At 31.2% G+C, this 243,793-nt stretch overlaps 30 protein-coding genes, 3 long non-coding RNA genes and 1 pseudogene across 61 annotated transcripts; 16 read left to right on the top strand and 18 right to left on the bottom strand.

The window, feature by feature from the left end:
• Positions 1–5,854: 5,854 nt before the first annotated feature.
• On the top strand, positions 5,855–11,333 carry LOC127248221 (ankyrin repeat protein SKIP35-like). 8 transcript variants are annotated; one of them, XM_051270446.1, is made up of 6 exons: positions 5,858–6,000; positions 6,119–6,188; positions 6,359–7,449; positions 8,645–9,080; positions 9,887–10,698; positions 10,784–11,196. In XM_051270446.1, the coding sequence occupies exons 3-5, from the start codon at positions 6,749–6,751 to the stop codon at positions 10,691–10,693; spliced, it is 1,944 nt and encodes a 647-aa protein (XP_051126403.1). In that variant the 5' UTR covers positions 5,858–6,000; positions 6,119–6,188; positions 6,359–6,748; the 3' UTR covers positions 10,694–10,698; positions 10,784–11,196. The 8 variants fall into 8 exon arrangements, with proteins under 8 accessions (XP_051126399.1, XP_051126403.1, XP_051126401.1 ...); XM_051270444.1 differs by having other exon boundaries at positions 6,302–7,449; XM_051270447.1 differs by lacking the exon at positions 5,858–6,000 and having other exon boundaries at positions 6,028–6,188; positions 6,302–6,511; positions 6,628–7,449.
• Positions 11,334–11,656: 323 nt separating this feature from the next.
• On the bottom strand, positions 11,657–13,485 carry LOC127248222 (protein AUXIN-REGULATED GENE INVOLVED IN ORGAN SIZE-like). Its single transcript, XM_051270450.1, has 2 exons — positions 13,087–13,485; positions 11,657–12,386 (listed from the first exon to the last, which is right to left on the bottom strand). The coding sequence occupies exon 2, from the start codon at positions 12,231–12,233 to the stop codon at positions 11,835–11,837; it is 399 nt and encodes a 132-aa protein (XP_051126407.1). The 5' UTR covers positions 12,234–12,386; positions 13,087–13,485; the 3' UTR covers positions 11,657–11,834.
• Positions 13,486–19,145: 5,660 nt separating this feature from the next.
• LOC127248311 (inactive glucose-1-phosphate adenylyltransferase small subunit 2, chloroplastic-like) lies at positions 19,146–21,576 on the bottom strand. 3 transcript variants are annotated; one of them, XM_051270588.1, is made up of 9 exons: positions 21,271–21,576; positions 20,885–21,178; positions 20,497–20,805; positions 20,297–20,400; positions 20,016–20,127; positions 19,835–19,936; positions 19,623–19,739; positions 19,465–19,538; positions 19,252–19,338 (listed from the first exon to the last, which is right to left on the bottom strand). In XM_051270588.1, the coding sequence occupies exons 1-8, from the start codon at positions 21,430–21,432 to the stop codon at positions 19,494–19,496; spliced, it is 1,245 nt and encodes a 414-aa protein (XP_051126545.1). In that variant the 5' UTR covers positions 21,433–21,576; the 3' UTR covers positions 19,252–19,338; positions 19,465–19,493. The 3 variants fall into 3 exon arrangements, with proteins under 3 accessions (XP_051126543.1, XP_051126544.1, XP_051126545.1); XM_051270586.1 differs by lacking the exon at positions 19,465–19,538 and having other exon boundaries at positions 19,146–19,338; XM_051270587.1 differs by lacking the exon at positions 19,465–19,538 and having other exon boundaries at positions 19,146–19,338; positions 20,885–21,168.
• Positions 21,577–22,892: 1,316 nt separating this feature from the next.
• LOC127248194 (6,7-dimethyl-8-ribityllumazine synthase, chloroplastic) lies at positions 22,893–26,216 on the bottom strand. Its single transcript, XM_051270403.1, has 8 exons — positions 25,949–26,216; positions 25,721–25,824; positions 24,935–25,030; positions 24,679–24,774; positions 24,320–24,398; positions 24,144–24,190; positions 23,730–23,789; positions 22,893–23,225 (listed from the first exon to the last, which is right to left on the bottom strand). The coding sequence occupies exons 1-8, from the start codon at positions 26,121–26,123 to the stop codon at positions 23,184–23,186; spliced, it is 699 nt and encodes a 232-aa protein (XP_051126360.1). The 5' UTR covers positions 26,124–26,216; the 3' UTR covers positions 22,893–23,183.
• Positions 26,217–28,119: 1,903 nt separating this feature from the next.
• Positions 28,120–34,448, top strand: LOC127248361 (chaperone protein dnaJ 10-like). The gene is made up of 11 exons (XM_051270657.1): positions 28,120–28,249; positions 28,371–28,507; positions 29,557–29,616; positions 30,244–30,326; positions 30,409–30,568; positions 30,808–30,937; positions 31,946–32,104; positions 32,764–32,942; positions 33,036–33,116; positions 33,221–33,379; positions 34,019–34,448. The coding sequence occupies exons 2-11, from the start codon at positions 28,421–28,423 to the stop codon at positions 34,109–34,111; spliced, it is 1,191 nt and encodes a 396-aa protein (XP_051126614.1). The 5' UTR covers positions 28,120–28,249; positions 28,371–28,420; the 3' UTR covers positions 34,112–34,448.
• A 309-nt stretch (positions 34,449–34,757) lies between these two features.
• LOC127248363 (AP-1 complex subunit sigma-2) lies at positions 34,758–38,297 on the bottom strand. The gene is made up of 7 exons (XM_051270663.1): positions 38,149–38,297; positions 37,461–37,547; positions 37,250–37,341; positions 37,015–37,123; positions 36,888–36,923; positions 35,160–35,246; positions 34,758–35,069 (listed from the first exon to the last, which is right to left on the bottom strand). The coding sequence occupies exons 1-7, from the start codon at positions 38,149–38,151 to the stop codon at positions 34,998–35,000; spliced, it is 486 nt and encodes a 161-aa protein (XP_051126620.1). The 5' UTR covers positions 38,152–38,297; the 3' UTR covers positions 34,758–34,997.
• A 628-nt stretch (positions 38,298–38,925) lies between these two features.
• On the top strand, positions 38,926–43,889 carry LOC127248362 (geranylgeranyl transferase type-2 subunit beta 1). Of its 5 annotated transcripts, XM_051270659.1 has the most exons (12): positions 38,926–39,074; positions 40,522–40,582; positions 40,789–40,846; positions 40,906–40,960; positions 41,378–41,528; positions 41,737–41,853; positions 42,127–42,193; positions 42,293–42,441; positions 43,052–43,185; positions 43,266–43,364; positions 43,461–43,536; positions 43,621–43,889. In XM_051270659.1, exons 2-12 carry the CDS (start codon positions 40,579–40,581, stop codon positions 43,713–43,715), a joined length of 1,005 nt encoding a protein of 334 aa, XP_051126616.1. In that variant the 5' UTR covers positions 38,926–39,074; positions 40,522–40,578; the 3' UTR covers positions 43,716–43,889. The 5 variants fall into 5 exon arrangements, with proteins under 5 accessions (XP_051126616.1, XP_051126618.1, XP_051126619.1 ...); XM_051270661.1 differs by lacking the exon at positions 40,789–40,846; XM_051270662.1 differs by lacking the exons at positions 38,926–39,074; positions 40,789–40,846 and adding an exon at positions 39,756–39,823.
• A 1,607-nt stretch (positions 43,890–45,496) lies between these two features.
• On the bottom strand, positions 45,497–46,087 carry LOC127248248 (uncharacterized). Its single transcript, XM_051270506.1, has one exon. It carries the CDS (start codon positions 46,085–46,087, stop codon positions 45,497–45,499), a length of 591 nt encoding a protein of 196 aa, XP_051126463.1.
• A 6,810-nt stretch (positions 46,088–52,897) lies between these two features.
• Positions 52,898–54,151, bottom strand: LOC127248273 (uncharacterized). Of its 2 annotated transcripts, none has more exons than XM_051270547.1 (3): positions 53,856–54,151; positions 53,482–53,664; positions 52,898–53,391 (listed from the first exon to the last, which is right to left on the bottom strand). In XM_051270547.1, exons 1-3 carry the CDS (start codon positions 54,050–54,052, stop codon positions 53,319–53,321), a joined length of 453 nt encoding a protein of 150 aa, XP_051126504.1. In that variant the 5' UTR covers positions 54,053–54,151; the 3' UTR covers positions 52,898–53,318. The 2 variants fall into 2 exon arrangements, with proteins under 2 accessions (XP_051126504.1, XP_051126503.1); XM_051270546.1 differs by having other exon boundaries at positions 52,898–53,389; positions 53,490–53,664; positions 53,856–54,145.
• On the top strand, positions 52,992–62,043 carry LOC127248271 (guanosine nucleotide diphosphate dissociation inhibitor 2-like). Of its 2 annotated transcripts, XM_051270542.1 has the most exons (15): positions 52,992–53,145; positions 56,103–56,159; positions 56,431–56,540; positions 57,635–57,697; positions 57,821–57,904; positions 57,995–58,102; positions 58,198–58,370; positions 58,829–58,940; positions 59,473–59,553; positions 59,713–59,775; positions 60,497–60,598; positions 60,758–60,882; positions 61,219–61,429; positions 61,507–61,581; positions 61,715–62,043. In XM_051270542.1, exons 3-15 carry the CDS (start codon positions 56,454–56,456, stop codon positions 61,763–61,765), a joined length of 1,335 nt encoding a protein of 444 aa, XP_051126499.1. In that variant the 5' UTR covers positions 52,992–53,145; positions 56,103–56,159; positions 56,431–56,453; the 3' UTR covers positions 61,766–62,043. The 2 variants fall into 2 exon arrangements, with proteins under 2 accessions (XP_051126499.1, XP_051126500.1); XM_051270543.1 differs by lacking the exon at positions 56,103–56,159.
• Positions 62,044–62,861: 818 nt separating this feature from the next.
• On the top strand, positions 62,862–66,785 carry LOC127248272 (methionine aminopeptidase 2B-like). Of its 2 annotated transcripts, none has more exons than XM_051270544.1 (12): positions 62,862–63,028; positions 63,210–63,353; positions 63,613–63,649; positions 63,729–63,836; positions 64,142–64,241; positions 64,342–64,487; positions 64,600–64,691; positions 64,814–64,908; positions 65,025–65,121; positions 65,447–65,590; positions 65,671–65,888; positions 66,517–66,785. In XM_051270544.1, exons 2-12 carry the CDS (start codon positions 63,221–63,223, stop codon positions 66,625–66,627), a joined length of 1,281 nt encoding a protein of 426 aa, XP_051126501.1. In that variant the 5' UTR covers positions 62,862–63,028; positions 63,210–63,220; the 3' UTR covers positions 66,628–66,785. The 2 variants fall into 2 exon arrangements, with proteins under 2 accessions (XP_051126501.1, XP_051126502.1); XM_051270545.1 differs by having other exon boundaries at positions 62,862–63,040.
• Positions 66,786–71,585: 4,800 nt separating this feature from the next.
• On the top strand, positions 71,586–75,684 carry LOC127248270 (UDP-rhamnose/UDP-galactose transporter 2-like). The gene is made up of 5 exons (XM_051270541.1): positions 71,586–72,127; positions 73,228–73,412; positions 74,112–74,312; positions 74,410–74,571; positions 75,089–75,684. The coding sequence occupies exons 1-5, from the start codon at positions 71,998–72,000 to the stop codon at positions 75,455–75,457; spliced, it is 1,047 nt and encodes a 348-aa protein (XP_051126498.1). The 5' UTR covers positions 71,586–71,997; the 3' UTR covers positions 75,458–75,684.
• A 362-nt stretch (positions 75,685–76,046) lies between these two features.
• On the bottom strand, positions 76,047–83,479 carry LOC127248269 (pentatricopeptide repeat-containing protein At1g76280). Of its 2 annotated transcripts, XM_051270539.1 has the most exons (16): positions 83,331–83,479; positions 83,148–83,226; positions 82,805–82,859; positions 82,432–82,631; positions 82,173–82,280; positions 80,873–81,055; positions 79,996–80,505; positions 79,698–79,793; positions 79,432–79,605; positions 78,384–78,611; positions 78,157–78,288; positions 77,884–78,072; positions 77,322–77,441; positions 76,798–77,226; positions 76,370–76,466; positions 76,047–76,287 (listed from the first exon to the last, which is right to left on the bottom strand). In XM_051270539.1, exons 1-14 carry the CDS (start codon positions 83,336–83,338, stop codon positions 76,828–76,830), a joined length of 2,481 nt encoding a protein of 826 aa, XP_051126496.1. In that variant the 5' UTR covers positions 83,339–83,479; the 3' UTR covers positions 76,047–76,287; positions 76,370–76,466; positions 76,798–76,827. The 2 variants fall into 2 exon arrangements, with proteins under 2 accessions (XP_051126496.1, XP_051126497.1); XM_051270540.1 differs by lacking the exon at positions 83,331–83,479 and having other exon boundaries at positions 82,432–82,663; positions 83,148–83,228.
• Positions 83,480–96,282: 12,803 nt separating this feature from the next.
• LOC127248275 (fatty acyl-CoA reductase 2, chloroplastic-like) lies at positions 96,283–110,148 on the top strand. Of its 3 annotated transcripts, XM_051270549.1 has the most exons (9): positions 96,284–96,682; positions 96,760–96,860; positions 96,948–97,147; positions 97,236–97,336; positions 97,460–97,661; positions 97,786–97,947; positions 98,034–98,115; positions 98,220–98,566; positions 98,668–98,979. In XM_051270549.1, the coding sequence occupies exons 1-9, from the start codon at positions 96,355–96,357 to the stop codon at positions 98,837–98,839; spliced, it is 1,695 nt and encodes a 564-aa protein (XP_051126506.1). In that variant the 5' UTR covers positions 96,284–96,354; the 3' UTR covers positions 98,840–98,979. The 3 variants fall into 3 exon arrangements, with proteins under 3 accessions (XP_051126508.1, XP_051126506.1, XP_051126507.1); XM_051270551.1 differs by lacking the exons at positions 96,760–96,860; positions 96,948–97,147; positions 97,236–97,336; ... (3 more) ...; positions 98,220–98,566; positions 98,668–98,979 and adding exons at positions 107,928–108,028; positions 108,121–108,421; positions 108,545–108,746; ... (2 more) ...; positions 109,338–109,684; positions 109,776–110,148 and having other exon boundaries at positions 96,283–96,682; XM_051270550.1 differs by lacking the exons at positions 96,284–96,682; positions 96,760–96,860; positions 96,948–97,147; ... (4 more) ...; positions 98,220–98,566; positions 98,668–98,979 and adding exons at positions 107,426–107,850; positions 107,928–108,028; positions 108,121–108,421; ... (3 more) ...; positions 109,338–109,684; positions 109,776–110,148.
• On the top strand, positions 101,650–102,788 carry LOC127248277 (uncharacterized). The gene is made up of 3 exons (XR_007838051.1): positions 101,650–101,786; positions 101,904–102,030; positions 102,429–102,788. It is a non-coding gene; the product is annotated as an uncharacterized LOC127248277 (long non-coding RNA).
• A 1,892-nt stretch (positions 110,149–112,040) lies between the features above and the next one.
• Positions 112,041–116,390, top strand: LOC127248276 (fatty acyl-CoA reductase 2, chloroplastic-like). Its single transcript, XM_051270552.1, has 9 exons — positions 112,041–112,427; positions 113,121–113,221; positions 113,331–113,530; positions 114,337–114,437; positions 114,561–114,762; positions 115,127–115,288; positions 115,384–115,465; positions 115,585–115,931; positions 116,026–116,390. Exons 1-9 carry the CDS (start codon positions 112,100–112,102, stop codon positions 116,189–116,191), a joined length of 1,689 nt encoding a protein of 562 aa, XP_051126509.1. The 5' UTR covers positions 112,041–112,099; the 3' UTR covers positions 116,192–116,390.
• Positions 116,391–127,738: 11,348 nt separating this feature from the next.
• Positions 127,739–131,975, top strand: LOC127248340 (fatty acyl-CoA reductase 2, chloroplastic-like). Its single transcript, XM_051270626.1, has 9 exons — positions 127,739–128,087; positions 128,694–128,794; positions 128,902–129,101; positions 129,215–129,315; positions 129,396–129,600; positions 130,233–130,394; positions 130,493–130,574; positions 130,953–131,341; positions 131,660–131,975. Exons 1-9 carry the CDS (start codon positions 127,772–127,774, stop codon positions 131,823–131,825), a joined length of 1,722 nt encoding a protein of 573 aa, XP_051126583.1. The 5' UTR covers positions 127,739–127,771; the 3' UTR covers positions 131,826–131,975.
• A 1,733-nt stretch (positions 131,976–133,708) lies between these two features.
• LOC127248307 (uncharacterized) lies at positions 133,709–135,504 on the bottom strand. Of its 2 annotated transcripts, none has more exons than XM_051270582.1 (2): positions 134,974–135,504; positions 133,709–134,086 (listed from the first exon to the last, which is right to left on the bottom strand). In XM_051270582.1, exons 1-2 carry the CDS (start codon positions 135,278–135,280, stop codon positions 134,073–134,075), a joined length of 321 nt encoding a protein of 106 aa, XP_051126539.1. In that variant the 5' UTR covers positions 135,281–135,504; the 3' UTR covers positions 133,709–134,072. The 2 variants fall into 2 exon arrangements, with proteins under 2 accessions (XP_051126539.1, XP_051126540.1); XM_051270583.1 differs by having other exon boundaries at positions 133,709–134,083.
• Positions 135,505–139,115: 3,611 nt separating this feature from the next.
• Positions 139,116–141,028, bottom strand: LOC127248291 (uncharacterized). 2 transcript variants are annotated; one of them, XR_007838055.1, is made up of 4 exons: positions 140,822–141,028; positions 140,108–140,160; positions 139,897–139,980; positions 139,116–139,819 (listed from the first exon to the last, which is right to left on the bottom strand). It is a non-coding gene; the product is annotated as an uncharacterized LOC127248291 (long non-coding RNA). The 2 variants fall into 2 exon arrangements; XR_007838054.1 differs by having other exon boundaries at positions 139,116–139,980.
• A 221-nt stretch (positions 141,029–141,249) lies between these two features.
• On the bottom strand, positions 141,250–143,826 carry LOC127248247 (acetolactate synthase 3, chloroplastic-like; annotated as a pseudogene).
• Positions 143,827–144,609: 783 nt separating this feature from the next.
• LOC127248296 (acetolactate synthase 2, chloroplastic-like) lies at positions 144,610–146,758 on the bottom strand. The gene is made up of 2 exons (XM_051270572.1): positions 145,359–146,758; positions 144,610–145,187 (listed from the first exon to the last, which is right to left on the bottom strand). Exons 1-2 carry the CDS (start codon positions 146,733–146,735, stop codon positions 144,627–144,629), a joined length of 1,938 nt encoding a protein of 645 aa, XP_051126529.1. The 5' UTR covers positions 146,736–146,758; the 3' UTR covers positions 144,610–144,626.
• Positions 146,759–148,249: 1,491 nt separating this feature from the next.
• LOC127248359 (aldehyde dehydrogenase family 2 member C4-like) lies at positions 148,250–154,881 on the bottom strand. Its single transcript, XM_051270655.1, has 9 exons — positions 154,691–154,881; positions 153,131–153,273; positions 150,164–150,547; positions 149,883–149,972; positions 149,617–149,790; positions 149,337–149,474; positions 149,103–149,240; positions 148,932–148,993; positions 148,250–148,635 (listed from the first exon to the last, which is right to left on the bottom strand). The coding sequence occupies exons 1-9, from the start codon at positions 154,806–154,808 to the stop codon at positions 148,362–148,364; spliced, it is 1,521 nt and encodes a 506-aa protein (XP_051126612.1). The 5' UTR covers positions 154,809–154,881; the 3' UTR covers positions 148,250–148,361.
• A 9,749-nt stretch (positions 154,882–164,630) lies between these two features.
• LOC127248265 (type I inositol polyphosphate 5-phosphatase 12-like) lies at positions 164,631–170,825 on the top strand. 2 transcript variants are annotated; one of them, XM_051270531.1, is made up of 12 exons: positions 164,631–165,391; positions 166,590–166,938; positions 167,261–167,513; positions 167,617–168,439; positions 168,576–168,700; positions 168,791–168,875; positions 168,954–169,119; positions 169,211–169,251; positions 169,355–169,622; positions 169,694–169,817; positions 169,889–170,249; positions 170,324–170,825. In XM_051270531.1, exons 1-12 carry the CDS (start codon positions 164,888–164,890, stop codon positions 170,654–170,656), a joined length of 3,432 nt encoding a protein of 1,143 aa, XP_051126488.1. In that variant the 5' UTR covers positions 164,631–164,887; the 3' UTR covers positions 170,657–170,825. The 2 variants fall into 2 exon arrangements, with proteins under 2 accessions (XP_051126488.1, XP_051126489.1); XM_051270532.1 differs by having other exon boundaries at positions 168,954–169,138; positions 169,234–169,622.
• A 133-nt stretch (positions 170,826–170,958) lies between these two features.
• Positions 170,959–173,865, bottom strand: LOC127248267 (ankyrin repeat-containing protein At5g02620-like). Its single transcript, XM_051270533.1, has 3 exons — positions 172,989–173,865; positions 172,110–172,519; positions 170,959–172,018 (listed from the first exon to the last, which is right to left on the bottom strand). Exons 1-3 carry the CDS (start codon positions 173,434–173,436, stop codon positions 171,161–171,163), a joined length of 1,716 nt encoding a protein of 571 aa, XP_051126490.1. The 5' UTR covers positions 173,437–173,865; the 3' UTR covers positions 170,959–171,160.
• Positions 173,866–177,400: 3,535 nt separating this feature from the next.
• Positions 177,401–181,187, top strand: LOC127248263 (2-alkenal reductase (NADP(+)-dependent)-like). The gene is made up of 5 exons (XM_051270529.1): positions 177,401–177,706; positions 179,018–179,198; positions 179,753–179,919; positions 180,452–180,534; positions 180,683–181,187. Exons 1-5 carry the CDS (start codon positions 177,464–177,466, stop codon positions 181,059–181,061), a joined length of 1,053 nt encoding a protein of 350 aa, XP_051126486.1. The 5' UTR covers positions 177,401–177,463; the 3' UTR covers positions 181,062–181,187.
• A 2,066-nt stretch (positions 181,188–183,253) lies between these two features.
• On the top strand, positions 183,254–186,205 carry LOC127248264 (NADP-dependent alkenal double bond reductase P2-like). The gene is made up of 5 exons (XM_051270530.1): positions 183,254–183,478; positions 184,223–184,400; positions 184,822–184,988; positions 185,181–185,263; positions 185,827–186,205. The coding sequence occupies exons 1-5, from the start codon at positions 183,254–183,256 to the stop codon at positions 186,203–186,205; spliced, it is 1,032 nt and encodes a 343-aa protein (XP_051126487.1).
• Positions 186,206–187,044: 839 nt separating this feature from the next.
• Positions 187,045–193,631, top strand: LOC127248261 (uncharacterized). Of its 2 annotated transcripts, none has more exons than XM_051270526.1 (15): positions 187,045–187,272; positions 188,290–188,895; positions 188,979–189,291; positions 189,485–189,631; positions 189,708–189,796; positions 189,886–189,978; positions 190,219–190,345; positions 191,017–191,081; positions 191,182–191,356; positions 191,460–191,654; positions 191,756–191,803; positions 192,481–192,627; positions 192,816–192,898; positions 193,174–193,289; positions 193,371–193,631. In XM_051270526.1, exons 2-15 carry the CDS (start codon positions 188,300–188,302, stop codon positions 193,439–193,441), a joined length of 2,265 nt encoding a protein of 754 aa, XP_051126483.1. In that variant the 5' UTR covers positions 187,045–187,272; positions 188,290–188,299; the 3' UTR covers positions 193,442–193,631. The 2 variants fall into 2 exon arrangements, with proteins under 2 accessions (XP_051126483.1, XP_051126484.1); XM_051270527.1 differs by having other exon boundaries at positions 188,285–188,895.
• Positions 193,632–193,803: 172 nt separating this feature from the next.
• Positions 193,804–195,536, bottom strand: LOC127248262 (UDP glycosyltransferase 9-like). Its single transcript, XM_051270528.1, has 2 exons — positions 194,817–195,536; positions 193,804–194,718 (listed from the first exon to the last, which is right to left on the bottom strand). Exons 1-2 carry the CDS (start codon positions 195,504–195,506, stop codon positions 193,993–193,995), a joined length of 1,416 nt encoding a protein of 471 aa, XP_051126485.1. The 5' UTR covers positions 195,507–195,536; the 3' UTR covers positions 193,804–193,992.
• A 2,609-nt stretch (positions 195,537–198,145) lies between these two features.
• On the bottom strand, positions 198,146–203,584 carry LOC127248210 (ion channel CASTOR-like). Of its 2 annotated transcripts, none has more exons than XM_051270425.1 (12): positions 203,003–203,584; positions 202,834–202,905; positions 202,109–202,726; positions 201,809–201,991; positions 201,476–201,535; positions 201,192–201,395; positions 200,863–201,111; positions 199,650–199,901; positions 199,227–199,421; positions 199,062–199,154; positions 198,720–198,986; positions 198,146–198,582 (listed from the first exon to the last, which is right to left on the bottom strand). In XM_051270425.1, the coding sequence occupies exons 1-12, from the start codon at positions 203,582–203,584 to the stop codon at positions 198,364–198,366; spliced, it is 2,994 nt and encodes a 997-aa protein (XP_051126382.1). In that variant the 3' UTR covers positions 198,146–198,363. The 2 variants fall into 2 exon arrangements, with proteins under 2 accessions (XP_051126382.1, XP_051126383.1); XM_051270426.1 differs by having other exon boundaries at positions 199,650–199,748.
• An 86-nt stretch (positions 203,585–203,670) lies between these two features.
• On the top strand, positions 203,671–204,253 carry LOC127248214 (uncharacterized). The gene is made up of 2 exons (XR_007838049.1): positions 203,671–203,798; positions 203,900–204,253. It is a non-coding gene; the product is annotated as an uncharacterized LOC127248214 (long non-coding RNA).
• A 147-nt stretch (positions 204,254–204,400) lies between these two features.
• On the bottom strand, positions 204,401–208,983 carry LOC127248212 (probable sugar phosphate/phosphate translocator At3g17430). Of its 4 annotated transcripts, none has more exons than XM_051270428.1 (10): positions 208,698–208,983; positions 208,247–208,476; positions 207,675–207,782; positions 206,715–206,746; positions 206,583–206,633; positions 205,999–206,060; positions 205,626–205,887; positions 205,035–205,300; positions 204,861–204,937; positions 204,401–204,722 (listed from the first exon to the last, which is right to left on the bottom strand). In XM_051270428.1, exons 2-10 carry the CDS (start codon positions 208,328–208,330, stop codon positions 204,585–204,587), a joined length of 1,080 nt encoding a protein of 359 aa, XP_051126385.1. In that variant the 5' UTR covers positions 208,331–208,476; positions 208,698–208,983; the 3' UTR covers positions 204,401–204,584. The 4 variants fall into 4 exon arrangements, with proteins under 4 accessions (XP_051126385.1, XP_051126384.1, XP_051126386.1 ...); XM_051270427.1 differs by having other exon boundaries at positions 208,743–208,983; XM_051270429.1 differs by having other exon boundaries at positions 208,247–208,377; positions 208,743–208,983.
• Positions 208,984–209,262: 279 nt separating this feature from the next.
• LOC127248213 (uncharacterized) lies at positions 209,263–210,423 on the top strand. Of its 2 annotated transcripts, none has more exons than XM_051270432.1 (2): positions 209,263–209,340; positions 209,960–210,423. In XM_051270432.1, the coding sequence occupies exon 2, from the start codon at positions 209,999–210,001 to the stop codon at positions 210,176–210,178; it is 180 nt and encodes a 59-aa protein (XP_051126389.1). In that variant the 5' UTR covers positions 209,263–209,340; positions 209,960–209,998; the 3' UTR covers positions 210,179–210,423. The 2 variants fall into 2 exon arrangements, with proteins under 2 accessions (XP_051126389.1, XP_051126390.1); XM_051270433.1 differs by having other exon boundaries at positions 209,285–209,340; positions 209,985–210,423.
• A 1,173-nt stretch (positions 210,424–211,596) lies between these two features.
• Positions 211,597–214,812, bottom strand: LOC127248293 (stearoyl-[acyl-carrier-protein] 9-desaturase, chloroplastic-like). The gene is made up of 3 exons (XM_051270570.1): positions 214,528–214,812; positions 212,940–213,444; positions 211,597–212,486 (listed from the first exon to the last, which is right to left on the bottom strand). Exons 1-3 carry the CDS (start codon positions 214,650–214,652, stop codon positions 211,926–211,928), a joined length of 1,191 nt encoding a protein of 396 aa, XP_051126527.1. The 5' UTR covers positions 214,653–214,812; the 3' UTR covers positions 211,597–211,925.
• Positions 214,813–218,386: 3,574 nt separating this feature from the next.
• Positions 218,387–222,261, bottom strand: LOC127248215 (uncharacterized). Its single transcript, XM_051270434.1, has 6 exons — positions 222,167–222,261; positions 221,123–221,507; positions 220,202–220,512; positions 220,059–220,115; positions 219,134–219,561; positions 218,387–219,069 (listed from the first exon to the last, which is right to left on the bottom strand). Exons 2-6 carry the CDS (start codon positions 221,380–221,382, stop codon positions 218,812–218,814), a joined length of 1,314 nt encoding a protein of 437 aa, XP_051126391.1. The 5' UTR covers positions 221,383–221,507; positions 222,167–222,261; the 3' UTR covers positions 218,387–218,811.
• Between the last annotated feature and the right edge of the window lie 21,532 nt (positions 222,262–243,793).

Below are 243,793 nucleotides of genomic sequence, written 5' to 3'. Positions count from 1 at the left end.
ATTTATAAAATTTGATATTTTCAATCATAAATTTTAAATTTACTTAAAATAAAATATATAAATTAATAATTAAAATAAAATTATATTTAAATTTTATATAAATAATTATTTTTATTTTATTATTTAATTTATTATTATTATTATTATTATTATTATTATTATTATTATTATTAGTAGATAGTAAAACTGCTGCTGTTGTTTTTTTAGGAAACACCCTCTCTGGTGCTTTTCAAAAATTTTTTGGAGTCTAAAAGTTACTTCGACTTTTGAGGAGAATCCAATACAAATATGAATAAATATTTTTTTAAAAAAATAAAAGTCAAAAGCACTTTACAGAAGCCAATCCAAACTGGGTCAAGTATTTTGAAAGTATTGTGTATTTATTTTACTATTATAAAAAAATGATAATTTTGAGTGAGATAAATAAAAATAGTATTTTAAATTGGAATGATAAAAATAGTAATTATAATTATTGTTATTATTATTATTATTAGAATCATATAATTATATCTTGATCTTATTTAAAAGCATATATAGTAATAATGTATTTAGAGGGTATTTGACAAACAACTTTTTTTCAAAAGTTTTTAGCTTATTAAAGAGTTTTTAGCTATTTGACCAGTAAATCAGTTAATTTTGGCGTGCGTTTGGCAATTAGCTAATAAATTTTAGTTATTAGCTGATTCAATTAGCTAGTTTGACTAGCTGATTCAATTAGCGGTTTGTATTAAAGTATACGGTAAAATAACTGTTTGACATTAGTTGTTTATACATAAAATGATTATTAAGGACATTGATAAGTTATTTTTAAAAATATTTAATTTTGTTCATTTTGGTTTGAAATTTATGAGAATTTTTTATATTAATTATTGAAAATTATAAAAATATTTATTTTTATTTTTATTATTTAAATTTAAGAAAATTATTTTTACCAAAAAATAATAATTTTTTTTTTAAATTATGTAAAATATAAAATAATAAATATTTCGTATATATATTTTTATTATGTTAATTATTGTTTTAATATATATATATAAATAAATTAATATCATTTGTTTTTTATTTAGTTTAGTTTTAAAAATTTATATATTTTACAAATAAAATAATTTATATGTAATAATTAATAATAGTAATTATTTTAAATTTATAAAAATAAAAATATAATTTAATAAATTAAATATATTAAAATAATTAATAAATAATGCTATAAAAATATATTTATATGTATAAAATAAATAATTAAGTTTTAAGGGTAAATAAAGAATAATCAAAATTAAAATGAAAAATCTCTTTCAAAACGCTGGGTAAACGAGCTTTTAAGAAATAGCTTTTTGGGTCCAAAAAAACTCTTTCAAAAAGCTAATTTATCAAACATCTAAATTAGTATTTTGACTGGTCAAACAGCTAAAAGCTCTTCAAAACGCTGTTTTCCAAACACCTTTTTGGTGTTTGGTAAATTTGGGTCCAAAAAGCTAATTTTGAAAAATGTGATATGGCAACGCTTCAGATTAGCTTTTCACTTTAATTTTTCTTTTTCCTTATTTGACCTTATAATTAATTAATTCTTTCACATATATCATATATTTTTTTATTACACTATTTATTAATTATTTAAATATTTTTTTTCTGATAACTTATAAATTCATATTTATAAATTTAAAATAATTATTTTTTTATATATCAATTATTTTATTTATAATTTTTATTTTTATTTTTTAAAATAAAGATAATATAAAAATATTAATATTATTGAATTAATTATATAGCATTTTTTATCACATAATATTTTTATTAAAAATGAATATATTTATTTAAAATTATAAATTTAATGTAAATATATATTAATTAAAAATTAATCTAATAAAAATACATATGTTAATAATTTTTGCTCTTTTATATTTTTACTATTTCTAATGAAAAAAAAATCAATAAACTTGTATTAATTTCCTTACAAAATATTTTTAAAATGATAAAAATAAATATCTTACTAATTTTTTTCTAATTTTTAAAATTAATAATAAAATTATAAACTCAACTAAATATTTTGAAAATAAAATATAAAATGTCCTTAATTGTCATTATACGTATAAACAAGTAATATTAAACCGCTATTTTACCAAACACTTTAATACAAACAGTAATCGAATTAGCTAACGACTATCACTATCTGCTAATTATCAAACACACCCTTAATAATGAAATATATAATAAGGCAGGTACCTATGAATAGCATTGATATGAGATATTAATATATTATAAATTTAAAATTGTAGGACATGTTTATTTATATATCATTATGTAGTATTATTCTATTTATTTATCAACTTATTCATGGTTACATAGGTGTTAAAACTTAGGATTTATATTGTACATTGTGCATTAATACTTAAAAGAAAAAAAAAAAAAAAAAACTTCCCTCGTCGTTACAACTCAAAATACCATATTTATTATTTTTTCTTATTCAAAATTATTAATTTTTTATTTTAGTAAAATTAATCATACACTAATATCAAAATACTTTAAATTTTTATTTAAACTATAAATATACAATTATTTTATACATAAAATAAAATAACGACATTGTAAAAAACACTTACAAAAATTAAATTAATTGTATCATATAGAATACCATGTTGTTTGTTCATCACATGCATTTATTATTGTAACAAATAATACATAATGTATAAAATATTACTCCCTTCGTCATATATATGTATATTCATTTATTTTTTAAACGGAGTTTTAGGAATATTAATATTATATTAAGATGTGGTATGAATAAAGTAGTAAAAATTAAAATAATTTTATTAGTATTGTGCGATATTAAAATAATGACATATGTGTAATATATTGTAAGTTGAAAGGGTATTTTTAATGTTAAATAAAAAGTACAATTACTAAAAAAATAAATAAATACTTTTTATGGGACAAACCAAAATAAAAAAAAAAATAGATAAATTGTTAAGGTACGAACAGAGGTAATGTAAATTTATATCTTATGCGTTATATGACATATATTAGTGTGTTGTACGGTGGTGATTATAGCTGTTTAGAAGTGTTATGGTAATTTATGGCTTACATTAAATAAAATACTATAACATAGTAATTATATCAAATCTTTTGTAGTAAAAATGAACATATTTATATTGAATTTTATGATATTAATATTTTTATATTGAATTATTGATTTTTTTTATGAATGTATAAAATGTAGTATATTAATGTATAAATATATATATATTATATTATATCATATAATATGTTATTCGTTTCACATAATTTGTCCATATTTTTTGTTTTCATCTGTCATATATAATTTGTATTTTTTTAAATATGATTATACACTTTAATTATATTTTAAATTTTATAATTTTTAAATTTTAATCAAATTATTAAGTTATCTTAATTTATAATTATATTTATTATATAATAATTATTTTTACTAATATATTTTTTAATTATTTATTAATTATATTTTACCTAAATTATCGTATCTCCATAAATTGACCGACCAAAATTACATGGGACGAATAATAGGATTTACAGGGGTCATTGAAATTAAAAACAATAAGTAAACAAACCCAAAACCCCTTTTTTTTTTTAAACATGCACTTTAATTTACAATAAAATTCATTTTCTTACATATAGGTATTTAATTATATCTTTTAATATTATACTTTTTCAGTCTGATTCTAAGAATTTAATTTATTTTTAAATATTAATTATTATATCAAAATATAGTACAAATTAAAAAGAAATTGTAAAAATATTTTTATTAGTGTTTTATAATACTAATAAAAGGATATTTGTATAATTTTTTTAAAAAAATATAAAAATATTTTAATTGCAAGTAAAATGACGTAAAATATAAATAAAATCCTTAGAATTTGACGGAGAGAATACTTATTAATTTATAGATATGCTCCAACTATAAATATTCAATTTATACAAAAAATAAAAATAAAATTCACTTTTACTTCGTTAATTTGTTGTATATTTAAAAAAATATTTTAATTTTTTTAAATCACAATCAATTAATTAATATAATAGTATTACATTTGTCTTAAAAGAATAGACTTATTAACCTTGGTTACATGGTTTAAAAAAATATTGATATTATATCAATAAAGTAGTTAGATTAAAATATAGATAAAAGTTTTTTTTTTTTTTTTTTTTTATTGGTGTGTTTATTTTGTGCTATTGTTGATTATAAATTTTTTTCACCCTAATAAAAAGTTATGTAGAGAATTATAAAAATAATGAATGTGTATAGTGTATTAATTTTTGGGAAAATAGGTACCAAAAAAATTAATAAAAAGACAAAGTCTTTGTCTACGTGAGTATGTTTTCGTTGAATGAAAAAATAACGACATTTGTATAATAATAATAATAATAATAATAATAATAATAATAATAATAATGACAATTTTATGATGACAATTTTGGTACAAACAAAAATGATACAATCATTAAATGGGAACGAATGAAGTACTATATTAATAAAAAGACAAAGTCTTTGTCTACGTGAGTATGTTTTCGTTGAATGAAAAAATAACGACATTTGTATAATAATAATAATGACAATTTTATGATGACAATTTTGGTACAAACAATAAAATTTTGGGTACAAACAAAAATGATACAATCATTAAATGAGAACGAATGAAGTACTATATTATTAAAATTGATGTTCAACTTAAACTAAAGTTTGTTTGGTTATAAATTGAAATTGATTGGAAATGAAGTGTTATTCTAAATTTTTGTTTAAATAATACCCCCTCTGCTCTATATCTATATATCCATATTTTTTTCACTGAAATTTTAGAAATATTAGTACTATATTAGGATAAAGTAGAAATAAAGGTAAAAAAAATAGATTAACCATATTAGTAGTGTATGATATAAAGATAAAGACATTTGTGTAATATATTTTAAATTGAAAGAGTATTTGTAATGTTAGGTAGATGTACAATTAGTAAAGAAGGAAATGAATACTTTGTTATAGGACGGACCAAAATGAAAAAATGGATAGATTGTTAAGGGACGGAGGAGTATTGATTTTAAAATTTTTAAAATTTAAAAAATATCATAATACTCTATCCGTCCGGTAAGAATGATATCATTTTATAATTTTGTTCGTCCCAAAATAAATGTATCATTTCTTAATTAAGTAATTATAATACCTATCTAACATAATAAATACTTTTACAATTTTCAATATATTACATAAATGTCTTTACTTTTATATTGTACCGTACTAATAGAGATATTTTTATCATTTTTATTACAAATCAATATAATATTAATATTAAAAAATTTACTTGTAAAAAATAAATAAAGCTCTTGTTTCGAAATGGAGAGGTAGTAGGATATATTCCACTGTCCCATTTTAATGAACATATTTTTCAGTTTTTTCTATTTTATACACTTTAAAATTTTGAGTAAAATTTATTAAATATTTTTTAAATAAATATAAATTAATTTAATTAACTACGTAGTCTAATACATCTTATAAGATTCATTCAAAATTATTTATTTTATTTTTTAAAAAAATAAATATTTTTATATATATTTAAAATTCTAAATTTTTTTATAAAATAAATTTACGTTAATTATAAATAAATAAATAAATATATTCTCTTTTTTGCTATATTCATACTATAAATATAAAATTTATCACTAACGAAAAATGTGAATTATTTCCTGAGAGAGGAGTAATTGATAAACGACGAAGAATTTAATAATTTATTTTTATTTTAATATATTATAAAAACAATAAAAAAAATGAATTCATCCTTTATATATTACTATAAATAATATGATGATGAAAAGTGTCATACATAAAAATAGGAAAAATATTTGAAGAAAATAAGAAAATAGAAGAGAATAGAATAGAATAGAAAGAAAGAGAGGGAGAGGAGAGGACCATTGACAGGGGGGGTGGGGTGCAACTACCACCATGGCTTCCTTCTCCATCTCTCTCCACTCATAATTATTTAGGTACCCTCTCCCTTCTCTCTCTCTCTCTATATTTATTATATCTATATATCATATCTCTCTGTGCGTCTGCGGGTTTGAGTATATGTATTTTTTTTTTTTTTTGGTTGTTCCATAGCAGAAAAGTTCAGGAATTTTGTGAGATTATAAACTTCTGTGCCTTCTCAACTTGTTCCATTTCGTTGTGTTGGGTAATTCCTTTTCTTTCTTGGTTTTTGGATTATTATCGTTGGTTTTAAAAATCTTTGTGGTTGTGTTTTTAATTGTTTTGTTAATCGTTTTGGTCGATTTTTGGTGTGTGAAGGTGATGTTGCTTTTGGATTGTTGCTGATGGGTGTGAAATTTGGTCGGTTAATTTTAGGGATTTTGTTGGCGAATTGGATTCCGCGAAATTGGGCAAAGGGTTTTGTGTGCTTCGGAAACACGGCGGAGGATTTGGTTCGGTGAAATACTGCTGCGGCGGAATCTGACGGATTTCTTCTTCCATTCAATGAATCACGGCTGTGCAAATTAGGTCGGTTTTTAGATTGTTGTGAATCGATTGGAAATCTGAATTGCTGTAGTTGTGGGGAGCTTGTACGGACAAAGAATTTTGGATTGTTCTTATATACATATATTTTGTATTTCTAGTGGCGAAATTCTTCAGGTCTGTGGTTTTCTATCAAAAATGGATGCAGATTGGGAGTTTTGAGTTATTTGGTGAGAGATTCTGTTAGCATCTTTGGTTGTTTTTAGGTATATTGGAATTGAGATGGAGATGGAAGAAGTTAATGAATTGGGGATGGAAGGTGGGGGTGGGAGTGAATTAGGAAGCCGAGGATCCGGTATCGGGGATCGGGTCAATGCCGATGAGCTGCGGTGTTCTGATGTCGAGATGACGGACACGGAAGCGGCTGAGATGGGAGTATCTAGAGTGAACAATAGTGAGCAGAAAGTTGGGACTGAGATTGCACTTTTTAGCTCGGAGAAGGACGATGGAGGGAGCCATGGGAATGTGGTTTTCTCGAGAGAATCTCCACTTTTAGGGAAGGAAGATCTGAGCATAAGTGGTTGTAGCTGTGGTGCGGAGAAGCTCAAGGCTAGATTGGCTGCTTCGAACTCAGAAACCGGAAAAAATGGGAGGAAGTTGAGTCGGCAGGAGAGGATTGAGTTAGGTCGTTCGTTTCAGGGTGCTGTGAGTTCGCACGATTGGGAGCTTGCCGAGAGTTTGATCTTGTTGGCTGATCCTCAGACTTTGAATGATGCGCTGTGCATCTCGTTGGATTCGATTTGGTTCTTGAGGACGCAACAAGAATTATATGGGATTACTGGATTGATCAAGAAGATTGTATCGAATGGGGCGTATGACTTCACTCGCGCCGCGCTCAGGACGTCATTTCTTGCGTCGTGTGTTTCAGCTTGTCAGAGTCGGACAATGAGCCTTGCTGACACAGTTAATGTAATGGCACAAAGGTACAAAACTTGTTGTTCCACACATAATCAGATTCATTCAATATGCAGTATTAACTTGTTTAGTTTCATATGGTTCTTTTCTCTAAGTGTCGACTGTCGAGTCCATCTGTGTTTAATTTTCTGAAAACCTAGGGAAAAATGTTTTAAATTAAGGCCGTCTTTAAAACTGGAATAATGAAAAATTGACATGAAGTTCATTAATGACTTAGCTTTACGTTTTGTCGTTGAGATGACGGTGAGAAAATCACCAACTGTTCAACTATTTTCTAATTAATGCTGTTTCTATTCACTATATAAATGTGTCTTTGTTGGTTGCAGCCGGTAAAGAAACTAAGGTTGAAAATAGAAATCAGTGTAGAGTAGGAGCACGTGTCATTGCTTCTGAAGTGATGACGTTCCTGTGTTTAAGCTAGATTGTGGTTAGCCAAGTCCTTGTCGATCAAGTGGTGAGGAATCCCGGCTATGATCCCGGATGGATGCGCTTGTGTGTGCGAAGTAAAAAAAAAACAAAAAACCTAGATATTGGTTACAGTTTACCCTACCTAGAGATCAGCTTATGTACAGTCAATGTAAACCATGAAGCAAGACGTAGCATGCTAATGGTGTATTAAATCTTGATCATATACATCATTGGGATCTGAAATTTAACTTGAACGAAAATTCTCTTGTGGTTTGTGCTGTTCGGTGATCTCTCTCTCTCTCTCTGAAGAAGCTTTACCTTGTTAAGTTGAAATTGATCGTAGTTTTCCTATTATGCTATTAGAGGTATCTCGGTTATCCAAGTCCAATGTTCTCTAACTTAACTCACTATTTAGAGCAGCTGCGGACAGATGGCATTCGGAGCAAAATAATATCTTTGGTAATTAATAAGGTCATTAAATCTCAGATAGTACCCAATTCACCCTATTGACTTTTTATTACTCTTGATTATATGCAACAAGGAAAAATTAAGACGCATTCTTATCTCTTCTTTAGAATACTTGCATTGTTTTGCATCATTCTGTGTTTGCAAGGATCTTCAATGTAATTTTTTATGATTAATAGAGTTTCGGGCAGCTCAAAGGCAAAGAGACAATATAATAAGAATATAAGATTTGGGTTTTTCGCAAAGCTTGTTGCACATCCTTAATTCATTTTGGTACTATTTGTTACACTTTTAGCCCGCGCACCTAGGAATGTCATGCTTGCATCCTAGCAGGTTGCACGAGAGGCTACAGGAATGCAATGGAGATGAAGTCTTGAAGGCAGAGGCTGGCGCAAAGGTTCAGAAATTTACCGATTGGGCTCTCAAATGTATAAGTTTTCATTCTCGAAGCCATGGGAATAAGGACAGAGTGGGTCACAATTCTCCTGTCGAGATCCAACTGCAGCTATCTGCTTTCAAGACCTTTCTAGATCTTGCGGGCAATCATCTGACAGGGAAAGACTTTACCGAAGCATTTGATGCTGCTTGCTTTCCGCTCACGCTTTTCTCTAGTTCATTTGATCCTAGTTGGGCGTCAGGCATATCAGCCACTGGAATCCAAGGATTGCTGGGCATTCTGGTTGAGGGAGGTGCAGATAATATCAATCAATGTTTTCTAGAGGCGTCACGGTTTGGGAGTACAGAACTAGTTCGCATCTTGTTGCAGGTAATTCCAGTGTTGTGTGGCTAAATAAACATTGTGCCTCATCGAGACACAATTCTATGCGTGTTCATCGAATGCTTTCCACTAGATTGTGCTTTTGAGCCTCGTTTTCTTTTTCCAGCTTGTTTTAGCTAGACGAACTTTGTTTCCACTCTAATTCCTTATTTTCTAACTTCGTAAGCTTTAGACGCTTTGCATCTCCAAACTACTTTTGCCAACCAATTATTTCCTAATCATTGAATGTGGCAATAGGCCAATAGCGTTCCTTACATAAGATGTTTATACGATTTTGGACGTGGCTTTTTTAAACTACATATTTAGCATAGAATATAATTGCAATTTTCTTGACCTCTTACATGTTCTTAGGCTTTCAAAAGGCTGCACTCACAGATAGTGTAGAAAAGAAAAAGTGCTTCACTGTCGGGACATTTTAAACTATACTAACTCTGCATCATTTGTGGTATTTCATAGTATCTTCGCGAGATGGCCGAAGTGAGCAATCGGTGATGTTGGTTTTAGTCGATTTATAACCATTTAAATACTAAAGATAAGCTGATAGATTTTCGGTGATTGAGTTCAGCATGTTATGTAGTCAATGAGGATTAGGTTTAGAAAGTAGAAACATGTAACTGTTTAGCAGCTCTTGGCTGCGTCGTCACTCCCCGCAATGTCAGTTCATTTAAATTACTCATACAAAAAATTTGACAATTCCATATGCTCGGTGTCTGAGTACACGTATTATTCCCTTAAAGATGTTTATACTACATACTTTAACAATAAAAACGTCTTATTGTTTTATGCTGCCTTAGATTGCTCAAAGGAACAGCTTGGACGTGGACGTCGACTTGGCCTTAGGCTTTGCTGCGCATTATGGTAAAATCGGCACAATGCAATGTCTAGTGGACGAGGGTAATGCCGTGGCTTTCTTGGGACCCCTAATGAGAGCCGCCGAGCGAGGTTGCTTGCCAGTCGTACAGTGGTTTGTCCAAAGGGGATGCCGAGATATGGAACTGTGTCTTGCCCTTACAGCCGCCACGTCGAGCAGTCAAGTAGAAGTCGCAGCGTATCTCCTCCCCCGCGTTCCCCAACACGTTCTTGCCGCCCTCAGCATCGAAATTCTGAAGGCTGCTGGCGAGCGAAGCGGAGGATCCCTTGACGGCGTAGCCTTCCTCCTCCGTTCCGACTTTCTAGGGGACCCTACGGCAACTTATTCCGTCGCTGACAGCATTGCCAGATCCGATGACGACACAGTCGCTCCCGAACTCCGGGCTTTTCTTCAAGAGCATTGGTCCGAGGCAGCGTTCATGGACGGGCTGACCCAAGGGGCGACGCATTTTTCGAACCTGGTGCAGATTTTGAAATGGGGGAGCTCCCCGATTTGCTTAAGGGATCTCCCGGCCCCCCTTAGGGTCGCCGTCGCCTATCTGCCACTGTACAGAGAGTGCGTCAAGGCCGGGGGGTGCTTGCTTTCGCAACGGCATCGAGGGCAGCTCGTCGATGCTGTGAAACGGCTCGGAGGAGGAATTCTGACAGGGCCGGATCGGAAGGATGACCTGCTCGCTGTTTTGGAACACCATCTTCCGTCGTTTCTTCGTCACGCTGCAGCTGCGGTTTAGTGAAGGTAGAAACTCTTATGGTTATGATATTTACATCTTTCTATTCTTGTCGTTTCGCTCTTGTGTTGTGCTAAAATGACGGAATTTTAGATCTTGCCGAGTTAGCTCTTGCCGTCTGCTGATTATTACCGAAGAAGGAAGCTGGCTGTGTACTTGGAAACCATATATGTCGTATCTATGAAAAGACCGTATCGAAATGATTGACGATTGCAGTCGAACAGGGAACTTTGCCCGAACCTGTATGAGCTGTTTTCGAATGTTAATGAGGCTGTAAGGTTGAGAAATGTCGCCGTGGTTTGTTGGTTTTGAATTGAAACCGGAGTGGAAATGGATCTCCATCCTAACCTCCGCTGGCGTCGATTCAATGCTTCTCTTAGATGAAAAATGATTCTTCTTTGCGATGGAAGATTATATTCTCTAAACTTTCGTTGTTTAATTGTGCGCTTACTCGAGCATGTGTACCAATACGTAACACACATGATTCGCTTAGTGTAATTTTTTTTGTTGGCGAAATTGGTAGGTTATTACGTTCGATCGGAAACTTAGCTGATGAGCACTCGAAGAGTAGCATCTGCTATTACGTTCGATCAGAAATTTAGCTGATGAGCACTTGAAGAGTAGCGTTTGCTATTACGTTCAATCGGAAATTTAGCTGATGAGCACTCGAAGAGTAGCGTCTACGGGCTTAGCTATTACGTTTGATCGGAAATTTAGCTGATGAGCACTCGAATAGTAGCGTCTACGAGCTCGGGTATTACGTTCGATCGAAAATTTATCCAATGAGCACTCGAAACCAACGTTATAAAGAAATAGAACATATGCAAGCGAGCAAAAATTCTGATATGAAATAGATGAATCATGCTACATTTTCAATTTCGACGAGCGCGACTCCTATCCATAACCGGAAAATGCTAGAGCACCGGCAATGTAGACCGGTTGCATGTAATCGATTTGATCCTCGAATTCGATTATATCTAAAACTAGTATTGTATTTCACTTATAATCGCTTTAAACGCGTAGAATCAGTATCGTTAGAACGACAATAAGTGAGATACAAGACTATTTTCAAACATATCTTTTTAAAGAATCGAAACAATAAGAGATGTCACTTACAGCGCCAAAATTGCACACCGTTACCCGTTTAGGCGTACGCGTAGGTGGCCTTACGGGAGTCGGAGGGCATGAAAGCCAAGAACATGAGGAGCGCCAAGATAAAAATCGGGAGGAGCAGCAGCAACGACGGCGGAGGAGGGAGCGGCGGGAGAATCAACGGTAATATAAGCAACGACGCCGTGAGGCAAACGAGCAGGCAGAGCGATTCCACCGGAAAGTACCGGAATATCGCTCTCCCTCTCGGTTTGCATAATTCAAGTTTCTTCGATTCTATGAACTGCGCAATGCTCGATGGCCTTCGGTCGAGCCCGTTGTTTGGCGCGATTCTTACATCCTTTGCTCCGCCGTTGGCGTACTGATTTTTAAGGTTGATGAAGCCGCCTTTCGACAATGCCAACCTCGTCGCCGGGGCTTTCGCAATGCTCATTTAATTTAGCCGCGGTTGGGGCGATTTTTGTCGGGATTACGTAGTTGTGTCACGGCGAGTGCGACGACGATGGCGGTGGCGGCACGGCCGATGAATAATTTGGCGTTGAAGAGTATGGTGAAGCAATGCTTCTTGTCTTAAAAAATGCAATGGCTGTTCAAAAAACAAAGGTAAGTTTCAAAACATACTTCATTACATCAAATATACATCAATATATTCCGACAATATATATATATATATCTATACACATTAATATAACATAAAAAAAATTCAATTCAATGTTTAAATTATTCTTAAAACAAATTAAATTAAAATTCATCCATAGTCAAATAATAATATGGCACACAATTTTATGAACTTGGTCTTGAAAATAAATTACAAAGAATTAATCATTCTTTTTTATGTACATTTGGTGATAATGTGATTCAAAGTGAGAATATATATTGAAAATAATTGTGTTTGATTTGTAATTTGATTTTTTATTTTTATTTTTATTTTAATAATTTAAATTTAATAATAATATATATATATATATACACATATACTATTTTTATTGAAAATCTTAAAAATTGAACAGTAAATTTAGGAACAATGAAAAAAGCAAAAGAAGAAACCGCCTTTTGCGACTAAAATGTTTTAAAACCAATCTAAAAAAAAATTGAATTTCTAATTAAAGCAAAGCAATTAGAGTTTGAAGCAAATTAAAATCATGAAACCCCATGAATGAATTATTCATTTTATAATGAATTCCATTAACATCTAAGATTAAGAAGAAATATATATATATTAATTACCAAGAATGGAAATAAAATTTAAATATGTATGGTATGGATATATCAATAATTATAATTACCTCTGAGATTTGCAGGCTGAAGAAGAATCAATCTGTGCATTCAGAAGAATACCTATATCTTCTTGAAAACAAAACCCCTTCTTCTCTTTTTGATCAGCTTTTAATTTCCCAAATCTTGAAAACCTAAATGAACACAACATATATATATATATATATAGAGAGAGAGAGAGAGAGAGAGAGAGAGAGAGAGAGAGAGAGAGAGAGGGTTTTTGATCTCTGATTTGAAGAAAGAAAGCAACCAAGAAAGAGATCGAGATCATATATATATATATATATATAAGAGGGTTTATTACATCTTAATTATTTGTTTGGATGAATTTTGCAAGAAAGTTCTCTGGGTGGATTCAGTGTATGAGATAGAGATAGACAAGTTGGGGCAGTTTCTGACAGTCAAATATTTCATTGTTGGAGTTGGGTTGGATTGGATTGGTTTGGTTATACTATTATATATGGAAAAGTGTATGTATATGTGTATCTATCTCATCTCTGTCTATAGTATTATTATTATTATTATTATTATTATTATTATTATTATTATTATATAATGAGATCATTGATTCATCATGCATGTCTAATGTCTTCATTCATCCTCTCCCTCCCTCCCTCCCTTCATATGGTTAGCTACTTTGCTACCATATGTTTTATTACATCATCTCTTTCTCACTTTATTTATTTTTTAATTTGTTCCATTTACCTTTGACATGTGTATTTTTCTTGTGAGATTTATTTTTCTGTTTTACAATTTCAATTTTTTTTTTCTCAAAAAACGTTAAATCAGACATCTATTTTTTATTTATTATATTACATTAAAATTAAATTTTACATTTAAAATATCACATCAATACATATTTATATCACATCAAATTACTATTTCAATTCAACATTTTACTATTCAAAACCAAAACCAAAAATCAAAATCTCACAAGTATATTGTATAATTAGTAAGTAATTAAAAAATCTATCAGTAAAAATAATTATAAAGTAAGACCAAGATGACTAAATATTTTAATTAAAATAAAAAATTATATATTATAAATTTTAAAATGTGATTAAAATGTATAATTATATATATATATTTTTTTAGAAAAAGAACAAATTATATGAGACGGATGAAAGAAAAAAGACAAATTAAATTGGACGGAAGGAAGTAATATGCAGTAATTCTCCCGTTCAAACTAATTATATCATTTTATTTGAGCAAAAAAAAAATTTTAAAAAAAATATATATAAAATTGGAGGAGTAAAGGTAAAATAAAAATATTATAATTTATTTTTTTAAAAAAAATATTAATAAATCGATTATTATTTATTAAGATATGAATAATAAAATTATGTAGAAAGAGTTTGTATTATTTATTCAATTTTGTTTTTACGGAGATATTTGATAAATGTAATTAAAAAATTAAATAAAAAATTAATTAGATATGACTGTAATCGAAAGAAAAAATGATTTTCCTTGATCTAAAGTTTTATTTATTTATGTTTTCATAACCAATTTGGTTTATTGAAAAAAATAAAAAATAACACACACATGGATGATGGTCATGACATGCATATATATATATTATATTATATTGTGACAGAAATTAAACAATAAGATCTAAGAAAGAGTTTGAATCTTGGGTGGTTGAGGGGCAAAGTCACGTGCCCTTCACGTGACCTTTTTCTTGATTCGTTACACATACAACTTGCTATATTTTTACTTCCTTGTACACTACCCCAACCAACTATTATTATTATTATTATTATTATTATTATTATTAATGTAGGAACTCAACTACTAATTTGAGATTTACATGCTCTGAAATACCATTATTAATTATAGAATAAATTTAAAAAGATTCATTAATTTAAAATTAGTGATGCATATTTAGGCAATAGTTTGGGAAATCATAAATTAAATTCAACAATCATTGAAAATGATTGAGAATGAAATCAAATAATTTTTTATTTAACTTAGCTAGGACTGCTAATCATAACTTGATGATGAGAAGGAATACATCCATTATTTATTTTGTAAAATTTTTATCATTTTTTTATATCTTTCTACAATAATAATAAGTACATACACACATATTACCATTTAACGAAAAAGACACCCACAGAAATTTTGTTCTTTTTGGAGTATGATTTTATTTTGACTTTACTTTACAAATATTACATTTTTTTAATTATATAATTTTATTTGGGCACATAATTTTTTTTTTAAAAAAAGATAATAATAATATTTTAATATTAAAATGAAGTAGGTAAAAATTAAGATGGATGTATTATAGAAACTTTATTAAATAGTAATAGATAAAAATGTGATAAGTTAGTAAGAAGAAAAATAACAAATTGATTATTATGTTTTAAACTAAAAATAATAAAAATATTTTTGGATAAAATTAATTATTATAAATAAATTGTCTATAAACTTAGTTGAGAAAAAAAAAAAAAAAAGTGACATAATCACTTCAAATAATTTTTTTTTTTTTTTAAAAAAACTCTATTTTAATTTTAATAATGATAAAATCCATGTGTATGTTTTATTCTAATCTCCACAAGATTTCAAAAATATGATCAAATAAAAATTAAAATTTTCTCTTTAATACCATAAGTTTTACAAATTGCATTTAACACCATATTGATGTATTTCAACTTCCACGTATGATCCGCTCTATTTATTTATTATTATTACTTTTAATAATGTAAAAATTCGTAATTGCTATTCAACAAATACTTTCAAACTAGCATAATCTGCTCTACTTCAATTATAGTATATATATCATAGGGACTTATAATTTATATGCCAGTCGTCGTACAACATAATATAATACAATGTATTATTAGAGGCAATTAATAAATATACAATGTCGGAATTAATTACAAACAAGTATGACATAATATTCTCTATGTGCATTAGTTAAACAACAACAAAGATAAATCAAGGCTGGAGATGTCTGCTTGTTTTTTTGGCAAAATTTAATAATAATAATAATAATAATATTACTACAACATTAATCAATTATTAAATTAAATTTTGTGACATGTTCTTAAACCACAATGTACGTATGAGACATTTTGTAGCCCCTAATGCCCACATAATCCTTCCCTTTAGATTCTCTTGTTAGTAATTATTGTTACATCAATTATTATTATTATTATTATTATTATTATTATTACTACTACGTGAGATAAGGTCAAGTCACCGCAATTAGTACACTAACTTGAAACAATTAATATTTTATTATAATTCACAAGACATATAGCATGTGTCAGTGTTATATAAAAATATGTGTTGTGTGGGTTATATATTGTGTTATGTTGTATAATTTGTTTATTCTGCAAAAATTAATTACATTATATTGTGCTATATAAAATTATATAATATGTTCTGTTGTATATTGTATTAATATTTATTGTCTGGTGATGTATTGTATAATAATCTGTTTATTGTGCTGAAATTAGAATATATTATGCTATGTAAAATTATGTAATGTATTATTAAAATATGTATTATATATTATATACTAAAATATCTTGTGGTAATTCTATTTTCTTTATAAATATATGTTGATTAGATAATCAGAACGGCAATTAAAACATCTTATTATTACCTCACCTTAGATCTTAGTGTTGATTAAAATTGTAGATCGTGATCGTTGATTTTAAAGATGTTTGTTGACTAAAACTGATGAGAGTAAAAGGCTAGCGAATCCCGTGTAGAATTATTTAATGAAAATGGTTTTATTCGGATCGACCCATATTGTGAGGATCAATTTCAAAACTATACACTAAGGGTGTATTTGTTTTGGAGTTTGGATTTTGAGTTGAGATTTAAATGGTAAAAATTTTGAATTGTAATAGTTGTATGATTTGAAATAAATAGATATTGATGTGATATTTTGAAGATAAAATTAATTTTTAGTATAATATAAAAAATGAAAATTTTGGTTTAACACAGACTTCACATATACCAAAATAATGAAAAATTTGAGTTTAGCGCAGACTTCACATAGGCTGTATTGATTAACCATACTCAATATATAATAATAATTCATAAAATTATGCTACAATTAATGTCAACATAATAGTTCATCTTAAGATAACAAAATGCGTAGCACTTCATCCGTCTCAATATAATAGTTTTGTTTACTATTTTTGTCCATTTTAAAACAATAGTCTCATTTGCATAAATAATCATATCACCATAAAATTATCTCTATTTTTTCAGTATTATTACACAATTGCCACTATTTTTTACACTATTGTACTCACAATGGCAAAAAAGTCATTTATCCATACTTTTTACCAACCACCAATATAATATCAATATTTCTTAAATCTCGTGTCCAACACAATAAGACTATACTTTTTGGATAGAGGGAGTACGGAGTATATGATAATAGTCCATATAGTAGATATTACAATTGATTTTAACAAATATGTATATTAACACAATACAAATAATTGATACTCCATTCGTCTCAATACAATAGTCTTGTTTACTATTTTTATCCGTCTCAAAACAATAGTCTCATTTCCATAAATAACCATATCACTATAAAACTACCATTACTTTTTCATTATTATTACACAATTGCCACTACTTTTTACATTAATATATTCACAAGGGCAAAAAAGTCTTCTAATCGTACTTTTTACCCATTGCTAATATAATATTAATATTTTTTAAATCTCGTACCAAACACAATTCAGACTATAATTCTGGGACGGAGGGAGGAAGTATAAACTAAGAACAACTGTTTATACACTATTGTAAATATTAGCACGTTGAAAATTCATATCATAAAAAAAATAAAATAAAATAAAATAAAATTGTTAGTATAATGTTATATATTTATATCTTACTTTCTTTTGGGCAGGCACGTGACTTAATATAATTTGGGCGTAGAGAAGTCAACATATGAATACGCAGTTGACCACATTTTGTCCTAATTTTTTCCAAGTCAACAAAACACTCCTGTGAAAAAAAAGAAGATTGGTGTTCATATATATCACGCATTTCTTATGTTTTCATTTTTTTTCCAATATATTATTTCGTCCAATGCACCCATAAATAGACATGTCATTATTATTATTATTTTTATTTTAAACTTTTATTATGCTCTATTTATATATACATCTAAAAATTCTTCATAATACTATCGATAGTAATATATATATACATTTAAAAAATACTATACGGCTATTTTTTTTTATTTAAAATATTGCATTTAAAAACTTATTTTTTATTCAAAATATTATATTAACATCTATTTATATTATATTAATTTTTTTTTTATTAATATCAAGATTCTCCTATATTTCAAAACTTTCAAAATTTTTACCTAAATAGTGCCATATATTTAACTAAACATCAATTGAAATGTGCACCTGAGTGAGTGGTTTGAAAGTATAGCTAGTATGGCACACTGTGATGATCTTTTTAAAACTCAATATATAGATATTTTTAAAAAGTGTGTTTGGATTTTGAGTTGGGATTTGAATTAGTAAAAATTTTGAATTTGAATAGTTGTCTGATGTGATATAAATAGGTGTTGATGTGATGTTTTGAATATAAAATTAATTTTTAGTATAATATAAAAAATAAAAAATAGGTGTTTGATTTGATGTTTTTTGAAGGAAAAAATGGGATAAATAGTGTATTTAAAATCCAATCCACCAAACAAACACACCCTAAGTAATTTTTTAATTTTTTTTAAAAGATATCATATTTTTTTTTCTCATAAAACAAGTACTTTCGTTCGACTCTAAGAGTCTCATTTACTTTTTGCGTGTCAGTCTTTGAATATTAATTATTATATCGAAATATTATGCAAATTAAAAAACTATACAAAAATACTTCAATTAACTAATAGAATGACATTTGTTAAAAAAATAATAATACAATTATAAACGGACAGAAAGAGTATATTTTTGTATATTTTTATTAATTTCAAATGTAGCCATACTGTTTGGCCCTAGTTAATTTGAGGTTTATTTTTTTAATTTATTAGTGTGCAATCTTCATAATTTCTTATATACATGATTTTTTTTTCTTATAAAATACCACATCTAATTTATTATTTAAATAAAAAAATAATGTAATTATTATTATTACAATTATTATTAATGATAATAATATAAATATCAAAGGATAGTTCCATGGGGGATGAGTGCATTTCTTGTGATGACTATTACTCCTCCTGATATGATACATCCTCTGCTTTCGTCACTCCCTTCTTCCACACCATCTTTATTCACAATCTGCACCAATAAATTAATTATTATTATTATTATTATTTTAGTCCTGGAATCTCTAAAACACTTATAGTCATCTGAAAAAAATTTGAAAATTTAAAATTAAAAAAAAAAAAAAAAAAATCTACGGACACAGCCACGTGAGCAACGAAGGTGCCACGTCAGGTGGATATCTCTGTCGATAAAGGACTAAAATTGCAAACAAACTAGACGACAATGATAAATGGTCAATGGTCAGTTAAGTGATTTTATATTGTCATTGTTATATAAATATATATTTAATGTAATACCATCACATTGTTGCCGATTCTTGCATTCTTATCGACGATCGCTTTCCTTATATAAGAGCCTTCGCCGATTCCGACAGGAATTCCGGCGCCGCGGTCTTCGCCGCTGCCGTTGTTGTTCTGCGAGGCGCATTTCTCGATCGGTTTAACCGTTATATCGAAATCGAATACACCGTATAAAAAAAGTAGTTGTATTCGATGAATTGCTTGCTTACAGGGTAATATGCGTCGGATCCGATGATGATCGAATCCTCGACAACGGCGTCGTTCCCTATCCTCGTCCTCATGCCGATCACCGAGCTCGTTATCCTGCATTTCTGCGGCACATGGCGAAGAAACCCGACTCATAAGTCTAGTTTTATTCGAGAGTGTCAAGTAGAAATGTTCGATTCATACGTTGAGAATGCACCCGTCTCCGACGATGGAATCCGTTATGACGGCGTCGGTTATGAGCGTCGGAGGTAGGTGACGCGGCAACGTGTACAACGGCCACTCTTTGTCGTAGAAGCTAGAGAAAGCGGAAAAAAGTTACCTTTAGATAGAAGTTTTGAAAAATATCGAAAATAATATAGAGTTAAATATATGATGTGATATTTTTCTAAAATACTGACAAAAGTTCAAAAAGTATCTATGTAAACAGAGCTAAAGCATACTCGACGGGGGTTAAATTGACTTACTTGTAAGCATTACTCATCCTCGGAATGGCCTCCATGTTCGCGCGATAGTAAGCAACGATGCTCGCCATGTCCTCCCAGTATCCATCGAACTCATACGTGTGAATCTTCGCCATAAAAAAAAATAAAATAAACGGTGAAAATAAAGATCGAAACGGGATGAAATTAGTATCGTAGAAGTTAAGAATAGCGCGCGATCTCACCTTCATCCCGAGCGATGTCGCGCCCGGGATCACTTCACTTCCCAAGTCGTTGGCGTTCGGGAAATGTATTGTAAGTAGCTCGATCATAACGTCTCGATCGATTACGTAGATTCCCATGTCTTCTTTTCGATCATCTCCTTTAGTCCGAGTCGAAACTGAGACAGTTATATCACAGCCGGATCTCCTGTGGGCTTCGACGAGGTTTCTATAATCCATTTTGTAGAGATGGTGACCCGGGAGAACCAAAAACTCAGCCACCGGATATTCCTCGAGCATCCATAAGCATCTTCTTATCGCGTCCGCGGTTCCCTAAATGTGACGAGACAAAAAAGACAACGCGTTACGAATTATCTGATGTGGTAATTGCGAGCGAAATTACGGAACGGACCCGGAACCATCCGTTGTTGTCGGGGCTTTGATACGCCGCGATGACCTCGACGATGCCGTCGTTGGAAAGGCGCATGCCGGAGTAGGCTCTCGAGAGGTGAGAGTTGAGGGAAGTCGAGTTGAACTGCGTAAGAGCGTATATTCGAGTCACGTCGCTGTTGATGCAGTTGCTGACGACGGCGTCGATCAGGCGGTAATTTCCGGCGACGGGAATTGCCGCCTCCGATCTCCTCTTCGTCAACGGATGCAGCCGCGAATGCGTCGAGCCGTCTCCGAACACGATGGCTGCGACACTCTGGACACTAATAAAATACACTTACAGTTTCGACGGGAAGAACTTTCCCGACGCTAGAACGGAAAAACGGAATCGTTAAATCGGAGCGTCACCTGGTTCGCCGGGGGATGAATCGAATACGAGCAACGGGATTGATTCGAGTTCTTTATCGGGAGATTCGACGGCGGCGTGATCGCACAAGGCTCCGATCCCGGATTGCGATGGAGATATCGAAGCGCTGTTGATTTTGGACATGACGAGGACAACGTAAACATGACGACGACGATGACGATGCCGGGTGGTGTCCGAAATTGAGAACCAACGAGCTTGAGCTTGTTTGCGAGAAATGGGTAAGAATATAACGAGGGAGGTTAGACATAAGACGGGAATATTGAGGTTTCTTCATCTTCATGGACACTTGAGAGGATGCTGTCTGAGATATTACCAGCAACCTCTGACCAACACAGCTTCAATATATACATATACACGTACATTGGTGTCGGACTACGATTTTTAATAAAATTATATATATATATTTTTTTTATGTCCGTAAAAATGATGTAATTATTATTATTATTATTATTATTATTATTTTGTTTGCTAATTTCATAGTAATTTAAATATTTTTATCTATTTATAATTTTATTATTTTTATTTTTAATAAATAATAATTAATTTATCATTCTCTTTTTTTTTTTTACTTATTATATTATTTTTTTTATCAATTATTTAATAAATATTCTATAATGACGGCAGCTATTGTACTCAATTTAAATAAACTCACAAGAAATACATACTATCGAAGATATGCAACAAATGATTTTTTATATTTTTATTTATTTTAATATTAAAATATTATTAATTTTTAATTTTCATGTTCAATCAAACCTATCTAATTTTGTTGGAAAAAAAGATAATTTTTTTTTTCACAAAATATTATATTAAAATATATATATATATATATATACACACACATGTGTATATATAATATGGCAACCTATATTTTGGTGTGGATGCATAACTTGGAAGAGAGGAAAATTAGAAAGAACATATTTTGTTGTCTCTTTTTCTTGGTGTGCTTTTTGTGCCCTTTTATTGGGCTGTGTGGGAAGCTTCTTGTTTCATTTGATTTCATTTGTGATTACAAAGAATATCGACATTACAAGGTATGTACGCCAACAATTACTTCTTAGTGACGCCTAAAATTAAACTAATATGAGCTATGTAAACTAGTATCATGTATTATTAGCTGATAAATAGTTGTTCATGTTGTTTAATGAGTACTATCGTTTAAACAGACATTTTGGAAGAGTTTTAAAGTTTTAAAAATTTAGAAAAGGTACAAAATTGATATTTTATGAGAGAAAATATAAATTTAATGTTATATTTTTTCAAAAATAAATATTTCCTCCGTCTCATTGAAAGGTTGTTATTTTCTATTTTTGTCCGTTCTAAAACAAGGTTACCATTTCCTAATTTAGTAATTGTACTATCTACCTAACATAGTAAATACCCTTCAAACTTACACTATATTACACAAATGTCATTACTTTTATATTACACAATACTAATAGGGGCATTTTCGTCTTTTTCACTACAATCCATTATAATACTAATATTAAAAAATCTACGTGCAAAAAGTAAGCGGCAACCTTGCATCGGGAGGGAGGGTGCAGTACAAAATGAGTGAAAATTCCCGAATAAACAGCTCAAATCCAATCACAAACCAAACAAATCCTTGGAAAGAAGATGAGAATAAAGCGGCCAAAATGGGAATAAAGTCATGTGTACAAACACACACTATATATATCCCGCAATAAAATTATATTGGGATCATTCTCAACATTTGTATTCAAAAAGCAAATATTTTTCACAGCCCTCAATTTATTACCAAATCCTGGTACAGATAGATGCAAACAGCTTCTAAAATGCAGTTATTAAGAAACAAAAGGCAGCTCAGGTAGGTAGCTCTTAAGAAAAAATGGTACAAACCATCGAGGCTTTTGCCCGGTAATGAAGTGCGTGCTTAAGGCTTCAGATGGTGTTTGAATAAAGACGCCATCTCAATCTGCAAAAGTGTGACCAACAGAGAAAATCGGACAAGAATCTTAGCTAGCTTCATCAAGATTAACTAATCAATACATTTACATAGTATCTGCATTTTGACTATGGCCAAAATCACATTTTTCCACAGAAAAGATAAAAAAAGAAAAAGAAAAAAGGGTTCAATGGTGTTTTTGTCCTCACATTATGCAAATCTATAGTTAAGTATTTTTTTCACTTTAGAACATTACATCTGAAATTTACTTTTCCATTAAAAAAACATTGCATCTAACAATTATATTTCATTCAGACAAAAATTCACATCCGTAGCATTCAAAATACTATTTACTCCATTGTTCGGATAAATAGCACATTGATGTCAAAATATCAACTAAGTGTCATATGCACAAATTTTTAATAGAAGTAAGGCGTAAAACTCAAAATAAACATATTGAGCAACCTGTGACACAAGTTAAAGTAAATGCAAGGAGCAACAAAGTATACAAAGTTACGACTGTATGAAACTTACTGCTGTCAATGCTGCTTCAGATCCTTTGTTTCCCGACTTACCACCTGCTCGGTTTAAAGCCTGCAGCCATTTTAAGGGAAATGTGACAAACTGTTGATCACAGCTGAATAAGATAGGGTTTGCTCACTTTGTTTTTTAATCAATTTCTCGCATTGTGAAATCTACAATGGAATATTTTTCCCCAATAAATATATATATATATATCACAAACTTATTTCCTATTGAAAAATCGCATCTTTATTTATTTTTCACTCAAAAAATTTCAAATCAAACTCGATTGCAAACAATGCAAAATACAAGAAATCAAATGTAAAGCCTAGTCCGAAGTTAAGTTTCTATATATTTGATTAAATTGTACAAAAAACACTACATATCTTGTAAACCGGTAAAAACACAAAATCCGTTAGCGCTTACCTGATCCATGTCTTCACATGTCAGGACACCAAATATGCAAGGGACACCTAAACAACACCACAAAAAACTGGGTGTAAGAGCTATACGGACCTTGGTCATAATTTTGACACAAACTGTACTAACAACAGTATTTAAGGATGTACAAATCAGTTTAAGAACGGCTTCTGGAGGCTCACCAGAATTCAGACCCGCTGATAGTACTCCAGAAGCTGCTGAATTAGCCACAGCATCGTAATGGGTGGTATCACCTCTGATCTGCAGTATGAAACCATAAAATAGAAGAGAGATTTGTTACTCCCCCCAAAAAAAAAAACAGCATAAAGGCAAAGAATGCCGAAAAAAATCATGATTGTTTTTAGTGTTTAGCAATTTTTTGGGTTTTTGTTGTTAGTTATTGAGAACTATGAAAGTATTCTTGAATTATTTACTTTTCTTGTTTTTTAATATTTTGTGAGAGAAAATAAAATATTTTTATTGTACGTATTGAGAACTGTAAAAATATTATTAAAATTGAAAGCATGAGAGAAAAACTTACAACGGCCCCAATGCACAAAACTGCTTCGTACTTTCTCAATTTCCCAAGCTTCTCTGCAACTAGGCCAATTTCAAAGCTACCCGGAACCCATACAACCTAGCGCATCAGAATCGAAGAAATATCGATGGAACTGGTTAACCAGAAAATTAAACAAATCAAATTTAAATTGAATCCAAGGAAATGATGAGTTATGAGTTGAATCTTCCAAGAATCAGAAATCAAACATACAAACACTAATGAAAGTTGGGATACTAACATCTATATCTTCTTCTCTAACAGAGTATTTCTTGAAAGTATCCAAAGCTCCCTCCAAAAGCGGCCTAGTAACAATCTCATTGAACCGTGCCACCACCTTCATACCACAAAAATAAAAAATAATAATTATTCATTGAACTTCAATCCACCAAATTACCTAAAATTATAATTAACCATTTATTGAATTCAAATTCACCAAGAACTTGACAACCAAATTCCATAACTAAATAAAATGAGCCTAAAGCACAACACTTGCAAAAGCTTCTACATTAATATCATCTAAAATAAGAACGAGAAGAGAAGCTTAAGATCAGAATTTAGAAAAGTTTAAAACCAAAGGAAGCTCAAATGTATTTTCTATGCAATCATAATATTATTCCCACTTAAATACTTCACATGCAAAGCCTAATTTTCATTCAAAAACATTAACATCCAAATAGTGTTTCTCATTTAAATCATCAAATAGGAAACCTATTTTCCATTCAAAAAATTACATATCCAAAACACACCCTTAACTAGTTTTTATGGTTAAAAGACTTCTTAAACTTCACAATTAAACACAAATAAAAGGGAAAGAAAAAAAAAAGGATAAAGATAAAGAGCGTTTCTTTTTAGCTTCAACCAAAAGAAGAAAAGAAATTCCCAAAAGACTTGTACAGAATTATCATACAACTTAAAAATGCAAAGCCTTTGAATCCAAGGGTCAATTCCCAAAAGGCAAGAACTTAATGCTCTAAAGATTGAAAGAAGTTTCGATGGCGAATGTAAACAGGGCTGCATTACAGACTATAGCAAAGCGGAGGCCCTCAGCCGAGGTAAGCGACCCCGTCAAGTGTCGAACAGCTAATACAGTCTGCGTCAACGATTCCTTCTTTCCCCAAAATCCAAATCCTGAAAAATCAACGCCACTGCATCAACAATATATACATACAGAGATTGAAGCACATAGACGCGCAGTACGTTGCACTGAATTTGGGTCGAAATTCAGCAGTAGAAAAGCGGGAATTAGGTTAACCTTGGGGAAGCTGGTGTTGGGGCGAGGCGAAAAGAGGATGAACTTTAGGTGATGCCGCCAAATTTGAGGGCTTGTGGAAGCAGCAAAGGGACGAAGAATGGATGAAAGGCTGGCGGCGATCGGAAGTGGATGAGGCGCGAGGAAGAAGAGACGACTGTGCAGCAAATGAAGCCATTTTTTTCCGTTTGTTATTCTTTTTTGAGGCTCTTTCCAGTAGCAGAATTGGGGATTCAAAAAATTGGGTAGATTTCGGAATCTATACTACAGGACGGTGTTAGGGCTAGGGTTTTCTGTTGTATTTAATTGATGATTAGAATCCTCCACTTAAATTATCTTATTTTAATTAAACACACAATTTTAGATATTATATAATTAATTATAAAAAAATAATTATAATTTTTAGTTATTATGTAATTATTTATAAATAATTAATAAGAAAAAAATTAATTTTGGTCTCAATATAATTAACATTTGTCAATTTTGGTCCTAATATAAAAAACTAATCAATTTTAGTTCCATTATAAACAATTTCAATCAATTTTGATCTCATTATAAACAATTTTAATCAATTTTGGTCTCACTGTTAAAAAAACTAACGGAAATTGCTGACGTGGACGTGACGCAGTTGACCTGAAAAGTACACGACCATATACAATTATACACGGCTATGTTATTACGTGACCATGTATATTTCAGTGTATAATTATACATGACCATGTTGTTACACGACCATGTATAATTCTACACGGCTGTGTACTTTTCTGTTTCGGTTTAAAATTTTAATTTTTTGTTATTTTTTTTTTGTATTTAGAATAGTTGATATAGTTAAAAAAAAATCAATAATAATCATAATATAATTAAAATATATCAATTTTAATTCAAATATAAGTATTTATGGAGTATGTTCTTAGATTTTGTTTAAAATTATACTATTTAGCAAAAAAAATTTCTCTTACAAACATCCAATAAATGTATTGAAATAATAAATTAATTTTAATACTACTGTAATATACAAAATTAAAAAATAGTTGTGTAATTGGATGTTTGTAAGAAAATTTTTTTTGTGAATAATAAAATTTTAGACAAAACATTTCAAAAGAATATATCTTATAAATTTTTATATTTGAATTAAAATTAAAAATTTTTAATTATATTATAATTACTATTGATTTTGTCTATTTTAATTATATTAACTATTTTAAATTCAAAATAATTTTTTTTAAAGAAAATATAACCAAAAAAAAAAAAAATTTAAACTAAAATAGAAATGTACATGACCGTATAACAATATGACCATGTATAATTATACACTGAAATATATATGGCAGTGTAACAACATAGTCATGTAACAACATGGCCGTGTATAATTGTACATGGCCATGTACTTTTCAGGTCAACTGCCACGTCACCTCCGTCACGTCCACTTCAGCAATTTCCGTTAGTTTTTTAACGATGAGACCAAAATTGATTAAAATTGTTTATAATGAGACCAAAATTGATTGAAATTGTTTATATTGATACTAAAATTGATGAGTTTTTTTTATATTGGGACCAGAATTAATAAATTTTGGTTATATTGGGACCAAAATTGATGAATTTTTTATATTGAGACCAAAATTGATAAATTTTAATTATATTTGGACCAAAATTGATTTTTTTTCTAATTAATATGTATATCAATAAAAATAATTATAAATCAAGAATAATATAATTAAATAAAAAATTTTAAATTTTAAAACGTGAAGGTATAATTAGATTCTAATATAGAATGAGAGTAAAAATAAAGTTTTGCTCTACCCTCCTTATTCAGCAGTCAATTAGTCGATTCGTGTCGAAAATTCGATCCGTTTATTATCGTGTCGAGTTCGTGTTAACCTGTTTATTATTATGTCATGTTCGAATTGACTCATGTTGGTCCGTATATAAAATTAAATTAAATTTCTTAATTCAAATTAAATAATTTTTTATTTTATGGTCGTCTTATATTAGTTTTTATTAATTTGTGCGAAGTTTATATTTTATATTCAAGTGATTGTGTGAATGGCTGTGAAAAGACTTAAGTAGCCCCAATTACCCTACGCGTGATCTTTTTGACATTTTTTTACGGAAAGAGTATTTTACGGATCCTTACCGCAGTAAATTCATAGTAACACAACACGGTTAAGTGATGACTCACAGTCTACGAGACACGACACGACAGTTACGCGTCGGAGCTGATGCGGAGGTGCCCCCACCACTGCCTAATGCTCGTTAACCCCCCTTCGGATTTGCAGCAACACCGCGTACGTGATCCGTTCTCTGGTTAGTTTCATTGATGACTTACCGTCGATATCCATTTTTCTGTTCGCTGATTGATATATATATATATATATATAATATGTGTGTGCTAATTGTTTGATTTTTTCCGTTGTTACTGTTGAAGTTTTGATTCGATTTGATTTTGTCGGCGAGTGACTGAGATAGTCAGCAGCGATGGTGAAGGAGACTGAATACTACGATGTGCTTGGCGTGAGCCCCACGGCCACTGAGTCGGAGATCAAGAAGGCGTATTATGTTAAGGTGCGGGCGCGATCTTGTAATCTTCTTGGTGCAACTTGTTTTCTGAAGCTCTTATAAGGATTTTCTTTAGTAAATGGTGTATTTGGTTGTGTTTTGGTGTGACTTTTGGATGTTTTAATGTGTTTTGAATTTGAAATATCTTAATTTGAAATTATGCTTTGATGATATTTTCTAACTGAAATTGGCGTTGGGTGTTTACTGTTGATAGTGCACAGTGGGATAACAAGATCGAACAAAACACACAAACAAACTACTTATCTGAATAATGTGGACATTACTTTTCGGGAACCCAGTTGAGAACTCTAAAATTAAGCGTATCCTGCGTTCTTGAACCTGCAACATAACTAGGGCGCTCAAACCCCCACCCCCCTTCTTTTGGGTCCTCGTGTAAGAATCTCATTGATCTAACACGGGGGTTTGGAAGGAATTGCTATGCTTTGTTGCGTCTACTGACTGCTCTGTATCTAGTTCATCATCCAAAATCCCTAGCTCCCCTATTGTGAAGAAGTCAGAAAATATATGCCTTTCTTATATTATGAATAATTAACATATAAGATTTGAATTGAAGTGCTACAAGTTTTTGTATGGAAATAATATTGATGCTCAAGAATTTGAGAAGCATGGAAAGATAATGTCTGTTGGGAAAGGGACATTTGGCTGATCATTAGGGAGTTTGTGATGGTTTCAGTGAAATTTTAGCTCTTAAGGTGAAACAGATCCCAACCATGATATCATTTACTGGTGTTGTGCTGATGGATTCTGGTTTTCTGTTACGAGACTATGCTTTTGATACCTAATGTTCGGTCAGTTGTATTCTTTGACTTCTCTAATGTCGTTTCATTTCAAAAGAGGTAGTTCTGGTACAAACTTAAGTTAAATTTCTGAATCCTCTATTTCTTTAATGTGATTGATTTTATTGTGGGTGTTCTCCTGTGCCAGTTTCTGCAGTTCTTTCTTTTCATTGTTTGGAAAGTCTGCTATTCATCATCAAGCCAATTAGTGTTGGTTTTGGTGTTGTTTTTCGCAACTGATAATGTTTAGTGTTGCAGGCCAGGCAAGTTCATCCTGATAAGAATCCAAATGACCCATCAGCAGCACACAAATTTCAGGTTACTCTGATTGAATTCCCTCCTTGTTAGCACATTCTTTTCCATCTGGTTTTCTAAACTCAAGCAAGAACATTGAAATGGTCAGCTCTGTATGCCTTAGTTTCATCAAAAAAAAAAAAAAGGAAAAAAGAAAAGCATACTGAAGGTCAGCTAAGAATAACAAGGCAAAACTATACCAATGTAAATGAATAAGTAAGAGTTCTAATTGAGCAGAGAAGGAATCTATATAGAGAAATATTTTGATTTGTTTAAATTGGAAAATAAATGTCACCCTTGTCCTTATTATCTCCAAGATAAGACTGCATAAAGAATTCAGTGCTATGTGGTATATACTGATACGGAAAGAAGAATGAAGTAGTAGCAGATTTACAATTCCTTAGTGACAGGTGTAATGAAGATATTCAAGATGAAGCATTTAGAATAATCTTAATATTAATATCTTTGTTGTAGGAGTATCATTCATTGTATAGTAGGCTTTTTAAGCCCCATGTCTCCACATTATTGGATAATGTGATTTTTATTTGTTTTTGTTTCATTTTGTTTATTCCATGTTGTGCTCTGCTTTTTAATATGCTTGTGAGTCGTGTTTGATGTATAACAAGTTTTGCTCTGCTTTAATTCTACCAGATTTTGGGTGAGGCTTATCAAGTGCTAAGTGATCCATCACAAAGACAGTCTTATGACGCTTATGGGAAATCAGGAATTTCATCGTCAGTATATTTGAAACTAAAACACATTTATCTTTTGCACGATTAATTTGTTCTCAATATACTGTATTGTTGATTGTTTCAGAGAATCAATCATTGATCCTGCTGCAATCTTCGCCATGCTTTTTGGAAGTGAACTATTTGAGGAGTATATTGGTCAGCTTGCTATGGCATCATTGGCTTCCATGGACATCTCCACAGAAGGCGAGGCACATGATCCTAAAAAGCTGCAGGAAAAAATGCGGGTATGTAAACTAATATTTCCAATTATTTTGCATCTGGGCTACATTTCATTACATTGCCAATAAAATCCAGTCATCACGTATAATAGAATTCAAATACTATCTATAGTTACAACAAGCGAATGTATCCCTTTGGCATGATAGCAGAAGTGCCAAAAAAAGTAATAAGAGCATTGAAGCTTGTCAAACTTTCTGATTTATCCTCTATTATTGTATTATCATAATTATTTTGGTAATTTCAGACTGTCCAAAGGGAAAGGGAGGAGAAGCTTGCTAATACACTAAAAGGTAGGCTCAACCTGTACATCCAAGGAAATAAAGAAGAATTCATTCGTCACGCTGAGGCAGAAGTGGCAAGACTTTCGAATGCTGGTAAGATACCCTGTCCTGTAAAGTTTACTTTTGTAGGTTTTACTATTCAGATACCCTATTTTCCAGAGATCTTTGCCATTTTGATGGTTTTCTACTGTCGCTTTTCCCATTTAATCCATTATGCTTCTATGTTAAACGGTTGCTTAGGATTTGGTTGGGATTGGGCAGTGTCTTCAAGTGGTAGAACATACCTTAAACCTCTGTGGATTTCTCTACTGTATAATTGAACAATATGCAATATAGCATTAATATACGATTAGAAACCCAACCTCCTCATAGAGGATGCAATCATTGGTAATTTCCATGCAACAGATTAGAATAGATCTAGTTGGTGATTGAGATTGTTTGACAAGAACATGAAAATATGTAACTTTTAGCACTATTTGTGAAACTATTACCTAAGGTAATTTACTTATGAATAGGGAAGGGCTGCCTAATAAATTTTTTGGTTAAAGGAAATGTGCGCTAGTTGATTCCTTTGCTGTATGACATAAATCTAAAGATGGATTCGTGTAACATGGGGATGGAAGAAGCTTCCATTCTCTATTAGATTTAGAGTTTCATGACCTAGCGCCTTAGCCTGAGGCTTTAAAGTTTTTCTAAGATATTCAACTTTACCATGAAGACAAATACCCCGAAGGGATTTGCATAGGACCTGCTATTCATAAAGCATGTGTAAATATCTGACAGAGCAAGTGTTCTTATGCTAGTCAAATTTCAGAAGAATATATAAGATGTCAAATTAGATTTCTATGGCTGTAAGTTTAAATTATTTATTCCTGATCTTTTATATAATCGTTTGCGGAGCCTTTACTGACTCCATTGCCAACCCATGCACACACAAACACAGTTGGGATATGCATTACATACATGCATCCAGGACAGCACTACTAGTTGCTGCTTTGTGACAATCCTACAGTTATATCTGTCTATTTTACCGAGTGACCAGATGCAACAGCCCTTAACCTGTAGAATCTCTATTTCTTATTACCTCGTGGTCTTTCACAGCATATGGTGTGGATATGCTGAGTACCATCGGCTATATATATGCAAGAGAAGCAGCAAAAGAGCTTGGGAAGAAGGTAATCTACTTGGGTGTCCCTTTTATAGCTGAATGGTTCAGAAAAAAAGGGCACTACATCAAATCCCAAGTAACTGCAGCAACAGGTTGGTTTTATTTTTTTCCAATTATTAATTTCACAGAGAAATTGTTGCCTAATTGAAACATGCTCCCTCCGTCCCTTTTGAAAGAGCCCTTTGGGGTTTGGTAGTAAATTAAGAAATAGTAGTATTTTATTGGATAGTGGAAGTGTATAAGAGATATTGATATTTTTGCCATTTGACTTATTGTATGAAGTAATTATATGTGTAATGGTATGTTTTAATTTTAATAAAAGCTAAAAGGTATTCTAATATTAGTATATGATTAATGTTACTAAAAAAGAAAAGGTGTACTTTTGAATAGGACGGACAAAAATAGTAAAAAGTGTACTTCAAATTAGGACTGATGGAGTATATGATTTTCAACGTTTGTGGCTATGTTATTTTTTTTGGAAAAAACAATGATTCCCCCTAAACACATCCTATGTGCATCTAATCAATATTTGAAACCCCCTTTGGGTCATTGATATATGATGGTGGGCTGATGGAAAATGAGAAAATGAGATATGTAACCGCCGTAAATTTAAAGGTTGAGTTTCTCAACGACATGGAGGAAGGAGAGAAGCTGTTCAATTCCTTCCTAAAAATTGGAGGCTGTTGTGAAAATTACCTGTGTCTGTTTCTTTCATTTTCGGAAATTATAACACGACTGTTGGTTGTCTTAGGAGTCATTGCTCTGCTTCAGCTGAAAGAAGACATGAAAAAGCAGCTCAACGCTGAAGGAAACTACACGGAGGCAGAACTTGAGGAGTACATGCAATCGCACAAGAAAGTGATGACCGACTCCCTCTGGAAGCTCAACGTTGCTGATATTGAAGACACACTCTCCCATGTTTGTGAAATGGTTGTCCAAAATTGCCTCTCGATTCCTTCTTTAATATCGACGTATTTCCTTCCGTCATGAGACGTAGTTAACCTGATGCATTGATCATCTCAGGTTCTGCGGGATAACAGTGCCAAGAAAGAGGAGCTCCGTCTCCGTGCCAAGGGTTTGAAAACCCTCGGCAAGATTTTCCAGGTCGGAAAGACATTGCTGAAAACCTTGTCATTTTCTGGTTATATGATTATATCTCTGTGTACAATTAATAAATAGTTTCTGCTTGAGCTTTTCTTGTGCTTCAGAGGGTGAAATCGGTTAATGGAAACGATGAGGAAAGCATGCAAAATGATCCACTCAATAAGTTGAGTAGAAATGTGCCAAGTGACAATGCAGCTCATTCAGAAACTTCTGCGAAATCTTTGAACAATGAAGATGGTTCCAACCCTGCATTCGCTTCCCAGGTATTTCTCCTAACTTTGAGATGTATCATAAACATTGTTTCAAATTTCTATCGGTATCGGAATCTCATGGCTAATGATACGAATTTTTTGGGAAACGCAAATAGTAAATAGTTGAGGGTTGGGGTGTAAAGAAACACATTATATTATATATATTAGAAATCAGAAAAAAAAAAAAAAATAAAATAAAAATTGGGTGAACAAACCCTAAGTAATCAAACCTTAATTTTATGACTATAGGCATAAAGCATGTTAGTAGAAAATGCATAGAGACAAATATGCTACACACAAGGCTAACAATAGCTGTTATTTATATATCATTACACTATGCAATAGTTATCATCAAATCATTGCATAATATATATGTGAGTGTATTTACTTGTGATTTGAGTTTTTCAATAGAAAATATATGTTGGGTGTTGTAATGTGAAAGGAAAATAAATTTTAAATTTGATATTTTTCGATATTTTAATCATAGCTCGAAAATTAGAACAAAACAGAAGTGTACACAATGTATTATTTCCTATGACACCTGAGAAAAGTACAGCTACTTGTGCATTAGTGATTTGATACTTGTAGGAATTGTGTGCTCTCTTTATTCCCTCTAAAAAAAAAAACATGAAATGCAATGATAATTTACAGAGCCCGTATGTAGAGTCTCCTCAGTTTCCGGGCGGTGAGTACAGCAATTTCCCAATGCCATCTGCGCCACCCGGTGCAAGCAAGCATCCTTAACCTGGTAAGAGTCACATTCTGTGGTGGATTATATCCAGGTATTTTTATTTTACCATTACTACTGTGTAGGGAATGTGCATTGTAGTTGTATGATTGTCTGCAGTAGAGTTCTGTGATCTGCATGTCTTTGTATTGTTGGCATTTTCATTTCACCCAGTGGGATAGCATTAGAAACAGAATAACTGCTGCTCTATTCGATACTTCTAAATAACTTGCAATAGTTTGTCGCATATAGTGGTGTATGGGAACAGGTACGGTGCTGATTGGGGTCTAATTAAATGGATTGGGTCTACTTGGACCCATTTCTAGTATAAAGAATAATCCCACCGTTCACAAACTAATGTCTTATTTATCACTTTTAATCTCTGTTTTATAAATGATGGAGTAGTTATTAATTAAAATTAAAAACAAATATTGAAGCATTATTTTCTTGCATAACCCCCAACACACATGGATCTGAACATGCATTTTCACAAACATGATTTTCAGCCACCCTTCAAACCCACCCCCCTAGCCCCAACTTCACCACACATAGATCTATCCTGCTCACATGTACATATATTCCATATAGTGAAACATTGATAGGCCTAACCTCAATGATTTTGGTATTATGCAAAATGACCAACTTAATTGCAATGAATAGATCTACCTTTAATCAAATTTAAAGCCATTAAAAAATCAATACCCGGTAACTATCAGCACTTACACTCAAAACATTGCATTAAAAAAATAATAATAATACCAAGATTAGAGGTATATCAAGACATTACCACTGTAGAATATGAAACATAGATAAAGAGTGTTGAGGGGCAGGATACAGGCCAGGCAGGTCAAGTTGATTTGTAACAAGGTCGAAGAACTCCGACCTGTGATCACTCAAGACTGCTTATTTTGTTGCCTGAGCAATCATGTTGCTTATAGAACTTGCTTGCTCCTTAGCTGCCTCCACAAGTGAATCCTGCAATTATGTTCGGTGGTGGTAAATCAGCAGTGCATTATAATGGTTATTAATCAATCACATGTCGGCTTTGACTAGAGGTCATCATACCTGTGCAGCTATTAGGCGTGCAACAGTTTTCTTGCTGGATTCTTGAAGTTCACCGGCAATCAGAAGTTCATCCAATATATAATAGGCCTGAAATTGCATTGGGTACCGACAAACATTAAATACATCAACAACAACAAAAAAAAAACCGGGAATCATAAACTTTGGTAAAAGTCTCCTTGCATTCATAAAAGGAGGCACTCACAACCCAACACATACAAAGAGTTATATGAAAACGAGCAAATGAACATTGAATGGCCAAGAAAGAAAAAGAACATGTGAAAGAAGACATGTATGACATAATAATGAGCTGATGTTATAATAATTGATATATTCTTCCCTAGACCAATTCATTAATACAATAATGAAAACATTGATGTGATAAAAACCAGGAAAAAGGTCGTGCAAAACTCCACCACAAAGACATACATACTCTACCATAGTTTTCGATGATTTAACCTCAATTTAATGGGCTTGGATCAGAGTAATGCACTTATGCAAAGACTCTGCTTCAACTCTATAGAGACACAATAACAAAAGCGTGATTCCCTTGTAGTGTGCGACTCAAGTATGTTTGGCACATACTCAATGTCAAGCATAATAGTGTGTGCCCCTATTTTGCTCGTTAAGAAAATTGTGCTGTGAAACAAGGAAATACCATTGTATGTGCAGGCAGGTCAAGAAGAGCATCTTATGCAGCAAAGTTTTGATGAGAGTTGCAATGTTTAATTTTACATGCCCTTTCCATTACAGCCGATGCACACAGCTAACACACTAGAAATTAAACCACTGTACTTCGTAAATCACTCAGACAACATGCAATCAACTATCAAGTTCTTCTAGAGGATCAGATAGAGTTGGCAATTCTGATGTAGGAGAAAGAAGATAGAATTGATTGTAGAAAGTCCCTAGGCTTTTTGAAGGACTAGCGGCATATAGGCACGGTGATATCTATAGGAGAGCAAGCTAAAAGAACAATACTAAACTTTAACTTCCACTAAGAAACAACGCAACATAGTTTGGAATTAGTCCATTCATATCATCAAGGAGAAGTGAATATTCGATCAAGGGCAAAAAATGGAATGATACAGATTATGTTTGTTGCAATATAAAGAATTAATAAGTAGATTCAACAACTACATTAGACTTTCAAATGATTGGGACAACTAGATAGTAAATTGGTATTCCATTGAATGAAACACAACCAATATAAATCACCCAAAAAACTCCACTACATGTGTATGAAATAAGATTTTAATTTCTTTAACTCAACCTACAAATTGAGTTTGATGAACACCAAGTCAGGAGCCTGAATAAAAGTTCGTCATCAATATAACTAGAAGATGAGTTACAAGAATATGAGAACACTTTAGTAGCCCTGAAAAACCAAGAAATAACACACACTACACAACAGGAAAAAAAATAGTTGGGGAAGATAGCTTAATAGAAAAACATTGAGTGAGTGGCTGCAGAGATAATTTAAAATTTCTGTTAGTGCCTTAACGATAGTACAACACATCCCACAAATTTTGTTAGTCACGTTCAATGACAAGGCAACAATGTCAGTTGTTCATGCAATTAGTGTTCTATGCAGCAGCAAAATAGAACTGAATTCATGCAAGTCAGCAAGTTTGGGTGTCACTTTATATGTTGTTAACATAAACAACCCATGTAAGACACCTCTCTAAAAAGACATGAAGAGCAGATGAATGAAAAAAGAAAGAAAGATACCTTATGGAAATTAAAGATCAAATCCAGTTCACACACCTAATGACACAAAAGAAACATCTCAGTACGCAATAATCAAGTGAATTCATTATTAATATCATTAAATATTTGCTTCAATCTGAGGCCTCACACTTCCAAAGTAACGGTCTAGTATCTCAACATAGTGATGGATAATTTCAAGGACCTCCAACTCATTATCATCCTGGTCGATACACATGCAGAAATAAAGGCTAGCATACCTGTAGGATTATAAAAAAAAAAAAGTGAAAAGGAGTAACCAATACAGCATGTAAGAAGAGCAGGAAAACAGATTTAGTTGCATAGAAAATATCATTCGATTTTACCTAAAGAAAAACGCATACTACCTCTTGTAAGCAACTTTGAATCCCCTCCACTCCACAAAATTACATAACTTGGGGCCACGAGTGAGGATTAAACCACTAAGCTCTCGAATAACCTTTACCAAGTAATCACATCAAGAACACAAATGTAAGACTTATCAATAACAGTTATATAAACAAATGAACAACCAACAATAATAACTTATTTCTGAGTAGAACAAACTTCTTTTTTTACCTTTGTTCGTTCCTTCTGAGAATAAGGTGAGTACCATTTTGTCAACCTTACTTTTCCTTGTCTGCTAATGAGAAGAACAAAGTGAATCTGAAATAAAAACAACATTTGAATCCCTTATTAACTACATCTGAAAAATGAATATTCACCAAACCTTCTACACAAAAAAATTAATCATAAATCTTTGAGCAACTGAATCATTTGACAAACGTAGTTCTTAACCAAGTGCCTTGGAAATGGCCAAACTCTAGTACCATAATACAACAAAATGGTTCCGTTAGCAACTGAAAACCATCGTCAATGTCAAGCACACACATTAATGGACGCATATTGGCATTTCGAGACCTGCTAATGCAACACTAGCTGAAAACAATTCAAATCGCTTTCTTCTTTTTCATTCAGTTCGCGTAATTGTTTCCACCCATTCTACACATTCGGGTTCAAATGCAAACATCGAGCGACCGAATTGAAATGCAAAGCAACAAATTAAAGAAAGATCGGCAGAGGTAATCGCATTTCAAGCACAAAATAAATCGAATGAGTAGAGATTCAATCGATTCATATGGCTAACGTCGAGAAGAAAATCGAGAAGGGGACACCCATACATACATCAATCTAATCATACCACAGATAACTAAAAATCACGAACTCTGTCATGCGGATCCAGCAAAGATAAAACGGAGATGCATACCATGGCGGTGGTAGGTTTCTTCCGGCGGAGCTGCTGCGCGTTTGATGGCCGATCGAAATCTCAACTCGCCTCCTTCTCTAGCGTCAGCTTTGATCTCCGAACGCCTTAGTGACCGTGTTTTTCAGTATTTATTTAGTATTTTTTAATATTATTAATAATAATTTTTTTTTATTTAATAAAAAAATTAATAATATATAAAAAATTTAAGTTAAACATATTATTATAATTTTAAAATATATAAATTTGCCCAAGATCCTAATGCCCTGATAGCACCAACAATGGCTCAATAATATAAGGCCATCTTCTGTCTCTGTCCAAGCTTTGTCTCTCCTCTCCTCTCCTCTCCTCTGTCGATAAAATTGTAATACACTGACCTTCTTTTCGAATTAAAATTTCGATTAAGAATCGATGGGGGTGTGGTGAGGGACAATCCCAGCGCCTCGCTCACTTCTTCTCTCTCTTCTCCCAAACCCAGCATTGGCTCCTTCCTTCTCTTCTCCAAATCCAGTTTCATCACGTCGCAGATGCTCTCCTTTCTCTTCTTCCACAAATCCAGTTGTTCTCCTTCCTCTTCTTCCCCAAATCCAATTTCATCACCGCCGACGTCCTCCTTCCTCTTCTTCTCTAAGCATAGGGACTGCCGGCCTGCCTCCACCATCCTAGGGTTTGCGGGAGAAGGTTTGCTGATGAGGGAATTGGAATGAAGTTTGGTGATGAGGGAATTGACGAAGAAAGCCACTGTAAAAGAATTTTACGCCCATAGTGGAAAACATCATTCGACACGCTGGCTTCGGTTGACACATCGGCGGGAAGGGCTCAATTGAGGCAAGAGCCATTGTTTAGTGCTCTAAGACCTAATACATCATTTTACACCTCCACGCCACAGCAGCCGCAGCCGCAGCCGCACTAGCCAAGGCAGCCACCAGGTTCTTCCTTTCTTCTCAGATTCTTCTTCTTCTTCCTCTTTCTTCTTCTTTTTCTTCACCAATTCTTCTTCTTCTTCACCGATTCTTCTTCTCCTGCTCTGTTTAGACTTGCCCAAAACGGTTTTGGTTCGATCCGCTGACTACGATTACAAACCGAACCGTCGATTACGGCTTTGTTAAAATATCAAGCAGTTCAACCGGCCGATTATGATTACGAGCCATCTATTACGATTGGTTAAAATGTTGAGCCGAAATCGAACGACAATTTCGATTACGATTTGACAATTTCGATTACTATTTTCGATTTCGATTTAAAAACTGTCGGTTAAAATTTGAACAGCGGATTTATATATACTTATTTTTAATAATTTTTTTTTATTTTTTATTTTTCTAAAAATTTAATTTTTATTTAAAAATAATAAAATTTCATTTTAATTTTATTTAGATTAATAAATATAATAAATAATTAAATTATAAAAATATAATAGATAATAAAATAATTTAAATTATATATAATTATATAATAAAAAATTATAAAATATAAAATATAAAAAAATTATTAATAGTATTATTATTTTTTAATATTATTAATAATTATTTATATGTATTAATATTATTATTATTATATTTTAAATTTTAATTATAAATATAATAATATTATTATAAAATATGTAACCCTAATGTTTAATCACGCATTACATCCACAAGACGCCGCAAGGCCGCAGCCGCGCCTCAGCCCCTACAAACAGGTTCTCCCTCTTCCTTTCTTCTTCCTCAGTTCCTCTCATTTCTTTCTTTTTTTTCTTCCAACCTCGGACCTTCTCCTCCTTTCTTCTTCTTCTTTTTCTGTGCGCCTGCCTGCCCCTGCCATGGTGAGATAAAAAAATAAAATAAAATAAAACCGCCAGTTCAAACCGTAAACAGGCGGTTTGCGGTTTGAGAAAATTCCAAACCGAAATCGAACCGTCGAAAAGACGGTTTCGGTTCGGTTTGTGTCGGATTTCGATTCGAATCGTAACCGCCGGTTCATAAACCGTCGAACCGACGGTTCGAACCGACGGTTCGAAACCGAATGGGCAAGTCTCTGCTCTTGCGCGACGGACGGCCAGATTAAAAAAAATAATAATAAAAAAAAACAGTTATAGCCGAACCGCCTGATCACGGTTTGGAGAAACTACAAACCGAAACCGAACCGTCGGAACTCCGGTTTCGGTTCGATTTGCATCCGGTTTCGGTTCGAACCGTAACGCCGGTTCAGAAACTGTCGAACCGGCGGTTCAAAACCGAATGGGCAAGTCTGAATTTAGTTGTGACCTGCAGTAAGTCCTAGTCATTCTTTGGAATTTCAATATAGTCCACAGAAAGAAAAATTTTAAAATTGCTAATTCCATAACATATAAATAATAAAAAACAAATCAGCTTACGAATTACGCCGACGATTTTTCAGGGGATTCACCGGCGAGAAAGTTCCGATTGCCGTCATTAGCAGCGGAATAGTAGCTGGATGAGTAATGATTTCTCCTCATAAACTTATTGATTCAGTTCCTTTTGCTAATTTATCGGCCACTTATTAGCCTACGAACTGGGTGAATCTGCTTGCTTTTGTGTGCGCGACGGGATGGTTCGCTTTGAAATGTAGCATTAATTATCTGAAACTAGAAAATTAGTGGAAAATTAGCTACTTGTGTTTCACGGGGTCAAATTTTGATTGCAGAAATTTGTGTACTACTCGTTTGGATCTCTGGCTATTTTTTTATTGCGTTGAAATTGAGGTTAGTGGCTTCTAATTCACTGTTCTTATTTGATTGAGTTGATCTGTTGTTGATGGCAGGATGGGAGAGCTTAGGGTTGACAAACATGTTAAATACATTCTGTCTGTTGAAAAGGTGCCCTTTGTACTCGTCTCCTTCTGTTTATGTTACTGTATTTCCCCATTTTTAATTTGTTTTTCTTTATAGAATAAAACTTGTGTTGTGGACTAATAAGAATTAAAGCCTATGGTTGATGTCTGTCATAAGGGTCTAAATTAAGCAGCTTGGAACGTTTCTTCATTCGAACTTTGCTCTGTGTTGAAGTTCATCTCAAACATTTCTGTTTTCTTCAGTATAAACTTTTGTGATATTATTATTTCCCTAGGCAAGGACTAGGCACAACTCAAGAACTAAATTGTCAATTACAGTCTGTCTTATAGTCATGATTTGGATGTATTGCAGTTAGTAAGTTTATTAGAATCAGGCAGTGTTAGGGCTTTTTTGGCTCTTAATTATTAATAAAAAAGAGTTGCAATGCCTTTTCCTTTTCAGAAAAAGGATGACTTTGAGTCTGTTGTGATGGAGCACCTAAGACTAAATGGTGCATACTGGGGATTGACAACTCTTGATATCCTAGGAAAGCTTGATGTAGTGGATAGAGATGAAGTTATTCCATGGATCATGCAGTGCCAAGATGAATCTGGTCTGTATTCCTTATCAATTTTTACAGTAATCTAGCAATAGTGTACTCGGTGAAAGAAGGAACTTATTTCACTGTTTCATTTTTCTTCTTTGTTAACATATGCGCTAATTGTGTGTTGGATGTTGTCCCCACCCATGAGCATTCTGCTGATTTTGAGTAATATAGTTCTGATAAATTGCTTTAAACCCCTTTTGTTTTGTTCAACCAGGTGGGTTTGGTGGCAATATTGGACATGATCCCCATATCTTGTATACACTCAGTGCTATTCAGGTTTTGGCACTTTTTGACAAGATAGATGTTCTCAATGTCGAGAAGGTCGCAAATTGTATCTTTCAATTATAAATTTCATTCGTAAATGCCAATCTTGCGGTTGTTTGCAGTGGTTAACAGGAATGTCCAAAACCGTGCTTGAGAAAATTAGTTAACTGAGTTAATAATTTGTGTTTCATATTGCTAATAATGCACTGGTTTATATAAGTTGCATATGAAGATGCTTCCCACCTTAAAAGTTTCTCTTTAATGCTTATTAGAGAAAAAAAAAAAAAAGAGGCTAAAATTGCAGAATATAATATGTTGATTAACTTAACTGGCTACCTAGATATTGCCAGCCTACAAAATGAAGATGGATCTTTCTCCGGTGACATTTGGGGTGAGGTTGATACAAGGTATGCTTTTCCATTTATGCTTTTATTTTCTGTTCCCAATAGATTTATAATTGTTCCATATTTCAGCATATAAGCTTATTGTTCTTAATTTTTTTTCAGGTTTTCTTATATTGCTATATCTTCTCTTGCATTATTACGTCGCTTGGACAAAATAAATGTTGAGAAAGCTGTACAATACATTGTAAGCTGCAAGAATTTGGATGGTGGATTTGGTTGTACACCTGGAGCAGAATCCCATGCAGGACAAAGTATGTTTTATTTCTCCAGTTTCTAAGTTTAATTGCGTATTGTTACCGATTACCAGTAGTCAGCAGCTGATACAATTGTACTGGAAATCTTCCCCCTTATAATTTACAATCTGATATGCAGAGTAGTGCTAGATATCTCTTCTCCTGCATATACTAACAATCTAACGAAGAAAAAAGAAGAAAAGGAACACTTGTAGGTAAACTAGAAATGGGACTCGGGAAATAGACAGTATCGATATACGCTGTACATGCATTTTCTATATGTCCAAGCTCCCTGCTGTTATGTTAATCTATTCGTCGAATTTCATGTAAGCATTTATATTCACTGTTAAATTGAGGATTATGTAGTGTTATGCTTATAGGGTCAGTGTAGCTACGGAGTCTGCGCTGCTTAATAGTTCTATTTTACAAATTCCATGATCTCCCGTCATATTTAAGTTATTATTGGCTGTGAAGTTGGAGTTGTTTAAAACTCTTAAATATCAATATTGAGAATAACTAAGGAAATATAGGAATCAAATGCTATTGGATTAGTGCCAAATAGAACAATATCTATTGAACACACTGCATTTGAGAGCCGACAGTTTCTGTTGTTACATTACCATTGCAGTTTTTTGTTGTGTGGGAGCTCTTGCAATCACCGGTTCACTCCATCACGTTGACAAGGACCTCCTCGGGTGGTGGTTGTGCGAACGACAAGTCAAATCAGGAGGTCTTAACGGGCGCCCGGAGAAGCTTCCTGATGTAAGAAACTATTATCATGTGCAAGCTTAACTATCATGAAAAGAATAGAAAACCATAATAGCTGATCTTCCCAACTCCAGGTCTGCTACTCGTGGTGGGTTCTTTCCAGCTTAATCATGATCGACCGGGTTCACTGGATCAATAAGGAAAAACTTGTCAAGTTCATCTTGGATTGCCAGGTTATATTTACATTCCAAATCTACATTTTCAAAACCATGTTTAAATACTTACAACTTTTCGACAAACATTGGCGTGCAAATCTTTTAACAATGCAGGATTTGGAGAAAGGAGGAATCTCGGACAGGCCAGATGATGCAGTTGATGTCTTCCACACCTATTTTGGCGTAGCCGGTAACATTAAAAAGAAAAAAAGCACACTATTTTTCGACTATTTCCAGTCTTTTGTAATCGACACCATCCCTCTTTCGGCTGCAGGTCTCTCACTTCTCGAATATCCTGGATTGAAAGCTATTGATCCAGCTTATGCGCTGCCCGTCGATGTGGTGAATAGGATTTTCCTTGACAGGTGAAATTTTAGCTGCAGCTTATGAATTTGATTTATATTTTCTATGATATTTAAATTTGCTAAAAGTTTCAGTAGAAATTGATGGTATTTTGTGTTTGTCTTGGTGGGATTTTGGGTATATGATTATTGTTCACCAGAAAGATTATTATTGAATGCACAAATCCAAAACTTGATTCAAGATTATTGTTCAGCACTTTAGTGTTAGTTTAGTTTGAAATTGATTTCACTTTTTCGTTTAAATATTATTTTGATATAATATTTTACAGGAACAAATAATAATGTACTTCTATTGAATAAATATCATTGATTTTGGTTTCCAATGGTAAAAACAAACCCTCAAGTATGGTGTAGATTACTACTCCATTAATTAAGATAGTACAGTGCTCTGGGGATAGGGACAGAGACAGTGTTTCTTTAATAAAAAATTCTCAAATTACACAATTGAATATTTGGGATTTTTTTTTTTTAAATTTTTTCTCTCACAATTAATATATAATTAATAATTTTGTATTCTTTTAATTTTATTTGATATTCTTTTTGTCCAACTTATCATTTGGTTCTTTTATTTTCGTGCATCCTATTTATTTAGTCACTTTTTTTTTTAAAAAAAAATAATAATTATATATTTTAATCTATTTTAAATTTGTAATTTTTTTTAATTTTAATTAGACTAGTTGTTTTAATTTTAATTTATAATTATTTTATTATATGATATTAAATATATTAATATAATTTAGGATTTAAAATTCATTCGAATTTTTAATATACCAATGGAAGGCATTCGATTAAAATTTATAAAATATTTAATACAATCAATTCAAAAATTTTACAAAAAAGAAAGGAAGAAATCAAATTTCAATTTGATTCATATTTCAAATATTTTGATCACTCATCTTGGAAAGCTAATCTAATGGGCTTTTTTTTTGGTTTTTTTATGTTGATTTCAAAGTATTTTTTTTTTATGTTAATACCAAAGTATATTATACTTTTCACCTGCTAAATTTATATGCACTTTTTTTATAGCTATTATTAATTTTTGAAATATCAAATTAAAATTTATTGAACACTTATTTACAATAAATAATATTATTTATATTATATTTTTTGAACTTCTATAATTTTTTAATAAAATATTTAATTTTTTAATTCTCGTATCAAATTTAAATATTATATTCTAGAAATAATTTTGAATATATACCATATAAATTATATAAATATATATTATACTTTTTATAATATTAATGAAATTTTGTGTCGAAAAAAATTATTTGGAGTAACACCGAAAGAAGTGTATAAAATTTTGTTGACAAACGGAAAAGAAGAATAAATAAATAAATAGCATCCAATCAAATACAACCAAAACTGGTTTAGATTATCATATGTTAAAAGTAAAAATAAATAAATGGATGGGTATTTGATAGTGTTGTTTTAATTTTTAAGAAGAGAATTTGAAAATATTAAATTAAACACAAAGCCCGCAAATCGAAATCTGTATTGGCGGTGAACTGTGAAGTTGATTATCTTCATTAAAACGAACAAGAATATTCCATTTATATACAACCAAACCAAAGCCTTCAAATTTTTGCATCAAACTAAAAATGAGGCCTCAATACAGCAATCTATGATCTATCTACAACTGGAGATTCTTCGGCGAAGAAACTCAATTCTATAAAAGAATCACACTTAATGTTCTTATTCTGCGTAATATATATCTTTTGTTTTTTCCTTTTTAGGATATTACGCTTCCTGCCTAATTTTCTAGCTAAAAAACCTTACTGTGGATCATCAATCGAGAAGCACAGTACCTTCATTAATCGTTGTAAGCCTCATTTTGAAGGACAATCTCGCCAGTTTCGACCGTCGGGAAGCAAATCTATGCAACTTCCTCGTGGAACGAGATCGAGAATTTCCAGCCGTTGATCCTTTGCTAGCTTTTTCTACGTTGACGGTGATGGGTTGATTGGAACTCTGATCTTCCACATTCACCAAAACAGGGGAAATCCGAGCTTTACTTGTTCGCCGGCGACTCGAATTGGCGGCGTTGAGCGCGATGTCAGCCTTCACGACTAAGGCAGCCATATCGGAGGCTACTAGCCGATGCTTAAGCTTCGAAGCCGGGAGGAGAAAGTAGATCTGCGCCGGTTCCAATTCGGCGTCCAAATCCAGCGACGGAATGAAATCGTCGAAATCCAAACCGTCGGAGCTGCAAACGAAGAAGGAATCCGGCGAACATCCTTCGTAGTCCAACACCTGCGACACCGTCGCCGGAATCGGATACTGCCGCAGCTCTCCGGCGAGCGTCACCAAATTTGCGCACTGTTTTTGGTGATTCGAACTGGTACTGCAATCGGTTTGAGAGGAGAAACATCCACCCATCTTATCGAGCAAAATCCGTCCGTCGTCGGAGAAAATCTGTTGAATCGGCGCCGCGTGTGAACTGATTGATTGAATTCGTCGGAGAATTAAGAAATTGAGGAAGAAGAAGGTTCTGGAGATCACGTGGTAAAGGGGGAGTGAGGGGTAAGGCGGTGGGGGTAGGGGTATTTATAGGCGCGTACGAAATATGAGCGCGGCGGCTTCCTTGCATTGGGGCTCCGCTACGCGCTGACGTCTGAGCTGTCAGATGACGTCATGGATGAGTCACTTCCTTCTCACGCAAGTTCTTCTTTGCTGCTGTGCCTGTCGCTATTATTGTTACTATTATTAACTGTACTGTAATTATTTAATTTGTGAGTGTTTACCGGTTAATAATTTTGAGTATACTGAGAATAATAATAATAATAATAATAATAAAAGTATAGTGTTAATCTATAAAAATAAAACTTTTATTTAGGTCAAAATAAATAATAAATAATAATAATAATAAAAGTATAAGTTAATCTAAACCGTAATCAAGCATCCCTTTAGTTAAAATGCGCGGCAATGTGTCTGCATGTAATATATAATTAGTCTAATATGATTTATTTTATTAAATATATTTAGTTAAATAATTTTTATATCATTAATAAATAAATAATGTAATGTAGCCTGTTGTGTCTTTCTTAGCGATTCGACACAACGGTGATGTGAGGAATGAGAGGTTTCTTCTTTGACATTTCCGTCGCAATCCAAAAGAATGTGTGCGACCTTGACCGTTGACTATTCTTATGTTCTTTTTCTAATTCCTGTTTGGACCCCCAATTATTCGTATTTTCATTTCACTCCAAAGTCGTCTATAGTGCGGTTTGTTTTGTATCTCATATGGTTTTGTTTACTTTTCTTTCTTCATTTTAGCTTTTTTCGAAAAAAAAGCTTGCATTTTCTAATTTTGTTATTTTCAAAATTAAAGAATAATTGATGTTAATATTCTTTTAATTTAGAATTATTAATTGACCGCAAGGAAGTTATCATAGCAATTAAGAGAAAATTGCAAATAATATATTTTATTATTATTTTTGTCCTATATTTATTTTGTTGGGAAAATATATTATAGATGTTTGTAAAAGTCGTTATTTCTATCGTTTAGTTGTACGTGGTGAACGTCACTCGTAGTCAAAGAACACGCATAGCGACTTTTGCAAATATTTTTATCTAAATACATAACAAAATTAATAATAGAATATACATGTGAAATATTTTTTACAATTTTATCTAAAAATTCAGTTGTCTAAAACCGGTCTAATTGCCAAAGTCTTGGATTCGATTTCGGATTGGTGCATGTACATTGTGAGTGTATGGTAAAAAAATAATAATAAAAACAATTATATATATATATAACAAAATACAGTCCAATCGCCCACTGCATTGTTATTATTAGCAGTACTAAGCCAACTCCTTAATTTAACATGTGCCTAAAACTTTATAGATTGTATAATATAATATATACTATTTTTTAAATTCTTTTATAGATTGTGCTCTAGGGTGTGTTTGTTTGGGGAATTGGATTAAAATTCTACTATTCATCCTATTTTTTTCCCAAAATAATATCAAATCAAAAAACTATTTTTTATTTTTTATATTATACTAAAAATCAATTTTACATTCAAAACATCACATCAACACCTATTTGTATCACATCATACAACTATTTAAATTCAAAATTTTTACTATTCAAATCCCAATTCAAAATTCAAATTCCCAAACAAACACACCGGTCTCTCCTAATTTTATAATACTAATAAAAAGTATTTTATTCAGATAAATGACAATGAAATTTGTTCTGCAGTCTTTTATCTCTACTTTTGTATTTTTATATTTTATATTGAAATTTTATTTCAGACACATATTTATTTATTTTGAACATAGTTATTTAGATAATATAAAATAATATTTAAATCTTATATTATTAGTTTGTATATATATAGTATTATTAGTATTTTAAAATATAAATTGATATATATAATTAAAATATTAAAATATATGTTTAAATAATTGTTAGGGTGTGTTAGTTTGGGGGATTGGATTTTAGATTTAGATTTTTGAAAATTTTGAAGTATGGATTTTTAAGTAGTGTTTGTTTGGAAGTTTGAATTTTGTAATGATTATGGTGAAAAAAATTATTATTTTATTGAAAAAATAATAAATTGATGTGATAGTTTGAAATGAATGGTATTTAATATTGTTAAAGAAATTATAAATAATAATGAAAGTGACGTTTGATTTGATATTTATTAATTAAATTTAAATTTAATTTCTAGAAATTTTTGTTTTCTTTTATATTTTTGGATGATGTAAGTTCTTGCAAATTTGTATTATTTATTCAATTTTTTTTTCTAAAATTATCAAATTAAACATTTTTTTTATATATCATGCTAAAAATTAATTTTACATTCAAAGCATCGTGTCAACTCTGATTTATATCGCATTGTAATACTCCCTCCGTCTCAATACAATAGTCTTGTTTATCATTTTTGTCCATCCCAAAACAATAGTCTCATTTCCATAAATAATCATATCACCATAAAATTATCCTATTTTTTTTTTATTATTATTACACAATTGTCACTACTTTTTACTTATATTTACTTTTTACCAACTACGTGCCCAACACAACAAGACTTTATTTTTGGGACGGATGAAATACTATTTTTCAATTCATTTTTTTTAATATTTCAACCCCAAACACACACAACACTATTTTTTTATTCTGCGATGGGATGCGCTGATAATTTCTGAAAAGACAGACTGTTATGGAAGGGAAGTGGACTGCAGAAAGGAACTAGACTCTAGGGTAGAGATTAATCGGATTTTGAGGAGAATTGAGTGTACAGTGTCTATATACAGTAAAATTAGACCAAAATTGCCTAAACGAACACACCCTTACTGTTATATATTAATTAAATATATATAATATAGATGCTGTATTATTAATAATATATTTTTATGTAAGATAAATAAATAAAAAATATATATATTTATTTGTTTATAATTAATTAAAAATTAGTTTTATAAAAAAAATAAATATAGATAAAAATATTTATTTATTAATGAAAGATAAAAATAAAATTGAATAAATTGATTAAGGGTGTGTTTGTTTGAAGGATTTTGGTGGATTTCCACTATTCATCCAATTTTTTTCCCCCAAAAACATCAAATCAAACACCTATTTTTCATTTTTTATATTATACTAAAAATCAATTTTACATTCAAAACATCACATCAAACCCTATTTATATCACATCATACAACTATTCAAATTCAAAATTTTTACTATTCAAATCCCAACTCAAAATCCAAACCCCCAAACAAACACACCCTAACAAGAGAAACAAGTCATTTGTTTTAAACCAGATTAAAAATATAAATATATATATTTATGTGATATTTTAAATATAAAAGTAAATTTTAATAAAATATAATAAATAAAAAATATATATTTTATTTTATATTTTTTTATGAAAAATAAAATAAAATAGTAAAACTATGATAATTAATAACACAACTAGCTTATGAAAACACATCCAATCAAATATGAGCTTCTATGTACCCATCATGTGTCTCTTCACACGAGTTTCGCTATCAACTTCCTATTGTGTATTTTTTAATGAATATTTATTTAAATTTAAATATTATAAATATATAAAAATATATCCCATCCGTTATTCAAGTCTATGCTCACTTTGTTTTAGGGTTGTCATAAAAAAATATTCTCGTTTCTTTTTTAAGTAAAAAATTATTACACTTTTATACTTTTTTTTTACTATAAAAGGAAAAAAACAATTATTACTCACTTTTATTAAAACCCGTGCCCGGCCAAATGATGCATAACGGAGGGAGTACTATATTATTTGAAACGTTGTATTCGATGTTATTCAAGATGAAATTTTCAAAACAACTTCAAATATTAGCATATACTCCGCTGGTCTCAAAACACAAAAACAATTGTCTCATTTTTATTTTTGATAACTAATTTTTTACAAAATCATCTCCACCTTGTTACATAAAGTATTGGTATTTTGGTATTTAAAAATATTTTTACATCTACTGTCAGTCAATATAATACTATTATTTTTTAATTTTTGTGTTCATCTCAAATGTCCTTCTGTTTTGAAACGAATAAAGTAATTATTTTATATTTTGATATTAATAGGCATATATCTTTGAAATAATAAATATTTTAAAATTAAAGTAAATTAATATGTATTTTCAGTATAATATAATGATTAAAAATACAATTAATAATGATGAATTAATGATTGAAATCACATCTGAAATTATTCAAAGAGACAAATTATTGTGGCAAGCTTGGTCCTTAAGCATGTGGGCCAAGTTTGGGTGACTTTTATTCATTTATTTATATCTAAGACCCTATATTTTACTTGAAATATCGTATTAAAATATTTATTTAATATAAAATTTTACTATATTTGATATTTAATATAAAATTTTACTATATTTGATTTTAAATAAACGATAGACAGACGTGTTTGACAATTAGTTGATAGCCGTTAGCTGATTCAATTAGTTGTTTGTATTAAAATATTTGGTAAAATAACTGTTTGATATTAACTGTTTATACGTAAAATGACAATTGAAGATATTTATATTCTATGTGTTCTTTTGAGTTTAGACTATTTGAAATTTTTTGTTATTAGTTATTGAAAATTGTAAAAGTGTTATAAAATAATATTTATTTTTATTATAGTTAGATTTCAAAAATAATATTTTTTATTGAAAAATATAAATAGTTTTTCTTATTGAAAATGATGTAAAATATAAAATAATAATTTTTCGTGTATATATTTATTAGCAGAGGCGGATGTATGTGCAGCCCCCCTCCCCTCCACCCCTTATCATTTTTTATTTTTTGTTTTTATTTTATAATATATAATATAAAAAACAATAAAAAATTTAAAAATTGCTAAAAATTGATAGAATATTTATGTGAAAATTTAATTTTGAATAATAAAAAGATTATATCATAATAATTTTATGATGCTATAAATATAGATATGAACAAAAAAGTAAGAAATAATAATTAAAAAAAAAAAGAAAAATCTTCAAAAAATTCTCAACCAAATGCATAGGAGATGATATTTTTAAAAGTTAGTATTTTTTACTATTTATCAATTTCATTTAATACAAAATTCATATTGTAATATGTAGTTGTTATGTAAGTTGATATTTTGAAATATGATAACTCTATTGATGAAATTATTGGATAACAAATAGATTTTGATCGTTTTCGAAATTTGAAAAATTAGCCCCCCTCTCTCAACCCAGTCTGATTCCGCCTCTGTTTATTAGTGATGTGTGGAACAATTCAAAATTTTAAAAATAATGTAAAGTATTTTAGTTTGATTTTTTAAATATATATATTTTTTATGTGTTTGTATTAATATATTGTATGTTGAAATTATTTGTGGACTATGTAATGTACTATCAATATATTTGTTATATTTATATTATATTAATATATATTTTGTATGATTGATTAATACCTTAGTAAATGTATATTTTATACTCTCTCCGTCTAGTTAGAAAGTATACATATTTCTATTTTGGGACGTCCAATTACAATGTAACCATTTCATTAAATACCTCATTTTTTCCGCAAATACCCTTACTTTACATCACATCGTAAGGGCAAAAATATCATTTTACTACTTTTACTTACCCACTATAATTAAAATATTATTATTCTTTAATCTCCGCGCCAAAAGTAATTGTATACTTTTAGCTTTGACGGAGGGAGTATATTGCAAGTATTTATAATGACTAATTGTAAATAAAAATCAACATATCATTACAAAGTGTTTCCTTCGTTCATAAAATAGTCTGAAATTGATTTTTTTTTATTTAAATAATATTTTATACAAAAAATAATATATATATTTTTTTAATAAAAACCATATAGACTAAATAGTACAAGTATTAATTTGAACTACAAATCAATGAATTTATTGCTTTTGATGAAAAATTTTGCATTCATTAAAATTAATAAAAAAACAAGAGTAACATGTATAAGCATTATGAGTTTGTAAGTATATGTATAGAATGATCGAATATAGTACAAATTAAAGGAAAACCTTTTCTCCGCTTCCTACAACATAACAACCCATCAATTTTGCAAATTATCTTTCATCGATACTTAATCGGCAATCATTGATATATTTCTATAGTGTTATATATTATTATTATTATTATTATTATTATTTTTATAGAAAATATCATGTTAAACCATTGTTATACAAATTTAGAACTGAAATTATTTAAAAACTTGAAAATATAGTGAATTTGTAAATATGGTAAGTTTTTTTTTTTTAAAAAAATATGGTAAGTTATAAAATAAAAATAAAAAACTGAAAATATTTAAGAATTTGAAAATATAGTAAATTTGTAAATATGGTAAGTTTTAATATAAAAATAAAAAAACTGAAAATATTTAATAATATAGTAAATATGGTAACTTTTAATATAAAAATAAAAAACTGAAAATATTTAATAATTTGAAAATATAGTAAATTTGTAAATATGGTAAGTTTTAATATAAAAATAAAAAACTGAAAATATTTAATAATTTGAAAATATAGTAAATATGGTAAGTTTGTTTTAAATATGGTAAGTTTTATATAAAAATAAAAATCTGAAAATATTTAATAATTTGTAAACTAAAAAGAATTAATTAATTAATTAAAATTCCTTTTTTTTCCTAACGGTCATTTGGTACAATATATATATATTTGTAAAATGAAAAGAATTAATTAATTAATTAAAATTCCTTTTTATTTCCTAACGGTCATTTGTTACACTATATATATATATGTATAAAGATATCATACATACAAATGCAAGAACCAAACACACCCACAATTTCTCTCTCTCTCGGTTGGAGTCTTGGAGAAAGGTTTTGGCCATTTCCGAAAGCATTCAGATTTTGAGGGTGTGAAGGATCGGAAGGTTGTTCTATATCAATGGCTTCAATGATCAGTCTCTTCTCTTCTCTAAAGCACAAGGTTAGTTCGGTTCTTGATTTCTCTTCTCTTCTAGGGTTTTTTTAATTTCCGATTGAATTCTTGTTTATTGATTATGAATAAACCAATCAAGATCAATAATAAATTCATCAAGCCATCTCACAGTTCGATCAACCGAGGCTCTGTTTCTCTTTTCAGAAACCCATGCAGGGACTTCATCTGCCAATGTGGACCATATATCCGGCTTCATCGATGAAATCATTTCCATATACTGCTTTGGTTTCATCTGTCAAAATCCCATCCGTCAAGAAAATTGAACATAGCAGCACTGAACAACACTACCACAAGATTGAGTGAAAAAACACTTTGATACATAAGTTTTTTACCAGCAGTCGACCACAAGGAGTCTCGAAAGAAGCTCCCAGCCTGTTAGCGCTCTGGTAATCCGGCAAGGATATAATTGAATCCCTCGGGACGGCCACAAACACATGATCTTTCAAACCAAGCATCTGATGCAGCCCTCCCAATTCGGATATCGTTTTCATAGAGATTCCTCCTGCGCTGCAAAACGCATCGAAAACAAGGGAAACAATCGACACTAACTACAATTCAAATTCTGTCCAATTCCTCGATCATACACCATCACGAATACCTAATCCGCAATCCGGAAACGTCGCGCCACAGCTAAATAGAACATAAGTAAACAAAATCAAAGAAAAAACAGAAAGAAGAAGATGATTAAAGTGACGCACAAGTGAAGAGGACTAAATTGGAGGAGGCGAGAGTCCGGCGACGGGAGAGTAGACAGCAGGTCAGGGGAAATGAAGGAAGGCAAACCCTTGCGTGTAGTGAGGAGGAGAGCTGGAGTTTCCAAACAACAGCTGCCGCCGACCTGCAGTACCCCCGCCCGAGCTCCGCCCTTGCTCCATGCCTTCACGCTGAATCTCATCGCCTTCACCGCCGTCTCCGCCGCCTCCAGCCTGTACGGTTACCGAGGTCCCAGCCTGCGGATTCGTGCCCTTCGTAAAATTAGGGCTTACGAATTTAAATGAAGCTATAATATAATTATTTATATTATAGGGGTGTAATTAGTAGATAATTAAAAATATATTAGTAAAAATAATTATTTTATAATATAAATAATTATATATATTAAGATAACTAATTAATTTAATTAAAATTTAAAAAAAAATAAAATTAAAATGTTTAAAATGAAATTAAAGTGTGTAATTATTTTAAAAAAAATAAAGTGGCATGGTATGTAGTACGGAGAGAGTATTATTTTTAATATGAAATATTTTGATTTTTTTTAAAAAAAAATTATAGTTTTATTTTTTTTTATATTTTATAAGTAAAAACAATTATAAAACTATTATTCCAAATAAAAATTAAAGGGGAGGAGGATTAGAAATTTTACATTAAAATTGTATTATTTGAATGCAATATTTATCTTCTCAATTAATATATTTTATTTTCTCTTACAAATAAAACTATTGCAGATAAACCCAGGGGCGTTGTTGGTATGCGTAGTCGAATGTGTTTTTTTAAGTATTGCAACCTGTTACTTAAATGAATATGTACTTTTTATTACTTTTTTAGTTTTATACTAAAAAAATTGTACAAAAAGAGAATATGATTTCTAGTATTCATGTGGATGTATGTGTGAACATTAATTTTTTGTCAATTATTTGTTGAACATATTTTCATAAGGCAAATTAATCAAATTTTATTTAAAACGTTTAAAATAGTTGTCATGTTGTACTTGATAATTTTCTCATGGGCATTTTTTTTTCTTCCCCTGAGTTATGAACAGATTGTTTGCGAGCTGGTACTAAGTAGTCTTAGTTTAAAGAAATTGATGAACTGTATTTTGTAATAATAATGTTTTGGACAATTTCATAATAACAAAGACTAGTATGAGCATGATTTGTGTTTTTTTTTACTTAAATATTTTACTTTCAAGAGGTATATATAAAAGTATTTAGAAATGACTTCTCTGATGCACCATTGCAGTTCCATACAAAGTAATTGCTGGAAAAAAGTTTCAGCTGGATTTAAAGAAGAAGGCTTCAGCATATATATATTCATCATTTGCTTCACCCCGTTTTCTCCCTCCCTTTGCAGCCAAACCGAAAATGATGGGATTGGGATGGCTCGTCCGATCTGCAGGAAGTGAAATGAAACATAAATGATATCGACATATCTATCCCGTTTACATTTTTTAGAATTATGGGGCGAATGCTGAGCTGGAGGCATAAAAGATTAATATTTAGATACATCTAACTGATCATGAAGTCAAGGTGCAAGAAATAGAAGCTCACATAATCCTTTGAAATGCTTTGACATTTTCTTGCAGAGTTTGCTTATCTTCGTTGTCTCCAGCATAGAAGTTGTAGTACATCTTTGGAATGCAACCTTAGCAAGTTCTTGGAACTAACTTACATTTACAGGTTCATCAGCCATTAATAAGCACCAACTATCAAACAAATGATTCAATAGCCAGCGAGATTTGCTGGATCATAAATCTGAAATTGAAAAAAAAAAAAAAGTGATCACTTGGCTCGGTGGACATTAAAGGTTAGAAGTATTTCTATATAACAGAAACGAAGAAATTATCTCAAGATAGATATAGATATATATGTGGCTAATATTTATACTTACATAATTAGAGATAGCATACCGTATCGTACCGTATTGTATCGAATATTTCGATATGGTGAAAGTACGTACTACCGGTATGTACCGCTTATACCGAAAATTTTGATTTCGATACGATACCCGTATATACCGAAAATATAATAAAAAAATTAATAAATATCACTATTCTTCACCAAAAAATATTATGAAAAAATTAATAAATTTTTAATGGTCTATAATTTTTTTTGTTATGATTTTTTTAAAAAATAATATGGGTACAATATCATAGCCGGGGGAGTTATTTTTTTTTTTGTTTTTTTATGTAAAGGTCAATTAACGAGAAATGTTCCTATCTCTCTCAGTTCAGATCAGAGCACCAGCATTGACGCTGACAACCTCTAAACTTAGATAAGCCACAGGTGCCTGGGAATCAACATCTGGATTAATAATATTGATAATTTTATAATAAATTTAATATATAAAATTAAAAAAATTAAAATGTATATTTAAATAATTTAAAAATTATATCGTAATGTATCTATGAGTATAGAGTATTGTTTAGCAACGCATTTTCACAATCCATGCGATTGATCCTTGCGGAAGCTGAATTCGTTTCTTCCCATCGCATCCGGTGATCTGGTGCATCTGTGAGGTTGATTTTGATTCTTCATCCAATTTTTCTTTTGTGAGTTTCTGTTGCGGCATTGATTAACATGGATGAAGAGTACGATGTGATAGTGCTGGGGACGGGCCTCAAGGAATGCATTCTCAGCGGTCTTCTATCTGTCGATGGCTTAAAGGTTTCCCTCTTTCGTTGGATTCACGCGATTGTTATGATTGTTGATGATTTGTTTAGCCATTCGTTGCTTTCACCTTTTTTCTGCGTTGTGTGATGGCATGTATTGCAATGTTTGTGAATCATGGGATTTGTGGCTATTGAGGATGGGTTTCTTCGTTGTTTTTGAGAATGGATCGTGCATTTTGCCCTATTTTTTGTGGAAATGGTGCAATTTTGGTATTGATAACCAACTTTGTTGCGTCTACATTGAGAAATGTTTAAGTATTGGAGACGACATTGATACAATCCTTTGTAGGACTGCCCCCAATTATGAACTTGCAAAGGATCCGTTTGTTTTTTCCTACTGCTTCATCTTAATTACGATTGACTGTGAAACATATGGATTTAAACATGTATCCTTATTATTTCCTTTATCAAGCAAGGTGTTTGTGGTGTGATTCAAAATATGTTTTGTTCTGGAAAATGTGTTCTCTGTGGTAAAATGTGCAATTTAGTTTTTACCATCAGTATGCGTCGTGCTTGAATAGAAATAGATTCTTTTGTTCGGTGTGACATAGAATTCAATATATATATACAAAAAATATAAATTAATAATTTAAAAGTATGATAATCAATAAAATAAAGTCTGCTGGAAATACACTTGGGAGACAAGTTTGTGTTTTTTTTTTTTTTTTTTTTTTTTTTTCTGTAGCAACTCCAATTCTTTCTATTTCTAGCAAAATTAGGAGAGAATTGAAATAGAGAATGAAAAATAATTTATTTCTCAATTTTAAATTTCCGGGTGGATATAATTTATTTCTCAATCCTAAATTCTCAGGTCAAAACAAACAAGAAAATTGTCAATATGTTTATTTCCATTTCCCCAACTCTCTGTGTGTACCAAACTCACCCTTAGTATCATCCTCGGACCTGTGTGGAGCTTGAGACGGTGAAGGATGATTATAAATTTAGCTGATTGTTCATCAGTGTCATCTTATGCATAGACACATTGTTTTCTATCATATGAATATTGAATCCCTTTATTTCAATGTAAAACACTGATTTGCACGACCACGCCTAATTTGCTGTTGAGTGAGCTTGACATTGTTGAAACAGGTTTTGCACATGGATCAGAACGACTATTATGGTGGTGAATCAACTTCACTTAATCTCATCCAGGTATTGCGTCTGTTGAGTTTTATTGTAGTAGTGATTGAATGTAGCAGGTTCAAACATGCTCACATGATGGATTGATGCATATGCAATGACCCTTGTATGTTATTCATCTCTTTCTATCATCAGCTGTGGAAGAGGTTTAGAGGAAGCGACAAGCCCCCGGAACAATTGGGTGCCAGTAGAGATTATAACGTTGACATGATCCCTAAGGTTTTGGTTATTCATAATCTGTTTATATCTTTTTGGGACCTACATTCTTAATATGTATTATTGATTGATAACACCACATTCATTCTTCAGTTTATCATGGCAAACGGTGCCCTTGTGCGCGTCCTCATTCATACCAGTGTTACTAAATACTTATCTTTTAAAGCTGTTGATGGAAGTCATGTTTACAACAAAGGAAAGGTATCTCATTTTTTTTTGTTCTACATTGTTTTCTTTAGGAATTTCCTACATGTTTCGCGAACTATACAAAAGATATTGATGCACTCTTGAAACAGGTTCACAAGGTACCTGCAACTGACATGGAGGCTCTGAAATCTCCTCTAATGGGTATCTTTGAAAAGCGACGTGCCCGCAAATTTTTTGTTTATGTCCAAGAGTACAATGAAAATAATCCCAAAACACATGAAGGGATGGATCTGACAAAAGTCACGACTAAGAAGCTCATTGCGTATGTCTGTGAGCCTTTCACTTTTCGATTTCAGCACTGAAATAATTTTCTTGTAAAATACTTTCTTCTTACCTAATGCATTATGTTCTAATTTTACCTGTCAATTTAGTGTGCAGCTTTCGAGTTATTAGAACAACGGAGATTAGCATATGCTAATATACATTTGTTAATACTTGATTGACTTTTGTTATAGATTATTTTTTTCCTTATCCAGCACAATGGATGAAAATGAAAGCCTCGGTAATGCTATTCTAACATCATGTTAGGGAATTGAACTTGATTGATTGATTTATCAGATCTTCTTAATTAATAAATGCGAAATCCTTGTGCATTCCCACATGTATCGTTGTCTTGGTATGCCATCTTCTCCCGACGAAGTTTTGAATTATTATCTGTTTTATCTTCTTTAACTTTCAACTTTCTGATTTGCATAAATCCTCATTTTTAACATCTGACAGAAAATATGGTCTTGATGACAACACTGTGGATTTTATTGGCCATGCATTAGCTCTCTATAGTGATGATCGTTACTTGGATGAACCAGCAATAGATACTGTGAAAAGGATGAAGGTAATCAATCCAATTTGCCTCTCAAAGCGAGAATTTACGTCTAGTATTCCTTTCTTAACCATTGAATTTTATTTATGACAGTGAAGCTTGACTCTTGAAATGTACATATATAGTTGTGTTATTTTACAACTACGGCGCTTGACTTCGCTAAAGTCACACGCTTCACCTAAGTGCATGGAACACTTTTCTCTTATGATGTGGTTATTACATGCTCATTTTTAATCCAACAAGTCTTAATTTCTTATACCTTATGAAATTTCTTCCCATCAAATCCATTGTTCTCTCATTCCATTTTCGGATATTTCTTCACTATAAGATTACTTGATATGTTATTTATCCTATAAAGTGTCTTTGTATGTTGTTGTGAAGATTTCAGTGCTGTTATGTTTTCTTTATGTACTTATTCATTTGCGGCACACCGTGCGCACATGTCATTGCTGCAGAAAATATTGTCAAGCTACAAGATGCACTTTGACACGCTGCACTAATGTTCCATTCTGAAATCCTTTTTCCATTTTCTTTTTTTGGGTAGCTCTATGCCGAGTCTCTGATACGTTTTGCTGGAGGATCGCCTTACATTTACCCTTTGTATGGCCTTGGAGAGCTTCCCCAGGTCTGCCACTTTCATAGTTTACATATGCCTGTCTTCGTATATTTTGTTTGATGTATTTTGTCCTCACATATTCATCAGCTCTTCAATCTCTTAGTGTTAGTTTGTAAGTATATTATGAACTTCAGTTTCAATCAATGAGTATTTTAGTAATGTTACCAGGCATTTGCTCGTCTGAGTGCTGTATATGGTGGCACCTACATGTTGAACAAACCCGAATGCAAGGTATTAAATCTTTTCCTTCTTCTCTTCCTGCAACCTTGAAAAGAAGACAAGTTAGTTTATAATAGGGAGTGAGAAGAAGGGGGAGTTTGCTTATGTTTTGAGTGCTTTAATTCTTTTTTTTTTAATCACTTTCTGTAGATGAGAATGATGTCTCACAAGTTGAATTGGTATTATATAAAGCTTCTTTCCAATTTTGTGATAACTTCAGAAAATATGTAGTGTCGTGAAAATAAAGTTCATTGGGTCCCTTAGACATAAACTTTTGGAATTTTGAAAAAAATTGAGAATAGTAAATTTGATGGAATGCTTTAAAATTTTTTATAGTTGATGAATAGTGTCAAAACTTCTATTTTGAAAATAATATTTTAGATGTATATATATATATATATATTTGCCGTAAAATGCGTAGTACCTTGAAAAAACTTGAGAATCTCTTAAGTGGTTTCATTACTCCCAAACCAAAATGTGACTTTTGCAAAATGTGGACAAGCCAGAAAAAAATTCAGTTACATATTTCTTTCCAAAGGATTCACTTTCATCTATGCTGTTGTTGATATTGATAAAGGCAACTGTTACTTGAGCATTTTGATGTTATTCTTTTACATTGTATTCTTATTGATTGCGGAAGATCCTTATTTTATCTTGATGTTGTGTTCCGGCAATTAGCAAATTAGATATGATGTTACACTGTTTTATGTGTCGCAAATCATTCAAATATCAGGTAGAGTTTGACGGGGATGGCAAGGCCTGTGGTGTTACATCAGAAGGTGAAACAGCTAAGTGCAAGAAAGTAGTATGTGATCCTTCCTATCTTCCTGGAAAGGTATTATCATTATGACTTCAATACACATATATGGACCTCGCCGATGCTTGTTCTAGTCACTGCCGTCTTTTCTACTCCATTTATCATTTTGGAACATTAAACTCTATACTCTAATCAGATCACTCACCATGATGAACGATAACTCTGTGGATACTCTAGGTTAGGAAGGTCGGAAAAGTTGCGCGCGCCATTGCTATAATGAGCCACCCGATCCCGCACACCAATGATTCTCATTCAGTGCAAGTCATTTTACCTCAGAAGCAGTTGGGTCGTAAATCAGACATGTGAGCACCTAAATTCACCCTCCGAAATATATGCTTAAATATTTAGATACGATTTTTAATAAAAATGAACAATAATTGTTACTCTAAAAAAGGAAAAATTTCCGTGGGAGATGAAACGAAAATATTTTTATGATAATCAAAATGAAAAATGAACATAAATTAGACGATGGGGAAGGAGTACTAATTCAAGTACACACCGGCCATCAGCCGATTGTTGTATAAGGCAGTCGCATCTGGATTTAGTTCGACGAAGTTTTTTGTTTGCTGTTCAGTGTATTTATTTTCTTTGCGACAAATCATTCTATTACATATTAATGTGATTGATTGGTACTGCAGGTATTTATTCTGCTGCTCCTACTCTCACAATGTTGCGCCGAAGGGGAAATACATTGCATTTGTCTCGACTGAAGCAGAAACTGATAATGCTGAGACTGAACTGAAGCCGGGCATCGATCTTCTTGGACCTGTGGACGAGATTTTCTTTGAGACATACGACAGATATGAGCCGACCAACGAACCATCGCAGGATAATTGTTTCATATCAACTGTGAGTTCTTGACTATATTATCGCTTACACTCTCCCTAATAATGTATACGCTCACCGAGCTTTACATTACATTGCAGAGCTATGATGCCACAACACACTTTGAATCCACCGTCGTGGATGTGCTGCATATGTATACGCAGATCACCGGGAAGGTGAGGACTCAAATTCATCTAAAAAATAATATTCTTCCATGCATCATTTTTACAACCCGAGACTCGCCTAGAATTGAAAAAAAAATACACTTTTTTCGCTGCTTAGTCGTGATCTTTCTTGAATTTGCATCAGGTTCTTGATCTTAATGTCGATCTGAGTGCTGCCAGCGCTGCCGAAGAATGAGTGTCCTGTCCCGATGTGTGCTTAGGACATTTATCCGGTACAAGATTGCTCGTGATTTGAATATATTAATGTTTCCTTTTTCTATTTCAGCTCGTTTATCTTTGTTTCATTGATACTTAAACTTTAGCCGGTTGGGTTTTGGCTCGTATTATAAGTTGAAATTTACATGAACAGTTAGTTGATTATGCATTTTCACCTAGAGGCTAGATGTATTGTTTGCTTAAATTTTAATAGTTGACTTGTTGTCAAGCAAATTTTACGTAACTTGAATTTGAAGTATGCAGCCAAGAATTGGATTGAAGTTTATTTATCCTATTGTTTGGAGGATTGAATTTTAAATACACTATTTATCCTATTTTTTTTCAAAAATATCAAATCAAATATCTATTTTTTATTTTTATTATTATTTTTTTTATATTATACTAAAAATTAATTTTACATTCAAAATATCACATCAATACCTATTTATATCACATCAAACAACCATTCAAATTCAAATCTTTTACTATATTTCTCAATTCAAAATCCAAACATCCAATCAAAGGCACCTTTAATTGGTAAGGCCTAGGCCGACATCACTAGTGTCTTTTGTAAAATAACATATCATATTTAATATATAAAATATAATATTATTTTTTTATAAAATATTAATTAATAATTATTTTATTTAAAATGTAAAGAAATATATTGAGTTTATTCATTCTAAAAAAACATATTATCTTCAATAAAAATATAGTATTACATTATTTTAAAATAATCTCTCTCTAAAAAATAAATATCACTTCTTTGTTATTAAAATATTTGTTTTTTTAATATTTTACAAAAAAATAATAATATATTTTTTATTATAAATAATTAATGTATTTTATATAAAAAATAGAAAAAGGAAAATCTATATATTTTTTACCTTAATATAATTGAAATAATTAATAATTTGTTAAAATATATTTTAATTTGTTACGTAAATTAATATATTAAATAAAAATATTTTAAAAAACTACAGGTGCATTTATACAGTAAAAGATAATTAATATCAGAATTCACCATCCAACGGCGGATCATATTGTAAATCAATTAGCAGATCGACGGCTACGATTCAATACAGAACAAACTTGAGCAAGGAGATCCGCCGCCCTACACGTATATATCTCTGTCTGAACAAAACGGAGGCAGAGGAAATCTGCCCACCCAGCACCGTCGGCGATCACCGTCGGCCGCCGAGAACTTGGATTCCTACACCAGCTGTTACTGCGCGCGCTGCAGGTCCCCCAATTTGTATGCTATATTTTTTGTTTCGCGGTCTTTTTGAACTCTAGAATCAGTCGGAACCCTATTTCCGTGTCTGTGACTATACATGTATTGATTCCATGTGTCAATTGTTTGATCATGTGTGTGCCAGTTAAATTGCGGTTCGTAACTATAAATTGTGGTTTCGATTGCGTAGTTAAAACCGATATGGCGACGGGAGAGAGTTCCGTTGAAATGAGTCAGGAGGTGGAAGCGCCTGAACTCTCTAATGGAAGTGGCGAAGCGACGAGTAAAATTGAGGAACGGGAAGATGTTGAGGAAAAAACTGATGGAACACAAGGTAAAGCCTATGGCTTTGGCTGCTATGTTTGTATGCACCTATGAGTTTCTTTTGGAGTTTTTTTGATAAAAGAGTTGAATTTGAATCTTGTGTGAATCGAATGAATATAAATAGAGGTGAAAATTATTCAAGTTTTAGAATCTTGATTTGTACGAATTTGGATTTTTTTATACAAATGGAATGAGCATTGTAATGTTCTAAAAAAGTCTGTATTACAGAATAAGGGATAATAATAATACATTGCTAATGAACATTGCAGAAGCAGCAAAGAAGAAGAAGAAAAAGAATAAAAGCAAGTGAGATAAAGACAAAAACTTTTCAAGTATTTCCCTCTCTAATATGGAGTCTACTAACTATTGGATCACACATTCGCAGGAAGAAAAAAGAGCCCCCTCAACAAACTGATCCGCCAACCATTCCCGTGGTTGAACTTTTTGCATCTGGAGAGTTTCCAGAGGGTGAAATTCAACAGTACAAGGATGAGTATGTGCCAATGTAGATTTCATATATATATATATATATATATGTATATGTGTTGTATGATCTTCTCTGGTATTTGTCAAGTGCTAGTGCAATTTCCAGTTCCATACACTGATTTTGTATATATTTTCCTTGTCAATGCATTTTGCATCTTTAGCAACTTCAACATTGTTTTCATGCTCATGTTGGTTGCTAGTAGCTATCTACACTATACATGAAAAGCCTGATTTCATTCCAGCACAAATCTCTCTTTCTTTGGGTTGCTGAAAACTGAAACTAGGGTTTTCATATATGATGTTACAATGTAGTAATTTGTGGAGAACAACATCTGAGGAAAAGAGAGAATTAGAACGATTGGAAAAACCAATTTATAATTCAATTCGACGTGCAGCTGAGGTCCACCGTCAGGTATCTTAACATATATTTGGTATCAAGTATTCTTGCATTCAGGTTGAAGAATTTGCATTTTGCTAGAGTTCCTCCAAGTTAAATCTTGCAATGCTTGTAGGTTCGAAAATATATGCAGCAAATAATGAAGCCAGGGATGCTGATGATTGATTTGTGTGAGACCTTGGAGAACACGGTTCGCAAATTGATTTCTGAAAATGGTTTAGAAGCAGGCATTGCATTTCCTACGGGTTGCTCTTTGAACTGGTAATAATGATCAATTCAATCTAATATTAGTACTTTTCTTTGTCTAGGTTTTGAGTCTTTTACAATCCGTTTTTGTATTTTGGTGTATCATCTTTCTGGTTTTGTATTTCAGGGTTGCTGCTCATTGGACGCCAAATTCTGGAGACAAAACAGTACTTCAATACGATGATGTGATGAAACTGGATTTTGGAACTCATATTGACGGTAATATAGCCTGTGCACTTGTTGTCTGACACCATTGATGTTGATTGGTGCCTTCTGTGAGACCATCTATGAACTTTAAAGTTACCAAAAGTACTGCATCCAACACTGCCATTTATTTTCAGGGCACATTGTGGATTGTGCATTTACTGTTGCATTCAACCCCATGTACAACCCACTGCTTGAAGCAGCGCGTGAGGCTACTAATACGGGAATTAAGGTGAGTGGCTGGCATGATTTATCATGGATTTTTCCTGTTTTTTTTTTTGTAAATGACTTTACTCTAAGCTTAGGAGAACAAGTGGCATGTGATTAAGCATTTTGTTTCTGAGACAGGAAGCTGGAATTGACGTGCGTCTGTGTGATATTGGTGCTGCAATTCAAGAGGTGATGGAGTCATATGAAGTTGAAATTAATGGAAAGATGTTCCAAGGTATAACTTTAAATTGCCATTCCAAGCAGCTTGTGGGAGATTAGTGCCGTGCTGTCTCTCACAAATGTTTTAACTTAAATGAAAATTTCCGGTTCATGTTTGTGTTTTATCAAGTTAATCTATTTAATGCTTCAAGTAACAAGAAGTAGAATAGATGCTTTATTGATATTTTTAAATTTTATGACTTTTCTCCTTATTGATGATTCTTAGAACTATTGTATAATCGAAGTGGTTTTGGAATGTCATAGCCTGTATTTCAATAATTATCTAAACTATGGTGATTCTAGTTATTCTAATAATTTGGATCGCTCGGCTTTTCTGGCAGTCAAATGTGTTCGAAACCTGAATGGCCATAGCGTCGGGCAATACCAAATCCATGCAGGAAAATCTGTTCCCATTGTTAAAGGAGGAGAGCAAACAAAAATGGAAGAGGGAGAATTCTATGCCATTGAAACTTTTGGATCCACAGGTTTCACATTCTCCTTTTTTCTGTTTAATGCGAAGGTAGTTTCTGAATTTATTTTAATCGGATTTGTTTCTTGTATGCAGGGAAGGGATTTGTCCGTGAAGATCTAGAATGCAGCCATTACATGAAGAACTTCGACGTCGGTCACATTCCACTGCGGATGCCCAGATCGAAACAGCTGCTGGCAACAATTAATAAGAATTTCTCTACATTGGCGTTCTGCAGGCGCTATCTAGATCGCCTGGGAGAAACCAAGTACTTGATGGCACTAAAGAACTTGTGCGATGCGGGCATAGTCCAGGTACTAATTATTCGACTATTAGTTGCTTTATAGCTTTATATGACAGGTTAGAAAAGGATGTTCTTACATCCATTACCGACAATCTTGAATTCAGTAGCTTAGTTTGTTTAAATGCAGTTTTTATGAGTGTTTTGAGGCGTAAATAGTGAGTTTTTTGTTGGTTTAAATAGCACATAGCCGCCACCCAACATTGCCTTTTTCATTATTGATAAAAGAAAATGATTGAAATATAATAAAAATGTACAAAACATCCTGTGTTTTATTTATTGCGAGCAAACTTTACATTAACACAAGAAGGTTTCATGCAATAAATAAAACACAAAGTGTTTTATGCATTTTTACTAAAAACACAATGGGGTAATATATAATTTACCCTATTTTGAATGGAAAATATACCTATATGTATGTTTCTATTGTTATGTTTACAATAAAAATAGGTTTTCAATGTTATGTTTTGAATGAAAAATAAATTTTATTTTACTATATATGCAATGTGAATTGTTGAGCACTTTATCTTTGAGTCAGAGATATAACTATAAGAATTTAAGTCACTGTTCTGACATCCCATGATATTTGCTAAGGTTGTGAATCATTTTCAATACTCCATTTGTTTTACCGTGTTTGGCAGCCGTATCCTCCACTCTGTGACATCAAGGGTAGCTATGTCGCGCAATATGAACATACAATTTTACTTCGTCCAACGTGCAAAGAAGTAGTCTCGCGAGGATCTGACTACTGATCAAGAGCCCCTAGGTACGCCTATGTAGCTCCAATCTTAAGTATTTAAGAATTCTCTACATCTTTGTGATATCCTAAAAAAGCCAAAAACTATTGGGGATCCCTTTCTTTCGTGAGCATATGTTATAATTTAAGGATTGTTTTCTTGATTGCTCGGTAGTAACTGTTGACAAAACATCCCCACCCGCACCCCGGCCGGGTTTTTTCTACCAGTTTTTCCTTGCATTTGTTCTATGAGTAGTTTTGTTAATGACTCGTAGAATTAATTAGATTTGACTCCACTGTGTTTTGATTTTTGGTTTAGACCGTTGGTGTGACATTTTATTAGAAATAGAAAATATATCAGGATGTTCACTTGGTTAGATGAATTGATTGTTTGTTTGTTTGTTTGTGCGCGGTTGATAATATAAAAAATAATATTTTTGGTTGAATAGTTATTTTTTATGAGTGGATAATATATATTATATTAATGTGTTTATATTTATATTTTTCAATAATATTTATGGAGAATTGTATTATTGAGAAATATTATTTGAACAAACTAAATATGTTTTATTTTGAAATTGTCAGATTGAATACTATGTATTTTGATTTCAAATCAAAACCATACGCATCTATAATAGGAGTGGTAAATGTAAGTCTGGATTATTATTATTATTATTATTTTTCATAAAATATTATATTAAAATACTATTTAAATAAAAATTTAAATTAATATTTTATTTCAAAATAACTTCAAATCACAATCAAATAGGTGTGTTTGTTTGTTTGTTTTTTTTTTTTTTTTTTTTTGTAAATAAAAGATTATACTATTCAGTTTATAGAATTTATAATAAAAATACTACTATATTTTATAAAATACTACAGTAAAGTATTATTGATTTTTTTTTAATAAAATCAGTATTATTCTTTTTTTTTTATTATTATTATTTAACACACTGATTTTATTTTTTATTTTTATAAATAAGTATATAATCTTATATATAATATTTAAAAAATAATTAAATAATAAAAAAATTCCTGGAACAGACCCAACCTAAGCTGAACACAGGCCCGGTAAGATAATATCCCTTCCTATTATTTATTAGTCATTACAACTGCTTTTAATTGAATGCTTCGCTAACACATATAGATAGAGATAGAGATAGTATAGTACAGTACTATATTAAATACTAACACTTAAATATTATACCATACTTTGTATATATAGGCAAGCTTAATTGCGCGTTATTTTGATTATCAAATTAAATACAATAAAGATGAACTATAAATATATTATTATAGACATCTCACTGGATTAGGATTCATACTATTTATTTATTTTAATTGTTAAATTGAACATATGTTTTTTTAGGCTGATTATAGTGTTGATTTGGATTAATAATTACTCCCCCCCGTCTCACGTTAGATGTCTGGGTCAATGTAGATACGAGAATTTATAATAAGTATAGTTAGTATTATCTTATATAAATAATTATAGATTAAAGTTAAAGATAACTAATTAGTTTAATTAAAATTAAAAAAATTAAATTAAAAAATTTAAAATGAGATTAAAGTGTATAATTATTTTTCAAAAACAGCTGGACGAATAAAAACATGGTAAATGGTAGGTGGGACGGAGGGAATAATATTTAGTAATAGCATACATAATATATTATTAGAATTGAAACATTTGTATCACATTCATTTTATCTAGTAAATAATAATATTAAAAATATTAAAATGAAGTAGATACAAAATAATATAAGCGTATTATAAAAATCGATAAAAGAAATATATCAAGTAGTGATGGAAAGAGTATTATATTTTAAATGAAAAAAATATTATAAGTGAGAAAAAATAAAAATAAAATTCAAATTCAAATTCAAATTTTAAATACTCTTATTTTAATATCGAAAGAAATAAGGAGATAAATACGAAAACCCCTCATGTTCATAGACGGACAGGCAGCCGATGTTGAAGGAAAAGTAGGGTGGAATTTTACTCCACTTAGCACGTGTGACGTCACGTGTTTTGTAGGAAAAAGCTCCCTTCATTTCGTATTAATTCAGTCAATACGTCTATTCGAAATCAATTTATTTAAGGGTGTGTTTGTTTCAGAGATTTTGTCCAAAATTCACTATTTATTTAATTTTTTTTTAAAAAATATCGCATCAAATATTTATTTTTTATTTTTTATATTATTTGTTGGAACAATATTTTTCTCCAACTTTTTTTGGCATATGGTTCTTCTTGTTTTTCCTCTGCTGCCTTTCTTTGTTTCCATTCAGGTCATTTCAACAGACTGCAACTCTGCTGGTCTACTCTTCTCGATTTGGGAAGCTTAAAAGAGACAAAAAGAATGAATTTTGGGGTGGTCAACCTTTGACAGAATTCATGCAGGAATACATCATTCCACTTTCGTGTAAAGGGTTTTAATTGAGTTTGTCCTGTATGCTTTGTTTGGCTGCTTCTTGGTTTTGTTATGTGGGAAGTATTGTGGTAGTTGTATGGGTTTAGAGAGAGAGAACTGTTGTGAGAGAAAGTAAGTTAAATCATCTCAACCCCAACCCTTCCCTTCTCCATGCATTGAAAGAGTGTTAGACACATTTACTTGCCGGAGACATTGTCGGAGGAAGAAGAGATTGGAAATCCGATCAGGAGATTCGTCCAAAGTCTGAGCAACCTTGCTATCTGCTAGTTGTCAGTACGAGTTCGTGACAACTTATACCTGTGGAGGGATTTTCTTAGGTGGTTTGCATTATAGTATGAGATAAAGGAGTTTTGGGCTGTTTAGTTCATAATCAACATTGATTAGTGAACTTCTCCTGGATTGGAATCCCCCGGATGTAGGTTGGTTATAACCGAACCGGGTTACTAAATATCTTGTCTTTTATTGCTTTGGATTTTGTTCTTATTTCGTTGACAAGATAATGTTACAACTGTGATTTTACCACGCTTCGGGAGTTGGCCCATTTGGAAAAGTGTACAAGAATTTATCGGGGTTGCACTTATTCCATCCCAACATTATTCTAAAAATCAATTTTACATTCAAAATATCACATCAAAGCCTATTTATATCACATCATACGACTATTGTAATTCAAAATTTTTACTATTCAAATCTCAATTCAAAATCCAAACTTCCAAACAAACACACCCGATAATTACTCTGTCCATCTTGTTAAAATTCTTATTTAACTTTTACGTCATTGTACTTAACATTAATAATATTTTTGTTTTTATATAATTTTTTGCAAAAATATTATTATAATAAATACTAATAAAATATTTTTGTCAATTTTCTTTAATTTATACAATATTTTCATATAATAATTAATATATAAAACATGCAAAAAGTAAATAAATTTTATAGCGGAACGAAAGTATTTTTTTATTTAGTTATTGTGATTTTTATGTAATTTAATTTGTTTTACCATTTATATATCATTACAAAAATATTATGATCATTAAAAAAATAAATTTGATTTTGTATTATTTATTTTAGTCTATCTAGTATATCTAACATAAAATATTAAACAAACACATGTGATTGTTATATATTTAAAAATCATGTTAAATCATAAAAAAGAAATATGTATTTTTATAAGATTCTGCTTTAAAAGAAAACTAAAAATATAAATTTTTAAATGATCACACTTTTTATTTTTAATTTTTAAATTTTGTTCACATATATTATATATTTGTGGTAAAACTGTACACAATATCATGTACAAAATTAAATATTAAATATAATATTTAAGAATATTTTGGATTTAAAATAAATAAATAAATAACGATTGAAGTAAATTTTTTAATTAATATAAAAATATTTTTGAATTTAATATTTTAAAATATAAATATATTAAATGTTAAAGTATTAATTCGAGTCTACAAAACTACACATCCTACAATATTGTCAATACTTAGATTTGGTATTTAAAGTCAATTAACTATTAATATACATAATATAATAATATATATATATATATTTATTTATTGTATAAGATTTTGAAAATTACATCTTCTTGAATATTCGTCGGCACATAAGCATTTATTGAAACAACCTTCCTTTCTAGAAATAATAATAAATAAAATAAGTCATTGTCAGTTATTTATTTTTTATTATTTTTATCTGAATCAATTTAAATATTTATTAAGAAAATATAAATATAAACCCAACATATCCCATATTATTGTATGAAAAAATATAAATATTTAATATAATTCTACATATTTTAATAAATAAATATCTATATAGAAAAATACTTCTTTCGTCCATTTTCTATTATCCTAAAGTATATTTACACGGTTTTTTAGGTGATTATTTTTCCTTAGTGTATATGGTAGAGATTAAAAATAATAAATGAATTAAGGGTAAAAATATAAAATTTGTGTTTAAAAAAAAATAGGACAATAGCTATTGAAAGTCCAAATAGAAAAGTAGAACATTAGTTTGCGGACAGAGGGAATAATAAAATTTAAACATTAAAGAAAACACTAAATAAAGTCATATCTTATATTTAAAGTACTTTCTTTTAAAACTTAAACTTATTTGGTTTGTGATTAAATTTATTTTAAGGTGATGTTTTTTTTTTTTAAAAAAAAATATATTTATTGAAAACAAAAATTAAATGGTAAAATTTTTTATTTGATATACAAATCAAACAATTAGAATTCAAAAATTAATTTTGTACATGCAATACTTATTTTTACTATTACAAATTTTTATCTAATATAAAAAAATTATTAAAAATGATTTTAAAAAATAAAAATTTAATTTGATATTAAATAAAAAATCACAAATAATAAAATCTCAATCAACACTTTTGATGACTTACCCTATTTTATAATCAGAAATATATATAATTAAATTCGAATCCCAAAATAAATGAAATAATATACAAACAGAGATAGGTATAGATATACATACATATATATATAGAGAGAGAGAGAGTGAGAAAAGAGAAAGAGAGAAGAAATACAGAATAAACTTACCGTACAAACAATTTGAATTAAATGCTCCATAGTTAGAGAGAGAGAGAACAGAGGAGAGCATCTGAGCATGGAAATGAGCTGTTTTTTGGAAGAAGGTTTTGCTTTGTGATTCCTTCAGATCTGAACAATTCTCTCTCTCTATATCATCGCCACCAGATCTCTCATTCCTCGCCGGATTTCCCCCGCCGGCGCGCTCGGTCAATGTAACTAACATTATCTGCACCGACGCCGCCTCATTCTGGAATTTCCGCGAGTTTCGGTTTGGTTTGAGCGCGGCGGATCTGGAAATCGAATTTTTCTGTCGGTTCTGAACTCGTGTTGATTTGTCGGCGGCGGCGGTGGTGGTTGTGTTGCAGATAGTGATAATTAATATAATTTGGAGATTTTTGGGAGAATGGAAGGGGAGAAGAAGTCGTCGGCGGTTTCCGATGTAGGGGCGTGGGCTATGAATGTTGTTAGTTCTGTTGGAATCATCATGGCGAATAAGCAGGTCATGTCTTCCAGCGGATACGCTTTTAGCTTTGGTTAGTTCCACACTTACACCTCCCAATTTTTGCGCTGATCCTTTGTTATTGATTCTGTATTTCTACTGCTCGTTCGTTTTTCTTAGATCTCCTCCAAAAATTGATTCAAATTCTGTATTCTGTTATGCCAATCTCCTTTTAGCATAAATTAGATAACCTAATTGTTCATCACTTCTTTAATATTGTATGACATCAGTTCCTAATCAATCCTATATCGTTTCGGATCTCTTGCTGAACCTGATTATGCAGCCTTATTTATTTATTTTTTTAATTTTTTAAAGATGGATGGATAAATGAACACTATTTACTCTGTAACAGGTTTTCTTGTGGGGTTTAACACACGCAAACTATGGTTTAACTTTTTCTTTTGTTTGATTAATATATAATCAGTGGACATATCTACATTGTATTTAATATGATTCAACATGTGGCATGTTAAATTTCTTATGTGGCTCAATGGATTTGTTATAACGGTTCGATAACAGTACTACTTTAGATAATCTTTATCTTGCAACTTTACTGCATGTTTTAATGGATTTGATATATGTTTAGGTAACAGGGTTACTTTGATCCATTGAAAAGTAGTTTGAAGGAACTAAACATTAAGCACATGTTTACTATAGGATATTAACTGATCTTTATGTTGTAGTTTACTGCCTAAAGTTATCTAGTCTCCTACAATAAAGAAATATTAAGTGATACAGCATACATACATTCAAGGGTTTCCGATAAAAAAAAAATAAAAGGGTTTATGTAAGGCAGTCATTTATTAACTTCAGTTGTTTCTTTTTTGATTCCTATGTTTTTTTTTGGGGCGGGAGATGCTAAAATATGCACTGCTATGAAATCTAATTCAAGAACAAAAAGGTTCTATGTTCTGAAGTGATGGTCCTTGTTTTGTATCCAATCGAAGCTGGCCCATTGGAGTTTCCTTATCACACTTGATGTTTTACTTCATTGAAAACCTTCAAGAAAGTTGAAATTTTCATTCTGTTGTGTAAAATGTTGCGTGGTTCAACTCTGTGATGTCTGATTAATCTTCACATATTCCAAACTCAAATTTGACGATTAATTGTTATTTCTTGTTCTGCTTTCTGCAGCCACAACATTGACTGGTTTCCATTTCGCTGTTACTGCACTTGTCGGCATGATATCTAATGCCACGGGGATGTCCTCTTCAAAGCACGTCCCGCTGTGGGAACTTATCTGGTTTTCGATTGTAGCAAATATGTCTATCACTGGGATGAATTTTAGTCTCATGCTAAACTCGGTTGGATTTTACCAAGTATGATTCAATACCACTCCTCCTATATGTTTGTTCTTAGGTACATGGCAACTTTCAAATAGTACTTTCAAGTGTTACTTGCTCTCTTAATCTAGTTACGTTTTGATGTCATTTTTGTCGAGTGTAAAATATGTTTCTTCAAACCCGTAAGTTACTGAACGGAAAATTGGCGCAACTCTTTAAACTAATGAAACCCAAGACATTCAGTACTTGTATTTTTTTTGTACCTTTCTGTTTCGTGCTCTCTGCATAAAGAATATCGGCATTTAGCATTTCTGCATCTAAGTTTTTATTGACTTTGTTTGGATTACAACTATGACGCCTTGAAAATTTATTTTAAGTATCACGAAAAGGGTACTTGATTATGCTTATGCAATCATATTGATAGGAAAGGAAATTTAATTGAAAAAATATTTTGTAACGGTGATTGTGGTATTAATATGGTTGCGCGAGCTCATTTCTATCGATTTCATATTGTTCTGAATCCTAAATCCGATTGGGTCTGAACTTCATTACATATCGGCATTACTTGTACCCTTTGTTAGTCACATTTTTGCATAAATTTCTTACTAGAGCAAAGTCTTGATACTTTCTTGTCTAGAACCAATTTGTCAAATATATAATAATAATAATTATTATTATAAAAATATTGTTCTTTTTTCTCTGGATCGAACTAATCTCGTCTTTCTTTTGGTGTAGATCTCAAAATTGAGTATGATTCCAGTGGTCTGCGTAATGGAGTGGATCCTTCACAATAAGAAGTACTCCAATGAAGTTAAAATGTCCGTCATAGTTGTTGTTATCGGCGTTGGTGTTTGTACTGTGACTGATGTCAAAGTTAACGCCAAAGGATTTCTATGCGCTTGTGTTGCAGTTTTGTCAACATCTTTACAGCAAATTGTGAGTACGATTCATCGATAAGTGGTACACATATATATATATATATATTTTGTACATTTATGCTTGTGAATAATTGATGGTATGCTTTTTATTACAGTCGATCGGCTCGTTGCAGAAGAAATACTCGATCGGATCCTTCGAACTATTAAGCAAAACAGCTCCTATCCAGGCCGCGTCTCTCCTCGTGCTCGGTCCCATAATCGACTACTACCTTTCCGGAAAATTAATTTTGAACTACAAGTTCACCCCTGCAGTCGTAGTAAGTATCCCTTTCGATTTCCTGAAACTAGAGCTGTAAAACAAACGAACAGTTTGCGAGCTTGGCTCGGCTCGTTTGAGCTCGTTAAGAACTCATTCGTTAAACTAAACGAGCTGAACACGAAAATAAATTTTGGCTCGTTATGTTCACGATCGAGCTCGAGCTTGTTCGCGAACGTTCGATAATATTTATTAGAAAAATTAAATTAATTTTTTTTTATATTTAATAAATATATATTTTTATAAATATTATATTTTATTCTATTTTTTAATTTAAATTTATTAATAAAAATTATAATTATGATTAACTGAATTTAAATTTTTTTAAATAAATAAAATAAATTCTAACATGAACAAAAATTTTACTAAATCAGCCGAGCTAAAACAAAAATTTCAACTCGTAAAGAACGAATATGAGTCGAGCTCGAGTCCTTAAATATGATAAGCTCGACTCAGTTCTGCTCCGTTACAGTTCTACCCGAAATGAAATCTAACGAAAAGTCGGTCTACATTCGCAGCTGTTCATCCTCTTATCATGCACGCTTGCCGTCTTCTGCAACGTGAGCCAATACCTCTGCATTGGTCGATTCTCAGCCGTCTCGTTCCAAGTTCTGGGCCACATGAAGACCGTGTGCGTCCTGACTCTCGGGTGGGTCCTGTTCGACTCCGAGCTGACATTCAAGAACATCTCCGGGATGGCCGTCGCCATCGTCGGGATGGTAATTTACAGCTGGGCCGTCGAAATAGAGAAACAACAGCAGGGAGTTATTCCCAAGTCGATCCCGAACGCGAAGAACAGCCTTACTGAGGAGGAATTACGGCTGCTGAAGGAGACTGTCGACGCCTCGTCGGAGGTTAAGGACTCCGACGGATCGATGAAGGTATAGGCACTTCTGATCTTTCTTATCTGGGTGATTATCATTGTTGTTTTTTTCTCTATAGTATTGTTATAGTTGGTGTAGTATAATGTTAATGTTATAAACGTTTTGTGTGTGTGTTTTTTTGGTTTGGTTTGGCTGTGTCCGTTTTTATTAGAGCTGCGAGTTTGTTGCTGTTGCTATTCCAGACTCTGAGAAAAAAATCAAAAAAGCGTATAGAGAAAAATATATGGAAATTTGGGTACAAAACGCGCTTTATTAGTTCTGTGGAGTGTGTGCGTATTTATTAACTATTATTATTATTATTATTATTATTATTACTTTATTTATTTTTGGTATGTGCTATAAATAATGTTTAGTACATTTTAGGGTTTTTTGTTTACCGGTTAGGATGGAATTGGTATGGTTATTTTTGTATTTTAATTAAGTGGTTATTTTATTACTGTTGAAGTTATAAAAAATGCATATAAACATTAATGTAAAAACAATAAAAATTAATAAAAAAACACAAATTTTTTCTGCTATAGTATTTTTACAATTCCAGACGCTTAACGAACAAAAGCATTTAACCATAAGTACTAGTAATGAGATGAGCAAATTACAGAATCACCCTCCTCTTCCATTTCATAATCTTCAATGATCATTATTGAGTGATTATCTTCCGTTACATCAAATAAATTAGCGTATGTATAAAACTACAATCAAAAAGTATTTAGCATTCAACAGACGTACCAGCAGCAGAGCAAGCAAAGAGCTCGTCGCGGTGCCTCGTCTCATCGGCACGAGTGTCATTGCAACATCGTATCACCTTGTAATGCCCGTCGCTCCGCCTCCAATATCTGCAACAACGGATGAAAAAAAGATCTCGACCAGTAGGATGATAAGAAAAGTAATCAACACCACAAGCCTCGATGGGACAACCTGTATGATGCCGCGACGTCTCCATCCACATATGTTGTCAGGAAAATTGAAAGAAAGGGATACGGCGCCAACTTTTTGTCAAAGATATTCACACAATCTGCATGGAATTATGCAGAAGCTGATGTTTTTACTGTTAATATGCTAAATCGATATATTCAGTATAGTATGATAATACCCCAAATATAGCGCGACAACATATAAAAAATAAAACCAATTTAGGTTAATATACTATTATTGTATAAAAGCTAAATAGAAGAAGATGGCGTCGAACCAGTAGTAAAAAGAAATTCAGCCCCCCGCCCCCTATCCAAAATATTTGGAGGCTAGTTCTGCCACTAACCATGTGTTGTGTGATCATCAGAGGGTGAATCACTACAACGTGCCAAGTGCCGACTAGGGATAATTAGTGCAAGAGTGAGCTATAGTACCTTGTTTGTTTGTCGCCACCTTTAGGACAATTATCCATTATGTTCAGACATGTGGTTGCGCGAAAGCCGTCTTGCCCAAAGGCTTTGATTTGGCGACCACGATATCGGAAACCCGAGAGTGGCGCACCATCTCAAATACAGGAGGGCGGTGGCGAGGTATTCCGAATCTTTGAAAACCTTCATTATCTGTGATTCGGCTTCCAGGTCTTCGGAAAATAATAAATCCTCGTACTCTGACGGGAGCTCTTCGAGAGTGTCGTCTTCCTCGGACATCATTCTCATACATAGAACCTGCAGTGCTTCCATGGCGGTGCTGTAATAACCATTGTTTACATACGCAAGGAAAACGTGACTGCAGGTAGATGGATTGGGCTGGATTTTAGCTTGATGCATCTGGTCTGTGATCAGCTCAATGACGTCGATTCTTCCCTGAAAATTATTTAATGGCAAATAATTGTTAACAAATCGAAATTCCTATCTTGGAAGTAGGGTATGGTTATGGAGGTTGTTTGAAAACAAATTACCTTCTCACAGGCTACTGAGAGGATAGTATTATACAGAACTACATCAGGTAGAAGTCCCTTCGAGCACGCCTGATCGAGTAGCTGAAGTGCTTCATCGAAATTATTAGAATTCAGCTGAGCCTGGAAAATAAAAGAGATTTCACTTATTAAGAAAAATGATGTTTTTAATAATTCAATGCGCCGAGGAAGTATAAGAAATGATAAATATATCAATATACTTCTGCATAATCTACACTTTTAACAAGAAGTGAAAAGGCAATGAATACGAGCATTTGCTAACAAACACGAACATTAATCAGCATTCATCATGCATTTGTTCTGTCATTTTCTGCCGTTAGCTTAAGCCAGGGTTCGATTCATTTTCTAACTCACTTCCTAGCATAGCAATAAAATCTTCTCTTAAAAACTAGTGAGTGATTATTGCAAGAGAAGTCTTAAACAAGACCTGAAAAATTCATGAATCTTATTTAAGAAATTGTTCTGAGACCAAAACTATTTCGAACTTTTTATTAACAGTTTAACATCAAATAGAATTTGTACGACTTGAGTTGAAGGATAATACCTTTATCAGGGCGGTATAAGTTAGTACATCCGGGAAGATACCGTGCTGGATCATCCTGGAGACCAGTGCACAAGCAGAGCTGTAACATGTCATAGTGCTACAACAATTGATCATGATCTTATAAGTCGCTGCGTCGGGAGAGGGTCCACTTGAAATGATGCTCTTGAATATCTCAACAGCTAAGCGGCTCTAAACCAAAAGATTTTCGTCAGTAATTAGATGCTTAAAAGTATAGTCCACAAAGACTATATATATATATATATAAATACCTACCTCTTTAGCCTTAACGAGCACATGTAGAACAGTGTTGTATATAGAAATGTCTAAAGGACTATTTCTGTTCTCTGCGACATGTAGGTGCTTAATCATCTCCTTAATCATTCCTTCCATTCCGAGAGCTTTAAGCTGCACAAAATTTACGTGGCGCTAACTGCCCATTTCGATAAAGGAAGCTTATTTACGTTCTATTACAAATAAATATGTAGTGAAAAAACACCTACCAGATTCTGCATGGATAGAGGGCTGTGTTGAATGTTCTGCATCATCATATCCTCTTCTATGATTGATATCCTTTTAGCGGTAATAGCCTGTGATAGTTCATTTCCATCTTCATACGGTGAATTGACGTTTCCAAATAAGGAGAACATCAGTTCGTATGTTCGGATATCAGGAAGGACCCCCAGCTCTTTCATTTTAGCCAATGCCCAAACACCGCGTTCAGGTAGATCCTGCAACAATTTCAGTGGTGAGATTAGTGGAAGCGAGACTTTTGCAGTCCATCTGAAGAAAGTTCCATGGAAAAATGTATCGTAAATGAAGTTAATTCATTATTGGTGAAAACAGAAAATCTATCATCATTATGATCACTCCAATACCGAGTTTCATTTTCTCGAAATTACTAATGGACTACAAGATCTGAGCTACAGCCACCAGAAAATGAGGAATGCTATAACTTCAAGTTGGAGACATGTTTCAAAATAAATATTCAATATATTTAGGTTTTAGTTATCTATATTATTTTCTATTTTCATGGTAATGTAAGATTTTAGTAAAATTAGTTTTGGTAAAATTACTTTTGTGAACTTCCTATGGGTCATTGTAGCAATTTAGATCCTAAACTTAAAAAAATGGCATATATAATAACATGATGAGTATGCCATTTAATGACCATTTGAGACTCTTCCAGCAATTCAACTATATTTCTTATATACATTTCTCATGCATAGGTAAATCATGCAACTGTCTTTGTACATGACATTATGTTTAAATGCCAAATGGATACATACACACATTTATCATATGTGGGTGGATTTTGGCATACTTGAAGATATATGGTGACCAAAATTTCTAAAAATACTAAATTTAAGTGAAGAAAAAGGTTACTTACCCAAAATTTCATTTTATTTTCAGTTATAAGAATGCATTTATTCTATATGTAAACACAATGTTCCTTTAAACTATTCATTCGGAAAAAATTTCTAGGGTTAAAAAAGCAGCCAGCTGGAATATTGAAGTAGGTACTGACACGTATGCATGTAGGATACTCACTAGAATATGGCATCCCTCAAGGAAAGCATTGAGAGGATAAGGATGACGACAAGATGACATTTGACTCAGGAACTTCTCCGCCAAATCCAGTTCCAAGTCCTTGCTACATCTGACCGATAAAACTGAAAGTGTTGAATCAAAAGGCTTCATATTTTTCTGTTGCATGATTTTTAGCTGCACAAAAGAAACAGTGTACATATGATCATCTTTATCAATGCAAAGAAACATCCTCAGGAAATAACATAATTTTAAGGACCATAGCTTACCACTTCAATGCCATAATGGATATCCTTTACGGACACCAATGCTTTAATGAAGCCGTCATATATATTACGTGACGGGTCCAAGCCAAGATTTTGCATCTGCAGAAAGGCAAAATATTGACTTATGAATATTGATTTCTTTTTGTCTCATCCATAGGTCAGTCATATCTTTATTTTATCTGGTCATCATCACCATCTTTGTTTTTTTCTTTTTTGTTTTTGGTTTAGGGGAAAAAAGTATAATATATAAACATACAAAGAAAGAGACCTTCAATTGAGAAGATCAAATTTAAATACCTACCTGTAACATTAATTGCTTGGCTAACACAACATTTTGCACATTAGCACAACCATGAATGACGTCCCCAAAGGACCACCTCAACAATCTCGTAACTGGACTAGTAAAGGGTTGCTGTGATAAACTTAATTTATCAGCTCCATCAGTGTATCCTAACACCCTCAACTCAGTTCCCACATTTGAGTCTTTTATGCAGTAATGCTCGGAACCACAAGGTAGACAAGTAGAATCATCCTCTCCATTTCTATTACCAGCCAAGTCAAGGCGGGAAGGGATGGGAATGTCCAAACCTAAATCAAACAACTTTCCATCAGCTGTACTAGTGATGTTACATTTCTGCTGGAGAGCCATGGCTACCATTTTCTGTAAAGCCATATATGCAGATTTTAAATCCCTCAACATTGCAAAGGACCATATAAACTTTCGAAGGGTTATAATGCTCAGACTTTGGAGGTTAATACACTCCTTCCAAATATTATGAACTGCGGATAGGTCCTGCTGCAGAACTGCCAACTGAAAAGAAATAGTTAAAAAATAAAGTATATGACAAGAAAACTAAATAGTAAACAACAGCTAAAAAAAACCCAAAAATTTATTCTTTCCCTCGACATTTCAAGCTCATTACCCTCTCCCTGATAGAGAATTTTCTAATAAAGTTGGTGCTGTGTGCACTACTGTTTCCTAAGTTGTCACAGAAGCCAGAGTTTTAAACTTGATAGAGGAATATACAAACACAATAATGATATTATACCACATGAAATTAAATAAATAACAACAGTATGAATATCACACAAACTATGTACATTTAGTTCGCACACATGTTTATTAGGACAGCTGCAAAAACTGATCAAAGTAATGAATGTAAGAACATTGTACATACCTTGAGAAGAAGACCATGAGTTACAAGATTTTTGCCCACACCTTGTACCTCCATCATATGTAAGCATTCATTAGCAAGATCGAAACTATGCATTTGAATGCAGGCCCCCAACAAGGTGTTGTAAAAAGGTAGTGTTGGATATATTTCTGAATTTTCACATTGAAAGCTCAGAATATTAAATGCCTGATGAAAAGTATTTCAGAAGATATCATCCAGCTCATCATGTTCAGAAATGATGATTACACATATAAGATTTATAGAATTTTAAATGGTGACAGCGCTAAAGGTACAGCACAATGAGAAAATGGTCAATCACAGCAACATAAATAGAATTCAAACGGTTGTCAATTTATACAAAAAGTTTCGCAACATTTCAAACGCATGGGGACTAATTTCCACAACATTTAATGTACAGTGTCAGTGTAAAAGTTATTCAAGCGAAATACTGGTGTCTCTCTACCAAAATAAATAATAATCAGGCTATAGACTTGGGGTCGGGCATCATATTACTAGGTGCATTCCAAGTGGAAACTATATTACAGCTTTGTCTTTTCTTTCTCTATCTTCATATATTTGATTTCAAATTTACTGAAATCCAAACCAATCTGTGTTCATCAATCAACCAATTTGTGTTCATTAATCCTGCAAAATTTCATCAAGATTGAGTTCTAATATGCTTCACTCCAACAATGTCATCATTATTATATGAATTCAATGTTTTTATAGATAAATATAGCACTTCATTAATCCATTTCTCCAATATTATGAGGCCCATCTACCATCAGCTTGTAAAGTGTGCTCTATTACATGCTGCCAACCATAGCAATGAATTGAATCATGGTACTTGAGAGCTCAGGTCAACCTCAAGAAATGAGTTGAGCTCAAACTCGAAATATAATATTAGAGTCAAGTTCGCTTGAACTGATAGGAGGATAAAATTGTCATTTTCTACAAAATGATTGTGTATTTCCATAACAATTGTCAATATATACTCAATGCTTGAGTTTGAGCCAAAAAATTAGCAAATGAACTGAGCTTTGCTCAATAAAAGCTCAAGTTGATTGAGCTAGATTCATGACTTTGAAAACTCAAAATTTAATTTGACTTGAGAGTATACTGCAAAGTATAGACAAACACATATGAGTGCTACTTGCTAATATTAGTGAGAGGGAGTGGTACATTTGCAATTTTTATGACCTAACAATGGCAGCCTAACAAATAGGACATGATTTTGTTGAAATCTCATGCACAGCCAACATATGGTCTGATGGTGCAGCAAAATAGTAGCACATGCCATTACCTCTTTTAAATAACCAGCTTTACTGAGAGCTCGGATAGTAAGAAAATAGCATTTTTCACTCAATTCGATATCCTTTTCCTTCATGACTTTCCAAGTTTCCATCACAAACTGCAAACAGTAAAGCATGTATATCAATATCTTGTCCAAGGTGACTAAATAATATTCACTCTGCTACACACACATGACACTTTCCAATTTTACCCACAAGACTGTTAAATGAATTCAATCATACAAGCCAAAAGCAGAGGTACAATCCTACCAATGGATCAGGTTCTGTTGCACAATATTGAAGAATATAAACAAAATCCTTAGCTAGCAATCCTTGACTTGCACTACCAAGCTCATACAACAGCTTTGATGCTTTATTTCTCTCTCCCAAGCGAAGTGCACCAACAATATCCCTCTGAAGTGATCCCATAATATCTTTCAGCCAACAGCCATCAGCATTAAGATTTGCCACTGACACAACAATGTACTCCATTATCAATTGCCTGAGTTGATTTTACAAAAATATAACAGTAAACACCCAACAAAGACTTCTTCTTTGGAGTATCACCGCACAAAGGAACATGAATTGATTTATATGCGCATCATGCAGTAAGTGTTAAAGGTAAATGTAATTTGGTGGTTACCATAAGAAGTCCCAGATGATTGGAATGCTTCAGTATTGCCACCAGCATATCGCCACTGATAATGATTCAAATGAAATTAGAAGACACTGAATAAATTCATTCAATTTCCAAATAAAGATCATTCAAATGACGAAATTCAAAAGTATATAACTAGTAAAAAAGCTCAGCATCCTTATTGTGATAACAAAACTTTTAGTCGAACAAATTTCAAACTTGCATCGAATAAAAAACAACTGGAATCTAATTCAAAGAGGAAAAAAAATAAAAATAAATTAAAAGATGAACTCTTCGCACATTTATCATTGACGCCACAAATTCTAATCACCGAGATTAAGAAAAGCACCTGAAATGAAGAGCGTACAGTGTCTGATCCATTCCAATCGCGAGCTGTGCTCGACAAAAATTTCAGTCGGACGCCCAGCCTGTTCCACCCGATACGAGATTAAAGATGGAGAGAAAGAGAAACAACAGTGGTTCAAGTTCGGAAAAACAGTTCCAGAATGCCTAACAAGCGCCGCAGACTCACCTCCTCATGGCTCTCGACGGAACTTCTTACGCCGGTCCGCTGCCGCCGGCGCGCCGTCTTGGTTGAAAGCAGCGTGCGAAATCAGTAATGGCGGATTGGGCCTTAAGAGAAGCTTCTGTTTGGGCTTTCGATTAACGGGCCAGACTTACTACTCATTATTATTATTATTGTTAAATGAAGTATCCATATATATATATATATATATACTTTAAATACTAAAATAAAAATATATTATTTCATATTTAAATCATTACAAAAACAAAATAACTTTTTTTTTTTTTTTTTCAACTCAAACTTTTATTGGGTGTGCTTGGTTTGTGAAAAATCAGAGTACAATTTTTTAGTGTTACCTGCTGTTAGGTTATTAATCTATCTGCTTATTTTTTGTACGTTGAATTAAAAATGTCAGAATTTTATATATATATATAGTATAATATAATATAATATAATAGATGAGTTAATGGATAATTGAACCTTAAAATTGAGTACTATTTGATTCTCATTATTTATGTCACAATGTTTTGACACAAAAATTAAAAAATAAATAATATAAAAATTCATATAAAAAAGATAAAGTTAGGTATTATAAAAAATTTACGAGTGAATAGAATTATTTATTATAAATGAATGATAGATATGCACAACTGAAAAAAAAAAAAAATGACATAATTAATTGTAGATTCAAACGTGTTCATTTTAAAATATCTTATATTATTTAACATTTATTTTATATATGTCCACCACACATGTTCTTTCAGCTTTATTTTATTTTATTTAATTTGTTTAATTGATCGTAGTCAACTAAAGTAGATACATATACATGATGCGTTTAATTGAAAAAATATTCTTTTAAAATTACTTTTTATTATTTGAACAGTAATTTTGATATAATATTTTACAAAACAAATAAATATATTTTTACAGATAATTGTAACAATAAATTAAAATAGTAAAAGAAAATTGAATATAATTGTCAAGTAAGCAAAGCCATATACCTGCTTCATTTGTTATAAATAATTCTTTTTATTACTTTTATGTTATTTAAAATTTTATTTTTCAAAATTCAAATTAAAAATAAGTGTTTAGTTATTTCCAATCAAATAACTAATGTTTCTTTCATGGCTAAATAACTCATCATTTTCATTTTAATAGTCCCTCTGTTCCTTTTGGAAATGACTGTTTAGAGTTTTATAGTAGATTAAAAAATATAATATTTTATCCGTCCTAAAAGTATAGTCTCGTTGGATTGAGCACGAAATTTAAGGAATATAGATATTATATTGGTAGTCGGTAAAAAATAAGGATAAATGACTTTTTTTTTCCCTTGTGAGTATACTAGTGTAAAAAGTAGTGGCAATTGTGTAATACTAATGAAAAAGTAAAATAGTTTAACGGTGATATGATTATTTATGGAAATAAGACTATTGTTTTGGGACGGACAAAAATGGTAAACAAGACTATTATATTAGGAGGATGGAGTAATATTTTATTAATAAGTGAAAATGTGTAAGAAGATTTGATATTTTTGTCATATAAAAAAATAAATGTATATGTAATGGTATGTTTGTAATTTAAATAAAAATTAAAAATATTTTGGTATTAATGTATGATTACTTTTACTTAAAAAAAAAATAATAATATAGTAGAAATGATACTTTGAAATGGGACGGAGGAAACATTAGATTAGGTTCGAGTCAAATTTCTTACAAGATAAGATGGAATTCGATATGACAAAAAAAATACCGAACAAAAAAAATGAGGAAGAAAAACTTGAAATATAAATTTTTTTTTTCCAAAATAAATATTTATTTATAAGTAATTGGTACTGTTTATTTATCTTGAGTATGTTGATAAAAAATTGGAATTACTATTGTTATATAAGGCCACGGGACAATGGAGAAATCAAGTGTCACTTCTAGCGCGTTGTATAGAAACCTAAATGAAAAATATAATAATCATGTGTCACATTTAAATAATAATTAAAAGTGTCATTAAAGAGAACATAGGTCATTAAGATGTATACTTGTTAAAAATAAATAAACACTCAGATCAAATTAAATATTTTACAAATATTGACATTGAAAATAATACTATTTTGAAAATCATAATTATTAAAATTAGTATTATCATAAAAAAAAAAAATAAACTGTTTTTTTAGTCCCGTAACTGAACTCCTTTATCATTTTAGTCCCGTAACTGAACTCCTTTATCATTTTAGTCCCTTAAGTGGAGCCTGTCGCAAACTAGTCCCATAAGTGAAAAAATTTCGCTGTTTTAGTCCTACGGCGCCGGAGACGCCCGCGTGGCTCGCCGGAGATGACATGTCCGCCAGGTCAGCGACACCTGGCGGACACGTGGATTTATTTATTTTTTTCATTTTTTAAATTTTTTTAATTTTTTTAATTAGACCAAATAAAAAGAATAAAAAAAACAAATAAAATTAAAAAAATTAAAAAAATGAAAAAAAAAAATCCACGTGTCCGCCAGGTCAGCGACACCTGGCGGACACGTCACCTCCGGCGAGCCACGCGGGCGTCTCCGGCGCCGGAGGACTAAAACAGCGAAATTTTTTCACTTATGGGACTAATTTGCAACATGCTCCACTTACGGGACTAAAATGATAAGAGGGTCCAGTTACGGGACTAAAAAAACAGTTTACCCTAAAAAAAATTACAAACACTACATTAAATTTTATATTACATAAAAAATTTAAAATTAATTTCGTAATATATAAATTTATAAGTGTGTATATTACATAAGGCGTCCGATTCTTTCTCATCGACGCATGGATCAAAAATGCCTTACGAAGCCATCACACTCGGTCGCCAGCTATACAATTTTCACAAATTTAAGCGAGAGAATAATAGCTACACATCCCAATTGTCCGTTTTATTGCAAGATGCGACAATTGAGACTGTGCGCCGTGGTGTTTATGTCGCCGGAGAATTTTGTGAAGTGTATGCTAGAGGCGAATGGGTAGAGCCAGAGTCAGAGTTGTAAAGTTGTTGAGATATAAAACCCGATTATATCCTAAAAAAATCTAAAGATATGATTTAAATATGATATGAATATTATATCTTAGATTAGATATATGCTTGAGATGTTATTGACATAATTAAATTATAAATAGACATGTACTCTGATTTTAACATGTGCTCTATGTATTTTCTAGTAAAATTTCTGACTCGACAGCACACTCAGACGTAAATCATTCTAATCGAACTGAGTAACCAAATTTTTGTGTTATTGTTTGCCCTTTCTTGATTTCCTAAATTTTCCGCAACAAGAGTCGGAGTCAAGTCGATGCATATAGGAAGCTAGCTCGAGGAAATGAAATGATCGATTGGAAATGATATTTATTGTATGATTTGGTATTAGTGTGAACCATTCTTTCAGACAATTTAAATAAAATGATTTTATGGCATAAAAAGACATGTTCAATTTAGTTAATAGTATGCCTTGTATTTTTTTTAAACATGTGATATATACTAAAATTAAGGGTGACATGTAATATTAGAATTTTATCATATTAATATGCGATTTTGTGCAAAAAGAAATTGTGACATAATTTAAGCGGATGAAATGAGTAATACTTCTTCATTTTACTCGAATGTACGACACTTTTGAAATTTTTATTATGAAATAATAGTATTTTCTTGATTAATGAAAATGTATAAGATGTTTTGATATTTTGTCATTTAACTTAATGTATAAAGTAATTATATGTGTAATGATATATTTATAATTTAAATAAAAAGTTAAAAGTATTTTTGTATTAGTGTATTGTTATTTTTACTAAAATGTGAAAGAAATACTTTTAACTGAGAGAAATAAAAATTATAAAAAGAATACTTTGATTAAAGACAGAGGGAGTATGCTGTTTTCCGCAAAAAATTGTATTAGATGTAATATATTTTTTTGAAATTTATGAATAATGTATAAACCATAAAAATTTACTTCTAAACAGAAATTTTCTTTGAAAAATTCCTATTTGTGCATGTGAAGCACCTTTTAGGCCATCGTTTGTTCAAGTGGGATGGACAACATTAATGAGTAATGATAATTATGCTTATCTACTCATACATTTTTCAGCATGTTTATATGGAGCTTTGATTTTTTTTTTTTTAATTGTTTTTTGTCTTTTAGTACATTGAATAGTGTTTTCTATATCATCGAAACTTATGGTCATATAATAATAATTTTTTTTTTTTTTATATATAGTAAAAAAAAAGTAATATTTTTTATCGAAAAAAATGAAAATATTTTTTTATGATAATAAAAAAATATGAATATAAATTTGGAAGACAAATAAAAAATATTTATAGGAGATGTATCAACAATTTGACCATGAGGAAATATGCATTGAAATATTTATATATGTTTATTACAATTCCTTGAGGTGATGATTCGCTCATTTCGTAGACCAAAAAATTCATAATGAAAAAAAAAAAAAAAATGCCAATTAGAACATCTTTTTCATCAAAATTTATATCAAATGTATCTATTTGAAAATTGTTACATAGCTTTTATTTATTTTTAAAAGAAACGACTGCCTTATAAAGATACTACTGTAAGAAATAGAATGTAGAACTTAATAAAGTCGAACTAATACTTTTATATATATATATATATATATATTTGTACACGTTTTTAGATGAAGCTGAAACCCTAATATTATTCACACGTTTACAGGTGATCTAATTTTAATTACACGTTCACAAATTTGAACCACAAAAATCTTTCAACTAATTCTCTTAGTCAAATAAGTACAATCGACCCTTTGACATGAAATATTAGGACCACTTAACTCCAACTGTTTCTCACACTTCATTCTCTCTCTCTATATATACCTCAGACGAATATGCAACACACAGAACAAGACACTTCAGTTCGATCTTCTTACTTCATCACTCAAAAAAATCTAAACTTCTCATCAATTGAAAAGAACTATGATTCTAATTCAACCCTCATTTTTCTGCCCTCCAATCAAAATTTCGTTCGAAAAAGTGGAGAAGGCAGCCGACTCTTTCTCATCGACGCACGGATTAAAAATGACTTACGAAGCCATTACCCTCGGTCGCCAGCTCTATAATTTTCACAAATTTAGGCGAGGGAGAAATAACTACACATCCCAATTGTCTGTTTTATTGCAAGATGCGGCTGTTGAGGCCATGCGCCGTGGAGTTTATATTGCCGGAGAAGTTTGTGAAGTATATGGTAGAGGCGAATTGACGGAGTCAGAAACAGAGTTAGAGTCGGAGACATAATCAAGTCGATGAAAATGAATATCAAAGAGCATAAAAATATTTTTATCGATTAGAAATGATAATTGTAGTCTCTTTTTGTATTTTTGTAAACCATTCTTTCAAATAGGCTAGCAAAGCAATGGAAATGTATAGTGATTAAATGACAATGAAAGGCAATAAATTGCTATTCAATTTATTAAAATTTGTGTGTTTGCTACAATCACTACAAAAAAAATAGTATATTTGTAACGGAATTCCGTCACTAAAGATCACGTAGCTAACGTAATTCCATCATTAATTCCGTCTCTAATATCATTAGTAACGGAAAAAGTGAATTTAAAGACGAAAAAATCTCGTTACAAAAAATGATATTTTCTCATAAACCAATTTATTTACCATAGAATTTCCTTCATGATCAATTATTTATGCATGCATCATGGTAAGGGCTTCATGTTTCGCTTCATTGATCTATAAATAAATTCACGAAAAGAGTGAAATGGCGCGATACAAAAATTTTGATTGTGTAATATATGTATATTTGAAAATTTTTCGATTTTTTTTTTAAAACCTAATTTATTTTGGCTTCAAGGTTCCCGAACTTTATTTTTTTCTTAAAAGAATTACATCGGATATTTGATAGGCAAATTCTCTCTTTTTTGATAATCTCAATTCATATAATTACCATCAGCAGGGGCGGATCCACCTTTCGTGAATGGTGACACGTGCTACCGGTGATTTTATTCATCAAAAGAAATATTTTATGATTTAGGGCGTGTTTGGCAATTAGCTGATAGCTGTTAGCTGATTAAATTAGCTTGTTTGATTAGCTGATTCGATTAGCTGTTTGTATTAAAATGTTTGGTAAAACAACCGTTTGATATTAGCTGTTTATACGTAAAATGAAAATTGAGGACATTTTTATTTTATTCTTATTTCTAATATATTCAATTATGTTTTTTTGAGTTTAGAATGTTTAAAATTTTTTGTTATTAGTTATTGAAAATTGTAAAAGTGTTATAAAAATATTTATTTTTATTACAGTTAGATTTAAAAAATAATATATTTTTATTAAAATATATAAATAGTTTTTTTTTAATTGAAAATGATGTAAAATATAAAATAATAAATTTTTCGTGTATATATTATTATGTTAGTTATCGATTAGTTCATTATATTTATAATTTTCAATAAATTTAATTTATTTTTAGTATAAAATTTATATAATGTAATTTTAATAAAAAAATAAATTAATAATATTTATATTTTTTATTTTATGTTGATTTTAATAAATTTATATATTTCACAATTAAAATAATTTTTATATAAAAATTAATTATTTATGTGGAATTGCAATCCGAAAATTGGCTTGGCGAACAATTTATTTTTCAGTAAGTCCTCTAAATGGAATACATATATGAAATACTTTATATAATACCATAGTGTGTTTACTTAGTAGGATAATATTATAATTATAGTTATGATTATATCAATAAATTATACAATTATAAAATTAATTAACATTATATTTATTTTCTTGATTAAATACAAAATAATATAGACTTTCAGTACAAATATTATTTGAGAATAAATTAAGTCTCCTTGATAAAAAAGATAGACTTTGATTAATCTCGAGGGTTAATCATCTAAAGTAAACAAGTGACAATGATTGATAAAATAATCCAATCAAATTACTCAAAATAAAACACCCATCGTATCAACTTATCACATCATTGTAAAATTTTTCAAAACTTACAATCTCTTTACTAGATCGCAAATATAATCAAAGATATATTAATCGTGAAGTATAAAAAATTACGATGTGTCTACGAAATGTCGTCTATTTGTGCACGTGAAACACAATGACCCCTTTAGGCTTTAGTCCATCGTTTCTCCAATGGAACAATAATGATCATTTAAAGCACACACGTATATGTATATACACCTACTCAAGACAATATTCAACTCTACATATATCGAACTTTTTTTTTTTTTGGATGACGTGAGAACCCGCAGCCGCTAACCAAAAATGCGCACTGGGTAAACCTCCGGCCGAACTTAATACTTTGTAAACCAGACCCGACGGAAAAATCATACTAGGCGAACCTACGTATATCGAACTTTGATTATACATTGCTTTGCCTTCTATTATAATAGTAGTAGTTATTACAAGAGATGTGTGAAAAATTTGGCTAACGCGGCAAAAAAATGCATTGAAATATTTATTAATAGCATGGAAATATGCATTGAAATATTTATTAAAAACTATACTTTGATTTATCTAAAAACTGGTAGTGGTTAGTTGGTGATTTTGATATATATATATATATATATAATTTGATGAAAAATTATTTCAACTATCTATTCATTAGTTGTGTATAAGGGTTTGTTCTGTTTGTGTTTTGGTTTGAGATTAAATTTAAATAGAATTTTGATATTATATTTTTGTGAGAAAAATAATATTACCTTCGCCATGTAAAAATATGCTCATTTAGTTTGGGGAGCTGTTTTAATTAATAAAGTGTGTACTTTTTATTTATTTATATTTTTTATAGTAAAAAAATTTTAAAATGGTTAAAAATATAAAAATAGTATAGTTTTTTACTAAAAAAAAGATAAAGCATATTTTTTTTTATGACAAACGCATGAAAAAAGTGAACATATTTTTTTTTTATGATCGAAAAGTATAGTATTTTTTTTTTATAAAAATTCTTGCACATTGTATAGTAAAAAAATTGGTTTGAGATGCAAACCAAACAAACCCTAACTTTCTTGGTATTAATTTTATAGATATTGCGTTTCGTTGTAAGAAAAAGAGTACTTTGGGTGCATTTGGTTGTAACTTGAAAAATGTTGTTGAAATCTAAGTTCTGCAGTTGAGTAAGAATGTATAAAAATCGAGTATTTGATTTGATTTTTTACGAGATAACAAAAATATTTGATACAATATTTTTGAAAAAATAAAATAAAATAATGTACACATTATATATATACTATTACTTATGCGACTTTGTCTTTATCTCTCTATCTACTACAGTTAGCTTGAACTTTGAATTAATTAATAAATGCTCCATGTTGTGCCCTAATTATACATCTTACTTAAATAACATTTAATCAGGTTTGTCTAAAAGGTATACTTTCATGAAATTCATGAGTATCAAAATAAAAATAAAATTTTTTTATTGGAAAATATTTCTACCTTTTAATATCCCTTGCGGGATGATTTTTTTCGTTTTTTGTTTTTTTCATTTATTGTTTAATTAGAAGCTTTTATATTTTGTAAAATTTCAGAATTATATATTATTAATAATGAAATTAAGGAGATGTGATACAAGACTGAATAAACTCAAATAAAAAACTTAATTCAATGGATGTAACAAAATAATTACAACCTAATTCCATAAAATAACTATTTTAAAATAAATATAATGCCGAATTGTCTAGCTATTATTTTTTTATGAATACAACTTTCAACCGTTTATAGCAATTTCGGTGTTGTTTAAATCATAGCTTACAATATTCAAGAAAAGAGCCACAATTTTCTGTGTCGTCATATTCTTTGTAGCAATAAGTCCATCTTCATCAATTATGCATTATTCAAACTATTAAATGTGCTATAATCGACCTATAATTGTACAAAAAAGAACAAAGGAAAGTAAAAAAAGAAATGGTCAAATGATCTTTGTCGCCACAAGTCATACGTACCATTGATAGCTAACATGAAAACAATCGATTGCTACTAAGAAAATTAATAGAATGACGAGTGGAATAAAATAATGAAGGAGGGCGAAGCAACGACAAATGTGGCGCAAGTGCAAAGGTGATGCTAATGCATGAACATAGATCGATGAATAAGAGAATATTTGACAATTAAAGATACAGTATTTTTATTCGGTAAAACTATTTACAAATGAAAAACTAGGGTCTTGTTTGATTGTGTTTTCTATCTAATACTCCCTTCGTCTGCTAAATTTATTTCATTTTTCTTTTTAGTCTGTCGCTAAATTTACTCAATTACTAATTTTGGCAAAGACGAATATCCTCCATTCAACACTTATTTATAATAAATGCCACTCTATCTTTATTATATTATCTCTTTATTTTTTTTTAATTTCTAATTTACTTTTTAAAAATATCCTCGGCTACTTTTTTTACTTTTATCACTTTTTCAATAATATATTTATTTTTCTTAATCTTCTTGCCGAACCCAAATATTCTAATTTTTGCGGACGGAGGGAGTAGCATTTTCACTATTCATCTACAGAAAAATTTCTAACTTAACAGCGTTTCAAATATAGATCCATTTAGATCGATCTGTGTAAACGGATTCTCTTGAATTTCACATTTATGAGAATGCCTAGAAGCCACTTAAAGCGAGCCATGGTCATATTTGAAATCACCTAGGAACCTTCAACTTGCTTGAAGACATCGATATACCTTAAAAATACGTAAGATTTTCTAAAAACAAAACTAATTATCCCCTTGAAAAAATATTTTTTCTATAAAATATCATATCGAATATTTTTTAAATAAATGTCCAACCTCCACACTGAAAACAGAAAAGGTACCCAGATTTTCCGAAACCCTAACTGATTATCACGAATATGAATATTAATATAAAGTCACACCTATATTGATTGACTAATTATTTTTTAATAGATAAATTAAATATTAACCCAAAAAAATTCTTAACATAAGAAGAATTTTTTGAATAATTTTTCCAAGAAAATCTTGTTTTTACCTTAATTAAACATAACCGATTAAAATAAAAACACGCATGTACAATATATATATATATATATATATTTCTCCCAAAACAAACTCCTATTGCGATATGTTTCTTGCACGATCGAAAAGTAAATAAAAGTGAGATGTCCTGATAATGTTGTTAAAGAGCATTTATTATTGCTACATCTGACGCAGACAACTTGTTGATGCTCAATCAATCATATCATTTTAAAACGTTTTAAACCTTCACATTTTTAAATATATATATATATATATATTGGGAAATAGATACTGTTGCACCAAAATTCCTCTTAATACTTAAAATATTTGCAACTGTTCAAGCGTAGTTATATCGTATTTATAACAACCTACTCTAACATAGTGAATATAGAAATTTAAAGCAGTAAATGAGACAATAGTTTGTTAACTCGGTTCGATTATAAATTATCTTACATCCGGAGATACCAATACCTTTAACCCATACATCCATAACGATTTACCTTGAAAAATTCCTCCATAGGTTTAGGTAGTCACAAGTTCATACTGACAATTACCGCATCCGGGCTGCTCAGAATCTAGACATTTCTCCCGATCGAAACTCTAATAACTCCTCCTTCTGATGAACTTTCCGGCATATTAAAGTAACAAACACTCGCTCAGAACATGAAGAAAAGAATGAGTAAGGTTGAGAGCATCCAACAATATTTTTTCCCTAAACAAATCTCTCAAAACCCCACTAACAATAAAAAAACACACTCCTAGGTATACAAAACAAAAACCATGCATTGCATGCAAGACAAATTTATTAAATTTCTTTTGCACATAAATGATATGAAGTATATTTGTATAATTCCGATGACAAGTTGATCACTCAAAATCATTCATTTCGTCTTGTGCAACCTTAGATCGAGAACAAACAAAAACATATTAGGATTGCTGAGAGATTGTTGCAACAACCTGATGGGTCAACATTGCTTTATTTGATTCCTTACAATGACAACAACAAGGATGAGAGTTTTGACCACGTACCAAAACAAGTAATAGGGTATTTTTCATTTAACAATATATATTAAATAAATAATATAGTTAGTTACATAATTCATTCGTATATTTTATTTAAAAAAATGTACACAACACTTATATTCTATTTATTGTATAAAATATTTATAGTTAGGAAAAAGTTCGAATAAAATTTCAAAGAAATATGACTAATAATAATTATCTACTATGCAGATGATTATATATTTAATCGAAAAAAATATTATAAATGTCTAATATAACATTTTATTAATGAAAAAGAAATAAAGTAGATGATGTCAATAGCTTCTTCTCCCAAAGTTGTTTTAGAAATTAAGTGAATTTTAACCATTTCAAAATCAGTATATGTTATGGCATATGGTCTAGTATTATATATAAATAAACATTGTGAGGTTTTTAATATAACTATTTATTAAATGTAAAAAATAAAATAAATAATGCTGATGATTTCTTTTTTCAATTTTTTTTTAATTTTTTTTACTTTTTTTTTAAATGATGCAATACTAACACATGATCTTGTAAAATTAGAGGCGACATCAACTGTTCAGTCCCCTAATTAATAGAGTGCTCATATCTTAAAATATTATCATAATTATTATTAAATTTTAAAAAATTAAAATTTAAACTATAATCATATATATTTTTTTCTAACTCTTTATTTCTAACTATGTCTTTTCAAATTTAATGGTCATCTATACTTCTTTACCTCACACTTTGTCGTATTACGGCCATCAACTCAGATCAAATTTGCCTCATCTTCTCTCTTATCTCTTTTATCCTCTTTTAGTCCTTCTCGCTTTTCGAACTTTCGGACATACTGTCTTTTATTTATTTTTCTTTTTTTCTCAAATTGACATTGTCGAGACGGCACGTTCAACCTCTTGTCCAGTCGATGCCAATCTGAGATATTATTTTGAAAATACATTTTAATCATGTATTTATAGAGTCTATAATTTATTTTTGCCCAAAGCTCCAAAAAAATTTGAGACGGCACTGATATAAAACTCAAGTGAAACTTACAACTCATCGATTATGTAAATTATACATAATTCCATATATATATATTCTGAATTTATGCAAGCATATATATATATATATATGTACATATAATCACAAAGGGGCACGAGGATTAACGTGGACACTTATATATATTGTTAGTTATTCGGAAATATAAAAATATTATTAAAATACTTATATTTGTTTTCTTTTGCTAAATATAATGAGACAATAGTAATTTTTATTTATTTTTATTTTTTTATTATTAATTATTTTATAATGTAGGAATTTGCAATCGCTACCTCCAGATGCCTTCTTGATAAATATTCTACCGAATCTAATAGCCTGCAAACTGATCGACAAAACAAGTCACATTAGACGAATTATATGACAAACTAATAACTTCACGGTCACGAGTCCATCCTCACAGCACACGAGACCATCTCTTACTGTACCAGACAAAAGTAAATTTTGATTGAGAATGATGCAAAGTAACAAAACCTTTCAGTCCAATAAATAGCAAGATTATGTAGTTATTTATGGTCCTATAAGATAATGTGGTTCTTGAATAACAAACTTTAATTACTGTCTATTTGATAGATGTGATAATTAGCACTAATGGTCAAATTTTCATGTTATTTTCCAACGCGTTGGGTCACATCAAGAAACAATAAAAAAATAAAATAATAATTCACAGATACAAAATAAAACATGTGTGGATAATGTTTTAAGCAAGAAAAAAGCAATGTAACATGTGAAGTAGATATCAGTCAACCACCCAATTAATTAAATTAATTTGTCCGTAGTAATGAATTAAGTCATGGACGTTATAAACAAAAAATAATAATTAATTTCAAATTATTTCCATGTATTAAAATTAAATTAATATCCAAATTCCAATCTTATCTTCACCACTTCTCTTCCTATAAATACACTTTCATATCCTTTAGCAATACCACACCAAAGCAAAAAGAACTTCACTAATCTCCATTGATCCCAACCATCAAAACCAAAAGAAAATGTCCCTAACTCAGACTTCATTCTTCTGCCCTCCAACAAATATTTCTTCAAAAAAATTAAGCCCACAAACAAATATCTCATTTTTCCCTAACATTCATGACAATAATTTGAAATATTCACAAAGGAAAGAGAGTGGGAAAGCTGCTGTTCTTTACAATGGCTACTCCTACTTCACTTCTCCTTGTCATCCTCTTGAATTGGAGCTCCCTAAATATGATCAATTCGATTTCGATGTTGTCGAGGATTATAATGGAGGGATAGGAATCGTTGAATTCTTCGCCGGAAAAAACATTTTCCTCACCGGCGCAACTGGTCTAGTCGGGAAAGGTAGCATCGAGTTTTTCAAACACTAATCCTTACAATTTCTGACATTAATCTTACATGATATATGCTTAATATTTCAGTGATTTTGGAGAAGATGTTAAGATCAACTGGAGTGGGAAAAATCTATTTATTAATCAAGGCTGAAGATAAAGAGGCTGCGTTTGACAGAATTACCAAAGAAGTAAGTTTTCATTTCTGCGTTAATCTTTAAGAAAAATTATTAGTTTTTATATGAGCTAATATAAATTTCTACTTTCTTGACACTTAGATAATCGACTCCGACTTGTTTGAGGGTCTTCGAGATATGCATGGGACATCCTTGGAAGCATTTGTAAGATCAACATTGATACCGGTTGTTGGGAATATTTGCGAGCCGAATCTTGGGATGGACTCTGACTCTGTTAAGATGATCAGGAAAGATGTAGATGTTATAATTGGATCGGCAGCTAGCGCGACATTGAATGAGAGGTAAGCCTTTATTTGATCAATAAACAACAATTGTAGTACAATAAAAGACTTTGATCTTAAATAAATATTTTGCGTTGGATGGTTTTAGGTACGACTTGTTACTCGATGCGAATGTGATTGCGCCTCAACGACTAATGAGGTTCGCCAAGACATGCAAGAATCTCAAGCTCTTTACACACATTTCAACTGGTATGTACTTGTGACAAGTACATATACATATGTATAAATATGTGTATATGTGTGTGCGCGCGCGCATAATTTACCATTTATGATGGTTGAAGTCTAATATATGTTAAACATATTGTATTGCAGCCTTTGTAAATGGAAGAAAAGAAGGAATAATACTCGAAGAGCCGGTGATGATGGGAGAGAATAAACGCAAAGACAGCAGCGATAACCTTTCTTCGATCCCTCGACTAGATGTATCCGATGAGATACTCATGGCTTTTAAATCATCCGAGGCTTCCACAGATTACGACACAACTAAATATTTGAAAAAACTTGGCCAAGAGAGGTTAGTACCAAAATTTAGTCTTCTTTTCATACTTAATTTCTTTTATTTCTCTATGGCTTGAATCCAACTTCAAGACAGTCCAAGCCTATTATATATGCTAAACAATTCGATATTTACTTTGCAGAGCCGACTTGTTTGGATGGCACAATCCTTATCATATGACTAAAGCTATGGGGGAAATGGTCCTCGATGAAATCCGAGAAGATATACCGTTGCTCATCATTAGGCCAAGCGTCATCGAGAGTGTCTACAAAGATCCGTCCCCCGGATGGATACAAGGAAATAGGTATTGTTTTAAATCTTTTGAATGATTTGTAATTTATCAACCACTATTTAACATAACATAAAAAATTTTCAAATGATCGATTTCAGGATGTACGATCCGGTGATGATTTCCTATGGAAAAGGGCAGCTTCCAGCATTCTTTGCAGATCCTCAAGTGGCTATGGATATTGTAAGCATAACAGGAATCTCTTACCATTAAATTTAGGATACTACAAAAAAAAGTGTGATTTATATTCTCTATTGATTTTCTTACATGGATGTGTGTATGTTTAGATTCCGGTGGATATTGTGGCGAATGCAACCATTGCGGCTATAGCGAAGCATGGAGCTGTGAATAAGCCACAACTGAGTGTCTACCATGTGTCATCAAGTGCGCTGAATCCCGTGACTTATTCAGACTTCTTCGAATATCTCCACGAGTATTTTAGTGCCACACCTTTAGTCGAGGATGCAACAGTTGAAAAAATAAGTTTTTTCGACAATTTCAAGGACTTCTCTGAGTATACGAGAGAGGCAATATCCCGACAAAGTGGACAAAAGTTAAGTCGATGCAAAGCCAAGGCTGCCTACGCCGCGCAAGTGTGCAAAATGTATGAATTTGCAGGATTCTTCCCGGCAAGGTAAAATAAATTTTTATCAAAAATATGTATCCCTCTCCTCTTAATGCTTTCGAATTTTTCGAATATAAACAACATTTTTGTTATTCCCCTTCTTTTATTAGGTTTCACACCGGAAACATGCAAAAGTTATTGCAAGAGATGTCTGAAGAGGAGCGACTCGACTTTGAAGTCGACGTAATGAAAATAGACTGGAGAAAATATTTTCAAGAAATTCACATCCCTGGATTGAGAAAGCATGTCATCAATGGCATGAAAATGTCTAGCAAGAGTTGAAGCAAGAAAAAAAATGTTTCACTGATATGTTGTAAGATATATTCTTGCGTATACACAATTATCGATTGTACTTTTTACACATGTATAATAATAGTTTTAAAAAATTGAAAAATTAAATATAATAATATATTTAAGGAGAATTGAAAGCTCAATTTAACATTTCTACATTAGAAAAAAAAATAAAAATACTTATGACTTATTTTTTAGTCCACAAGTCTTTTGCTCAATTTTAAATCCACTATTCATCTAATTTTTTCCCCCCTAAAAAATCAAATCAAATACCTATTTTTTATTTTTTTAATTATACTAAAAATCAATTTTACATTCAAAACATCACATCATACAACTATTCAAATTCAAAATTTTTACTATTCAAATCCCAACTCAAAATCCAAACCCCCAAACAAACACAATTTTTTTTGGATTCAACTCAATATACTATTTTAACTATTTTCGTCTATCTTATTTAAAAGTATCAATTTTTTTTTTTTTTTATGATAAAAGTAATCCATATATAAATATCAAAATACCCTTCACTTTTACAAAAATATTTATTTAATTTGTATTTACAAAGACAAAAATGTTAAAACAATCTTACATTGTTTTAACTATTAAAATACTATTATTTCTTAATTTATTATAAAAAAATAAATATAAAAAAATATTTTGAATTAGAAGGAAAAAAATATTAAAAAAATAATAATTTTAGACGAGAGAATAAACATCTTCAACTTGGCATGCAAAACATTGCGGCCAATTTTTCATAATTTTTACAATCAATTATTTAGAAAAAGAAATAAATGCTCATCAATTTGATTTGAAAGCTAGCTACCATGGAAATCATTCATGAAAACAGTATTGTCCCGTACCTTTTAATGCAAATAAACCATTTGAAAGGAATATATTATTGACTACTTTTATATATATTAAATATGAATATAATTGAAAATTTAGAATGTGTTTCTTTTGATTTTGGTGAGTTTGGAAAAAAAATTGATTTGGATTAGGTAAAAAATAATGTTTAATGAGATATTTTGTGAAAGAAAAAAAAATGTAGTGAAAAAACGCCGAGTCCAAATAGTAAAATTTGGAAACACTCGACTAAATACTCCCTCCGTCCACATAGTTCACATAGAAAGTAAACATTTATTTTTGACGCGGTATTTAAAAAATAATAGTTTTTTAACTATAGTGGATAGTTAAAAGTGGTGTAATGACATTTTTGCCCTTACTTTTTGGGGTAAAAGTAATGATGCGATGTAAAGTAAGGGTATTTGTGGAAAAAAAAATGAGATATTTAATAAAATATTTACTTTGTAAGTGGACGTCAGAATAGAAATATATATACTTTGTAACTGGATGTAGTGAATATATATTTTTAATGGGTTGTTTGTTTGCGGGTTTTTGAGTTTAAGATTTTAAATAGTATAATTTTGAATTGAAATAGTTATTTAATATGATATAAGTAAATATTGATGTGATATAATATAAAACTAATTTTAGCTAATATAAAAAATAATTAAAAAAAAAAACACAAAGTTGATGATGTTTTTTAAAGAAAAAAAATTAATAATTAAGTAAATAGTACATTTCGGTTTGAAAACCCACAAACAAACACCAGTTTTTACTATATATTATCACTTTTCCGAATAAACCATCCGAAAGGGAAATATATAAATCCTACAATAATTTGATCTAATATATTTATTTGAAAATAGTGTTTTATATTTCATATTATGTCTAATTTTTAGTTGTCCCTATCGCTATTATTTTCCAAATTATTATTTTTCATGTGTTCAAATATACAATTCCAATTTCATAATTCCTTTCAGTTACAGTACGTTTTAATTTATTATTTGTTGTGTTTAATTGCAGAAATAAGATGCATTCTATTTAATCTTGTGATCTTTTATGATTTTTTCGGGATTTCATTATCGATCATTTTATTTAAAAACTTAAATGGTTAGATAAGATAATCACTTCATAATATATATATATATATATATATATGAATAAAAGATGCACATCCCTTCAAATTTATCTATATATGAAGTGAAGTCACTTTGATTACAGAGACTTGTTGATTGACTTCATAATATATATATAGATAAATGTAAGTATGTTAGTTGATTTCAAAGTATTTAAATAAATGATACATATTCATTTAAATAGACTATAAGACCAAATACAAGACCTTCCGACTCTGTTGGGGTTCGGGGGCACACCCCTGAAATTTTTTTTATAGTCCGTACAATACATTAATGTGCGTGTTAGAGTTTGACCTTGTATTTTTTTAATAATCTGACAATTCTAATTCAAATATTTGGCGTAGCCGCTCTTAGACATAAATTATATTAATTAATCAAACTGAATCAACAAATATTTTTACGTTCTTTTGTCATGAATGATATGATCCAAAATTCTGAAAAAACTTAAAAGAATTAGTAAAATTATTCATATGAATAAAATGGACGTTGGTTTCTAAAAGTTCATTTTTAGCGAGTATGAATAATTTGGTTTCTAAATTGAATTTTACCTTATGGGAAAATGGTAAAATATATTCCGTATGTATATTTACATTTATTTATTTAAATATGCTGAGTTGGAATAAATCTTTTTTTTTTTTAAAAAAAAAAATTAATTGAATTGAATTGAATTATAGTAGTAGTAAATTATAAAATAAAATAAAAAATATATATAACTGAAAATATATATTTAATAATTTTAAAATATAATAAATATGGTAATATTACCTTGTATTAACTAACGGTCATATCACAATTCTTTTAAATATTTGGTTTAATATTTTATTTTATCAAATTCTTTTGGTTTAATTTTCTTGCGTGGTGTGGTCGGTGCTTGGGAGCAATTGCGCGGTGGGGAAAAACCGCCGGAAGCAAATGAACGACCATCTCGCCGTCTTTCGTTCTCTCATGCCGTCAAGCGAGTAAGTATTTAATTAATTAACTAATTTAGGGTTTACGAGGTTTAATTGGGGGATTTTGGGGATTATCAGATGCTGATTAACTAACAAAATGATGGATGTATATATATATATATTAAGGCGGCGAGCAGACGTCCATAATCGGCGGCGTGGTGGATTAAATCCAGGAACTGCAGCAAATCTTGCGAGGCCAAGAAGCAGCGCATTCGGAAGCCGTGGTCATAAGCCCCAGGCAGGGCCTAATTTGGTAATTAATGTGATTTTGATTTTTGATTTTTGATTCTTGATTTTTAATTTTTGATTTTTGATTGGAGTGTGGATTATATATATATATATTATTCGTTGCTGTCCAATCAAGAAAACAGCCATTATCATTACTGAGTGGATCTGAATTTTGTGATCACGAGATGAGTGCAGACAGTTTGTTGTGTATAAGATAGAGATAGAAGAAAAGAGCAGGGTATTATTTTGTTTATACTTCTTTCCTAAACCATTTGTGTAATCGATCGATAGATAGATATTAGTTTTTGTGGCTCTCTAAAACCTAATTGATTTTGCATTATTGTTGTTTGTTTGTTTGTTTGTTTGATGTTGTGAATGCATTCGAATATATATTTAATTGACGTTTTCTAGTGATGTTTTTAGTTTGTAGGTACAGCTTTTGGGGGGAGCGGCCGGATGAGCAAACTACCGAAAACAAAACAGGGAGTTTTTCGTACTTCTCTCTTTTATATTTATGCATTGCATTTATTTTATCATATTGCATATAGAGTTAGGATTATTTTTACGTCCCGGGACTTGCATGCATTATTAATTAATATAATTGGATGTAATTATTTTGATAGCACAAATAGAAAATCCAACCAATAAATTGGATTATTTTATCATATTGCATATAGAGTTAGGATTATTTTTATATCGCGGGATTTGCATGCATTATTAATTAATATAATTGAATGTAATTATTTTGAAGGCACAAATAGAAAATCCAACCAATAAATTGCTTTTACACATGTATAGTAATAAAAAAGATATAGATAGAGATAGAGAATTAATATAATGTTTGATTGATTTAAATATGGTAAGTTAGAATAAGTCTTTATATATATATAAATAGAATTGAATTATAGTAGTTATAAAATAAAATAAAACTGAAAATATTTAATAATTTGAAAATATAATAAATATGGTAAGTTATAAAATAAAACTAAAAATATTTAATAATTTGTTAAAATATTTAATAATTTGAAAATATAATAAATATGGTAAGTTATAAAATAATATAAAACTAAAAATATTTAATAATTTGTTAAAATAAAATAAAATTGAAAATATTTAATAATTTGTTAAAATAAAATAAAACTGAAAATATTGAAAATATAGTAAATATGGTAAGTTATAACATAAAATAAAACTAAAAATATTTAAAAAATTTTAAAATAAAATAAAATTGAAAATATTTAAAAATTTGAAAATATAGTAAATATGATAAGTTATAATAAAATAAAACTAAAAAGATTTAATAAATTATAATTATGGTAATATTACCTTATATTAAGTAACGGTAATATATGACAATCCCTATAAATATTTGGTTTAATTTGGGGATTATTTGTATAATAGATAGATAGATAGATAGATAGATAGAGATAGTCGGTGAAGTGGAAGTGGAGGTGGAGTTCGCAGGCAGGCAGGGCCTAATTTGGTGGAGGAGATGTTCGCCTTTCTCTATCTTTTGGCCATGTCTGGCAATCGTCTGTCAACATCGATCCTCATCCCTCCTGCTTGCGTTCAACAGGATGAGGGAGCTGATGCGAGGCAAACCTAAACCTTGCCCGTGAAATCTGCAATCATCTACAAATAGATAGATAGATAGATAGATGCTTTGTTGTCTCTTTCATGTCATCCTTAGCTATCCTATCGAAATTGCTCTCTCTCTCTGCACCTCTTTCTTGAATTCTTGGGTCTTTCTTGGATTCTATCAACACAACCAACAGATAGCTTTTTTGGATTCTAGATCTCTCTCAAAGGACCTATCTCTCACTCTCATCTTCTCAGTACGCTCTCGCATTTCCCTATAAAAATCTCTATCATATCCTTTTCTTTCATCTGTCCACAAAGCCTGCAACTGCTACTGCTACTGCTGCGCTCTGGTCATCAGGGTGTACCTTTTCTTTCTGATGTAGCAGAATGCGGTTGGTTGGTTGGTTGGTTTCTCCAGTGATCGATCGACCGGGAGAATGAATTGACCTTGATTGATGTTGATTCTTTATGCATATCCGAATCAATACTCACTGCCATCATCGTCTCTGTCTTAGTTTCTCAAGTATTTGCCAATTTAGTACAACTAGTAGGGATAGTAGCAGCAGCATTTCCTGCCGTTGCAAAACAAGAATTAGCAATTCCTGCAATTACCAGTACATTGCAACCATAATTTAGTTATAATGTGTTATTTCTTGGTAATTGAATGCCAGCTGAGTGCAGAGGAACTGGCTCAGAAAATCCAGCACATTTTGCTAGCAGGAATTGAGATGATGATTTGCATTTGCAGATATGTATGTATGTATATGGATCAATAAGGGAAGGGTGCAACACACACAATAATCTATGTATATATATATATACTATTATTTATTATTATTATTATTATTAGAATATATAAAATAAAATTTTAAATAAAAATTTATTTTATAATTATTTTTTAAATAAATGATTTTTACATTAATTTTTAAATTATTTATTTGTATGTTTTAGTGTGTTTATTTAATTGTATGATTTTATATATTTTTGTGAATTATGTAAAATTAAGAAGATATGATAGAGTAATATTTTGTGTGTTCTTATTATTTTTATTTTTATGTCTATATGTTTAAATTTGTATATTTTATTATATTTCTAATATTTTTATACATTTCCCAATATTTGATTTAATTTTAATTCCTGCAATTTTCTTCCAATTATGCATTAATTTAAATTTCAGTTTTAATTCTTTCCATACTTTCAATTTCAATATATTTTTTTTCAGCATTTAATTCACTTCGATTTCATTGTGGTTTATCTCTAAATTCACGAGATTAAATTCAAATGTTTTATTGAATAGATTGAAAAATCACAACCATGATCTCCAACCTGTCAAGTTATTAATTTTCAAATGATTATATTAATATTTTAATATCCATAGTTATTAGATAAATAAAAAAAATACGTTAATTATTTGTGGACGACAAAATATATCCACTCTTTCCTTAATTTCCTAGTATTTAATCTCTTCAAAAAAAATAAAATAAATAATAGTAAACTTTTGAAAATAGTAATATTGTCTCCATATTTTCAATTTATATACACTTGGAAGAAATTACGGTCTAATCATAAAAAGTTAAATTTTTTAAAAATCTCGTGTCCTAATAGCGTTGTCTAAGAACATTTAATATTCTTCCCTCCCACCCCAAACAACTTGTCGATGTCCAATCATACACTTTGAAAATGTTTTAAAGCACATATTTTACTTTATTTATATTTTTCAGGAAATAATACTCCCTTTTTATTCAATTGTGTGCTCAAATATTTAAACACAAATTTTAATAAAAATTCTTATAAAGATACTTTATTTACATTGTGTTTTTTCTTGATTTGTATCATATAAATCCATTGCAAGTAAGGTCGAAGAAGAGATTTAATTTTTCTTTTACGAGGTCACTTATTATGATGTAGTATATTCGGGAAAATCGCAAAAAATATTCTTAATATATACCTAATTATCACTTTCATCTTTTGTTTATCTCGTTAGTAAAATATATTTTACACATTTGCAAAAGTCATAATTTATGTCTTTCAGTTGTGCGTAGAACAACCGTTGTATAAAAATGACGTGCGGTCGGATGATAGAAACAACGAGTTTTGCAAACATGTATAATATATTTTATTAACGACATAAAAATATAAGAGACAAAAATGATAGTTTGGTATAAATGAAAGTTATATTTTTCAATTTTTTCTAGTATCCCTTGCTAATTCCAATTTAAAATTCCTAAATCGGAACTAAGAAATCGAAAAAAATGACACGCGCGCGATGCGATTGTCATGTTATTTTTACAAAACATTCGTAAAAAATTAAATTGAAAATTTGTCATCAAAATGTCTGAAACTTTTTCTGAAGAAATAATAAATCGAATATGCATTAGATAAATCAAACATAAAAAATTGAGGCAAAGTATTATTGTCTTGTATTATTTAATGTTTACATTGATCGATACTAAATTAAATAAAATCATACATCTTTTATTTTTTATTAATTCAAATATAATTATGTTAAATGCGTTGACTGACATGATATTAATAATTGACTCTATTACTTATATATTTAATTTAATTTTTACACGATTTATAATATATACTTACTATTTTATTTTATTTTTCAAATTTATTTACTTTGTACTATTCATTGCAAATTCTCCCTAAAAATACATAATTAGGTTCTACTTACCCATATATGAAAATCACTTTTGATCCTATTATATTCCTCTACGGTAGATTTAAATTTTCAAAATTTTGTTTCATAAATATTAAATCAAATATTCAAATTATTATTATTATTATGTTTTAAATATTTCAAAACTTCAAAATTTTAAAATAAAAATTTTATTTATTTTATTTGCCATCTATTACCACACGTACATATATATTTAAAGACATTAGTCATTTTTCTACAAACCTATCATATTTAATATTTACTTGAAATCACATACTATTTTCCTTCACTAAAATTATGTTAGTATTATTTTTTTTTACCGTCCATTAAACTTATGCACGATCTGAAATTTATAGTAAAATACTCTATTCATTCACAATTTTATTACTTCTATTTTAACAAATGATAATAATTTGTCATTATTTTTTCACACACCCCACTACTTTTCTATTCATTCATTAACAAATTTTCTATAAACCTTAATTTTATTTTTTACTTGCCACTTTAATATTAAAATATTATTATTTTTTAGTCTACGTGTACAAGAAAACTCACATAAATTTATCGAACGAAAATAGCATTTTTCAGTGTTTGTTAAATTCTTTAATGTTTCCAAAATATCGGAAACCTATGTTGTATTTGTTTGTGGGTTTTAGTTTTTGGGTTTGGAGTTTTGAATAGTAAAAATTTGAATTTGAATAGTTATTTGATGTGATATTTTGAATGTAAAATATATTTGTAATATAATATAAAAAATTATTTAATGTGATATTTTTTGAGGAAAAAAAATTTTAATGGTAAAAACTTGTTATATTTGAATTCCGCGTATATTTGAGGTGAGCCAGTAGTCCTATATTGTTATTTTCCAACGTGTTGAGGTCACATCTTGGAACAAGAAATAAAGCAAGAAGAAATAGTTCACAAGTACTAGAAAATAAACACATGGGGAGGTATATATGGATCACGTTTTTTAAATAATTTGGCAGACAGAAAGATCAATGAAGCATCTGACGTAGGGCATCACATAACCACCCATTTATTATTAATAGGGTGGTTTGTGATGAATTAAATAATTAATTCCAAATTCTTTCCATGTGTTCAAATGTCCAATTCCAATCTTATCTACACTACACTACTTTCCCTTCCTATAAAAACACTTTGATATCATTCAATAAACCACACCAAAATCCCATTCCCTCAAAGCAAAAAACCTTCAATAATCTCCATTAATCCCAACAGTTAAAAGAAACGAACAAAAAAACAAAAAGAAAATGTCCCTAGCTATGACTTCATTCTTCTGCCCTCCAACAAAGATTTCTTCAAAAAGATTAAGCCCACAAACAAACATCTCATTTTCCCCTAACATTCATGACAAGAATCTGAAATATTCACAAAGGAAAGAGAGTGGGAAAGCTGATGTTCTTTACAATGGCTACTCCTACTTCACTTCTCCTTGTCACCCTCTTGAATTGGAGCTCCCTAAACATGATCAATTCGGTTTCGATGTTTCCGAGGATTATAATGAAGGGATAGGCATTGTTAAATTCTTCGCCGGAAAGAACATTTTCCTCACCGGCGCAACTGGTCTAGTCGGGAAAGGTAGCATCGAGTTTTTCAAACACTAATCTTTACAATTTTTTACATTAATCTTACATGATGTATGTTTAATATTTCAGTGATTTTGGAGAAGATGTTAAGATCAACTGGAGTGGGAAAAATCTATTTATTAATCAAGGCTGAAGATGAAGAGGCTGCGTTTGATAGAATCACCAAAGAAGTAAATTTCTATTTTTTTTGTGTTACTCTTCATGGCTACTTATTTTAATTTTATTCTTTCATATTTATTAATTTAACTTTTTTGACATTTAGATAATAGATTCGGAATTGTTCAAGGGTCTTCGAGAGATGCAAGGGACATCCTTGGAGGCATTTGTAAGATCGACTCTAATACCAGTTGTTGGGAATATCTGCGAGCCGAATCTTGGGATGAATTCGAACTCCATTAACATGATCAGGAAAGATGTAGATGTTATAATAGGATCAGCAGCTAGCGCGACTTTGAACGAGAGGTATGACTTGTTACTCGATGCAAATGTGATTGCGCCTCAACGACTAATGAGGTTCGCCAAGACATGCAAGAATCTCAAGCTCTTTACACACATTTCAACTGGTATGTACTTTTGACAAGTACATATACATATGTATAAATATGTGTATATATGTGTGTGCGCGCGCATAATTTACCATTTATGATGGTTGAAGTCTAATATATGTTAAACATATTGTATTGTAGCCTTTGTAAATGGAAGAAAAGAAGGAATAATACTCGAAGAGCCGGTGATGATGGGAGAGAATAAACGCAAAGACAGCAGCGATAACCTTTCTTCGATCCCTCGACTAGATGTATCCGATGAGATACTCATGGCTTTTAAATCATCCGACGCTTCCACAGATTACGACACAACTAAATATTTGAGAAAACTTGGCCAAGAGAGGTTAGTACCAAAATTTAGTCTTCTTTTCATACTTAATTTCTTTTATTTCTCTATTGCTTGAATCCAACTTCAAGACAGTCCAAGCCTATTATATATGCTAAACAATTCGATATTTACTTTGCAGAGCCGACTTGTTTGGATGGCACAATCCTTATCATATGACTAAAGCTATGGGGGAAATGGTCCTCGATGAAATCCGAGAAGATATACCGTTGCTCATCATTAGGCCAAGTGTCATCGAGAGTGTCTACAAAGATCCGTCCCCCGGATGGATACAAGGAAATAGGTATATAAGTTTGGCGAATTAATCGAATAAGGGACATCTATCAATCATTATTTAACACAACATAAAAATTTCAAATTGTCACGTCGAGTGTAACAACATAGTTTCTTCCATTCATTGATTTCAGGATGTACGATCCGGTGATGATTTCCTATGGAAAAGGGCAGCTTCCAGCCTTTCTTGCAGATCCTCAAGTGGCTATGGATATTGTAAGCATAACAAGAATCTCTTACCGTCAAATTTACAATTTTGCCAAAAAAAACATGTGATTTAATTTCTCAATTGGTTTTCTTACATCGATTATTTAGATCCCGGTGGATATTGTGGCGAATGCAACCATCGCGGCTATAGCGAAGCATGGAGCTGTAAATAAGCCACAACTGAATGTCTATCATGTGTCGTCTAGTGCGCTAAATCCCGTGACTTATTCAGACTTCTTCGAATATCTCTACGAGTACTTTAGCGCAACACCTTTAGCTGAGGATGTAACTGTTGATAGAATAAAATTCTTTGACAATTTCAAAGACTTCTCTGAGTACACACGAGAGGAAATATCCCGAAAGAGTGAGCAAAAGATAAGTCGAATCAAAGCAAAGGCTGCCTACGCCGAGAAAGTGTGCAAAATGTATGAATTTGCAGGGTTCTTCCCGGCAAGGTATGATAAAGTTATCTAAAAAAATTCCAAACATATTAGTACTACAAAAATTTCGAAATGTAAACAAAATTTATTTATTTTCTTTGATTAGGTTTCACACAGAGAACACTCGAAAGTTATTGCAAGAAATGTCCGAAGAGGAGCAACTCGACTTTGAAGTCGATGTTATGAAAATAGATTGGAGAAAATATTTTCAAGAAATTCACATCCCTGGATTGAGGAAGCATGTCATCAATGGCAATAAAATGTCTAGCTAGGGGCCTTGACAAAAATTGAAACAAAATTAATTTGGTAAGATTGATGTGTATACATAATTTGCTATATGTGTTATTGTTCCAAATTGTATAGTGTTGGTATAGGGTCGATTGAGTTTGTATTCCTTGTTCGAGCTTGACTCAAACATGCTCCTATTGGGCTTGGGCTAAAAGAGTAATTGAAATTCGAATACAAAATATTTTATTTTATTTTTTTTAAAAAGGATAATAGATTCAATATTATCTCATTTATATATTTTATCCGTCTATCAAATCTATATTTGTTTTTACTTTTTGTTTGTCTACAGAAAATATACAATTTTTATTTATAGCAAATAACTTTTACACACTTATTATTTTATATCGTGCAACGTTACACATATCGTTATTTTTTTTTTCTCACATTTCATTAACTCATTCATATATTTTCCAAAACACTAAACAATATAATATTTTTTCCGTCACAATTGAAAGTACCATATTTACTAATTTTTAATATCTTACTAAAAATATCTATTTATTATTAGAGTAAAAATAATTAAGCAGTGATACTAAAATACTTTTAACTTTTTTATAAATTAAAAGTATATTATTATACATATTCATAAATTACAAAAAGTACAAAGTTTGTTTACTTTTGTAAGATGTAATTATATATATTCATGAGTGATAATATTAATAGATTATATAATTGTAAAATTAATTAATTTAATGTATAATTAAATAAAAGTTAACATAAACTTTTAATAGAAAGATTACGACGAACTTTAATTAATCTTGGACTTTAAGCAACTAATAATCACTAAACACACATGGGCAAAAAGTGTATAATTTTTCTGGCTAATTAACTGATCACCTCATTGCCTATTTGGCCTATGAAAGCTGTGAAGAGAAAATCATTAACGTGGCTGTAAATTCGGTGCATGTTTTTAATTCATTTTTGCCGCTCCCACTTTTTCATTTTTGTCTGTTCACTTGTAAACTTTAATTTTATTTTAAAATTTTTAATTTATATATATATTTTTAAAAATTTTAATTAAACTAATTAGTTATTTTAATTTTAATCTAAAATTATTTTTATTACTAATACATTGTTAATTATTCACTAATTATAACCTCAAATTCCCATGTCTATGGATGGATTAATTATTTAGTGAGGGAGTAATTATTTAGTGATATATACTTTATATATCACTAAATATTGTGAACTATGAATTAAGTGAATGGTCGGTTTTTTATTTGAACAGGTAGTTTTTTTTTTTTTTTAACATAATATTTTATAAATTAGACGAGTGATACCATGTGAATCATATTTAACATATGACTGTTTTCTCTCTCTTTTTTTTTTTTTTCTTTTTTTATAACTTAGAAAATATTATTTCAAATGTTATTTAAATAAAAAATTCAAATCTAATCTTTTCAAACAAATCCCTATGAAATACACCCTAACCATAAAAAAAAATTGTATTTCTTCCTATAATATATTTATAATTAAAAAGATTATATATTGTTATAAATTAGAATAATAAAATAGAAGGTAAAGAAGAGTAATAGAAATTAATTATAGGGCAAATCCACATAATTAGATTAAAAATAATACTTTTTACAATTTCTTTTTAAGGGGAGGGGTCATCTGCCCAAAGCTCCTATTTTCATAAGAACACTACTTCATGCAATTTCTAAGTGATTATCATATTAATATTAAAATATTTTTAATTTTCACATAAATTATAAACGTATTACTATTATTATTATTTCCTAGATTACAAAGAACAACTTTATCCAATTTTTCTTAGTATTTCCTAGATTACAAAGAACAACTTTATCCATTTTTTCTTACATATTTTCGGTCATTGACAACGGGGTTTTTCTATTCGATTCGATTTGTGTCGGGGCCCCTGCATTAACTCAGTAATCTGAATGAAGCATCGAGCTAATGTTTTTTAACATGTGATTTTAGGCATCACCCAACCACCCTATTATTCATTCCAATTTATTTCATGTGTTGAAATATCGAAAAGTCCGATGTTATTTTCACTACTTTCCCTTCCTATAAATACACTTTTAAATCCTTCACTTAACTACACAAAAAACCCTTTCTCTCAAAGCACAAAAACCTTCACTAATCTCCATTAATTCCAAGCAAAAAAAAGAAAAAAAAATGTCCCTAACTCAGACATCATTCTTCTGCTCTTCAACAAACATTTCTTTGCCAAAATTAAGCCCACAAACAAATATCTCAGTTTCCCTTAACATTCATGACCAGAATCTGAAATATTCACAAAGGAAAGAGAGTGGGAAAGCTGATGTCCTTTACAATGGCTACTCCTACTTCACTTCTCCTTGTCATCCTCTTGAATTGGAGCTCCCTAAATATAATCAATTCGATTTCGATGTTGGCGAGGATTATAATGAAGGGATAGGCATTGTTAAATTCTTCGCCGGAAAGAACATTTTCCTCACCGGCGCAACTGGTCTACTTGGAAAAGGTATCGTCGAACTCTACATACTATTTCCGATAGAGGATCCTACTATCACTTTGGTGACGTACCATGTTTTTCGGCCATTTGAGGTTGTTTAGGACTTCAAATTGTCGTCTTCGTCGTTGTTGTTGTTTTTTCCCTCACTTTCTAGGCTTTTTTAATGTTCAATTATTTTTATTTTCGGATTATATATTTGGTGCTTGTTTTGTTTGAACTTTAGGGTTTACGACTTTAATTTTAAATATTAAATATGTCTACAAAAATTATATCCATATGAACTGAACACAAATATGGATCATTGTGACATAAAGTATGATATATTATGAATTCATGGGTTAGTTAATGAAGTGAAGAAATTTTTCGATAAATTTAGTGTGTAAATTGTTATGGGATTTTTGTATTGCTATAAATGAAAATTCTATAATTTTTGTTGAGAAAAAAGAAAAATTGTTGAATATTGTCCCACATCCAAAAAAAATTATTGGAGCTCAAGGGCTACTTTACTTAGTACTAATTAATTTTAAGTTGGAACCTTTCTTAACAAAAAATAATTGGTGAACGAAAGTAGTAGTTTGTTTTTCTGGTCACAAAATTTTCAATATTTGATCGATAATTATTCTCTTGTTATTGCATCGGCATAATCTAATCCTTACAATATTTTTATCAATTAAGCTTACATGACTATGTTTAATATAACAGTGCTTTTGGAGAAGATATTAAGATCAACTGAGGTGGGAAAAATCTATTTATTAATCAAGGCTGAGGATAAAGAGTCTGCATTTGATCGAATCACCAAAGAAGTAAAAGTTTCTATTTACTATCTATCGATATACATTTGTTTTAATTTTCATGAATAATATATATCGTTTCATATATACTAATATAACTTTTTTATTTGATGACATTTAGATAATAGACTCGGACTTGTTCGAAAGACTTCGAGAGATGCAGGGGACTTCCTTGGAAGCATTTGTACAATCGACATTGATACCGGTTGTTGGGAATATCTGTAAACCGAATCTCGGGATGGATCCCGAGTCTTCTAACATGATCAGTAGAGATGTAGATGTGATAATTGGATCAGCAGCTATCGCGACATTGAACGAGAGGTAAGCCTTTTTTTTTTTATCAAGGATTGAAAATTTTATTATCGACTGAAAATTAATTACAAAAAGGAAACTTAGGTATTTATAGAGTCGAAAACATAAAATAGGACCAAAAAAAAATAATTGCAAAATTTTATTAAAAATGTCGAAAAGTAGAACACTGATTTAAAACCTTAAACGATCTTAAATGACCAAAAAATGTCCACGTATTTCGTGGCCAAGTAATGTATTTTAGTTGGTGGTAGGTTTAAAATGAATGTATAAATTTCTTTTAAGTTTGAAACTTAAGAACAATAAAAAAATAATGATATATTTGACTAGTAGATATTTGTTCATAGAGATAGTAGGAACTTTAAAAAATGCTCCAAGCCTGGAAAAACAAAAAGTAAAAGAGACCATTTATTTATTTATATAAATAATATAAAATTAATATAGTTTTATTATTTTTTCATAAAAAATATAGATTTGTTTTATTTTGCTTTTAAATTAATTTTATTTTCTTAAAAAATAATACACTAAAATACAAATTAAAGTCAAATTCAAATAAAAAATTCAAATTTAAATACAAACCAAATAAACTTTAATATATACATTTAATATTACACATATATTAAAATATTTATTTTAAATTTATAAAAAAAAATGTAGTAAAAGAGATATTGATACGGCCTCCAAAATTTTGGGACATTAGGCGTAGGCTCCCTACGCTCATAATTATTTCCATCAAAGTAAAACATATATATAGATTTGTGTGTTTTGGGTTTTGAGGTGAAATATTGGATATGATATTTTGTGTCGGATTGTTTTAGGTACGACTTGTTACTCGATGCGAACGTGATTGCGCCTCAACGACTAATGAGGTTCGCCAAGACATGCAAGAATCTCAAGCTCTTTACACACATTTCAACTGGTATGTACTTGTGACAAGTACATATACATATGTATAAATATGTGTATATATGTGTGCGCACGCGCAAAATTTACCATTTATGATGGTTGAAGTCTAATATATGTTGAACATATTGTAATGTAGCCTTTGTAAATGGAAGAAAAGAAGGAATAATACTCGAAGAGCCGGTGATGATGGGAGAGAATAAACACAAAGACATAAGCGATAACCTTTCTTCGATCCCTCGACTAGATGTATCCGATGAGATACTCATGGCTTTCAAATCGTGTAATGCAACGACAGATTACGACAGAACCAAACATTTGAAAAAACTTGGCCAAGAGAGGTTGGTACCAAACTTTAGTTTTAATTCGACTCTTTTCATTAATTTTGTGGGTTTATGTTATGTCCCTCTGTCCTAATTCAAAGTATAATTTTTACCATTTTCGTCCCGTCCACTCAAAAGTATCACTTTTTACTTTTAGTAAAAATAATAATATAATAATATCAAAATACTCATATAATTTATTTAAATTACAAACATATCATTACACATCAATTACTTTATAAGGGCAAAAATGTCAAAACTTCTTACATTTTTACTAATCAATATTATTACTTGTTACTCTACTACAAAACCTCAAATAACCCATTTGAAAAGGGACGGAGGGAGTATTTGCTAGCAAATTAAATCGATGTAACTTTTGTAGAGCTGACTTATTTGGATGGCACAATACTTATCATATGACTAAAGCTATGGGAGAAATGGTCCTCGATGAAATTCGAGAAGATATACCGTTGCTCATCATTAGGCCAAGCGTCATCGAGAGTGTCTACAAAGATCCATCGCCCGGATGGATACAAGGAAATAGGTGTTTTTTAGCATCCTTTAAGTGATTCTTGGATCAATATCTTTTTCTAATAATCTTGCTTTTCTAACAACATTTTTTTTTCTTCTACATTTTAGGATGTTCGATCCGATGATAATTTCCTATGGAAAAGGGCAGCTTCCAGCCTTCCTTGCAGATCCTCAAGTGGCAATGGATATTGTAAGCATAACAAGAATATCTTAGCATTAAGTTTAGGACATTAGCAAAAGAACCTCTAATTTATTTAATTACTCAATTGATTTTCTTACATCGATATATACACACATATATATGTATAGATCCCCTTGGATATTGTGGCGAATGCAATCATCGCAGCTATGGCGAAGCATGGAGCTATAAATAAGCCACAACTAAATGTGTATCATGTGTCGTCAAGTGCGCTGAATCCCGTGACATATTCAGACTTCTTCGAATATCTCTACGAGCATTTTAGCGCAACACCTTTAGTCGAGGATGTACCTGTTGAAAGAATAAAGCTTTTCGACAATTTCAAAGACTTCTTTGAACACACACAAGAGCAAATATCCCGGCAGAGTGCGCAAAGTATAAGTCAATGCAAAGCAAAGGCTGCCTACGCCAAGCAATTGGGCAAAATGTATGAATTCACCGGATTCTTCCCCGCAACGTATGGTGAAGTTCTCTCAAAATTTTCGAAACTCTTAATGATGCAAAATTTTCGACGTATGAACACCCATTGTGTTTCTTTCTTCTTTTATTAGGTTCCATACCGGCAACACTCAAAAGTTGTTGCAAGAAATGTCCGAAGAGGAGAGACTCGACTTTGAAGTCGACGTAAAGAAAATAGATTGGAGAAACTATTTTCAAGAAATTCACATTCCGGGATTGAGGAAGCATGTCATCAATGGAACAAAAATTTCTAGCTAGAGGTCTTGTATCATTTGTGGTAAAGATTTCATAGTTTTAGAGATTAATGTGGAACAAAAGGATTGTATATTTGGAATAAAAAGTTGAGACCTTCTCAACGTAATCTTTATGTTCCCTAGGTCCCGGACGAAAATACTCATTTACTGTATTAGATTAATATTTTATTGATTAAATAATTTTAATATATTTATCTTTTGTATTTTATTGGTTAGTCCATGAAAATGATAAAAACATATTTTGAATTGGCATGAAAGGGAATATATATATATATATATCTGGGAAAGGAATTAGGTTCTTATTTTTCTATTAAATTTAGTTTTTTTTATTTGAAATGGATCTCATGTTGAATCGGCAGAATTTAAAGCAGGCCTTAATCTTAATCATAATTCTTAATATTAGAGCTATTAATATAAAATAAACAATTAAGATTTAGTTCGGTAAATGCTTAATTAAATTTTAGATAACCACATCATCTGCAAGTTTTTTTTTATTTTAAACTTGTACTTCCCTTCGTTCCATAGGAAGGATTTAATTTTTTATTTTCGTATGTTCCAAAACAAATATACTATTTTCTAATTTAGTACCTGTATTACCAATCTAACATAATAAATATCATTCCAATTTATAATATATTACACAAATGACACCACCTTTATATTACACAATACTAATAAGGATATTTTCGTCTTTTTTATTACAACCCAATATAATATTAATATTAAAAAATTTACATGCAAAAAATAAACATTACTCTTTATATGGGACGAAGGGAGTATAATCTAAAAAAAAAAAAAAAAAAAAAGTTAAACTGTTTTTTTAGTCTCATAACTGAACCCCTTTATCATTTTAGTCCTGTAAGTCGAGTCTGTCGCAAACTAGTCTCATAAGTGAATAATTTTCGCTGTTTTAGTCCTCCGGCGCCGGAGACGCCCGCGTTGCTCGCCGGAGATAACGTGTCCGCCAGGTGTCCCGCCAGGTCAGCGACACCTGGCGGACACGTGGATTTTTTTATTTTTTAAATCGTACCAAATAAAAAAAATTAAAAAAATACAAATAAAATTAAAAATAAATTAAAATTAAGTTTTAAAAAATGAAAAAAAAAATAAAATCCACGTGTCCGCTAGGTCATCGCGGACAGCGATGACCTGGCGGACACGTCACCTCCGGCAAGCCACGCCGGCACTTCCGGCGCCGGAGGACTAAAACAGCGAAAATTTTTCACTTATGGGACTAGTTTGCGTTAGGCTCCACTTACGGGACTAAAATGATAAGGGAGTCCAATTACGGGACTAAAAAAAACAGTTTACCCAAAAAAAAATTATTTTCTAATTATTTCACAAAAAAACACACCGTTAATGTTCCATATATTTGTATTAACCATATAGTGCATAGTAGTTATATATAATCAACCTATGAATTAAAAAATATTCTGAATATAGACAATATATTCACCAACAAACCGTCAGGGGTGCAAACTCAAGTTCCACATTGAAATATTTGAAGAAAATCTAGCACATTTTAAGTCCCACATGAACTTCACTAGTATGAGGCTTTTTGGAGGAAGTTTAAAAACAAATCCGTGCGAGCTCAACCAAAAGCGGAAAATATTATACTAGTGTTGAGTTGGCCAAGTCCCAACAGTGGTATCAGAGCCAGGTTCGTTAGTAAAGTGGATTGAATGATATTGGGCATTGATTGTGGTGGTGGGAAGCCCTCGCCCTCGTTGACTTCATGATTGGAATATGCGGTGTGGCTAAGGAGGCCCGAGGCTATTTGTTGGTTCTTGGTTTGAAGGGAGGATTGTTGGGATGCAAACTCAAGTTCCACATTAGAAGATTTGAAGAAAATCTAACACCTTATAATCCCAAACGAATCCGTATGGATTCAGCCCAAGCGGATAACATTATATTAGTGTTGAGTTGGTCCAGTGCCAACACAAACACTATATATATTCACTTTAAATTAAAAAAATAAAACATGAACAAATATATATATATTATTGTCGTAAGTTAGTATTTTATACCAACGTACTCAACATGTTACATAATTATAATCCACAAATGAATGCATAAATACAAACTTATTAGGATCTTGTAAAATTTTTAGGTAATTGATATAATTTTTTATGATGTAGGACCTTTTGAGTGTTTGCGCTGATCAAATTCTTCACCGAACCTAAAAACATATGAAATAGGCCATCAACAAGGTAAATTACATTAGGTATGCACACGAGATAAATTTACGGGCAAATGTAATAGCTTCCATATTAAACTAGCTAGCAACAAAGTAAGTCACACTAAGCACTCACATACAGGTAATAGTTTTGAAAGTAAATATTTGATCGATATAATATTTCCTTTTTAAAACATTTTTGAAGTAATCAAATATATCAGAATACTCTTAAATTTTATAAAATATTGATTTTTTGTATATTTCCAAAGGCTAATGTCAATATAATTTTACACACTTCCACTAACACATTAAATATTAGAGAAAATTGCAAAAAATATCCTACACTTATACCTTATTATCACTTTTGTCATATATTTATCTCCTTAGCAAAATATATCTCACATGTTTACAAAAGTCACTATTTATGTCATTTGTCCGCGCGTGACATTCATACTACGCGCCCTTACGCACAATCACGCGTGGCCAAATGATAGAAATAACGACTTTTGCAAACAGGTAAGATATATTTAGTCAGCGAGATAAATACATGACAAAAATGATAATGGAGTATACATGTGGGATATTTTTTGCAGTTTTTCCTAAATATTATTATTTGTTGCTCTACTATAAAAATAAAAAATAAATACTTTTAAGTCGGAGTGCAAAGAGTATTATTAAAAAATAGGGTCAAACCATTTTTTTTTTTAAATGTATATTATGTCCAATCCCTAGCTCTCTAAGGTTGACAAGCAACGTGTCCATTCAAATGTTGGCCAATAATTTTATACAAGCTAGAAGGGTTTATTCTTGAAGAATATTCCAATACCCAATAAACATATGGGCCACGTTCTTACACACATTGCATATAAGTCATCGAAACATTATCCACTTAAGTAGTCTTGACTTCTTCGATTTCTATCTGATATTCATTCATTCATCTTTCCCTGCCAATCTTGAATTTATACACAAAAGCTTGTAAATGTGCAGCCATGAATGTGTTTGTTGATGGTCATCTAGTCGTCGCTGCAAGGTAACTTCTGATCGCGCAAATTGGCGTACACGATGGTTAGATGATCATCAACAAACGTCTTCATATCGCACCTTGATTTGATAATATAAATTGGTTGCCATTGCGAATGTCAGAGGCTTTTTTTGGCCTTTGGTTATGTCTTAATTATTTCTGTCTGCATTCGAGCATCATTTTGTGTTTTAAGATGCTTTCGATCCTTTGATGATCTATATATAAAGACATGATACTTAGTGTGTACGATCATTTGAATCAAGAAATATAGGGAAATTGTTATATATATATATATATATTATCTTATATATGTGTCGGGTTATTAATTATATTATGTGATTTTGTAGCTTTATTATAGGTATGATAGTTCACAATTATTTATTTATTTGTATGTTGTTATGACATCTGAGTAATAGACAAAATCACGGATTATTAGAATTATATGATCAAAATATTGCCGCGTGAAATCAAAAGAATATATATGATAATCAAACATATGTATAGGAGTAACTAAAATATTTTTCATCTTTTGTTTTCTAAATTGCAAAACTTATTGTCGGTTATTGTATTGGTTGAATCAAATCAGCATGGTGCTAATTTGATTCAATCGGTACATATTTTTAAAGAAAGTAACACATATTAATATAATATTCTTTTAGTCTCATATTTATCTATCCGTTTACTTTTTGCACGAAGTTTTAGTAATATTAATATTATATTTAGGTGGTAGAAATAAAGGTAAAAAAACTAAAATGTCCTCAAGGTAAAAATGTATTGTAATTTTATATTTATAATATAATTAAGTTTAATGATAATTTTATCATAGTGAAGTATTAAGGTTACTAAAAAAATAAATTGATATTTGTTTTAGTACAGACTAAAATAGAAAGAAAAATAGATAGATAGTTAAGAGACCGATGGAATATATAATATATAACACATTATATAATTATAAATAACTCAAAATATTTTGATATTCATGCAATAAGCAGATTATTCTACACAACACAATATATAGCTCACGCAACAAATACTAATATATAATTTCATATAGCACAGTATATATAACACATAACATATGTTTAATATAGGATATGCTATTTACCATATAATGAAATATTCAAATTAGTGTGTTAACTTGGTTATATGTTATCTGTCATATGCTAAAATACTAATTGCTTCAATTTAGTGTGCTAATGTGCTCAAATCAATACAGTGCTGATATGACTCAATCGACACTTTAACTACCATCATATATATCAATGTATTTCATAAACTGTAGGTATTAAAAATATACTCTTTAATGGTTATAATTTTTTATAAACTCTTGGTCTAGACTACGATGGAGTAGGTCTTGTAAAAACTATGCCTCATTTGACATGGCCCAAATTTTATAAATTTTAAATATAATATTTTTAAGGTATATTAATAAATTTATAATATATATTTAATATTCAATTAGACAACACACCATTTTCGTACAAACTCCAAATCCATATTGCCCGTCTTTTTTTTTTTTAACCCGCAGCTGCTACCGAAAGTGAGCACTAGGTAAAACTCCGGTCGAACTTAATTCCATGCAAATCAGACCCGACGGAAAAGACACACTAAGCAAACCATGTGTGGCAGGTGGACCTGAGGCGTGAACCCATGACTTTACGGTCACAAATCCAACCTCTACACCACTAGTCCATCCCTTACGGAACATATTGCCGTCTTATTCTTTCAATCATTCGTTTTCTCATCATGAATTTAAAGTTTTTTTTATATATATAAATTAAAAAAAATCATAATAAAAAGTTTAAAAATAACTATTTACAGACAGCATAATTTCAAACTAAATTATATTCGGGCTTGAGTTATGGGCCCAGTTTCAAAATCATACTGACCCGGTCTGGCCCAAAAAATCACCTTGGCCCAATTTTGCCATGTAAAACCAACCTTTTTTAAAAAAAATTCTAGGTTGAATATTGATTTTTTTGTGAAAATAATAATATATATATATATTATATTAAAAATTATATTAATAATATTGTAGGTTGGACGAACAAAGCCTATGTTCTTTTGTATCTTTTTCTATTTTCTTAAATCGGTGAGAATATATCATCCCCTTTTTTTATAAAGACTAGGCCATTTAATTTATAATTACCAAAATTGTCGGTACCTTTGTTTACATACACATTTTGATTTTTTTTAAAACTATTTATTATTAATAATATTTTTTTAAAAAAAATATATATAAAATCAAATATATATTGACTAACAAATAGAAAACACCTCTTTCAGGACATGATATTTAGATGGATGAAATATGTGATACATCGTGGCAATAATTGACTTTGACTCGTTTTGGTATTTTGGACAAATTATATGACTTTCGTCTAATTTTTAATTGATTATAATTTAAAGAAAAAAAAACATGAAATCAAAATAATAGGTTTGTAAAGTTTGATCATAGTTGTTAAATATGAAATAAATAAAAATTAATGTAATATTTTAATTATCAATGTAATATAAAAACAAGTATTTCATTTGATTCGATGTTTTATTTTTTATTTTTATTCTGATGACTAATAAGAACTTAATCCAAAGCGTATAAACAAAAGGAGATTTAAATTTTCAGAACGTTTTGAAAACACGATAAAAGTTAAATCTAAGTATTAGTGATATATATAAGTTTATTGTTATTTGAACCATAGATAGAAGCAATTTTCAAGATCGATTTAAAAGGATCCGATTCAATTTAAATTATTGGAGCTAAAGAGTTTTATATATTTTTTTAAATTTTTAAATGCCTAAAAAAATGTTGTCTTAAGATGCCAAAATTTTCTCAATTATCACCCTCCATGTGCATGACTGCATGGCAACATAAACTACAACTACTTTTTGAAATTTTTTGCACTATTTATTTTTAATAATAATTTTTTGTTAAAGAAATATCATATAACTATATTTTTTCTTACAAATCATCACATCGAATATCTAACTTTTTTTACTATTTAAAAAAAATTAAAAATTAAAAACATTCAAAATTTCTATGTACAGAGGGTGTGTGGTTGTGGGTGGATTCGAATTTTAAATAATAAAATTTTGAATTGAAATTGATATTTAATGTGATATAACTATAAGCTGATAGACTATTTTGAGTGAAATTTTATTTCAATAAATATTTATTTAGAAAAATAAAAGAAAAAAAAACCTACAATCAAAGATTTTTTCACAGCTTCATAGTCATTTTAATTAGGATAAACTGTTATTTTGTCCCGTAACGGACCCTTTATCATTTTAGTCCCGTAATTAGAGGCTGTCTTAAAATAGTCCCGTAAATAGAAAAAATTTCAATTTAGTCGTCAATGCCTATGTTGCATTTGCGTGGCAGACTGACGGATGCTAATTTCTATTGAGAATCAGGTCGAAATAAAAATATCAAATAAACAAACCCTTAATTTCTCTATCTTTATGTAATATCCTCGGAATAGGGAAGGTTATGGTGCTGAATTTGGAAAATCACCGTCATGATGTATGTTATAAAATACAGAAATAATACATATTTTTATTACAAATAGCACATGATGTATGTTATAAAGACATGTGCTATTTGTTCATAATTATAACATGTCATGTGCTAAAATCAAGTATTGTATGTGTCGTGTGAGACTATATCATGTGTTGTTAGTCATGTGTTGTATTTGTATTATAATAACGTATAATGTGTACTATCTTGTAGGACACGGTGTGCTATTCAGTATAGTGCTAAATTTTACATTCAACACTGTAGCTGTCACCCCCGGAGTTAGTTCAATACTAGGTCTGCTCCCATGTATGAATGAGCCGATGCTAGATCATTCAAGAATTAATAAATATTAAGTGGATTGAATAGACTATTCATGTCAATAACGTGCGCTCTCATTTTCGAAAATTCTACCGAAAAAATTTTGAAATTAAATGTGCTTGCCCTATAATAATTTGAGAATTGACGACTAAGTTGAAAAAGCCACTCGGGCTCGTGTTGACCGATCTCGACATGCGGGCCGGGTGTCACACTTGAAGCCTGTACCAAACGTACTTTGAGCAATTTATTAAACATCCAATATAATAATAAACATGTGAATATCGAATAATAACCCATGTTTTAATGAACATATTCTACCTACTCCAGTAAACAAATATCCATACATTATTTGTTATCCCAATGGATTTTAATTTTTTAAGAATTCATGTGTAACGACTGTTAGTTATATTTTAATTTATTTAATTACTACTTTAATTTTCCAGTCTGAACAGGATTTAGGACGTCTCTAAGCAAAGATTCCATCTGTAGTATTAGTTAACAATCACAAGAATTATGTGGCTTGAGATCCACTCTAATATATATATATATATATATATTCCCACCGCCGGGTTATTTAGGCCATAATGTTTGGTCACAAAAATTAAGAAATAATAATAATAATAATAATTTAATATATTATTATTTGTTAAAATAGAAGTAATAAAATTATAGGTTAATAAACTTGTTTACTAGCTAAGCTCTTTTTATCAAAAGGTGAGATATTTTGTGCTTAGGAGCAAGGCTCCGTGTTTAATCCCGAATGTTTGTGGGGGTAAAAAAAAAATTACTTACTATAAACGAATTATGTAGTATAAATTAGCAAACAATTGAATAAGCAAATGCGATATAATTATTATTGACGAAATTAAAGAAGGATGCTGTATCTAATATTTTAGCTTGTGTTAAAAATATTATATACAAATTATTGTGTATATATATATATATTAAAAATATGATAACATCGTATTAAACAACTATTTATATCGTTTCCATGTTGTCGACTGCGTAAGTCCTACATTTCATGTTACTTTTTTTTTTAAAAAAAAAAAAAATTATGCACTTTAATCATATTTAAAAATTTTTGGTTTATAATTTTTTTTAATCTTATTTAGATTAATTAGGAAAAATAATGATACAATAACACTAAAATAGTATTATTTTTTACTTAAATTACCAATATACCATTATATATATATATATAATTAAAAAACAAAAATATCAAAAATTATTACACACCTCTACTAATAAATAAAATATTATTATTTTTTAATTTATTATAAAATTTCAAAAGGGTAGAAGGGATGGAGGAATTATTACATTTTTGTAATATGCACTCCGTACTATCAATTTATGTAACATATATATTTTATTTGTTATTTTAATCAGTTTGGTATGGATTAACCTTAATAAATACTCTAACCACCGTCAATATGATTGTTTTATATTGTTATTAAATTATCTTGTCTATAATAATTTCATGGTTTTTTTTTTTTTTTCTATAATGTAAGAATTCGCAACTACTATTATTTGAATGAGTTTTGGGTAAATTCTCAGTCGAACTTAATTATCTACAAATAAAACCTGATAAAATAATATACACTAGACGAATCATATATGACAAGCAAGATTCAAAGATATTATAAATTTGAACTATGGGTAAATTCTCAGTAAAACTTAATTATCTACAAATTAAACCTAATAAAATAATATACACTAGACGAACCATATATGACAAGCAAGATTCAAAGATATTATAAATTTGAACTAGCGATCTGACGGTCACAAATTCAGCCCACATGGACATACGTCTATTTTAATTAAGATATAGAAATATTGAATAAGTGGAAGTGTAATTTTAATTATTATATTTTTCCCAGGTGCTCGATAATTTTTTATAATTGTCTGTGTTAATTGCTCAATGATACGTATGTGTGAATTATATGTAATATATATGCTCATCTGTAACTATTTATTTAATTATTAATGTTGGCAACAAGTAAAATAGTGCTATGATTGTGTAATAATTACATTGATATATTTGATTTTATAATACTAGAGTCGTTGAATACGTATTCAATATATTGTTCATCAGTAGGAAATATTATGAAAAATTAATTCAAAAAAAAAAAAAAAATGTCTATCAACGTAGTTGTTGAACTTACTCTGATTAACATAGCAACTCTATAGAAATGAAATATTTATTGAAGATAGATGACATACATTCATACTTTGAGTTTAAATTGAATTTAAAACAATTCAGGGTTTGTTTCGAAAAATTTGACTTTATTGTTTAGAATATAATAAGACCTTATTTGATTAATTGTTGGTTTATAATACAATATTTATTTGATTAAAAAAATTAAAATACTATCTCCATCTGGCTCTAAGGTCTCATTTACTTTTTGCGTGTTGATATTTGAATATTAATTATTATATCAAAACATAGTATAAATTAAGAAAAAATTACAAAAATACTTTCATTAATGTCTTATAATACTAATAGAATGACATTTATAAAAAAAATAAAAATTATACAAATATAAAAATATTTTTAATATCAAGTACAATTATGCAAAAGATAAATGTGACTCTTAGAGACGAACGAAAGAAATATATGATGAGTTATTTAAACCGTTTCATATATTAACATAAAATAATTTCATAAGAGAAATGAAAGTTTCAATTTATATAAATATATATATATATATATATATTTAGGAACTTTGGGAAATTTTCCTTCGATACCCAAATAATTAGACGTGGCCCAAATAAATTAATCAAGTCCGTGTTTCAGTCTATTTGAACCTCTTGGCATCCTTATTTTGAACTAGAACGACAACTAAACACACCTTTTATCGTATCATATATATATATATATATATACATACAAATTTTAAATTTATCCAATACTCTACGTAAAATTAGTTTGTACTAAGAATTAGGAGTTTTCTATGTTATCTTTATGGGTACAACAGCAACATATAGAATCTACTTCAAATAATATTTGAAGAGAGCATATATATATATATATATATATTTGAGTAAATAAATCACAAGTGTATTCACATGGTAGAAAACCTAGGAATTAAATAAATGGATGCATACCTATCTTGAATTTGTTTTAATGCAAGAATTCAATATATATATATATATATATATATCATGTGGAACCTACCACGACTCATCATAATTTATATATTAAATACTCATCCATTATAGTGTCTTTTCAAAATGAGAAATTTCATGGAAACAATCTTTTTTGTTTACACTTTCAAATCATTCAGGCATCAACCTTCATTTATACTAAATTCTTTTTAACATATATATATATATATATATATCAAGTAATATCTACTTATTTTTTAAAATAAAATATCATATCAAAAACTTAATTTTTTACTATAAAATTTTAATATATATCACAATAAATATCTATTATTTTTCATATAAAATATCAAATCAAATACTAAAATTTTTAAGATAAAAACTTTAATATTTGGTCAAAATAATATTAATTTTTATATTAAAATATTTGATTCCATCATATTAAAAATAATATGAGTTGGAAGCATCTTTTTGTAAAAATAACACATGTATTTTTAAAAATAGAATTAGTAAATTATATATTTTTATTATTTTTATATTATTTGCAACTTTGTATACTTCACATAAAAACATCTCTTCTAACTATTTTACAAAACAAACAGTTCCTAATTGTTTTGAATTTTTTATTAAGTTTTGTTCACATTTAACATGCATGTTTTTTTTTATTCATTAATTAAAGAAATAAACAATTCAATCAAATGTAACAGAAAATTTTGACTTCTCATGAATTTGTCAAGAATTGAATTGAAATCTTTAAACTAAGTTGCCTTTTTCTTTTTTTTTACAATTTTACAATTGTTTGCAAAATTTACTTTCAGGTATTCAAAATAAATCGCCTCAATTTGTTATAAGTAATATATATAGAGAGAGAGAGATAGATATTCATTTAACAATTTGCTCATAGTAAAATAATGTGTTGTGTTTGTGATTATATATATATATATATATATATAGTTTAAATAGCTAGCTAATAATTTGATCTAAGATTTTACCGGAAGAAATAATATATTTTTATTATAGAATATAAAAAGGAATAATATAAAAAACATAAAAGAAAAATGCGTAAGGAAAATTAAAATCCCCTAGTCTCACTAATACAATGGAAATATATCTATTATTTATTTATAATTAGATTAGTTTAAAGTCACTAATTTTCTCAACTTCTTACAATCTTCAATTATTTTAAAGTAATCAAAGAAAAACAAAAAGTAAAAACCCACTTATGAAAAATTGCTTATGGATGCATTTCTATATTAATTTTAACCTGTAATATAATGCCATGTTGTGTTCAAACCAAGGAAACTTCATAGGAACACTATAATATGTTCAAGTACCAATAAGCATAATGCATGTCCTAGGTTGTCTATAAATAGTCTATGTTTCTAACTAAATTTAATCATATAGCAAAAGAAAGAAATACCACATTTCGACAACAATTTAGAACACAATCATGTTTCTAATTGCCCCAAACTCCTTCAGCTGTTTCCCAACAACAAATCTATCTTTCGAAAAATCTAATTCCCAAAATCCAAGGGTTTCTTTTGTCCAGAAATATTCGAACAACAAGTTTCGATCATCGAGAAAGATGTGGGAATTGGGTGTCAATTTTAATGGTTATCCCTATTTCACTTCTCCCCGACACCCTCTCGAGTCAGAACTGTCGCTGGGGGCAGCGACACAAGTCGATAGCAATGGTGTTGGGATCGAAAACTTCTTTCAAGGGAAGAACATTTTAATCACTGGTGCAACTGGTCTTGTTGGAAAAGGTATATTTTAGTAATCCCTATTTTTATTCTTTGAATGGCTTTCGAAATTCTTGAATTGTTGATGTTATGATACATATATATATATATACATGATTCTTGGGAAGTAACTAATTGTTAATCAATTATTTTGCATTGATCGATAACATAAGATATTATTCAATATCGAGCATGCACACGTGAATATATATGCAATTTTGGAACCCTAAAAATCTCGTGTTTCGAGGAGTTAGGCTTCAGAAAAATCAATTTTCAAGAATTCAAATATCTGAAAATTTTAATTTTCAAATAGTAAATAATTTATTTCATATATGAGTTTTTAAATTCTCTTACAATGAGAATTACCTGTGTTTGGTTAAACCCTAGATAATGTGATTTAAAAATTATGCTGTTGAAGAATATATAAAAATAAGTTAAACAACATTTTCGAAAAAAAAAAAAATGTTAACTCTAACATAAATTTGTTAAACACTTTTTGGTTAACAAAGAAAACAAAAAAGAAAAACCTATCTAACCCACATAAAATCCTGTTGAATAACATACAACATCTGTTAAAAAAGATATTAGGAGTGTCTGAATAATCGTTTTCAATTTTTTCCCCCTTTGTAGCTTTGGTCGAAAAATTGTTGAGGTCGACTTCAGTCGATAAAATCTACGTGCTCATAAAGGCAGATGATAATGAGGGTGCAGCTGATAGATTGTCTAAAGAAGTAAGCTTCTCATTCTCACTCTCAAGAATGATCGATAAATACATATATATATATATATTTACTATGTTGAAAGAAATGATGAATCTTTCTATTTTTTTTGGCTTCAGATTATGTACTCGAACTTATTCGAAACTCTACAAGAAAAATATGGAAGCTCATACAAAGAATTTGCGCGAGAGAAGTTGATACCGGTGGTCGGGAACATTTGCGAGCCAAATCTTGGAATGGATACAAAATCTGCACAAACACTTATGGATAATGTTGATGTAATAATAGCATCTGCAGCAAGCACAACTCTAAATGCGAGGTTTGATTATTGGTCGTCGTGGTTTTCCATTGCAAACATTCGATGAATTAATTAAATATAATGTGTAGCTTTCAAGATTTTTTGTTCTTAAATATTTTGTTCATGATGTTTAGGTATGATGAGCTAATAAACGAGAATACAATCGCGCCTCAACGCCTCCTAAGGTTCGCTAAGAGGTGCAAGAACCTCAAAGTTTTCGTGCACATGTCAACCGGTATGGATACCAAAATTAGTTCAAACGAAACATTTATGTCGCGTACATGTTAGTATTACTTATTGATTTGATTTATGCAGCATATGTTAATGGAAGAAGAGAAGGTGTAATTTATGAAACACCGTGGATTATGGGCGAAAACGCAAGAAAGGTGGACGAGGAGATGCCTTCTTCGGCATTTCCCCGGTTAGATCTATCCGATGAGATAAATCTAGCGACGAAAACTTGTATGGGCCTATCGGATCACGATGCCACGAAAGCATTGAGAAGGCTAGGCCAAGAGAGGTATTGCCAAAGTTATAATAGGGCGTAAATTTGAAAATAGTTAAATTCTATATGAAAATAGTATTTGATGCTATATATAATTAAGTATTTGATATTATATTTTAAATAAAAAAATAACTATGTTTTCAATAACAATTTTAAAAATATTTACAACTATTTGCCAACAATAATTTTTGTTAAATGAATTATTTGGTTTAGATCACCCTCCTGGAATTGTTTAAAAAAAATATATATTCACATGAATGGTTCTTTTAAAATGTTTTGTAGTAAAAGTTTTGTAGATTAAGAATACTATGCTCAGCACAGAATTTTACCCTATATTATAAAATGATTTTTTTTTTTCTTTTTTATGACATGGTTACACAGTTCTGAATAATCCTCAATCAATCGAATCTAATAGTTTGCAAAGTATGCACAATAAGTTATACTAGATAAATTATGTGCAGCAAACAAAATTTGAACCCGGAACAAGTTTTTTATTTATTTATTTTTTGTTTATAAAAAATGGTTTATATTGAGCCAAAAGCAATAAACCATAGCTGGCTACATATGCAATGGATTATACATGACCTTTATAAACCTTATTCAATGTTGTAAGGGAAAAAATAAACTATGGTAAGTATTTGTTGCAGGGCAACATTCTACGGATGGTACAATGCATACCATTTAACCAAGGCCATGGGAGAAATGGTGCTTGAAGAATCGAGAGGAGACGTGCCGGTTCTCATCATCAGGCCATCCGTGATCGAGGGTAGCTACAAAGATCCTATTCCTGGATGGATACAAGGAAATAGGTTTGTCCTAAGTTCTTGTTTCGAATAATTCTTTCGAACAATGAAATCTAATTCATACAACTTGCATTCTTACATGATCGTTGCTTTCTGGAATCTAGAATGTACGATCCGGTGATTATTTCTTACGGAAAAGGGTTGCTTCCTGGCTATTTGGCTGACCCCGAAGCTCATGTCGACATTGTAAGTCTTCGAATACAAGTTTTTTATCTTTTTATTTTTAGATGAAATAATTATTGTGTTTTGTATATGTTATGAGAAATAAAAAGTGAGTTTGAGTGCAACTCTTCTAAGGGAATTTAACATATTAAATAGTGAAAAAATATTTTTTAAAAAGTACAAAGGAAAAAAATTGCATTTGAATAATAAAAAATATGTAGTAAAACCCACAAAAAACACAACCTCAAAGTCTTTTTTTTTTATGTTTATTATTTTTTCATTCGATTCTTGCTAACTTAGCATAATTTAGTTTCGTATTACCTCGAAGGCGCACACGCACGCATACATATATATGTATATTTTTTTTTTTTCTGAACTGAATACAAAAATGTCGATAAACAGGTCCCGGTTGACATGGTAGTAAATACAACAGTCGCAGCCGCTGCGAAGCATGGGATTATTAGCAAGCCCGGATTGAATGTGTACCATGCGACGACTGACTTTGTGAACCCTCTACAATATTCGGACTTCTTCAACCATATGCACGAGCACTTCAGTAAATACCCTTTAACCAAATCGAAAGCTGTCAATAAAATGGAATTCTTCGATGAATTCAATAACTTCTCTAAACACATACGACAAGAATTATCAGAACAGTCGGGGATGAGCCACATTATTGGCCTAAATGGGAACTCACCTCAAAGTCGCCTTCAAAAGCAATACAAGGCTAAGGTCATGTACGCCGAGCAATTATGCAAGATGTATGAATTCGCCGGCTTCTTTAAAGCGAGGTACAAACAACTACTAATATTACTTAAAATTATCTTTTGCGCTAACAACATAAGTTGTAGTATGTAGTCATTCATTTAATTTTTAAGGGTCATTCCTGACTTTCGAAAGGCTCAAAAATAAAAAATAAAAAATACCTATCAGCTATAAAATTTTAAAACATATTATATATACATATGATTGTACTTATATAGACAAAAATGTGGTCCCTTTTTATAGTAATCTCTAGGCAATTAGTGTTGTCGACTTTTCTCAGGGTCGGTCCTATTGTATTGCTTCGAAGTATTTGGCGATTTGATTGATTTTGAATGCTTGTGTAGGTTCCATTCGGGGAATACGAGGAAGTTATTAGAGGAAATGTCTGAAGAGGAGCGACGTAACTTTGAAGTTGATGCGACGAAAATAGACTGGCGAAAGTACTTGGTAGAAGCTCACATCCCTGGATTAAGAAAACATGTTCTTCATGAATCAAAAATATCAGTCTAAAACTACATTGTTCGATTACTGTAAGATAATTGGTTAGGAAGAATGTGGAAATAATGTTGAAGCTTTGTGTGTTCCAACACTATTCTGTATGTATTAAGTTGGAAATTAATTCCAATATTTTCATGATTGTGTAATATATTTTCATGTCTATGATTACCTACTCTTTACAACATTCATGTATTTTACCTTCGATTGTGTTATATATGGGAGAATTTCTTGTTACATATTAACAAAGAAATTGCGAGCTTATTTATAGGTGGGATAAAAAGTGAATATAGATAAATAAATCTTTTTTTTTAAAATAAAAATAAAAAATGATTAACTATCTTTGATAAGAAATTTCAAGGCATCGCACTCTTTCTTGTTTTTCATACCAAATTTTATATGTATATTTTTTATATTATTATCATTTGTAATGATTTTTATCCTTATCTTTCAATAATGTTTTTTATTGATTACGTGAAATCTTTGTGTCAGATTAAAATAAATTAAAAAAATATATCATTTTCATCCAAAGAAAATATTTTATTGTAAATATGCAAATTTTATATTTTAAAATTAATTGATCAATTTTTTATTTTATAGCATTTTGAAAAAAATAGATAACAATTTGTTTTCAAAAAACTATTAAATAGATCATTGATGAATTATTTTTTATTAAATATAAAATATTGTGTATATTTTTACTAAAACATGAAGTATTATATATATAATTTAATTACCCAAAATTTTACAAATACTTGTAGACTTTATACACCTTTTTAGCCAAAAAAAAAAAAAAAAAAAAAATTATAATTGTTTAGGAAATTACAGGGAAACAACTAGATTATTACTCCCTCCGTCCCATGTAACATGGGCCTATTGATGTAGACACGGGAATTTAGGTAAAATATAATTAATAAGCAATTAAGAAATGTATTAGTAAAAATAATTATTATTTAGTAAAAATAATTATAGATTAAGATTAAGATAACTAAATAGTTTAATTAAGATTAAAAAAATTTAAATTTTAAATTTTAAAATATGATTAAAGTGTATAATTAATTTTCCAAAAAAAGGAAAGAACAAATTATGTGGGACGGACGAAAATAGAAAATAGAAACAAATTATGTGGGACGGAGGGAGTATCATTTAAAATTTGTATATAAGTGTATTTTAATGTTATAATTTATCGTATTTTAATTTCTCTATTTATTCTAAAATAAGAAAGCACCGCAATCACATGTTGCACTCTTACAACAAAATAATAATAATAATAATAATAATAATAATATAACTAGATAATATACTCCCACCTTTTCAATACAATAGTTATGTTTACCATTTTTTACCTTTATCAAAACAATAGTCTCATTTTTCATAAATAATCATATCACTATAAAATTACCTTTACTTTTTCATTATTATTACACAATTGCCACTATTTTTTACACTGATACACTCACAAGGGCAAAAAAAATATTTTACTCGTATTTTTTACCCACTACTCATATAATACCAATATTCCTTAAATCTCGTGTCAAACATAATCCAAACTATAGTTCTCGGACAGGTCCGAGGGAGTATATTATAACTTGGAAACATGAATACTAGAATTTTTTTTTTTTTTTTAAAATTTATTATTATTATTATTATTTTGCCTCTACATGAATTTACAGCTTTTCAACCCACCTACTACAGGCTTAAACAATATTTATACCTCTCTACCAACCTTTTCGTCCCATCCTCCAATTTTATGGATATTGCTATATTATTGTTCTGGAAATTGGAACTCAAAAACAATAAAAAAAAAAATACACAAGAAGATAAATATTTGCTGACCAAGTTCGATTAGAATTATTATTATTACTATTATTTTAATATCCAAACCAAGTATTTTCACTAGTATTTGTTGTTTTATTTAGAGATATAATACAAGTATATATCAAAAACTTTAATACGCAACTCAATAAACTGGACGGTCAACCCAAGGGGCTCTCCGGCTGGATATACAATAATTAAGTTCATCTCGGACTTTAACTTGAACTTCACAACACAATAATTATCGCTATCATCTTCAAGAGAAAAATCTCTTCGGTGCTCTTCAGGCACTTCCATATCCGTGTTGTTCTCTACCATCATTTCTTTATATATTGGATAACGAATAAACTTGATTTTCGATAAGACTTATAAAAACGAACCCGTGAAGCCATATGTATATTTGCATGGCAAATTTTGTAGTTTTCCTTGTTGAGTATAAACATAGATTCATACCTCTCCTGCTGAACATGAAAATAAGTCAACACTTTCCCAAATAGTTAATTAACAAAGTGATAAAGGATGTGTTTGTTTTTATTACATGAAATATAATTTGATAGTAGATATGGTATAAGTTGACAATACATGTTATAATAACATAAATCCAATATATGAACAAAAATCAAAGAAACAAATAAATACTTATAATTTCAAAATTCTAAAGCCTAAAAGAAATAAGGCAAAAATAATTAGAAAATAATAAATAAATAAAATAAATTAGAAAAAAAATATAATAATAATAATAATAAAATCATGTTAAGACCTAAGCGATCTCATATGCACAAAAAACCGAAAGACATCAATGCATCTTCAAATCTTGGTTCTTTTTTTTTTTGAGCCATTTTGAATGAGCAATATGAATATCGTCCAATTCCTAGTAACGCGACAAAAAAAAAAAAATTAAAAAAATAGAAATTAAACTTAAAAATAAATAAAAATTGGCAAGTTGCATCTTCCCACAATATTTAAAAACATCTAAACTGGTAGAAGGATTTGCAGAAATTAAAATACTGGTCCGTTTCTTTTAACCCAAACCTTCAATTTTTTACTATTTGGACTATGTCTTCCCCCAAAAAATATACAAATTTTTCCTTTTACAAAACATTCAATTAAACATTATTTTCTTACACCAAAATCACTCAAGAAATGTCTTATTCTTAGATTGATGCCATGGTAACAAGACCATAAAATGATCAATCCTAATAGCTAGCTAGCAGTGCACAAAATCAATATACATAAATACATACATATATATAGAGAGAGAGAGAAAGAAAATCAAGAGTAGTAATCCATATATATAATTGTTTCCAAACCAATTTCAAACCACAACAAATCAAAGGCTTCTTCTAACCGCCGGTGACGCACGAGAACATTCTATGGCTCCGGAACCTCACGAGCTGCGGCTTAGGCCTATACGCCTCATCCTTATCGACCATCATTGTGCTATCCACGTGCACAGACTTGCACCGGCGATGCTGAGCCCCAGCGGGAGCGCTACTATTAATATAATTCTTGATGTATTGATCTTGAAGATCATCTTTCGCATAGAACTCTTCGATCTTGTATGTTTGCGCTGTGCCGGAGGAGAGGCATTCGTATGTTCGCCGGGCTTTGTTCTTCCTGAGGGATTTGTAGACCATTGGGATGAGCCCTTCCATTAACTCTTGGCTGGCCTGGAGAATTATTATTCAGTGCGGTTTGATTCTTGATTATTTGTTGAATGATCGATCGATCGATCTTGAAGACTTTTTTGGTTAATTTGTTTTGGGGTTTGGTGGGAAAGTGATCGATCTTGTTTGGATTGGTTTGGTTTCCACCACTTACATATTTAATAGATGGAGTTGGGAGAATTGTTAGTATTGTATTTGGTGCCTTTATTTGACTTGAATTTCCATACAAGAAATTGTTACTTGGGTGGCTCATTTTCTTTGCACTTGGAATTTGAATTTTGTTTATAATAATATTTCCTCAGTCTCAATTCAAAGTATCATTTTAATTATTTTTGTCTATCTCTCACTTTAAAGTTTCTCTTTCTTATTTTAGAAAAAATAATTATACACTAATACTAAAATATCTTTTAATTTTTACTTAAATTAAAAATATACTAATATTACATATACAATTACTTTATACTTAAAGTCAAAAGTTAAAAATATTAAAAACTTTTAACACATTTCTACTAACTAATAAAATAATATTATTTTTTAATCTACTATAAAATTCCAAAAAGCCCTTTTGATTTGTGACGGTAGGAATATATGATATAATATTTTATAAAATAACTGTTGGAATGCAAAAGTCCACATTAGAAATATTAGAATAAGAATCCACAATAAATTTCATATGAATTTTACTATTAATTATTTTTTTTAAGAAAGTTTAAAAATAAATTCGTGCCGGCTTAGTCCAAAGTGTACACTGTCATATTAGTGTTGAGTTTGTTCATTCCTGACAAAATCATAGTATATTTTATTTTTATTTTTATTTTCGGTCAGTCCATTAAATTTTTTTCATTTACTTATATGAATCAAAAACCAAACTAGTTTATTAAATCAAACTCCAAAATAACACACAACACTTATATAATCAAAATATGATCTTATAAAATCATATGATTAAACCAAGGATGGACATAATGTGATAACAAATGCAATTTCCAAACAATTCTTTTGTGTGATTTTATCCATAAAAATATAATACATAAAAGTGTGACAAATCATGCTTAATTAGTTTGAAAAAGTCCTTCACAATATTAAGTCCTCAATATTGTTATTAGAAGACATCCTACCTAATTGGGATTTTAAATCTAAGTTAAAAAGAGATGGATCATGCTTATATATATATAACTAATATTTGCTTAAATGACTAGAAAATGAGGGAATAAATTGCTTATTCTTTCTTTGATTATTATATGCAAATTAACAAAATAGCATCAACAATACTTTGACTTGATTTAGTCAAACACTATCCACTTAGTTGCTTCCACCTGTTTACCAATTACTATGCCAAACATTGATTGCCAATTATTCATTTCTATTTTCTTTTTCTTTTTTTTTCCTTTTATGATTGTGGGACCTATTTGCTCAATAGTATGAGACATATTCGACAGAGAAGATGTTACCAGGATTAAACTCATGACTTTATAGTTACAAGTTCTCTTACCCTGCCAGTTCAATCGAAAGTTAAATTCAATAAGTAAAAAATATTAATTTAATTGATTAATCATGATACTATTTTAATAAGCACAAATCTTGAAATTTTCTATTGCATCTCTTCTTGAAAATAAAAAAAAAAAAAAGTTTGAAAGATAATCTTTTTTTTCTCTTTAGTGTTTATATATTTTTTTTCTCTTGAAATTAAATGGAAAAAAGTTTTGTGGCTGGAAATGAGAATTCTCAATAGCTTTCCAATATTTAGTTAAACAAACTAATCCTAACATCATAGCGAACTCAATTGAAATAGAGACATTTATGGTATGACATTTGTATGTAAACATTTATTGGAATTTCATCTTATTGTTAAATTCAGCTTATAGCTATTTCACACCATCAACATATATACACTTAATAAATTATAATTTGTCGACATAGCATTTAGCTGGATTTTTTTAGTTTTAAAAACTAAGTTGAATATGATCTTTTACACAGTAAAATTTAATACTTTTATATATATATATATATATAAAAATAAAAATAAAAAATTAACGATTAGACAGTGGAGAAAATAAAATATATATATATATATATATACTGTAAAATGAACATATCTTAAGGGTCCACAAATTTAAAATTTATATTGTGTTTTCTTGTTCAACCAAAACACTTTTGTCTTATCAATTAAGAGTTGGTAAAATATAGAAAAACGTTACCCCAAATAGTCCCAGAAAATGACAGTGACCCACTACCAAAAATGTTGTTTCCTATTCGTCCACGAAGCTCATATATATATATATATATATATATATATTCATTATACTTAAAATTATGGATAGAAACTTGCTATAATTGTCTTGTGAATTAATAAAATTATGTGTCGTTGTCGAATATTGTTTCATCTTACTTTATAAGGATAAAAGATCACTCCACCTAATATCAATTAATTTTAGATTAAAAGTTTAGATATCTTTCTTAACATGATATCAGAACTATGGTATCCGAATTAGTATTGATATTATATGGATTTTAAGGGTGAAATGTCACAGCACCTAATACCAATTGATTTTAGATTGAAAATTTGAATCCCTCCTTAAGAGTCGCGATTACAAAATGTAAAATGTACCGTTGATTTAATTGTTGATGTCGCAACGCATATGAAAAGCTGAGAGATATTGTACGAAAGTCTCGCTGTCCAGTCAGCAAGTGGGGTCGAGGGGCAAACCGGCTTGGGGGTTCAAGGGCGCCTCCGAACCAGATGATAAGGGCTAAGTCTGTCTAGTACTATAATTTAGTACCGTATCTTAATTATTATGCACATATACACATCTACTAATATAAAATTTTATTATTGATAGATCAACTTACAAATAATAAATATATATATATACTTAATGAACATATAAATTATTGTATAAAGTCAACGATCCCCAAATATTATCTATTAAGTCGATAACTACATATAAATAATATTGATTAACGTTACATCCACAAGTGTAAGCACTCATTAATCATCATATATATTTTACAAGAAAGGTGAATTGTTACATTATCTTATATTTTAAGTTTATTATATATGCAATCCACGTCATTCCCAACCATCTATTGAATGGTTCAATAGATACATACATACATACACACACTAAGTAAAATTTTATCATTTATCAGTTGGTACCAATATAGATTAAGATATGAATCCAACATGCCCACAAAAGAAAATTAAAACTTGAAGTATGAAATTGTTAAAATTATTTATAGAATAAAATTGACTAATTTTTTTTTTTTTAAAGTATATATATATATTATGTGCTGAAAGAAAATATTTAAATTTCCATTAAAAGAAAATCAATATATTTTAAAGAAGTTCAATAAATTTTAATTATAAAAATAAAATAAAATATTTTTAAATATAGCTCAAAATATCTAATATATTTAAATATATAGTTTAATGTATACATTTCTAAAATAATATTATTAGATCCATTTACAATTAAAAGAAAATCATACTAAATTGAATTTATAAATTTCGATTTCGATTCAGTTTTAATTTATTAATTTTGAATAACCAGAAATTAAACTGAACAAACTAGGTTTTGAGCATAGTAATAAATTTAAATATAGTAATTTTTTAAATAAATTTAAAAATAGAAGGGATATATAAGTAACTTTAAATATGGTAACTTTTTAAATAAATTTTAAAAAACAGCTAAGAGATTTAAATAAGGTAAATTTTGAAAAAAAAAAAAAAAGAAATAGCTGTTGAAACAAGTCGTACCATACATTACAAATGAATTTCCTAAAATTATATTTCTCAAATCCCTTAACAATTTATCCATTTTTTCATTTGCGTTCGTCCCATAACAAAATATCCATTTTTTTTTTAGTAATTGTATTTACAAATATTCTTTCAATTACAATATATTACACAAATACCATTACATTTATATCATACAATACTAACTTTTATTTCTACTTTATCCCAGTATAATACTAATATTTCTAAAACTCCATGAAAAAACAAACGGAGGGAGCAATATTGTTGATTCTGGGGCTGCAATATATGGTACGTCATCTTCTTCCTCTTTTGGGGCTGCAATATATGGTACGTCATCTTCTCCTTCTTTTAGGGCTGCAATGGTACGTTTTCTTCTTCTTGTTCTTCTTCTCTCTTTTCACAAGTTTGTGTAGTAAAATGGCTGTTTTAATTATTTTTTTGATTTGATTAAAGATTTGATTTAGCAGGGGCAAGTGGCAAGGCGATTCAGTAAGGTATTTCTTTCCTCTTATACTTCTTGCTCTTGTTTTGGTTCTTCTTCTTCACAAGTTTGTTTAGTAAAATCTTGGACATAAATGAAAAACTGGAACCTTGTGAATCTGTTGCACTCATTTACCACAAAGTTAGGAGAATCAGCAGTCGTCCATGAACGCAAAACGAGACAAATGATAAGATACAATAATAATATCTTTCCTTTGTTGCGAACAAAGCTACCATCAACAGCTTTGAATGAGGACTCGCACAAGAACACCATTTGCCATCATGATATACTGCACTATGTCAAGATAGCACGTATTGATTGAAGAAAAATCTAAAGGGCGTCCACCAGTGTAAAAACAATACGAACCTTAGGGATCATGTCAACGTTATAATCTCTACTGGAGCCCAGGTGAGCTGGTGGCTTATCACTTCCTCTAAATCTTTTCCAAAGCTGTATGATCAAGAAGATCTCCAATTACAACAAAATTGACAAGGAAGATTGCGCATATCGACCTTTAACATAAAAGTTAGTGTCGTGAGTGGCAATACACTTCTCAGTCGGATTAAGAAAGGAATACCTGAATGAGATTGAGCCAAGTAGACTCTCCACCATAATAGTTGTTGCGAGAATCTATTACCAAAGTAATGCCAAGGTCAAGTTCCAATCGAAGACCATAAGAAAAAATTAAGGGGGTTCATAGATCATGAGATTATAATTGAGCAAAAATTAGGCACAGCAGCCTAGTCAAGTGCGTACGGACAAGATATCAATCCAAAAAGGTGCATTATATGAGAGAACAATCACATAAACTTAATCTACCAACTCATGCGAATAAAAGTGATACGAACTCCACTTCAAAATGATACGCTCACAGTGTAACTAAAACTCTTGCACAAACATCAAATCAAAGGATGATGAGTTCAACTTCTGAAGCTTAACTGAACTGCAGATTCGCAAGCAAAACGTGAAGAATCACCCGATCAAATCCACAAAATTTGAACTAACTCTCTGAAATCCGAGGAACATTCAACCAATAGTAAATGAAAAGCAAACGATACAGTTCAACTGAACAAAAATTCAAATTAATGGTAAAATCCCACCGACATCGACTCAAACTCAAAATCAACAAACTGAATGCAACGCAAATCGTTACTCATAGAGATTCTCAATATCCAAACTAGAATGGAAGCAGAAGATTTAATCAAAGCAATCGTGATCGTGAGCTACGGTACAGTAATGTAATGTGTTGAAAATTACTCTTCAAGTTGGAGAAACAAAGTCAATGGCTCACCAAATCCAAATCGTGATTAGCGGAGACGAGCTGAGCTTAGAATATCGTCCCATCCCATGAGGTTCTAGAATCGCTCCTCCTCTTCCCATTCCCATTCCTGCTATTCGAGGTCGGTGTGAAGGTGGGGAGGGCGGCCGCCGCCGTCAATTGATTTGGAATCGAGGATTTGAGCGCGTCGGTGTTAGGGAGGTAGATTAGAAATTTTAGTTTTTGGTTGTTTATTTCTTTTCTAAATAAAAAAAAAAAAAAAAAAAAAAAAAAAAAAACTTAATTTTTTAATATATAAATTCTTTAATAAAATAATAATAATTTGGATGAAGATATTTTATTTTTTAAATTCTATTTTTTTTTTTTTTTTTTTTTTGTGTGTTTGATATTTTCTCATCCCAAAATTGATCTACTTTTTATGTTTTAGGCAGTCAGTCCCGTCTTGGTCTCATTTTCTAATAAATTAATAATTAATTAATTTTATATTTTAATGATATAAATGAGTATTGATGTTATATTTTTATAATCTAATCCCAAATGCTAGTAGTAGATCGCAGTTGTTCACGGCATAGTTGGCGCGGTCTGTCCCGTACAATCCGAGCATTTGTAATGAAAACTCATCGTCCGAACTAGGATATGTCCCTAAGGCCATCATAGTACTCGCCACCGGAATCCCTGAAAGCTCCTCCACGAAACGCCTCAACTCCTTGCTCGAATTGACTCACCCGCCGCCCACGTAGAGGACAGGTCGCCTCGATTCAACAATCATATCTACGATCTTCGCCAGCAATGCGTTGCTCGGAGGTTCGGGAAGGTTCTGTAATAAGGATTCTTCGACGCCTAACCTTATCGGATCGTCCCAATTCCATGCCATTTTACTCAGCTGGACATCCTTAGGGAGATCGATCAAGACAGGGCCCGGGCGGCTGGTTTTCGCCACGAAAAATGCTTCCTTAACTATCGCCGGAATTTCATCGACACGCGAGATGAAGTAATTCTTTTTCGTGATCGGCCTCGTCAGCTCGACAATGAAAGCGTCCTGGAGGGCGCCGGTGCCGATCAAGTGACTCGGAAGCTGCCCCGTGACAACGACGAGCGGGACGCTATCGGCGAACGCATCGGCGAGGCCGGTAACTAAGTACTGGCACCAGGACCGGATGTCGTGACACCGGGAAATCCCGAAGCGCGCGCGTATCCCTTGGCAGCGAAAACGCTGCCCTGCTCGTGGTGGGCGAGCACGTTCCTTATCGGCGTGCGGCGGCGGATAGCGTCAAGGATGTCCATGCACGCGTCGCCGGGCTAGCCGAAGACGTGGCGGACGCCCTCGCGGTGGAGAGCCTCGGCGAGGATGTCGCGGCCTTTCTGCACCGTCGCGGCATCGTCGGAAAATGAGTGGGTGAGGGGGGAAGAGAGAAGGGAGACGGTGAGTCGATGGTGTCGACGACGTGAAGGGAGGAGGAAAGGCTTAGTGTTGATTTTTAAGGATGAGCATTTGAGAATGAGTTTGTTTGGGGATGAAAGAGTGAAGGAGGAATTTCTAGAGAGAGAGAGAGGAGAAAGCTTGGTTGACTATGGCTTCCATTTTTAGAGGTTGTCGAGACTAGTGTTGATGTAGTAGTTTTAGGTAAGGAAATTATTATTATTTCTCGTTCATATATGTCTTTTGCAACTACGTATGTGTATATATACATGGGCATGGAGGCTGTATATTTTGTCATCATCCAACCAAATTAATATAGTGCTGATTTAATTTAGTCAATATATGTTATATGGTCATCTCAACATATATTGTTTTATAATATAATATATATATTGTATTATAAATATATTAAAATATGTATAAATATATATTAGTCACCCCTATAGCATATACTTATATTGGTCACCCCTATAAAAAGTATTACAATTAAATTACTATTCAAATGAAAATTTAAAATAAAAAATCAAAATCAATCCTAAAAAGAACAAAATAAATTCTTTTTATTTTTGTGTATTTATAACTAAAGCCGTCAAAATGGGTTGAGCCAATGCGGGTTAGCCTATTTAGGCCCGCATTTTAACGGGCTTATTAAAAAATTATAATAAAACTAATCAAATAATAATATAAGAATATATTTTATTTTTTTATAAATTACAAATACACCGTTATAAATAAGTTAAGACGAATAAAATAAAATTTATATTATCATTAATTTAAATAAATTATCAATATTGTTTACACATTGTTTTTCTTCTCTAACTATGTTATTCATGACATTGTTATTTGTTTTGATTTTTCATAATTTGTTTTGTTCGTCTTTATTATTTAAATTTTATAATAAAACTATTTTTAGCTATTTTTAAATATTAATTACGAAAATATTTATAATATTAATATTCTTTAATATTTTTAAAAAATCCATGGGCTAGCCCGCTTAGCTCGCCACCCGCCGGTAGGTTGGGTTGGCTGATGAAATTTTGATCCGTCCCGTTGCGGGTTGGCCCGCAAACAACCCACTTATTTGCGGGTTATGGTGGATTGTGGGTCAATCCGCCCCACTAACCCGTTTTGACATATTTATTTATAACATGAAAATACATTACAATAGACATAATAGACATAAGTAGCAACCAATTTCACTGGACAATATCACTGTCAAATTTAAATCATAAACATCACATATTAAATGAAATACTGCCTCATTCAAATTTATTTTGATATTTATTTTATTGTTATCAAAAAAATATTTTTGCCTTTTTTATACTATATATATATATATATATATCTAATCATACTATTATCATCGACATCATGAAAATAAGACCATAAATGTTGTTACCACACTTCAATCGCCACATATATGCATAGATCGATTCACACATTAATCATAACTAAATAACAAACAAGTGTTTTACGCGCAAAAGCCAAGCACCCTCGGCATGAATTGATGCCGGAGCGATTTGGCACGATGGAGGTTTCGACTTCCCGCTGCTATTGGCGCAGCTATGGCGCGGCCAGATGCTTTTGTTGTGGACATTGACGGCGGTGGTAGCTTCCTGATTTAGTTAGTCACGCTGCGAGGGGATGTTCGAAGATCGAACATCGCTTGCTTACTTTGAAATATTTTTTAGCATTTTTGTTGATTGACATAGTAATAATTAGTGATGTACTTTTAAAACTTATACATTTAGAGCAAATTTAAATTTTAAAAATGAGATGATCATTTAACATGTATTAGAAACTCAATGTCAGATGAGTGAGGTGAGATATGGTCATTTAACAATCTTTATTTATTAAACAATATCAAAGGGTAGGGATATACAAAATATACGAACTGAATTGTCAAACCGTTAAATTGAACTGATTCGAACCGAATTTTAGATTAATCAATGAAATTAAGTTTAAATGCATATATTATATGTTGAAAATTTTGACGTTCGAGGCCTAATCTAATGTGTCACTCAATAAATAAAATTAGTTGATCACTCCTTAGTCTAGCCAGCCCAGCCTACCGAATTCAGCCCAATCTCTTTAGCCCAAACCCATCAAACCTAAGTTCAAACAAAACCTTAGCCCATTAGTTATATAGTTAAGGGTTTGTTAGGCAAATTAGAGCCTTAGAGAAGCTGCTGTCCAAGAGTAGCCCGTCTAGTCAAATTAACATCATGTTTGACTTATAAAATATGCGATCATATATTTATATTTATGAGATTTTGGGTTTTGCATCTAAAAATGCTAAATATTAAAAACCTTAGAAAACTGACCATGTTTCTTCATTTACATAATAAAAATAAATAAATAAATATAAAATGGACAGAGAGAGTAATAAATATATCCCTACGGACCACCGATGTCCGAAGGGAAGGCATGATCTTCGAGCGGTACAATAACATCTAGCAAGTATGGCCCCGGCGTCTCCATCATCTTTTTCATAGCATCTCTAAGCTCATTCCTCGTCGCCACCCGGGCCGACGGGACGTCGCAAGCCTCGGCAAACTTCACCATATCCGGAAAGATAACCGATGGCTTGAACGGATTTCCAAGGTAGCTAAACACCCTGTTCGAGCGACAGCACCGGTCCTCCCAAGTCGCAGTCATTCCAAAGTGTTGATTGTTGAAAATCAAAATTTTCAACGAGAGATTTTCCGCTCGCGCCGTGGCTAATTCTTGGACGTTCAAGAGGAAACTACCGTCTCCATCGACATCCACAACGACAGCATCTGGCCGAGCTATGGCTGCCCCGATCGCAGCAGGTAGCCCGAAGCCCATCGGGCCAAACCCTCCGGACATCACCACATGTCGCGGGTGCTCGTGAGTGTAAAATTGCGTCGCCCAAACTTGATGCTCCCCAGCGCCCGTGCATATAATGGCATTCCCGTTTGTTAGCTCGTCTAAAACCTGCGTAGTCGAAAACATGTTTAACTTTGAAAAATGACTAATCTCCGCTATAAAAAAAATTAATAGAACTCTGTCAGTGTATCTTGAAAGTTCAATGTTAAATGACCATCTCACCTGAAATTTAAGATAGTAAGAATATATATTATATATTTATACTATTATATAGTCAACCTGAATTACATGCCAAGGATGAATAACATCGTCGAATCGATCCCTATCGCGACAATAGCCGGCGCACATAATTCGATAGTTAGAGCCATGTTTTCGCGCATTTATCTCTCGTCGCCAAGTAGAAAAGTCGGGCTTTTCGCGTCCGGTTAACATTGAGTTCATACCTTTCAAGGCTAACTTGATATCAGCGCATAAACTCATCGCTACATTTTTGTTCTTTACGAGCTCGGATGGATCGATGTTAATGTGAACTATTCTCGCCTGGCTCGCAAACGATTCTTTGTCTGCGGCAACATAAGTGCAGTTGAACCTCGTCCCGAATGCAAGCAATAGGTCGCAGTTGTTCACGGCGTAGTTGGCGTGGTCGGTCCCGTACAATCCGAGCATTTGTAATGAAAATTCTTCGTCCGAACAAGGATATGTCCCTAAGGCCATCATAGTACTCGCCACCGGAATCCCCGAAAGCTCCACGAAACGCCTCAACTCCTTGCTCGAATCGAGACACCCTCCGCCCACGTAAAGGACAGGTCGCCTCGATTCGATGATCATATCTACTATCTTAGCGAGCAACGCCTCGCTCGGAGGTTCGGGAAGGCTATGTAATAACCGCTCTTCGACACCTAACCTTAACGGTTCGTCCCAATTCCACGCCATTTTGCTCATCTGGACATCCTTAGGGAGATCGATCAAGACAGGGCCCGGGCGCCTGGTTTTCGCCACAAAAAATGCTTCCTTAACTATCGCCGGAATTTCCTCGACACGCGAGACGAAGTAATTCTTTTTCGTGATCGGCCTCGTCAGCTCGACAATGGGAGTGTCCTGCAGGGCGCCGGTGCCGATCAAGTGGCTCGAAATCTGCCCCGTGACGACGACGAGCGGGACGCTATCGGCGAGCGCATCGGCGAGGCCGGTAACTAAGTTAGTGGCACCAGGGCCGGAAGTCGTGATGCAGACTCCGGGAAATCCCGAAGCACGCGCGTATCCCTCGGCGGCGAAAATGCTGCCCTGCTCGTGGCGGGCGAGCACGTTGCGTATCGGCGTGCGGCGGCGGAGAGCGTCGAGGATCTCCATTGAGGAGTCGCCAGGGTAGCCGAAGACGTGCCGGACGCCCTCGCGGTGAAGAGCCTCGGCGAGGATGTCGCTGCCTTTCCGCGCCGCTGCGGCGTCGTCGGGAAATGAGTGGGTGAGGGGGGAAGAGAGAAGGGAGGCGGTGACTCGATGGTGTCGACGAAGTGAAGGGAAGAGGAAAGGCCTAGTGTTGGTTTTTAAGGGTGAACATTTGGGAATGAATGTTGAGATGAGTTTGTTTGGGGATGAGAGAGTGAGGGAGGAGTTTCTAGAGAGAGTGAGGGAGGCTTCGTTGATTATGGCTTCCATTTTTAGAGGTTGTCGAGACTAGTGTTGATGTTGTTTAGGGAAAATATTTACTAGTTCACACTTTTGCATCTATATATATAGATACATATACATATGTGCATAATAACTATCACAACTGTTAAGGAAACGCAAGTATGCCAAATTTGCATATGCATATGTCGTAAATGGGGACGGTGGAACTTGAATTCAAAATTTAGTCGGGATCTGATATCATGTCGGATGCAGAATAACTGTCTGCTCGAACCGTTAGAAAAATGCAACCATTAATTATACATCTGCAAATAAGAGTCCCATTAGATTGTAGATTTCTTAGATTCGTTTAAAAGCATCTGTTGCAGGTCTTTCGTTATCTTTATTATTGTATTTTCAGTTTTCACTTATCTTTATTAAGAATTTATTACCTTTAACAAAAATAAAAATAAAAATAAAAATAAATTAAAAATTAAGTCTTATACAGAAGTTTGTGATGTACTGTTTATATATTATACTATACTCTAAAGATAATTGTTGTGAATTCTTGTATAATCATAACAATAATAATAATAATAATAATAATAATAATAATAATATGATTTTTAAAACATCTGAAGAACACGGGAAAAATGTTGGAGAGCATATACAATTATTTAATTACCCAATCAACATGACTAATTATCTTGCAGCTTAAGTCAGATTACTATACTTACATTAAAATTATTTATCACAATACACACATATAAGTTTCTTTAATTAGGACAAAAAAATAAATAAAATTAATTCACAAAAGGATTCGTCTTTAAATTGAAGTTTCTTATACACAAAATGAAAATGTTAATATGTTGTTGTCATCTGAAAACGTAACATTTACATATCTCAGAATGCCTGCCAAATTACGAGTTATATATTGTTGTGTTAGCTCACTATATATATATATATATATATATATATATATTATACTGTCATAAAGTCATCGTTCAATATAAAATACTATTTTTTATATTACCGACCCAAACTTTTATACTTCACATAAATAAATAAATATATATATATTCAAATCAAAACACTAAACAAGCAAACCCTTCTATACCTTCTCCATATATTTTTAATTAATTTTCCATTATTTTATCATTACAATTGCCTTCGCATTTTCTAAAATAATTTTTATTCATACAATAAGCTAGTTTACCGACGCCTCCAGGTCTTGTCTACCACACATAGTTCCTCTAATGTGACTTGTCTTGTAAAATCTAGTTTGCAAACTATTAGGTTCGACTGGTAATTTATCCGAACGCGCTCGAAGGGTAACTGTTGCGGGTTCCTACGTTATCAAAAAATAAAAAAATAAAAAATATTCAAACATAAGGTTATGGATTCAAACGTTGTCTTCAGGTCTTACCTGCCACACATGATTGACTATTACGTTCGGCCGCCTTGAATCGAATTTTTTTTGTATATTTATTTATGCAACCTTAATCCTCAAGTCAAGATTTTAATGGGATTTTAAATTGAGTACATAAAGGATAATTAACCAAGTATAAACAAATAACCAAATTTTATTACAATGATCGAAGATCATTATCCACACCAAGGTACGATGAAATGAAACAAGGTGAAGATATTAAACAAGAACATCATAGAATATATAGTTTAGAGCCATGGAGAGTTGTATATTGGAGTGGCTATGGATTTAATTTGAAGGTATTTGTTAAGGGCATCCATCCCCATGTCCTTCCCGAAACCGCTCATTTTGTATCCCCCGACGGGAAAGTCATTGTCGAAGCCAAAGTAGCAATTAATCCAAATAGTGCCGGCCTTGAGCGATCTTGAGACAGTGTTTGCTATGTTGAGATCGTTCGTCATAATCCCGGCCGCTAATCCATACTTTGTTTTGTTGGCTCTCTCGATGACTTCTTCGACCGTCCTGGATATAATATTGTGTTTGATATTAGAAATATCGCACTATCCCCCCTCCTTCCCTACCCCTTATTATAAGAATTATCAAATTATATATCTATTTTTTAAAATTATTTTTTTATTCAAAATATCACATCATACGTCAATTTATATTACATAGAATACTATTTCAATTCGAATTTTTACTATTTTCAGACTTCAAATCCAAATTCAAACATTAAAGGTCATTGATTTGGCGTTTGTTTATGTTTCAATGACTTTCGAGACATCATTCTTATGTATATATTCATTGATCGAACTTACTTGAACTTCATGATTGACATAACGGGCCCGAAGATTTCTTGGTTGGCAATGCTCATCTCGTCCTACAACAAAACAAGAATGTGTATAATAGATGAGTTGGTCGAGTCGTGAAATGTTTATATACTAGACTATATGTATTTATGCGCGCTTATAGTTTGTTTCGAAGCTTACGGTGACATTAGTGAATATGGTTGGTTCGATGTAGTATCCCTTTCTATCATAAGCCTTGCCACCAACCACCAATGTGGCTCCATCTTTCTTCCCACGGTCGATCCACGAAAGAACCTTTTCGTATTGTTTCTTGTCGACCTAGTTTCAAAGCATAGTATTGATCGCGACAAAGTAGCATAATGTAAAAGGGAGACGACGAACTTAAAGACAAAATAAGTCGCAAGATTATCGTACTTGTGGCCCTTGATTGACATTTGGATCCAACGGGTCGCCAACAACCCATGTCTTCACTTCTTCCAACAATCGAGCGACGAACTTATCATATATCCCTTCTTGAACAAATGTGCGTGTTCCCGCAACACATATTTGGCCCTAAACGATGAATAGTGTCAAAGAGTGTACACTTAAAAGTGAAATAAACATAAGATTAGGCTGGATAAATTTATCGATCCAATCATATTTCTACAAAGAAAAATATGATTGCTCGATGTTTAGCATAAATTTAACAACTAACTTGGTTATAGAAGCAAGCGACCAGCGCAAGAGGTGCGACTTTATCAACATCCGCATCGTCGAAGACAATAAACGGCGACTTGCCTCCCAACTCTAGTGACACGGGCTTTAGGTTGCTCGTCGCGGCCGCTTGCATTATACGGTGCCCGGTTTCTGTGGAGCCGGTGAAGCTTACCTAAAGACACAGAAAAAAAACATTGAAAGAAAACATCAACACTCGATACCAACATTGAATTTAATGAATTTTAAGCACAAAATGTTTCTCACCATGTCGATGTCCATGTGAGAGCTTATAGCGGCGCCAACCGTCGGGCCATACCCCGTCACAACGTTAATCACCCCATCGGGAACTCCGGCCTACACATTTCAAAACACATTGATATATACATTATTATGTTTGCGCACATATATTTGTATATAGAATCATAGATACTACCTCCATCATCGAAATCTGTTCACGTTCTCTCTGTATTTTTTACACAGAGAATGAGAACAGAATTGGATGACAAAGATAGTAATAATATGATAATGTATCGTCGAAAGCGTACAAGCTTAGCCAAATGAGCGTAGTAAAGCGCCGAAAGAGGTGTTTGCTCGGCCGGCTTGAGGACCATCGTGCACCCGGCCGCTAGCGCTGGCCCGACTTTCATGACAAACATTTGCGTCGGGAAGTTCCATGGAACGATGTGTCCCACGACTCCGATGGGTTCGGCGAGTGTGTAGCCCTGCATTTCCCTCGACAATTTGAGGGTCTCGCCGTGGATTTTGTCGGCTGCGCCGGCATAGTACCGGATAAGCTCGGCGGCGTTGTGGATGTACAAGCCCTTGCCGAGACTATAGAGATTCGCAGCGTCGATGGCGTCCAATGTCGCTAACTCTTCGAGATGTTCGTCGATTAGGTCCGCGAACTTTAGCATTATTCTCCGCCTTTCCTAAGAATCAAGAAGAAACGATGTGGATCCGTTTAAATAGTACTTGATATGATATTTTGTGAGAATGTACTACCATTTTTTATATGAATTTCACATTAAAATATATATAGATATACTATTAATTAAGTTTGTTCTTAGTAAATATATATATTTTTTTTTTACAAAATATTACATTTAAATGTTATTTAAATCAAAATTTAAAGAAAAATTATTCAAAATCAAATAAACTCCTAACTAGTTTACTTGTGTTTATAATAAACTCATTTTCAGGTTATTTAATTTAATTTTTTATTAAAAAAAATCAAACTTAAAACTCATTAAATAATTATTTTACTTCAACAACACTTCATATTAAAATATCAAAACAAAATTAAAATATAAGTGAACATTAAATACTGCTGATCAATTTAACCTATATTTTATTAAAATATAAGTGAACACATTAATAAGAAAGAAGTGAATGTTATTCAAATGCGAAATTGATTTATACTGCTGATCAATTTAACCTATATTTTTAAATAAGATTAAATACTCTTAAAATTATTTCACCTCCCTACGTTTTTTCTTTTTCTTTTTCTTTTTTTCTCTCTCTCTCTCTCTTCAATCTAATTAATTATTTACCCTATATTGATTTATAATACTTTTTTAAACTAACTTAACTAAAACGTCATCGTTTTGATATTTCCTAAACAAAATCATCAAAACACAATTACGTGAGTACCCGCTTGAACAAAACCATATATGGTCATAATTAGTGATACACGACTTTATGATGTGAAGGTTCATATTATTTTTTTAAAAATATTTTAATTTTGTGTCTGTTAATTGTTTATGTTATCCTAATATACAAATTCAACTGTTTCCTTCTTCCTCCTAATAAAAAATAATTATCTTACTGTCAATTATTGATCCAAATATATATATATATATACACAAATCATCAGCATATAAAATATAGAAATGTTAATTTTCGCACGTAAAATAGTTATATAGTACAGATAAAACAGGTAGATATTAGTGTGTTTGTTTGCGGGCTTTGGATTTTGAATTGAGATTTTGATTAGTAAAAAATTTGAATTTGAATAATTGTACGATGTGATATAAATAGCTGTTGATGCGATGTTTTGAATGTAAAATTGATTTTTCAGTATAATATAAAAAATAAAAAATAGGTGTTTGATTTGATGTTTTTCGGGGGAGAAAAATGAAATGAATAGTGGATTTAAAATTCAATCCCCCAAACAAACACATCCTACATAAGTATGTTATGTGCTAAAATCACAGTAGCATATGTTACGCAAGATCGTTAATTAATATAATGTATTTGTATTATGTTAATATAAATAGTATAGTGTCTGTAATAATATCATATAATGTCTATCAGTACACGACGATGTGTTGAATTTTAAAATTCGCCATAAAATATTTTTTAGGTGTACTGTATAAATATATTTTTGTGTTATGATGAATTATATCAATTTATATATTATATTTGCATTATTATTGATTTATTATTCATATTTTCCTTGTTAGTACCATAATCGCCTATATATATATATATATATATTCAACTAACTAAATTATATTTTATTTTAACACGTATAATACAAATGAATCGAGCATCTAAAATGTATATGAGCATTATTAGTATAGTATAATAAAAAGTTATTCATTTAAGTATATACGCGACAATATTTATAAATTTTATATGTATATATATATATATAACAATAATGGAATCATTCCTAACAACCCTCAATAAAAAAATAAATAAGATTATTACTAAAAAAATTATGTTAATTGGATCTAAACATTTTAAATTTAACAAATTATATATTTCGTTATTTGTCTAATTGATGTAAAAATAGAAGAAAAGGGTTTGTTTTTTTTTTTTATTTTAATATTTGATATCATATTTCATCGAAAAAATAAAGTTGAATGTAATTAGAAAAAAAGAAAAAGAGTAACAAACCTAAAGTAGAAAATTCTAATACAACAATATACTTCCCAATATGTAGAATTAATATCGATAATGCTAATATAAAACTAATAAATAAATATTGATATATGAAGTTTTTTATTTAAATTTTATTTACAACCACATGTTCTCAATATTGTTTAGCACTGTATAAATTAACATCAAATATTTTTTTAAAAAAAAAAAATGCATAACATGTATAATATTTATTTTTAATTCAAGATATAAAATAATATAATTTTTTTCAGATAAAAATACATAAATGACATATCACAAATAATGAAATAAACACACCATTATTTTCATTATATAAAATTCGAAATATCAAAATATGTAATAATGTAATTTTATTATTTTAGTCATTTAAAAAATTATAGTACAAAATAAATTTATATATCTCATTCGTCAATAGTCTTAACTACCACACATATATACAAAATCATTAAAGTAAAGAGAAATTAAATAAAAAAAATATTACCTACTATATTTATTTTAATCATCAAAAGTTTAAAAATATCAATTATTGGATCAACATCATAATTCACCCACACAAAAAATATATATAAAAAAAAAATGCCTATATTGAAGGTGTATATAGTGCTTACAGTTCCGGGACTTCGAGGCCAGGGACCGTGATCAAAGGCATGACGGGCAGCCTTGACAGCTAAATCCACATCCTCCTTGTCGCCTTCTGCAACACTTGCTATGACTTCCTCGGTCCTGGGATCAATGGTCTCGAAGGTTTTTCCTGTTTTTACATATTTAATATAAATTAATTATTTAATATTCATATTGAAAAATAAATATAACAAATTTGGATGTTTGCAGAGACAAAGGCTTAACTAAAGGGTTCCCCAATAATTTTTTTTCTAAAAAAAATTATATATATTTTTCAAATTATATATAACCCATTTTAAAATTACTTGTGGATATGCAATAATTAACATTATAAGTGTGTTTTTTTAAAAAAAATTATATTAAAATAATATTTGATAGGATATTAAGTAAGAAAAAAAATTCAAAAAATATATAATTCAAATAGAAAATTTTAAAAAATTTATTTTAAAGAAAAACACTATAACATGCATATATATATATATACAAGAAAATAATAATAATAATAATAATTCACGGCCTAAACTTGAGTTACGTGTTTTTTGTCGTGTATCGTCGATTGAAAAATAAAAATTTAAAGGAGTTAGAGCCAATGAATTTATTTAGAGTTTAGTATTTTTAATTTAAAGTATTTTATTATTATGAATGGAAAGACGTCTAATAATATAAATATATTTTCTTCATCCTAAAATAATAGGTTTGTTTTATTATTATTGTATGTTTTAAAAAATAATTTTATTATGATAAAATTATTTTTATTTATTTATTATTATTATTATACAAACAAATTCATAAGAACAAAATAATATTTTCAATGACCAATATAATATAATACTATAATTTAAATCTCATTTCATGTTGAATTATTATTATTTTTAAATATATAAAATATATATGTAAATATTCTCATATATATCATATTTTTATAATATTAATCAAAAAATATCTTAAAAAACTTAGTGAAATAATACAATATTTATTAATATAAAAAATTTGGTAATGATACGATAAAAAAAAAAAAAAAAAAAAAAAAGAGAGAGAAAAAAAAAAGTTGTCTTGGCTATTGAAAAAAAAAAAATTAAAGATCTTAAAATATTCTCTTGCATTTGCAAGTGAATAAAGTTACGATTCAATAAAAATAAAACAGCCTTACAAAAACAATTTTCTGATATAGATAATTAAGAAAATTATCATTAAAAAAAAAACAGAGTAAGAAGTTAAGGAATATAATTAAAATATATTCCATTCATTCCATTTGAATACAGCTTTTAGAGTTTGATAGCAAATTAAAAAGTAGTAGTATTTTATTAATTAATAAAAATATATAAAAAATTTGATTTTTTTATTTTTTTATTTTATATAAAAAAAAATAAATGCATATGTAATGATATATTTTAAATTTAAATAAAAATGAAATACAGTACGATTATTTTTACTTAAAAAAAAATATATAATATTGCAATGCAACTAGCCAAAACGATATAAATATTAGTTTGAAATCAAACGGAAAAAAGAAGAAAAAAACAAGAACAAGGAAAGAGAAGACAAACCAGAAACGGAATCTTGGAACTGTCCATTAATGAAGAGCTTAGTGAATTTGATCTGAGGAATCTTGACCGTCCATTTCTCTCCATTTATCCCATTGCTAACTTCACCTCCTCCACCCATCTCTATCTCTCTCCTCTCTCTCTCTCTCTCTCTCTCTCTCTCTCTCTCTCTTAGATGAAGCTTTAGGCTGCTGGTTGCTTCTGCAATATAATGGGGTATGTGTATATATATATATATATAGCAGCGGAGCAGTAGCTGTCATATAAAAAATAATGAAAAAAAAATTTTTGTACATACAATTTTTAATATTCCTATTACGTTGAGTTGCAGTATAAAAGACAAAAATATTCTTATTATTAATATTGTGTAATATAAATGTAGTAATATTTGTATAATATATTATAAATTGGAAGGATATTTATTATATTAAGTAGATAATACAATTACTAAATAATATCATTGTTTTGAAACTGACGAAAATGAAAAATAGAAAATTGAACTCTTATTATGGGACTGAAGGAGTATATAAGAATATATTATATACTCATTTTGTTCCAAAATAATAGTAGTATTATTTTGTAATTTTTGTTCGTCTCAAATTAATAGTCTCAATTCTATTTTTGGTAACAAATTTTTCACCTTTTTTACAAAATTATTATTATTATTTTACAATAATTACATAAAATATGGGTGTTTTGGTCTTGTAAAAATACTTTTATACCCACTGTCAATATAATACCATTATTTTTAAATTTTCGTATCACTCTCAAATATCCTTATTGTTTTGGAACTGATGGAGTGTATATATATATATATGTTGATAGAAGAGCTGAAGAATTCCTATATGTTTCTTTTGATGAATTTTGGAAAAATTTTAGTTTATGTTTGGTATTAAAATAATATATAATATAATATTTTGTGAAGAAAAAAAATATTTTTTTCGGAAAATGCAAAGTCTAAATAGTAGAAACTTGAGGTTTGCAGGATAAAATAATATTTCCTCCTTCCCTTAACAATCTATCAATTTTTTTATTTCATAAGAAAGTATTTACTTCTTTTTTTTTATTAATTGTACTATCTACCTAATATTGCAAAATATTATTCCAATTTATAATATAGTATTACACAAATATTATTATTTTTATATCATACAATACTAATAAGTATATAGTTTAATCTTTTTATTTTTATTTTTACTTAAATTCGAATATAATAATAATATTTTTAAAACTTCTTGCAAAAAGTAATTTAATAGATAAATATGGGACGGAAGGAGTATTATTTTATTGGTCAGTAGAAGTGTATAAAAAATTTTGGTATTTTTGTTATTTGACTTTTATGTAAAGTAATTGTATTAGAAATAATATATTTGTAATTTAAGTAAAGATTAATAATATTTTAGTATTAATTTATTATTTTTTTTACTAAAATTTAAAGAAAAAAAATACTTTAGAACAAAATGAACGAATATACTCCCTCCGTCCCGTATGAAAGGTGATGTTTGCTTCTTGCACGTAGATTTTTAAATATTAGTATTATATTGGATTATAGTAAAAAATATAAAAATACCCCTATTACTATAGTGTATTATAAAAATAATGGCATTCGTGTAATATATTGTAAGTTGAAAGAGTATTTATTATGTTAAATAGGTAGTACAATTACTAAATTAAGAAATGATAACCTTATTTTGGAACGAACAAAAATGAAAAACGGTATCCTTTCAATGGAACAGAGGGAGTAATAAAAATAGTATTTTAATATTTGAACTGAGGAAGTATGTTTGTTTTTTTATTTAGTCTGATAGTCCACGCTCTCATCTTACATGTCTCTTGTGCACTATAGATACAAAATTTTAGAAATGATATAATTAATAAATAATTAGAAATATATTAGTAAATCTAATTAAATTACAATAAAAATAATTATATATTATAATAACTAATTAATATACTTACAAAATTATAGATTAAAAAAGTTTAAATGTGATTGTAATATTTTTGAAAAAAAAAAACAGATTAACACAACAATATAAACAAAAATATATATATTTCCTCCGCTCATTGAAAGGTTATCATTTTCCATTTTCGTTTGTCTCAAAACAAGGTTATCATTTTCTAATTTAGTAATTGCACTACCTAACTAATATAATAAATACCCTTCCAACTTACAATATATTACACAAATGCCATTATTTTTATATTACTCAATACCAATAGGGGCATTTTCGTCTTCTTCACTATAATCCATTATAATATTAATATTAAAAAATCTACAAGTAAAAAATAAACAACAACCTTACACATGGACGGAGGGAGTATATAAATAATACTCTATCAAATACGGAGTATTTATTTTTATTTAAAATATTATCTTGAACAATTATTTTTATATTTACGTAAATATCTCCTTCATGATTTGACCCTTTTTTTTTTATTAATAGAGGACCGGCTGCCTTATACAAGTTGCAGGAGCTGGATTAATTCAAAGCCAATAATTCAAAGCTAATAAATGTACAATATAATTTTACTCATACATGCAGATTAAATATATTAATATTATATAATATATACATATAAAAAAAATACTTTTGATATTAATTGCATTAAAAGAATAATGATAAAACAATAGGGATGTTTTTATATTTAATTGAAATATATTTTTATTAAAAATAAAGAAAGAGATATATTTTACTTAAATAAACAAAAAAGAAAAAGCAAAATGAATACCTTTAATTTTGAAAAAAAAAAAGAAGAAGCAATAATTAAGAACTAAAATTAAACTATTCAAATGAGTAAAAGATTAAAATTGTCATTTTAAAATAAAGGGACTAAAATTGACACATTAATAAATAAAATTGACCAAAATGATCATTTTACAAATAAAAAAAATTAAAATTGACACATTAATAAATTAACAAGATCAAAAATATATTTTATCCTTTAAAATCATAAAAGAACAAAGTTATCTCTTCATCGGTGCATTTTTTTTAATTCTAGTTGCTAGTTGACCGGTATATAAAAAAATTATGCTCATGATGTATTTATTTAAGACTTTTTTGTTTTTCAAGATTTATAATATTTAATTTTTAAGATCCTCCAAAATTTATATTATTTATCCTCATAAATCATTACATAAAATTTACTATTCAAACAAAAAATTTTAAACTAAAATAAGTAAAAAGAAAAAATAACCAATTATATAAACACACAAATATTTCATATAATTCTAATAAAACTCAATCATGCATTCTATTTAGAAAATGAAAGACCATAAGTAAAAATGATTTTGATAAAAATAAAAAATAAAAATCAAATTTTAGCTAAGTTAGGGAAATCTTTTCTCAACACAACTATTAGTGCTTTTTTAACTAATGAAGTATTATTTTCAAAAGATAAAATGACTTGCGCATTTAGAGATAGATTACTTTCTTCGTCTCAAATTAAATGACTCTTTTGGAATTTTATAATAAATTAAAAATAATATTATTTTATTAATTAGTAAAGTGTATAAGAATTTTTGACATTTTTGTCATTTAAATTTATGTATAAAGTAATTGTATATGTAATGGTATGTTTGTAGTTTATTAAAAGTTAATGATATTTTGATATTAACGAATGATTATTTTTTCTAAAATAGGAAATAGATACTTTGAAATTGAACAGAAAATAATAGTAAAAAAAATATTTTGAATTGAGACGGAAATAATACCTTAATATCCAGAACTTCGACAAACAAAAATGAAAGAAGAATTGAATTGTGCCAAAAAAAAATATACCGAAAATGGAAATCGAAGCGAGAGACAAGTTAAAGAAAAAAAGGAAAAACTTGTGATTATTAGTGTGTTTTGAATGATGTAAGAAGTTTCATTTTTATAGGTATTTCCACATATGTGAAGGTAATGTGTATACATGTAGGCTTAGAAAAATTTGGGTTCGAACCTATTGGGATCATCTCATAAATAAAATACTTTTTTTCGTTAAATAAATTTAGTTTAATTCGTAAAAATACAAAGAAATAGCGTTAAATTTATCGGACATAATGAGTAAAAGAATGTTACTGTACATTTGGTATGAAAAGTTAAATTTTAAAAAATAATAGCAGAGAGGAAAATTAAAATTACTTTTTTTTTAATTTGATAAAATAGATAACTCAGTTAAAAATGTAAAAAAAATATATATATATAATGATTTGAGTAAAACGAGTAGATTTCAGCGAGTGAAAATATATGAAAAAAAATATGATTGATGATTTTTTTTGTTTAAATAATAAATTAGATATAATATTATTTTAAGATCATATTAGTATAATATAAAAATATATATATATAAATTAAATATATGAATATTAAATTAGATGTAATATTTTGTAATATGAAAATAATACTTCCTCTGTCCACTTGTAAAGTTTACATTTGTTTTTTGGGTGTTGTTATTTGAATATTAATTATTATATCAAAACATAAGTAACAAAAATACTTCTATTAGTATCTTATAAAACTGATAAAATGACATTTATACAAAGTATTATACAAACATAAATAAAAATTTTAATGCTAACTATAATAACGCAAAAGGTAAATATAAATTTATTAAGTGGACAGAGAAAATATAATTTAAAATAAATCATAAAAATCAAATAATATATAAAAAATTAATGAAATAATAAATAAGCGCACTTTCAATTCTCTCTCTATTTTGTTTTTTTAATTTTTTTTAATTTTTTTTTTTTTTGCATAAAAGAGAAATGAAAATAAATAAAAAATTATTTAATTCTTAAATATGATTTCTCTCAATCAAACAAATATTTATCAAATGTTATACTCCGTTAAGTATTTCAATGTTTATTATGAAAATAGGTTTTTTAAATGTAGCCTACACGTTATGCTGATATTTTCTATGGTTTAAAATTAATAAATTACTATCCAAAAATTAAACTAATTTTTTATTTTTTTATTTGGAATGTCTAACTATTATTGTTCTTTTTTTTTTATTTTTATGCACAAAATTTATTATTTTGTCCTTATTTCATTTATTCTTTTTTTTTATATACAGAAAATAAAAGACAAATTTGTTATTTTATAACAAAAACTCTAATCGACTAAAAATGCATGCAAATATCAAATAGGGCATTAGAAGGAGGGAGCATTATGTATGTGAATCAATATATAGATTAAAGATAAAGTTATTTTCTGATTTTTCAAAATTAATACACTTCGTATAAAGAAATAACGCATATTTTTATTACACATAACATATATTGTTTATAATAAAATTATGTATTGTTTATTAATAATTATAATATATGTTGTATAAGAATATATTATGTGTCAAAATCAATTATTAGATGTATATTTATATTATATTCATATAAATAATGTAACGTCAATAATAGCAATATTATATATTATTTGTTAATATATTATGTATTGTTTAACACAATGTTGAATTTAAATACAGTAGCTAGGTAACGCTGAATTTTAAATTAAACAACTAAGCAGCAGTCACCCTATATTATAATTTTAACTATAAAAAAAAATAAAAAATCATACAATTCTTTAATAGAATATTATACACGTAATCCAAATCTACTTTATAATTAATGGTTAGTCTTTCAAAAGAAAAAACTTTATAATTATGTTATTATGACCAAGACTTTGAAAAGAAAATAATTATTCGTATAATAATAGTGTTATAGTTACGCTGGATACAATTATTTTTTTTTAAAGAAAAAATATTAATAAATAACTAAAAATATATTAATAAAAATAATTACTATATATTAGGATTATAATAACTAATTAATGGGAGTATAATTAAAATAAAAAAATTTAAAATATAACTAAAATGTAGAATATTTTAATTTTTTTTAATAAAAGATAACACTGACAAAAATAAAAACAATGATATATACGTCATTACTACCTTTTAATCTATTCTGAAACAAAAAGGAAATTAAATTATTAATGGAATTAGTGGTTGCTGTCTAAATCAGACAGTTTCGTATTAGTGACCTCAAATTAAATTATTGATGAGTGACAGTCAACTATGCAAATTTCAACTCTTAATTCAAGTCCTACAAATTTACCAATTTCTCCAAAAATATATGGTTGCGTTTAAATATTTTAAACTTTAAATTATTTTTCAAACAATAAAAAATTTACATTAAATATATATATATATATATAACGGCTCTTATATGCTCAGTGTTTTCGAATGAATTGATTTTTTTACGCTGGTATAAAGAATTGTGTAAAAAATATAAAATATAAAGTATTATTTTAAATTAAATATTTAACTTTTTTGATTTTTTGTAATAAATATTTAAATTTTATTTTTAAATTTATTTTTTGTGTATAATATTATATAAAATATATAAATATTACTGTTAGGAAATCGCAATTTCAAAATTCAATTGAACCAACAAACCTAATATTTTGAATAAAATAAAGTTCCTTCAGGTGTTGTGTGTTTTTTTTCAATTTTTATACAATTTTTTTTCTACAGAAAAATCATTTTGGTCCTGTTCAATGTCATAATTATCAATTTTGGTTTCATTCAAAAAAATTATCAATTTTGGTCTTACTCAAATGAAAATTTATCAATTTTAGTCCCAAGATGGTTAATTGAGACTGAACACGGCCGTGTTAGCTTAAACACGGTCGTGTTGGATGACTCAAAAGGTGACAGGGCGTCCTAGGCAGCCAACACGGCCGTGTTGATTACCCTGCACTTCTGAACACGACCGTGTTCCTGTCTGTGTTCTCAACACATCCATGTTCCTGCCAATTTTTTCAACACAGCCATGTTTTATGCTATGTTCCTGCCCATGTTCTCAACACAACCATGTTCTAGGCCATGTTCACGACCATATTTTCAATATAATCATATTGTAGGTCATATTTATTATTATTTTCACTTTTTGGTTAAAATTATTTGATATATATATTTATAATTCAACAAAAATATTTTTTACAATTATTTCATAATATAAAAAATAATCAACTTTAATATTTTAAAAATATATAAAAATAATATATTAATATATATAATCATCATTATATATATTTTTAAAAATTTATAGTAAAAATTTTAAAATATTATTTTAAATTAATTATTTTTATAAATTATAAATTATAAATTAATTTTATTATTCAAAATAATATTTTAAAATAATACCCCCGTCTCACGTACCTGGGTCAGTGTAGACACGAGAATTTAAGATAACTATAAATAGTAGATAATTATGAATGTATTAGTGAAAATAATTATCATATAATATAAATAATTATAAATTAAGATTAAGATAATTTATTAGTTTAATTAAAATTAAAAAAAATTAAATTAAAAAATAGTGTGTAATTATTTTCCAAAAAAAGGAAAGTGACATGTGATGTGGGACGGACAGAAACGACAATCTGGACATGGTAAGTGGGAGGGAGGGAGTATTATTAAAAATATATATTAATATAATATTATTTTTATATATTTTTAAAATATTAAAAATTGATTGTTTTTTATATTATAAAATAATTGTAAAAAATATTTTTGTTGAATTATAAATATATATATATATAAAATAATTTTAACCAAAAAGTGAAAATAATAATAAATATGACTTACAATATGATTATATTGAAAACATGGTCGTGAACATGCCCTAGAACATGGCTGTTTTGAGAATATGGCATGAACATGGCCTAGAACATGTCTGTGTTGAGAACATAGACAGAAACATGGGTAGTAACATGGCTTTGTTGAGAACACGGGCAAGAACACGGCTGTGTTCAGAAATGCAGAGTAATCAACACGGCCGTGTTGGCTGCCTGGGATGCCCTGTCACCTTCTGAATCATCCAACACGGCCGTGTTCAGTCCCAGTTAACCATCTTGGGACTAAAATTGATAAATTTTCATTTGAGTGGGACCAAAATTGATAATTTTTTTTTGAATGAGACCAAAATTGATAATTATGATATTGAATGAGACCAAAAATAATTTTTACTTTTTTTCTATTTATACTTTATTCATTTTTAGAATATATATATATATATATTTCAAAAAATTTTAAATAAAAAAAAAAAAATGTTTTAAGTTTTAAATTTAATCTAAATTGAGAAGAAAATATCTTTGCATATTAGATCAAACCCCACACCACATGTCCTCTGTAAATGAAAAATACATTTTTACTTGTTTTGAATCTCTCCCACGTGCAGCATGTGTTCATTTTTTATTTCCAGTATCAACATTCGGTCGAAGCGTGAGCTAATTTTCAAAATTGGTTAAAATAACATAATTTATATATATAATGATATATATATATTTATTTATTTTTCAGATAATTATATAATTTAAATTATTATATTTTAAAAATTAAGCTGAATAGTGTTGATTGTAGCTAATTAATACCATATTGATTACTTTCAATTAGTATTGTAATGATATACATAATACATACTCCCTCCGTCCCAAAAGTATATTCTTATTGGGTTGGACACAAAATTTAAAGAATATTGATATTATATTGGCGGTTGGTAAAAAGTATGGATGAATGAATTTTTTGCCTTTGTGAGTATATTAGTGTAAAAAGTAGTGACAATTGTATAATAATAATGAAAAAATAGAGATAGTTTTATGGTGATATGATTATTTATGAAAATTGGACTATTATTTTTTTTGGAACGAATGAAAATGGTAAACAAGACTATTGTATTGAGACGAATGAATTATTTTTTTTAAAAAAATATAGTAACACACAATATTATTCAACTTTTTTAATCTTTTGAATAATATCTTAATACAAAATAATACTATCCATGTCCGACTTCAAGGGTTTCATTTATGTTTTGCGTATTGATATTTGAATATTAATTATTATATCAAAACGTACTATAAATTAAGAAAAAATTACAAAAATACTTCAATTAGTGTCTTATAATACTAATAGAACCCTTAGAGGCGGACGAAAAAAAAAATATTTTTATTAAAAATTGTACAAATTAAATGTGTTGAAGAAGTTTGTGGTTGTCAAGGGAAAGTCACACTAGGCTCTAACTCATACGCCACTAAATCATCCCTATTATATTATTTTGAATTTAAATGAATATAATAAATTATTATTTTATTAAAAAAAATAATGAATTTTCAGAGTTTAGCGGGCTCGCTATTTGTCCGTATTGTGCGTGCTTCTTCACCCTCCTTCTCTAGGGTAATGTGTTAGCCAATCCAACTTTTTTTTGGTTTTTACGAACACATTTCATTCACTTTTTTGTCTATTGTTCTAGCGTACGGACGAAAAGGAGTACTTTTTACTGTCGTAAAAATTAATTTGAAAAAGAAAATCTAATTACTATTATGACTTTATAACATGAATTTAAATGTAACTAAAAAATTGCGTTCTATAGATAGTTTTGAAAATTTTAACATTATTTATTAATAATAATTTTTTAAAAATATTATTTTAAATATTTTTTTATTTCACAAAATATTATACTCCTACTCCATCAAATATATATTATTTTTAATATAATTCTTTATATTTATAATATATATTTTATTATTTTACATAAAATAATATTCTACATAAATATCAATTTTATACTGCCTACCAAATTCTTTATATCTTATATAAAAATATATACATGAAACCAAAACACTAAATAAAAAATTTATAACCAAACAATTTATGATAATGAATAATAATAAATAAAATGAATTTATCCCCCATATTTACAAATAATAGTGTATTTCCTTTTATATTATATTCTTCTTTTTATTTTCGTAGTTATTTTTAGCTATTTAGAAAATATTATGCTCCTCTAATAGTAATTTATTATTTAAAATTCTATTTTTTATTAAAAAAATTAATTCGAACATAATAAACAAAAATACATATATAAATGCATGCTTGTATATATATACCGAGAGAGAGTGGAGAGAGAAAATCTGAAGTAAAGCTCCACACACTCAAAAATGGCGAACCGTCCCGTCCGTACATTCCGAGCGTCCTTCGGCGCCTCCTCCGCTGAACATTCCCGCCACCACTATCCTCTCTCCCTCGCTCTTCTCTTTTCTTCCCTCTCCTATTCCTATTTTGACCTTTTCCTTTCCCTTTCCCGAGATTTTGCCGATCCATCGAATTCCCACGACGATGAATTCCGATTACGCCTCTTTCCTGTAATCGACGAATCAGAGCCACAAAATGAGCGAAAAGTTGGGGGACGACGACCGGACGGTGCTGGCGGGGATCTCCGAGTCGCCGCCGCACCGGAAAATCCACTCCTACAGCCACCAGCTCCGTACGAGCACCGGCACGCACCACAAGCGCCAGCATCAGCTCCGCAAGCACAGCCTCGACGAGAATCGAATGTACAACCGCCACACCGCCAGCCAAAGCAACGCCTATTACGGCGGCAGCCCTAATTCCTCCGACGACGAAGAGTTTTACCCTTATTGCACTACGACGGTTCCCTATGGGGTTTCGGCGGCGTCCATGGGCGAGCACCACGTCGATTATCTTCAGTACAGCCAAGGCATGGCTGCCGGGGACGCCGATGAATCGCAGAATCTGCCACAACAGGCGTTGCCGGAGTTCGTGGGGAGCGGCGGCGGCGTGGGGATTTTTAAGGTGCCAAATAGGGGCGCCGTGCACCCCAGCCGCCCCCCCTACGTCGAGCTCCGGCCGCACCCTTTGAGAGAAACTCAGGTAAGTGCATTTCAATGGAATTTCACATGAATTTCATTTAGAGTATGTTTGCTTAGTGTTTATAGTTTTAATATTTTGCCTATTGCGAATACTTCCATTGGTAGTGTTATGTATATATATATTATAGTATTTTTTGAAGCTAGATATAATATTTTGCAAGAGAAAATAGCTTACTTTTACAAGACTCATCAGCACTGTATAATAAAGAAATTGAAAGAAGTAAAATGGTACACAATGTATCTTTCTTTGTTGCTTTATATGAATCTGAACAATGTCGATATAGTAGCTGAGGCCATTGCAATTTCTACGGATTTATGGTTAAGTTTGTAGTCGTCTCTTCTCTGCATCGAAGATATGTTGTTAGTGTTGGTGTTAGTTATGCTGAATTCTCTGTTGAAAGTTTATCGAAGAATTGCATTTTTAGTCTCTAGTTGTGGTGGTTTGTGCAAAAATTAGTCTCATGTCCATCTCGAATAAATTCATGCAAATTTTTTTCTTTTGTTACAATTTTGACGAACTTTATTGATGTAGTATCAATTGCACCTGTGTACATGCCAGTGTATCTAAACAACACAAGCATATTGCTTAAGTAGCATGGTTGTACATGGGCGCGCTTGATGCAACATTAGCAAAGTTCGTTGAAATTGAAAACAGAGAGACTAGATTTGTATAAATTTGCTTGGGACCAATTTTGCACAAAAAAATAACACAAGACTAAATTTTTGCTCAGAGCAACTCATTGTGGGACTAAAATTGCATTTTTCCCGAGTTTGTTTATGACATTGAGTTATTTTGTTGAGTATTTGATGTGATGATTTGTGCTAGAAAATAAGTGTTTTACAATATTCGTTGAAAATATTAATGTAGATGAATAGTGCCAAAAATGGTTTTTAGATATATGTAAACAGAGCCATAAGATTTTATGACAATGGCCGTTGTCATTTAGAGGGTACATACCCATACAAACAATGTGATTCGTGATACTAACAATAAGTTATGGATAATTATCGGACTATTAAGTTTACGAAAAGGTATTCAAATGAATCAAATCAGATCATCAATTTGGGCTCATGGAGTCGATTTTACATATTTTTTCTCTGAACTATACATACAAATATTCTTCACCATTTGTTCGAGTTTTGAGGTCATACCATTTGTGGATTTCACTCGTGGATGAGAAGTTCTCGATTCTGTACAGGTGGGAAAATTTTTGAGGACAATTGCGAGTACAGAAACACAGCTATGGGCAGGGCAGGAATCAGGTATAAGAGTATGGAACTACTCTGATGCATATAAGCCTGGAATCAGAGTAAGGGCGCAGAGAGGCGATGAAGATGCTGCCCCCTTTTATGTATCAACCAGCACGGCGCCTACTATATGCTTGATCGTGGATCAAGGGAATAAGATGGTCTGGAGTGGGCACAAAGATGGTAAAATTCGATCGTGGAAGATGGAACAGAATCTCTCTGATGAGAATGCTTTAAAAGAAGGCCTTTCGTGGCAGGCGCATCGCGGCCCTGTTCTTTCGATGGAGATTTCTTCTTACGGTAATTGCTCTTTTTATGAGATTTATAATTCTCTTGAGATGAATTGTGTTTCTTTTGACAATTTATAAGTAGAGCTGTCAAAATGTATTCAGTTTGCGGGTTGTAGCCTCGTCTTGTTTTTTGAGTATTGTGCAAAATGGTTTGAAACTTGATACTTTTGTCAGCTCATCCGCCAGCCAGTTTTGACAGCTCTATGCATAAATTAAGGAATTCGGATGTTTGTTCTTTACTACATTCTTGTTTTTTTACGTTTGCGATTCTTTGTAGAGGAAACAAGAGGTTTGTTGTCGTGCTTTTCGTAACTTTCTTTGTTTCGACATAGGTGATATATGGTCAGGATCTGAGAATGGATGCATCAAGATCTGGCCATGGGAAGCTGTCGAAAAATCGTTGTCTCTGTCGCTGGAGGAAAAGCACATGGCGGCTTTGTTGGTGGAGAGATCAGCTATCGATCTCAAAAGCCAAGTTACAGTTAACGGTGTATGTAATATTCCTTCCTCGGATGTGAAGTGTTTGTTATCGGATAAAGTCCGGGCGAAAGTCTGGGCTGTCTGGTCGACAATCTTCTCAATATGGTAAGTTTTCTAGCTCTCTGTTAGTTAACTCTCAGCATGTATTATGTTACGTCGAATAAATTCAAAAACAGCTGATGCTTTGTCAATCTTGTTGATGTAACAGGGATGCTCGCAAACGAGAGCTTCTAAAAGTATTTAACATCGAGGGTCAGGTCGAGACTCGCATCGCTCAGACTGAGAACCGGCCCGAGGTATCCTCAGCTCTAGAGCAGCCAGTCGAAGACGAGATGAATGTGAAGTTCGTCGCCAAGTCTAAGAAGGAGAAATCCGGATTTCTCCAGCGTTCGCGTAATGCGATAATGGGTGCTGCAGATGCTGTCCGAAGAGTAGCGAAGGGGGGTGGAGGGGTATCCGAAGACGGCAAAAGAACCGAAGCTATTGTGCTCGCAGCGAACGGTATGATATGGACAGGATCGTCGAATGGTTTGTTAGTCCAATGGGACGGGAACGGAAATCGTATACAGGAGGTTACTCATCATCCTTGCGGAATTCTGTGTTTTTGCTCGCACGGGTCGAGAATATGGGTCGGATATGTAAGCGGCATGTTCCAGCTGCTCGATCTCGACGGGAAGCTAGTCGCCGGTTGGGTCGCCCACAATGGACCGGTCGTAAGAATTGTAACCGGTAACGGTTCCCTCTTTAGCTTGGCTACTCATGGAGGCATACGCGGGTGGAATATTTCGTCGCCAACGAATATTGATAGCACCGTACGGTCTGAACTTGCCGATAGAGAAATCTCGTACACTAGGCTGGAGAATATTCGAATTTTAGTCGGGACATGGAATGTTGGTCAAGGAAGAGCTTCGCACGATGCTCTCAAGTCGTGGATCGGTTCGACAGTGTCGGATGTTGATATTGTCGTCGTCGGGCTGCAAGAAGTCGAAATGGGTGCTGGTTTTCTCGCGATGTCTGCCGCAAGAGAATCCGTAAGTCTGGCTGCCTTACTTCTTCGACGCTGTTTCCAACTTTCTAGTCGAATGTAATGAGATTTTCGATCTTAGAAATCGCCTGTTGTTAACGTTTTTGTGTCCGGTTCTTTCTAACAGTTATCGACTATTTCAGGTAGGCCTCGAAGGAAGTTCTGTCGGGCAATGGTGGCAAGATCACATCGGCAAGGCGTTGGATGAAGGATCGACGTTCGAACGGGTGGGGTCTCGACAGCTAGCAGGCCTAGTGATCGCGATTTGGTATGATCTTGTGACACTTTAGAAACTTCTTTCGAGTCTTCATTCGACGTGCTGAATGAAATGAAGATTGTCGCGTACCATTGTTTTCAGGGTGAGAAATTCTCTTAGGACATACGTCGGGGACCTGGACGTTGCAGCAGTCGCTTGTGGTTTAGGCCGAGCTATTGGTAATAAGGTACCGAGTTTCTTGGGACATCTCAAGAACCTGGTCGAGTTCGAACAATTCGTATATATTTGATTCGAGAACTTGCAGGGAGGCGTGGGATTAAGGCTAAGAGTATTCGATCGAATAATGTGCTTCGTGAACTGTCATTTGGCCGCTCATTTGGAAGCTGTCAATCGAAGGAACGCCGATTTTGATCATATATATCGAACCATGACCTTCACCCGAACATCGAACACTGTTAACAATGCTGCCGGTAAGCTTCTAACAACTATGTTTTGGATCGCTCCAATTCCTTCGATCGAACGTTTATGCTAACGCCGGATTTTCGATTCGATCCGTTGCAGTAACTGTGTCGTCGACGGCTCAGAATCTTCAAGGCTCGAATGTACGTAATATATCTAAACTATAACGATCGCTTCTTGTCTTGCTTGCTTCCCTCCCCTTTGAGTTACGATCCTTACCAACAGTCAGTCCTTTCTGTTTCGAAGGCTACAACAGTTAATCCTAACGAAGGGAAACCGGATCTTGCCGAAGCTGATATGGTCATTTTCTTCGGTGATTTCAACTATCGGTTGTTTGGCATATCGTACGACGAAGCGAGAGACTTTGTTTCGCAAAGAAGCTTCGATTGGCTTCGAGAGAAAGACCAGCTGAGAGCGGAGATGAAAGCCGGGAAAGTCTTCCAAGGAATGCGCGAGGCGCTGATCAGATTCCCGCCGACGTACAAGTTCGAAAGAGGAAAGCCCGGGTTAGGAGGTAATCGATTACACGATTTATTACGAAAATTGCGCGCCCGCGATCTATGTCAAGCTCCTTTGCTTTTCCAGGATACGACTCCGGCGAGAAGAAGAGAATCCCGGCTTGGTGTGATAGAATACTTTATCGAGACAACCGGGCGAGCCCCAAAGACCTGTGTAGCTTGGAGTGCCCCGTGGTCGCTTCCATATTACAGTACGTCGCATGCTTATCCTCGTACCATTTACTAACCTCGATAGTTATCCTTGGGCCGGCTCGTGTCGCAGGTACGGGGCGTGCATGGATGTGACCGAGAGCGATCACAAGCCCGTACGGTGCAAGTTCAACCTGGACATTTCCCACGTCGATAGATCCGTAAGAAGGCTGGAGTACGGTAAGATACTTCAGTCCAATGATGCCGTCCGATCCAATCTTGAATCGCTACGGTTTGTCCCGGAAACGACTGCAAACACGAACCGGATAGTTCTCCACAACCAAGAGACGGTCAATCTGAAAATCGCGAATAAAAGTAGGGAAGATCCGGTGTTTTACCGCGTCATCTGCGCGGGTCAGTCCACGATCAAAGAGGACGAAATGCCATCCGAATACCGGGCAAGAGGTTCGCTCGGCTTCCCACGCTGGCTTCAGGTATTCTTCGATCCCTTCTATGCCGTTTTTTATTGCGAATGATAATACTGTAACACATCATTCTCTGGTTTTAGGTAACTCCGGCAGCCGGGATGATCAATCCCGACCAGGTCGCGGAGATATCGGTACATCAGGAAGAATACCATACGTTGGAGGAATTCGTCGAGGGGATACCGCAATCCTGGTGGTCGGAAGACACCCGAGACAAGGAAGTGATTCTGCTGGTGAATGTTATCGGAAGCACCTCGACCGAGATGAAAACCCATCGCGTAAACGTTCGATACCGCTACTCCCCAAACCCGACTCCGGCTCCGACTCCGAACCCTAACCCGCCTCCTGTAGCAGAAACAAAATCTCACAATACCTCCAGGAAGAAAAATGGAGGAAGCTCTCACCACAGGTCTTAAGCTGCTACACCAGTCTTCGACAAACACCCGCGAACGAGCGCCATTCTCGATGATTGGCTCCCATTGTTCTTCATCCGATCTCCGTGGAAGAAGAGGATTGCACTCGAGCGGCTAACTTCGATCCAGTTCCCCGGCGAAACCCTGCAACGATTCGATCAGGTTCTTTCTTCTTTCCCTTAGTTTCCCGAAGGTTTCATAAATCAGGAAGATTTCGTTCTCAGTCGTAGGAAACACGATGGCAACGATTCCATGTTTCGTCTCAACGGAATTCGTCAATGTATATGTCTAGTGTGGCCAAAACATCGTGAAATTTCATTCTCTTTTTCCTTTAGAAAACGGAAACATCGACATAGAACAGCGACCGTCCCGTCGAACAGTCACGGGTGATTACTGCATTCATTCTTAGGCATATAGACGTATTCGATACGATTATGAACTATCAAAGATACGGGCTCGATTCTTACCTATGGCATCGTGCTAAAGACTTTCGTCTAGGTCTTGCGTTCAGACAGCGTACATCCTTTTATACCGCTCGGTGTATAGCTCCGTGTCCGAAGCAGCCCGGGACAGAGAAAAGGAGGATCGAGAAAGTGTACCGGCTCGCTTGATCCTCGAGTCTTCGAGCCTGTGTCGAACGACGCAATAGCACATCGATCCGATCGTCGCCAGCATTATAGTCCCGCCGGTAATTGTAGCATACACGGCGAGCCACTGCTCTCGAGACCCGACTACGATGTAAGTAAGCGAGATGAACGCGATCGAGATGAAGAGACAGGCCAACCACATGAGCTTGTTGATCACGAACATCAGCTGCTTCTTCGCCTTGTGCTCGATCACGACCAGCGACGTCTGCACCACGACCACGGCGAGGGAAATGAAGAGTGCGACGCTATCGAACAAAAAGAAGACCACGAATGCCGCGTCGTTTGCTATGTGGGCTTCGCCTAACGTAAACCCCTGGGTCCTCTCCTCGACGTATTGCCCCGGAACGGTGAAGATGGCAGCGAAGGCGACAGTCGCGATCAGGACGGCCACGACAGTCGCGGAATTGATTGCGTTGTTGAGGCCTTCAATGTGGAGCTTCTTCACTTTCTTCGCGATCTTCCGCACCCGGAAGCCCGTCTGACGAGTCTGCACGAGCTGCGACTCCACGTCGTGCTTGATGTCGCTCACCGTTTGTTTCAGCTGTTTCGCCGCGCTTTGAGGCTTCCCGTAGTCTTTTGAATGCACCGCTCCAGCTTCCTTCAGGATGGCTACAAGCTCGGGAGTACCGAATTTCTCGGCAATGTCTAACGGGGTCTCCCTCGCGTTGTTAACGGCATTGACATCGACACCCTCGGCGGATAACAAACATTTCACCATCTGACAAGGCAATGACCCGAATGCACGTTAGCAGTCGATTTCAACGACAAACTACAGAAGCTATAAGAAATACGACGAGTTCGTAACAAACCTGACATCGGGCCTTCCTAGTCGCGATGTGGAGCGCGGTGTTACCCTTGTTATCTTCCAATTGCACGACGGACGTGTCGGGTTTTATAAGCTCCGCGACGATCTCGTCGTTTTGTCCTTTTACAGCCATGTGCAGCGCCGTTTGGCCTTTCCGATCAGTCCTTGAACTGATGCTCGGGTCTTTGTTTAGGAGAGATTTCACTACATTTAAGTGCCCCATTCTCGCCGCCGTGTGAAGAACAGTCTTGCCGTTGTTCCGAGCAATCTTGGCTAAGTTTGGGTCGGTTTCGAGAAGCAGATTTACCACGTCGGTGTGCCCCTGCGCAGCCGCGGTGTGTAAGGTAGTTGAATTAGAAGCATCTGTAGTCATGACTAGGTTCGGGATGAATCGTAGCAACTCCTTGAGCACATCTGCAGATTTTTAACATCATTAGAATCATTCAACGACGCAAAACCGCGCAATTAGTCCATTTTAAAGTGAAAAGTTAGTCGAATCAACACCACCAACGCTAAACTGCGAAACATAGACGAACTTTTTCTATACAACTACAATAGAGTTCGAGGGACTAAAGGAGTAATTTTTGTCCTGAATCGACCATTTCACCTACAAGTTTAAGATACAAGCAAGTTTTCGCGCATCATAGCTATCCTAAACAATGAAATGAGTAATTACCAAAATAACAAACATTCGATCAAAAGCATATTAATGTGTGACCTTACAAGTTACAATAAACCAATCGAGTATTACCAAACCAACCAACATTCGATCAAATTGAGTATTAGCAAAACAAAGAACAATCAATCAAAGCCATACGAATGCAACCTTACAACAATAAACGGACGATGACAACCACAACGAACAATAGATTAAAAGGCATACCAATGTGCCCTTGCTTGGCAGCTATGTGGAATGAATCGAATCCATTGTAAGCCCGAATCGAGCAAGTCTCGGCATCCAAATACTTCAAGAATTCGACAACCACAGCCGCGTGGCCGCTCTCGGCAGCCACATACAGAGCAGTCTCCCCTTCTTGGTTCTGTTTCGAAAGCAAATTCTTTATGCCGCCATTGCCGTTGATGCTGTCGAACTTTTGCATAATTTCTTTAGCCTTCGCGGCATTCCCCGACCGGGCGGCAATATGCAGCGCCGAATCGCCGCGCTTTCCGGGGGAATCCTTGCCCTTGGCGAGCTTCCTGTCCCTACCAAAGCTCATCTGCCTCTCCGCCATTGCTATCCTACTGAAGCTTTTCTGCTTCTCCATCAATCCTAAGAAACTTTTCTGCTTCTCCATTATCCTTTCATCCCTAAAACTTATCTGTTTCTCCATAAATCACTCTCCCAATTGATTAAATTCTCAAACCCCCTTTCTTTGATTCCCAAGCTACCATTCAATATGTGATGAATTCTCTCAGGAATTTTGTCGAACACCTTCCGGGCAATCGAAAACTAGGAAATATTTCTACAAAATTCCCACAATCGACGAGAAACAAATCGCAGAACTTTCCTAGAATTTCTGAAATTAATTATTCTCACCAAGATTGGAGCAGAAAATGAACCCTGGAGATGGCAGCTGTTGATTGATTGATTGATTGTGGGAAGAAGAGACCAAACTCATCACTTACACAAGACTAAGAAGAAGAAGAAATGGAAACGACGATTGGTGTTTGCTTTAGGAAATGGCATCTTCTTCGGTTCTATTACCTTTCTTTAAGGAAAGGAAAATTGTTTGTTTGTGGGACAGTACAGTAGCTTTGCGAATTTTGTTTGCTGTTGATGATTATTATTTTAATTATTCGTTAAATAATTACAGAGATATTTTTGTTTGAGAATTATTTTATTGAATACCTTGGCCGCCATTACTGTGGATTTCAGAGGAGCTGGAGGTGGTTTGCAATCGATAAGCTGAAAAAGGAACGGCTTCTTGAAAGCTCCCGGATCTCAAAGTCCAACCAGTCAACACCAGGGTGTCAAACTCTCAATTGAATTTGGCGTTGAGATCCCGGGCGTTCTTGAAATTTACAAAATACCAGCAGTTTGGCACCAAATGCTGCGTGCGTTAAAATTTTTAGTGAGAATCGATGAAAAATATATTTTTAGTGATTTTTTTCAAATAAAATTAAAAAAATTATGTACGATTGTTTTATAAAATTATTTTAATAAATTTATAAAAAAAATCTTAAAAGTTAAATATTGAATAATAAATTAATGTAATTTTTGTAAAATTAAAATAATATAATTTTAAAAATTATAAAATTAAATAATACAAAAAAATAAAAAATATATATATTACAACATTATTTCTCTCAATTTTACTGAAAAAAAAAAAAATAATAATATATTTTCCAAATTTTATGTCTCTTATTCAAATAAACAAATATTTCACTGTTATCACTTCCCTATACAAAATACACTTTACTTTAATTTGTATTATTAAATTATATTATTACTATAAGTAAAATAATTAATTTATATGTCATTAACAATAATTTAAATTTTGTATAAAAGATGAAATCAAAATTAAGAATTTAAAATATTACATATATTTAAATATGATTTTTTTTAATAAAATATATATATATATATATGAGATAACCAAGTAATCATTCTCTTCAACGGTCAACTTTGACGCCAACTTTCAACAAATAAATAGTAGACACGTGGAAGATAAACGGTCAAAATTGTCAAATATATAAGTTATGTGTCTTAATCAAAATTAGGTAAACTTTAACATTTATTAAATAAAATACTCTTATTCAATTGTGTGTTAATTTCACAGCATACGAATTTAAAAGAAAATAAATAAATAAAAATTTATACTTTTTTAATAAAGAAAATGTAAAAAATAATATTTTTTTTATTAAAAAAAACAAAATAAATTTGGATGAAAAAAAAAAAGAAATTTGAATGAAATAATTATTAGTAGTATTTTCTTTTTTCAAGAAACAAATGTATAAATACTTTCATGCATATTTGCTAACAATTGGAGAGACGTACGGACACGTGCCACGCACGTGGTCGAGTTTTTCAAAGTTACTTGGGCATGAAAGTTCTATGTTCATCATTTTTTGTTGTGACTTGTTTTAAACATGTGCCTAAATTTAAATCCAGTATATATTTATTTTATTTTTAAAATATGTCTTTTATATTTACTTAGATTTGTTCATTTTGTATTTATTGTATTGTACTATTTTTTATAAATACTATTAATAAGATATACTCATATAAAATATATTAATATAATATATCATATATACAAAAATTTCATTTGTTTTTTTTACTGTCACTATATCTTTAGTCTAGATTCTTGTGAATTCATTGTTATATAATTCAACAAATTTCATTTCACTGTTATATCATTCAACAAATTTTCATGTCTCTTTTAGAACTTGTTATAATATTTCAGTAAAAAATATTATTTTTTATATTAATTTCTTATAATTAATTTAAGAAATGTATTAATAAAAAAACATAAAAAGAACACATTCACTAAGTTTGTAATTCGAGTCAAATATTGTAGCTAATAGTCCTGCTTCTGGAAACTAATTATTATTATTTATTTATTTTCTAATTATTATTTTTTTCTTCTAGAAGCTAATTATTGATTTCGTGGATTATGGAATATATACCTATGCTCCAAAATATTTTGAATATAAATAAAGTTTTAAAGATTATATTTTAAATGAGAGATATAAATTATATACTCTCTTCGTCCTGTTGGAAAGGTGACGTTTGTTTTTTCTACGTAAATTTTTGAATACTAGTATTATATTGGATTGTAGTAAAAAAAATAAAAATAATGTAATATAAAAGTAATAACATTTGTGTAATATATTGTAAGTTGAAAAATATTTATTATGTTAAGTAGGTAGTACAATTACTAAATTAGAAAATGGTAACATTGTTTTGGGACAGACGAAAATGAAAAATGGTAACCTTTCAACGGGACGGATAAAGTAGTATATTATTAACTTTTTTCTGAAAAAAATGATAAAAGCATGTAATAATATAATTTTAAAAATATATTATCAAATCTATATATATTTAATATTTTGAACTATATTTAAAATTTATTGAACCTCATTTGAAGTATATTAATTTTTTTAATGGAAATTTCACTATTTTTTTTTTTCCAAAAGCAGCACATAATATATATTCAAAATTTCATTTTTTTTTAAAAAAAAACTTTAAATTACTCGAACTCTATTCTATAAATAATTTTAACAATTTCATACTTCTAGTTTTAATATATATATATATATATTTTATGGGTCTATTGGGCCTAAAATGTAAATATATGTAGGAGTGCACTTGATATTCAATGGATAATTGATTTATTTAAATAAGGTATAGACAATTACTTACGTTCCATCGATGTTTGGAGTTTAAAATTTTCAAAGAATAATAATAATAATAAAGATTATTTAATATGATATTTTAGAAAATAATATATATGATGTTAATTTTTTTTTGAAAGAGTATTGTTAATAAATAATGTTTTAAGTAATTTAACCTTAGGTTTTGAATCAAAGATTAATAAGGTCCGAACTAGTTCTTCGGAAGTTTCCGAATTGGGGCACCGTTAGATGTGTTTGGTTTAAGTTTCAAATCTAAATCATCACTATTCAGTTGTATCATTTTCAATAAAAATATAATACATATTTATTTTTTACAAATATTACATTAAGATTTTATATAAACTAAGATTCAAATCAAATCTCTAAACCGAAACCAAACAAACCTAATACTAGAAATAATATTATATATGTGAAGATTTTGGGTTTGTTCACAATATTTTTTATTATTACGATTCCCAATAAATATTACAAAAAAGTATAATATATACACATATTAATATAATAAATATAATATTCTATTCTATTCACTCGTAAAAAGTCAATAATTATACAAAATATTTTTTTATATTATCAACGCAATTATCCATATCAACATAGAAAAACATATTCATCCAAGAACACAAAGTGAACAAATTTTTTGCTCGGCAGTGAAATACTCGTTTATCTTTAATGTAAAATTTAATGAAGATTATATTTTAACAATAGTTTGTGGTATTTTTTTATATGTAATAATTATTTTAGTTTTATATTTTAAGTCGATTTAATGATTCTAAGAAGAGAAATTGATATTTGTATTTGAACAATGAAAACGGACAAAATTGATATTGTTAAAAGCAAGTATAATACTTATATCATTTTACGTGTGTGTAAATGCTAGCCACACATGTACCTATCTATTTTATCTTTATATCTACACAATATGTAGGTTACAAATTAAGAGATAATCAACCTCCATTTTCATTATTTTCGATCTCTAGCAATTCTTAATTGATATATATAATGGAGGATGAACATGATTCTCAGGTGGTCACCAACAGGCAGATTATACTCAAACATTATGTCAAGGGATTTCCCAAAGAATCTGACATGATCCTCACAACTGCCGCCGTCGAGCTCAAGGTTCCCGCCGGCGCCGGTGAGGCTATCTTGCTCAAAAATCTCTACTTGTCTTGCGACCCCTACATGCGACACCGTATGGGCATCCTCCACGACAGCTACACCACTTCCTTCACCCCCGGCCAGGTATATATATATATTGTTACTAATTTTTGAAACGTTCGGGAAAAAAAAAATAAAGACCCCTTAAATAATAATCAAAAGCAATTAAAAATATGTTTTTATTTATTTATTTATTTATTATATATAGTAGGTCTAAGAGAGAGAGATATATATATGTATGTATATATATACACACGAGCCATTTATGTAAGAATACGGAGTGTATTTATATATGTTTTAAAGTGCTGTGTCGTGAAGCCCCAAATTCAAGCGAAGCCCTGTACAAGTTTTAAGAAATTTGGACCATCCGTACAATTTTGGGTTATGTATCCCTAGAGTTTTACCCTACTGAGTATATATCTTTGTTGTATTTTTTTATCAAATTTAAATTGAAATCTAACTCGTGAAAATACTTGTTTAATCACCCTATAGAAATAGGTTCGTTGAATCGAGACACCAAATTTTTGTCTCTCGAGTGTTAGTATTTGTCTTTATTTCACTTAATTTTGTTATATTTGGATGTAGGTTAAGGAGCTGGATTTGATATTAAGAATAATAAAAATTTGAATTGAAATAGAATTTTAATGTAATATAGATAAAATTTTATACAATATTTTGAATGTAATTTAAATTTTTAATATAATATTTTAAATAAAAAACAAATATTTTATTTGTTAATTTTGAAGGAAAAAAAAAATGATGAATGATGGGGAGTCCCTACCAAAACTTACTATTGAAACATAATTTTGAAAATAATAAAAATTAATTAGAAAAACTAAATATATTTGATATGATAAAAATATGTACACGCATAAGATTTTTAAATAGAGAATATGGGTTTGCTTTTTTAACAAAATATATTTTTCTAATGCTATACATATTTATTATTTTTATATAATCTACATAATTTTCTATACTTTACATAAAAAAAAAAAAAAAATGTCAAACCAAAACACAAAACACAAAATTTTCCTATATTATATTTTTCATATAATAATTTAAATATAAAAATAAGCTTTTGAATCACTTTGATGTTTCCAAGAGAAGAAATTTTGGATGAACAACCGCAAATACAAAATTAAAAGCATAAGTTAAATAAAAAGTCTATATATATATATTATGACGGGGGAGTTTACGGCTGTTATTTTTCAAGTACACTACAAAAAATGCGCTGAATTTTGGGTGTATACCATGTGTCTATATATATATATTTATATATGAGATGATATGGAAACTTGAAAATCCACAAAACCGTTACTTTTTGAATATGCGTATGATAAACTTTCAATCAAGCGTAATAGCTTACAAGTTAACTATGTATATATATTGGAACAGCCTATTATTGGATTAGGAGTGGGTAGAGTTGTGGATTCTTCTCATCCGGGATTTGAGAAGGGAGAGTTAGTTTGGGGCATGACTCAATGGGAGGACTACACCCTTATTCAATCCGATGTCGAAAGCCTTTTCAAGATTACCAACAAGGCCGTGCCACTCTCCTATTACACCGGGATTCTTGGTACATATACTATTCATTATTTATCCTCAAAAATTAATGTTCCATTCACATATATTCCAAATTACTTTTGACATAATTCATTTATAATAGCATTGAAAAAAACACATTAAATAAAATACCAATTTCATCTCATAAATATTATATCAATTGCTTACTTTTTAATTATATTGTTATGAAAATTTTCAATACTTCATAACTTAAAATAAGAAAAAAAAAAAAAATCACATCTAAACATAGCCTAAAATAATGAAGTTAAAATTCTAGGCTACATTTATATATTTTGGAAATATTATGATACTTTAATATATAATATTAAAAAAACTTGAATTGAAATTAGTGATTTATATGTATGTTTATGAAAAATAAAAATTGAATGTGATATTTTATAGAAGATATATATATATTTATAGGAGTAATAAGATAATAAAATTGATGAAATATAGATAATTTAACAGAGCCTAACTTCATATAATTTAAGAGATTCTTATATTGTTATACAAAATATCATCGTGGTTATAACTTTGTAATAATAAATTTAAAGTGTCAATTTACAGGTATGCCTGGCGCTACAGCTTACTTCGGTTTTCATGAGGTATGTTCTCCGAAAGAAGGCGAAACTGTCTTTGTTTCAGCCGCAGCCGGTGCTGTTGGACAGCTCGTTGGACAATTTGCAAAGTCGGTGGGTTGTTATGTTATTGGAAGCGCCGGAAGCGAAGAAAAGGTTTTCCTTTGTATACTATTCATACCATATTTTAACACAAGTAGTTTAATGAATTGAGAAAAATTATTTAGCAGATCAATTTGAAAGATTCTGCATCACATTTGAAAAAATTAATATCTAGATTAATTGAAAAAAGAAAAAGTATTTCAGTGAATTAGAATTTGTTACTTGAAGACGCATTTGATCTTATGTAATTATATTAAATATTAGACTCGATAAATCACACATAGTATGCCTAAATCAAAAAAATTATATTTCCTTTATGTAAGATCTTGACTAATGTGTTCACTTTTGTGCGTTTAGATAGATTTTTTAATTTCCTTTTATGTCAAGTATGAAGAATTGTATCGGTAGTATAAAAAATAATATTTTGTATTACTTTATTGATTCTTTTTTTTTTGGATAATATATATTGTATTAGTGTAAGTGTATTGTACTTTTCAGTAATATTAGTAGCGAATTGTACCATTCAAAATATTTTTGGGTGAACAAACCAATTATTTCATTTAATATATTTTTTTTGTTTTTGAAGGTGGATCTTTTGAAGAATAAATTAGGTTTCGATGATGCATTTAACTATAAAAAAGAACCCGATCTGAATATTGCTCTAAAAAGGTTAGAACTCTATTCACATATTTACCCTCTTAGTCTATTTCGATTCTTTTTACTCTTATATTCGATTTTTTCTAAAATTAATATGTTAAAAAACAACTATTGATTATTATTATTATTTTTTGTGTGTGTATATACATGTTGTATTTAGGTACTTTCCAAAAGGGATCGATATATATTTTGAAAATGTTGGAGGAAATATGCTCGAAGCAGTTCTTCTCAATATGCGATGCTACGGCCGCATTGCTGCGTGTGGTATGATTTCACAGTACAACCTTGAGGAACCCGAAGGGGTGCGCCATTTATTTGAGATTGTTGCCAAAAGAATTCGGATGGAAGGATTTGTGGTCTTTGATTACTACCCCAAGTATAACAAGTTCTCGGATACAATTATCTCACTTTTAGACCAAGGAAAAATATCATATGTGGAAGACATAGTAGAAGGCCTTGAAAACGCACCAAGTGCTTTGATAAAGCTATTCCATGGTGCAAATTTCGGGAAGCAAGTTGTAGTCGTGGCTCGCGAGTAGCAAGATTTAAATAAATTCATATTTGAGAAAATGAAAGAATGTAACTAATTTCACGTTTGGGAACTACATTTTTAATATTGTTGATTTTGGTCTGAGACCAAATATAAAGAAATCCGGTTAACTATACTTGAGATAATATTTTGAATATATATACGATTTTAAATATTATATTTTGAATTAGAAATATATTTAATACTACGTATATAATTTTTTTTTCTGGTAAAGTGATGTAATAGCATAATTTTAGAAATATATTAGAAACGGTAAATGATTTTTATTGTCATACGAAATATTTTTATGATTTATAATAATTTTAATGTGTCCAAAGGAAGGTGAAACCATCTTTGTTTCAGCCATGGCTGGAGCTGTTGGACAGCTTGTCGGGTAATTTGCAAAGTCGATGGGTTGTTATGTTGTAGGAAGCATGGGAAGCGTGGGAAGCGAAGAAAAAGGTTTCCCTTTGCACTCTATTCGATCATTCTACACTATACTTACAAACTCATGATTATTATACATGTTATTCTTGTTTTGAATTAATTGTAATGAATCGAAAAGTTTTCTTTAATTGATCAACATGAAAGATTCCAAATCCTCATTAATAATAAATTTTAAATAATATCTAGATTAATTACAAAATACTTTAGGTAAGCTAGAATTTGTTACTCGAACATACATTAGATCTTATGTAACACGACTAAATCGATCAATCACACATGGTATTGATAAATCAAATATTCTATTGCTTTTATGAAAACTCTTGACATGTTTTTTGGCACGTCTTTTGAAGTTTTGAAAGAAAAATTAAAATAATTAAAAAATTGAGTATTTGATATAATATTTTATAAAAAAATATATTTATATTTGATTTGATATTTTTTATTTTTTAAAATACTATTGGCAAATAGTGCCAAGATTTATTATAGTTGAAATTATTTCTATTGTTATTTTAGTTTTTTTAAAGTGTGGTATTATTTCATAGTACAATCTCGAGGAACCTAAAATAAAAATGAAATGCTAAAGGATTACTGCATCTTATGGTTTATATACTATTTCACGATACTTTTCAAATGCTCACTTCTTTGTAGGGATGGCAATAGGCCGGACCGTCCGCCAGTGGTTTACAACCTGGCCTACATAAGACCTAGCTTGGCCTGGTCTATTTATTAAAAATGTCAGATCAAAATTTTTAATTTTTTTTATTTAAATAAAACAGACTTAGACTTAAAAATAATTTTTTTAATTAATAGACTGACCTATTTATTATTATTATTATGGTTTATATTCATTTAACCGGACACAAATTTAAAAGAAAGTGAATTAAAAAAAATTATGACAGCAAAAAAGAAAAATGTCATAAATTTGAATGAAAGAAAAAATATATAATTATCAAAATTAAACCTAAATCTTTATATATTATTTTTTAGAAAGTAAAATTATTAGGGAAATCAAAACATTATTATATAACAACAAATATAGAATAAATGAAATTTACTCTTATATTAATTATTTTAGGTAGGGTAGATTAGTAAGTTATTAATAATAAGTTATAATATTAATTTATTATTTTTTTTATATAAATAGTATTGTTTGGTATTTTAAATATTTTTAACATTACATGTCAATAATAAAATCTTATATAATACAATAAATAAAAAATATATTTATTTATTTATCATTATTATAAATTTGTTTTATAAAAAAATATGAAGTTTTAAAGATAGATAAAAATATTTGTTAATTGATGAGAAATATAGAAATAAAGGGGTTTTGAATGGTGATACGTATATCAATTAGAAATTTAATTAAATTAATTTATATTTGTTAAGTGAGTTTAAATTGATAAATTTACAAAAATAAAAAATAAAAAAAAATAGAAAAGTATCATCTTCTGTAGAACAAAAAAAAAAATGAATCATATGTGAAGGACAGAGGAAGTATTATTTTTTGGGAATCGTAATTAAAAATTCAATTAGTGTTGGAAAAATAGAGTAAATATTATTACTTAAAAATGCGTTCTATTTTATTTTACTCGTGTGAATAATTCAACAATAATTTCATTACATTGATTGCAAGTTATAATAATCATATTTATGTAGATATTATTTTCTTCATAAAATAAAGACTCTTTTCAATATTTTCTTCTATATAAATCTGTTTTTTTAAAACTCAATAGATAGTTAAGGAGTTCGAAAATGACGACCAACAGACAAATAATCCTCAAAGATTATGTCAAGGGCTTCCCGAAGGAATCCGACATGATCCTCAAAACCTCAGCCATCGATTTGAAGGTGCCGGCTGACGGCGGCGCTGCCGTCTTGCTCAAGAATCTCTATTTGTCTTGCGACCCCTACATGCGACTCCGTATGGGCGGTATTCACGACAGTTTCTACTACACGTCCTCCTTCACCCCCGGCCAGGTATATACATAAATCGTTGTCCTCATCATAACTTTTGAAAAGTTTGCGACGAAATAAAAATAAAAAAATTTCGGAGCGAAATAAAAATAAAAGGTATTCTTAAATAATAAACACAAATAAGTGTTTGATTGTGATTTCAAATTAAAGTTGATACTATTTATTTTGTACGGTTTTCAATAAAAATATACTCTCTATTCTCTTTCATAAAACATGGATTGTTTTAAGTTTTAATTTAGGGGTGTTGATTTGAAATTTTATTTAAATAGTATTTTGATATAATATTTTATAAGAACAACAATATATTTTTGTGGGATATATTACGGATTGTGTTTGAATATATTATGGAAGCGTTTTGAAGCTTTATAAACTTTTAAAAATAGTAAATAGTTAATATAAATAAGTGTTGTGATATAAATAAAATGTTTGGATGCAAACATTTTGTATAGAAATTAGGTTTTGATGTATTATTCTAAATGATAAATCAATAATCAATACAATATAGGAGTATAAATTTTTAAAAGAAATATTGTTAATGAATAGTGTCAAAAAGTTTTAAAATTTTTTGTCAATGGTGTGTTTAGTTGACACTTAGTTCTTGATTTTGATTTTTGTTTTTATTTTAAATAGTAATTTGAATGTAATGTTTTGTAAAATTAAATAATATGATTTTATAGAAAATTATGAAAAATTTATAATAAAAAAAAAAATTAAAAGTAAACATATGTTTTTATGTGTGATGAACAGCCTATCGTGGGATTAGGAGTGGGTAGAATTGTTGATTCTTCTCACCCAGAATTCGAGAAGGGAGAGTTGGTCTGGGGCATGACTAAATGGGAGGATTACACCCTTATTCAATCTGTCGGCAGCCTTTTCAAGATTACTAACACGGCCGTGCCACTCTCCTATTACACCGGAATTCTTGGTACATATACTATTCATCACCTATCCTCGAAAATTATAGTTGTGTTCATATTTTTTATTTGCTTTGAGATTTATAGAATTTTAGTAGAAAATAAGCATGGGATGTGAGATAAATATTCATTGGAAGAATGTTTTGAAATAATAATAATAAGAGTGTTTTTTTATATAATATTTCTTATACTCTGTTAGTCCAAAAGAAAAATATTCATTTTATCTTATTTGATCAGCCGATCACAAATATAATTGTTTCATTCTATTTCTCCTAAAAAATATCTTTACAATTCTATTATTTACAATAATATTACTCAATAAATCTTTTAATATATATAATAATAAGAATGTTTTAATCTTTCATCTATCGAAATAGGGTAATAATTGACTTATTTATAGGTAGTAAAAAATATTAATGTCACAATTTATAGGGATGCCGGGAGTTACGGCGTATTTTGGCTTTTTTGAGTTTTGCGCTCCGAAAGAAGGTGAGTCCGTCTTCATTTCAGCTGCATCTGGTGCTGTTGGACAGCTCGTCGGGCAATTTGCAAAGTCGAAGGGTTGTTATGTTGTTGGAAGTGCAGGAAGTGAAGAAAAGGTTTTTCTTTGTTCTCTATTCATACACATGCATATTTTTACACATATTAATCTCATTAAATATTTGACGATATTATTGTCTCTCTAAAAATTTCGATTCTTTTTTATCAATCATACTTGTCTAACTTGATAAAATTCTTTGATTTCGTTATAGAAACTTTCAATATAAAAAATTTTTTATTTGCTTTTGAAGGTGGATCTTTTGAAGAATAAATTTGATTTCGATGATGCGTTTAACTATAAAGAAGAAACCGACTTCAATGTTGCTCTTAAAAGGTCAGAACTTTCTTCTCTCATTTATCTTCTTTAACTTGCAAATGTTGATATATAATATATATATATATATATATTTAGTTTTTAATTTTAATAATAGTTTGTATGTGATTTTTTTTTAAAAAAAATACTTTCATGAAGGTTATACAATCAAAAAGAAAATAAAAATAAATAGCAAATATCATTTAATTTTGTTCTTCAAAACATCACATCATATATTTATATTTCATTTAATAGTATTACATTAAAAAAAATTATATTTAAAATATCGTATCAAATATCTATTTATAAAATCAATCTTAGCTATTTCAAAACACAACCAAACATAGCGTAGGTATGCTTTGTTTACTTAAGATCTATATATATATATATATATTAATTCTTTACCGTACAATTTTCACAATTTATCATAAAAATATATTATTTTTTTTAATAAACATTATATTAAATTTACCATTTAAACAAAAACAATAATATTAATAAAAAACCACCAAGTAAACATACTTAGTCATTACATACGTATATATTATGCATATAATATATAATGGTGTGCATCTTTGGTTTAGGTGTTTTCCTAAAGGGATCGATATATATTTTGAAAATACTGGAGGTAAAATGCTCGATGCAGTTCTTCTTAACATGAAAATGAAAGGGCGCATTGCCGTATGCGGTATGATTTCTCAGTACAATCGCGAGGAGCCTGAAGGGGTGCGCAACTTGTTTCAAATGGTCGCCAAAAGAATCCGAATGGAAGGATTTATTGTTTTTGATCACTATCATAAATATAATGAGTTCTCTGATAAAGTCCAATCGCTTCTAAAACAAGGAAAAATATCGTACGTGGAAGACATAACGGAAGGCCTTGAAAATGCGCCGAGTGCTTTGATAAAGCTATTCCATGGCGCGAATGTTGGGAAGCAAGTCGTAGCCGTGGCTCGTGAGTAGCAAGAATATTGAAATAAATTTGTGATTGTGAACATGAAATAATGGTTGCCAACAATCTACTATGATTAATAACTTAATGATTTTGGTTGGTTGAATTTTGAATTCGATGACATTCGGTTTGAAATACTTTAGAATAAAATTCTTTATTTGGTATTATAAAGTATTTAGACTTTGTTTATTTAGAGTTATGTTTCAATTATTTGATTATGCAACATGATGATTTTTGTAAAAATATATATTATATATCTTTTCTAGAAAATATATACATTCAAATTACTATTAAAAAAAATTAACATGAAAATACCAAATTAAATTTCAAATAAATAAACCCTTAAAATAGATGATTTTTAAATATATATATTAAAAGTTGATAGATTAAAAATACATGTTAACCTTGCAAATTAAGGAATTTTGACATACTATCATTTGGAGAATGGGGTATTGAATATTTGTCTCATATTGAAATATATATATATATATATATATTAGAACTCCCTTAAATATAAAATTAAAGAACAATTTATTATATAGCCAATTAATTTTAGAATAAAATTTCAAATATATTTTTTTTAACAAAAATTATAGTATTTATTTTGCTTGTATATTTTTATATTATGAATATAATTTTTTAATAAAATATTTTATTAAATATTATTTTAATATCAAACCCAAATCAAAATCTTTTCAAAGCATAAAAAAAAAAAAAAACACACCTTAGGATCAAAAAACATCCTAGGGACTAATATGAAATCCGACCATAAGATAATGACGCTAATTGCAATTTCTAAGATTAACGATGGTCATATGCGCTTATTTTGACCGATTTAAGTCCGCTGAGCTAACACACACCTGATTTCTCCTCCTCCTCCGCCGCCCGCCGCCGCGCTCTGCCTCGACGGTCCAAAAACCTCCCTAAACCCCTTCCCCAAGCATAGGCCACAACCATCATCGCCTTCATATATTGTTGAATTTGTTATTTCTTCGTTTATGTAAGAAAGTATCGATTCCAGAGGCGATCATTTGATTTTTGGTTTCTTCCCCGACCATTTCTCGCTCATTTGATAGCTGTAAGTCATTCTCTTTCGCAGATATTGGTGCAGTGCAGGCGTAATGATTATCCTGGCTAGTCTTCGTTGTAATTTTATTTTCCGTGATTCTGCTTGTTTATTTAGTTTCGGTTTGAGCTGGTTTTATTGTCATGTTTGATGTGGTTTTCCTTTGTTTTTTTTTTTTTGGTTTAGCTTCGAAATGTTTGCTTCTAGTTGGGGGAGCAACGGATTGTTTGTTCTAAGTGTGTTGGGGAAAGTTAGTTTATCTTAGTAACAGATGGGTGTTTTTGTTATGTGTGTGCGTCACTTTGCTTATGTTTGGTTTATTGAGCTAATAAGTGTTTGAATCATGGATTAATTCTATATGAAATTTTGTCTTCTGTTCATTTTATTGTTTAGTGAATGTTACAACCAATGTGTGCGCATGTAATGGTGGTCTTATTTATGTGAGTGTGTCTCTGGTGTCATCAAATTGAATACCTAAGCAAGATCAAAATGAAGAAACATAAATGATTGATGAGTGTATGGACTTCAGCTTGTTGGCGTTAAATGGTTAAAAATTTTATAGTTATGCGTTGTGTTCATCAATGCTATACTGTCTATCATTTGTGATGTATTGGGAACATTGCAATTAATTTAAGCTTTATTTGGGCAAAAAATAATAAACTGAATGAAGACTATAATCTGCTTTAGTTCTGCCGCTTGCATGTTTCTAGTAGTGTTTTTCTCATGAGGCTGACTCAATTATAATGCTGCTTTCTCGTCGGAGCTACAAGAAACATTCAGTTTTTTGTGTCCCTCGATGGAGTATACGTTCTATTTTCTGAATGTTTTTGAAGAAATGAATGGAATGCATCAGATATCTATATTATATGGTGGTAACTAGTAGCAGTGCCTTTATAGCCCAAATTAAGGAACTCTCTTTCAAGCTTAGTTATTTATATTTATTCTGTGAAGTGAATTGATTTGTGTATTATATGTTCAATTGTCTTGAGAATTGGAATATCTGACTTTCGTTTTCTCTGCTAAGTGAAGAATTCACAAGATGGCTTCCAAGGCGATTTTGAGGAGGAGAAAAATCATTAAGGATTACTTTAGTGTACCCGTCCGTCCTATTCAGGTCTTTCAATCCTTGGGTCCTGGACAGGCTTGTCTGTGCTTGGATCCTCACAGTTATACTTCCTCAACTGGCCATATCTCTCAAGGTTTAGAACAACTGAGAGAAAATAATGGGACTTCAACTTTTAGTAAGGAGCCTCTAGTTTTGTCAACCTTTGGAATCTTTAAGCAGAAAGCTTATGTAACCAGAACATTCAGTTATGGAAATAGAAAGTCAGATTTCAGTTCCATGGTAGGATTTAGGTCAATTTTACAACCTAGAAATTATGCTTCCATAGCAACAGCAAAGCAGCCTGATTTGGGGAGTGATGATGAGGATAGTGAAGAAATGAAAGCCAAGAAGAGAAGGGAAGCTTCCCCAGAAGAATGTGATCAAGCTGTTGCAGGACTTAGTACTGCAAAGGAGAAAGCAAAAGCTAAAAAGATGCAAGACTCTAGTGCAGACACCCCAATTTTGAAGAAACTATGGGCCACATTTCTGGGCATTGGTCCTGCTTTGAGAGCTGTGGCTTCTATGAGCAGGTCAGGATTCTTAATAAGTAACAGATTCTATGTTTGGAGCAATTTAAGTAGATGCCCTTTATGATTTGCTTTTTCACATACAGAGAAGACTGGGCCAAGAAACTTGTCCACTGGAAAAATGAGTTTGTATCAACATTACAGCATTACTGGCTAGGTTGTAAGCTTCTGTGGGTAGATGTCAGGATCAGTTCAAGATTATTGCTGAAACTTGCCAGCGGAAAGAGTCTCTCTAGAAGGGAAAGGCAACAGCTTACAAGAACCACTGCAGATGTTTTTAGGCTTGTTCCATTTGCTGTTTTTATCATTGTTCCATTCATGGAATTCCTGTTACCTGTGTTCCTGAAGCTCTTTCCCAACATGTTACCATCAACATTTCAGGACAAGTTGAAAGAAGAGGTATGGATTCAAAATTTTATTAATATCAGTATCTTGACTGACAGTGGTTAACAGTGTGTTCTTTTTATGATATCATCTTCATGAACCAATGGCGATAGCTTCTATGTTGTTTCAGTTTTTTAACATGTGAACTTCTATAGCTTATCTATCCAAGCACCCTAGGGTTTGAATATCATCTTATCTCAACTTTTAGGAAGCATTGAAACGGAGATTGACTGCAAAAATAGAGTATGCAAAATTTCTTCAAGAGACAGTTCAAGAAATGGCAAAAGAAGTTCAAAATTCAAGGAGTGGAGAAACTAAGAAAACAGCAGAGGACCTTGATGAATTTTTAAATAAGGTCAGTACAATACTATCACTCTGTATAAAAGTCTCACATCCAGCATCTTTGTTTACATGAGTTTGTTTGTTTACAGGTTAGGACTGGTGGTCGGGTTTCAAATGAGGAAATTTTGGGATTTGCAAAGCTGTTCAATGATGAACTCACACTAGATAACATTAGCAGGTTTATATGTTGATTGTAGTTGTATTACATTGCTTTAATATCTAAATAAGTGATTATTCTCATTTGTTGCTGGGATTGTGATTCAACAGACCTCGTCTAATAAGTATGTGCAAGTACATGGGAATCAGCGCTTATGGAACAGATGCCTATTTGCGGTATATGCTACGGAAGAGGTTACAAAGGTGTGCCATCCCATTCTCTATAGTCTTGCATAGGATTCATAGTCTTTGGGAAAGTTCACATTTTTATGATCAATATATACAAGCATGCATGTTTTATGCAATTAGAATGCAGTCTTGTTTTAAACAAATTATGTCACATCTAGCCGATTTTAAGAGGTGATCACCAGAAGTTATGCTCGTCATGCATTTGTTTTATTTTGAGACGGATATTCTATGAGTTGTATTTTCAACATTTTGCAGTTTAAAGAATGATGACAAATTGATTCAAGCAGAAGGTGTGGAGTCTCTATCAGAGGCTGAGCTTCGCGAAGATTGTAGGGAGAGAGGTATGATTGGAGCATTTTCAGTGGAGGAAATGCGCCAACAGGTTTGTATTGAACAAAAGATGATAATTTATAGAATTAGAAGTTTAGGTTTTGGGATGTCCAGACAGTTTCATGCCTCATTACTCACTTTTCAGTGATCATTGGGTTTATTTTCTAAGTATTGTCTATAGCATATAGGATGCTAGTAACAGGTTGTTGTTTAGGATCTAGGTTTTAACCAGTCTTAACTAAAGATGATAGCTATTGTCTCCATTATCCTTCTAACCTATCACTGCCTATTATTACTAAATAAAATCCTCTCATTTTCCAAACAAATAGAAAAAGAATGTGGCTATATGAGCTCTTTGAAGATTTGAATTCATCATTTGGGATTGTGCTCCTCAGCCTCATGTATCAACGGCTTGTAGCATCTTATAAGAACTTGAGTACATGATCTGTGTTCTACAAAAACAAGCTGCACGGATGTTAGATGTTATATCATGTAGCTGAATCTTGAATCTGAAGTCCTACATAAACTGTAAAACATAAACTCTCTTAACCTATAATGGTGTACACAACTTTTATAATTTGGGGATGTCTATGCAATAATGTTTCACTTTAATGAGCTATCTTAAATCCTCTTCTTTTCTGGAGGTTTCCCTAAGTAGCTACCTATTATAAATGATGTAATAACAACCTTTTTTTTTTTTTTTGTCTTTTTTTCTGGTTGCAGCTCCGAGATTGGCTAGATTTATCTCTGAATCACTCTGTCCCATCTTCACTTTTAATACTTTCTAGGTTAGTTGAATTTCTTCCCCAACTTACCTTCCCGTATCATATTCTGTTCCATTTTTCTTGTTTGTTGCAGATTTAATAACTGAACTCATTCTGTTCACAGAGCCTTCACAATCTCAGGGAAATTGAGACCGGAGGAAGTAGTGCGAGCTACATTGTCTTCACTTCCAGATGAGGTTGTGGATACTGTAGGGATTACATCGTTACCATCTGAAGATTCTGTTTCCGAAAGGAGGAGGAAGTTGGACTTCCTTGAAATGCAGGAGGAACTTATCAAGGTTGATGAACATCTCTTCTATTCATGAGATATTACTATATGATTTGATAATAATAGGCTCTATCGTCTATCTTACAAATACCTTTTGATTTATCTGTGTGTAGGAAGAGGAAGAGAAGCAGAAAGAAGAATTGGCACGGAAAAAAGAATCTGATGGTGCTGAAGTTGATGTGGCTTTAAATGAGATGATACTCCCAACAGCAGAAGAAGCACAACAACAGGCTAGATCAAGGGCTTTGGATAAACAAGAACAGCTTTGTGAACTCAGTCGGGCATTAGCTGTTTTAGCTTCTGCTTCAGTAATAAAGACATTTCTGGCATTTGAGTTTCTTACGAATCTAACTTATTGAGGCCGCGCAGGTGCTTATAGTCTAATTGTTCGCTTTGTTTTACTGTGCAGTCTGTAAGCAGGGAGCGTGAAGAATTTCTAAGACTTGTCAATAAAGAGGTAAGTAACTTGAGATACACCGATTAAATGTGGGAGTAGCCGATGCAGCAATAACAGGATATGATCATACAGCATGCAACACTAATACATAAGAATAATACATTCTTTCCCACAAAGTGTAACACAACATATAGACCTGAAATTTGTATTAACGATATACAGTAGATGTTCAGTAACATGCAAATTCAATTAAGAGTGCTATTCATTTTAGGATTATTCAATATTTGAGGATAAGGGAATAAGTCAAATTAATAATAGGAAGCTCCATTTCTGATAATTGCTTAAATTGCAGTAATAAATATACATGAAAATAATAACTGATGTTTTCTTGAGTTCTGATATACTCAGAATTACTGTAAGTTAGCATTGACAAAGTTACTTGTGCATGAGGACATGGAAATGATAACGTCCGACACAATGTATTTCTTAGTTTCAAATGTATTTTCTATAGGTTTGCAAACAGGTCGCGAGATAGTCATATATTAGGCTTAAATCACAAATTAATTTTACTAAGCTGTGATTGAGTCTAAAATCACATGTAATAATACTTCATATTTAATTTCCTATTTTCAAACATATATAGTGCTTCAACATTTCATGTTCGCACTCAAACTGAATATACTATTAAGATAGACAATGATTTCTGTTGCTATGGTGATTTCTCATGATATTTCCAGATCGAGCTTTACAACAGCATGGTGGATAAAGATGGAACAAGCGGTGAAGTTGAGGCAATGAAGGCTTATATAGCTGCTCATGATAAAAATGAAGATGGAGCTGAAGTGCCTGAGCACAACAGGGTTTCATCTGCTCTTATAGATAAGGCATGTTTACACCGTAAATTTAATATGTTACCACTTACGGAAACACTAAAAGTGAACAAGAGAATATAGTAGTAAGCGTCCAATTTTTCTGATTTTTGAAGTAGGAACAATATGAAATTGAGAAATCAGAAAAATGACAGCATTCAGTAAGCACCAAATCATACAATGCAATTTCCGATTTGATCTAGGTTGATGCTATGCTTCAAAATCTTGAAAAGGAAATTGATGCCGTGGATGCAAAAATTGGCGATCATTGGCGGATACTCGACAGGTAAATATGTGCTACAATATTTAGTTTTCTTGGACTATTCTAATTTTGTTGAGAAATGTATGCTGCATCATAAGATTGGTCATTGGTACTTAGCTTCAACGATGAATATTTTTCTGGACCAACACTATTCCTATTTTATATTCTTCGTGTGGGGTGGCAACAATAATATTTGCACATGAAAATTATCAAAGGATGGATAGATTCTAGTCCATATAGCTTTCTACCTGTTGTACGACTAATATCTACATAAACTATCCATCTCACTTCCAATGCAGAGACTATGACGGTAAGGTGACGCCAGAAGAGGTGGCTTCAGCCGCAATATACTTGAAGGACACATTAGGCAAAGATGGGGTGCAGGAACTCCTCAGCAGTCTTTCCAAAGATACAGGTCAGATCGAACTTTCTTCTTCTCGGAAAGTATCAGTAATAATCACATTGCCTACTATTTGATCTTATCGTTCTACTTCAGATGGGAAAATACTTGTGGAAGACATTGTCCGACTAGGCAGCCGTGTGGAAGGTGGCCGGAATGCTGATTAGATATAGTGAATACAATGAAGTAAGTTTATCCGCTGTTAGTCATCCGTTACATAGTCGCGAGAGGTATTATGCTTATGGTCTCTATAATCGAATGTAACATATATGATCTTCATGCTTTTATACATGAGACTTTATATTTTTCGATATGTTAACATATGGAAATTAAATAGTTACGTCTAGCAATGAACAATGGAATGCATCAATTGCTGCTCATGAGTTCTGAAGCCAAGTAGTAAATATTTTTAGCAGAAGTTTCGCCATTTTCGACTGTCTCCTTCGCCATTTCTTGTCACTTTAGCACTGAATGTGCTGCTCTCCAGCCTTGAATAAAATCTAATGACAGATCGGCAAAACTTTCTCAATAGACAAAAGAGAAAATTGCAGAATATATTCCATCATCTCTCTGGTAAAATGTTTGCAAAAAAGTTGATATTTCTGGGATATTTTTTGTAATTTTCCGATAGACAAAACGTTTTTAAAATCCTATTAATAAGGAGTTACTAATGAGTCTGGACGTGTTCTTATATAAGAACAAAAATACACATCATTCATCAATTGTTCTTAAGTTCCGATACGAAGGCCTCAATATTCGTCGCCGAAGTCCCCCCTTCGTCGACGGCCTCCTTAGCCAATTCTTGCCACTTCGCTGCGTTTCTTTTCATCTCTTTCGCGCGATCTCCTCGAATCATGCATTCGACGCACCTCCTGATCTCTTCTCTTGCAACAATCCCATCTTCCCGCGCTTTAACTCTCGTCCCGACTCCCCACAAATCCTCGATAAGCTTCGCGTTCGTCGTTTGGTCGACCCACTGCGCCATGGCTATAAGTGGCACGCCATGCACCAATGCCTCGAGCGTCGAATTCCATCCACAATGCGTCATGAAACACGCCACGGCGTCGTTTGCCAAGACCTGAGGCTGGTGGCACCACTCGACGATTAGGCCTTTTCCCACGGCTGCATCGACAAAGTTTTTGGGGAGTTTATTGCGCTCGGAAGCTCTCACTACCCACAAGAAGAAGCAGTCGCTCGTTAGTAGCCCGAGCGCGACTTCTTCCATTTGTTCTTTATTGAGTTGCGCCAAACTGCCAAACGATACATATACAACCGAGCTCGCTTCCTTAGAGTTTAGCCATTCGGCGCAGGCGTCTTGTCGCGGCTCGAACAGACTGATCATGCTGCTGTCATTGCTCAAGTATTTCTTGTCCGACTGCAGCAACGAACACATCGGTCCTACAGTTTTGATCGCCGGCCATTGGCTCGCCATCCAGTCGACAATCTGGTAAGAAAATTTACAAGAAATATACAGATCACACCAAAAATCAAAACAAAAATAGCTCGATCATGTTGAGCAATTTCAACTTGACTATAGCCTACCCGAGTCTCGAGCTTGTAGAACGTGTTGAATAGAATCCAATCGACTTTTTCCAGGTTCAAAAACTGCTCGGCGAGAAGCCTCATTAGCGAATGCTTGGGGTCGGAAAAAGCATCGAAATACGGCAAATCCTTCTTCGCATTCAGGGGAGGCAGTGAAGGCAGCGAAACGACACAATCTTCTCCTCCGCCGTCTTCTTGATCGTAAGGATATTTGAGTGAGCCTTGTTGGATATGGTAGTACACGGCGCAGACGGCGCAGTTCTGAGTGAAGAGCGACGCGGCGCGCAAACCTCGCGCATGAGCTATGTCGAGAATCCACGGCATGGTCGAGTCGTACACGATGGCTTTAGCTGCAGAGCAGCGCGAGCTGTCCAAGAACTCCGTGAGGTTCTTTGAAAGCGCGGCTTGTAGGTGCTTAAGGTTCTTGTCCATGGTATCGGATTCCTCGGCCTCGTCGGAGCCATCCCCGATGTCGACTATGGATATCATGGAGTCCCACGCGGACATCGACACTGTCGCCGATCTTCGTACACGTGTGGTAGTGATGAGGGTGATCCGTAGGCCTTTCGACGCGAGGCACTTGGCGAGCGACAGCGCCGGGTTTATGTGGCCCTGCGCCGGGTACGGGAACACCAGAACGTGAGGCTTCTTCTCCCCTGCTGCTGCTGCGGCTGCGGCTAGTTCCTTCATTGTTGTATGTTTTCTTGCATTGAACCTTTCTTGTTTAATTTATATATATAGGAGGTGGTTGTTACCGTCTTAAATGTTATAATTCAGCCGTTTAAATTTTTGAGTTGTGAAGTCAAAATTGGAGGGCTAAATTGTACCAAATCTAGTGGGTTCACATCTACTTTTAAAACTCCTGTTTCGTATACTTTGCAGTACTAATTTCTAAACTCTTGAAACAAGATAAAAACAATTATTTCTGAATCGGAGATTTTTAAATTTATTCGCAGCCAGTGAATGGTTAAATAACGACGAACCGTTTTGAAACTATAAAGGATTTTGAGCAATTTCATTAAATCACAGGTATATTTTGTGTAATTTAATCCAACTTAGAGTCCGGCATTATTGGACGGACTAACCTAGAGTTTGTCTAGAGTTTTGTCTTTGACATTTATATATACTTCGGTATTTCCTCACATGGAAAATTCTAGTAAAAATATTTGATTTGACAAATCATTCTGTTCAAACTAAGGAGAGGCGTATTCATTTAAGTTTTTATTAGATTTTTTTTTAATTTTAAAAAATTTATGAATTGCGTATATTTCATTAGATTTTTTTAAATTTTAAAAAATTTATGAATTTATTTAAATCTAAAAAGTTCGTAGAATCCTGGCAAAGTTTGATGTATTTTATTAATGGATTTAGATGAAGTTTCACATGTTTTGATTAAATTATTTTATAAATTTATATGAATTTAATAAGATTGTAAAATAATTCTTTTATTAATTTATATAATTATATAAATTCATCTAAACACAAGTTTTATAAATATAAAATGTTAATAATTAAAGTTATTGTATATTATTATATTTTTATAAAATAAAGTTAATATTAAGAAATAATATATAATTATTTAATGATGTACAAAATATTGTAACAAATATAATACTGTTATTATGTATATTAATATTTTTTATTATATTATTCTTCAATATATCAATTCATTTTTATATTTATTATAGTTATTATTTATATAATTTTTTACATAATAATAAATATATAGATAAAATCAAAATTTGTATTTACAATTTTTGAAAAAAAACTGAAATAAAAAAATTAAAAATAAATAAATATAACGAACGGTTCAACGAGGAAAAAATATGTATATTTAGTTAACTTTACTGAAAATAGTGTACTTGATAAATAAAAATAAAAGAAGACAATAATACAAATTTATTATAATAATAGTATTTTTAAATATTATATTTATAATATAAAAATAAATATTTTCATTAAAAGTTACAGAATAATTTTTTAATATATTTTAATTTTAAATTATTTTTCTATTAAATATTTATAATATTATTAATAAATATTATCATATTATTTATAGCTTATAGATCATCATCAATAGCAATAGCAGGAACAACAATAATAATAACAATTTTAATAATTCATTAAAATCCATATACTTTGTCTGTGGCTTTGAGATTTTGGATTTAGATTTATAAATAGTAAAAAGTTCATTCGAATAGTTGTGTGATGTGAAAAAAAAAAAAAAAAAAAAATTAAAAATCTGGATTGAATTTTAAAAATCGAACAGAAAGTGTACAAATTCTTTTTCTCAATTTTCTGAATAACTACCAACAAATTTACGTTGGTATAATAAATGCATGAATAGAATAAATTTACAAGTGTATAAAAGCATATGGTTGTGGCAGTTTTAGCCGTAAGCGTTTGTCTGTATGTATATGTATTATTGATGAGAATGTGGCAAATTTGCTGTGGTATCTTATGGCTGTCCATTTCCACAAAGTAAAGAAGAGGAAAACTTTGTGTTGTCTTGTTTCGCTTTCAGCTGTGGCCTGTGGCCTGTCGCCTCTCGGTGGCCTCACAATTCTGACAAGACAGATTTCTCATTTCTAGATAGGGGCTTTACACTAATTTGGTGCTTGTTTCGGGACCATTTTGCAATTTTCTTGACCTAACTCTCATAGCATAGCATAGCATATACACAAGTTACACGAGAGACAAATAGATTACTAGTAATTGTATTATATAAACTGATGGGAAATTAAATTCAGTATTCTAACCCTAAATCATGTATCCATAATTTTAACACTAAAAATTATAATTAAAATGTTTTAATCCACAATAAATTTCTTAGGATATGATTTATGTATGTTAAGATAGCAAGGATTTTTGTTTATGATTTTTGTGATTTCTTCGAAAAACAAAATAATTGTACCATTATAACATAATTATTCTGAACTAAGTAATTCAATATAACATCATATTGTAAGATTTGTATAATAAAAAATAAAAAGTTGCAATGCCAATTTCATATCAATAGCTTGGAGGCTACCAGGTTTGTATGTTTTCACGTCATCAAATATATATATATATATATATACCTATGATTGTGAAATTATCAAAGTCACATCTTACAAAGCAGTTGTCCATATCACTATCAATGTAAGTATGTAGAACCATCTATAGATGTGATAGTGATTTTATTATTATTTTTTTAATGTGAGAATCCTTAGTTCCTATATTTCAGGTGTGGTTTAGATAAATTTCGGATTGAATCTAATAGTCAGTAAATTAAGTTCAACGGAACAAGTCACACTAGGCGAACATATGTGACAGGCAAGAGCGGGAGGTATCGAGGAACCCAAGTATATATTCATTTAATTTATTTTTTGTAATTGACAATACAGATTACGATCCAAAAAACATATATACTTTTTCCTTACTTCAAAACAAGTATGGCCAAATTTTGGATGCCAAAAACCTTTACCACTCTATCTCATTATAGAAAGTTACCTATAAGAGAAGACTATGGGAATGGTCGAAACTTACCACTTTATATCATCGTCAATCATTCCTTCTCAGCTATTACCACAAATACGTCCTTCAACGACCATCTCCGTCTTTCATTTTTGTCGGGAGGATTTATCACAGCTTTCTCCGTGTCAGCTGGACGGTACCCGATCACAATCTCTCTTCTTTGTCGAGCACGCAATAGTATCTCGTAGAAACTCAACTCTTCGCCTTCGTTCAGGTAAAGATCTGCTCCTCTTATGTGCAGCTCATTTCCCTGTCAACGTGTGTATATATATATATATATATATATATAGATGAGAAGTGATTGTAGGATGATAATCAAAATGTGCGTAAATTGCATGAATTTCTTGTTTTCGAGGAATAAAACTACAATGGCAAGTGGGAGATTACCTGTTCGGCAAAAAGTTCTTCAAGTACATCGTTTATCTGGCGATCTTCTGCGACCATGGCCAGTGCCATGCTGACGAGTTCATTCGACAAAACATAATCGCTTATTTTTGACATGGATAGTAGATTTTTAGTCCTTGGATCGAGAATTTCGCTGATGATAACAGATTTATCTGAAGCTTGCTGCATTTCGCCGATCCATGAGCCTTGCGAGAAGCTGCCTCTCGGACAGTGAGAAGCTGTACCTTCTCTGTATGGAAGGCGCTTCGCCTGGGAAGTCGAAAGTCGGATGAAATTTTAACTTCTAAAAAGATAGAAGTAAAGATCAATATCTTAACACCATACCTGAATGTCGCGTATCAACAGTAACGTTGCGAGTGATCTGGAATCAGCCTGAATTGCTGAATCTTCGACTGATTCATCGGCTAAAATCAATATCTGAATTGTAAAAACTTGTCATCAGATAACACAGCGGTAAATCATAGAGACTTAAAGATAGGTATCACTCACCGAATCGAAAGACTCTAATGGAAGGCTTTCAAGGTGACGACGTATCACAGCATTTCCTTCACGGTGGACGAGTTTAATATTCACCAAACGGTCGACGTATAGGCTACCATCAGTGAGTTTTCTCTCTCTTTCCTTCTCAGGGACTTCATTGAACATCCACAACTCCGACCCTTGTGCTAGAGAAGCATCCAATACCTAAACCAACACGCAAAAAAGTTTGCACTGATGATGAACGGGACGAAAAGAAAATTTTCAAACGAGCTAAAAGCCATAAAGTTGAAGAATTTTATGGAAAGTCGACACATAGAAGTGACTGAAGAAGGTTATGGGAACACCACATGGATAAGAGGATCCCCAGGACATTTCAGCTCCACCGGAAATAAAATCTTTCGGAAGTCTACTGTAGGTTTTCTACACCATTACCGTTATCATATCCTCGATATCCCTCCGCCAACCGCAAAGAAGAATTCGCTCAAATGTCTTCGGCATTAGTTCATCCTTGGGTAAATTCCCTCCCCAAACCTGCATCATACAGTTGAAGAAGAAAGGAATTAGGAACGTCAATCGACAGCTTACCACAATCATATCATCAATGTCTCTTCTCCATCCACAAAGTAGAATCCTCTGTGGCATTCTTGCAGGTCGGATAATGGGTATGAATGTGGCATCTTTCACCTGAATAATGAAATTCATTTCATGTCTGTAAGTTCAAATTATGCCACCGACATGAATTCCATGGCAGGAATTACCCCTTAATACCATTTCTTTCGGCAATGGCCATCTGACATTCTGTTTTGTTCTATTCTTATCTGTTTTATGCTAAATAGCTTTAGTGAACTATGACACAGAAGCCAACTTTTCTTCCTAAACCCAAACTTAAGGAAATCTAGCTTATGCAAATACACTTCTTGATACTGCAGACTTAAACAGAAACTAAGCATACTTTAATTTGCTGCCGAATCAGTTAATTGAAATTCATAATGTTTCGATATGCAACTCTATCATATGTACCATAAAAAAAATTGCTGGAATTGCTGATGCAGTCAGATATTACTGGTTGTGGTTCTTAGGTCTATATAGTGTTTCCTGGCACATATGCTTAAAATCAGGTACACCGTTTTACTATAGCCGTATTCCACTCCCCGGGTTGTAATATTAAATGCAAAAATCAATAACAAATAGCATTTTCCATATAATCTTTCAGACATGCCAAAGACAGAATCTATAAGATCAATGCAGTAGAATGTAAATGTAACATAAACAGAAACAAGAATCAAGTGTTATGAGCCATGATCCATACATAGTTCCAAAACAAAAATTACGAAATTTCAAAACAAAAGCTAAAACAATTCTGATTCGAAATTTAATCATTGTAGATTCTGATGTTAAAAGCCTATTCTAGCTGCTCAGACTATCTGCCATTTAAGACAATAAAGACTTGCTCCATAGTTTGCCTTTGTAGGTAAGTCTACTCATCAATATTTTATCATCAGATTGTACATCTAATTCTACATAAAATGGTATGAATCTACCGTAGCTGTTTTCAGTTCATTTATCGACTATACTAAGAACTTTTAAGAGGATATGATGTAAAAACTAGATTATCCATCACATTATCAAAGAAAAGGAAATGCACCGTTGGTAGTTGCGATGGAGCATAGGTATCATCATCCTCTGCAATAACAAGAACCTCATCCCCTTCTTGCAGAACATAAGAGTCTTCGGGATTCAGTATTATTTTCCCACCATGTGAAGCTACTTTCACTCCACAAGGAATAGCCTGGGGGAAGCTAATCAAAACATCCTCGAATTGCATTCCAGCCAGTTGAGGCCAACCTTTAATGTAGAACTCACAATTTTCGAAACCAAGAATATCTTCCCATATCTGCACTACAAAAGTCACCAAAAGAGAATAAGAAACAGCAGAAAAAGAAAGACAACAAAAATAGATAGCAACAAACAGACCTGAGCGAGGCCTGGTTGCCGAGCACATTGAATCATCAGCCTACCAATTACATCATGCGCCACAACAGTTTCAACAAGATCCCCACCAACAAGCTTAACAAGGACTTCGTTATCAAGATCACTTAACTCAACCACAATATGCCCCCGCAATCCTTCTTTAACACCTGTGAGGCTTAAAACTGTCCTTAATGCACGAGCATCGCTCTGCATTCATAATAAATGTTAATTGGTACAAGCTCCCATAAAAAACATCTAGATGCATTCCCATCCTCCGTCCTACTAACCTGATCAGCATTTCCATCTTCAGCAAGGACAATTATTGCTCGAGCCTTTGAAACAGATACCTAAAAGATTTTCCATTAGATTGTCCAAGGGATTGTACTTTGTTTTGTATTTTAGACAAATCATGTCGCAATTCAACAAGATAATTATGTCTTCTAGTGATTCTAAGAACTCATTTTTGAAAACCACGGATATATGTGGGTATCAATAAACATTTAATCATGCAATTAAAGTTAACACTTAAAGTTAATGTGCTTTACTATTATAACTTTACACAAGATTCATATATATATATATAATGAAAAGCAAGGAAGCAAAACCAAATCTGTCCGTACCTTTTTAAGGTCAGCTAATATCAAGGGGCTTCCACTTCTGCAAATGACAGAAGTTCCTCTAAAGTCAAACTCCATTTTAGAAATGTCAAGTTCCATTTCTTCTTTGTCCCGCTCAGCCATGACAACCACAATTCCCCCACCCAAGCTCTCGTTAGCTATGACAAGTTGATTCAACAATGATCCCTAACATATATCGTAACAGCAGCCAGTTAGGCATTTACACACTGAAGAAATGATAAATTCAGAATAAGACATGAAACAAACCATTTATAATTTCAAGCTAAACAATGTCACACCTACCAATTTGTCACTCCATCCTAGGATAAGCGTGTGATTTTGCTCCACAACTTCACTTCTTCCCTTCCGCAGCGAGTCAAACTTCTCAGAAATAGCATCAGAAACAAGTCCAAGCATCATCGCAAATATAAGCATCCCACCGAAGCTAATCGAAACAGAGACTAGTCTAGGACCAAAGCCCACAGAATCAGCATGATTCCCTGAATCAGCGACATATGTCCAAGACAACCACAGAGAATCAGCCAAACTATCACCTGTCACACCAAAAAGTGCCAACCCACCGAGACATATTACCAACAAAGTAGCAACTAACAGGGCTAGAGACTTTGCATAAGGAGTCACCGACAAAAACACATCAACCCGGTACGCAAGCTGCTTGTTCAAAGAGATTTCCTCAGTGTTATTGTCTCGCGACCTTCTTGAGCTCGAGACATAGTCAACATACTTAATGAAAACAAAAGGAAGCGATAGCAATGTGATCGATACAGCTAATGCTACAATTTTTAGCCTCTCGCTGGTAATATTATGATCGAAAGAATCCTGTGGTAAAGAACTACGCATATCTACAGCATCCAATATCTTGCAATGTTTGAGCATCATATTGAGCTTTAATAATTGGTCCTGCATAACAGAGGTAATAATCATTCAAAGGCTAGACTACATTGAATACAATGCAATCCGATTCAAATTGAGGTTATAGAATTGGTTTTGCATTTCATGCAAATCACCTGTAATTCAGAAACCTCTCGATTTAAGGAAATATATTTGTGCACAAATGAAGATAACACCATCGCCAAAACCTGCAAATCAGCACAAGCCTCAGTCTCATCAGAAACGCTACATTATATGCATAAGCACTCGCACGCACACAGTGAGAGAGAGCGAAGAAGAACTGACCGTAGCTGTAAAAGCAAATTGCCACCGAACTCTCAAACCGCCGGTCAGAAATCCAGCAAAAGTCTTCTCCGACACCATAGCGTTCGTTTTTCCATCTTTTTCCACGCAATTCTCCAACGCAACGGCGCCGTTGGACTTGATCTCAGTAGCTCCACCGCCTTCCAAATTATTATCATCAAGCAGCCTCGTTGACTTCTCATGGCTCCCAAACTCAAAACGCCGGCGACTGAACTTGGAAACCGAGCTACTAACCGAATTCGAACCATCAACATCCGCTCGCGTCTCAAACGACGCCTGCCCGAAGCTCAATTGCTGCGACGACGGGCGGTAGGAGGAGAATCTCCTCCTTCTGGGGGTTCTGTGGATGATGTTACGCGAGGAGTGCGCGAATGAGTAAGAAGGGAAAATCCAGTCTCTGTCGCCGTCCGCCGCCGCCGAGGAGGTCGACGGCGGCATGGCGTCGTAGTTCCAGGACATGTTCGGAGTTCGGAGAATTAGTTGGTGGAAGGAAGATTCGTTGTTCGATCTCATTATTATCATTATTAATTTATTATTATTACTAACATCTAACATCATCATCATTATTAGTATGACGTCATTTATAAATAGACAGAAGCCCGGCCCAATTAGATAGAAGCCCGGCCCAATTAGGGAGGCTATATATTCCCTCACCGTCAAAGCTTCTTCCTCATTCAGAGCATTTTCTATAAGAAATACTACGCTGGGCTTGGCGCAGTTCTCTCCTCTTCATCCGAGACAGCATTTCAAAGAGTGATTCTTCTCGGAGGGCGTTCAGGTATGTAATTTGAATCCACATGTTCAATTCCGCTATGGATTATTACCTTCCTTTCAGCTTCAGCTTCAGCTTCATCTGCTCTGATCGCCTGAATTTCTCAGGGGTATACTTGCTTGCACAGAGTGATGATATCTTGTATGATTCTCCATAGTGGCGGTAACTCAGCTCTTTACAGTTCAACTGTCTCGACTGCCATTTTTGGTTCAACTGCAGTTTAATTTGGTGCAAGCACAGACTGTATACCGTTTTTTGCCTTTCTATGGTGGTTAGTTCAAGATGCAAGCACAGATTAGCGATGTTAAATCGGATCAAGTATAATGGTAGGTAGCTAGATTACACTGTCGCGTTTCGAGTCGAATTTGAAGCTTATATTGACAATAGTAAGAATTAGAATGGTAAAAACACATGTTTAGGAGTTCCAATTTCAGTATCTATGGCAACGATTTGATTGAAAAGCATATTCTAGTTTACTCTCGAGTAAAACACAAAGAGATGTTCTTCAGAAAAACAATCAGACCAAATACTATTTACTAGTACTAAGCTCTTTAAGAACACGTACACTATTTCACATTCTTAAAACCTAAATTCAAACAAACCGCGGAAGCTCGCCAGACGCCAAACTATTCCATTGTACTCGAAATCTTTATGCTTTATAAAACTCAAGTGGTACATTAATAGCAATACTCACAAAAATAAAAAGGCACTAATCCGGGGCCGGGAATCAAATGAAAATAGAAGCAAAACACTAGTGTGTACCATCGATTCGGATCAGGTTTTGTCCTAGAATTATAGACCCTTTGAGGATGTGATTAAAGGGGCTTCTTCATCCACAGCTGCTCTTCCAGAAAGAATGCTGTTCGGATTATCATCAAAGGTCCTCTTTTCCGCTGCAAAACTCTGTTTGAAGTGATAAACAGAAACATTCTACAATCAAGAATCGTGAATTATCATCATCTAGCCGTAGCAACAGAATTTAGAGCATATAGCATTTAGGATAATAGAATTCTGCACTCAGACAAAATCTTGTTTTGCAGTAAGAAAATGGTGTAATATCTTTCTTACCTTTGTTTCCCCAGTAGGTTGGGTTGATCGGATGTCTCGGGCCTTTAAGTAATTGTACAACACAACACCACATAAAGCTGTCAAAATGGTAATATCGCTTTAGTTCTACATGTTGAATACTTTTTTAGAGTTTTTTCTTCTAAACTGTGAATTTAAAATGGAAGAAGAAGATACCGATAGCATAGCCTATTATATTGAGCTTAGTAATTATCGACTCGGGGAAAATGACGGTGGAGAGGGCTATGAGTATCCAGTCTTTTAGAACACCAGCAACTCGAATGGTCACTGCGCCAGTTCTTCCAATCACCAGGAAGATTGAGAAATTCAAAGCCAATGCACAAACTGCATTGGAGAAGAATATCCAAAAATTGAACTGGATTTGTGACACTTCCATCCTCGGCATCTCCAGAAAGTACCAAGGTACAAAGAGAAATACAAAGCTGCACATTGAGACAAAAACAAATAAAATAACGTAGTGGGTAAGTCATAACATTAAGCTGCATTGCATTTTCGAACTAATATGCATTTGATAGCTCTTACAGAAAGGAAAGGAAAAGAAAAGAAATGGTTTTTAAAGCCCAACAGAAAGTTCTGTCCCGATATAAATTGGGACACAATTTCATCCCCAGCACAAGCATATAAATAATGCCTGCAGCTTCACGATGTCAAGTGATGGTTTTTGCTTCTTTATGTTAGCATCATCAAGTTATATTTTGATACATTGCACTTGTCATGTCTAAATTTCGAAATAAGAAAGAAGACTACCTGCATGGAGCAATGTAATATAAGCTTGTGATAGGGTTAAGTGTTAAGCCCTTCTTTTGGAGTAGAACTTGCGTGAGAACCAATCTAAGAGCTTCGGCAAATATTCCTGTTACTTGATAAAGTGTGCCCACTACGTTGAAATGAATTTCTCCGTATGAAGATATAGCAACACCAAGGCTGACCAGGATCATGTTCAGAAATAAATCGCATCTTAACTTGTCAGTTCCACAAATAACAGCCATGACGAATGTCGCTACTGGCACTGCAATCAGGTGTAAAGAGAATCATACATATATATATATATATATATTAGATCAGAAGTTCTTGAGGATAGCACTATAAAGACAATGAAACATAAATCATTGAACCATACTTAGGGCTTTAAGCATCTGGATGAAGGCAACAGAGATGAACAAGTAAGCTGTATTTCCAAACCTGTTTGAGAATGGACGTTATTAGCAATCAAAAGAGGGTATGCCTCAAAAACAAATGCCATCTCACATGGAATACAACAAAGTCGTATAGAGATGCAGGACAGCTGATGAGGGCAAATATTATATTATGTTTTAATGAACCTTTATCATAAATAAAACTAGGGGATAAGCTGTTTTTCCTTCGGAAAATACTAAAACTTTTTTCCTAAAGAACATCCATCATCTACCGATTTACTTGTTCAATAGATTCTATGTGAAGGTTGTGTAGGTAATAAGTGCAAAATAAAAAAAAATAATAATAATAATGATGAAGAATTAGACACATTTTTATGGATGCAGATAACATGTTGGCAAAAACAATGTATGCCATGCAAATACGGGCGGAAACTTGGTCCAGTCTGTGTACGAAAAAACAGATGCATTGTAATATTCCCGAGTAGTTGATTGCAACTTTGATAGTGTTAGATGGTTTAATATATTTAAACAACATGCAAGATAATGAAGGGATAATTTAATTGCTTACCAAAGACTGGATGCAAAGAAGGCGCTGATTGGAATTACACATGTTGCATATCTGCATCACAGTTAAATTAGGTCATGGACAGACAGTCAGACACCATATGAAATGAATAAGATGGAGGGATGCAACACTTACATTTCAAATGTCATCTTCACAGGTGACACAACCTGAACAAAATATTAAAATACCACATAAGGGAGATATATACACACACAAATATACATAAAGCAAGATATAAGTTAAAAAGGAATATATGTAATAAATCACAGGAACATCCCAATAAAGTGGGTGCAGATTGGAATTGATTTAAGAATAATAAAAAGAGGCATCATTTTTACAAAACAGAATTACAAAAAACTCAACCACAGCTTTTCATATCACCGTATACAGCATAGCATCAGATTAAATGGAGGCAGAAACCAAGGCGTACATAAGATGGAACCCAAAAGAATTTAACTTGTCTAGAGTCTAGACTATACAGCTCTAAATCTTTCATCTCAGCGTAACTTCAAATTAACATCCTAACTGTCATAATTGTTCATTCAGTTGATAATCATTCCTCCCTTATCCACATGATACAACAGTTCTTAAGCTGTGTAGACTAGACACAACAGTCCATAATCACATGGCTCTTGACAGAGAAACGTTAGCAGGCAGACTGTTAATGAAATTCAGGATTTAGGAAGATTGTCAAGCATTGTGCACCACCATAACTAGACATGGATTACTCAAGATTGCTTTTCTAAACCTTTCATCTAAGTTTTTGGGTCAGGATTTTCCATGATCTTTTGCAGATGTTGATGGGATATTATTGAACAAGTTGAGTTGAGGAACCAATTATTCCATATATATATATATATGCCGTGTTAACGTTTAGGCCTAATCTTGCAAGAAATTACTTATGTTGGCTTTGTCCTAGGCGGAGGCACGCTAATAGATAAATGGGTGATGGAGAAATAACCGCATAACTTTTAGCACTTTGAAATCATCAAATAACATCCAAATCAAATTCTACCAAATAAAAATTGGTTTAACATTATAATAACATTTAGAGCTTGAAGTATTGAAAACGAAGTTCTAAAGCAATATGCATACCTTAAAAACACGAATTAAAAAGAAGGCCACCAACCCCGAAAAGCCCATGTGAATCATGGTAAGTGTAATTGGAAAGGGGAAATTGAAATACTTTGGTGACAGAACCCACTGCAAAGAGGCAAAGAATTGAGTAAGATGCACACTAGTTTAGGATAGTACAAAAATGAAATCATACTAATGGAAAAGTATAGCCAAATGATCATGTTGTGAAAGCTAAATTGTGGGTTAGGAAACATAGATTAAGAACACAACAGGAAAGGAAAAATATTAAGTTATGTTGCAAGACAGCAACTAATCTGTCATGCTATGGCTTCCAACTTCAGATAAAATTTATGCAGCAATGTCGGCCATGTTGTACTTTAAACTGAGATTGTATCACCAAACTTTGGCAAAAACTAACTTGATCTGCTGAATTATTTCAATCGATGAGCACATAGACATAAAAGAACAAGTGACAATAGATTCATTTCTAGATATTTATTTCCAGAACTACAATGAACACTAACAATTTAGGTTTAAAGAAGAAATTCGTCAGAGCACAGTACTAAATCCATTCGGCATAGAAAACATACCTTGTTATACAGAATAACTCCCGAAGAGAGTGTTATATACACTAAGAGATAGAAGTAGGTTAATAAAAGCTGCTTGCTGATCATGGCGTCGGTTCGGTTCAGGTCTTTCAACTCCAAAACTTTGTCGAGGCCTAAAACAAACCAAATCAATTATCCTATAAATGAATTTCACCAATTCGCCACTTTCCGAGTGGAAAATCCACAAACGCACTTCCGACAACCATTGGAACCTAGAAATGTACAGCGATTAAGCAGAAATTCAGTATCAATCCGATCTCTAGGTGAAATTCTCCAACAGAAAAACCATCAACCAATACAATATTCAACTGAAATTATACCTAACCAGAAAAATCACGCTGAAATACCTCAAAACCGCGAACAAACATCGCATCGACAAAAACACAACAAACGCGAACTTAAATAAAAGCGTTACAGGCAGAGAGGCGCATACCACAAAAATGCGATGACGAAAAACGAAAAAGGAATCGATGCGAACCTCAACGGCAGCAAATGGAGCAGTCGCTTCAACAGGCCATTGAGCAATGGGTAGATTGGAAGCTCCAGCAACGGCAGAAGAAGGAAACCCTCTGAGATTTGGGGGTTCTGGTGATCCTCGGAAGAGGTGAGGGAAATCCGAGGATGAATTCGATTGAGTGGCGACGGAGGGAGGAAGAAGAAAAGAACCTCTCACTCTCAGATCTCGAAACATTTATTCATATCTGCAGCTACAGCTACAGCTACGTCTGTTACACTCAAAATTTTTAATTAATATACTAATATTAATATTAAGTTAATTGTATTACTATTAAAATATAATTATTATTTAAAAAAAAAAAACAAATTGCTTGTGGGTATTGAATGCTTACGTAATAAAATATTCTTTTTAACTGAAAATTAAATATTTTCATTTTATTTATATTAGATGCGATTTGGGTTGGTTGGGCTTATTTTTTATATTAAGCCCAAAATATTGATGAGTTAATTGGGCTTTATAGCCCATTTATATCCGCTATATATATAATGTGCAAAATAGTAATTGACTGACCCTTCAATTTTGCATCGAGCAGAAGCAAGCTAGGGTTAAGCGAAATCAGGTACGTGTTATTTTGGATTCTCTTGTAATCGATTATGTTCTTTGTTGTTTTTATTCTGATTTTTGTTTCAATTTTAAAATTGCTGAATTTGGGTGGAGATGAGTGGTTTTGGTTTTGAAGTAGAAAGTGATTGTAGTATTTTAACTAGGGTAATTGTTATTGCTGGAGTCGTTCTTCATTGATATATAGAAAATCCGATCCATTTTAGGAGGCATTTGTAGAGTTGTGCAATTTGTAACAGATTGTGGTTTTTACCAATTCATTAGTAAGGGTTAAGCATTATTGTTGCTTATTCAAAGTTAGGGGCGTGTTTCTTTTCGGGTAAAATTGTATTTGAAGGTTTGCACTTTTTTTATTTGAATAATAAGTTTGTTGGGAGTTTTATGAAAAATTTGTCGAAAATCAGTAAGTTAGTAATTGGTAATTCAGTAGAACCAATTAAAGACTGGAAACAAAAAGAGACTATCATATGGTAATTGGTAATTGAGTAGAACCAATTAGACTACATATAAAAAGAAACTGTTTAGATGGCATATTCCTAAATGATAGTGAGATTATTCGGAGTTCAAATAGTAAAAAATTGTGTATAAACCGAAATGAAATGCACTTTGGTTAACAGATATAATAACCACCGGGACACGCAGCTTTGTTTCCCAAGATGCCCGGGTTTTCGGGATTCCAAGCTCTCGCACCCAAGACCAAGAATCTGGTTGTCGCCGGAGGGCTGTCAGGATTCGTGTTCGGGGTGTATTTCTACACGATGAGAGCTGTTGGCAGTACGGACGAACTCCAAGTAGCTATCGACAAATTTGAATCGCAGAAACAGGGAAGTGAGTGAGCCAGGTGCAACATTTGCATCCAAAGCTTTGTCCTGCACTTTGATAGAGAACCAGATCTATATGATACCATGAAAGTTTTCGGTTAGTACTTGAAATGTTCGAATAAGTTAATGATTTTAAGATCCTTTTGTTCTTTGATCGAACTGCCTTTTAGGTGTGGCTAATAATATCTGGTGTAAAAATCACATCACATTTACATATGCAAACAGCAGTTTGATTGAAATGAAAATCAGAATTTTTCTTACTATTGGTGCTACAATGATCAAGAAACTCTACTCTCCGGCGAACATTTAAAATTGCTTGGGTATATGGTGGAACAACTATACTCTATTTTCATCTGTTTCTTGCTGCAAAATGCTTCGACTTGCCTAAATGTTCTGAATGAATGTTAGAAAATCAAAATCAGAGTTCTTACTACTATTCGAGTGAAAGATCTGCTTCCAGTTTCCGAGCTAGATGGGGCAATGTGTCGATGCTTTCCTGGACAGACACGTCGGCGCAATACTCCAAATCCCTTGTAGCATTGCTGCTATTCAGCTGGAGCTTGGCTGCTATGCAATTGTCCTGACAGATCCTCAGATACCGGCGGAGTTTGTCCTGTGCATCAACAAGACATTACCTTAAGAAGGAAGTAGTAATAAAGCATGATATTCGACCAAAATCTGGCCTTTCAACTCCTAACTTAGTATATATGAGACTTCCCAACTTGGGCTCCGAGTCCTAGTTTAGACCGACACTTTTCTTTATACTATTTCTACTATCACCCCTTGGAAGGGTATAATAGGAACTTCACGTGCTTCTATTATGAAATTCATACCTTATATGTTTTTTATGGAATTTTTATATTCTTTCTTATTATCAATTTATTCTCAATTTTCTCGTCAGTCTTTATTAATATATTTGTTCATTGTAATATTCTATTTATTCTTTACAATTCTCTATTTATAATTTTACATAATTTTATATATAAACTTTTAAATTTGCTCTCAAAATAATATTTATTTATAATTCTATATACATAATGTATAGAAAGTAAAAAGAAATAAATTAACAAGAATAGGAAATAAATAAGAAGAATTTAGTGTATACGAAGTAAATAGAAAATTTAATTTAAAATTAAAGAGTTAAGTAGAAATTATCTTTAAATACATTCCCATGTGACGGTGAAGTCATGGTTCAAGCACAAACACCTCAAGTTATTCGCTTAGTGTGACTTGCCCGTCAAACTTAATTTGTAGGATATTAGGTTCGACCGCGGTTTTCTCCGTGAACACTTTTGATAGCGACTGCGAATTCTCACGTCATAATAAATAATAATATATATATATATATATATATACATCCTATAGGCAAGTAGTATTTTATTTCTCTCATAGCATATTATCAAAAATCAACACCCAAAACTACAAAGCCAAGCGAAACAAAATCACCCAGATATGCTTAAACAGAAGAAGATCAAAAACAGCAGTCAAAATTTTCTTACACAAGATAGAGAGAGAGAGAGGATAGTTTGACTTCCAAATCTGGACAACCAAAAACCTTCGAAACACACAAAACACAAACTGAACTGAACTGGTGTAAGTATCTACAGACAAATACATACATACATATATATATATGTATCTGTCACTCCTCACAACATCCTCCCATCTCTATATTTCTTACCTTCAGAGTCGAAACAGCAGCAGCTGAAAGACAACATAAGACCAACAAAACCGAAAACCCGATCCGAATCAATCATCAGGCTCACAGCTGCACCTCCCGATCGTATATCCAGCTAAACGGGATCCTCGGGCCTTGCTTGGCCCGTGCCTGAGCCCGTTCCTCGAGCCTCCGGATTCTCGGGGGCAGCCCGCACACATAGTCCTGCGCTTTCTGCCCTTCCCCCGACAGTCCGGTCATGTCCGCCACTTTCCACCGCAAGACGAGGTGTTCGAGGATGTCTGCATAGTCGCGGGCGGTGTATACACCCAGCCGCTGGGCAACGGCAGAGAAGTGTTCGAAGAGGTTGTCGTCGCGGCCGTCGTACATCAGGTGGGCCGGCATCGAGATCTTCTTCCTCATCATGTCGGCCAGGGACAGCATCGTTCCGTCCGGATCGATTTCGAAGAGCTTCTCGACTATCTTTGTGTATGCTGTCTCGTGGCGCTTCTCGTCCGACGCGATCGTCCCGCAGATTTGGGCCAGCTTCAAGTCGCCATGCTCCCTCGCGAGGCGCGCCGTGTTCCCGTGCGAGATGAACGTTGCTCTCTCTTGGAACGATGTGTAGATGAATCCGAGGTATGGGCTGTTTTCGGTCCTCGGATCCTAAAAAGACAAAAACGACGAAAACTCAGACATGTATACTATCAAACGTACCGAAGATTCGGAGATTATTCGGGACTAAACTTATCACTATATAATAGACTTTCAAATATCCCAACGACTATTTTATTTGGTTTCGATTTCAAACTATAATCTCATTATTCAGCTCTCACGGTTTCCAATAAAAATATATTATTTCATCTCATAAAATATTACACCAAAATATTATTTAGCTCAAACTCAGATAAATGAAAGAGAGGTCATGAATCTAAATGATCTCGGGATTATATACAATATATGTCTACTACACATCCTCAAAACTAAGTTCCAAATTAATCAAGGCATCAGGCAAATGCATATCATCGAGCAACGAATTAGAAAACGGCCAAAAGAAAGAAACTAGACACAATATATAATAAGCGGTAGGTATAAAAAAAAAAAAAGACTGGTACTTACCATTCCCGATCCAATTAAATACTGTATAGTCTTTTCAATCTGTCTCATGTCCACTCGTCCCGATAGGTAAAGATATTTATTCAAAAGGTCCCCGTGGCGGTTTTCTTCTGCAGTCCATGCCCTCGTCCAAATCGCCCAAGGGGTTGGGCTCGCCCCTGTTTCGTCTCGCACGCCATCTAAGGTATTAAGCATAGTTTGATACGTCGGGAGGGCTTCTTCTGTGATCATATCCCCAACTAGCACGATGAAATAATCATCGGGGATCTCCTTGGCTCTTGCTCGCAATTCGTTGAGCTGATCGTGAAATCCATCGGATGCCGGATCCGGCAGGAAATCCTGAGGCTGCCAGTTTTTCTCGACTGACTTAAGATGCGTCAGGATATTATCCTCGGCCCATTTTTCCATAGATTTGAATATCTCGATTTTTTGAGGGGGCATTGAGTGTGTCACTTGAACATGAACCTCGCGAGGAGGAGAAAATGGCTTCTTATCTGATGAGAATTCCCTGCCAAAGAAATACGTGCGCACATTATTATAACCGAGTAGCAAAACAATGTAATGAACAAGTATAAAATCCACAAAAAAAGTAAAATTATTCGATAGAAATTAAGATGATAGAGAGACATGTCACTTTATATTTAATTCACTTTTCTTACAGGTGAGGTACTTACCGTAAGGATCGACACACGGCCCACTCTAATACTACAATGAATCATTGATGTTCACTAAGTCTCAAATGTAAATGATAAAGATATATGATTATACATACAGATATATAATTCATCTACAATCGCAAACAAAATCAAGCGAATCTGGTAAACAAGTGGGGCGCAGAACCGGCAGGATCGAGCAGCTTGTTAAAAAGAGCCGATTCAACATAGTTATATGTACATTAATTTCTTACAAACACACCAAGAATTGAAAATAACTAAACACATCCACAAAATTCATTAGGAAGAACAGCTCAAAGAAGTAATCCAGTACACAAAAAAGTCTATAGACATTAAATTCGGAACAAGTACATCTTAGAAGTCAACCAATCTCACATCTAGAGAAAATCTGAATCAAAATCAAAACCATGTGGTAGCTGCTAATCATGTAGGCCATTTTCCATTAAATTCTTAGACTTTGTTCATGAAAACTGATGTGCAAATCTTTCAATTGAATATGACTGGTGCCAAATTTATACCAATTCTGTACAAACCAAGAAATGGACCAGAGAAATCAGAAGGGGGAAAAGCGTGACAAACAACGATCAAATCAACTTTTAATAAAATAAATAATTAAATCTAAAACATCAACACGTTTACACATCGAAGATTGAAAAGTTTTAGAAAAATTCAATTCCTGCAGTAATTTGTCAATCTCACAAGCAATATCAACACCTACTCACTACTACGATCAAATACAATAAGAAGAAGAATAATATAGAAAATTTGCACCAAATCACAACATCATAAACCCTATAAATTCAATTAGAACTAAACGCCCAGCATCTCCACAAAAAGGAAAAAAATAAATAAAAAATTATGAAGACCTACGATCTATGCCCATCCATATATGTGTATCGATTATATGAAATACTTACTTTGAGCCAGAGCGAAGAGTGGAGGCCATAACAAACTTGGGAGATCTGAAGCTGGCCGGCGGAGGGAGGGCGAAAGGAGAGCATTTTGGGGACTGGAAGCAGAGGGCATTTAGCTTCAACTCCATACGATCTGTCCGTCGTAGTCGCGCAAAAGAGATGAGAGGTGCGGGAGATTGTGCCGGAGGAGCGGTGGGGCAACGAAACCGGTTGGTCGGCGGCGGCGGCGGCGGAGGCAGAGGCAGAGGCAGTGGCACCACACAACACAACACAAGAAATGAATATATAAAATTGCAAATGGAGATTTTATTTAAATGCCCAAATAATACATACATTTAAGAAGGGTTAATTAAATACAAATAATAATGGTTCTATTTAGTATTTACACACTATTTTGCTTACTTTTGATACTAGTAAATTTTTTTACAATTTTTATACAAAATATATTTAGTGAAATATTAATTTTTCTATTATTTCTCAAAAATATCAATAAAACTTACAAAATTTCTATGTAACTTGATCAGTTTTACTTGGACACTAATATTAAAAATTAATATTCTCTCTATTTCAATAAACCATTTTGTTAGGAACATCTTATTTTAGACAGGATTGATTAGCATATTATTAATGACAAGTTATAATATTATTTTATTCTTTTTTCTATGAATTGTATTGTTAGTATTTTTAAATATTTTTAAAATTATATCTTAATACAAATATTTATTTATAATTAATCTAAAATTAATTTTATAAAGACTGATAAAATTTTAAATCGTAGATAAAAATATTTATTTATTGAGGTGAAAGACAAAAACATAAGAGTTTTGAGTGAGTTTAGCATGTAAAAAGTTACAAATTTAATTAAATTAATTTATATTTATTAAGTATGTTCAATATAAATAAAATGAAATGTAAAAAAAAATGAATAGTTTATCCCAAACGGAGAAAGTAGTATTTTTATATAAATAACAAATAAATAGATGTATCATAAAAAAAAAACATATTATTAAAATCAAATAATAATAATAATAATAATAATAATAAATTTATTATTGTTTGATAAAATACAATTAATAAAATTATGAATAATGAGGAAAGTTGAGGTGAAGAATAAAAAGTAAAATGAAAATAAAGATTTTTAAAGGAGAGAAGTTGTTCGTTCAAATTTTTTATGCCCCATGTCTATCTGTCAACACATGATTTATTTAGTGTGATTTGTTTTATCAAACTTAATTTGTAGGTATTAAGTTTGAACAGTAATTTAATCGGAACGCACTTGACGAATAGTGATTACGGATTCTCACGTTATAAAAAAAAAAAAAAAATTACATTTGATACGTCCCATAAAGAATGACTTGGGGTGGATTTGTGACCCGTTGTATTGAATTATTAACTTATTGTAAATTAATAAAATATATTATATATATGATGTTAATATATGCATATTTTATATTTTTATAATATTTTTAGGATATTGTCTCAAAAAAAATATTGAATGAACAAATCATTTATCTGAAATTGTCAAATTGTTAAGGGACAGAGGGAGGGAGTATATGATATGATATTTTGAGTTTGTTTATTTTAAAATTTTCAATAAATGTATTTATTATGTTAGATGTGAAAAATTACGTTGATAATATCAAAATAATATTTTACAATGAAATGTTAACTATTTGCGAGTGAGTAAAATATATATTATATACTGTGTTAGCGTGTGTATGAACTATGAAGAATTAAAAAAAAAATAAACACTAAAAGAAAAAAAATAAACGTACTATCCAAATAGTAAAAAAAAAAATAGAATTAAAATTTAAATGAAATAAGTTTATACTATTATTTGCGTAATTTTATTTTATTTTTAAAATTGTATTTCAATTTAATATTTTATATAGAAAAATAATATTTATATTAAAAACTATACTTTACTTACTAGTGAAGACTTGAATTTAAAATTTAAACTAAATAAAAAATAGAGCGTAGCTTAAGGATACTCAAACTAAACACAGTATTTTACAAATTATATTTTATTCTACTTTATATATAGTAATCCTATTGTGTTGTACTTGAATTAAATGTATTTGATTTGTATTTTAAATATAAATTAACAATTATTCAATTAATAAAATTTCAATAAAATATTATATTGAAATATTTTAAATCAAAATTCTAAATTCAAACTAAGACCAACAAATCCTAAGAACTGATTTTAGAGAACAAATTAAGTCTTCATTTGACAACTTTTTAATTTTTAATTTATTATTATTTCTAAAATTATCAATCAACTCACAATTTTATATAAAATATATTATTTTATTTCGTAAAAAAATAAAAATTATAGATACGGTTTTTTCAATTTGAGTTGAGCTTGAAATTTTTTATTTTTATTTAAATACTATTTAGTCTCATATTTTATTAAAAAAATAATTTAACCTGCTAAATTTATAGATATTTTATTTGTTATTAAAAGATATATTCTTTCTATCTATCAAACTTATGAATATATTTTTTTTAATTTACAAAGAAAATATACATAATTTTGAGGGAAGAAGGAAATATTCATAATACACTTTTTCAATGTGGGTTGAGTTTTAAATTTTAAAAGTTTATTTTAAATAATATTTGGTCTCATATTTTATTAAAAAAAATACTCTCTCGACTTGTCAAACTTATAGATATTTCATTTGTAATTAAAAAATATATTTCTTCTATCAATTTTTTTATTTTTTTTTTGTAATTTACAAAGAAAATATAATTTTAGTGGATGAAAAAATATTCAAAATTTATTTTCTTGAAAAATGCAAAATTTAAATATTAAAAACTTAGAAATTAAGGAACTAAAGAAACAAACCCTTATCAAGAATCGGAAAACAATAATTTAATACTCCTATAAGAATAAGCTACTGGCACATGCGGCCCATAAGAACACTATTTATGCAAGCCTTAAATGAAATTATAGGTCTAACAAGTTAAGTTTGGCTAAAAATAATTTTTTTAAATAAACACTAACTATTTCCTAGTAGCATTTGTTCATATGTTCTTAATTATCTTCGTACTATATATTTTATAAAAAGTTTTACATTCAAAATAATACAAATTTCTTTTTATAAAAAAAAATGGTTAGTATTGCCCTACTACAATAATATATAAACCGACCAATAAATGAATTTTACCTGTTGCAGCATGTACTCTAAGGACCTTTTTGGATTGACTCAAAAAATAAGTAGAAGTAAAAAATAGAAGCAGAAGCAAAGTTAAAAGTCAATTTGATTTTAGGTTTGAATGAATAATTATAGAAACACATTTTTATATATAAAATAAAACTGAATGGATATAATAAAATTGAAAGTGCTTTTAAACAGTTAAAATGATCAAATAAGACATAGTAATGTAAATAATATATTTTTTATTAAAAATTTCTAATTTATTTAGAATTTCATAATTAAATTTAAATAATACTATTTTACAAATTATTTTAACTTTAAAAATTATATTTAAAAACATTAAATTGATATTTTCAATTATGTATTTTAAATTTAATTAAAATAAAATTTATATAAATTAATAATTAAAATACAATTAGAGTTAAATTTTATATAAATGAATTATTTTTATTTTATTTTATCTTATTTAATTTATTATTATTATTATTATTATTATTGTTAAAATTATAATTTAGATAGCAAAATTTTTTTTTCAGAAGCATCCTCTGAGGTACTTCTTAAAAAAATACTTTTGAAGCTTAAAAATTGATTCTATTTTTAAGAAGATGTCAATACAAATAAAAATAAATATTTTTGTAAAAAGCAAAAGTCAAAAATACTTTTCAGAAGTAAATCGACAGAGAGCTTAAGTCCAAATAAGTTTGAGATAGTTTTTGGTCGTGAGATATAAAAAATTATTAGCATGCCTGTCTAAGAATTTACTAACGTGGACTCTAAAAGTAGCGACAGTGTGTTAGAATCGACTAAATTCTAAAATCCAACATAAAAAAAATAATAAATAAATACAAATGGACCGACTAGGGGCAGGCCGGCCGGCCGGCATTTGTAGCCTCGAATCACCATAATAATAATAATAATAATCAACATCAACATTATAAAACAAATTGAGCCCCAATCGATCTCACAAAATCTATTTTTAGAAACATTGGAAATAACTAAAAACGAACCAAGCATGCATGCAAATCAACAGTTTAAGTGCAAGCAAAGCATCATCATAAAATGCCGATACTATCTCGTACCTTAGCAGTGAGCAGACTCTTTGCTATGTCGCCGGCCGGCCGGCCAATCAGTTCTCCTGTTCGCCAGGCCGTTGGCGGCTCCAATTCCCGGAGCCGGCCTTGCGCTCTCCCCGCTTTCTTTTGTTCTTCGGAAAATGAATCCCGGAGGCCAGGCCGGATTTTAAAGCCGGCTGCTCCAAAATGGTGTTATTGCTCTCCTCCTCCGCGCTCATTTCGGCCTCGTGAGTCTTCTCAAAGGCTAGGCTGGGGTTGCACTCGAAAGTCGATGCCTCCACCTCATTGTGGACGAGGATGTTGTCCACGATCTGCGATAACGGTCTCGGTTAAAACATGGTTGATGATATCATTTAACCTTATGATGTTATATACCTTTTCAGATGAGTCTCCAGCTTGGGCTTGATGGTGAGTAACATCGACGGACGAAAGTAATCCAACTGTACTTTCGATGATATCGGGAATCGGGATAGCCTCGCCGATGAAGCTATCGGGCATGGTGAAATCTCCAAGGTCGTAATCCAGGCCTGCAGCCGAGATGGTGTCTCCGTTACAAGCGGAGAATGTAGGGCTACAACCGGAGCTGGTCTGTGCGTCGCAGGCCATGAGTTGGCTCAGGTTCTCGGAAGAGGAAAACTTGGGAGCATTTTTCGACATCACTGAATCGAGTTGAGACTTCAGGTTATGAACCCGGCTGTGGACTAACTCAATTCTCCGAAGGATCTGCTCGAGGGCGTTGTCGCTGTCTTGCGTAATTAGAGTGTCTTGGGTTTCAAATTCGTCGACGCCTGCCATGGCTTGATCTGCATGTAAACATACAGCTGAGAAACAAACTCAAAACATACTTCGTTATATCTATAGAATTAGAGATGTTTCATCGGTAAAGCTCTGTAACAGATGTACTACTGAATAATTAAACTGTCATGAATATTACACAGCAATATATAACATTTTCTCTGAACCAATGTTTTGACAGCCAAGAAGATATGGCAAGGATCAAGCGGAAAACAGACACACGCACATGTACACACAAAGTATGTATATAATCGGATAAGTATATAATGTAAACCTTATCCTAAATGGGAAAACTGATGACTATATACACTATTTATGAATCTGATATTCTTGTAGAGGGTTAACTAGAGTCTTAGTTTACGTCACTATTTATCATAAAAAGTAAACTAATCATTTGTGATTTCTGTTCTGACAGCATAAAGGGACTAGGACAACAAATCTCTCTATGAGAAAATACCTGAATTATTGAAGCAGGAGAGTTATTGGTCCATTTAAGAGTAAATACCTGAATTACCGAGGTTCTCCAATTTAGGAACTATATCCGGACCAGACTTCTTATTTTCTGCAAAATTGCATAATTTGACTGATCAAATTTATTAGAAAATCAATGAAACAGGGGAAAATGTAATGATTAGAAGGAAAACAAACCACGGTCCGAGAAAAGAATGTGGTTTAACATATATGATGCAATATCAGTTGTATCTTCAACCCTCTTTCGTTTTCTCCTCTTCATTGGCTTTTTCCTACGGCTTTGATGTGTAAACGGCAGCAACTTTGATCCTGATTGTTCGACCAAAGCCTGATCTAATGCTAGATGATTCTTACCATACTTTATAGAAACCTCTCTGGTGTACTTCGATGCTTGTGACTCTAGTTCCTTTATTTTTAATTCAGTCCATTTGCATCGCCACATCAGAGGTTGGATGAAGTTTCTCCAGTGAGCACTCAGCTTTTTCTTTCTGAAATAAAAACTAAGTCAGCTTAAAAGGGTATCCCCATAACATAAAGTTAACAATCCTGCAGATTCAAAATGAAATAAAAATCTGCTATGAATTTGTGCCCAGTTTGCTTCCAATGACTTACTATAACTTAGAGAATATGATTACAACAACTTAAGTAATTCTTAACTTTCGAATGGTGCACTGTCACAAGGTTGGAAGAGGCATACAGTTAGACTGCAGCATCTATAAGAAGACACAAGGTAGAAAAGGCAGTAAACGGTCTCAGCTCAATTTCAAGAAAGATGAATTCACTTGGATTTACAAAACTGCTAGGCTTCCGCAGTACCTTTGCACCTTGAAAAGACTTCCTAAATGCACAAACTTTACCAGTGGCGTTATTAATGATGTAACAATGGACTTTCTACTGTTGTAAAATAGGTGGAAAGTATATAAATATTATCTCAACAGCACACTAACAGCCACATTTGCTTCTTTAAGCAAGTCAATTACTTTCTCTGCTTGAATAACATCACAAGAATGCAGTAAACAGTCAAACTACTACTGGTAGTAGATCCATTATACTATTATTGGAGGCAAACAATTCAATGCAAGAGAAAAAAGTTCAGACCTTCTTGGGAACATGCTGCCAAATTCATCAAACTGAGGAACAAGGTCACTGTCCCCAACAAACTGTGATTCAACTTCAGTTTCACTCAATCCAGAAGTGTTTTCGTTTCCAGAAGTAGTGTCCCCGAATGAGCTTGAATATTCAGTGGCATCCGGGTCTTCTTTTGCCTCCATTCTGACGTCCCTGCTTCGTGATAATTCCAGTATATCAATCGAACCATCACCCGCACTGCTCAGTGCTTGCGCACGTTCATTCAACATAGTACACGGTAGTTGATGGATGTTCTTGCAGTTAAATAGTTCAAGATTCAGACCACTCCCTTTGAATTCTTCAAAAGGTTGCTGATCTTTTGACTAGTTGAAAAAGTTGTCTGATTGTTCTGCTTCTGCAAATAGGTTCCACAGGAAACAGTGAGACTTACTAAGCAATTCATCTTAATTTCTACTCATCCTCCAAAATATAATTCACTACTGACAAGTTCTATTCAATAACAATCCATTCAAAGCCAGTTCCTACTTCCTACTACCATAATACACTCCAACAACATAGAATTGAATTTGATGAACTCCTAACTCATATAATCACTCAGAAACTAAAATCCACAATCATGATATCAAACATAACACCTATACAGCCTTAATTATCGCCCTTTTCTGCGCACGACCAATGCTCCTCAAACATAAACAACCAACACTCGTTGAAACCATCACACAGATAAGAAAACACAATCCAATGCCAAAAACCACAACTCTCCAAACTCAACAAGCACCAATTCATCATCTTAATTCAACCAAACGAAAAAAGAAGCAGGAAGTACAATCTACCACACCAAAACAAGTAACGAACTAAGAACGAAACTTATCTAAACTAAACGAGCAAAATCCAGAACAATAAAACAATCCAAGCCAGTAAAAAACACTCCCAACCTCACACAAGAATAGAAAACACATTTCAAGCACACAGGAAAGGTACTCATCCACCAAAAGAGCAAAAATCCAGACGAAAATGAGCATAATCCATGCAAACAGTAGGAGAATTAATTACCAGAGCAGAATCAAGCCTCGTCGGAGTTGGCGGCGACTGCACAGAAGCGGCGCATGTTTTTAGAGGGGAACCAGAAAACGTTATATATATGTGTGTATTTTAGCGTATTTGGCGAATAAGTGTAAGCAGTTTTATATTTATTTATTAATGAATATTTTCGTGACCTAAACAGAACTTGCAATGAGCAAAGCGGCGTTTACTATTGTACCCTTAATCCATGGACGATTGTGCATGCCGAGGCACTAGGTTGGAAAAATTGGTAGGGGTATGATTGGGATTTGGCAATTGTGGAAGAGTACACCTTTTGATTCGTATGGTACAACATGTCAAAGATCCTTGTCAATGAACCCTATTCAAGTACGGAATAGATTACTTATAGATAGTTAGAACTTATTATATATATATATATATATATATTAAATTATCATTTTTAATTTTTATTTATATATATTGCATTTTCAGTTTAGAGTTAATTTTTTGAATATTTTGAGTTTCTTATAAAATGTGAATTATTATTATTAGTGTATATATCCATTATGTATAATGATTTAAAATAGCCTTGTATTTATTTGTGTACATATTATAATAAATATTAGAATATATATTGCTAGGACGTCATGGAGTGCAAGTGAGAGGAGTATCTGAGAGTGAAATAAATATTGAAATAACAAAATTGTAAAATATATGAAATATGTTTTACTAAAATGATAATTAAACGACAAACTTTTTAATAGAATATAAGTATAATATATTTTTTCAAAATTTCTCAATAAATAAGCTAGTCATTAAACTAATTTAGAATATGGAGAGAATTACAATATATATTATGTACCTACGTAGAATATATTTTGTCAAGAATAACAATTAAAAGATAAGAGTAATACTTGTCCAACTTCGAATCTAAAAATTATTTTACATTTTTTTCTTAGAGTTTTGGTAATAATATTTGGTTTATTTTATTTGAGTGGATACTATTATATATAATATTAGGTATATATATATATATATGATGTTCTCTATCGAACAATTTTAGTTTCTATGAAGATGATGTTTCCTTATTATTTTATATTTATGTGATGATATATATATATATATATTTAATTATTTTTAGGATTTTTTTAGAAGAAAATACAAAAAAACTATTGGATTCTAAAAAGAAAAAAAAAATGTTAAAATAGAAGAGGAATTGAAGTACTCATCAAAATGACGTAACTTTAGCATCTTAAAGGACACATTTATTCAAACTTACACCCAAAGGATACACGATGAAACACATAACACATAGTAGAGTACAAAATCAAGAATTTACAATACATAATTTCAGAAAATTTAGTTCCATGTGTTTAAATAATATGTAAATATAATTTCTAATATTTTGTAGTGATGTTACTTTATGTATTCAGAATTATTATTATTATTTTTTTAAAAATAGATGATTACTTATAATTAAGAGTGTTAATAATTTTTTTAAATATTTCTAATATTGTATTTTAATATTTAATATTATATCAAAATTTTTATTTGACATATGCATTAAAAAAATGTTTTGTTTAAATTATTGATGATAATTTGTTCAAATATATCGTGCCAATTTGTGTGGCAAAATATTATTAAATTATTATGTAATTTATATGTGACAAAATATATAACAAACTTATATTTGTAGCAAAATGCACAATAAATCTATTTTGACGGTAAATAATATGGCAAATAGTTTTGTGACAAATTACATTGAAAATTGTCATTATATGTCATTGTAATTGCTGCGACAAATTAGCTACTGTTGTTATAGTGACCAAATATATTTTTATAACTAATTTAGTTGCAAACTCATTAGCTTACATATATTTTTCAAATTTTCCAAAATTAATTTGATAAACATATTCATCTTTTTGATAAATAGTACTCCCTCTGTCCCAAATACCCTTCAATATTTCTTTTTTGTTTGTCCCAAACTCACTGCAATATTTTTAAATTTAAAAATAATTAATAATATTTTTATACATATTTTAATATACACTTCACTTTATCCCATCACATCACTCAAATAAAAAAAAAAAAATAATCATTTCTGTCTCAAATCATATCACTTAATATCCAAATTATCTCAAATTACTATACTTAATACTCCATACCTAAATTGTCATGTCAAATACAAATGTTGCACGATGTTTGGAACGGAGGGAGTAATAATTGACTATAGATAAATTACTTAGCTGTCAAGAGTTCATATCCACACCATCAAGTGTTTCTATGGCCTGATAACTATGACCCTATGGTCACTAGTTAATTTTGGTACCAGCAGGTCATCTCTTATGAGATGTCTTTATATGTCTATTTTCATTATACAATTTATGGTAAATTTTATTTTATTGTAAAAAAATTTTATGCCTAAAAACATTAAATCGAAAATAAAATATTGATTTGGCATATCACATTCAACCCTTAATTTTATTTATTTATTTATTTTTAAAAAATTGCATTCAAAATACTGCAAAATTCCAACACAATCCAAAAAAACAACTAAAAAGTTTAAAAAATAACCACAATTATTGTAGAGGTCCATTGGGCCTACCAATATATATAAAATAAATATTGTAGATGCACTCATATTAATATATATTAAAGTTTGTTTAATTTATATTTAAATTTGGATAAACTGTTTTTTTTTTTTTTTTTTTTTTTATGGGAAAATTACTTTAGCTAAAATGTTTTAGTTGTGGAAAGTTCTAAAATAATAAAGGAGGTCAAAAGATATGAGAGAACGAAGATATTTTTGTAAAATAAAAAAATAAAAATTTTCGACGTGTTGCCGACGTGGCATATACGTGACAATGATATACTAGTCACGTCAGCACCATGTCAACAACGGTGGGCCAGCGTGGCGAGTTTGGCACCGAAGAACTATTTTGCGAAAATATTTTACTTGTGGGACTAATTTCAAACATGGTCTATTTAAAGTTCTAAAATAATAATAAAATCGGTTAAATATGAGACTAAAAAAATAATTTACCTTTTAAATTTTAATTCACATAATATTTATTTTTTATAGAGTTGACAGCTGATCCAGATGAACCTTTTCTTCTTCGAGCGGCTGAGCTCCGCTTAGAATCAAATCTCTCTTGATTAATCCTTTTTCCCGGGAAACGCCATTATATTGATGATGAAGCAAATATTGTTTAAAGCAAGGCATTCATTAATATATATTTCTTATTTCTGTCTTTATTTATTTTCATGGTGTTTATATATGATCATTAGTTTTATCCTATGATTTTCCGTGATTTTATTTATATTCCATGAATTGTCGTAGTTCTTGATTTTAGAGGGTATTTGAGAATTAGCTTATTGATTAGTTTAATTTAGGCTATATATGTTTGTTTAATGTTTTAGTTAGATGTATTTGTTTATATGACATATGAAAGATTGTGTGTGTTGGCCCCAACTTGAGCAACCAAGAACTCATAACACATAAGCAGACTGGTGGTTTGCATAATGATTAAATAACGTATGCACTTTGAAAGCAACAGAAAATAAAACACAAAATAGTTGTCAACTCAATTCAGCTTCCAACTTGGCCTACGTCTGGAGTTTCAACCCAAGCTTGATCACTAAAATTCAGTCGAAAATTACAATAACATTAGTAAGACTTCTTTCCGTATCATGAAATATCTTTATAGGAGCTGCTAAACCGTAAAGATAAAGCACAAGACAAAAAAAGGGAGATCGGACATTACTTTATATAACATTATTTGTCCACAACAAGATGAGATTGAAGCATAGCTTCAGTTTTATTTGCAATATGTAACAAGATTGATATGATCGAAGGCGTATAGCTTCAATTTTATTTGAAATTAATATTGTTAAGACGAGCATGGATCAATGCAACGCCATTGTTAGAGTTTAGAGATAGCCCACAATCGGGTCAAAGGCATGCACTGGAAATTAGAAAGACTTGCATATTTTGCAGAAACGTGGTATAGGAACACCCTTGCCCTTCTTAATATCTTTGCAAAGGGTGCAAATTGGCTGCAAGCTTTGTGAATAAAGTAAGTTGGGCACATATGACCGATCCACATCCACATCCACTTTCTCTTCCTCGATGTCCCGACTGTTGGCCCCGTGCAGCGCCGCTGCGACTAAGCTCACCATAAGCATCATGCAGAGAGATCTTTTCCCAGAAAAGGCCATTGCTTGTATGCGGAAATTAATGCAAATAATTAAGAATTTTTAGAAGTTTATTTATTTAGTTTTGTATGATCAACTGAGTTGCAAATTAAGCATATTTATAGAGGAAACAAGAATACGTACATTACTATTACTAACACGTGCCACGAGTATTTAATCCCAACCTATATTTATCTAGTGTAGTATATATACTACTATATCCTTTGACCGTAGGGATTTATCATTTTCCAAGATAAGAGGTAAGTGTACACAATCTAAACAATATATATATATATATATCGCAATTAATATTAATTACTTAATTAACTTTGCCCGAAATAAAATAACGGTTTTATTATTGTTTTTACTTTACTCTTTATTGTTTATTGGTCTTTATGAATTCAATCTAAAATTATTTTTTATTTGTTGCTATGTTTATTTATTTTTTCTTTTCAGTCAGTCACTTGATATAGAAAATTTAATCTTCACTAGTTTGAGTAGAATAAATTCGCTATTTCTTATAAATTTACAGCATTTTTAGTTATAACTCCAAAAAATAAACATAAAAATGATAGTTATAAAATCCCTTGTGGTTTATGCTGAAGGTATGTTGCATGGATAAAACTATATGTCGGAGGCCTGCTAATTAAGATTTAAAAAATGAAACAAAATTTCAAGTAATTAGTTAAGCAGAACAAATCTTCTAAATAAACGAGTGTTTACTCGTATAGGCCATCAATGAGGATAATTAATTTTTTAAAGTTGATCAACGATTACTGTTTAGAATTCGAAAGTTAGGTATTCATTAATTTAAAAAAAAAAAAAAATCTTGCTAAACTACAGCAACGTAGTACTATATTATATAGACAACAGTTGGCGATTATTATTATTATTTTTTTAAATATTTATAATATTGTATTTTAATATTTCAATATTATATCAAAATTTTTATTTGACATATGCATTAAAAAAATGTTTCGTGTAAATTATTGATGATAATTTGTTCAAATAAATCGTGCCAATTTGCGTGGCAAAATATTATAAAATTAGAATATGTAATTTATATGTGGAAAAATATATACAAACTTATATTTGTAGCAAAATATACAATAAATTTATTTTGATGGTTAATAATATGTCAAATAATTTTGAGACAAATTATATTGAAAATTATCATTGTAATTGCTGTGACAAATTAGCTACTGTTGTTATAGCAACTAAATATATTTTTATAACAAATTTAGTTGCAGAATCATTAAGTTATATATAATTTTCAAAATCTCCATACCATGACTTAATAACTATGACTTCATGAGTATGAGATGTGTTTACATGTCTATTTTCATTATACAATTAACGGTGAATTTTATTTTATTGTAAACAAATTTATGCCTAAAAATATTAAATCAAAAATAAAATATTGATTTGGCATATCACATTCAACCCTTAATTTTATTTATTTATTTTTAAAAAATTGCATTCAAAATACTGCAAAATTTCAATACAATCCAAAAAAACAACTAAAAAATTTAAAAAATAACCACAATTAATATCCAGTGACCTAAACCCTAATATCCAGTGCCGACCCTATTGTAGAGGTTCATTGGGCCTACCAATATATATAAAATAAATATTGTAGATATACTTATATTAATATATATTAAAGTTTGTTTAATTTATATTTAAATTTGGATAAACTGTTTTTTTATGGGAGAATTATTTTAGCAAAAATGTTTTAGTTGCGGGATTAATTTTAAAAATAGTCTATTTAAAATTATAAAATAATAAAGAATGCCAAATATATGAGAGTACGAAGATATTTTTGTAAAATAAAAAAATAAAAATTTTCGACGTGTTACCATCGTGGCATATATGTGGTAATGACGTGTCGTCAGCACTATGTCAATAATCGCGGGCTAGCGTGACAAGTTCGGCACCAAAGAATTATTTTGCAAAAACATTTTACTTGTGGAACTATTTTAAGATATAATTCATTTAAAATCCTAAAATAATAAAATCGGTCCGATACAAGAATAAAAAAAACAGTTTACCCTTTATATTTTAATTCACATAATATTTATATTTCTTAAAATTATTCTTTAATAAAGAATCATACTACTTCTATCTCAAGTACTTTAATATCTTTTTATTTGGGTCTATCCCATATAATTTCAACATATGAAATAATTAACTTACATTTTATCCCATCATATTATTTTGAAAAATATAAATATATACTTCTCTTTCATCATATTATCTAATTTCTAATTTATTGAATAATATAAAAAGGAGAATTTTTTGATGTGAAACATGAAGAATTGTATGATAATATAAAAATAATAAAAATATGTGATATCTTAATATTTTTGAAAAAATATGTATTTATTTATTTGGTTAAAAGAACACACTTTACTTAATCACTGAAATCCTGTAAATTATGTTAGTAGGGTAAGCACACTCGAAAAATTCCAGAGTTCAATCAAGAAGGTATCGGTGGAATTTGAACTCATGACTTTATGATTATAAGTTTTCCCTGAAGAAAGACAATGATATATAATTCTTTAAATATACATGAAGCCGATTAAGAAAAGAATGACAACAAAAGCTAAAGTAACAAGGAAGTTAATTAGATGGACATAATAAAAAATAGTTTATCCAAAAATATAATACCCGCCCCATACAGTGTCCCCTTTAGCGTAGAATTAGTAAATAATTAAAAATATATTAGTAAAAAAATTATTATTTAATAAAAATAATTTTAAATTAAGATTAACTAATTTTTATAATTAAAATTAAATTTGAATTAATTTTTTTTAAATGAGATTAAAGTGTATAATACTTTAAAAAAAAAGTAATAGATAAGTAGAACAAATAAAAATAGAAAGGTGAACACGGAGGGAATAATTTATTATTATTATTATTATTATTAAATTTAGTTGGTCCACTATGACCTATAGATCAACCACGTCAACTTATGGGCCGATTGGCTTGCATTTTAAAAAATTAGAAAAAAACCATCTACTAAATTAAAGCTTGGTGGCCAAATCCGGCATGCACAAATTGGTTTAACAATTTTATTGGATATATTAGGTAAAATAGATTTCTTACTTTTATTTGTCTAATGTATAGAGTGTGATATTCATTATTTCATAGTTTGATCTCGATTCATTATACCCACGAACCCATGCAAGTGGTTTGGCACCATCTACAACTCCAACTAATAGATCTATGAGTAGCTACAAGCCAATGCGGGTGCATTCAATCAATACATTATACAATTTTATTGAATTTTTGTATTATTTATAATTTAAAGGTATTCAATTTTAAATTTTTATGATTAAAATTTTAAGTAATACGACCGGATAAAGTGCAGTTAACTTCCTACTTTCATTTGGATTATCATAAAAAATATTACATTCAAGAGCTATATTTTAGTTAAAATTTATTAACTATTAACCCACGTACACACGTAATTGTGTAGATTAGGCTATGCCATATATACTGATACTCAACAGTAAAATATCAATTTTTTTTTATCCATTCAATGTTATTTTTTTTTATTCATAGCACACTCAGGCAAAAAAAATAAATCAAAAAAAAAAAGAAAAATCTAAATATTTCAGCAAAACTATATAAAATTTAATATTTTTTTACTATAAAAAAATAAAATTTAAAAGCTAAAAATATAAATCAACAAATGGACAAAATTTTTATGACTTTTACATTATAAAATTATAAAAATAGAAAGGGTAAATTACAAAGAAAAAAATATATTTTAGGGACTCGGGGGTCAACTGCCCTTAACCCCCACATAGATTCGCCATGCTGATACTATCTTGGTTGTTGCAAGAGAAATTAATGAATCTGTAGCTTTCATAATGTTGAAGTTCATCCATAAATATAGATAGGATTGAGATAATATATCCAACCTCAAGTAATTCTATTCTTGCACACATTCACATTTCGACAAAAAACACAAGCTAATTAAGATGGCCTTTTCCTCCAAAACCACCTTAGTTCTCTACACAATGCTTATATTAAGCTTATTGGTGATAGCACAGCGCAGTGCTGAAGGTCAACAGCTCGGAGAAGGAGAGGCGGACGATGCTGTATTTTTGTCGATGTTAAAAAAAAATTGCCCTGCTTGCCAAAAACTCATGAACCCCTCGGCGTGTCTCAAATGCTTGAAGTTAATTCCCTCGAACACCATATATTCTTCCGCGGTGTTTGATATGGCCTCGTCATCCCCATGACTAATCAGAATCTAGCTAATGAAGTTACTCACTAGATGATCCTGTTTATCTTCGCATATATGATTGAAAGGATAGGTTTATCTGATCCATCTCTCATAAATAAGTGAAGGTTGAATAATTTGCATCTGAATAAATATTACACTTGTTGTATCCGTGCTACTACTTATTGAATAATATGTTCGAAATAAAATATATGCAAATATGCGCACACATACATATATAATAAATCTATCGAATGTTAGTCCCATAATTAACTGATATGGCTTTCCAAGTTATATAGTGCCGGAAAAACTTCATGTTACCGAGTCATGGTAGCTTCGATCGATGACTACCATAATCATAGATTAATTCTCATGTTGAATGAGTAAAGGCATCAAACTAGTCATGAAAATAATGTAGAATACGCTTCAAAATAAGGATTTAATTAACTGATAAGAAATTGTTGTTTAGATATTCTATTACACTAAATTTGCAATTTTATGTATATTACTTATTGCAAGGAAAACGTATGTGTACACAAGTGTTTCCATGTCCATTTTCATTATACAATCTATGGTGAATTTTATGTCATTGTAAAATTGTATGCCTAAAAACGAAAAATCAAAAGTATATTGTTCATTCGTGACGCCTTAATTTTATTTTATTCTATTTTTAATTAAAAAAATTGCAATTACAAAACACTACAAAACTCCGACACAATCTAATAATGTTGAAGTTCACTTAGAAATATGTATTAATTAGATTGAGAAAAATATATCTATATATACTAATGTAAAGGCATACTAGATTTTGTTGGAACTGGGTCAACTCAACGCTAGTTTCAATGATATTCTATTGATCTGTACACCTTGGGCCGCCTTAGCCACACCGCATATTCCAATAACGAGGTCAACGAGGGAGACGGTTTTCCACCACCACAATCAATGCCCAATGCCACCCAGTCCGCTTCACCGTCGAACCGGGCTCTGATACCACGGTTGAGATTGACCAACTCAATGCTAGTATGATATTATTGTCCACTTTGGCCTGAACTTGCACGGATTTGTTTTTGAACTTACTCTAAAATTATTCATATTAGTGGATTATATGTGAGACTTGGTTTGTACCTCAACAGGCCGCCACCCCAACACATATATGTGATGGGTCTACCAGGCCACCAACCATCAAATGCAAACTAATTACCATTCTTAGTTTCGATATCCCAAAAGTTTCCAGTTAAATTGGATGACGAATCATCATACAGGTTTTTTGTTCCTTTGAGTTTTGGATTTGTGTCTCGTATCTTGCTGTTGGTGGAGTAAATGGTTTGGGAAGCTTTCGTTGACCTCGTGGTTGAAATCTGCGGAGGTATCTTGTGTCGAAAGTCTCTTGATATTGTGGTGATCAGTTGGATGGTCGATCCCAACAGTTGTGATCAAACAACCGGCCCCTTGTAATAGGATTATATGGTTTTTGACAAATCTGTGCAGACTCGACTCAAAACAACCTTCAAGTTCACCTGCAGTAATAAGGCTAGAACAAGCATAATGTAGAGAGGTAGGTAGATCGAATTTTGGGTTGTGTTTGATTTTGATTGAAATAATAGTTGAACGTGATATTTTGTGAATAAATTTATTTTGTATTTTATAGAGAACAATGAGCATTTTATAATAAAGAAACCAAAAAAATAAAAAACAAAAAATCAAACAGAACTGTGATATAATAGATATACATTCACAACTTTCCGAGAATTAATAATGGGTGCCAATATGGATGCCAATACGGTTCACAACAATTTAAAATTTGGTTTTTTTTTTTTTTTTTTATTGTAATTTAAAATTGATTTGAAATAAAGTATTTATTTGAATTTTTTAAAATAATATTTTGATTTAATATTTTGTGAAATCAAATAATATCTTTTCTATTGAGAATTATTTTGAAAAAATAAATAATATTGATTCTAATTTGAAATTGCTTCAAAATTTTCTTTATATTTCTTGTGCTACAATAGATTCCTAAGAAAAATGAATAACCAGCCAGCTTGCAAAGATATGCTTCATTGAGTATATAATCAAATTAATGGGGAATGTGATTTGAAAAAATCAAACACCATGCTCATTTTTCAACTCAGCACACATGTACGAACAATACACAATATTGTTATATACAACACATATATACTGTTTTTTTATAATAACAAGCGTGTTGTATAAAAATGTCATGTGCTAAAATAACTGTTGTATGTGTTGTATGAGACCATAACATATGTTGTTAGTTCATGTGCTGATGTGCTGTATTTGTATTATATTAACGTATACAATGTGTTGTGTCCCTAATAATATTGTGTGCTACAAGACAATACACGATGTGTTGTTGAGATTATAATATAGGTTATATTAACGTATACAATGTGCATGTGCTGTCTGTAATAATACTGTTGTTTATTCATGTGATGTATTTGTATTATATTAACATATACAATGTGTTGTATATAATAATACCATGTGTTGTTCATAACAATGCTGAATTATTCAACATTGTAGCCCCAGCCCAAACAAATTAATATATGTATCATTTCATAGGTAGAATTTACTAAATCTTCTTCTTTAATGAGCTAAGATCCTGTGGTTGTTTCTATAGATAGATATTCAATACTGGAATAAGTTTTTTTTCTTCTGATTAACCAATAACATAAGATTATTTATTTTGAATTTTTGGAATGATATCTTGCCTTCAATTTACGTACAATTTTACTGTTAGCAGGAAACTATGTAAGCTCTTGGTGAAGACCAACATGCATTCTTTATGGGGATGACAATTGGGGAGGTTTCCCTTGAATCGATTCGATTAAAAACCCTAATAATGATGTTAGGTAACAATATATATAGAGACTAATACATTAAATGAGATATAGTGTTTAGATTATGCTATTGTAAATTAATAAATCCATGACTTTAAAGGGGCTGCGGTTATAGTGCTGATTTAATATAATGAGAACGTGTGTCGATAGAAAATAATATATATCAAATATCACATACTAATATTTTATACAAGCATATACTATTTGCTATATTTTTATATGCCATCTATAACATTTTAATGTACTGATTAGAATGATCAATATGATACTGATAAACTTTCAATCAGCACCCTAATCAGAGGGTATGCTGCACTATTATCCTAATAACTATATACACACAAAGTACAATTTATTGTACACTCTCATTATTAATCATATTATATACCTAATTTTCATGCATATGTGCTTCCTCTATAAATACATTCAAGTAATGTAACACCTTCGTACAAACAGTTAAATTCTAGAACATTTTTACATTTACACAGCAATGGCTTTTTCTGGAAAATCCATCTGCGTGATGCTTATATTGAGCTTATTAGCAGCGGCGCTGCTGCACGGCGCCGCGAGTCAGAAAATTGAAGAAGAAAGGGTGAATATGGATCGCACATCGATGCGAAGCCGAAGCTTGCAGAACCATCCCTTGGATTTGCAGAAATTGAAAAGCGACATTTGCGCGGCTGTCAATGTTCTGAAAACTTTAACTGACACATTGCATTGCTGATTTTCTGTCATACTCCTGCTGCGAAATCGGTGAATGTAAGCTAGATGATTTCTCAAAAATAAGCTTAAAGTGCATTGAAATAATATTGATGTTGCATCAACTGATTTGTATGCACACATGAAATAAAACTAAGCAGTATACTTTAATTACATCTTCTTCGAAGAAATGAAATAAAATACATATGTTTCAATAATTTTTGTTATGAAAGAAATCCGGAGCTCCATCACCAAATGAGTTGGAGAATATATATATGTCACTCTACAGGGACGGTACGACTTGAATTCGAGACCTAAGATTCTGATATCATAAAAAGCTCTGTTAGGAATACGCATAATTTATTTATTTATCTACAAACAAAAGTCAGTTAACATCCGTCACACTCTGTCTATTTTTATTTGTCCATCAATTAATATAATGCATGCTTGTGATCTATTGTATTATGTCTTTTCAATTTTTCAGTGGCAACACTAAGTAAGTGTTTGGGCTTAAAATTTGGAGTGCTAATTGTTTTGGATCTCTTCCCATCCCCATATGAAGATATCTTGTTCATCAGATGTACATGCATCACTATGATTCCCAATTGTACTTTGACAAATGATTCTCGAGCACATGGTCATAAAAAATTGAACAAAAGTAACCTGAAATGATGTGATGAAGATGTTTCCAAATTAATTTTTGGTGCTTAATAAGAAGAAATACATATATGGAATTAGGAGCCATCGTCGAACACAATTCTTGCTAGATTGGGATGGAGGAAAATGCACATGCCAAGATATACATAGAATTCTTGAAGAAACGAGATTCGAGAGAAGGCGTATTCATGATAGTTCCGATAACCAACATTCATATCTGTTGGGTTGGAAATGAGTGCAACTCCAAAAATCCTCGTACACATATCCAAATGGGCCAACTTCCGAAGCGTAGTTATATCACAGTTATGACACCCACTTGTCGATGAAATAAATGAAAGTATTTCAAAGCAATAAATGACATGCTATTTGTTTACCCGGTTCGGATATAAACCATCCTACATCCGGGGGATACCAATCCAGGAGGTGTTCATTAATCAGTGCTGATTAATAACAAGACACTCAAACTACCACCAACCCACGCTACAAATTAATTACCTAGAAAAATTCCCTCCAAGGCTTCAGTTGTTACAAACGCGTACTAACAACCGTCATAGCTGGGCTGCACAGAGTTCGAAAGTTCTCCTGATCAGAAATCCAATCTTCCTTTTATCTCCAAGCTTCTCCGGCAGAAATACAGTGTAAATCACTTACTTAATGCATGGAGGTGGAAGGGAAGTTGTTGAGAGGATAAGCACAACAATTATCTTACTACCCAATCTCTCAAAAAACACACTCTCTACTTCCCAAAACCCAAAAGCAATGTAACACTCTACCACAGCAGCCAAGAAGTGACATGCATTAAATTCCCTTTGATCCAACCAAGGAATGATGTTGTATCAAATCAGTTCTGATCATAAAAGGACAAATTCGAGATATCCAATTTGTCTTTGAGCAGCCACCAACGTTAAGGGGACACAAGGGCTGCATGATTGGACTTAACCAGCAGGTCCAGAGTTGCTGTTTTTGAAAGCCAACGACCACAGAAGCAAAAAGTGTTTTTGTCACTATGCTAAAAATAAATGTAGAGGAATTGAGATTATCTTAACAATATCAAAGTCACAGGAAATTTATTTGCACGTTAGGCGAACAATGTGTTTCATATCGGAAGACATATTTTTGCAAGCGTTGCAAACTATGTCTTGCAAGTTCTGTATTGGTTGACTCCCGTCTGTAGATAAATAAATAAATAAATAATGAGTACCCTAATAGCTTAAGCTTTTAGGTGAATCGGTCATTTACGTCATCTAACAAAGATTTAGAGCCTTGGGTCTTGAATTAGAGTCCCACCTTAAGCTTTTAAGTAAGTCGGTCATTTACGTCATTTAATATAGTTTCAAAGCCTTAGGTCTTGAATTAGAGTCCTACCTTAAGCTTTTAGGTGAGTCGGTCATTTTACGTTATTTAACATTAATGAATTGGCTCATCTGGGGGCAAATCCATGCCATGGGATGCTTCTGCAAGTCTTAAATCCAATTTGTGGTGCTTAACAAGAAGAAATGCATGCATATAGTGATATCTGTATCATTATATTGTGTGATCGATCGGATTTTTCATGAGTAATCATCGATGAAATAATAGTGATTGTCGAACTTAATAGTTGTTAACTTGTGATGGAGCAATATGCACAAGAGGAGATTAATTTGGCGCGGAATTTTCGAAGATATAACTGAAGCACACTGCTGCAGTTTTATTCGCAATAATCTGAAAAGCATATACTTATGCAGAACAACTTATTTGTTTGAGTTACTTATTATTCACTATACTTCAGATCAAAGACATATATATATATTTATAGGAACCATGCACGAGAGAGTTAGATGGTGCTGGAAATTCATGGGTGTCCTTTGCACGTCCGTGGTCGTGATTTGTGAGGAATCACTGAGCAGTCAATCGGATTAAATATATTCTCTCTTAACAGGATTATTGGCTCTACTTGAGTTCGCTTCTTCAGGCTAATTGTGTTGGGAAGATTCTGAAAGTTTGGTGTTGAAACCTGATCCAGATGATCGAGCCTTTGCTCCGGAAACATCCTGTGGCACCCAAACTATTAAGCTAAGCATAAACATCATGCAGAATGTGGTTTTCCCCGAACACGCCATTATATTGGTTTGGGATTCAATATAATTGTTCGGTATGGAGGTATCGGCGCCCTTGGCTTTCTTAAGCTATTACATAGATTTTTGTGTGCGCGCGCGTTGTGTGCGTTGAAGAAGCAAATACAAAGGTAGGCAGTCATTAATTTAAGTATTTGATCTTACATAAAAAATATCCATCGAAAAAGTTGTCCGGATAAGATAATAAATTTCCTTGGATGCAAGAACTCTGTATTAGCCCATCCTCATTTAACATGGAGGTTCGATTACAGTGCTGGCTGGGTCAACTCAGTCGGAACATGTATATAGTAAAAACAACATATAATAATATCATATACAATACATATTTTGGCCGTAACTAATATTTGTTTTTTAGTCCATTCCTTAAATCTACTCTATTACTAATTATTATTTTTCATTCAACATTGATTTACATCAAATATTGTTGGGGATTCTTGTTTCCAGATAAATATATTAATGATGCATTTTCGTAACAGCTTGAGCTTTTAGGTGAAACGGTCATTCTGTGCATTCGACATGGTATAAAAGCCACGTATTGGATATCGATCATGTTTGAATTTTCGAGATTATCATATCAAGAGGGAGTGTTGAATATGTCCCATATACATTGGAAAAAAATGTGAGAACTGTTGGAATATATGGATATTGCGAGAATAAGCTGTTGAATATGTCCCACATTGAAAAAAATATGGGAATTTCCTTGGCTTATAAGGGTAAAAAGTTTTAGGTTGGAAGTTCAGATTCGTTCGTAACCATTTGACTTTTTAGGTGAGATAGTCATTCTGTGCATTCGACAAAGATAAAACACAATGCCACAAAAGATTTTTATATAAGATATATTATTTGTCCACTACAAGATGAGACTGAAGCATATAAAATATATTATTTGTCCACTACAAGATGAAACTGAAGCATATATCGATAACTTCAGTTTTATCTGCAATACATAACAAGATGTGATTGAAGCATTTTATTTGAAATATTATTGAGACGAGCATCGATGCCACGCCATTATTAGAGTTTAGAGATAGCCCACAATCGGGTCAAAGGCATGCACTGGAAATTAGAGAGACTTGCATTTTTTGCAGAAACGTGGTCTAAGAACCGGCTCCCTAATCATTTTGCAAGAGCTGCAAATTGCCTGCAAGTTCTGTGAATAAAGTAGCTTCGCTGGGAGGAAACGGTTCTCCAAGTTCGGCATATAGGACCCATCCACATCCACATCCACTTTCTCTTCCTCGATGTTCCGACTGTACGCGCCGTGCAGCGCCGCTGCGACTAAGCTCACCATAAGCATCATGCAGAGAGATCTTTTCCCAGAAAAAGCCATTGCTTGTATGCGGAAATTAATGCAAATAATTAAGAATTTTTAGAAACTTATTTATTTAGTTTTGTATGATCAACTGAGTTGCAAATTAAGCATATTTATAGAGGAAACAAGAATACGTACATTACTATTACTAACACGTGCCACGAGTATTTAATCCCAACCTATATTTATCTAGTGTAGTATATATACTACTATATCCTTTGAACGTAGGGATTTATCATTTTCCAAGATAAGAGGTAAGTGTACACAATCTAAACAATATATATATCGCAATTAATATTAATTAATTAATTGATTTTGCCCGAAATAAAATAACGGTTTTATTATTGTTTTTACTTTACTCTTTATTGTTTATTGGTCTTGATGAATTCAATCTAAAATTATTTTTTATTTGTTGCTGTGTTTATTTATTTTTTCTTTAATTTTCAGTCAGTCACTTGATATAGAAAATTTAATCTTCACTAGTTTGAGTAGAATAAATTCGCTATTTCTTATAAATTAACAGCATCTCGATAAAATTTTTAGTTATAACTCCAAAATATAAACATAAAATTGATAGTTATAAAATCCCTTGTGGTTTATGCTGAAGGTATGTTGCACAGATAAAACTATATGTCGGAGGCCTGCTAATTAAGATTTAAAAAATGAAACAAAATTTCAAGTAATTAGTTAAGCAGAACAAATCTTCTAAATAAACGAGTGTTTAATCATATAGGCCATCAATGAGGATAATTAATTTTTTTAAAGTTGATCAACGATTACTGTTTAGGATTCGAAAGTTAGGTATTCATTAATTTAAAAAAAAAAAATCTTGATAAACTTTAGCACATAGTACTATAATATAAACACAACAGTTGTGTTCTTTTTTATATTCATGATTTTTTTTGTTATTAATTATTGAAAATTATAAAAATAATAATTATAAAAGTATATTAAAATATTGGAAAAATTGAAAAAAAATAAAATCTTGTATGTAGTTCAATTATCATTTTCGAATATTTTTTTACTTTTACAATTTAGGACATTATGTGCACTCTGAACATTATTTTTTCCTTTCGGCACCGTTAAAATGCACGTGACCGTCACGTGCGCCTTCGTGGCATGACCGGCGCATACGTACGCCTTCGTGGCATGAAATAATGTTTGATTCCTTTTTTCATACTGTGCTTTATCTTTATGATATAACAACGTTTCAAAAAGGTATTTCATGATATGAAAAGAAGTCTTATTATATAGTATTATTTGCATGAAAATAAATCAAACAAATAATAATATAATGTCGACATAAACAAGAAAACATGGAAATTTCAAAATTCATACAGACGGTTCCCAAGTTTGATGATCCCGGGCAAAAATAAGTAATAAGGCCCATATTTAATTATTTTATATATAACATAATAATAATAATAATATTGATTATATATATATTTTTTTGAATTTTTTTGGTTGTCATAAATAAAAATATAATATTATTATTATTATTTTTAACAATATTAAATTTAATTTTAAATACAAGTATTTTAATATTATATATGTATTTATATATGTATTGGAATACCTTCTCCCCATGTGACAAAGAATCCACGGTATTTGGATTGCTACTGCTTGGAGGATCTTCGTTAAGTTAGATTTTAGTCTCACAATTTATTGTATCTGAAATTTAGATATTCTGGATGTCCTATGATAAAAGCCCGGCAGAAAATATAATAGATGTGAGGGTCTTTTATAATGCTCCAAAAAGCCCTTAGGATTTAAGTTTCGTGTTGGTAATTAAGAAGAATAAGAAAAAACAAGAAGCTGGGAAAGAAGGAACACACTAATTGAATCCAACTTAATTAATTAATATACATAGATAAGTAAGAGGAATCAACATAAACAAAGTAAAAATGAAATGGAAGAACAAATTGAGAGAATATTATCCAATTGTGTGTTGTGTCTCATCCCTGGCCCTTCTCCTTGTGGTTTTATTCCTCCGGTCATTATTTTTTCATTACATACCCTTCATATGACCCTCACAATCAATCCGCTTCTATCAATGATCCATCAATACCTTGTTATGTAATTCCTACCATAATTTCATTCTATGTCCACTTTCGCTCATTTCCCATTTAAAAAAATGTGAACTTTCTTACGTCTCCAGGTCTTGTCTGCCACTCGTTCGCCTAGTGTGACTTGCTTTGTTGAGCCTAGTTTGCAGGCTATTAGGTTCGACCGAGAATTTATCCAGAGCGCACTCGTTCCCCTTCCCCTTTGACTGATTGATACTCTTTCTAGGCCATAATCATCATCTCTCTTATTGGGCTATATATGTCACACTCATCTTCCTCCATTGCTCATTTTCGGATCCAAAACATTGATCTTGTGGGCATGCATTTGACTACTCTTTGTTTACATCAACTTAATTACTATTTTACTTTAGTAATTTAGCTCTGTTGTGTATTTTACCCAAGTGGTAGAGATGATATCCCATTTAATGTGTGTGGGCTAGCTAAGAAAGAGACCAAAAATGTTATTACATCATCTAGAATCAAAACCCTAACTAATAACCATCTTTTGTAGTAATATCGAGACGAATATCTTAATTAATTCACATAGTGTGCATAGATTATGCTATAGTTTGATCATGATCTTGTTTTTTAATGTTAAATTCATGAACACCTAACTTTCAAGGATATCAAACCATAGATTGTATTATCAGGAAAAATTGGCCAATATTTTATACAAATATAAGATATAGGACATTATAAACTCTATGATGATATTAATTAAAAAAAAAAAAAAAAAAACCCTAACCATGTCATTATTTTCGAATATACAGAGCAACATTATTAATTAATATTAATTGCAATGTAGTATTTAGATTATGCTACGGTTACCTCTAGCAGCTTCACCTTGGCATATGATAAATCCCCTAATATATGCTACAATTTATCAATATTTGAAGTTAATTAATTGTGGCAATTATTAATAATAGTAATGTATTTGTGCTTCCCCCTCTATTAATATAGTGTATATATATATATATATATATATATATGCATTGCAACTCAATTGATCTAACAACACCATAGAAAGCTATATAAATAAATTTGAAGAATCCGTATTTGCATTAAACTTCCACAACAATATAATGGCTTCTTCTGGTAAAAGATCTCTCTGCATGATGCTTATGCTGAGCTTACTGGCAGCCGCGCTGCACGGCACGTACAGTCAGAAAATTGACGAAGAAAAAGTGGATGTAGATCGGTCATATATGCCCAACTTGGAGAACCAACCGGAGAGTTTCCTCACAGCGCAGTTACTTTATCTACAGAGCTTGCAGCAGGCCCGACTGTGCGAGCTTTGCAGAAGCATTAAGACGAAGAAACCACTTATCTGCAAGTTAAAATGTCCTTAGCTTGATCCGATCCGATTGTGAGCCATCTAAACTCTGCGTTGAGCGCATGGAATAATAAATATTTCAAATAAATTTAAAGCTATACTCTTCAATCACATCTTGCGTGTTGAATATTGCAAATAAAACTGCTTCAGTCTCTTATCTTGTTGTGGAAAAGTAATGTTCAATTCCTTTTGTTGTCCGGTGCATTGCAAAGGGTATTCCACCATATGAAATGAAGTCGGATTTTCTTACTGTAATTGTGTATATTTGCATAGTTTTATGTTGGAAAATCTTATGAATCTCTACTTGAATATTTGGAGAAAAATTCAAATGGAGATTGAAGACAAAATATATATGGAGCCAGCCTGTATTGTAAGTGTAATTAAATTAAATGGAATCAGGACGAATGCAATGCACACCTCAAAGAAGAAGAGAAATTGATCAATCTGTCTAGGGACGTCAAAACAACCCTCTACCTCTAGCTCTACCTCTGTTAAGAAGGAATATGGACTTCCAATCATATCCTATCCTATCCTATCCTGTATTCAACAACCTCTTTACATCATGTCTGTATTATTTTTAATTGGATCCCAAGGACAGCAGAATTTGAAGACAGTGATTGGTCATCAAATTTAGCGAATTAATGCCCCTGCCATTACTGTTGATTGGTCTTCAATATACTAGTACAATCTAATTCTAATTCTTTTCCTCCTGTAACAATTAAATGGATCGGAAACATACTTTAAGAAATAATGGTCTGCTGCACAGCCCTAATTGTTAAAATGTGCCAAACATATATTTTAAAATCAATCTCTGGTGCTTTATATCATTCTGTTGTGTGATCAGATCTTTCATGAGTCATCGATGAGTTAATAGTCATTGTCGAATGTAATAGTTGTTAAACTGTGATGGACCAAATCAAATTTTTTCTAAAAAAGAACTGTTTGTCGTGGCTCAAGTACTATATTAAGAAGGGATCAGGCTTGATAGTTAGAGTCGCCTTTCACCCTTGTAAACCAAAGAGATATATTCAAAAAGACATCTATTTATTAATGCAAACAGTATTAAGTGATACTACTATCAAGTGATTAGGTATTAAGCCAAAACCTGGTCAATTTATCCTTTTTAATTTATTCTTTATTTTTTCTCCTTTTGTGTTCAAGCTCAAAATTGTATGAAATTTTAGGCAATCAAACTAACTCATAGGTTTGCTATGGGGAACAACGTTTTTTCGCCATTCAATTTCGTTGAAGACTTTAAATCGTCAAAAATTGTCTCTGTTTTCTTCGTCTACAAAATTATTGTTAGATGATATAAATGACTTATCTCATCTAAATTTAACATATTAATGATACCCATAATTTAAATTAGTTTTGACATTATTTATTTACATTAATTTTTTTTAAAAAAAAATAACTAATTTTCTTAAAAAATATCACATTATTATTAATTTGTTATTATTCCCTAAGAAATTAAAAAAATTCAAACATCCAATAAAACTTACAAGGTTTGTTTTCAAAGATAAATGCCGGTCATGTGTAGGTGATCAGTTCTCTTGTGATTGGGACTCATCACTCATTGACCTAATTGGATTTAATGTGTAATATGACCAGAAATATGTAAGAAATCTAATTTTTTTTTTTTTTTTTAAGCCAAGAACACTAACATATTATATATCACAAGATATTTTACTCCTTCCCTCGCCTATAATTATGTTAGGTTACTTTTTTTGCTGTTTAACAAATAATAACGAATTTGTCTTTACTTTTTCTACATATAGCATCACATTTTTTTTTCTTTTTTTTTTTTTTTTTATCAATTTTTAAATAAATTTTATATAATATCTTTATTTTACTTTTTTATAAAAATATTATTAATTTTTAGTATTTGTATCTAAATAAAATGACATAATTAACCAGGACATAGGGAGTAATACATATGACACAAATGTATTCCTTTGTGACTGTGTGTAACAATATATGTGCATACATATTCTTCCATTTATATTCTAAACTTATTCTAGAATATTATATTAAATGTTTGTTTTTTATTAAAAATATTCAATCAAAATATAATTTGTTTTTTTTTTAATTTAAAATTTATTACAAAGTCAAACGAATGCATTTATTATTATTATTATTATTTTCAAAGTTTCACTATTATTATTATTATTATTATTTTCAAAGTTCCGCATC

Source organism: Andrographis paniculata, unplaced genomic scaffold (assembly GCF_009805555.1).
Source record: "Andrographis paniculata isolate CXL003 unplaced genomic scaffold, ASM980555v1 Contig33END, whole genome shotgun sequence".
In the NCBI taxonomy this organism is placed as follows: domain Eukaryota; kingdom Viridiplantae; phylum Streptophyta; class Magnoliopsida; order Lamiales; family Acanthaceae; genus Andrographis; species Andrographis paniculata.
Note: the sequence above shows the minus strand (reverse complement) of the source record. Positions and strands in the feature narration are given on the sequence as shown.

Coding starts and splice junctions, on each gene's coding strand:
- LOC127248221 (XM_051270448.1), top strand. CDS start 6,749: ATGGAGATGGAAGAAGTTAATGAATTGGGGATGGAAGGTGGGGGTGGG. Junction 7,450..8,644: donor GTTAATGTAATGGCACAAAG/GTACAAAACTTG, acceptor CTTGCATCCTAG/CAGGTTGCACGAGAGGCTAC. Junction 9,081..9,886: donor TAGTTCGCATCTTGTTGCAG/GTAATTCCAGTG, acceptor ATGCTGCCTTAG/ATTGCTCAAAGGAACAGCTT.
- LOC127248222 (XM_051270450.1), bottom strand. CDS start 12,233: ATGAGCATTGCGAAAGCCCCGGCGACGAGGTTGGCATTGTCGAAAGGC.
- LOC127248311 (XM_051270586.1), bottom strand. CDS start 21,432: ATGTTTACGTTGTCCTCGTCATGTCCAAAATCAACAGCGCTTCGATAT. Junction 20,401..20,496: donor CGACATCGCTCGGGATGAAG/GTGAGATCGCGC, acceptor TTTATGGCGAAG/ATTCACACGTATGAGTTCGA. Junction 19,740..19,834: donor GATCCGACGCATATTACCCT/GTAAGCAAGCAA, acceptor TGCGCCTCGCAG/AACAACAACGGCAGCGGCGA.
- LOC127248194 (XM_051270403.1), bottom strand. CDS start 26,123: ATGGCTTCATTTGCTGCACAGTCGTCTCTTCTTCCTCGCGCCTCATCC. Junction 24,399..24,678: donor TTTTGTGCATTGGGGCCGTT/GTAAGTTTTTCT, acceptor TTCATACTGCAG/ATCAGAGGTGATACCACCCA. Junction 23,226..23,729: donor CTGAAGCAGCATTGACAGCA/GTAAGTTTCATA, acceptor ACACTTTTGCAG/ATTGAGATGGCGTCTTTATT.
- LOC127248361 (XM_051270657.1), top strand. CDS start 28,421: ATGGTGAAGGAGACTGAATACTACGATGTGCTTGGCGTGAGCCCCACG. Junction 30,569..30,807: donor AGCTGCAGGAAAAAATGCGG/GTATGTAAACTA, acceptor TGGTAATTTCAG/ACTGTCCAAAGGGAAAGGGA. Junction 33,380..34,018: donor ACCCTGCATTCGCTTCCCAG/GTATTTCTCCTA, acceptor GATAATTTACAG/AGCCCGTATGTAGAGTCTCC.
- LOC127248363 (XM_051270663.1), bottom strand. Junction 37,124..37,249: donor TTCAAAGTTGCTTACAAGAG/GTAGTATGCGTT, acceptor ATAATCCTACAG/GTATGCTAGCCTTTATTTCT. Junction 35,247..36,887: donor TGATCTTTAATTTCCATAAG/GTATCTTTCTTT, acceptor ATGCAATTTCAG/GCCTATTATATATTGGATGA.
- LOC127248362 (XM_051270659.1), top strand. Junction 40,961..41,377: donor ACATTCTGTCTGTTGAAAAG/GTGCCCTTTGTA, acceptor TTTCCTTTTCAG/AAAAAGGATGACTTTGAGTC. Junction 43,365..43,460: donor AGTTCATCTTGGATTGCCAG/GTTATATTTACA, acceptor TTAACAATGCAG/GATTTGGAGAAAGGAGGAAT.
- LOC127248248 (XM_051270506.1), bottom strand. CDS start 46,087: ATGGGTGGATGTTTCTCCTCTCAAACCGATTGCAGTACCAGTTCGAAT.
- LOC127248273 (XM_051270546.1), bottom strand. CDS start 54,052: ATGAGATTCAGCGTGAAGGCATGGAGCAAGGGCGGAGCTCGGGCGGGG. Junction 53,665..53,855: donor CAATTTAGTCCTCTTCACTT/GTGCGTCACTTT, acceptor TGCGTTTTGCAG/CGCAGGAGGAATCTCTATGA. Junction 53,390..53,489: donor CTCCTTGTGGTCGACTGCTG/GTAAAAAACTTA, acceptor GGATTTTGACAG/ATGAAACCAAAGCAGTATAT.
- LOC127248271 (XM_051270543.1), top strand. CDS start 56,454: ATGGATGAAGAGTACGATGTGATAGTGCTGGGGACGGGCCTCAAGGAA. Junction 56,541..57,634: donor TATCTGTCGATGGCTTAAAG/GTTTCCCTCTTT, acceptor TTGTTGAAACAG/GTTTTGCACATGGATCAGAA. Junction 61,430..61,506: donor ATAATTGTTTCATATCAACT/GTGAGTTCTTGA, acceptor ATTACATTGCAG/AGCTATGATGCCACAACACA.
- LOC127248272 (XM_051270544.1), top strand. CDS start 63,221: ATGGCGACGGGAGAGAGTTCCGTTGAAATGAGTCAGGAGGTGGAAGCG. Junction 64,242..64,341: donor CAGCTGAGGTCCACCGTCAG/GTATCTTAACAT, acceptor CAATGCTTGTAG/GTTCGAAAATATATGCAGCA. Junction 64,692..64,813: donor TTTTGGAACTCATATTGACG/GTAATATAGCCT, acceptor ATTTATTTTCAG/GGCACATTGTGGATTGTGCA.
- LOC127248270 (XM_051270541.1), top strand. CDS start 71,998: ATGGAAGGGGAGAAGAAGTCGTCGGCGGTTTCCGATGTAGGGGCGTGG. Junction 73,413..74,111: donor ACTCGGTTGGATTTTACCAA/GTATGATTCAAT, acceptor CTTTTGGTGTAG/ATCTCAAAATTGAGTATGAT. Junction 74,313..74,409: donor CAACATCTTTACAGCAAATT/GTGAGTACGATT, acceptor TTTTTATTACAG/TCGATCGGCTCGTTGCAGAA.
- LOC127248269 (XM_051270539.1), bottom strand. Junction 82,632..82,804: donor ATCATCTGGGACTTCTTATG/GTAACCACCAAA, acceptor TTGTTGTGTCAG/TGGCAAATCTTAATGCTGAT. Junction 78,073..78,156: donor TGCTCGTTAAGGCTAAAGAG/GTAGGTATTTAT, acceptor CTTTTGGTTTAG/AGCCGCTTAGCTGTTGAGAT.
- LOC127248275 (XM_051270549.1), top strand. CDS start 96,355: ATGTCCCTAACTCAGACTTCATTCTTCTGCCCTCCAACAAATATTTCT. Junction 98,116..98,219: donor CTCAAGTGGCTATGGATATT/GTAAGCATAACA, acceptor GTGTATGTTTAG/ATTCCGGTGGATATTGTGGC. Junction 98,567..98,667: donor GCAGGATTCTTCCCGGCAAG/GTAAAATAAATT, acceptor TTCTTTTATTAG/GTTTCACACCGGAAACATGC.
- LOC127248276 (XM_051270552.1), top strand. CDS start 112,100: ATGTCCCTAACTCAGACATCATTCTTCTGCTCTTCAACAAACATTTCT. Junction 112,428..113,120: donor AACTGGTCTACTTGGAAAAG/GTATCGTCGAAC, acceptor TTAATATAACAG/TGCTTTTGGAGAAGATATTA. Junction 113,531..114,336: donor ATCGCGACATTGAACGAGAG/GTAAGCCTTTTT, acceptor GGATTGTTTTAG/GTACGACTTGTTACTCGATG.
- LOC127248340 (XM_051270626.1), top strand. CDS start 127,772: ATGTTTCTAATTGCCCCAAACTCCTTCAGCTGTTTCCCAACAACAAAT. Junction 130,395..130,492: donor GGATGGATACAAGGAAATAG/GTTTGTCCTAAG, acceptor TCTGGAATCTAG/AATGTACGATCCGGTGATTA. Junction 130,575..130,952: donor CCGAAGCTCATGTCGACATT/GTAAGTCTTCGA, acceptor GTCGATAAACAG/GTCCCGGTTGACATGGTAGT.
- LOC127248307 (XM_051270582.1), bottom strand. CDS start 135,280: ATGGAAGGGCTCATCCCAATGGTCTACAAATCCCTCAGGAAGAACAAA.
- LOC127248296 (XM_051270572.1), bottom strand. CDS start 146,735: ATGGAAGCCATAATCAACGAAGCCTCCCTCACTCTCTCTAGAAACTCC. Junction 145,188..145,358: donor ATCCTTGGCATGTAATTCAG/GTTGACTATATA, acceptor TCGACTACGCAG/GTTTTAGACGAGCTAACAAA.
- LOC127248359 (XM_051270655.1), bottom strand. CDS start 154,808: ATGGGTGGAGGAGGTGAAGTTAGCAATGGGATAAATGGAGAGAAATGG. Junction 149,791..149,882: donor CTCACATGGACATCGACATG/GTGAGAAACATT, acceptor CTGTGTCTTTAG/GTAAGCTTCACCGGCTCCAC. Junction 148,994..149,102: donor CCATATTCACTAATGTCACC/GTAAGCTTCGAA, acceptor GTTTTGTTGTAG/GACGAGATGAGCATTGCCAA.
- LOC127248265 (XM_051270532.1), top strand. CDS start 164,888: ATGAGCGAAAAGTTGGGGGACGACGACCGGACGGTGCTGGCGGGGATC. Junction 169,139..169,233: donor GGTAAGCTTCTAACAACTAT/GTTTTGGATCGC, acceptor TCGACGGCTCAG/AATCTTCAAGGCTCGAATGT. Junction 169,623..169,693: donor AGGAAAGCCCGGGTTAGGAG/GTAATCGATTAC, acceptor TTGCTTTTCCAG/GATACGACTCCGGCGAGAAG.
- LOC127248267 (XM_051270533.1), bottom strand. CDS start 173,436: ATGGAGAAACAGATAAGTTTTAGGGATGAAAGGATAATGGAGAAGCAG. Junction 172,520..172,988: donor TGCCAAGCAAGGGCACATTG/GTATGCCTTTTA, acceptor AAAAATCTGCAG/ATGTGCTCAAGGAGTTGCTA. Junction 172,019..172,109: donor CTAGGAAGGCCCGATGTCAG/GTTTGTTACGAA, acceptor TTGCCTTGTCAG/ATGGTGAAATGTTTGTTATC.
- LOC127248263 (XM_051270529.1), top strand. CDS start 177,464: ATGGAGGATGAACATGATTCTCAGGTGGTCACCAACAGGCAGATTATA. Junction 179,199..179,752: donor CTATTACACCGGGATTCTTG/GTACATATACTA, acceptor GTCAATTTACAG/GTATGCCTGGCGCTACAGCT. Junction 180,535..180,682: donor CTGAATATTGCTCTAAAAAG/GTTAGAACTCTA, acceptor TGTTGTATTTAG/GTACTTTCCAAAAGGGATCG.
- LOC127248264 (XM_051270530.1), top strand. CDS start 183,254: ATGACGACCAACAGACAAATAATCCTCAAAGATTATGTCAAGGGCTTC. Junction 184,989..185,180: donor GTGCAGGAAGTGAAGAAAAG/GTTTTTCTTTGT, acceptor TTGCTTTTGAAG/GTGGATCTTTTGAAGAATAA. Junction 185,264..185,826: donor TTCAATGTTGCTCTTAAAAG/GTCAGAACTTTC, acceptor TCTTTGGTTTAG/GTGTTTTCCTAAAGGGATCG.
- LOC127248261 (XM_051270526.1), top strand. CDS start 188,300: ATGGCTTCCAAGGCGATTTTGAGGAGGAGAAAAATCATTAAGGATTAC. Junction 190,346..191,016: donor TGGAGGAAATGCGCCAACAG/GTTTGTATTGAA, acceptor TTCTGGTTGCAG/CTCCGAGATTGGCTAGATTT. Junction 191,804..192,480: donor TAAGACTTGTCAATAAAGAG/GTAAGTAACTTG, acceptor TGATATTTCCAG/ATCGAGCTTTACAACAGCAT.
- LOC127248262 (XM_051270528.1), bottom strand. CDS start 195,506: ATGAAGGAACTAGCCGCAGCCGCAGCAGCAGCAGGGGAGAAGAAGCCT. Junction 194,719..194,816: donor TCTACAAGCTCGAGACTCGG/GTAGGCTATAGT, acceptor TTTTCTTACCAG/ATTGTCGACTGGATGGCGAG.
- LOC127248210 (XM_051270425.1), bottom strand. CDS start 203,584: ATGATGATGATGTTAGATGTTAGTAATAATAATAAATTAATAATGATA. Junction 201,992..202,108: donor TAGGATGGAGTGACAAATTG/GTAGGTGTGACA, acceptor GATATATGTTAG/GGATCATTGTTGAATCAACT. Junction 199,155..199,226: donor CATTAGAGTCTTTCGATTCG/GTGAGTGATACC, acceptor TTTACAATTCAG/ATATTGATTTTAGCCGATGA.
- LOC127248212 (XM_051270428.1), bottom strand. CDS start 208,330: ATGATCAGCAAGCAGCTTTTATTAACCTACTTCTATCTCTTAGTGTAT. Junction 206,061..206,582: donor TTCTTTGCATCCAGTCTTTG/GTAAGCAATTAA, acceptor ATTCTCAAACAG/GTTTGGAAATACAGCTTACT. Junction 204,938..205,034: donor TATAATAGGCTATGCTATCG/GTATCTTCTTCT, acceptor CCATTTTGACAG/CTTTATGTGGTGTTGTGTTG.
- LOC127248213 (XM_051270432.1), top strand. CDS start 209,999: ATGCCCGGGTTTTCGGGATTCCAAGCTCTCGCACCCAAGACCAAGAAT.
- LOC127248293 (XM_051270570.1), bottom strand. CDS start 214,652: ATGGAGTTGAAGCTAAATGCCCTCTGCTTCCAGTCCCCAAAATGCTCT. Junction 213,445..214,527: donor ACTCTTCGCTCTGGCTCAAA/GTAAGTATTTCA, acceptor TTTCTTTGGCAG/GGAATTCTCATCAGATAAGA. Junction 212,487..212,939: donor ATTTAATTGGATCGGGAATG/GTAAGTACCAGT, acceptor TTGTCTTTTTAG/GATCCGAGGACCGAAAACAG.
- LOC127248215 (XM_051270434.1), bottom strand. CDS start 221,382: ATGTTGAATGAACGTGCGCAAGCACTGAGCAGTGCGGGTGATGGTTCG. Junction 220,513..221,122: donor GGCAGCATGTTCCCAAGAAG/GTCTGAACTTTT, acceptor TTTTTATTTCAG/AAAGAAAAAGCTGAGTGCTC. Junction 219,070..219,133: donor CTGGAGACTCATCTGAAAAG/GTATATAACATC, acceptor CCGTTATCGCAG/ATCGTGGACAACATCCTCGT.